The 222,211-nt window shown below is 36.9% G+C and overlaps 7 protein-coding genes across 8 annotated transcripts in view; 4 read left to right on the top strand and 3 right to left on the bottom strand.

Moving 5' to 3' along the window:
* Positions 1-4,889, bottom strand: part of LOC141430560 (circadian clock-controlled protein daywake-like) — a 26,251-nt gene extending 21,362 nt beyond the window's left edge. The window contains exon 1 of the mRNA XM_074091317.1: positions 1,874-4,889. Coding sequence (XP_073947418.1) covers positions 1,874-1,955 — 82 coding nt within the window. The 5' untranslated portion in view covers positions 1,956-4,889. The remainder of the gene's footprint in view (positions 1-1,873) is intronic.
* Positions 4,890-5,697: 808 nt separating this feature from the next.
* Positions 5,698-20,860, bottom strand: LOC141430562 (circadian clock-controlled protein daywake-like). The gene is made up of 6 exons (XM_074091331.1): positions 20,700-20,860; positions 17,749-17,891; positions 16,701-16,795; positions 7,782-7,915; positions 6,133-6,282; positions 5,698-5,963 (listed from the first exon to the last, which is right to left on the bottom strand). The coding sequence occupies exons 1-6, from the start codon at positions 20,767-20,769 to the stop codon at positions 5,812-5,814; spliced, it is 744 nt and encodes a 247-aa protein (XP_073947432.1). The 5' UTR covers positions 20,770-20,860; the 3' UTR covers positions 5,698-5,811.
* Positions 20,861-28,508: 7,648 nt separating this feature from the next.
* LOC141430537 (uncharacterized) lies at positions 28,509-33,790 on the top strand. Its single transcript, XM_074091285.1, has 3 exons — positions 28,509-28,599; positions 28,779-29,041; positions 32,219-33,790. Exons 1-3 carry the CDS (start codon positions 28,548-28,550, stop codon positions 33,272-33,274), a joined length of 1,371 nt encoding a protein of 456 aa, XP_073947386.1. The 5' UTR covers positions 28,509-28,547; the 3' UTR covers positions 33,275-33,790.
* Positions 33,791-35,379: 1,589 nt separating this feature from the next.
* On the top strand, positions 35,380-41,130 carry LOC141430530 (uncharacterized). Its single transcript, XM_074091278.1, has 3 exons — positions 35,380-35,558; positions 38,574-38,836; positions 39,982-41,130. Exons 1-3 carry the CDS (start codon positions 35,498-35,500, stop codon positions 41,038-41,040), a joined length of 1,383 nt encoding a protein of 460 aa, XP_073947379.1. The 5' UTR covers positions 35,380-35,497; the 3' UTR covers positions 41,041-41,130.
* A 3,217-nt stretch (positions 41,131-44,347) lies between these two features.
* Positions 44,348-65,282, top strand: Jhbp2 (Juvenile hormone binding protein 2). Its single transcript, XM_074091344.1, has 6 exons — positions 44,348-44,595; positions 58,360-58,478; positions 60,416-60,537; positions 60,631-60,764; positions 61,647-61,796; positions 63,376-65,282. Exons 1-6 carry the CDS (start codon positions 44,532-44,534, stop codon positions 63,525-63,527), a joined length of 741 nt encoding a protein of 246 aa, XP_073947445.1. The 5' UTR covers positions 44,348-44,531; the 3' UTR covers positions 63,528-65,282.
* A 5,949-nt stretch (positions 65,283-71,231) lies between these two features.
* On the top strand, positions 71,232-96,856 carry Jhbp16 (Juvenile hormone binding protein 16). Its single transcript, XM_074091622.1, has 6 exons — positions 71,232-71,479; positions 74,453-74,545; positions 79,400-79,547; positions 79,962-80,040; positions 87,769-87,955; positions 96,190-96,856. Exons 1-6 carry the CDS (start codon positions 71,386-71,388, stop codon positions 96,339-96,341), a joined length of 753 nt encoding a protein of 250 aa, XP_073947723.1. The 5' UTR covers positions 71,232-71,385; the 3' UTR covers positions 96,342-96,856.
* A 512-nt stretch (positions 96,857-97,368) lies between these two features.
* On the bottom strand, positions 97,369-184,943 carry LOC141430725 (uncharacterized). 2 transcript variants are annotated; one of them, XM_074091604.1, is made up of 11 exons: positions 184,501-184,943; positions 183,932-184,137; positions 170,394-170,513; positions 167,413-167,576; positions 167,122-167,318; positions 147,045-147,304; positions 141,065-141,170; positions 132,462-132,621; positions 126,294-126,487; positions 122,749-122,865; positions 97,369-114,418 (listed from the first exon to the last, which is right to left on the bottom strand). In XM_074091604.1, exons 2-11 carry the CDS (start codon positions 184,133-184,135, stop codon positions 114,291-114,293), a joined length of 1,650 nt encoding a protein of 549 aa, XP_073947705.1. In that variant the 5' UTR covers positions 184,136-184,137; positions 184,501-184,943; the 3' UTR covers positions 97,369-114,290. The 2 variants fall into 2 exon arrangements, with proteins under 2 accessions (XP_073947705.1, XP_073947708.1); XM_074091607.1 differs by lacking the exon at positions 170,394-170,513 and having other exon boundaries at positions 184,501-184,942.
* Between the last annotated feature and the right edge of the window lie 37,268 nt (positions 184,944-222,211).

Genomic DNA, 222,211 nt, shown 5'->3' with positions numbered 1-222,211 from the left:
ATGCTTCTACAGATTATACACATATTTCAAAGAAATAACGTCAGATTTTGACGAAGATATTTCAAAAGAAAAATAAATATTAAAATCAAGTGAAATTTGTTGAAAATGGTGATTAGACATCTAGCTAAAAGACACGAATTATAGATAAATGTGTTATTGATTCGATCCATTAAGTGTTTATACGAGAATTTTGATGAAATCGGTTTGTTTACATTTTTAATAAATTGGATAGGCATAATGTATACATTCCTTTTTATCACTTCTGTCTGTCATACTATAGAATTAGGGTAGGAAGAGACGGTGAATGTCTTTGACTATTTATTCACTAAGCACGAAGTATCACTGACGAAGTAACTTTATACATTTCTATTTACATTGGTATGCGTTCTATAGATTGTATTAATTAGGTGTCTTTAGATCACATAACATCCATTAATATCATTATAAAATGTACATACAAACAGATTTAAAATACTATACAACGCACATACGGGTATTAACCCTAAACTTGGCAAGTTGAGACAAGTTTACTGAATTCAAGCCTCGTTGGATTCTTGTATTAACTTAAATACAAAAAGATGATCTACGAGTAAAATTATGTATCTTATAAGATACACTGCCAAGTTTAGGGTAAATCGATCTACGCGGCCATAAGTCAATTCCACAAAATACACGACAGGTGTAAAAAAAAACGAGTACCTACTTCCGGTAAGGTTACTTACTACTAGTAGACAATAACTATACCCTCCCATTATTCTCACATGCAACCTGTGCCCTAGCAAGCAGTCGGAATTTCATATTCCCGCGTTGTGTTTTTCTGTTCTTGGCGTTCGTGTGTAATCACTAAATTTGATATTGAATATTTGTATGTTTTAGGTGATTAATCGATAAAATAGTTATGGAGCCTGATACAAAAGGTCATAAACTATTAATTGAAAACAAAGTTTAATCATATTTAATAATATTTATTATCTATTGATTAGGTTTATGGGTTTTAAAGTTTGTAGTATTATATTAGGTACACATATTTTTTGCGTTTTATTTCTTATATTTATGGAATTAGTTGTCCTATTGGGTCAAATTGGGTTTTGATTCCGGTTAGTTTTTAAACTTGAAACCTTTGTAAGATAACTGTAAAAATTTAGCCGCGGAAGTCGCAGACAAGCGTTTTTTAAGTCTCTGAATTTCGACATATCTGAATATGATTTACGTTTATTCATTTTGTATTCCTTATGGTTAATTATTAATTAGGTTGCTTCTCAGCTCGGACCCTCTTTTGAACAGAATAAGAACGTCATACCAAGAAGAATAATAATATTTTTTCTAATAAATATAATTTATACTTATTTATTTTTAACTCACTAACCGGTATTTTAATTACCTATTGATAGCATTTAGAAGTAGAATCTTTGGAAAGCCCTCAAAATATGTAGGTGAACCGATTTTGATGAAACTTAGCTAACTAGGTGTTCCAAATTAATGATACTAGCATCTTATAAATAAATCTGGTTCGTCATTTTACGAGATTACAAAATCACAGACAGACACGTAGTTACATACCTTGCCGTTAAACTTCGAACACCCCTTCTTTTCAAGTCGGGGATAGAAAATGACCTGTCAGCTGTTTAGTCACAAGTAACATGGACCGTAACACAAGGAAGGTACGTAAATAACATAATTTTTAAAGTTAATTAACAATTCGCATTGACAGTTGTGTTTGATTTTGATTATATTTTGTTGTTTTAAAGTAAACAACAATCAGCGAAGATTGGTTAGAGAATATGGCATCCATACAGTATTCGCTCAAAATATTATCTATACTTAAAACTATGACAATTATGAAATATTTAGGTGAATACAAATGAATACTCACGTATTTCAGCCGCTGCCAAATGCAGCGTGAGCAGCAAAATCGTGGTCGGCAGCATGATGGCGGCCACACTCGTACTCGTCATGAGTTAGATCGCGTATGTCAAAGTGCAGAAGCCGGTCGGAGCCTAGGATCAGCCAGCCGGGTCGCGGTTACGGCCGCCACTGCGCGCTCGCCCCGCTGCCGCCACCTCTCTACCACTCGACTTAAGGACACGCGTGATTGTACAACAGCCCTGCTATTCTGGACCCGAATCGATTCATCCGATGCCTTTAACACTACCCCGCTTATAATAATGCGAGTGAGTAAGACACTATTTAAACCCCACGTATCCAAATCGAAGGTTATGCCGTTGCGAATCGCAAACTCCGATCGGCGAGTTCCGGAAGTTGCGGCAGGGGAAACTCTTGCCCGCGCGCTATCCTGGATGTGCGCTGTAAGCTCTTCCGATCTGCGCTCGTGATTGCGATTGCGCAGCTTCCGCTCAACAAGTGTTTGTAAATTGGTTCTCATTACAAACGCCGGCATTAATTTTAGATTCGTAAGGATTAACTTTTTTTTTTCATGAAACTGACCGTGATTGGTCCCTATCCTATCTCACCTATAAAAATAAATACCTATTTGTATTTTTTAGTTATTCGGTATTATAGATAGTAAAATAGACACCGAATAAATCGTTCGAGGTTTAGCTCGCTGTTCATACATATTTATCCCGTATTATATTACCGAAGTATCATGAAACTCGTAAAACATAAAGTAATTCAAATAACGGATCCAATTAGCAATTCGTCCCCCTTGGCGGTGGAAACGGCGGGCTGCTGGGGAGCGGATGCAAAGCGGTTTGTGCAGGATTTGGGCCGTCGGCTCAGACAAAAAGGGGAGGACCCTCGGTCCGAGTCATTTCTGGAGCAAAGGCTGTCCTTAGCTATTCAACGTGGTAATGCCGCGAGCGTTTTGGGCACCTTTGCATCGGGAATGACTAGGGGCGAGCTATTTGACTAAATTATTTTTGCAATAATTGCTTACTGTGTTTTTGATTTACTTAAATAAATATGTAATCGTTATATAAGAAATACTTAAATAATTAGCAATTGTATGTTGATCTCCCTGTAAACTCTTCAAGTCACTTGATTAGGGCATGGTTTGACGTAAATACATACAGTCTCCTCAAGGTTTTACTTATTTATCGTATAAAAGTTATAACTCAGATACCAATGAGGATTGATTCGTGATTGACGACAGTGCGATTACTATAAAAACGGTAATAGAAACGTGCAATCGTATTTTAGGCGTAATATTACAAAATGGAAAGCGATTTGAGAAGCCTTGTCCTATTCACTAACACAAACTACGAAAGAGGCAATAGAGCTAACCTTTATAGAGCTAAACTTTATGGAGCTAAACTTTTAGATACTTCTAGGTGTAGTTACTGAAGTTAGACTCTTTCTCCATGCAGTAAGTACATATTAGCCCTCCTCATCGGTTTCGATGATGGTGACCCTAAGACTATTCTTTAAATTATGACGCCTATTATGGGTTCTGAACAGCCCGAATTTACTTTTCAATACTCTCCTACGCGCGTGACAGTACAGTTGCCGAGCTGAGTTGTATTGTATACGTGTAGGAGGACTTAGGTCTTTCATATGCAGTAAGTACGTAGTACTGTACAAAACGAATCTAGTCATTATTCTAATTTGAAACGTCAACTTGTCTGTAAGGGCACGTTACTACTACAAGCGAGAGGGGTTTTCTTTTCTAAGGTTTTTCACCTAAATATAGATACTTTACCTCGCTTATATATTATATCACAGGCTCTTTGCGTGTGATCGTAGTCAAAATGTTGAACAGTGCCGGTGCAGGACCTAAATTTGATGTGGGTAATGTTATAGTTGGCGAGGCCCCATTATAGTGCATAAGAGAGCGGATTATTGAAAGAGCAAAAAATTAAGGAACTTTTGAGGTGTAAGGTCCCTCAGGCTGCGAGGTCGTAAGCGGTAGCACACGTCGCCTCCGCCTTCTGCCGCCTCGGATGTCAAATTCGGAAACCCTTTAAAGTTTCTTATTTTTTAGTACACGTAAAGTGGGGATAATTTTTTAAATCATCTCTTACTAATTATATCATCTTAGATGAATGATTGGTCTCGCGCGCTCGCTCGACTAGATACCGCCGGCGTACTTGTCAAATGCGGCAACAAATAGTACGCCGAAATCGGCGTACCTGAGCACGAGGCGAGTCAGTCGCTTTGCAAACTGTGCGTAATGTGCATGTCCCGAATTTTTGTTAAATTTTGGTCATAAACCGAAGTAAAATGCCAGTTTTCGCAGTGAAACTGTATAAAAATAATACTACAAGAAATAAGAAGGACACTGGGATCACATACCATCAGTAAATATCGTATAATTTCGAAATTACAAAATAAAATAACATGAACCCTAAACGCCATTCTGTGTTGCCGCGTACACAAGAAGCAAATTCCCCGTAGTTGAAATTTTAATAAATTGAATTTTATTGTTATCATCATTAAATGATGATAAATTTTAATAACTTATTTTTTTAAGTATCTAACGTAATTAATATATAAATATAACCTAGTTCTATATTATTTAATGTTTATCTTTGTGATATTATACACTGAAGGTGTATAAATTGTTACCCGACGCTATTTAATTAAGGGGTGAATGTGTCTTAAAATTAAAAATGTTTTTCGTCTTACCAGTCAAAAGCCCGATCAGCTGATTTACTTAGGTATTACGGGAAACGAAAAATTTTTTTTTTCGTATTTCTACCCATTTTCCTGAAATGTTAACTTTTTACCCGACTGCCCGAAGGAGGGTTATGTTTTTCAAGCGTATGTATGTAAGTATGTATGTATGCATGTACCTATGTATGTATATTTTGTAAACAATTATGTTTATTTTAGTCTTAATTAACCTGTACATTATATTAGGTTTAACTATAGGTGCAACGTGTTAAGTACGCAAAACTTCTTAGTTGGTGACTCCGTCCATGAATTTTCAGTAATAATTTGTAAATATTGAATGTCCTTAAATATATATATTTTTTAATTAAAAGTGAGGCCTGATCATTGATATACCTTCATCATACCTACCATTTTCTTAAAGAAGAAACCTACGCCTAACCTATACACAAACATATTAATACATTCACTCTTAATTACTTCTTAATTTCTAAGTATTTCCCAAGATACATTTTGTAACCAGTAACTTAATAGACCACAGAATAATTTATTTTCCCAATAATTCGGGTAACAGTGGAGCAGCTGGCAACACAATTCGTCACGCACACTAGCATCCTTGCAAATTGTCTTACACCGTTCTTACGCACACTACAATATTGAGTTGCCGCATTCACGAACGTTTTGTTTTTAGTTAGCGCGGTATCTAGTCGAGCGAGCGCGCGAGGCCAATCATTCATCTAAGTATATCATCTTGTGGAGTTCCGCTGGATCTTGTGGTCTTTCAAAGACATTGCAGGTGTGAGATAACAATTACGATTGAGGGACCCATTTTTGAAACTTTGAGTTTTAAACTGCTAATCTTTATCAGCTAAAGGATTGTTCAAACTGTTTATAGCAATATAAAAAACTAGGGATTTTCCGGGATAAAAAGTAGGTACCCTGTTGTCACTCTCGGGCCCATAAACTATCTCTATGCCAAAAATGACGTCGATCCGTAGCTCCGTTTTAACGTGAAAGGCGGACAAACATACACACAAACACACACACTATCGCCTTTATATTATATGGATTCACGGCGGCAGTATCTATACGTATTTACAATGAGTACCTAGGTAATAAAAAATTACAGCGGGAAAAAATTTTTTTATTAAAAGAGTTACCTACTTAAAGCAAACGAAGAAAGAAAATGCGATAGTTAGACATTATCCATACATACATTTCTTTGTATAACAAGTAGAACAACTATTTGGGAATCAATTGGTCGAAAGGGAAGCTACTCGCAATTTTATTGGCAGTGTCGAGAAATAACTTAGAAACGGTTCTCTCTGCATACGGTTTCGTGGCTCTTAGAATTTCCTCTCGGCTCTGGTTGATGGCTTCATTGGCAGCGTCACCTTAACAAAATAATTAAATAAGAATAATGCACTTAAAAAATACTCGAGAATATGGAGAAAGTGAGTCAACGATATTGCAATCGGTATCATGAACATCTTCAAATTATCGCAGGTTCTTTCGTCCAATAGTTCACACTATCACGTCGTTCATCATTTAGTGTTTCCTTACCCAAAGCTTTGTTACCGTCGAAGAGCCCCTCAAGCCTGACGGAGTAGTCCTTCACGTTGAGATGGACGTCGAGCTTCGTGAACTGGATGTACTCCACACCCTCGCGCTGCTCTAGGGTGGAGTGCAGCACTATCTCCGTATCACATCGCACTGGCAACGAAAAACAATCTTTTTTTGAGTAATACTCGAGATGATGCCATTTCGTCATGACTGCACCTGCTTGTATTAACTGGTATTAACTTTATTTCCCAAATTGAAAGTACTCGTTACAATAATCAGTTGCTTTACATTTTTGCTATGTTCACTGCGTATTTCTATAAACATAGCAAGTACCTAGAACGCTCGTCACCCACTGCCTGAGTTCATAGTAAACGTACGGAGCGTAAAACTAAATCATGTGACTGTTTTGATGATCAATTTCCATACTTAGTAGATATTCATTTTTATTCGTTTTTAGTATTCTAATAAATATGCTCAAAACTAATATTTACAAGTATTTATTTCAAGTAATCCGGATTAATTTTATGACACAAGCCTCAATTTCCTTTTTTTTCACTTGCTCTGAAATTTTCGATTGCCGTGTTTAAAAATAGGACATGGCAAAAGCCTCATTTTTGCTCTTAAAAATAAGATAGGAACCGGCTAAGTGCGAGTCAGAGGCCCAACGACAACAACGATACCCTACTCGAGAAGAAGAAGACTAGACGTTACTCGCGACTCCGTCCGCATAGAATTCGTTAATCGTTATCCCGCAGGAACTATACAAGTTTCCGGGATAAAAACTATCCTATGTCCTTCTCCGGGACTCAAACTATCTGTTACGGTCTGGTGCCTTAAGGGCTAAAACTGGGCCTTAAGGGTCTGCGAGCCTACTAAATGCAAAACACGTGTTAACTGGTACGTATCTTTAATGAGACTGCCAAATAGAACATACAAAATTATTCAAAATTGGTAAGAAAAGTATAAAAACATAAATTCACATAAAAAAGGTTGCCACACACACTATCTGTATACTAGATTTCATCAAAATCAGTTCAGCGATTTAGACGTGATGAAGTAACAAACAAACAAAGTTTTTACAAGTTTTCATTCAGTTTTGCGATAGTTACCTACTTATGAGTACCAGTATCCCACTAATATTATAAATGCCAAAGTTTGTCAGTCGGTTTGTTTGTTTGTTACTTCATCACGTCTAAACCGCTGAACCGATTTAGAAGAAATTCGGTATACAGATAGTTTGAATCCCGGGAGAAGGACATAGGATAGCTTTTATCCCGGAAAAAAGCATCGTTCCCGCGGGATAGCGATAAATGTGTAGTTGTTTAATATTTGTGATAATTCGCCGCCTCGGTGCTGCCACGGTAGCCTCAACCAATCGGTAACATTACGGCCACAACAAAGGGGACAATCATCGCGGAGGCAGTCATTACAGCGTGTGGTACGCCGCGTGCTCGCGACAATCACGCTTCGCCGAGAAACCGCCCCCAAAACGCAAGACAGTGTGCATAGGCTGTTACTTCACTTGTTCCCACCTGTTCCCCGCAAAACGGTAACAATGTATGGTGTGTGTGCATGAATGTCTTAATCGTAGGGTTACACTTGACCCACAGGGATCTTTTGTGTATAGGTGTGGGTATGTGTAAGCGCACCGGCGTCGGCGACGATGGTGCCCGCGCCGTGCAGGGGCAGCACCAGCAGCCGCGCGTCCAGGGAGTAGCGGCCCACAAAGTGCAGCCGTGGGAAGCGTACGCGCGCGCTGATCCGCAGCGACTCCAGGTCCACCCTGCAGTCATACACACTTCTGATTCTGCTTATATAGGTAATTATATCTACGTCTAACTATAAACATATCCTACCAAATAGAGAATTTGAGTGATTAGAATTAATGTTCGTTACAGATAGTTCAACACAGTTGTGCGCGCGGCCCTATGTGTGGGTATAGCGATAAGAACACGTCTTGCTCAGACAACGACTGCCGCGTCACGTAAATGTTGTATATTTACAAGCGCACGCACACTTAGGGCCGCGCTCACAACTGAGTTGAACTATCTGTACCTACTCTATCATGCAAAGACGTCTAAACGAATCTGGATAAAATTTGTCACACAGATAGATAAAGTATGACTGGATTAACATTATATAGTATATTTTTTATCGAGGGACTAAAATAACTTGGCCTAAAAGTTCATTGCCACGACTAGTAGGTATCACAAAAACTATAAAGGTATAATTCCAATCATTGAATAGCGAGTACTGCCTTTTCGCAACGTAACGTTTGGCAACCTGTTTCATTTCGCAAACTCTAACAGCCTTATTCATAAAAAGTTAGAGCCTCCTTGAAGGCTCCTTGAAGGCCCGATGCTAAAAAACATGATTCATAAACGTCTGTTAGCGCTAATCAGTCGATCAAGGCTCTGCTAAAGTTAGAGGACCGTAGACCCTCCTTTATCTCTCTGCTAAGTCACAAAATGGCCGCCACAAGTTTGAACAGCTGAATTTGACTAGAGCAAAAAACCATAGGTACCGAAGATATTTATAGTGAAGGCAGGGCTACGCAGATTAAAAAAAAACAGGAAAATTTATTTTCAGGAATTTGTATTTAAAAATCCTCTAAATTAGCAACAATAAATTAACAATAAATATGAAAAAAAAAATAAGGATGATTAACATAATGAGGGCTATCGTTTCTTGTCTCACTAGATGGCGCACTGTTGCGTGAGGTTTTTAAGTGTGGCTTTCAGAGTCTGTTATTACGGGCGTTAAAACAAAGTTTAGAGTAAAATCATATTTAAAACACCTTAAAACTGTACCATAAAAATATTCAGCAACCACAGTGTTGCTAAGTCCCGTTTTGTTCGGAAAAAAAGGGAGGACAAAAGTTTCCGAAAGACAAAACTGTCTCAAAACACAGACATTCATTTCCCCGTAATTAATAATTGCCATAATTAATTTCAGGTTATGCAAAATATTCACAAAAAAATTCTTATTATAAATAAACCCGCGTAGCTCACCCAAACACTATGAAATTTGACATTTCGGAGACCTCACGCTACACTAGCGCCTCTAGCGGCGAATTCATTCGCGATAGCCCTCCATAAACATGCGGATCGGAAATGGCGGGAAAACAAACATCTCGCTTTTTATTTTTTTTCTGGTAATTTGCTGTCACTGCTGTCAATTTTTTTTTTAATTATCGATTAGGCCATTTTTTGTCTTTGATTTGTCAAGGTGGCCAACATAACGCGTCTAATCCATCTATCAGCAGCTCAACAACTAGCAGACTGCTAGCAAGCGTTTATGAATCATACTTCTTGACAACCGTCTAACAAGCTTAATCAGTCTGCTAAGTAACAGACCGATCAAACCTTAATTAAAGATTTTTTATGAATAAGGCTGTAAAACTGTAAATATTTCAGGATTTATATCAGGGCCATCGTGTGGAACATTTTAGGTTAGGTTAGGTTAGTTTTATTAAAATCCTGAAATATTTACAGTTTCAGAAATATTAAACAGTTGGGAAATGAAAAGTTGCGAAATGAAACAGGTTGCCAAACGTTATTCGCCGAATCATTAGTAAACCTTGAATAGGTACACCGTTAAGCGATTCGAACACAATCCGGGAGTAACGTAAAGACCTCGCATAAAAAATGTATCTCAAAAATGCGTCAAAACCGAGTATTAAGTAATGAACTTTTAGGCAGATTTATATTGCGCGTGGTATACCCGAGGTGGTTAGCCACCCGAGCTTTAGCGAGGGTGTCTATTTATGCAAGGGTATAATATATTGACTTTTAGCCTCGAGGTGAAAACTCTATTTTAAACTTCGATTGCGAGAAAAAATAGTTATTTCTGTGAAAGAATTAATGTGTTTCTTATTCCTCCTGTCCATAAAACTTTCATAGGTTTTTAAATACTTAAATCTTTCTAGATTTTGGCGGCAAAAGATTATCAATTATGTCTTTTGCTCTTTGCTCGACATCATAATTTTCACATTCACTTGTCGACTGTGTGAGAATAATCAATTTATTTTAATCGTTTATGGTTTACGCTCTAGAACAATTTAAAAGTTTTCGCGGTACTAAGTATTTTTTTCCAACCAGACACAGATACAACAAAATCGCATCGGCAAAATGGTCCATACACAAACTGGAATAAATAGAATGGCGCCACCTTCTATGCGGAATAAGAATAGAACTAAGACCACATAGACTAAGAACGTAACAGTTTCGTCATGAAAATGGTCCACACACAATCCTATTTTGATTGATTGATTGATTGGCAATTTTAAAGGTAAAGGATTTAAAGCACATCTTACGTACCTTGCTAATATTTTAAATGCCAATTTTTCATGTCTCTTTATTTGTTTGTTTACGTTCACGTCTAAACCGCTAAACCGATTTAGATGAAATTCGGTATACAGATAGATCTAAAAAAGGACATAGAGTGGGTTTTATCCCGAAAAATTGCATAGTTCCCGCGGGATAGCAATAAACGATTTCTACGCGGACGGAGTCGCGGTCAACATCTACAATACAATACAATACAAAGACTCTTTATTGTACACCAGACATAGTAAGCGATACAGAAAACAGATACACAGAGAAAAAAAATACAAGGTGAGCAATAGGCGGCCTTATCGCTTAAGAGCGATCTCTTCCAGGCAACCTTTTTTTGCAGAAAGAAGGAAGGACTAGTTTACAACAGGTGGTGCATCAAAAGTAGATCAGAAAATTTAAACGTAACAGCAATACATCTACGAATACATACATAATTATATCGTACAAATAATATGCGTACAAAATAAATATAGGTAGTGAGATAAACAGCAACAAATAAATAAATAAATTATAATAAGGCTAATAATTACAAGATGACAGATAGTGCTCCTTAAGCATAGATTTAAATAGTGACAAAGACTTTGCGCGTCGTAAGTCAATCGGTAAGGAGTTCCACAACCGAATAGCCTGGACAGTATAAGAATATACATAGAATTTGGAGTTAGATAGAGGCACGGAAAGGATAAAGTTCTGAGAGCATCGAATAGAAGTTACGTTGCTAAATCGCTCTTTGAGGTAGCGAGGAGTTCCAGGGTTAAAGAGAATGCCATAAAGAAGGTGGAGAATGTGAGAGTTACTGCGAAAGCGGATTGGGAGCCACTTGAACTGTGATCGAAAATTAGAGACATGATCGAACTTACGTAGACCAAATATAAACCGAATGCATAGATTTTGAATTCGCTCAAGTTTGTTAAGCTGCTCTTCTAAGAGATCGGGATAACAAATGTCAGCATAGTCGAATATAGGGTGCAGAATAGTTTGAGCAAGCGCAACCTTGGTAGCAAAAGGTAGGAAATTCTAAAGCCGTCTTAAAGATCCCACCGCAGCAAACACCTTTATGCTCACCTCGCACACATGAGGAGACCATGAGAGAGTGCGGTCGAAAATAACACCCAGGCTCTTGACCTGATGTGCAAACGGTATTAGTACTCAGTCAAAAAGCACCGGTGGCAGAGACGCAAAATCGACTCTTGGGACAAGTCTCGAGCTACCAATGACAATGACCTGGGTCTTTGTCGGATTGACAATCAGGCCAAATCGTTGGCTCCATTTTAAAATCTTTTTTAGATCCAAGTTTACAGACTCCATAACCAACGGAAGATCGCCAAGCACGCCCTGAGAATAGATATGTAGGTCATCAGCATAAAGGTGATACGAAGAGAAAAGATTATGAGAAATAGAATCTATAAAAATAGAGAATAATAATGGAGATAACACTCCACCTTGTGGTACACCAGCAAGAGTGTTGCACCAAGAAGATCTAGAATCTTCCACCTTTATTATGTATTATATTTTTTTCTTTAAATGTAAATATTTATTTCTTTACAACATAGTCTCATACTTTAAACAACGTTGAATACCTCGAATAAAGCCCATCTATCGGGTCACTTTGTTCTATAATCGCAGTTAGATCGCTACCGACTGCGGCGAGCGCAATGTAACGCGCATCGCTTGCGCAAGCCTAGTTGTGACAGCACGCTGACGTTAGGTACAATTAAACGTGGAGAATTATTTCGTAAAAATATGGCGCTAACTAAACGTACGAACATTGACACAAAATATCCGGTAGGTAGGGTCAAGTGTCCACCAATGAAACACCAATCCAAAACCTCATATATTTTTTTGTTTTGACAGATAGAAGTCTGAATTTATTACTGTACTTAGGTGGTTTTATTGGGTATCACGTGACATAGGTATTATACAGTATTCTAACTAATACAATCTGTTTCATAATTTTTGGGACGTATTTATGTAATAGGTTTATAAAAAAATGCACGAATATAATCAAACAGTTTTATTACTTTAACTTTAATCAGTCTCATTAGGTGTCACATGCGTAAATGTTTCATAGTTGATTACCTAAGGTATTTTATATCAACTTCGAATTTTAGCCTACTACATTGTGCCACTTTAACACTCCATCTAGTCCACGATAATCTACAAAATACGTTTAATATTAAAAAAGTATCAAATATATTGAATTTATAACCATAATTTAATGAAAAATCTACAAAAAATGCTTAAAATTCTTACTTTTGTGTCAATAATACTGAAAAGCTCTGTAGACACGTGTTCCTCCTCGTGACACCAATGCAAACTGGGATACAGTGGGGGGTTCTCAAGGGTGTTCTTATACGATATAGTGCACGATCTGGCAAGGTGGCGCTAGAAATATCGCAATGTTTCACTGTGTACCTAAGTTTCATTGTTGGACATATGACCCTACTTTATAACGTGCTTGTATTTTCATTCAATCAATCTATAAGTACATACAGGGTCACATGTTGAACGTGAATCATAATTAATGTTTCATGCTCAGTTAGTTTATGCTGGAAAATATAATACACTAGCTTTTGCCCGCGACTTCGTCCGCGTGGAATAATAACTTTAGGAAGTATTTAATTTATTTAGGATACCTATTCTGCCAATAATAGCACATAGAAAATAGCTGAACTGAACATCCATACATCCATGTTCTTTGGTAAAACATAAATATTTTGCGGGTAGCCACATTTTAGCAATACGACGTGTATTCTACCCTACCAACACAAAAGGACTAATTATTATTCCTCATAGTGAACTCTTGACACCTTACGTCCTTTATTGTAAGTTAGGAGGGTAGGATTATAATTAAAACGGCATTTTTACTAAGCATAGCTACACATATTTCCGATAAACATACTTATAGTAAATTTGTTTGTAATTACTTAAGAACTTTCATCCCCATATTTATAGGTCGAAATTTTAAAAGCGCCGGAATAAATGATTTTTGGGTTCCGTAGCTCAAAAGGAAAAAATGGAACCCTTATAGGATCACTTTGCTGTCCGTACGTCCGTCTGTCTGTCAAGATCCTCTATCTCGTAAACACGCGGAGAATCGGTATCGAATTGAGATTAAAACCCTAAACTCAGGTCAATAGTCCCGAAATCTGTGGAAAAATCAAACTTCTAAGTCAAGGCAATCAAAAGCTACAGTCATTAAAAAGGTGTGTCCATACAAATTACCTTAACAGAAAAAGTTATAGGGCACTTCCGGCTGTCCTAAAAACTTGTTTTTTTTTTGCATAAAGGTAGTCTTATATAGCACAATAAATAAGAAAAATCTGGAAATCATAATTTTTCATGTCTGACTGTCTATGTCAATAAGCCATTATAACCCCACATTGCGTACATTTTGCTATGAGCTTAAAGGGCACTGCTAACACTGCATCATTTCCTCTGCTAACATCCCCTCGCCGGTAAAAATTTCAAAAACGCTTGAAAAAATATCTATTTATTTCTTATAATGTCCAAATGCCAAGTTTCACAAAGAACCATCGATTTATCTTCAATAATGACGATCTTCCATATAAAGTTTCATCCGTTATTTCACCCTCTCACAGGAAGAATTTTAAAAAACGCGCGAACAAATATCTATTTATCTCTTATCACGTGCCCAAATGGCTAGTTTAATAAATATTCATCGATTTATCTTCGATAATGACGACCTTCCATATAAACTTTCATCCCCTCACAGGTCGAATTTTCAAAAAAGCTCAAACAAATATCGATTTATTTCTTATTAAGGGCCTAAATGCCAAGTTTCATGGTTTTATCTTCGACAGCGACGAACTTCCACCATATTAACTTTCATCCCCTATTTCAACCCCTTAAAACCTTTTTTTTCGCAATAAAAGATAGCCTATGTTCTTTCCCAAGGTCTATTCTATCTCTGCACCAAATTTCATCCAAATCGGTTCAGCCGTTTAGCCGTGAAAGCGTAACAGACAGACAGAGTTACATTCGCATTTACAATATTAATATATGGATTAAGGGCCTAAATGCCAAGTTTCATGGTTTTATCTTCGACAGCGACGAACTTCCACCATATTAACTTTCATCCCCTATTTCAACCCCTTAAAACATTTTTTTTCGCAATAAAAGATAGCCTATGTTCTTTCCCAAGGTCTATTCTATCACTGTACCAAATTTCATCCAAATCGGTTCAGCGGTTTAGCCGTGAAAGCGTAACAGACAGACAGACAGACAGACAGACAGACAGACAGACAGAGTTACTTTCGCATTTATAATATTAGTATGGATTAATCCATTTGTTGGAAATAGTCTGAAAATGTTTGCGGTTTCCATACATTGTTCAAATTAGGTAGGTAAATGACGAAGGCAATTAATGGTAACCGCAAAAATTTTCAAATTATTTTCAACAAATCGATTAATGCATTATACATGGTGTCTGACCATAAGGCTTTAAATTCAAGGTTCGATATTCTCACAAAACTAAGCAACTTTTGTTTTGCAACATTTATTGATCCTCAAAGTTTAATTGTTAAATCAGTGTATCGGACATATCGGTGTTATCGCTGTCTCTAGGTACAGTCAAGGGCAAAGATATCGATACGGCCAAAGTTGCAAAAATATGTATACACGACTTTATTTACTTAACATTAAGGCCGTGTATACATATTTTTGCAACTTTGGCCGTGTCGATATCTTTGCCCTTGACTGTACGAAGGCCCTGAAATATTTTTTGATATTTATTTGACATCTCCTAGATAAACATTTAATCAATGTGTCGTCAAATTAGTACCTATTGTATCGCATACATTGAATTTAATTTGTATGAAAAAAAAAAATTACAGTGGTCATATTTTTAAAGAGTAGCAGAACAAAAGTAGCTCAGTTATGCGACTAGAATCGAACCCATTTAAATCCATTTAAAGCCCCATGGTCAGAAGATTCCCAGTATTGTCCAGCATTGCCCTTAAATTTACAGTATTCGCCACAGTGAACATGATTCAAGACTAGGTATATCTTTTTGTATTTTTTTAATGTAGAATTTTTTGTACTATATGGTACGAGTACCTAACGACGAGGTTTGAATCATGATTGTTTTCAATTTTGTCAATTTAGTCATATTTTGAAAGGTACTTCGGTTTGCATGTATGAATGTATATTTTTAAAGAGCAACTGTAGAATTTAACTAGTAGTATTGTCCAGCATTGCCCTTAAATGTAACATGATTCAAGACTAGGTATATCTTTTTGTATTTTTTTAATGTGTACTATATGGTACGAGTACCTAACGACGAGGTTTGAATCATGATTGTTTTCAATTTTGTCAATTAAAGGGTACTTACCTAACTAAGCATGAAACAGTACTTTTGAAACTGTAAAAAAACTGTAAAAAAATCGCACTAGTGCGGTAAAATAAACTTGTGATTACGAACCATGTATACATCCTTTGAAAGAGATTTTTTCGAGCAAATGTATTGAAGAACGTCGTATGATACACGGTTGGCAAGGTTTTACAATCCTGTGACGATGAAAACCCTCGCCTTGCGGCTCGGGTTTATCACTCGTCAATTCATTTGTAGTACCTTACCTACAAACCTCGTATCACAAATAACTATTTCACTCAGACGTACCTGTGGAACCATAAGAACGAAAAACGTCTCATCATCAGTCAGTACGACTAGTTACAATAGATTATAATATTCACCTGGATAACTAGCACGGCAATTTCACAGTCTGACAAATAATGTAATACTATATTGATAGCAATGTATAGTTTCGGCAAATAACCAGCATCATTAACGTAATAACAATAGGCGCAGCAAGGTTGGCGGCGTTCATTTTAATTATTTACACACTTCATAAAACAGTAAATTTTTCAAACCATTTTCAATAAATCGATTCATCATGTTCTATTTTTAACCCCCGACGCAAAAAGAGGGGTGTTATAAGTTTGACCGCTATGTGTGTGTATGTGTGTGTGTGTCTGTGTTTTTTTTATTTGAAAGCAGGTTTTCTAGCGATGATTCTTAGCTTCGGTTTAGGCGTTTTTGAGATATTGAACTTTGAACTTGAACTTTATTGTTGGTTAGATTAGGTTATAAGAATATTATGTAATAATTCTTTCGCATTGTACGTTCTTACGCAAATTTTTTTTTTCATTATTTTTTGCAGTGCCTTCTATATTTTGTCTGTGCACTACACATGTTGGCATTAAACTCACGCAACGTTTTTGATGGTGAAGTTGCCCGCTCCGGAGACTTTGACGTCCTTGCCCACCGCTTGGAACTGGATCAAATTGCCGCTGTCCACGACCAGCTGCAATATTAATGAAATCTGAATTATCATTTGTAATAACTATTTATTATTTATAAGGCATAGCAATACATTTTATTTTAACTTAACTAAGAATGTCTTCAAAAGACAAGGACTAACTTCTTAAAATTTAACAGCAAAATATAAAAAACCGGCCAAGAGCGTGTCGGATACGCCCAAAATAGGGTTTCGTAGCCATTACGAAAAAAATAAGTAATATTTTTCTAAGGATTTCGTATTTTATACGGAATCTTCCAAGTTTAGGTATATTTTATACCTTAGGCTGCTATTTAAGACTAAAACTACTAATAATTCTCAAGAAAACTTAGCCGTTATAGTTTTCCTTGAAAGTTTGATATACTTAGGTACTACCATCCTGAATTTTTTTAAAATTTTCCATCCACCGGCTTAGATTTTAAAAGGGGGGAGACGCTCGATTTTAATGAAAATATGCACTTTAAAGTTGAATATTTCGCAAAAAAATAAATGAATCGAAAAATCGTCTTAACAAGACCCTAATGGTTTTAAAAGACCTATCCAACAATATGTAGATCCAGCGGTTCGATGAGAAAAAAAACACCCCACTTTACGTGTATGGGAGGTACCTACCCTAAAAAAATTTTTTTTTTAGTTTTTTATTGTACCATTTTGTCGGCATAGTTTACATATATATCCGTGCAAAATTACATCTTTCTAGTATTGATAGTCGTGAGCAAAGCCGCGGACGGACGGACAGACAGACAGACAGACAGACAGACATGGCGAAACAATAAGGGTTCTATTTTTGCCATTTAGGCTCCGGAACCCTAAAAAATACGGTCCAATTTATTTATTTTAATACTAACAAGTGACGCTCAAACTTAGTTCAATGTACCTAATAAGGTGAAATCTGAAAATTATAATTAAAATGCATAGGTACATTGGGCATTATTGGTAATCTTGATATAAAAACTGACCTCAGGAATATAAAAGGGCTCGGTTGGCGGTACTCCGAATTCTGGCATACCCTCGGCTAATTTAGGCTTCAGTGTCTCGATAGACTTGCGAACGCAAGCATTTATTGTGCTTTGATCTCGCTTGCATACTTGGATATAGTCGGCTGAAACAAAATATATATAAGTACCTACTATCTACTTATTACTAAACACAAGTAACTTTCGAAGTGTAAGTTGATGTATTTGATCGCATCAATGAACTTCATTATTAGGTTTAACCTTGAAATGTCGACAAACTTTTAATCGAATATCAGTTAAAAGTCAACGTTTCCTATTTATTAATTTCATCGAATATTCATTACCTCGAATTATTAAAATAAGTATTTTTAAATCACTAATTTTACATTTCTGGAAATATTATTTAATAGATAGTTTATTTGGCAGAACTTCATTTCATATTTTATGATTTCTTACTTTTTTCAATGAAATTTATTTATTTATTTTTGTAGCGATTTCTTTTTGTTGGGGTCGCAATTCCAACCTAACCTAACCTATTTTTCTGGTAGCGATTTATATTTCTTGGGGTCGCAGTTCTAACCTAACCTACTTTCCTGGTAGTGATTTAGTTTTGTTGGGGTCGCAGTTCTAACTTAACCTAACCTACTTTTCTGGCAGCGATTTATTTTTGTTGGGGTCGCGGTTTTACCCCTACCTAACCTATTCTTCTGGTACTGGTAACCTAACCTAGCGATTTTTTTTGAGGTTGTATGGTTTATTTTATAACAATGCTGCCTACGGATCGGCTCCAAATTATTTAGTGTCAAATGTCTGTGCTGTTTTAATTGTAGCTAAAAAATTAGCTTGGTACCGCTCCTGCCTTGAGTTGAATTGAGTACCTAGGTCATGAGGGCATGGAGCCAACATGCATGCAACCCCGGCCCGTAGGTGCCGGAAACGTGAGCCGCTTCGATGGATACGCGAGGAGTAAACCTCTATAAATAATCCGAAACCAGTATACCAACTTCAGTGACGTTGTGGTAGTCACTTTATGCGCCCGTAATGCCCACATTCATTGACAACCAGGAAATTCGAATGGTTTTTTGTGGGCACCCCCTCGGCGGTGAGCCCCAACTACCCTGATTGGTGTCCACACCATAAAAACGGCGGGTTGCGTGAGAGCGTGCGCGCGTTCGTGTGTGTGTGTGTTTGTTACTTCGTCGCGCCTGTACGGCTAGTGCTAGCTTGATTTGGATGAAATTGGATAGACAGTTTGTAATTATACATGTACGTGCGTGCGTCAATATCTTTGATACGGCCGGACAGATTTGGATGAAATTAGGTACCTATGTAGATGCTGGACGTCTGGAGTAATGTACACGCTACTTTTTATCCCGATATTCGATATCGAAATAAAATCAACAATTCTCACTGCTGGCTTAGACAAGTGTTTTTATGTAACTTTAATAAGAGGGTGTAATTTTTATGAATTCCCGTAGAATTATTCAAGAAATCCCGACAACTCAAATTCTAGATGTATCAAAGGTGTGAAGCCTTGTATAAAGGCCGTGTACAAGAGTACCTACACTTTATAAGAAAAGTCCAGCAAATATCCCACGAGCGTCACAGACGGCAGACCACAAGTACAACATGCGTAACAATTGTAGTTAATGACAGGCTTATAGCTGTGACGTTAGCATGACTTTGCCTTGCGGTTTGGCTTATAACAATGGAGCTACTTAATTAATCCTCGGTATGATCAGTAGACTTCACCTGATTAAATCTTTTCCGATCTCGGTCATATTTCATTTTATTTAATGGATAAGGATGTTTATATTTATTCAAGCATTGCGCTAAACTTCATGACACAAGAGAAACCTCCGAATGTTCAACACGCAAAAGCCCAAAACACTGCTGTCACTTCAATTGCTAAATGACATAAAATGAATGTGGCAAGTTTTGGGAGATTGACGAGCATTTGTAAAATTAGGTATACAAATTGTACTTTAAGAGTTTTTACTAGTGTCTGCTTCATATTTGCGCCGATGTCCTCAACACAATGTGCCCAGCCCAGTGACGAGATGACGATAAAGCTCCCGATGATAAGTAATAATCTTTCTTATGAAAACATGCGGCTTCGCTTTTCTTCGTAATTGTCAGGCAACGTGCCTAATGTTCGATTCACATTAGTTAAGGATGTAAATGTAAACACACCCTACATGTACTTAGAGTAAATGTTGAAGCTGTACAGTAGTAGTGTACACATAGGTTTTTTTTAAGATCTTCAACACAACATTTCTCGCAAGAGCTTGAGTTTATACTTAAATTTCACCATTAAAATGCTTGATATTTCTAGAACATTATAGAGATGATAAAGCATCCAATTATGAAGTGATGAGTTATAGTAAACTATTTAAATATTTAAATTATATATTAATATAGTTGGACCACATCAGTGGCTTAGGCTGCTGTTAATTAATGTCAAACTCACTGTTTTTTAATGCAATGATGTACTCAAATGCAAGCCTCAGGTAGTTACGTCTGTTGCTTCTCTAAGCCGACATTAATTTTAACATGTTTTCGAAATGTGCATATAAAAAGTTTTTGATCGGTTCAAACTGTAAAGGATACACGGAACTAATTAATACCCTCGTAGATAAGAGTCGCTGTGACGGCCGGTAGCCGTTTCCCCGGTGCCAGGTGTTCACGTGCTGCTGCTGGGGGACTAATACTTACATATCCGAAAATCTTTATATTTTTAACTAAGACTGTAAACCGATAGATAGTAAAAACAACATGGCAGAGTAACACTAATTAACGATGAATCTAGAAAAACAAGTACCTAGGTAGGTACAATGACGTAATAATTAGTTGAATGCAGTTGCAAACTTATAAAGAACGAATTATACCTAGGTACCTACTGGTAGCATATTGGCAAATGCACCACTTAGTCTAGTGTGGATTTCAATACTTACGTAATTCCTTTGGGAAAACACTGACAACGACTTGCACAGCTATAATCAGCAAAATCAGATATTTAGTCATATTGATGGTTTCGTGTTTACCACAAATCGCGAAGGTTAGACACGATACTCTGCAGCAATGCTCGCGCCGCCACTATGGGCTGCTGCCGATCTCGCTGTCTTATATAGGTACCTAACTAGATAGACTTAACAACAACCTTTTATTGATAAAAAACATTCAAGGCGAGGTTCTTCCTTTTGTAAGTAATTAAAGCTCATCTTAAAATAGGTATGTCATGAAACATAAAATTTGGAAAAATAACGAGTAAAATTCAAAACAATCGTTTAATATAGAACCATTGAAAACAGTTTAATCTACAGATTTGATTTAGGTTAGGTTTATTTCATCAACTCTGTAAAGTCAATAATTTCTGAAGACGCATTAAAAAGTATCACTATCGAGTGTCGTATTTATTGTATTGTTTTTTTTTTCATACTTTATGTAACCCTGTGTACATACAGCGTGTATTTTTGATACTACCTCAAACTGTAACCAGACGAAGATTTAAGTGGTGTGAACCGATATCAAAACAAATTGTTAATTTAAAATTAACTACCAGAGCTTGTAATGAGCTGAAATTTTGCATGCATGTATAAATCTGATGACAACGCAATATTATTATGACGTAGAGCTGATCTGATGATGAAGTTAGATGTTGGCCATAGGAACTCTGTAATAAAACGACACGACCGCATCGGTTTTAGGCTCATTTGGTTCGTCTTGACGACTACCTACTTTGGTAACCAGGGAGAAAAAGTACCGCCAACAAAAAAATATTACTGAACTATTTGTTTTTTAAGACATTGTACGGAGGTGCGGAACCCTTCATGCGCGAGTCGCTCGCACTCGCACTTGACCGATTTTAATTATTTTCCATCATCGGCAGGAAAACCTCCCTAGATTGCAACAAGATTTATATACTTAAAAGTCCAGGATAGTCTCGTTTAGACTTCACATCTTCTTGTGCTTGCTGCACTTTTTTCAATTAAATAAGTGTTCTTCATTGTAGGTATGAGGTCACCAACTAATATTACAAATCAGTTTACTTTTATCAAATATTAGTCACCTAAGCAACGCTCGCGATATTATAGATTTAATAGATTCGAGTGTCATCTCACTAGGCCATAACATCTTCAAGAGATCGAAGGTGGCGATATACGTATACTTAGTCCCCGCGTCACTTTGGCATTTCCTCAAAGTCCTCAAGCCAGCTATCGCTTCGACAGTAGCTAAAGTGGGTTCCACTTCTGTAAGTATTCCTCCTGACACAAGGCCGATAACAAAATAATTGCGCTACACAAAACATCGTCATCAATTTACTCATGTTATTATTGCGAGTGAATTATTAACAAAAAACTAACAAACAAGTAACGAAGTAAGTAAAAACTCTATTATGATCCTATGAGACATAGTCCCAATTTACTTGATTCGAACACAATGTGATATTAGCATACTAATTATTTATTTTTTGTCTTTACGTTCAAGACATGCGAGACTTAAAATTATAGTTATACGAGTATACAAGAGCACATAAGCGTTGTTTTGGAATCAAACAAAAATTAACAAATTTGCGAAGAAATTAATTAGCAGCAATTAAATAAAATAAATAAATAAATATCACGAGACAATTCACACCAATTGACCTAGTCCCAAAGTAAGCTTAGCAAAGCTTGTGTTATGGGTACTAAGCAACGGATAAATATAATTATATAGATATAGATACATACTTAAATACATATTAAACACCCAAGACCCGAGAACAAACATTCGTATTTTTCATACAAATATCTGCCCCGACACGGGAATCGAACCCGGGACCTCAAGCTTCGTAGTCAGGTTCTCTAACCACTAGGCCATCTGGTCGTCAAAATTCAAATGAATGTTCATTTTTTAACCGACTTCAAAAAAGGAGGAGGTTCTATGTTCCAATGTTTACCGCTTTAGTCTTCATGCATTTCTACTTCTAAAACAACTATGAATAACAACAATAATGACGTCTCTCATCGACGTATTTGCCTTATAAGTTGGGGTTGTTTGGTTTAATCTAAACTAGTTTAGTTAAAAATAATACTCATTTCCCATAAAACTCAGTTCCCCAAAAAATGCCACTTACGTGCAATATGTGGCAATTAATTTACTATTGTTTAATTTTGTTGTATTATTAAATCAACTATTAAATTCATTTTGTTGATATCCGTACTTACACCCTCCTCTAAACTTAAAGTTAATTTAGGAAAATCCTTCCTTAGTGGCTTATTCATATTGTCACAACGTCAGCGGCATCTGCTAGTTTAGCAGGGCACTCGATAGTCGTAGCACACTTGAAATAAAGTCTGCACCTCCTTCCTAAGAAGCGTCATAAGAATCAGGTGCAAACAGAACTCAATTGAGCGTAGTATACCCCCGATTTTGGGGTTGAACTTTTATAGCCTATAACTTTCTCGACAGTTCAAATAAACGACAAACAGACAAAAAATTTAAAATATAATTATATGTATAACAATAAGTTTTATTTAACACTAAACTTGGCAACTGAATTCAGCCTCGTTGGATTCTTGTGGAGTTAACAAATTTAACTTTAAAAAAATACAAAAATAAATTATGTATCTTATAGATAAACTGCCAAGTTTAAGGTTAAATTAATAAAAATATACCTAGTGCCATCCACGAAGACGCGTGATTTTGACAAAATTAGACATTAACGACATTGTAATAAGAACCACGGCACGCGTCATCGAGAATGACTCTACCAATACCTATCCTAAGCTTAAAATCTTCTTCTCTTCTTTTTATATATATATATATATATAAAAGAAGACACTAGCTGACTAACTGACTGACTTATAGATCAACGCACAGCCCAAACCGCTGGGTCTAGAAACTTGAAATTTGGAGTACGAGTACATAGGTGTATTGTAATGGCCGCTACATAGTTTTGGTGTTAAATAATGAAAAGCAATATTTCTAAAAACATTTAAGAAATAACAACGACAAAACTACTACTACTACTAATTACTAATAACTACTTTTAACCAAAATTAGTTTTCATATAATCGGATATATCGTTTTTGAGTTATTGCTATAAAACCCCTGAAGTGGCAAGCGTCCGGGTCAGTTCAGGTTAGTTTTCATATAATCGGATATATCGTTTTTGAGTTATTGCTAAAAAACCCCTGAAGTGGCAAGCGTCCGGGTCCCGGCACGCCCTTGTTTGGCACGCGACCGGCACCCGGCAGGCTGTCAAAAACCCTTGAGTGGCAAGCGACCGGCTCCCGGTCGTTGGCGGGTGTCGTATTTCACTAATAAATATAAACCGTTAGACCTATATCTGGCTTGCTTTTTCTTGCAGAATGTGTTCATAAATAGACAAGGATGCCATTTATTAACGGCCGCGACAACACTACGGAACAAATTTCGTTCCTATCGTTTACTCAAGTTTCACTGTGTGGCCGCTGCCGTGCGCTGGTATTTTTGGAAACCTCGTATTATACTATTATTTGCTATTGAAAGACTATAAAAGGGCTTTGTTCCGTAAATAAATTAATATTTTACGAACTAAATCAGTGTTTTCTACAGGTAATTGTTTTATTTTGTAATTATACTTATTTAATACGTGACTGAGAAAAATTTGGCTGATAACCAAATATTTGATAATGAGTAATGAAGTTCACAGAAATGGAAGTTCATTCATTGTTATTTAATTAGATATGCCATTTTATGCTAAACTATCACTGTAAGGCTTATCTATAACAATAAAGTGGTTTTTTTGGTGATATTTTTTATAAAATTCGCGAATTCGCAAAATTAATTCGTAGGTGTCATTGCCACTCAAGGGAGATTTTTAAAAATGGCCGCGCCACTTGACAAGGAATTCTAAACATTGTTTTTTGGGGATAATGACTGAAACTACAAAAAATCCATTCACCAGTAGAAAGCTTAATAAGCAAAGGTTACTTATTTATTTTAAAAAAATGTAAAAATTTTGCGTGATAAAAATAAGTGAATTCAAGTTCGAGGCAGATTTAAAACATTATTTCAATAATAGAAAGCTAAAATGCTTAGATTGACAATAAAGGATTTTAAAATAGAATTTCTCGAGATAAACGTAGCCTACGTCAATCAAAAATAGTGTAGATTTCTATTACTTAGTGAAAGTTTTTTTAAGTGGTCCTAATGTAGAAGTCACTTATTTCTAACTCCCGGGAATTTTGCATTTTCCCGAGGAAAAGTAGGTAGCCAATTTCAGTCAAAAACTGTAACTTTCTATTAGTAAAAGTGTTATTTTTAATCGATTTAAAGAATCGTATCTATCCTTCGGGAACTTTTCGATTTCCCGGGGTAGCCTGTTTCAATTCAATCAGGGACAGGGTAGCTTTCTATTGAATTCACTTATTCTTATCCCGCGGGAATTATCCTATTGATATCGTATACGAAGTCGCGGGCAAAAGAAACACATAGGTACTTTAACGTTTTCTGGAATTCTACCCCTGAATATGTAAAACAAGAGTTCAATGTTTGTATGAATAATGATTAAATAGGTCGATTTTTTAATTTCAATAATTTGCATCATCTGTCTAAAACAACAATTGTCTGTGTCTGCCACATAATGCTCCGAAAAATCAATCAAAACAGGAAAAATGGGATTGTAGAAAGTATATCTATGTTACCCCGAATTTATCACGAGCGCAGCCGCAGGCAAAAGCTAGTACTTACATAAAATAAAACCTAAAACTAAAACAGATTACTTCAAGACTTACTTGCCTTTGGTAAGGTCCCGAAGATGACGTTACCTCTTTGAATAGCCAAGCTAATTCTTTTTCCGAGGAAGCTGCCAGCTCTTCGGTCCCCTGTGACGTCTACAAACCTTTTCGAAATTTCTTTAAAAAGTTTTAAAGCGCTAGGACCCCACGGACCAAACCATTAGTTTTAGGTCTTAAAACTGTTGGAACGTGTTCTGTTATCGATTCTAAGTATCCCCAGCTAACTTTTTTTCTGATATCTTTCATGTACGTACCTACACACTTTCGATCTCTTCAGCTTTAGATTCAATTTGTTCATTGATCTTAATATGTTTACTTAAAAATTACTTTGATTCCCCTAATCTTGAGCTGCAGTCACGCTTATTTATTGAGGAATTTGGTGAACTGGACCTGATGAAGAAGCCCGCAGATGGCCCACGGAACTCATCAAAGCTAAGGTAAGTTACCTACAAATTAGCTACGGAGAAGTATTTGCGCCCCTTCTGGGATGTGCGAAAAGCTTTATTGTTGAATTTAAGAGTATAAAAAATTCGCATTCTGATAAATAACTTCAATACATACGTTTTTATTATATTTTATTATAATAGATGAATTTAAACATCCGTACACCGAACAATATACTATTTTTATCGTTGTGACATATAAGGTACGTAATAAATGAGCGTAAGTCGGTATGTAACTGCGGAGCACTCCCGACTGATAGTTGCCGAAGTATGCTGAAATATCAGATGGCTGGCTGTCATTACGAATATTAAGGAAACAAACAAATAATTTCAATGAAATATCGCAATTTACATGTTATTAAGGGGCTGTTTCACCATCCATTGATTAGTGTTAACTGACGGTTAAATGTGATGCCGTCTCTATTTGCTTTGTTCGAATAGACGGAGACGGCATCACATTTAACCGTCAGTTAACACTAATCAATAGATGTTGAAACAGCCCATAAGTATATTCGATCATGTAAATCTATAGTGTCGACAATAACGTTGACCTTTTTTATTTCCCGTGTAAAATGGCACCATCAATTAATTTCAGGACACGGGACTTTCTCATGACTGTCTTCACGAGAAGTAATAAAATAAACAAATTTAATCGAATAACGCATTTCATATATACTTATTGCAGACGATTATTTATGACTGTAGTAGGTCGTTACTCGTTAGTAATGCAGCCTTTTTGTGTAGGTATCTTCAGTTAAACATGGTCATATTAATTATAAAACTGGATTCCGAGAACACTAAGTATACGACATCGCTTTCCAATCACAAACAACAATAAAACGAAAACAATTAGTTTTGGCCTAATATGTCCAAGATGTAAAAGAAACTAGTGAAGATCATAAATTCGGTTTACTAATGTATCGGCGAAAATTATTTAGCAAATTATTAACTCCCAAACTATTTATCCCATATTTTTATTTAGGCGAAATGTTATTTCCCAACTCAGCGTTTCGCACTGATATCATTTCCCAACTAATGATTCGATAAATTATTATTATGCAAATTATTACCTGGATTTTTTTTAAGATGTCATTTATGTTTTCGTCAAATGTATTGATTGGCATACTTACCTTAATTTAGAAACTTATTGAATGGCATCCAACCTACTTTTCTCGTGTCATTTATCCTGGCTGCTATAAAAAAAACCTAACATCGAAGGCTAAGGCGGGAGCTACGCTCCGCTTCGCTCCCGCCTTAGCCTTCTGAACCTAAACTATCCAAGTCGCTTCTGTTCCGAACCGTCTTGCTCGCTCGCTTCGCTCGCTCGCACAAATCAAATTGAACTATAACTTTACAATGTAAACATGCCCAAATGTTATTTGACAATTTGTTATTTGCCTAAGCCAATCATTTGCTACATAATTATTTGCCACATAAATGTGTGATGAAGTAAAATTTTGCAATGTAAAAATGTTGCGAAATAAAAAAATTGCGAAGTAAAGTTATGCCAAATATTAGTTTGCCAAATTAAACTTTGGCGAAAGGTTGGTTGCTAAGTGAAATTTGGCGAAACATATTTCGCCGAAAAGGCAGTACACCCATAAATTCATACTGAGCCATTTAGTGAAATTCGTCAAACTTCAGTGACATCGACGCCATACAAAACACCTTTCTTGTGGAAATTTATAGAATTTGTGATCACTGTTTTTGCCATTGTTTACGCAGCAGGTTTCGTGACACCATATTTACTTATTTATTATATGCATAGATTTTTGCTTAATTAATGCACGAAAACGTAAATTTCACTAGCAAATAGTGACAGTTGGTCCGACGAAAAGTTTCTTGTTTGGCCACGGCGCGCGCTGCGATCGATTCGTGGTTCCCCCACCTCCTACTTTGCACCCAGCGAATAACTCGCGTTCCGGCCGTTTGTATGAAGACGGTGTACTGCTTCTTTTTTGTACTGTGACCTGTGATTAATATAGATAAACGACTAAGAAGAAGCTTTAAGTTAATGTTTTTTTCGAACTGATCTGATCTGATGCTGAAGCCGGAATGTAGACAACTATTAAAACTGTGTAGTTGCCTGCTGCCATTTTCCCAGGATTTTGTGTCTGAGTGCGGTCGGTGTTGTAGCCACTCAGTCCCCACTGAAGAATGCTCCTGCCCCTCCTCCTTCAAGTACGGTGGCCAACACACCGTACCCTTGGCACACGCCATGACTGCCCAGTTGCCCTTGCGGGCCCGTCTCTTGCAGGCCGGACACATCCCATGCGGCAAGGACTACAATCTGTCCTGCCAAATTTCCCATACCGTGCAATCTAAGTAAATTGACTGAATTAGTAGTTAGTCTTTTTAAGTAGGTTTTTAAATAGTTGCAAAAGGAATTAGGTATGAGACAAAACGAACCGACCAAACACTTTCCTACATCAATCGTTGGCGTAGCTTGTTTTGCCAATGAACTAGTAGGTACTACTGATAATGGTCCGATACATAAATTTGAATTTGCGTAAAATATATTTGTACGTTGTATGATAAAAGTTGACCCGTCAAGTGCGGCCCGAGCGGGTCAGTGTGTAGCCGCTCGGGACTCGGCATGCGACGCATCCGGGAGCTCGTGCTGGCTGCGGCCATAGCCATCGTCGTAGGTGCGTCACCAAATCCCTTTCAAATGTTTTAAACATTATACTTAAAGAATGTGAACTTATTAATATGATATAAAAAAAACTAGTTACATTCTGACTATTTGAGAACAACCTCTCGGAAAGCAAAGTTAAAGTTAATTCGTGTTCCATTTGGAAATTGTGACAAAATTTTTGTTCTACAGGGTCTCCTAATGAGGCATCTGAACAATCTCGACTTGAACACGGAGAAAAAAAGATGAGCGAATTGATCCTGGAGATGTTGGAGCATTTTAAGAAGCCGGACCCGGTAGGCGTGCCCGGCGCGGACATCCCGGACCCGTACCCGGTGCCCGACATGAGGCAGTCGGTGTCGTTCGGTACCAACATGGACTTCAAAAATACTCTCGTTCACGGAATAAGCAAATTTCGTATACTTCATATTGACGCCGAAATTGGAAAAATGGAGGTATGTTTTTATCTGGTCTACCTTTGTAGTACTACATAGAGTCATGAGAGTGTGGTAAACGTACGCAGTTGGTGGATGTACGCAATTTTGCTTGATTGCGTACGCTTACCTTCATCTCTGCGTATGTTAATCTCAAATGACTACTTAGGTACTTACTTAAATTGACATTTTAGTGACTATCGCAAAAGTCTATCAAGAGTTAGGCCCTTGAACAATGAGAAATAAATAAGTAAAATGAGAGTTATGAAATAAATAAGAGCGCTGTGGAATTGTGAGCGAAAGGGGAGGAGTAGGTACATACTCGTATCGTGTATAGGCGACTGGTAGATATACACTGACCGCAACGCCTTTTCGTTACGATAATAATACTTACCTAAATATTTGATTTGAATGACTTATTGTTTTCGGGGAATTCTAACGATTCCTTAATTACCTACCAGTAAAAAAAAGTCCCTCAAATCAGCGGCGAGAAGGCAAAGAAAAGCAGATAAGACCGAGTGAAACTTGTATAGAGAAATCCATAGTTCGTCACTTTTGTACCACTACCATGAGTTCACAGTGACCGTACTCGGTAGCGACGGCGTAAATTATTTGTATGGAGAATTGTACATGTACAGCGCCTCTACAAATAATAATTTACTCCGTCGCTATCGAGTACGGTCACTGTAATTTCATGGTAGTGGTACTGGTTACTAATTAAGTACTCAATTTACTAATAAAATTGCAATCGCGAAAGTGAGTTTATTTGATTATTCGGTTTCCTGTTTTAAATACTGAACCGATTATAGTAAAATTTGGCATAACATATCATACTAGCGACCCGTCCCGGTTTCGCACGGGCAAAATAAATAAAAAACGGCCAAGTGCGAGTCGGACTCCCGCACGAAAGGTTCTATACCTATACAACATTAGACATTAGCAAAAAACGGCAAAAAACCACGTTTACCCCTTAAATACTTATTTTTATTTTTATTTAATTATTTATTTTTAAAGTAAGTGAATATGAAAAAAAAATTCTGTGAATATTTCAACTACCTGTTGCCGTTATTAATATCGAGCGAGTAATAAAAAACCCGCCAAGAGCGTGTCGGACACGCCCAAAATAGGGTTCCGTAGCCATTACGAAAAAAATAAGAGAAGTCTCTTCGTTCCATTCTCCATACAAACGTAGTCCCGGTCTCTTTTGAAAACTAGGCAACAGAAATAGATGAAGTTTTGTAAGTATGGACTAGACGTAATTATCTATGCCTGTGGTTTTTCAGATTTTCATATAAATGTGTAATATCAGAATTACAGGAGCTCAAAAGTCGTCAAAAAAAAAGATGTCAACTTTGCACGAGAATTACAGACTAATAAAGCATTTTTACAAAAATCTAAAAACCACAGGCATAGAAAATATTATGAATACCTATCTTAGTTGTAAAATATCATTGATTTCCGTACTATACTTTTCGTATAATATGAGGACAACGAAACCCAAAATTCAACCGCCCAAATCTTGAAAAGCCTACAGCTATCTCGATATAAATTACGGACATCGTTGCGGAAGGCATGGGGGGACGGCGCTTATATCACGAGCGATAAAGACAGCAATATCGGAAACGAATACCTGACGCGGTCGCGCGACCGGCAAGGAAACTTCTCTCAAATATTTTTTTTCCAAGAATTTCGTATTTTGTACGGAATAATCCAAGTTTAGGCTGCTATTTACTCTTAAACTACTAATAATTCTCAAGAAAACTTAACCGTTATAGTATTCCTTGAAAGTGTGATATACTTACTACCATCCTGAATTTTTTCCAATTTTTCCACACACCGGTTTAGATTTTAGAGGAGGGGGGGGGGAGGGGCGCTCAATCTTAATGAAAATTTGCACTTTAAAGTTGAATATTTTGCAAACAAATCAATGAATCGAAAAATCGTTTTAGCAACCTCCTAATGGTTTTAAAAGACCTATCCAACGATACTACAAGATTGGATGAGAAAAAATAAAACACCCCCACTACGTCTACGCATGGGAGGCACTGAAAAAAATTTTTTTGTTTTTTTTTTATTGTACTATTTTGTTGGCATAGTTCACCAAAACAACGTTTCAAAACATCGTTTCAACATCAAAACATCGTTTTATTCATTCGTGCAAAATTACAGCTTTCTAGCATTGATAGTCCCTGAGCAAAGCCGCGGACGGACAGACAGACAGACATGGCGAAACTATAAGGGTTCCGTTTTTGACATTTTGGCTACGGAACCCTAAAAAGCGGGTTGTCTTACGCAAATCGACGGTAAAATAAACTAAACTTTTTCTATTATGTTCGAATAAACTGAGGTGTGAGTTCTTAGCTATAATATTGATTCTTGATTTTCTCTATGTGGATCTTCGAATTTACTAACAAAACTGACATTCTATAGACATTTTATACAAATAAAAAATTTCATAGATGTAAATGCCTATATACGTCTCAGTGCATGACACAGGCCTCCTCTCAGAATGAAAGGGCTTGAGTCGTAATACCGACGCGGGCTCATTGCGGATTGGGAACTTCACACACACCATAGAATTTCTCCGTAAGTGTGTACGGTTTCCTCACGATGTTTCCCTTCACCGTAAATTTCATGGAAGCATCACTCGCTATAGGTAAAAAAGTTATGCATACTTACCTACACAGTTTTATATTTAATCTGCTCTCCTGTAAAATCGTATAGGTACCTATTATCTTTTGGTTTGGTTTACTTAGAAGGTGTCGATATAATGTATTATGTAGTAAAATCATATATTTTGTATCTATAAAAATGCTAATTTTATAGAAATCAGCAAAATTTATTGTACTTATGCCTTTTTAATCAATCTGTCGAGGAACATTTAGCACTGGGTTATTATATGGGACGGCAAACAGGCCCAGGAAGGCCCAGGGCGCTGAATTTTAAATACGGTTCTGGCAAAATGCACCTGTTATGCGTGATAGCATAAATTCTTGCCTAGCCATATATGTATACGCAGGCGGCGTGTCCTATGCGTTTCGTTAATACAATTACGTTCGGCGGCGTAAAGTTGATGCCTATTTGTTTAGGCACTATTCGGAATTCAAAATTTTGGGACTTACATAAAATGAATGCCGTTATCCACCCATTAACATGGTAACAGAGTTTTGATGTTATGCATTTATATAACGTTTTCAGGTCAACGCTGCGTTGCTAATTGACAAGCTGCAAGCAAGAGGAAACTACACGATGTCCTCGTGGGTGAGCAGAGCCCGCGGGCCGTTCACGGTGGACGTCACCGGACTCAAAATCACCGCCAAAGCCAACTTAGGAGTGGAACGCGAAGGCAAACTGAGGGCTCAAGACATTGCCATCGACATATCCTTCAGTACAATGGCAGCTAATTTTGAAAATCTTGACTTTATTGGTAGCATGTTTCAAGGCCTCGTTAATTCCGCGGGAGCGTATCTTTTTGATTCTATTAAACCATACATACTCAAGGAAGCTTACACAAAGGCTAGAACTGAAATAAACAATAAACTTGATCAAGTAGCCGGTGACATGCAGTTCCCTAATTCGGTATCTCCGTTAGATATGGTAATCGCAGACGCAAGGAAAAAGGTGCGAGAAATGGACATGGACCCTTATAAAGTCAAGGATTATAATACCACCGTGAGTGTATTCACTGTAGTTTTATCCAATACCTGGATAACGGGAATATCGTCTTTTCATCGCGTTGGTAACATAACGTTAAGAATGCAGAATAACACTGTTATAGCTGATTTTGAAATAGGTACACAAAAGCTGTCAGGCAGCTTACAATGGGAGATGACAGCTATTAGAGGCCTTATGACAAAAGCTGGCACGGCTTCATTTACTGTTGAGTATGTGAGTGGGAGGATTGTTTTAGCTCAACCTCTGGACACTAGGAACTGTCCTGAATTCAGAGATTTAGACTTAGAAATAGGTAACATTCAAGTCCGTTGCGATGGAGCAGGTACCTTGGATTACGTGATAGAATTATTCGTGAACGTTTTACCAAACCTTTTACGATACCAAATTATGGACGCTTTAGAAGGCCCGATTAGAGATAAAGTCCAACAAGAATTAAACAAAATTAATGTAGAGGAAACAATTAAACAAGAATTACCTAGAATCGACGAAATGCAAGAAGAAGGGTTCAAGTTGTCGTCGTTAAAAGATTCCCCTACAAGTGTAACGTCCTACGACGAAGATGATTTCTTTAATTTTTAAGTTATTTCTTTCTTATGCGTTTGGCTCGAAGCACAGTGGCGCACCAGCGTCTGCTGTGCGTCGCACTCGCACCTGACACCGCGGCCCCCGGCCCGCGGGAGTGGCGTCTGCTTGTGAGCCACCGAGACCGAGGCGCGCAGCAGTCAGGACCAAAATATGTGTTGAACCATTTATGCGCTGACCACCATTGTCATTTGTACTATTTTATGAATTAAAAATTAAGTTCCTATTTTTGTAAAGTTGCAAGTTATTAATTATACTTAAACGCCTACACATTTAAATGGAATAACAATGGAGTTTAATTGAAAGGCTTAAACCTCAATCTACAGCATGTATGTTTAATATTACCCCAAATTGTAACCAGACCTAGGTGTTAGTGCTATGATCCATTATGGCAAGATTTTTTTTTCTACCATTCTGTTTTTCCTTATTAAATAGTTCATTCAGCACGCAATGTTATGGATAATAAGGATCCCTATATGCTATATGTGGTCTGAAATAAATATTTTTTATTTATTTTTATGTATCACTAGACCTTGTCTTACCGACGTGACGTCACAAGTGATATCTATTGTTTAAGATTATTTGCTGTCAATAAAAGCCGACATTTAATTTGGTATAAGTTTGAATTGATACTAAAATAAAATTAATCACTACGATTTATACGCCTGAGGTAGCGATTTGTCGTCCTTGAACTTCGAGGCAGGCGACACAACGGCGTAAAAGGGATTGACGTACCTACATAATCCATGTCTACTTGCTGAAGAGTTTGAACCACTTTTGTTATTACCATACCAATCTTAAATAAGACGAGGATTCTGGAATGGCTCCCTGGGAATCGCTCCCTGTATAAAGTTATGGCTTGCCGCCAACTTTGTCCGGCTTCACCATAAATTAGAATCATATCGGTTAGTTCCCGGGAACTAAAAAAATTTTGTACAGAAATTGACGTCAATACCAAGTATTTTATTTTAAATTGAATTTAGGCTATAACAGCATCCTATCTTACCAAATATTGAACACTAAAACATAGTCTACCTAAGTTTGCTGAAATGGGTTATCATTAGGTTGGTAGTTAGATTATGACTTAATATTAATTTCGTGTGTAGTAATACTCCCTGATCAAACTTTTTATTCAAGTAGCCAATAGTGACCGCTGTAGGATTCCTACAAAACCCTAGAATTGCAATGTATTTTAGCCGTTACCATACAACAAAGAACGCAGTGATGCAGGTCTCAGAAGGTCTATGGATCACCGCACTACGGTTAAATATATACTGAGGGGCTAAAATCTGGCCTTCAAATGTATGCCGAATTGGCCAAGGGTGGGCCAAATTTTGTGACGTTTTTAACGCTTTATTTATTTTGTGGTGAGTGAATCTCAAATTTTTTTTTTAAATATCTCGCACAAGTCTCTTCTGCTCTGATAGTAGTAGGCAGTAGACTGATAAACGGAGTTATTCTGTGGATCGGTGATTATCACACATTCCCTTTATTAAAATTTGCGCTGTAATGTGAGGTCTTTCTTCCAGCCTTTCATTATTTTACGTAGGTAACTTTAAATTACCCTAATAGGTTCTGATTCCCACAGCGGTTGCAAGGAATTATCTTATAGGTAAATCATATCTTATCTTATCTAAAAACGGTTTTTTTTTTCAGGAATGCAGATCTTTTATTAGTAGTTATTTAATAATCCGGTATTTGACAACAGTTGAATTTATCATATCCTGTATATTATTATAAAAATATAGATATACAGACAATGTTTAGCGAAGAGAAAAAATAATTCGGTTATAAATTGGATAACTGTTTACAATGTATGTTAATTAATTCCTGGTGAGTACTTTAAAAGCAGAATTCAGGTGTCAATGTCGAACAATGAGTAAACCACATTGATTCCAAGTTTTTAAAATAAAAACTCATTTGCCAATATAAACAAAGCGCACCCATTAAGTTATTTTATTAAATGCCTCTGTAATTATGGTTTGAGCAAACAATATAAGTATGTACTAAGCACCTCGTCCTCAATCAACCCTATTTTGGACTTGATGTGATCCATTAACTAATTAGACAAACAAAACAAATGTTGCAAGGGAGCTATAAGTATCGGGTTCGATAAGAAACTAAGGCACAGTGTGACGTTGCACTTTGCAGCCAGATAAACTGTGACCCGTCCCGGTCGAATTGAATTGAGTGTAGTGCAGTGTCGGACGGGAAGCCAACATGTGGGGCCGCAGCGCGTGGGTGCTCGCCGCCGTGTGCGCCGCCGCCGCGCTGGACCCAGGTGCGTGATCCTTTCCACTGACTCAGAATCACCGAATTTGTGTTTAACTTTAACTAACATTAAAGTCCTTAGGCTGTCCATGGTCACCGCTAAGCATACAAACGACACACGAATCAACAAAAATTGTGTTTGATCAAGCATTTACGTCTCATCTTTATTGGACAGATAGTCAGATTACAAAGTGGACTTCCGACCTTTCAGATATTGTTCTACCTTGGATAGCAGATTTAATATTGTGATATACTTATGTTTTTACTAGCCTAAGGAAACCCTACATGGTACTATACGTAACTGGTAGTGTACCTACTCGTAATATTATTATGCATAATACTACGCATAATGTTATATGTTTAAACCTACGATTCGGTCAGTCATTGGCATGTACTTATTTTATTAAGTGCCCTATTTTAAGTTAACATTGTTAAGCGAATGTTTACGTGTTTGCATTTATACACTCAACGAGCAATGAAATCATTATTCTTCAACGAATCTGGATAGTTTTCATTGCTCTTGACTTTTTCGCGACCGTACACACTAGATTCCACTATGATGTTTTTTTACAGTAACTATATAATTAATTATATTCAAGAAAGTTTCATCTCATCTTTCTACTTTTATTTCTGAAAAGTATAATTTTTGTGCCTAGCACCTCAAGAGAAAACTTCATGTTTCCTCCAACGCCAACGTATATTTTATAGATCGACTAGCTTTTTCCCGCGGCTTCACTCGCGTTAAATTTGAAGTTGCATACATTTACTTTCTGCGATCCTTTTTTTCGTATTTTGATTGATTTTTCGGAGGATTATATGGAAATAAAAATACAGGCAGACGTTTTTTAGATTCAGACAGATGGTGCAAATTGTGTAATTCCAAAATTAACCAACATAATTAATCATATTCGTACCAACTTTGGAATCATCATTATCATGTCAGCCGAAAGACGTTCACTGCTGAAAATAGGCGTCCCCAAGGCTAACTTTGAAATGGAATATGGAATTTTAGAAAACGTTAATAGTAGTTAGATACGCGGTTCTTTTGTCCGCGACTTCGTTCACGACATAGGATTATTTCCCTCTCAGAATAAAAATAAGTGCATTCTGTTCACAGCCACACAGCTGTCCCTGTAATGTGAAACAGGCCTCTTTTATCTAGGGAAATCGCCAAGTTCCCGCGGGATAGATGTAACTCTTTAGTTTGATTTACAAAAAAACTTTCATTGACTGAAAGCTACACTGTTTTTCTACTTTAATGCCGAGAAATTGTAAAGTTTCTGCGGGACATGAATTACTAAGTATTTTGTTCTATTTTAACATTCTTAATTGTCAATGAGAGGCATGTACCTATCTTTGAAAGAATTTTGAAAATCAGCCCCGGATTTGTATTCACTTATCGCGGAAATTTTGCATTTTTTCTTGGAAAAAGTAGTCTATGTCAGTCGGGCGTAATGTAGCTTTCTTTACAGCTTAAGTAATAGCTAGTTTCCGAAAACTTTTATTTTAGTTTATTTCACCTTTTTAGCTATATATTTTAGTCTCTCATCAAGTCATGGGTACCTACATCAAAACTGAACGTACATGTAAAATTTCGTATCTGTGCTATCAATCCTTGAGGAGTTCCATCATAAGCAGACGACCCTGGCTGCAGCATTAGGTGGTGTCTATTATAAAAACGCATTGTCATTGAAATTAAACAATTGAGTATAGTTTTTTTGTGTGTGCCATTGACTTTTGAGGAGTTCCCTTCTACGGTGACGATCTTGGCCAGGATGAGCAGGATGTCACTGCCAAATGATTGGATTATTATCATATTTATATCAGTTTGCAAATCTCCAGTCCCTAGTTTTATTAGTTTAGATTTCGAACTCTACGTCCCTATGAGGCCGTATCCTAAAAGTGTATTAATAATAATAATAATAAATAATAATAAATTTCTTTATTTAGGCATATATTTTTTTAAACCCATACAATTTAATACAATTAAAATTAAAATACAATTACAATACAATTACAATATAATTAAAATACAATACAATACAATTAAAATACAATTACAATTAAAATACAATTACAATTAAAATACAATTATGACCTCTCTAAAGCTTAGAAACCTTGCGGCAGAAACTATGCGGTACAGTACGATTACTTGGAGTTAACACTTGACAGATGGGCGTGCCTTCAGTCAATTTTCAACTTTGAGGTCATACAAATAAAATAGTTTCCACATAATCTGTAAACGTGGGTAGCGGTATATACTAAAAATGGCTTCATTTGCATGACGTTAAAGTTGAAAATTGACTGAAGACATGCCCATCTGTCAAGTCTTAACTCCAAGTAATCGTACTGTAAGTAGGTACTAATATAGTACGGTGACTTTCAAGACTTTTATTTGCATTATTACACCAAGCTTATATGTAACTTCAACCTTTTTTGAACAAAATCGGATTGAGTTTTCAAACATATTATGTCAAAATAAAATGTAATTTAAATCAAAAGCACTAAGGAGTATTGATATCAACTTCGAAGAAAATCAACCCCAAAATAACTTTCTTCCCCTTTTTAACAACTTTAGGGGCTGAATTTCAATAAAATACGAAACTCATTTTCCATCAATTCTGCTAAAGAATGTTTATGCATGATTTGAAGTAGGTAGATTGGACCAAGAAATCACGCTGATCCTTAAAACCTTCGCCCCCCTTTTTCACCTCCTTGGGAGTAGAATTTCGCAAAATCCTTTCTTATCGGATGCCTAAGTCATACAAAGAACACACCCTCCAAGTTTCAGGTCTCTACGATCAGCAGTTTAGGCTGTGCGTTGATCCGTCAGTCAGTCATTCATTCAGGACAAAGCATTTTATATGTATAGATACAATATACCTACCTACTGCTCTGCTTTGTAGGCCATTCACTTGACGAATATAAAGTTAACTAATCAAGAAGCAGGTTCAAGCCCCATCAACGGCTTTACCTCAAACTAAGAGTATTTGAATATATATTTGTTCCATCGGTAATTTTCCAGATATTTCTCTTCATACGACTTCTGAGGAACAAGTTATTGAGGGAGAACAACGACTCAGCGAAACAATTTTACAGATATTGGAACATTTCAAACAACCTGATCCAATAGGGATCCCCGGGGCAGACATACCGGAACCCTACCCTGTGCCCGACATGAAACAAACTATATCTTTTGGCACCACTTTGTACTTTAAAAACACGGCTGTCCATGGAATAAGCAAATTCCGAATACTATACATCAATGCCGAAATTGGAGCCATGGAGGTTAGTATTAAAGAAAGAAAGAAAGAAAGAAAGAAAATACATTTATTCACAACACAAGACACAACAATAGTATTAAGTACAAATAGACAACACGTAGGAAAGTATGTGTCATTGCGGTTGTGAATCGGACACTGGCTCAGCATAATGCTGAAGCGTTAATAATAAACACCCCAGCGCTGATTTTCAGCCAGCACCGTTGGTGACCCTCGGACCGCTACAAAGATATACTACACAGTTTTATTACTATACATAAGACTACATAAATAGAAAATTTGTAAACAATGAAACATATTAATTATTTTATGGCTTTGAAAGACATTAACATTAGTACATAAACATAATTATTATAACTATTATACACTCACACACACACACGCTACACACACACGTTTATCATTTCATTACACAGTTCATTTAATACTTGTGTAAGTAAAATATGTTTTACGTTAATAAATATTTTGCGCAGTATGTATAAGTAGTTTAGCTAATAATACATATAAAGTATGAATGATCACAAGTAAGAATTGAGAAAATATTTCAGAGAATATACAGAGTACTTCATTATTCAAGTACCTACATCATTTTACAACTCCTATCGCCTAAAGTGGCTTCTTCGCTTGCACAGAAGAGTACTTTGCACACTTTTCTTCTAACGAAATAATTGACCTGGAGATGGTGTATCAAGTATGGCGGTTCTTTTCAATTACGGAATGACAAAAAAGAAAATAATGGTCTTACCGGCGGCCCAATCGCGTGGGCGTTAATCGAACGTGTCGGTTAAATAAGAGGTGTCGAACGATTTGTTCCACAAAAATGCTTGTATTTTCCAATAGTCGTTAAAGAAAAAGAAGGTGGTGGTGGTGGTGGTGGTGGTAATGTCATATTTCTCCGGTGTGACTTACAGCCCGCTATACCGACGCGAAAACATTAATTAAAAAAAACAATTCAACCATTTGTTCCATTTTTGTAAAGCTAATCATCGTCGAGTAGCCATTCACGAAATACACCATGCCATACTTTTCTGGCGGTTCCAAATGGCCGCTATACCGCCGCAAATCTAAAATATTGATTTTCCAGCGAATAACTTATTTCTCACAAAATTAAAGAAATTTTGCGAGCTTACAAATCACATAACCGCATTTCAGGTCCATGCTGCCATGCTGATCGACAAACTGCAAGCAAGAGGGAACTACACGATGTCGACATGGGTCAACAAGGCCCAGGGTCCGTTCACGGTGGACGTCACCGGACTCAAAATCACCGCCAAAGCCAACTTAGGAGTGGAGCGCGACGGCAAACTGAGAGCACAAGATATTGCTATCGACATATCATTCAATACTATTTCGATGAATTTTGAGAACTTAGGTTTATTTGGAAGCATGTTCCAAGGAATCGTAAATTCCGTCGGAAATTTTTTATTTGATTCTATTAAACCTTACATTCTCAAGGAGGCTTATATCAAAGTAAGAGCTGAAATCAATAAGAAACTTGAAGAAGTAGCAGGTGACATGCAATTCCCGAATTCAATTTCACCTTTAGATATGCTGATAGCAGACGGTCGCGGGAAGGTGCGCGCTTTGCAAATGGATCCTTACAGAGTAAACGACTATAATGCTACTGTCAGTATATTTTCGGTTTCTTTATCGAACACCTGGGTTACTGGTGCATCTTCATTCCATCGAGTTGGAAACATAACATTGAAAATGGAAAATAACACAATTATAGCAGACTTTGAAATAGGTACTCAAAAACTTGAAGGCACTACTCAGTGGGACATATCCGCGGTGGGGGGCTTGCTCTCGAGGGCCGGCACTGCGGCTTTCTCGGTGGAATACATCAGCGGCAGGCTCGTGGTGGCGCAGCCGCTCGACACCCGCAACAGACCGGAGTTCAGGGGCGTGGATTTAGAAATCGGTAATATCCAAGTGCGATGCAACGGAGCTGGCACATTAGACTATCTTATAGAACTCGTAGTAAATATTTTGCCAAATCTTTTAAGATATCAAATAATGGACGCCTTGGAGGGCCCCATTAAAGAGAAAATACAAACGGAGTTAAATAAAATTAACGTAGAAGAAACCATCGTACAAGAATTAATACCGAAATTAGACGAAATGCAGAAAGAAGGGCTGCGGTTGTCAGCGATAAGAGGTGCCCCCGTCACCGTTCAATCATATGACGAAGACGACTTTTTTAATTTTTAAAAGAAACTGATTTACTGCTTAATTTATTTATTTTTATTTTTAGGACGAAAAACAGTGTATATTTAAAAAAAAATATAGTTTATAGCTTGGTTCTTGCGTTCTACTTCAGAAAATTCATTAAAGAAAAAAAAAACTGTTGGATACCTACCAGACATCATTAGCTGGAAGACGTCCACTGTCGAACGAATGCCTCCCCCTTAGCCCGTGTTCAAACCAAACCGACTGTAAGCTGCCGAATGTGAGTAGGCTCACTGTGATAATAGGTAAAGATTAACGTTATAACGTATTGTCGGTTAGATGTGAACGAAAAAGTGAATATGTACGGAAATACAATAAACTATGCGTAACACCGGCGACTGACAGTTAGTTTGGTTTGAACACGGCCTTAGAACGCCTCAGGAACGACAACTGGTCACTTGCATCCACCGATTACCTTGTTCTAATTAAGTAAAAATGCATTTAACACAGACTTTGGTCTGCAAATGTCCAATTTAACTATTTAAGAAAATTATCATGATAGGTATTCAAACAATCGTCAGTTACTATACCGGGTGTGGCCTATATATGAGCAAATAATTGAAACATAGATCATACTCGTCAAACCGAACAACATTAGTTAAAAATAGTTAGTTTTTTTATTTTTTATTACACTTTTAAGTTTATTCGAAGAATCAATGTAAAGCAAAATGCTTGATATTTGTAGCGTGATAAGGCGACGTCGGAGGTTCTAGGATGGCGTACATCGATAGCAGTGTTTAATTTGTATGAAAAAAGAAGATTCAAAGACTCCATTATTTTTAAAAGTCTCTCAACTAATGTTGTTCAGTTTGACGAGGAGGATCTATGTTTTAATTTTTTGCTCGTATTACAGGCTACACCCGGTATTAACCAAATTCACTAATCTTCAGATCTTTTATTTACCTACAATAATGCAACCTCCATAGGAGTGGTTCATCTGGGGGCAAGTACCCCCGCCAAGTCGAGCAAATGAAATGAAATGACATGAAATTAAACATTGTCAGATTTATTACCTATTTGATAGTTTACATTTTTTATCTAGGTAAGCAACACGAAACTTAGTTCAGAAGCAACATTGAGGGTTAGCAAATCTGGTTACTTGGTTAACAAAATAGGATCAAAATCGCATATATTGCAACCAGCAACCAATCCTTGCAGAAGAAGGAAGTTCATCACACCATTACCTGTCAGCGTGTCTCTCTTTAACCGACTTCAAAAAAAGGAGGTTATCAATTCGGGTGTATTTTTTTATGTTTGTTACCTCAGAACTCAGAACTACGTAATTTATGAACAGATTAAAGAAAAAAATCGTTTGTATAGGAATGCCTTCAATTAGGTCCTATAAGCACCAAATCAGGATCTTATGATTGGATCCTAAGGAAATCGAGGGAACTTTTTTTTTTATTCGACTGGATGGCAAACGAGCAAGTGGGTCTCCTGATGGTAAGAGATCACCACCGCCCATAGACACCAGCAGCAACAGGGGGATTGTAGATGCGTTGCCAACCTAGAGGCCTAAGATGGGATACCTCAAGTGCCAGTAACTTCACCGGCTGCCTTGATCTCCACGCCGAAACACAACAGTGCAAGCACTGCTGCTTCACGGCAGGATTAGCGAGCAAGATGGTGGTAGCAATCCAGGCGGACCTTGCACAAGGTCCTACCACCTGCAAACTTCAAATATTTTAGGTACACCGATGGTAATTTCGATATATTTAAGTAGTATTGTACCTAACTCGTGTATTTGCTCTTGAAAATCATCATTTGGTAAAGTGGAACTGATGATGAAGACCACATTTGACCAACGGAGATACTACTCAATAACAAGTACTTCACGGGTTGAATTTCAATTACCGTGAAATGGAACGGGTGGTGAAGCACCAGGCAGAACTCCTCAACAATAAACGTCTCTGCATCGGGAAAAGTAATCTTTCGTAAAAAGTGACGAGCAGTGGACATTAAACTATTGTACTTATTTTGAATTACTGTACACCAAAAGCGTGAAAAAAAAATTACAACAAAAAATTGAACTGACTACAAAAAACCATAAAAATAATTTTCTACCAGTCTGAAAGTCGGTGCCTCAGCATGAGCCAGCAGGAGTGATTGAAGCCCAATACACGAGTATAGTATATGTAGGTGAGACAACACCGACTTCAGACTGGTAGATAATTTTTTTGTAGTCGATTCAATTTTTTATTGAGTATAAAATTTTGTAGAGTTTGCTCTTCTCGGTTTTTATCTCGGCCCAAAACTTACCCGGCCTCTGCAAACATGGCCAGCTTACTTATATTTCAAATAAGATGCTTTTGAGTGAAGCCGACACGTTGAGTCAGGGAGCACGGGCCGATGTTCTGAACGCGATCCACTGGTTTAAAGGTTATAACTCATTAGAGCCACCCGGCACCCGACCAGCACCGCCTCGACTTTCGGCGTCCACTCGTTGTCGACAGGTAGTCCACACGCGGACGGCGCGTTGACAACGAGTGGACCTCGCACGGTCCACGAATTTCCGAGTTCCGAGTAGGGTGGGTGTCAGGGGGTGGAGAGCGCCGCAACCTCGCGATTGAGGGGAAACGGTGACGCTACGGAGTTGATGTAGTGAGCGCATGCCTTACAAATCCATATGAAAAATATTAACCACTCGAGGCGAGGCAGTGCTGCTCGGGTTCCGGGTGGCTGTAATGTGCTGTAACCTTTACAAATACATAGCATGCTGTAGAGGAAGTCTTGTTTAGATTCTTAATACTTAAAAAAAACCTGGCGATGTCTGCTTTAATAGTTCAAAATCCACGTATTTTTGCTCTACTTTTTACTTAGTATTAGAATAAAGTAAGTGTTAAATAGATTTGGATAGAAACGAATACCGTAACTGCAAAACTTGTGCGAGTGTAGCAAGCAATAAAGTTGTGTGGGTCATTTTTGGTGGGATTGATGCATGAAACCGGTCGAAGTGAACCAACGGTACCATGAGACGTGCACTGGCGGTCAAAGCTCTATGAATTTCTTCTGACCTCCTTCTACTAATTAAATAAAATCTAAGAGTTTGTACGCAGAACATATTAAATTTTGTACTTATTTCATAAGTCATTGTGTCATCGGCGCTGCCTTTTCAATATAATTTCAAATACGATAAATGTGTATCATACACATTACCATTAGATTACCTATGTTGTTCTACTTTTAATTATTACTGTATCACGTAGGCTGGTACAAGCAAAAGCAACCAGCAAGTATCTGTTTTGTTTAGGGACAACGAATTAAACAAAGAAGGATCGTCAGCCAGCGGAGAGCCGGTACCCGGAGCGGCGGGCGGCGGCGCCGGGGCAGCGCGACGCGCGCGCATTGCTCCTGCCGCTGCAGCTCGCGGCACACGCTTTTTCTAGCAATTATTGCGATTTCTGCCAATTCCCAACCAAAACGCAGACCAGAACGATTAAATAAGATAGTTGGTTCTAAATTCTTCGAAAATAATGGAGAGACTTCGTGTGGCCCTGGTCATTGCGGCAGTTGTTGCGGTTGGAGCATCAGACACAAGTGAGTATTAAAATCATGAGCATTATTAACTTTCTTTTTGCAATAGGGAAAATTGCACTGAATTTTTTGGACTAGGTATAATCTAACATAGGAACAATAACTATAACAAAAATAAAAAGTAGCCCCGAAATCACTTTTGACACTTCTGCAGTGTAGAATTTTAATTTTCCACTTTTTTTGTGGATTTAGCGGTTTTAAAAAAAAAAGTGTACTTCCCTTTCTTTTTTTAAAATTTTGGAAAAAAATAGGTTTTTCCTACTCAGAATCAAAAGCACGATCGATTCCGATCGTATAAAAAAATTGTCCCCATTTTTCATACAAAATTTTATGAGTCAGTTTTGTCAAGCCCATACTTAGTGTATGAAAAAAACGTCGCAAAACTGTATTTTTTTTAGGGTCATTTTTTTAAACTATCAGAATCGAATGTGCTCTTGATTCTGAATAGGAAAAACCATATTTTTTTTCCAAAATTTCAAAAAAAAAGGAAAGGGTATACTTTTTTTTAAAACGCCCACGCGTCTGAAAAAAATTAAATGTTTTAATGTTTATTTGGTAATGGTACCTCTTTAAAATATTCTTCCTTCTAACGAAAATAAATCTAACTTTGGTTTATAAGTCCTGATTGAAAACTCGTTTTTTGTTTTTAACCCCCGACGCAAAAAAGGGGTGTTATAAGTTTGCCCGCTATGTGTGTCTGTGTGTGTGTGTCCGTCTGTCTGTCTGTGGCACAGTAGCTCTTAAGCGGGTGGACCGATTTGAATGCGGTTTTTTTTATTTCAAAGCAGCTTTTCTAGCGATGGTTCGTAGACATGTTTCATCAAAATTTGTTAAGCCGTTTTTGAGATATTGAATTTTGAAGTGCAAAAGTCGGGGCGTTTTCCAACTTTTTGTTGGTGAGGTTATAAACTGGTGAGATTTTGAATCACCTGAATTTACAATGGATAATGACCTTTACTTTAATAGCATGGCCACTGTTTTTTTATTATTATTGCTTGCATAGACGTAAATTAAATAAATAAATACATAAGATACACACATTATATGCATGAAAACTTCATATCTATTTTCCTAAATAAACAAAATATTGTCTTTAGCGAATTTTACTACGAGTAGGTAGGTATGCTTCTTTTGAAAAAATATTTTATTCATACTTACGAGTATTCTGTCATCTTAAAAAATATTTTGTTGTTTTTGGAAAGTACCACATTTTTCTTTTTTTCTCTGATTATATCTGTATATTTACCGACAAATCTCAAAAGGTTTTTTCACTTCTCATGCTCGTAAAGTTGGTGTTTATGCTGGATCTAGGCGACATAAAATTACTTTTTATGCTCTAGTGCATAAAATACAATCTTCGTCTAAGACCAAGGCAATTAGGTGTGTTACAGCCTTAAACAAAGAAGTTTCTACATATTTTTGTAATAATTTTTAATTTGTATAAAACTAGAAATCAATCAAACCAATCAAAATAGGCCAATAAAACTAAAAATATATAATTATAATCGTAATGCGTGAACAATAAAAGTTACCTAGTAAGTGAAGAATTGTTTCCTCTGTTGCTATTTTATTTCCTCGCCATCGAAGTGAAAAGCAGAATGTTAAACCTAAGCAATTAAACCCATTTTCCCCTCGACGTGTCTATCCACCCTCGCCGTACAGGCTCGCCGGGTGGCTATATGAACGGCTCGGGTAAAATGGCTCGTTTTGAACTCGCGTTGTACAATCTACTATTTTTAAGCCAAGAACTAAAACCAAAAAAATGTAACTGCTTTAGCGAAAGACTTTATACCTAGTAGACTTAAGAAATTTGGGATGAAGGAACTAATTTCGACGGTAGTTCTCTTTGAAACCAACTAAATGACATACGAATATAAGTTAAATAAAAGTTTTGCTTATTTTTACCCCACTTCGAAAAAGGTGGGCTATGTTTTTGACCCGTATGTTTGTATGTATGTCTATTCCTATGTCCTCTTGTAACTACTCAACGACTGAATCGATTTTGATAAATGATACGTCATTGGATTTGTCTTGATGACGCAAGTGATACTGGGTACATAAAATTCTTAAAAAATCAAAATGGCGGATTGGACATGAATATTTTAACCGTCCGTCTTATCCGTTATAGTTAAATCTTAAGATTACAAAATAATAAAAGAAGTACCTACGGCCCCAAACACCTTTAATTTGCAAGTGTACGGGAAAGGCCGGAATAATACCTTTCACTTCGAATGCAAACTTAAATATGACCACTTTCTTTCATTTTGTCCTCGTTTTCGTATTCAAAACGTTTACTTACTATGAGATGATGTAGGCCACGGCCTTCAACGCGGATCAGTACCTACAGTTAGCTGCATTCGTGAGCCCTTACATCGGTAGGTACTCGATTAGTACCTAGCTGCAGTTAGCAGTTAGCTGCATCGTGATCGTGTGAGTAGAGCCCTTACTTCGGTGAGGTACTCGATTGAGTACCTACAGTTAGCTGCATTCTTACATCGTGATCGCTGTGAGCCCTTACATCGTGAGGTACTCTATTAGTACTCTACAGTTAGCTGCATTCGTGCGCCCTTACCGTTAGGTACTCGATTAGTACCTACAGTTAGCTGCATTTGTCGTGAGCCCTTACTTCGGTAGGTACTCGATTAGTACCTACAGTTAGCGTGATCGTGAGCCCGGAGGTACTCGATTAGTACCTACAGTGCATTCGTGATCGTGAGCCCTTACATCGTTAGGCACTCGATTAGTACCTACAGTTAGCTGCATTCGTGATCGTGAGCCCTTACATCGTTAGGTAGGTACTCGATTAGTACCTACAGTTAGCGTGCATTCGTGATCGTGAGCCCGTTAGGTACTCGATACTCGATTAGTACCTACAGTTAGCTGCATTCGTGATCGTGAGCCCTTACATCGTTAGGTACTCGATTAGTACCTACAGTTAGCTGCATTCGTGATCGTGAGCCCTTACATCGTTAGAGGTACTCTATTAGTACCTACAGTTAGCTGCATTCGTGATCGTGAGCCCTTACATCGTTAGGTACTCGATTAGTACCTACAGTTAGCTGCATTCGTGATCGTGAGCCCTTACATCGTTAGGTACTCGATTAGTACCTACAGTTAGCTGTATTCGTGATCGTGAGCCCTTACATCGTTAGGTACTCGATTAGTACCTATATTAGTTAGCTGCATTCGTGATCGTGAGCCCTTACATCGTTAGGTACTCGATTAGTACCTACAGTTAGCTGCATTCGTGATCGTGAGCCCTTACATCGTTAGGTACTCGATTAGTACCTACAGTTAGCTGCATTCGTGATCGTGAGCCCTTACATCGGTAGGTACTCGATTAGTACCTACAGTTAGCTGCATTCGTGATCGTGAGCCCTTACATCGTTAGGTACTCGATTAGTACCTACAGTTAGCTGTATTCGTGATCGTGAGCCCTTACATCGTTAGGTACTCGATTAGTACCTACAGTTAGCTGCATTCGTGATCGTGAGCCCTTACATCGTGAGGTACTCGATTAGTACCTACAGTTAGCTGCATTCGTGATCGTGAGCCCTTACATCGTTAGGTACTCGATTAGTACCTACAGTTAGCTGCATTTGTGATCGTGAGCCCTTACATCGTTAGGTACTCGATTAGTACCTACAGTTAGCTTATTTGAGTTATAGCTTGTTTTTGAAAACTTTATTTTCATATCTTTTGCTATATGTATATTTTAGTCTCTCAGGTGACATGTACATCAAAACTGAACGCACATAATTTATTGAATCAGGTGTTACTTTGCATAGGTCTATATTAATGAACAAAAACAATTAGTTTGCTTACCCGCGACCTTATGATAAATTTATGCAAGAACTGTGTCTTCATGCAGTTCCTCCACCTCCACACGTACTGTAGCATGCTGAACGGTTGTAATGCTCTGAAAATGAGTTCTGGTTGAGTTCGAAACGCGCAAGTGAAATGTGGTGGTGGTGATAGATGAATTAGTGTGTGTTCTTAGTGTGGAGGTGGTGGAACTGCATGAACACACATTTTTTGCATAAAAGTAGCTATCATATAGGTCGCGGGCGAGCAACGTAGCTGTGTCAGCTCGTTGAACGTGCATGTAAAATTTCTTATCTGTGCTATCAGCCCTTGAGGAGTTCCGTCATCAGCAGACGACCCTGGATCAGGTAATGCATATCATATAAACACATTGTCATTAAAATTTAACAATCATATAAAGTCTTTTGTGCGTGCCACCAGCTTTTGAGGAGTTCCCTTTTACGAAGACGATGCTGGCCAGAATGAGCACGATGTCACTGCCAAATTATTCATTATTAGATTTACATCAGTTTGCCAAATTTCCAGTCCCTAGTTTTATTAGTTTAGCTTGTGCGTTTTCTGATTCAGTTGGTATATAAAATCCTCTTTATTCGTTTTATCCCGTAGAATTTTCAGAAAATTTTTGAAACAGTTTCTTATATTATCTACCTGCATGCCAAATTTGAAGTCTCTAATATTTATAATTACGGAGTTAGGGCCACTTTGAAGCGAAAATATAAATCCCTTTTATTCCCTATCTCATGGGAATTCGGATAAATCCTCAAAACTGTTTTTAGCTGTTAGTATTACCTACGTGCAGTTTCTAATAATTTTAGTTACGGAAATAGGGCCACTTTGAGAAGAAAATATAAATCCCATTTATTGGCTACCCCATGGGAATTTCGAAAAATCCTTTCTCATTGCTCATTTACATCATGAAAGAAACCCCTGTTCCAAATTTTAAGTTTCTAGGCACCGGTTTGGGCTGTGCGTTGATATATGACCCAGTGAGTCAGTTTTGCCATTTAAAAATATAGAAGACTAGCTTTTGCCCGCGGCTTCGTTCGCGTTAAATTTGGGGTAACATAGATTTCATTTCTACTAATCTTTTTTTCGTGTTTTGATTGATTTTTCGGAAGATTACCTATATGGAAATACAAATACAGACAGACGTTTCAGACCACTTTCAGACAGATGGTGCAAATTTTCGTATTAAAAAATCAACCTACATAATCATAATTCATACCAACTTTGAACTCCAGCTGTTTCATATAGGTATTCAGGAGTAGAATTTCGAAAAACGTTAAAGTGCCGGTGTTTCTTTTGACCGCAACTTCGTACACAGTTATTAGATAATTCCCGCGAGATAAGAATTAGTAATACTATAGAAAGCTACACTGTTTTTTTTATCTTTATAACTATTTCAGTCTTTAATTAAGTCGTGTATTTATCATCAAAACTGAACGTACATGACTGTAAAAGTTATGTACTAAGTTCCCTCATGAGCAGACGACCTTGGCATCAAGTGGTGTCTATCTTATGAATTGTCATTGAAAGAAATTGAATAATCTTACAAAGTTTCTTGCGTGTGCCATTAACTTTTGAGGAGTGCGTTCCTGCGGAGACGATCCGGGCCGGACTACCTGGATGTCACTGCCAGATTATTGTATTGTCACCAGATTTACAGAAGTATACCAAATTAACAGTCCTTAGGTTAATTAGTTTAGCTTGTGCGTTTTATGATTCAGTTAGTTAATCCTCTTTAAACGTTTTATCCCGTGAAAATTTTGGGAAATCTTGAAACAGCTTTTACCTGTTAGTGTTATCTACCTGCATGCCACATTTGAGGTCTCATATTTATAATTACGGAGTTAAAACCCGCTTTGAAGCGAAAATATAAATCCTATTTATTCCCTATCCGGTGGGTCAAAAAATCCCTTTTTACCTACCTGGGCCAATCAACTTTTTTACCCACACTAATCTGTCCGCGACATTTTTCAAACAATTGCAGATTTTTGTAAGTAAACATGTTTTTCCTGTAATTTAATAGATGGTGTATATGAATACATGCCATCCCACGTAAGTTCAACCTATTAAACCGTAAAATATCTTGTTGGAAGTACGACTTTTTGGTAACGCCAGAGACAATTTTGGTAACGCAGGAGACGCCCAAAGTGTCGGTAAAATAGTTGATTGGCCCACCTACCTCTATAACTTTTCAGAAATATATGTTTCAAATATCAAGTCTCTAAATCAGCTAGTTGGCTAGTATAAAATAGTACGCCTTATTCTTTATTCCGTGGGAATTTCGGTAAATTCTGAAAATTGTTTTTAGCTGTTAGTAGTAGCTACTTGCATGCCTGAAGTCTCTTAATAATATTTACGGGAATAGGGTCATTTGGAAGTGCAAATATAAATCCCATTTATTCTCTTTCCCGTGGGAATTTCGAAAAATCCTGTAATCGGTTTTTAGCAGTTAGTAATACCTACTTGCATGCCAAATTTGAATTCTCTTATACTCGTAATTATAGTTACAGAAAAAGAGCAATTTTATAGTGAAAATGTAAATCCCATTTATTCCCTATCCCGTGGGAATTTCGATAAATCCCTTCTTAGTGTACCTCTATGTCATTTATGGTATATGTATGCGAAATCTCAAGCGTTTAGCTTCAGCGGTTTAGGCTGTGCGTTGATATATCAGTCAGTCAGTCAAGACTTTGAATTTATTTATTTTTATTATAGAAGATGTGTCTACTCCAATAATTATTCGTGATAGACTTTCATATTCTCTAAAAAGTAACAAATGTTTATTAACGGTTTTTAAAGAAAATAAAAGTCTATCACGCATAATTATTGGAGAAGTTAAATTTTATATTAAGAACAGTTCTGTCAGACCACATTTTTAATTTTCATTAATTTTTTTTGAACAATCGATAAAACCTAACAAAAATACAACGTTGCCAGCTCAGCAGGTATAAACGCTCTTAATCCTGGTGAAAAAAGCATTTTTAAAAAGCATCATTTCATACAAGTATCTTACCTCGCGTGCCGTCGACTTGTGTTAGCTGCTCACATAACAAAGTTTTTGTTTTAAATAGGAATCATTATTATTACATCTTACCGAAGTCCATTTCCGAGCATGATGGTGTGATAATTCTAAATTGTTTATTACATAAACTAAACACGGAAAAGCGAGAATTGTAGATAAATGTGCGAAGTAAAATGCTGACGCCGAGTTAAGTAACTTAAGTGTAACGACGAGGCATCTTGAGAAAAATTGTGCCCGTCTCTGGACAACGAAAACATGCCACGAATTCCACGACGATGAAATTGATAGGTGTTCGTTACAATGGGACAAATTAATAATAAAAAGTTTTAATTTAAACGATACAAACGGCTTTCTTATTCTATTTAATTGTTGTAGAATGGGTATGCGTCATTTATCAGTCAGTCAGTCAGCAGGTAAGTCAGCTAGTCAGAAAGTGAGTCAGTCAGTCATCCATTGCGGTAATCAGTCTGTCATGTTACTTTTATAGAGTTACGGTTACAAGGCTTTTTGTTTGCAACGACTAACGAGACACCTTTTTGCCTTCCATTATTCTTTATACAAAAATTAACCTTTATGATACACCTAGCTTTTACCCGCGGCTTCGCTCACGTGAATCATAAACATTTCAAAGAAGCAAGCAATCAAGCAAGCATGCGCAAGTGAGCATGTAGGTAAGCAATCATGCAAGCAAGCATGCGAGCAAGCATGCAAGCAATAATGCAAGCAAGCAGAGTTAGTACGCCAGTGGTGGTAGTGAAAATCAGTTCATCATCATCAACATCATCAGTTCGTTTATCGCTATCCCGCCGGTACCTTCTATGCTATTTTCCGGGATAAAAACTATCTGTATACCGAATTTCATCTAAATAGGATCAGTAGATCCAGAGATTACCCCCTACAACCTCACAAACTGTACCTCTTTATAATATTAGTATAGATTAGTATAGATTAATTGTTTTTCCGGAATTCGAACCCCGGCACCTCTAGCTTCATAGTAAGGGTAGCAAACAAATGAGCCGTATTGCGAATATGTATTATTGTACTTATGCGTTAGTTTATCTAAGTTTGTACGTATTTCTTTGACCTAAGGAGTACAGAGTACCCTACAATCCGAGACTAGCCGACCTTGTCAATCGCCCTAGTTACATTAATATTGAGATGCAGTTATAGGTACCACCACCAAGGGAAGGCGAAAATATAGTGACTCGTTAGGTGCAGTTGTTCGAGATATCGACCATTAAATAAATGACGTCCATTAATGCTATACAATAGGTCTATCAACATAAAGCACATCTTTTAATTTTCCTTTGAATCAATATTTACGTGAAGTCTTGAACAGCTCTATATCACACACACCTGTTTGTAATTAAGTATCATTAAATGGATATATCTATTTATAGGCTGAAGCTGTTCGACCGTATACTAGTTTTATAAATGTACATATATGTAGAATTAACTGTATAAAACGAACAGTTAAGTGTTTTTGCGGGTTCCGAAGAAGATTCGCTGGTGGCGCGGCGCATGCGCGAGCGCCGGTCATCGCTCTCGCGCGCTCTCCACGAGCCGGTTGCCTCGATAACTCATTTTTCTACTTCTACACAATCAATAGAAACACCTCAGTATTTAATTATAAAAAGAACAATGAATCGTTGTTGTCGTACCAACTGAGATGATAATTTTCGGCCATTCAGAGTGCGAAAAAAAGAAGAGTCGCAATCGCAAGGTGATACAAATATTCACGATTTTCTACCCGTTTTACATACATACGGCACGTTAGAACTATGTAGTCACTTCCACGTTTTACTCGTTGTCTTACTCAGGTCCGCATCAAAGTAAAAATTAACAACCAGTTCGTAAAAATATACATATACCTATAGTCCATTCAGGATAACATTGGACTCTAGAAGATCACAGAAGAGGTTCTAAACATTTTTTGTGAAATCGTAATAATGATGATGATGATGATGAATAAAAGAAGTAATAAGATGAAGTGATAATATTCTTTACTTTGAAAGTAGATTAATACGTCTTACAAAATAACATACTATATTAATAGGTACATAATTTAAAAATGGTGTTTCGTGGACTCATCGTTATCATTCCCTGTTTAAAAATATTCTACACGTAGTTTCTGCTAAGAAATTCAAGCTTTTTTCCATTCCAAATTTCATCAAATTTAGTGCAGTGCTTTAGTTGTGAAAAGTTAAATATTCGTATATGATTAAAGGTCATCACATTTTGATCCAAACTGGCGATTTAAAAACTATAATAATGTACAGAATAATTCTTGAGTTAACAATATTATAAACGTTCCGTTTCTTGCAGAATGTTCTTTACCTCTGCCTCTTTAGGTATTTTATAGGTAGACGTTTCTGTTTTTAACAAAATAGAAATAGTTATTTGTGCAACAAGAGAGCAAAGTTATTTTTTGTTGCGAGTGTTGATTTTAAATCCCGAGTAAGCGAAGGATAAATCCTGAGAACAGCAAGGGATTCAAATACACGAGATGCAAAAAAACTTTGGTCTCGTGTGACACATACAATTTTTCACCTCAGCAGCGAGAACATAATTTAAAGAATAAAGCCACATATACCTACCTGTTTACAAAACAAACACATTTTTTGTAAAATAAAATTCGATTATTAAGAAACAAATATAATAATCACATTTGGCGACGACCGGATGGCTAAGTGGTTAGAGAACCTGACTACGAAGTTTGAGGTCCTGGGTTCGAATCCCGGCCGGGGCAGATATTTGTGTGAATAACACGAATGTTTGTTCTCGGGTCTTGGATGTTTAAAATGTATTTAAGTATGTATTTATCTATATAAGTATGTTTATCCGTTGCCTAGTATCCATAGTACAAGCTTTGCTTAGTTTGGGACTAGGTCAATTGGTGTCAAATGTCCCATGATATATATGATATATATATATATATATATATATTTAAAATCATAAAAAAGTGTCCAGTAGATACAATACAAATCTCATACTTCTTGTTGCTAGGTATGTCAGACTTTTTTTTAATACTGCCAACAGCCTCATTTTGGAGTCATATATTAAATGACTTCCTAAAGCGTGCATTATAAAGAGCCTATTTTCTTTCTGTCCATTCCTATATTGAACAGACTGTACATGCACTAAAATTATGAGAAGGTATACCGGTCTGTATTTGTATTTGTGCTTTCTTGTTAGTCCAATGCCTTATCTTGTATTACCTGTCATCTAAATCTGAATGTGTTTACTCGACTCATATACAGGATGTCTCTGACCAGGGGGATTTATTTAAGGGTCGATTATACTCGCATAACTAAGCTACTTTTGTTTTGTAACATTTTCAGTTATTTTGAATTTAGATAAATTTAATCATTGAATCAGTGTAGGTATCGGACATGGCGGTGTTATCGCTATATCTTGGTTCGGGGATAGTTTAAGACAGTTTTTGATATTTGTTTGACATCTCCTAGATAAACATTTATCAATGTGCTGTCAATTTTACATTGTATCGCATACTTGCATTGAAAATTAAATTTTATCTGTATGAAAAAAATGAAATTAACAGTGATCTTATTTTTAAAAAGTTGCAGATCAAAAGTAGCTCAGTTATGCGAGTAGAAGCGAACCTTGGATTTAAAGCCCCATAGTCAGAGACTCCCTGTATTTACAGGCAGTGGGAAACTACAGTGCAAACATAACCGCATGCAGTAAAAGCACCGGTATGTAGAGGTACGAGTGTATGTAGAGATTTATTCGTGACTAGCTTTTGCCCGCGACTTCGTCTGCGTAGATTTCGCTATTTACACAATACTCCATAGTAGGTACCTAATGAGATTTTCTCGGGTCAGCCTTGAAAAGCTCACTTACTCGAAACGTACTTTCTCTAAATATGCACTTCTTTAGAAGGATCACTTTCTTGGAGCTTGTACTGTCTCTAAAAGTGCAAAAAAATAAATATCTCAGAAAGTGCACTTTTTCATAAAGTTCACTTTCTCAGTTAGAGCACATTCGCAGAAGATATATTTTCTGAGAAGGTGGACTTTCTCAAATTATGAACAATCCTTACTATTAATAAATCTCAAAATTTAATAAAACCGAGCACTTGCATGTCGAGCCATGCTCAGTGTAGGGTGCCGTAGTTGCTCAACCGTCACAATAGGTTCAGAAGTTAGAAGGGTAATCGTCCCATATGTTTGAACTCTCCGAGCGATTATTTACGTCACTGTTGATTTTGTCGAAAAATAGTGTTTGAAGACCACTACCATTTTTCTAAGAACTATTTAACCACACCCCACTTTGTGTGACAGGTAAACAAAAAAAAAATTCTAGTTTTTTACCATTTTGTCGGCGTGAATAATACACATACTGATACCAAATCCGCCCGCTTTGGAAAAGTGCACTTTTTGAAATAGTGCACCTTTCGAAAAAAAGTGTCCCATTACAAACGTTTACCTTTTGGGAAAGTGTGCATTTTAGAAAAGTGCACGCGTATGTAATGCGAGCCCCAAATTGTTTTTTAATCCTCAAACGAAAAAGAAAAAAAAAAGTTTTTTTTTTCAAAATATTATTTGAATATTAATGCTATAATAATTACGATTAGGAATACTTCATGACCAATTAATCGTAATTTAAAATTTTATTATTATTTGGTAGTATATTAAAATTAAATAATTATCTATGCAATTATTCCTACGCATTGATAAGTGTGTTTTTTTAGATGTGGCGTTGTCCATTGGAGGACAATTTTGCCAGTGTCCAGTAAGTTTTGCCCCGAGGTTTTACCGTTGTATGGCAAAAAAAATCTAGAAAACGAAATATGAGAGGTACGGTACCTAATGTAATGGTGGATGAGCGATGACAGCGCGAAGGAAGGAAGGCATTATTAGTCTACTTGATTACTTAATGTTTACTCAGTTCCCCGAATATGGCACTGTGCAATGTGTGGCAGTCTGCGCAGTTAATTTATTACCATTTAATTTTGTTGTATTATTAACTTTAACATTAAATTTGTAGATATCCGTACCCCCTCTACTAAACGTAGAGTTAATTAGGCAAAATCCTTTTTTTCAGTGACGTGTTCATGTCACAACGTATCTAGCAACGTATTAATATCAGCGCCATCAGTTAGTTTAGCAGGGTACAGGGGAGAAATCGTTGAAAAAAAGTATGCATCTCCATCCTAAGTAATTTTATAAGATTCAGGTGCAAACTAAACTCAATCTTTTAGGGGTTGAATTTTTATAGCCTATAACCTGGCGGGGGATTTTCTCGACAGATTATTAAAGTTAACATCAAAATCCGTTCAGCCGTTCTCACTTAATGTGCGGTCAAATAAACCGATAAACAAACGGAAAAAAATCTAAAAACTGTTGGAGCGTGTTCTGTTGTCGATTCTAAGTATCCTCAGCCAACATTTTTTTCGGATATCTTCCATCTTTCGACCCTCTTCAGCTTTATTATATGTTGGTATATACATAGATAGATACAAAGTATTCATCATCATCATCATCTCAACCGTAGGTCATCCACTGTTGGACATAGGCCTCCCCCATAGACCTCCAGTCGCTTCGGTTGGCAGCGGCATGCATCCACCGTGAACCCGCGGCTTTAACCAGGTCATCCGTCCATCTCATTGGTGGACGTCCTACGCTGCGCTTGCCAATCCGCAATCTCCACTCGAGAACTTTCCGGCCCGAACGGCTATCTGTTCTCCGTGCCATATGACCTGCCCATTGCCACTTCAACGAGCTAATTCGTTTGGCTATGTCGGTGACCTTTGTTCTTCTACGTATCTCCTCATTTCTGATTCGATCCTGTAGAGAAACCCCAACCATAGCTTTCTCCAATTCAATAAATACTAAGTATTACTAAGGTCTTATCGCTGGAAACAAAAGACATGTGTAATCAGTGAGTGTCATCAATCGAAGGTTGTAGATAGGTGAGGTGATTAATTCCCATTGTGTCCCGCGGGCGGTCAATGTCGCCGCGCGCACTACCGTTAGGTACCAGCTCGTGCCGAGCATACTAATGCTGTGCGGAACCCTCTGCGATGAAAGTACTAACAAGCCCAGCGCATCAGCACCATCAGCTGACTCAACAATCATTTAATTCATACAACTAGGACTAGGATTTGTACTTAAATTATGATATCCCTATTAATAACTTATTTTTTTAAATCGTAGATTGTACAACGCGAGCATAAAACGAGTCATTTTACCCGAGACATTCATATAGCCACCCGAGCCGGTGCGGCGAGAATGGATAGACACATCGAGGGGAAAATGGGTATAATTCTCGAGTTTTACATTCTACTTTTCACTTCGACTGCGAGGAGATGAAATAAAAATAGAGGAAACATTTTTCACTTGTTTACTAGCTTTACCTTTTATTTTTTAATATATTTATATATACTTAGTTTTATTCATTTATTTTGATTTATCTGATTGATTTTTAGTTTTATACAAATTAAAAATTATTAAAAAAATACATTGCAACTTTTTGTTTGTGAAAAGTAATTTTATGTCGCCTAGATCCAGCATAAACACGAACTTTACGAGCATGAGTGTGAGTGAAAAAGATTTTTTTTTACGAAAATATACCTTTTTTTAGCATTATTTTATGAACCCTATTTTCAGCCATATTTTAAGGTAGAAGAACAGCATAAGTAGGTAAAGCTCAACTTCTTATTAATACCTACATTTCTATCAGTTGTTTGAGCAACTACTCTAAAACTCTCCGTCTAAAACTATATACTTTGGACACATCTATATAGACTCTTGTACTATGAAGACTATTGGAGACCAAATGCTTGACAGGTATTAGATGTCAAACACAGCGTTATAATTCACTAGTTTTGACTTGACACCTATTGTTGATACTTCGATTGGGAATTTACCTTAGAATGTTTTTGTGTTTAGACATGTTCGGGGGCCGCTGCTCTCGCCAAGACCCCAACGTGGATGCGTGTCTGCTGCGCAGCTTCAACTCCCTGGCGGAGTACTTGAAGGGCGGCGCGCCGGAGCTCGGCATCGAGGAGGTAAAGCATACGCGCCAGCTCTAACAGGCCATTCTCCAGATTTGTGTTCTAATTCTAATTAACGTGTCGCTTTCTTTTCAATGAGTTTTATCTCAAATATAGTAACATATACGAATGTTAGTTCTCGGGTCTTGAATGTTTAATATGTATTAAAGTATGTATTTATCTATATAAGTATGTTTATCCGTTGCCTAGTATCCATAGTACAAGCTTTGCTTAGTTTGGGACTAGGTCAATTGGCGTCAAGTGTCCCATGATATTGTTATTATTTTTTCAATCATTGAAACTTAAATGTTTATAGGGCACTTCATGATTATTAAAGGTTAACTATAAGTATAGAAAAAAAAAATATAAAACGCGTGAATTAAAAAAACGACGCGTTTATTAGACCAATTCGCTTTTTTTCATAAAGCAAAACGATAATTATTCTATATTTACTTTTACTACAAATTTTAATTAAATCGTTCATTTTTGACGCTTGAATTAGATGCGTGAATTAGGGATTCTTAAAAAACACAATGTAACTTTTTATAGGTACATGTAATATCTATTAAATAATGCAGCCTTTAATGTATACTATAATTCTCAGAGCAATAGTTACTGGTTGATTTTTAAAATGTGACGTGTTAATTAGAAATTTCGTCAGCCAAAACCCGTGAATTAGATACTACATTCATAGTCCGCGGCCCGTACACAATACGGTATTTGACTATTTTGTACATGTTTTATAAATTAAAACTACACAATGCCTGTTATCGATAGAAAAACAATTTTTAAGCTACCTTTACAAATAACAAAGTTATAAAGGTTTGAAATTCAAGATTAGACAGAGAACGACATACTGGCATGTGACGTCACACGCCAGTACCGCCATACTTGATGCATAGAGAAAAGCGTTTGAGAAAGAGACAGGTATATAGTTTTTTCAAAAAATCACTATAAATCCAATTTTCAACCGATTTAAATTTTCTCTTCGCTAAACACTATCTGTTTATCTATATTTTCATAATAATATTAAGATATGGCAAAATCAGGAGTTGTCAAATACCGTATTGACACAACCATCCTGCACGGGGCTTGCTTTGGGCACGACTGTCGACTGACGGCTTGACCGAAATGCGTTAGCGAGATCCGTACCTACCTTCAGAGGACTTGTGTGATCATAAAACGAACGCGACGCGTCAATTAGGATACGTTTCGAGACAAAGTGACTATAATTGATATCTTAGTGATATAAGTATTACTGTATTCACTAGGTTTTTTTGCAATGAAAGCATATATTCTTTTGTTTAATAAACTTGCTTACATCGGTTTTTCGTCATGTATATTATCAAGAGAATGTATGTAAGTAATTTGGGTAGTGGTAAGCGACGTGTCAATTAGAAGAAGGGATAGTAAGTTTTGTTTTAGCCGAGGGGCTTTAAATATGTACTTGAAAATTCATGTACAGCTCATACGAATACGAATACCTTCTACGATAAAAATATATAAGATATGTGGTAAAGTCTGTAATTTTATATTTTTTAAAGAAGACAAGCAAAAATGTACGTTTGGAAAATGAGCGCAATACATCTCGAAAGGGGATTTATGGAGCGGGTCTATAGTCTATACGGACTAGCGCACATATTGATTGTTCTATATACGAACGGTCATTTCAAGTAATTGAATTTACACTGAAATCATGGATTCAGACGGAGAAAAGTTAAAGGTACAGTGATAGATCATACTGATCAAATACCTATTATATTTTAGGATTAACTGCCTAGATACGTATTTTATGCGAGAGTGAAAAATAACGGTTTCCTTTCCCTTTGTGGAGTAAAAAGTTACAGTTAACTGTTGAATAGGTATACGAGTAGGTACAGTGTTGTTCAAATCTGAATCGTGGATGTGAAATCAAATTCCAAAAATAACTTTCGGTTGCCGTTCGATTTCAGGCGGAGCCGATCGTAATTGACGAGCTGTCTATCGCGCTGGGTGGTGGCCCGGACGGCTACCGAGCTACCTTCAAAGACATCCACGCCACCGGGGTATCCAACATGACCATCACAAACGTCAGGTGAGCACATTGTTTATGTTTAATGTGATTTTATATAAATGATGAAAACCCAATAACCTGAACAACTTGTTATGACGAGCAACTCATACGCAGGTCGGACCTGGAGAGCCACCAGTTCCAGCTGACGCTTTTCGGGCCGCACATCAGTGCGCGTGCGCGGTACCGCTCCTCAGGCGTGTTGTTGCTTGTGCGCGCCTCCGGCGGCGGCGACTACTGGGGCGAATACGGTCAGTATACTTACGAGTATACACACCTCACAACGAAATCAACATCGCCTGACTCATGATATACTAGGCACTGGCCAGGTACAAGCTGAGGCCGAGTAAGTACCTGCGGCATGAATAGTACATTACTGAAGAGGCCGGGAAGTAGGGGGTGGCCGGATAGGGATGCGAGGCCGGCAACCCCGCGTTCCGGCCGAGGCTTGTATAGTGCTTTACTCAAACATGACATGAAACAAAATAAAAACAAACAAGAAATGAAGCTGGCGGGACGCTAGTCTGGTCGCCGTGTTGTGTGGCTGCTGGCGCGGCGGCTGCAGGCGGTGGTGCTGGCGGCGGGCGCGCGCCGTACCGCAGCTCGCGTTGAAACAAAAGACGGTCGCATGGCCAGCCGAGGGCGGGAAATTTGTATGAAATCTCTTTGCAGGCCGCTAGAGCGACCGCGCGCCGGCAGGCGAACCGCAGCGCCTGCAGCGCGATACTTCCCGGCCTATTACTTGTAGCACAACGTCAATATTTCATGTCATGTTTGAGAAAAATCTATAGTATACCAGAGTATACTTATAAATGAGTAACTTGACTTCTGACTGACAGACAAGACACAGCCTAGACTAGACCACTAGAGCTAAATAATAATTTAGCACACATGTTTTTAAAGATAGTAGAAGTGCACTAACAATAATAAGACTAGGAGATTAAGATTAAGATTAGGAGGATTTTCTATAAATTTCCACGAGACAGAGAGCTGAGCTGAGAGCTGTTAATTAATATTAATAAACGCACCATCCTCCATGTACAGACACCCACAAACAAACACATCGTTACTGCATGATTCTGTGGGAAATGGAACTACTTGTTTATGGCGAGTGAAAGTGTTGTGTGGTACAGACGGCGTGAAGGCGAAGGTGTACTTCCGTGGGGCGCCATATGAGCGCGACGGCCGCACCTACCTGCGGCTGCAGCAGCTCAAGCTCGACTTCTCCGTCAAGGACATACAAATGGGTGTCGAAAACTTACAGAACGGAAATGCAGTACTGCGTAAGTATAGTACATTACTGCAGAGGCCGGGAAAGAAAGGCTTGCAGGCCGAGTATGTATGTAGGTATAGACGGCCGAACGAAGCGAGGCCGGATAGGTAAACAAGCCTCGGCGTGTTCTTTAACGCCGAGGCTTTTATAGTGATTTTCTCAAACATGCACTAAAATAAATAAAAACTCCTAGAAATCAATGTTTTATTCATAAGACAACTAAAATTGTACCAGACTCAAATTATAAATACCATCTATATAAGTTGATAAAAACCATAAGAAAATCCTAATACAGAGGAAAACCAATGTTTACGATTCACCATTTATTTTAGAGTGACACAGAACGGTAAAAAAATACAAAGTTCAATTAGATGTCATCGCAGAGCACCGTAGAGGTTTCTAACAATAAGTGTTTATTTAATTCTAACGTTAATTTTTAAAACGTTGAAATAATCAAAAAAAAATATAACATGTAGATATAACGGACTGCAAAAATAAAAAATCACGTATCACAAAATCACGTATCACGTTTCTAAACGAAACTTTAGTAATGACAATGGCACTTACTTGCAAAATGGCTAAAGCCCAAGTCCAATAAAAAAAAGACATTGACACTTGTAAATTTTCCCGCCAAAACTTTTTTTATAGTATTAGCTGTTCGACTTTTAGGATCATATACACGAACTGCAGCCCATTTAATCAGCTATACTCTATTATGTAAATTTAATTGTAATTTGACGTAAAACGCGTTGGCAATATTTAAATATGTATTTACATATAGAATATTCATAGTCCTGTGAATTTATTTAGTAACTGATAAATTAACCATAGAAATACAAATTATTAATTTCAAGTCATGTACCTATCTATAATGGCCTTTATCGTGGATATTTGACGTTTTGCATTGAAACAAAATACTGTTGTCTTGCAGGCCTAGGCCTGCAACAGTATATTTTGAAGCCTGTTTTAAGGAACACAACATAAACTGTACGGTCTCACCACCGTACATTTTTATTATGCTTACTCGCCACCTACTTACGCGGCAACAAATAACTTAATATGAGGGTAATGAAAAAACACTCGAGTGAGTAACTAACTGTTGTATAACAAACATCAAGAGAAAGAAACAGCTAACTTTTATCATTATATCTTAAACTTAATAAACTATCTTACTTCAAATCAAGATATCTTTCTCCGCGCTCCTGAAACCTGCATCTCACTACAACTGCAAGTGTAGGTACAGGACTACTAAACTGTACATAAACATTGCATAGCATGTTTGAGAAAAATACTTTACTATACATACGCAAATAGGCATTCGTACTCGTGGACATATTTTATTAATATCTAGATAAAACAATTATTTATATTATTTATATATTTATAAAACAATAATTATTAGACCGCACTGTGCACAAACCAAAATGCACATTGAATGCAAAATTTAACTTTGAGGGAACGGTCCTTTCGGTAATAAAGGCTGTTATCAAAATGTTCCAAAACATTACTTCATTGGATTCCTTCCATCCATTGGATCTATTCCTTCTATGGATCATCGAGCATAGCTATAAAATAATTTTATTTGACAGAGGCTGCGTTGAACCTTTTCATCAACACGAACGCGCAGGAGTTGCTGAAGGAAATGAAGCCGGAGCTGAAACGCGACCTGGCCGACAAGATGTCCCGATTTCTGGCGCGCATCCTCGACCACATCCCCTACGACGACTGGATCGTCGATTAGCCGCCGCGCCGGCTGCTGGCCCTCGCCTGCGCCTCTCCTCTTGCAGCAGGAAGCAGTGTCGGCCGTTAACACATAATGCATACGTATACTACGTATAATTTCCATCTCGACTTTTGTGTGGTAGCTGACCTTGGGGTCTTGACATTTATAATATGTGCCTCCAAATTCGAACCTTAGTTTTGAGAGCATAATACACTCTATGCATAGGACCCAGTACAGATGGGCCCGGAGATCTCTATAAATCGCCTGATGGGCCCAGACAAGCAAATGCAAAGTATTATAAGTGATTCATTAGGTACAATTTCTCACAAAGCATAGAAAACGCAAACGATCGAAAAATATTGGTCAGGTAGGAGGCAACGGTGTGAAATACACTACACAGAATATTTTTTTTTAGAAATTACAAAACTTGTACCCATATAATATATACTGTCAAAATTAATGAAGAAATATACCTTCGAGTATATGAATGAAGAAAAGGTAAACTTTTAGGCTCATGTCATGTCTAATCAGCAAGGGTGTGCAGATAGACTTCGGCAAACTTTTATTAAAGGAAAAGAATCGAGAGTGGAAATACATATTTATTATGTACCTATCGTTCGTTATAATAATAAAATATTTATTAGGCACATTCTAACGGATAGGACTGATCTCCTACGGCGTCTCCTACTCATCAGATTGGCCTTTTGTTAGTCGGTTTCCAATCGTGCATTTAGACCTAACGAACAAACGAGTATCCTATACATGTATACATACACTTACATGATCCATTTATTTATCGGTGAATCGAACTTGTTCTTGTGTTTTCTTGCTCTTCCTACGCCCTCTTGGCGCGAATAAGAAAGAAGAATAAACGTTCGTGTTCCTGTGTTGGCTCCTAGGTACGAATAGTAATTGTTAGCTCCATGTTTTTGGTCTCGAAGCACTTTCACGGTCGCCAACAGATGACACCTACGGTACTTAACTTGTTTCATTTTGTCATGTTTTAAAAACCATTTCTATTGTATTTGTATTCGCTTTAGCTATTGTTACGTTTATGTTGGAGCTAGCTCTACATCTACTTACCAAATTACAAGCCAATCGGACACTGGAAGCGGGTAAAAATCGAGTTGCAACTATAGTTGCAAGATTTTTTTTACCTACATTATTTTTAGTTACAAGTGAAACTATTTTAGATACAGCGTTAAAGTTTGTATCAAATAATCTTTAACTTGATTCAATCACAGAATTACAGAATATAATTATTAATAACAACTACCTTGACAAGTTCGTAAGTGACACTCGGTAAAACCCTGTCGCAGGGAGACCTTGCTGCCCTTATTAAGTTTTTTCTGATAAGTGAGGCAAACGCTGACTGCGACAGGGTTCTGCCGAATGTCACCACAAACTTTTCATAGTGGTACCATATATTTTAATGAATATTTTTCTTGCATTTTAGCTTACCTACCTACTTCAGAAATGTTCATTACAATGAACTAATTCAGTCATGGTCAACGTTGATAGCAAATTGATAGATTCAGGCATTAACTTGCGAAAGTCTATATGAATGAAAATTTTACCTCGCTCCTCCTCTCCTGATGCGCAGGAGCAAGTTAAAAAGATTGTTATTCAACACAATAACAACTTAGAACTCAATTCATTTGAATTAACGTTTCAAGTATCAGTAATAAATGCCTCTGATTACGGCGGTAATTATTTAGTTATAAGTTGTAATCTATTGTAAGTATTACGAGAAATAAATATAAATATTATAAAAAATGTAGCACCCTTATTGGCTTCTGGCTTACGCCGGATAGTCCATATATGGTTATAGCCATACCATAACTACCTACCTAGGCACCGTTAGTCTAAAAGTTAAGTTTGTAGTTGTAAATCTGTATCAGGTAACAGTGGTGTGATGCCGTGCCTAATGAATAGTGCCTTAAGCTCCAGCCCGTCCCTAAGGATCTGCCAATCTACTGGATTCAAAAATGTGTTCACTCTTACAAAACTTTAACAAACTTTAACAATCGATAAAATAAAAAAAGACAATGAAAGTTCCAATCCAAAAATATTCCAAATTATTTTTTATTGATAAAAAAAAGTATAAAAGCACACCTTATCAATTTCAGTACGTATTTTGACTAGTTACTGAACTTTCTAGTTTTGAGGTGGTTTACTGCGACAAAGTACTAAAAGTGTTGAACTTCTTTCGAGCATGAGTATAATATTGACGGGGTAAAAAATACTAATCCGATTGGAATTTTTCAAAAGTTTGTTGTAAAAGATTGGACGACCTTCAAAGTTCCTTGACGAAGTCGTAGTTAGTCATAGCAGGCGGGAGGTCGGCGCTCGTGACTCGTGATGCGAGGCCGGGCGACTGGGCGACGTGCTCGGCCCCTGCTGTGCCTCTAGTGTGGCGTTTTCACAAAACATTCGTTTACTATTCGAAGACGTAAATCGAGCGTTCTATCGAGGACATCGAGGATACGTAGCCGCCACATATCCACGGTGCGGCGTCGTCACCCGTTTTCGTTACGATACGCGGACAAAATAGTTTACGTAGCAACTAGCAAACCTACACTCACAAAAGTTGTTGCACAAACTTTCCGCTAGAGGCACTGTCCGTGTTTCCATACAAATTGAGATTTTATTTAACGCGAACGCGATCGAGACGTATTTTGTGAACGGGAAAATACACTAAGCATACTGGACAGCTCGGTGGAGGGAACACGGTACGATAGAAAGCGATGGCACTGCTTAAGGTCGAACGTCATTAAAGCTGATTGCGATGTGTCGTTCGATTAATATTGCGCAATTATTAGTGTTACGCACAATTTATTGTTGGCAATGGAAGCGAACGTACCTATTTAGAGGTAGATACTTATACCAACTACCTATACTCGAGTCCAGAGTAAGGCGAACTAGATTGACAGCTGAAAATGTTACCAGACATAGCAAAAAATATATAGTCATAGGAATATGTCAATACAAATATGTCGATATAACCTCGTGTAGACGCGGAATGAAAATGTTTACCACTTTTGGGATTTATTTCCATAGCTTTAGGCCCAAAACGACATAAAGGATAACACAATTAAAAATAAATCAACGACATTAGAAAAAAATCACAATAACGGGAGACCGATGGCATGACCCAGCAAACCAATGTCAGTTCAATCGAATGAATGAAACGTCAACAAAACAAAATGGCGAACGACGACCTTACCGATGTTCAACAGGTTTTTAACAAATCTTTCAAATAAAAGATTTATTTTATTATTATTTCGTACTTATTAACTTTTTTTTATATCGATAGTAAGTTATATTTTAATATCGATATTACAGCACTGGTGAAACTGTGGCAACATTTGTCTGCAATGAGCAATGAACTGTCAAATTGGTTCGCCTAATTCTGGACTCGAGTATATTATTGTTTTAGGTAGGTGCGCAGAATAGTAATTGGTAGGGGCTATTATTGGTAGAGCCATAACTCATAATAAGTAAGCTAAGCAATTATTTCAAAAAGTTATATTTCTATTAGGACATGTAAAATGAATAAATATTTGCACTTTGCAGTTACTCTATCAAAAATAAAAACTTTATACAAGCAATTGAAATTCATCAGAGTTTCGTAAATTAATGTACCTATTTATAAATTTTACGAAATTAAAATAAACTGATATACCTACTTTAATACTTTATCAAAAGCATTTTTTTAGGGTTCCGTTGCTAAAATGGCAAAACGGAACCCTTATATGTATATACCTAAGTACCTACTTTCACCATGTCTGCCTGTCCGTCCATCCGCGGCTTGGCTCTATTAGCGCTACAAAGCTGTAATTTTGCTTGAATAGTAAGAAGGTATATGTAGAAAAGTATGCCGACAAAGTGGTAAAATAAAATGTAGTAATTAATTTTTCTCAAAAATGACCGTAAAAATCTACATTATTCCTTACATATCAGAAGGCTAAGTGCATAATTTATGGTCAGTGACAAATTAAAAAGTTGAAAAGATTGCATAGGCGCGCTAGCTCGACAGTAATTTATTATTGTCGAGTCTCAAACTTTTTAAAAAGTGAAAACGACCATGGAAATGTTGGCACAAGTCGTATACAGCCAACTCAAATGGCTGCTATCAGTTATTTTGTTGGAACTCCAGAATATTATTATTGGATCTGAAACAGCTTATGGTGTTTTCGGTGGAAAAATACATCTTTTTTTCAATTTTTTTTTTCAATTTATTTAAATAAAAAATGCAAATACATTGTACCTTAAATTAAATGTTCGCCAAACTGTGAGACAGTTTGTCTACGGGTTTTTTTATGAAAAAAGGCGGGAAAGCATAAAAATTTTTGTTGGAATCAAATTAAATGTATTAATATATTTTGTTGAGAAAAGGTTTATTCCAATTTAGTTCTTTTCCTTCATCATTTTTGAGAAAAGCTTTGTATTATTCTCGGCTGGAATAGAAATTACTGGCTTCGTATTAGTTAAACGGACTCGCAAGCTCATCCATTTAATTCTCAACTCAGCCAGCAATTGCCTACTTCCAGGCCACGACAATAATCTACTATTTTATTAGGGTAGGTACCTTCCATTGACGTTAGTTGGGGGAGATTTTTTTCTCGTCTAACCTTATAGTGTGGGGTATGGTTGTATTGTATAGGTCTTGAAGTCGATTTATCGATGTCGGCGGCCGATCGTAAAATCCGCCTGATCACGAATCCTCCTGACGAATCCTAGGCATATGTGAAATGGCGCCATTTCATGATATGCCTAAAAGTTGGCCAGGCATATCACGATGTGCCTGGAAATGATCTACATAAGCACGATTACGTCTGCACATGCGCCAATGTGTGCGTAAGCTACACAGGGCTGACTATCGCAAAACCCTAGTACTATAAGTACTACCAATGACATTTTAAGGTACTTCTATGTAGGTATGGCTTAGATATGTGCAAATAAATGTAATCGTTAATCTTATCTATTTATATTTAAACCTATTTAAAATGTGTCTGTCTGTGTATTTAAGCATTATTATTTTTTCATCACACTTGCTCGTAAACAGCGTCGAAACATGCAGGCTACCTTGGTGGCAACCCCCCAAATAAAACCCTCGACCTTTATGTGCTTGTCATGAAACCCGTGGTCGGTAAATGAGTCATTGCCCGTACTAATATTGTTGTCATGAAGCCCAAGGTCGGTAAATGAGTCAGAGCGCCCGTACTTATACTGCTGCGCTGCGCGCGCTGCTGCAGGAACACATGCACACGCGGCTCAGGCACATGCTGAGGGAGGGGGAGGGCGGCGCTGCCAAGAGCGCAGCCTAAGGTAACGCCAATATTTGGAAGAATTATACTTTTTCTTTTAGAAATATAAAATTTTACTCGCAAATGTGATGAAAAACATTGTATGTCGCAAGGGCGGTACTAGAATTACGAACATCGACTCATTAAAGCCCTCAGTCTTCGACTTCGGGCTTCTAATAGACTCTCGTTCGTAATTCCTTATTTACCGCCCTTAAGACACAATGTACTATTAATTACAATAGATATACGACTACAAACTTAAACTAATTATTCGGTAGATAGTTATTTCATGTATTAATCGCGATAATTTCAGAAAGCGTTATTTCTATTATTGCTCCCAAACTTAGTGCCGTGCGGCCGACATTACATCGCGTTGCGCACCCGACTGCTTTCCTGCGGTTTTCCTGCAATTTGCACTTGAGGGGGGGTTAACTCGAATCGGAGCGGGGCGGAGCGTGGCCATTCTGTACGTTAGTACTATTATATATATATTCTGTGCCACAACGCACGAGCCGAACGAGCGGAGCGAGCGTGCCGCGGCAGCGGCGGGCGAAGTGCCAGGACCGATATTGCAGCGTTTCATGATATTATGCCTAGGAATTTCATGATCTGCCTAAGCTGCCCAGCAAACCTTTTAAGTGTTTTTTCCTAGGCTGAAGAATATCTCACTAGTTTAAGTAAAAATTACATCATACGCACCAATTATTTTCACTTATTGTACATTTTTACTACCGAGTCAAAAAATAGAGATATTAATACGTAAATTTTACTTAATCCGTAAACCACAAAGTAGGAATCTTAATGGTTGGGAATAAGTCGAAATATTAGGTAAAATTACTACTTTTATTTATGTAACCTTTTTGTTTTTCCTTTTTGTACAATAAAGAGTATAAACAAACAAACAAACAAACAAATTACTTCGAAAGTCGACCAATAGTACACATCACACATTTTGAAAGAAACTGGCACAATTCAAAATGTTCTCATTTTAAAACTCAATCATATTTTGTTTTATAAGTACAAAATTTATTTTAGAAATGTGAATATTTCGAATTGTGTCGGTTTCATCCTAAAGGTGCGACATTATCTCATCTTTAACGTGCATAATTAGATGTATTTGCGACATAATTATTTCTTAAACTAGGACCTTTAAGTCGTCGATTTACGTCACTTTTGCTACTAACTTTTTGGGTAAGGATTACTTTCAATAGATACCAAATTTCGTCCATATAGTTAAAAATACTTATAATACATTAACGATGCCATAAGGTTGTGTTCTCATAACTTAATTAAGTCGAAGGTGGCGGGGCGACTTCAGGTCAAGTTTGTTTTAGTGACGAGTAAATTAGTGTCTGATCTACAATGGCCAAAGATAGAAAAAATACAGGCATTCAAGCAGTTACTATTAGGAAGTGAAAACTAAAGTGAACTTCGTTCTCCTCCTATGCCGACAGACAAAGGGTTATGCCCAGTCCTCTTCGAGACTGCAATGGGGAATGGATGAAAATTTTTAAACTTTTATTATTGATAGGAATAACCTTTCTATAGAACAGAAAAAAATATCAGATTTTTAAGTAGCATCAATTAATTTAAAAAATGAAAGAGCAAAATTACGACAGTCCGGTCGGTTAAGGGTGGTTCCATAGTCCAGAATAAAAAACATTAAAAAATTTATGTGTCTTTGACTCGATCGTTTTGACAGGTGACACCGGCTCGGATAATACCAACATGGAAATACCGACCCTGTTTTTCATCTGCATACCCATAGAAGCTCATGTCAGTTTCATTGATTAATAACGAATAAGCGATTTTTATTTACTTTCCTTAAAATTAAAAAATAGTTATATACTTACTGCTTACTTTTATAATTGAATAAACAGTCTTTGGAATTAAATCAAGTATTGTAAATAATAAAATAGACAAAAATACGTTGATCTATTCAATTAAAAAATAATCGATTTACTTACTGAACAGATCAATTATTTTGCAATAGGTTCTAGGTTTTCACATCACTAAATGTCTCTATGGTCGGGTTAATGACGTCTTTGTTTACGCTTTGTCACAAATTGGATTGGAATACAATATATAAATTCCTATTTTCCTAGACGAGAAAACTGATTTTCACGTTTAACAACAAAACATAATAAACACATATTCAGCCCACTCGGCTAAGTCTCTTAGCCTAATCTTAAGAAGACTTAGTATTAGACATTGTAAAGTAATTGTGATATTATATGTGAGATAAATTTTATGCGGTCGAAGTCGCGGGCAGAAGCTAGTAAATAATATAACTCTACACTGCACTCACCGCACGGTAGGTACTCAACAAGGAACTTATGTTGGGGCCTAGAGGTAGGAGGGATGACTATATATTTTGTAGACTTGTTGCTCTCGCCTAGTTGTCCAGCGCAAATCTACAACCTGTAGTCTAACGAAACATGTAGGGCCTTGCGAACGTTATGCAGTATATCGGTTTTAGAAAAGTTATTGATAGTGTTGTTCGAATAATAAGAGTATCTATAATCCAAATCGATAGTTTTCTGTGATCGGTCGGCATTTTTAGAGATATGATTTTAACAAAGTATGTTATTGTTCAAATTTGGATAACATGGTTGTCTTTTTTGCAAATGGCAAAGACTGACCAGGAAGTGCAGGCTGTCGGTAAGTACCATTTGCTCAATACGATGCTCGTAATGGAAAGCGCTCTACGCGTACTAGGTATATAGAGCTATACCGATCTATGTGGCTGTATCACATGAAATTTACGATTTATATTTTGTGTGAGGTCTGACATCTTTTGAATTTTCCTAATTTGTAGCCATATCAGAATCATTCCGGATCAAAGACATTAATGATCCAATAGACCCCTTGTAGCAGCCAACTGCCAAGCATACCTGATTATTACTATTATTACTTTTGCATAAACACAGCCTGAAACCAGATGGCTATTGGTAAATTTTGAAGGTAATTATTCCGGTCATGTAAAAAAATCATCGGTCGTTTAAGCAGCTATTCAAATAAAATGTTAAGTATTTAATTTAGTCGGGTGCTACTACGAGTATGTTGTCGAAAAACACTCACGCATCTGTCGGAGTTTTCATGATTTATTATGAATAAGTTTTTGGTAAGCTTTTTTACTGACTGTACTTGTATTGTCACCCAAACCACATTTGCATACCAAATTTCAAGTCTATGCCAATTACGAGGGCGACACTGAAAGTTTTTAGAACTGGCCACTTGTAAACAATATAATAAAAAAGTAAGTTTAAATTTTGAAAATGGAACTCTTTGCCAATATTATTGAGTATGTATTTCATTCATTTGTCATTTGTTTTACGATTTGGCGGCAAATTGAAAATTGTCTGTGTCACGTCAACATAAATTTAACGCGAGGAAATTTTCGTGCAATGATTTTTTTATGACTTTCGATGTCATTTAAGTCAACAAGAAAGTTATGATAGACTTCGATTGGCCTTTCATGATGAAGCCCCATCTCGTGCGACCATTTACAACTGGTTTAATGAGTTTAAACGTGGTCGCACTAATCTCACCGATGATCTGCGTGAGGGACGGCCTTCTACGGCGGCGACTGAAAATAAAATCAGTGTTGTGCGGCATATGATAGAGACTGACAAAAGAGTGACGTATCAGCAGATTTGGATAAGCTTAGGCATCGGTATGAGTCAAGTGCATAAAATCCTCCATGAACATTTAGCGGTCAGGAAGCTTTCAAAGTCAAAGTCAAAATATCTTTATTCAATTTAGGCTATAACAAGCTCTTTTGAATGTCAAAAAAAAATCTACCACCGGTTTGGAAAAACCTGTGCTGAGAAGAATCCGGCAAGAAACTCAACGAGGTATATATTTTTTTAAACAGATTTAGGTACAATATTATTAAATGATATGTATACATCACAAGTATTTAACACAACTTTATTTTTAACACAGTAGGTTCGCTATTTGAAGGGATCGCTAATGCGGATCGGAATTATTTCCAAATATCCCTGTCCATGATATAATCATTAACTTTATAATACGCCTTTGATATTAATGTCTGCCTGACAACAGATCCGAATTTTGTATCCGTTTCATTTATAATATTTTTTGGAATTTTTTGTGCGAGGTGGATACCTCATAATTTGACCGAGGCCCAAAAACTCCGTCGGGTTGATTGGTGCCGTCAAATGATTCAAAGATTTAACGGAGGTGACTCAAATGCTGTTTTCGACATACTTACGGGTGACGAAAGTTGGGTTTACTGTTATAATCCAGAAACCAAGAGACAGTCTGCTCAATGGTTGTTTCCTTTCGAGGAGTTACCAACTAAAGTGAAGAGCGGTCGAAGCGTGGTAAAAAAGATGGTGGCCTCGTTCTTCGGAAGGACAAGTCACTATGCGACAATTGTTTTACAGGATCAAAAAACAGTTACTGCAGAGTGGTACACTAACAATTGTTTGCCACTTGTATTGGAAAAAATTCGGGAGAAACGACCTCGAAGTAGGATCCTTCTTCACCACGACAACGCCTCGTCGCACACCGCCAAGCGAACGGTCGACTATTTAGTGACGTTAGACGTAGAATTACTGGGTCACCCGCCGTATAGCCCCGACCCCGCACCTTGCGATTGTTATTTATTCCCGAAAATAAAATAAAAACTTCGAGGAAAACTTTTTATGAACACCGAGGTAGCAGTGGGTGCGTTTCAAAAGGCCGTCGATGAGACCCCTAAGGCCGAGTGGGCTAAGTGCTTTTCCCAGTAGTTCCATCGGATGCAGCGGTGTATTGATGTGAATGGACACTATTTTGAAAAGATATAATAAAACTAATAACTTGCTAGTTTGCTCAGTTTTTGATTTTCTAAGAACTTTCAGTTTGACCCTCGTACCCGTTGATGAGTTCGATCCGAATTGTAGTGACGATCCTGGTCGGACTACCAGGATGTCACTATCGGATTATTGTACCTATTATCACGAAATCTATAACAGTAAACTAAATTTCAAGTCAATCCAACTACTGGAAGTTGGTCGAATTTAACTTGCAAGATTTGATTACAGACAGACAGACAGAACAGGACAGGTGAAACTAAATAAAAGCTCGTATAAATAAGGTACTGTAGCTTTATTTTCTGATAACTGAGTTGCAAATAGTCGTGCTTGTGTACTTCGTGGGTGCAAGTCGCGAATGGGTAAAAAGAAAATGGACTAAATATCCTAAGCTTTCACAGGTAGTAAGTGGTATTTTTTTGTGGAGTTTTGTTCATATTCGATCTTACGGCGTTCGTTCCTAATGATTTGCCAACTTAGGTAAGTTAGGTTACTAATATGTATAATATAATGTCATGGGGCAAGCGATTAATAAGGGCATTATTTAATTTACCCGTGAGGATGTCGTAAGAGGCGACTGAGGATATAGGTTAAGGTATACCGCAGGCGACAGGCTAGCAACGTGTCACTATTGTACCGTTTTTGTCAAACTTAAAACCTAAAATTGCTAAAAGTGGCTCCGAAGCGGTAACTGTGGCTCCAGTAGTTTTGGTTGGGCGGCAATGAACTACCTAGTCAGGATCAGGAACATGTTATTTTATAAGTACAGGCAAGGAGATAGTTGATACGACAGCTTATTAATCTGTTTCAGGAAAAATACTGTCTGCATGCAAGAAGAAGTCTCCACAATTTGATTCTTGCATGAAGCAAGCCTTCAACAACCTGCGGCCTTACTTCAAACGAGGTACTAAAACAATTTAAACCAGGTACGATGTATTTTGCGACCACGCGACAAAGCCACTACCCTGAACCACCCAATTTTACCTGCTTATAAAAAAAAAAACACCAAAAAAATAAAGTTTTTTTATGTGTCAATACCAGAGATCGGACAAGTGGATGTCATTCTTTCATTGTCATTGTGTAAAATGGATAAAATTCCCCCCTAAAAGAGTAAAATGGGGGGTAAAGTTTGTATGGAAATTTTCTAATTTCTGGACTTAGAACTATAAAATAGGTGTATAAGTTCTCGATTACAATTAAAAATTATCTGTGTAAGTGAAATGGATAAAATTCCCCCCTAAAAGAGTTAAATGGGGGGTAAAGTTTGTATGGAATTTTTCTCATTTCTGGACTAAGAAGTATGAAAATAGGTGTATAAGTTCTCGATTACAATTAAAAATTATCTGTGTAAGTGAAATGGATAAAATTCCCCCTAAAAGAGTAAAATGGGGGGTAAAGTTTGTATGGAATTTTTCTCATTTCTGGACTAAGAAGTATGAAAATAGGTGTATAAGTTTTCGATTACAATTAAAAATTAACTATGTAAGTAAAGTGGATAAAAATCCCCCCTAAAAGGGTAAAATGGGGGGTAAAGATTGTATGGAAATTTTCTCATTTCTGGACAGCATTATGAAAATTGGTATACTTACAGGGTCCTGATTAAAAATAAAAATGATCTGCGTAGGCAAAGATAAAGGAAGAAGAAGTAGCTTTCGTTTTATTAGGGGGAGTTTCTATGAGACTTCCTTATTTCTAGACTAAAAATATGGCTGGTCACAATTTAAAATGATCCGCATGGTGTTGGCGATTTCAATAGGGGAGGGGGTTTTTCATACAAAATGTACAACTAAAATGTGGAAATTAAATTGATATTTAAAATGATTTGTGAAATAAATTAGCAAATAATTATGCAGTACTTAGCTCTACCTAACTTAAAAATTACTCATCGGGTTGTGGATAATAAAATCAATAATATTATTATTATATTATATAATTTTTAAGTTAGGTACCTACTGCATAATTAATATAAGCATAATTTTTGTGAAATTATCCGTTCTTATTTATCTTTTAAAAAAATCTGGCCCTCAAATGAATGCAGTTATAGGTAATTATGTATGGCGAGTGGGTCAAATTTTGTGCCGCGCATTTATGTACAGCGCAATTTCGAATATATACTTCGGGTTCTAGACAAAGATTCGATTCTCGCCGGAAGCACACGTGAGATAATTAATTTGCTCTCATGCTTTGAATAAAACTTTTCATAAACTAGCTTCAAAACTGGTAAAAAAGTAAATTTTCTCAAACATGCTTGGAAATGTATGCGTTAAGGTCACGAAATGGAGACATGAAGTTTCTCATTTATGGCTCCCTACCACCTCCCTACATAATGCGATGCGATGCGAAGCGATGCGATGCGATGCGATGCGATGCGATGCGAAGCGATGCGATGCGATGCGAAGCGATGCGATGCGATGCGAAGCGATACGAAGCGATGCGATGCGATGCGAAGCGATGCGATGCGATGCGATGCGATGCGATGCGATGCGATGCGATGCGATGCGATGGATGGATGGATGGATGGATGGATGGATGGATGAAATATTTCCTCACATTGTTTGAGAAAAGAACTATACAAGCCTCGGCCAGAACAGGGATTGCTGGACTCGTTTCTACCCCGAACTCTTCCATCAATCCCTTACTTCATGGCCTCTGCAGTAATGTACTATTAATGAATGTCAGCATATTAATGTTAATGTCAAAAAATGATTGTATTTTTAAGAAGGAAATCAAAAGAGCCGGTACGGCGAGGGTGGATAGACCCGTCGAGGGGAAAATGGGTCGAGTGGTCGATGCTCGAGTTTTACACTGCTTTTCACTTCGATGGCGAGGAAATGAAATAGCAATAGTGGAAACAATTATTCACTTACTATGTACCTTTTTATTGTTCACGCATTACTATTATAATTCTTTTTTTTTTAGTTTTATTTATCTATTTTAATTGATTTTTAGTTTCATATAAATAAAAAAATATTTAAAAAAACATGTAGAAACTTCTGTGTTTGTGGCTGTTTACACCTGATTGCCTTGGTCTTAGACGAAGATTTTACTTTATGCACTAGAGCATAAAAAGTCGTTTTATGTCGCCTAGATCCAACATAAATACGAACTTTACAAGCATGAGAAGTTAAAATGCATTTTGTTTTACGACTTTTTAAAATGGTGCCGTAAAACAAGAGACATTTGTTTGAGTGGTGGGAGTTTGGGGTTGAGGGGATGCTAGTGATTTACAAATAACCCTGTATACCGTAGTACTATTAGTTATTCTGTGATATAGCTTGCGACAATTCCAGTCTAACCGCTATCACGCTCAAGATGCTGTCGGCACTGGCGCGCTCCCCGCGGGCCGTCGCACGATAATGGTCGTGTTTAGATATTTACGAGCACCTTGAAATCTCCGATTTTTTGATGGCGACTGTAGGTACCTACCTAAGTACACCAAGATGCCTCGCCATTAATCATGCACTGACCGATCGAATAAATAAATATTGAAATTAAGATTATATTTAACTAGCTTTTGCCCGCGACTTCGTCCGCGTGGAATAGTAGGTAACTTTGGGAAGTATTTAATTTATTTAGGATACCTATTTTGCCAATAATAGCACATAAAAACTTCTACGGTTCACTGAAAATAATCTATATTAAAACATTGCTATAAATATTTAAAAAAATCTTTTGTGTTCTTCCATCCATCCATCCATCCATGTTCTTTGGTAAAACATAAATATTTTGCGGGAAGCCACATTTTAGCAATACCCTGCCAACATAAAAGGACTACTTAATTCTTCACAGTGAACTCTTGACACCTTACGTCCTTTATTTGTAAGTTAGGAGGGTAGGATTGTAATTAAGACGGTATTTTTTCTAAGCATAGCTACACATATTTCCGATAAATATACTTATAGTAATTTGGTTGGAATTCCTTAAGAACTTTCATCGAAATTTGAAAGCGCCGGAACAAATGTTTTTTTGTGTTCCGTAGCTCAAAAGGAAAAAATTGAACCCTTTGCTGTCCGTCTGTGCGTCTGTCTGTCAAGACACTTTATCTCGTAAACGCGCGGAGTATCGGTATCGAGTTGAAATTGAAACCCTAAACTCAGGTCAATAGTCCCGGAAGCTGTAAAAAATCAAACTTCTAAGTCAAGGCAATCAAAAGCTACAGTCATTAAAAAGCTATTTCCATGTAAATCGCATAACAGAAAAAGTAATAGGGTACTTCTACAATAAATAAGAAAAATCTGAAAATTATAATTTTTAATGTCTATGTCAATAAGCCATCTAAAATGACCCCACATTGCGAACATTTTTCTTAAGCTTAGAAGGCTCTGCTAACACTGGATCATCCCCTCTGTTAACATCAACTCTCGCAGGTAAAATTTTCAAAAACGCTTGAACAAATATCTATTTATCTCTTATGACGTGCCCAAATGCCAAGTTTCATTAAAAAGAACAATTATTTTGCAATAGGTTCTAGGTTTTCACATCACTAAATGTCTATGGTCGGGTTAATGGCGTCTTTGTTTACGCTTTGTCACAAATTGGATTGGAATACAATATATAAATTCCTATTTTCCTAGACGAGAAAACTGATCTTTACGTTTAACAACAAAACGTAATAAACAAATATTCAGCCCACTCGGCTAAGTCTCTTAGCCTAATCTTAAGAAGACTTAGTATTAGACATTGTAATGTAATTGTGATATTATATGTGAGATAAATTTGTGAGACAATAACGATCTTCCATATAAACTTTCATCCCCTATTTCACCCCTTCATAGGAAGAATTTTAAAAACGCGCGAACAATTATCTATTCATCTCTTATCACGTGCCCAATTGCCAAGTTTCATAGTGAACCATCGATTTATCTTCAAGAATGACGATCTTCCATATAAACTTTCATCCCCTATTTCACCCCCTTACACGAAGAATTAAAAAAACGCGCGAACAAATATCTATTTACTTCTTATCACGTGCCGAAATGGCAAGTTTAATAAAGATTCATTGATTTATCTTCGAAAATGACGACCTTCCATATAAATTTTCATCCCCTATTTCACAAGTCGAATTTTTAAAAAAGCTTAAACAAATATAGATTTATTTCGTATTAAGTGCCTAAATGTCAAGTTTCATGGTTTTATCTTCGACGGCGACGAACTTCCACCTTATAAACTTTCGTCCCCTATTTCAACCCCTTAAAGCCTCTTTTTCGCGATAAAAGATAGCGTATGTTCTTTCCCAAGGTCTATTCTATCTCTGTACCAAATTTCATCAAAATCGGTTCAGCGATTTAAGCGTTAAAGCGTAACAGACAGACAGACAGACAGAGTTATTTTCGCATTTATAATATTATAGTACGGATGGATTGGGTGTTTGTTTGTACCTAAATACCTAATGGATAAACTACAAAAATACTTAACCGATATTAAAAAATACTTTCACCAAGAGAAAGTCATATAGTTGCGGCGAGTTGCATTTCATTTTATCCCGGATATCTTCGTAATCCCATGAAATTCAGACGATCTCGCGCGCGAGCAACAGTTGGTAGGTAAAGCGAAATAAAAAAAATCCAACTCATACAACACTTCAAGATTTTCATTTTGAATTGACTAATTTGATCTCTACCTCTAGTGTAGGTACCTATCTACCTACTCTATAATAAGTATAGCTAACTTATTTATCATAGCTTAAACTGAGTGCCGGTTAGTTACTTACATTTAATGCAACTGACAGGTATTAACTAACTTCGTATTTCTGCATTAGGTATACCAGAGATAGGTGTAGCACCCTTCGATCCTCACTTTGCAAGGGAGGTAAAGCAGAAACGAAGTTTTTTTGGACTACGATACACTCTTATTTTACGAAATGTTTACGAGAGAGGATGGACTCAATCGACTGTTACAAACTTCACGTAAGTTTTCAACAGACGCAGAAATTTTTCTATACCTACAACAATGTGTTTTTCGTGTTTGATAGCTTATGTTCTACAGAAGTGGAGTATACAGAAATCAATGTTTGACATTGACACCGTAGGCTCAGTCTAATCATTTAGCTGACTGATTCAACCAAAACTACTACTACTAATCCAAACTAATATACAAATGTGAAGGTAACCCTATCTGTTACCTTTTCCCGTCTAAACCGCTAAACCGATTAAGATGAAATTTTGTATGGAGATAGTATGAGACTCTAGGAAGAACATAGGATAGTCTTTATCCTGGGAATTTCTGTAGTTTTTGCGAAACAGCGATAAACGAATTCATCGCAAATGACATCGCGGGAAAAAGTTAGTATTGTGTTGTGATATACCTATTTTATATTTCAGAACTGATTGGGACAACGCGAATATCATATATTCGCAATATTTTCCAGAAAAATCTTTGGACGGACAGTACGAATTTAAGGTAAGATATTAAATAATTTAAGAGGTATGATACCTAGTAACTTAATAGGAAAACTTTGAAATCCCACCATAGTTAAAAAAACGGTTAGAAGATGGGTATTTTTAATAGAAAAAGAGTTAAATATCTCTAACGAAAATCCCTGGACTAATATTTAGTGAGTAAATCGTAGGTATAAAAAAAACATAAAAACCGTTTATAAGGGTAACTTCCTGATTAGAGTTACCTTTATGAACAGTTCCTCGTGAAAAACGTGTTACTAGATAACCCGGGAAAAATATAATAAATTATTAAACCGAAAAATATTGTCAGTCACCCTAGTGAGCTGCCTTGTTGTACAGTCACCTGCATTAATATCTCCCACAGCGGAGCGTGCAAAAATATCTGACATGCCCTACTGGCCCTAGAAATAGAGTCGTAATGCTGGTGACAACAAAGGGTTAGGTCAGGGAGGGAACACTGGCTCGAAGGGAACAGTGGCTCGAAGGTTCTGTTTTAAAAGGGAAAGAAATATAAAGCTGTCCTCTACATCAAACGGAAGCGTTTGATACTCGATCATGTATGAAATAGTTAGTCAGCTGCTCCGGCGCCACGCGGATGTGTTATGACGCGTTTTTGTTTTCATCCTGCTGAAATTACATTTTTAGGCAAGTTTAACTTAATTTTTTTCTTAACTCGTACTCGTTATGTTATTTCTTGTGTTTTTGTCGAAGACTATGTCTTATCTTCTTAGTACAGGCTGATAATTCGAAGCCCTTAGTTATGCTGTTCATTTCTAGTTTCATCTAAAATACAAAATGGCTCCAGGGTCAACAGTGGCTTGTTTCCGAAAAGTACACGGTGGCTCGCGAACCACTGTGTACCTCTAGGGCGTCCAGTCTCTGAAATCATTTTGAGTCTCGGGACTGAGACGAGACTTTATCGTCAGTCCCGGGTATCTCGAAATTTTGAGACTTATCCACAAACCCATGAACTGAAGTCATACATAATCTGGTCTGAATCTGAACTGAAGTCATGATCGTAGTTACAGCTAAAAAAGTATTGGGAGAACCCTTAAAATAAGGAGAAGACTTAAAATATCACGAATAATAAATCTATATATATATAAAACAAAGTCGGGTTTGATCGAACACTTATAACTCGAGAACGGCTGGACCGATTTTCATCTTTTCTAATTTGTTTGATTTGTCTCTGTCCCGAATAGCAGAATAAATATAAAAGGGAAACAATAAGTACAGCGACTCAAGTTTTATTTAGCATCCGCAACGGAACATCTGTTTTTGTATGTAAACAACGGGTTAAGAGAATAGCTTCTATTAAAATAATATGCCATCTTTACAACAAATAATATAACCCGGCTACCGATAACTATATTATCTTCAAAATTGATGATTGGGCGACTAATATTGTAAGTCAGCTACTTTATTTATTTTCCAGCTTCAATATCTGTCTACTAATTTAATCAAAATCAACCCTCAATAAAGAGCATCGTAAATAATGAATTGGCAACTAAATTTATAATTCGTCTTAAAGAAGACTAAAAAAGATAACTAATAAGATAATAAGGGTTTACCCTAGGTACGCTCAATACGAGTAGGTAATGATGGACATCTGTTCAAAATTCAAATGGCAAACTAATTTCCGCGGTTATTTCTTTTGTTTATATTTTTTTCACGACACTGCTCGAAAATGTGGCCATAGAGGATAGGCCGATTCTTTCGAGCGATTATGAATTTATCTATGGCCGATGCGGCCCGGCTCGGTTCGGTAGGTACCAAGGTCAAGGTACTGAACTGAAGTACCGATTCGTTTCATCCTTTTAATGTTGAAAAATTCTAAATTGTGTATTTTCTAAAGAACTATGAGCTACTTTAAGAACCTACTAGTTTTCTGTTTGATTCTTTGAAGCTTGAAAACAGTGTTATAATAAGCGTCGCCCGCTCCGGTCATATTATATTGTGTTTTAATTCTATCTCATTTCTTTCCAATATAACCGAGCGAGTAGTCCGTCCGAGTCTACGTACCGGCTCACTCAGCGCCCGACCAAACGTAATAAGATCCGATCCGATCCGATCCGAGCCGAGAGTGAAAGCGGAGCGAGTGTGACGGCGATCACGAGCCGCTCGATCCGGCCAGACTTGGTCGGAGTTAGTAACTCCGGAGTCGATAAGATTTGAAAGGAGTCATTAAGGGATTCGGATCCGCTTGAGGATCTGACTCTTTTGAATCTTCAGATCCGGATTTACCCATCTTTACGTTGGTAACGTCGGTACTCGGACGGACTACTCGCTCGGTTATATTGGAATAAAATACAATTAAAACACAATAAAATATGGCGACGCTTATTTTAATACTGTTTTCAAGCTTCAAAGAATCAAACAGAAAACTAGTAGGTTCTTAAAGTAGCTCAATACTCTTTAAAAAATACACAATTTAGAATTTTTCAACATTAAAAGGACGAAACGAATCGGTACTTCAATTCAGTACCTTGACCTTGGTACCTACCGAACCGAGCCAGGCCGCATCGGCCATAGATAAATTAATAATCGCTCGAAAGAACCGGAGTCAATAAAGGAGTCGGATTCAATAAGCGGATTCGGTACCGACACCGGAGCTGGATCTAGTGAGTCAGATCACTTCGCGGAGTTGAGATTACCCATGTCCAGTAGGTACTGGCTCACTCAGCGCCCGACCAAACGTAATAAGATCCGATCCGATCCGATCCGAGCCGAGAGTGAAAGCGGAGCGAGTGAGTGTGACGGCGATCACGAGCCGCTCGATCCGGCCGGACTTGGTCGGAGTTAGTAACTCCGGAGTCGATAAGATTTGAAAGGAGTCATTAAGGGATTCGGATCCGCTTGAGGATCTGACTCTTTTGAATCTTCAGATCCGGATTTACCCATCTCTACACTGGACCCAAAACTGCCTATATATTATGTACATTGAACAGCTGACTCATTTATGGCTCGCAAAACACGACAACAATGTAACACATTACGAAAACAGGTCGTATCAATATATGTATTTCATAATACGATACGACTTTTTAGAATATAATTGTTGATATTTAGGTTGAAATATATTGTAAATAAAAGTATCTAAACGTAAGAAAGAAAAATCGTGTATTGTTTCGAACCAAAGATATATTATTTTCGAACAGAACAACAGAAAAGCAAGACATGACATGTCATAACGATAACAGGCTAGCCGACGTAACATGTTGCCATAAAAAAATCTAATAAGGTTGCGTTCAAAACTCAACACTCCCTACAGAACCCAATCCTATTTTACTAATACAGTACAAATGCTTCACAAGTGTAGTACTTTTAGTTAAGTTATCGGCTACCATATTAGAACCATTTACAATAAAAACTTTACTTTGCCCTTCGCAATATTTTCTCTAAGAGAATGCAAACGTATATCTATATGTTTTGTTTTTGGTTTATAACAATATGTTGATGCCAGTTTTATCGCACTCTGGTTATCAGAATAGATAAGTAATGCACTGTCAACGCGTTGCTGAATCCACAGAGCCTCCTGTGTCGCTGACGCCATCGCCATGTACTCGGCCTCTGCCGTACTGAGCGCCACGGTTTGTTGTTTACATGTATTCTAGGATATGCTACCATTCTGAAACAAAAATGTGTACCCTGTGCACGACCTTCTGTCTAGTGGGTCACTAGCCCAGTCTGCATCGCAGTAACCAGTTATCTCTCGCGAGTCATCTTTGACATAACATAGTTTTAGGTTCTTGGTCCCCTGAAGGTATCTCATGAACCTTTTTACTCCAAGCCAGTGTTAATTTCCTGAAATATTGCAGAATTGACTCAGCTTGCTCACTGCAAAGGCAAAATCAGGTCGTGTAACATGTGCCAGATATAAATATAAGACATCCCACCGCTTCTCTGTACGGGGTTTTACTATCTTCTCCTTCAGTAGGTACATTTATCAAATTTTGCATTAACTTCTATGGGAGTGCATACAGGTTTGCATCATTCCTTAACGCTCCAGAACTGAGTTAATATGTTTCTCTAGGTCCATCATAATTAGCCCTGTCTCACGATTTCTATGAATATTCATTCCAATACAATGCCTCAATTCACCCAAGTTTTTCATACTGAATTCTTTCTTTAATTCTTTATGTGGTAAGTATTTTTATTACTTGTGAATATCAAGAAATCATCTACCCATACAGCAATGAATATCATTGTTGATTTACTTATTTGATAGTAAATAAGGGGATCAAGCTTCGATCTTTCCAATTCAATAAAAACTCGGTCTCACCTGATAGAGGCTCCCAGTTCTCGTCTGATTTCGTCGTACTTGGTTAATGGACTCTTTAGCCAAAAATAACTTCAATAATAGCTATGAGCTAATTACACAATTTTAACTCTTAAAAATTAAATTACAACCAAAATAATACGGCATTAAGCATTCGCCTTCTAATTTCCAATAGTAGATTATTGTCGTGACCTGGAAGTAGGCAATTGCTGGCTGAGTATGAGTAGGTACTCGCAAGCTCGTCCGTTTAACTAATACGAAGCCAGCAATTGCTATTCCAGCCGAGACTAATATAAAGCTTTTCTCAAAAATGGTGAATAATTCTGAAATAGAATAAACTTTTTCTCAAAATGTATTATAAAATTTTATTTTATTCTAAAAATTTTCTTATTCTTTCCCGCCTTTTTTCATTAAAAATAAACTGCAGGTGTATTTTTCCACCGAAAACACCACAAGCTATTTCAGACCCAATAGAAAAAGTTCGGAGTTCCAACAAAATATCTGATACCGGCCATTAGACTTGGCTGTATACGACTTGTGCCAACATTTCCATGGCATTTTTAACTTTAAAAAAAATGTGACTGATTGCAGGCGCGCTAATTTATTATTGTCGAGCTAGCGCGCCTGCAATCTTTTTAACTTTTTAATTTTTCGCTGACCATAAACTATGCACTTCACCTTCTGATATGTAAAGAATAATGTCAACATTTACGGACATTTTTGAGAAAAAAATATTAAAGTAGCAAGCCAGAAGGGCATGTGGAATTACACTTCCAAATTCAACATTTTATAGTTCAATTATCTGACGTTGGTGCATCTTGCGTTAAAATAAAGTGTTCACTGACCGTTTGTGGACGCAAAATAAAGTCAAAAAAAACAAATACAAAAATTCGAAGCGTCACGGGCGGGGTCCTCATGGCGGCCGACACCTCGTGCTTTTCAGTTTATAAATCTTCATCCAGCATGCCGAAATGCGATGCCGATGCGCAAAAATAGATCCCAAAAGAAGGAATGGATATTTGTATATATTTATAAAAGTTTAAAGGCGTTATCAGTATTTTTTGATTAAATTTCTGTAGATTTTATGGGTGACACTCTTTCCCGGCCCGGATAATACCGGGATGGAAATACCGACCCTGTTTTTCGTGTAGGTACACGCCGATAGAAGCGCCTGTAAAACAAGGCCAGTATTTCCATGTCGGTGTTACCCGGGCCGGGAAAGAGTGTCACCCGTTGTTATCTGATACACGAACGTCAAACTTCGACTGGAAGTTTCAATTTAAAGTTTCTCTATGGTAATAATACTCTTTGATTTAAAGGAAAAAGTCCAAATAAGTGATTTAACCTTACCTCTTTCAAAATAACAATAACAAGGCTTTATTTAACAAGGTGACAAATCTAAAATGCCAAAGTTTGGTCAAAGTGAACTGCAAATTTGTAGCATTCGAACATGGCGGATGTAGACGATATCTAATTTTGGTAGTGTTTTATGCGGCGATTAACCTTAACAGTGAACAGTGATCACAAAATTCTTTATTGCTCTCGTGTCTGTCATTTTTTTAATGCGCAAGTGGTGTCCGCGTGGTTTCTGGAATTTTGCTATCAAGTTGCAAAAACTACAATCACCGTACAACATGCATAAGAAGAATATATTTATCTTTAATTTAACTGACATTGGCCCAAGCCTTATGGCCGCCATTAAGAGGAATAAATAAATAACTGCAAATGTTATGCGAAATCCATGTATTCAATGAATAATAATGTAAACAGATACCGATTATTAGAGAAAGTGGTTAGTGTTTCGTACTGTAGGCAGTATAGTGTGGTAGTGCGGTGTTTGGAGCACTTAGAATAATTTAGTTTGCCCAAACTTGAGTTAAAAGGAGTTTATTTTGAAGAATATAGATTATTATCGAATTACTTCTGAATCGTCCATTGTCCGTCCTACGAGTGTGTGAGCCAAGATGGGGGCCGGACGTGCCCCACCTCGTCTCTATGCGCTGTCAAGTCCTTGGTGGTGTTGCCAGTGGCAACATGCTTCCCCCCATTGAAAGCTTGTCTTTTAAGGAGTTCCAGAGCGCAGATTCTTGACACGGATCTTCTAATAACTCCGCCTTTAGTGCGTACGTCGACGACTCTGCAGATACCATCCGAGCCAGGGTGTAGTGTAATGATCCGTCCCAAAGCCAATTCATGGGCGGAAGTTGATCGTCCATGATAAGTACCAAATCTCCAATTTTAACGTTGGGTTTGTCCACCATCCACTTGACACGCTGTTGTAGCGTCGAGAGATAGTCCTTTGTCCAACGGGACCAAAAGTGCTGTCGTAGGCGCTCGATTAGCTGGTAGCGGTTGATGCTGACTCGCTCGGTGACAGGTGAAGATAGTGAGGTCAGCGGTCGACCCACGAGGAAGTGCCAAGAGGTACTTAATAGGAGTAAGATCAGAAAGATCGGCTGACATTGCAGTTAGAGGTCGCGAGTTCATAACTGCTTCAATTTGTGAAAATAGGGTATACAACTATACAAAGGTCAAACTAGTGTTCCCAGCGATGCGTTTAAGGTGGGATTTAGCCGGTTTCACTTCCGATTCCCAAATCCCGCCGAAATGTGGTGCGTACGCAGGTGAGAACTTAAAAGTTATGCCTTCATTGCACGCGAAGCTGCCAACTGGCACTTTACTAGATTGAAGCAGCCTGTTCAGTTAATTATTTGCGCCTACGAAGTTTTTGCCGTTATCGCAGTAAATAATGTTAGGTTTGCCTCGCCTAGAGATGAATCTGCGAAGACATAAGATGAACGCGTTTGTGCTTAAGTCGCTAACAAGTAACAACCTCTACGTGCACGGCCTTTGTAGAAAACACTTTAACTTAGATACATGCTTTATGTCCTACCCGTCCATAATTGTGGTATTTTATAAAATAAATAAATAATAAATATCATGGGGCACTTGACACTAATTGACCTAGTCCCAAACTAAGCAAAGCTTCTAATACTATGGATACTAGGCAACGGATACACATACTTATATAGATAAATACATATTAAACATCCAAGAACCGAGAACAAACATTCGTGTTATTCATACAAATATCTGGCCCGGCCGGGAATCGAACCCGGGACCTCAAGCTTCGTAGTCAGGTTCGCTAACCACTTGGCCATCCGGTTGTCGAGAAATTTGCTGATTCGCTTAAACCAATTTGGCTTTTAACCCTCGTATGCTCTACTTATTCCTGGAGGATAGAGGTCAAGTTGTTATGTTGTAAATGTTCATATTTGCACATACTCTAGATAACCATCAAGAAAACTATCACAGTCTAGTAGGTTTTACAAATTAACGAGTAATAGTCGATCAAAACTTAATTTGCCGCATATTAGTACTGAACCCTACACCGCGCGTAGCACGACACGCACTGCCGGTTTCAATAATAATAATGTATTGAATGAACAGAGCGACATGTTGGGAGCCAGCGCTATGTTGGCGGGGCCCTGGAACATGACGTTGCGAGACTACTCGCAGACAACGCGCGTGCGCCGCAGCGGCGCCGGCGCCGGCCTGGAAGTCCGGGTCCAAATCGACCACATCGGCGACATGGACTTACACATTGGAAATCTACTACAAGGAAGAATTACTATTGGTATGTCTTAGATTAGAGTACCTACCTATCAGTAACCAGCATTAGCAACGAGGCTATAATTTAAGGGCCCTTTTTACCTGTGTGTTAGGTAAGTTTCTGATATCTTTGATGTCAGATATCTATGATACGTTACATACGTACCTACTGTGTTGCGATAGTTTGTAGGAATAAATAGAAACGGGAAAACAGAAGTGGCGATAACTTTGTGTTGGCGCCTTTGGCGCTCCCAAACCATTAAATTGATTAAGTATACATTATCTAATCTTTAATCCCTGGATTAACATATAGGCTACTTTTTTCTTTGCCCGCGACTTCACTCGCCCAGATTTTGTATGTAGTTTAACTTTGTGATCCTTTTGATCCCACAGGAACCATAGAATATTTTGAAATAAAAAGTAGCCTATATGTTAATCCAGGATACTTATAACCTGTAGATAAGGCAAATTTCATCTAAATCTTGCTCACTAATCCTGCCGTGAAGCAGCAGTGCTTGCACTGTTGTGTTTCGGTGTGGAGAGTAAGACAGCCGGTGAAATTACTGGCACTTGAGGTATCCCATCTTAGGCCTCTAGGTTGGCAACGCATCTGCAATCCCCCTGGTATTGCAGGTGTCTATGGGCGGTGGTGATCTCTTACCATCAGGAGACCCACTTGCTCGTTTGCCATCCAGTCAAATAAAAAAAACCGTTTAGTAAAAAAAAACAAAAAATTAAAAAGTTACTTTGTCTCAAAATGTGCGCAAAATGCGATTATGCTAACAAAACCTGTCTGTTTGCGATGCTGAGGTAAAAGAGTTATTTGTGCAACAAGAGAGCAAAGTTGTTTTTTGTTGCGATTGTTGAATTTGAATCCCGAGTAAAGTAAGCGAAGGATCCTATAACTGAATCACGAGCGTTAGAATCCTGAAAGCAGCAAGGGATTCAAACACACGTGATGCAAAAAAAATTTAGTCTCGTGTGACACATACAATTTTTCACCTCAGCAGCGAAAACATATTTTAAATATAACATAAGAATAAAACCACATATACCTACCTGTTTACAAAACAACCAATTTTTTTATATATAATCCGATTATTAAGAAACAAATATAATAATCACATTTAAAACCCTTAGGTACTCGAAAATGATACGTACAGTCGCGATTACATCTTTAAAAAACACCAGAAAGTTAAGAACAATACAAATTAGGTACTCATAACATGCATTGTAATTTGAACCTAGGACTTGTAAATATGTCATACTTATTTTTGAATACATAAAAAGCCTCATCTTTGAGTCATTTCATTATAAGGTTGAACAATAAACGTATAATTTATTATAAATGTTATTAAACCTTTAAATATGATTTTATTAAGATTTAGATTTCTATTACATAAACATAAATAGATTTGTAACAAATTCATTCAATTTGACAAATATTTATTCCAACTGTAGAGGCAGCATACGGAATTCTTTTATAAAAAAAAACAAGAGCATGTTTGAGAAATGTACTATTAATTAAATAAGTAAATAAAGTTTGACCTTGGTGCGCAAGCGCGTTTGTCGTTTCCACATATATCTCGCGGCACTGTATAATTCTGTGTCGAGTTGACAATAATGTCGTATCTATTATTGGTACTAGAACTGTTTTAATTTGTACTCCAAAAGTCGCCTGATAAACCATTTTTGTCGTCAAAACTTTTTTGCGGTCGCTAAGATTTTAGCAAAAGTCGTCACTTCTAGGGACTAACAGCCTTATTCATAAAAAAACCTTAATTGAGGTTTGATCGGCCTGTTACTTAGCAGACTGATTAAGCTTGTTAGACGGTTGTCAAGAAGTATGATTCAGAAACGCTTGCTAGCAGTCTGCTAGTTGTTGAGCTGCTGATAGACGGATTAGACGCGTTATGTTGGCCACCTTGACAAATCAAAGACAAAAAATGGCCTAATCGATAATTTAAAAAAAAAATGACAGCAGTGACAGCAAATTACCAGGAAAAAAAATAAAAAGCGAGATGTTTGTTTTCCCGCCATTTCCGATCCGCATGTTTATGTTGTGCAAAAAGCCATAATTATGTTAATCATCCTTATTTTTTTCATATTTATTGTTAATTTATTGTTGCTAATTTAGAGGATTTTTAATACAAATTCCTGAAAATAATTTTCCTGTTTTTTTATCTGCGTAGCCCTGCCTTCACTATAAATATCTTCGGTACCTATGGTTTTTTGCTCTAGTCAAAGTCAGCTGTTCAAACTTGTGGCGCCATTTTGTGACTTAGCAGAGAGATAAAGGAGGGTCTACGTCCTCTAACTTTAGCAGAGTGTAAGACATGTGGTGTCTTGTCTGTGGTGATGCGGGCAACACTGGACTGATTGGAAAATGGTGATTGTATCAATGTATGTAGAACGAATAGACAATTATTAAATACTGAAGTGGTTTTATTTAATGAGTGTAATCACCATGACATGGCGCTGCGGACGTAAATGAATGAAGAAAGTAAATATCAAACAAAAAAAAAACTAGTGGGACAAAACATTAACAAGAAGTATAAATATAACTAAAGGGACAAGTGACCGACGCCATTACCGACAAGAAAAAATGGACATGTTAAAGCCGCCGCCACCGCTTAATTTATCCGCAAGTAACATAAAACAGGCTTTTATAGATTGGAAACAAAAATTCCAGCTATACTTCATAGCAAGTGGAGCTGAGGGAAAATTAAAGGATGAGCAACAATGTGCCTTACTATTACATAGCGTGGGCGATGAAGGCCTAGCGGTATACAATACACTAGAAAATAAGGAAAGCCTCAAGTTTAAAGATATTTTGGAAAAATTAGAAGCACATTGTAGTCCACCAAGCAATGAAACTTACAACCGGCACGTTTTCTTCAGTAGAAAACAAAAAGTGGGAGAAACATTCGAGGATTTCGTTACCTCATTGAAAAAGCTAAGTATGGAATGTAATTTCGAAAAATTGAAGGATGGGCTGGTACGAGATCAAATAATTTTGGGACTTCTAGACGACGACTTAAAGGAAAATTTACTACGCATTCAAGATCTGAACCTGGAGAAGTGTATACACAGATGCAGAGCAGCAGAAACAACTAAAACACAAATGGACAATATTAAAAATAAAGAAAAATTAGAAATAGGTAAAATAGGTGCAGAAAATACAAGAAGAATGAAGAAAGAAGATCAACAATGGGAAAATAAAGAACGAGGAAGATCAATAAGTAGACAGCCATCGGGTGCTAGGCAACCATCAAGTGCCAGACAACCGTCGAGTACCAGACAACCAGCATCCAGGGAAGACAACCGCCATGGAGGAACAACAAAAAGGCGTGTGGGAAGTGTGGCAGACAACACCAATATAGAAATTGTCCTGCGTTCAATAAGAAATGCATTATATGTGGCAGATATAATCATTTTGCGGCCATGTGTTTGAATAAATGTGATGCAGTAAGTAGAGACTGGTATATGAAACTAAGTGTTAATAATCAGGAGGTTAATTTCAAAATAGATACAGGTTCACATGTAGATATCATAAACTATGAGACATCAGTAAAATTAAAATTAAAATTGTGTAAAAGTGAGGTCAAATTAAGTAATTTTGATGGGTCAGTAATTAATTATAAAGGGACTAGTGAAGCCAAAATAAAATATAAAAATGTAGAATGTTTGACAACATTATATGTAGTAAATTGTTCGAGAACTGGTGTGTTGAGCTATTCCACTGCAGTGAAATTAGGAATAGTAAAATCCGTTGAGACAGTTGACAGCAAGGTAGATCAATTACTTCAAAAACACAATAATCTGTTTTCAGGTTTAGGTGAATTACAGTATCAGTATCAAATCAAATTACAAGACAATTGCATACCAGTAGCTGAAAGACCCCGGAAAATTCCATTCAAGTTAGAAGATAAGGTTAAAAATGAATTGGACAGAATGGAGCGACTTGGTGTTATTAGGAAAGTAACTGAGCCAACAGAGTGGGTGAGTTCCATGGTGGTAACCCGTAAACAAGGTGACAATATTAGAATATGTCTAGATCCTCAAAATTTAAATAAAAATATTATTAGAGAAAGATATAAAATGAGCACTTTTGAGGAATTAGTAGCCAAAATGCCCGGAGCAAAATACTTTAGTGTCTTAGATGCTTCAAAAGGGTTTTACATGATTAAATTGAGTGAGGACAGTCAATTATATACAACTTTTAATGCAGGGAACTTCGGTAGATATTGTTATAAAAGATTACCATTTGGTTTAAATTCGTCACCAGAGGTATTTAGTAAATGTTTTGCAGATATATTTAAAGATATACAAGGGGTTGAGCAATATGTTGATGAGCTTATAATATGGGGGGAAACTTTGGAACAGCACAATTTAAGGTTAAAACAGGTATTAGAACAAGCAGAAAAATCAGGTGTGAGGTTCAATAAAGATAAATGTCAATTTGGGGTCACCGAAGTTAAGTATGTGGGTCATATATTGAGTAGCGAAGGGGTCAGACCTGATCCTGAAAAAATAAGAGCCATTATTGGTATGGAAGAGCCAAAGAGTAAAAAACAATTACAAACTGTATTAGGCATTGTCACTTATGTATCAAAATTTGTGCCAAATTTATCAGATATTACATATTCGCTCAGGGAATTGTTAAAAAAGATTCAGAATTTATATGGGGTGACAAACAGAAAAAAGATTTTCAAAAGTTAAAAGAAGTATTAACATCACAACCAGTTTTAAAATATTTTGATATTAATAGTCCAATAACATTATCTGTAGATAGTAGTAGCACTGGTTTAGGAGCAGTACTACTTCAAAATAATGCACCAATTGCATATGCATCTAAAGCGTTAACCGAAACTCAAAAACATTGGGCCCAAATTGAAAAAGAATTATTGGCTATAGTGTATGGTTGTCAGAAATTTCACCAATACATTTATGGTAGGCATGTAATTGTAGAGACGGACCATAAGCCCTTAGAGCATATTGCTAAAAAATCCATGAATGAGACTCCACTAAGATTACAAAGATTAAGACTTAAACTACAAGGATATGACCTAGAAATAAAATACAGACCAGGTAAAGAACTATTAGTGGCTGATGCATTATCTAGATCTTATGTAAATGACAGTATATGTAACAAAGAACTGGATGAACAGGTTGAAATGCATGTCTGTCTTGTAAAAGAAGGTATTAATTTAAAGAAAGAGACATGGGATAAATTAAAAAGCGAAACACAGAAAGACTCAGATTTATATTTATTGATTAATTATATACAAGGTGTATGGCCATCAGCTAAAGAAATCCCACTACAACTAAAATACTTTCAGTCTATTAAAGATGAGCTATATATTTCAGACGGGTTAATTTTTAAAAACACTGCTGTAGTAGTACCAAGAAGTATGAGAAAAGAATTGCTGAAAAAAATTCATTATAATCATTTGGGATTGGAAAAATGTAAAAATAGAATCCGAAGTTTGTTGTTCTGGCCATTTATGATAAAAGAATTAGAGGATTTAATTAAAAATTGTGATTTATGTTTAAAGTATCAAAAATCTCACTCTTATGAACCATTAATGTTGAGAGAATTGAGTAATCAACCATGGGATATAGTAGGGGCTGATATGTTTTTTCTCAACAACAAGATATATATGTTGGTCATAGACTACTTAACAAAATATGTTGAGCTAATTGAATTACAAGATCAGTCATCAGAGTGTCATATTAAAGCATTAAAGACAGTGTTTGCTAGATGGGGTAGTCCTAAAATATTGTATAGTGATGATGGTTCTCAATATAAAAGTCAACAATTTAAGGAATTTTGTAGAGAATGGGAAATCAAACATATAGCTTCATCACCTTACTATGCTAGGTCTAACGGGTTAATTGAAAGGCACATTCAGTCGATAAAAAAGATGTTTAAAAAGTGCATAGAAGAGAAAAAAGATATTTATTTGGCATTATTGGAATATAGAAATACACCTATAGATAAAGAGTTAAAATCAACTAATGAGTTGTTACTTGGAAGACAAGTATCATCTTTTTTACCGACTAAGAGCAGTTTTAAAAGAGTAAATTATAACATGGTAAAGCAAAAAGTAGAAGAAAGGAGGGAAAAATATAAATATTATCATGATAGGAAAAATAAAGGTCAGATAAAGAGATTTGAAAAGGGGCAAAATGTATACTTTCATGATAAAAATAGTAATAAAAAATTGAGAGGAAGAATAGTTACAGAACAAGATAAGTATAGAAATTATATGATTAATACAGGGGATTCAGTTATTAAGAGGAATAGATATCATGTGTTTAGGGGGTTGCCTTTAACAAATTATAATAAGCCTAGAAGAGTAACTTTTAAGTTGGATCAAGATGATTTGTCTAAAAATATAACAGAATCTAATCAAAATGTTAATAACTTAAATGGTAATGAAAATATTAATAATTGTAGTAGAAATGAGAACATTAATGATTTTAACAATAATGTTAAAGTATCCAGGTCTGGCAGGGTACTTAAGATGCCTAGTTATTTAAGTGATTATGAATGTTAAACTATGGGTTCTTTATTGTATAGTGGAAAAGGGAGATGTAAGACATGTGGTGTCTTGTCTGTGGTGATGCGGGCAACACTGGACTGATTGGAAAATGGTGATTGTATCAATATGTATGTAGAACGAATAGACAATTATTAAATACTGAAGTGGTTTTATTTAATGAGTGTAATCACCATGACACAGAGCCTTGATCGACTGATTAGCGCTAACAGACGTTTATGAATCATGTTTTTTAGCATCGGGCCTTCAAGGAGCCTTCAAGGAGGCTCTAACTTTTTATGAATAAGGCTGTAAGTCACTAAACTGGCAACATTGATAGCCGCTGCGGGCCCGCGCCCGCTCTCTGTGTGAAATGTGAATACAACGAACCGCGCGGCTCACGCGGCGGACACGACCCGACCCGCGCACGCTTTGTGTGTGCGTTGCCCTTTAATGATGGGACCTACCTAATGGATCTCGAGTTATATCACTACTTGAGCATTTTTTTAAAAGTTTGTACATTTGATTTGCGACTCCGATTTGGATAGAAATTTGCAGGTATGTAGAGTGAACGATACTGAGTCTAAATAACATAGTCTCCCAAAATGTCCCAATTGGTTTACAAACCAATCAACTATTTTACCGACACTGGGCGTCTCCTGCGTTACCAAAATTGTCTCTGGTGTTACCAAAAAATCGTACTTCCAACAAGATATTTCACGGTTTGATAGGTTGAACTTACGTAGGATGGCATGTATTCATGTTCATCATCCATCATCATCATCCCAGCCTATATACGTCCCACTGCTGGGCACAGGCCTCCTCTCAGAACAAGAGGGCTTGGGCCATAGTTCCCACGCGGGCCCAGTGCGGATTGGGAACTTCACACGCACCATTGAATTGCTTCGCAGGTTTGTGCAGGTTTCCTCACGATGTTTTCCTTCACCGCATAGCTCGTGGTAAATTTCAAATGTAATTCCGCACATGAATTTCGAAAAACTCAGAGGTGCGAGCCGGGGTTTGAACCCACGGCCCTCTGCTTGAGAGGCGGTAGGTCAAACCACTAGGCCACCACGGCGTTATTTATTATACGAAAGTCTACAATATGGCGTTCATGTTCACCATCTATTAAATCACAGAAAAAACATGTTTACTTACAAAAATCGGCAATTGTTTGAAAATTGTCGCGGACAGATTAGTGTTGGTAAGAAAGTTGATTGACCCTAAGTATGGAAATTTACTTTTTACTTACCAAAACTATGGATTTGCGGTAACAAAAAAGGAACTTTCCATACAAATTAATTGGGACATTTTGGACGACTATGTTATTTAGACTCAGTATCGTTCACTCTATATACCTGCAAATTTTTACCCAAATCGGAGTCGCAAATTAAAAGTACAAACTTTTTAGAAATGCTCACTTATTGATTGGTAAGTAACAATATTCTTGCAAACTTCGTTTAGCCTTATTTAAGTGGCAAATACTTAATATATATTCCGACCTAAAATTTCACAAATACTCTCATCAAAATTAGCGTAATAATTAATTACGTATGATTAAGGTTTTAAATTATTAGTTTTCTCGACTCAAGTGTCGACACTTTGACTCTTTAGTCTTGTGATATTGACAGCTGTCACCCGTACTATGCTACAATGAAAGTACTGTAATCTGCAGTGACAAAGTTAATGATGTTTCTGTCTTGTCTTGTTTCAGAACGATGGCTCAACACTCTCATCAATGCATCGTGGAAACCAGGTCTCATAGTAGTAAAGCCGGCTATCAACGACCTTGTGAGCACAGCCTTCACAGATATCTGGAGTCAATCTTTTAGAATGTTCCATATTCAAGATTTTATTAAAGACTAAACTAAACTTAATCCCTACTAATAATATAAAACTCTGTCTATTTGTCTGTCTGTCTGCTACGCTTTCACGTCGAAACCACTTAACCGATTTTGATGAAATTTGGTACCAGAGATAGTTTGAACGTCAAGGATCAACATAGGATACCTTTTATTTCAGTAGAGGACGCCACTGCGCGATAGCTAACCTAGATCCGCGCTGACTAAGCCACCTAAGTCCTCGTGTACTTTATAAGGACTAATTAACACTAAGAATAACGGCCGAATGTATATAAAGTACAAATTGTTTATTGAATAAAGAATTCTAAGAACTTTGAAACAATATCCAAAATAACAAAACAGGTCAACCACGTCTAGGTCTTAAACGCTAAGTTTTTAAAAAAATGTCAGGACTCAGGAGGATAATATAAATAAGTATAAACCTCTTGGCTTTACTAAATTACTTTTGACATTTAGTCGTGTCGAGGGACAAAGTGTACATATATTATTCTTACAGCTAGGCATTTGACATGCTTAACTCGCTCGTAGTACCTAGTAGGTACAGTGTTAATAGGACGATTAAGTCGACCTGTAAGTACTCATAGGAAAGTAGTTTTATTAAAGGCGTCGAAAGGTTCCTATGCAGGTTATAGGTACATATAAATATTCATTTCGGTATTTTTCTGAACAGTTGTGTGTTTTGTTTTATATTTCACCAAGGGGTTCTTATGTTATTACTTCTTATTAATTAACTTGTAATTTTAAAACCTTGCCCCCGCCCATACCCCCTGGAAGGGGGTAGGACGTCTAAATTTTGGTAGGACTCGGCAGATCCTTTTTTCTAGTGCTAAGATAAAGTTATAAACAACGTGTCATTGATGTAAATATTTTTCCGCCAAAATATACTATTTTTCCTGTACTATGAAGGAAATAAAAGCTCGCGCGAGCCCGAGTGAGTAGGTACTTAATAGAAAAGTACCTATACTGTTACGAAATTCAACGTTTAATGAATATGACAGTTGTGAGGAAGAAAAATAAAAACGCCGTTAAAATTACATATTTTCAATATTATTTTTATTTATTAAAAATATAACCTAACTATATATATGACTTTATAGTTAAATTCAATTACAACTCGAACAACAAATAACTCGCACGTTTGTCGAAACTGGAATAATCAACCTCAGTCTTCAAACACAAATTATGATTAAAAATCGAACAATTCTACACCAACAACTGGTGCAAATTATGAGCACAGACATCAGAGCTGTCGAGCCCGACCGACCCGCCCTCGTCCTCGCCCTTTGGCCTCCACATAAATACTTATGTACTTATGTATAACATTGCACCTTCATTTCTTATCAATAGATACATTTAAACAATTAAACCAATATCGTACTTAATAAAAATATGCTATCAAAAAGGTATAATTCAGATTAAGCGCTAATTAATTATGTTCTAATTCAGTATTCATCATCGGACACAATCCGGTGATTGACAAATACGAAGTTTCATGTCAAACTAATATTAGGTTTTAGTAAGTACAATTAAATAAACAAAAAGAAATTGCCGAACCACACAATTTGTGAGAAAGCTTGCAGCCGATTAAATAAATATGCTAAGTCATAACAAAAAAAAACAACAATTTACAATTTACTAAACCAAAATTAGAAGTGGAAACCCAGAAGAAGCCACGCGTAGTAGTGTAAAGTTGCCTCTCTCAAAACGTGTAAACCTACATGTCACTTGATCATCGAAAAAGCAACCAAAGCTGAACCTGAGAGTATATTCAAGGTTTAACTTGCTTTCTTCCTTAACGTAGCTTCTTGCACATTCCCCTGCTTACATTTGCTTACAGCACAGTGACATAATTTATTTAATAATATTTTTGTCTGTTATTTTGTAAGTTGTAGTCCAGTTATTCCGAATACAATCATACGATACGAACAACGGTCCTAGAAATAATAACATTCAAACAACAACAGTTTTACATGATGTATACCTACCGCATAATTTCAATCTTACTCTCACTTATTCTGCTCCTGATATGTATGAGACGCGGACTGGTTGTGCTAGTTTTGTCGTGCTCCACATAATTAGGCAACGAACGAAAAGTGAGCGTGTAAAAAGTTAATAAATAAAACAAGCAAGATGACCAATTTTATGTAGACAGCTCTATGGTTTTATTTTTTCGAATCTCTTCTTAGGCTACACAATTCTTGACAAAAACCAATAGCTGGTAGACATTTTAGAGTAGATAGATACATGGGTATTTTAGGCAGTGTAAAAATGTGTACCTACTTTCTTTAGTGGTATCTTAATACAAAAACACCAATCTGGCTGGAGAGTATTGGGGATTTATAGATTTTTGTATTTTCAAATACTTATGTGGCTGTGTGACATGTTTTACGCGAAATATGATCTAAGCAAGGTGAAATTTTAATACCTACCTTTAAATTATTATCTGTAGAATGAACAAGCGGATTTAGTCTAATCTACATATAATTTATAACTCGATCAGGTGTTTTAAAAAGTATTTATATTATATTAATAGGATATTTTGGTAACTGAATATAAAAATTGAAAAGCCAACATATGTATTTCGGTGGGGCATTTGCCACATGATTGAGAATGTAAAATTTCAAATAAATGGTTGGTTGGTTAACCTTGCATTTTAGTGCTTAGATATCAATAAAGGAAGCAGTGTATATCTACATACTACCTTTTACGCACTTATAATTTATTCGCCTAAAATCGAAATGGAATTTCAGAGTACCTAAGTAAAAAAAAACAGGTAGGTAGATTACGACCATTAAAGAACAGAAAACAAACTTAACAAGCATTTCAAATGTTCAGACAAAATTATAATTAAAGTTTTGATATTACAGCATTCCACATCAAGTAAGTAAAGTAAGTGGCACCATAATTTAATTTAATATATTAATATAAATTCGCTTATAATATTAGCGCTAACTACGGCAGAATACAGATGTCCCAAAAAAAACTTATTCGAAAGGATGTGTCAATTAAATATTTCTATGTATCCTATTAAAAGAGAAAAAAATATAACTATTGTTTTGATGAAGAACGTAATTTTTTATCAAATTGTCATTAAACATTATTTTATTCACTTATACATTATATAATATAATATTATATATTTATTTATATATTTGTCATTCGTTCATTACCTATACAAGGCTTATTCAAATTATTTCTGAATATTTCAGCGATGGTTGGGTTCGGTTAACTAAATAACCCTGTGAATGTTTTTCGAATTTTTGAATTGTACTTAGTTAACAAATTCAAAATGCACCACGTCAAATGCATGACTAAAATTATGAATAATTCCGATTTACAAGGGTATTCAGTCAAACTAACCCAAAAACCTGAAATATTCCGGAAGAATTTGAAGACATCTTGTATATCTACTACCTACTCAAACGAAATTAGGGGCCAAATCTCTTTACGAAGCATATTAACCCTTTTCCAGAAATAGTGCATATAGCGACCACATAAATGTACCATCAGCCCACAGCGTCAGCCAAATATGTGGTCTACCACCCTAAAGTTTATACGTGTCTGTCAACTTGAAAGTTCGACTTTATCGACATACCTATTCATTTGATAGGAACTTATTTAAAAATTGATAGACCACTTATTTGGCTGAAGGTACACAAATATTAGACTACTTGCTAAATTTACAATATGGTATAAAATCAATTGAAAGCGTCAAAAATATTATTCGTTTTTAAATGAATCCTTCATAGGTTAAAAATATAAAACTGTGATCTATATTGTGGTAGCGGGGCCTGGAAATGGGTTAAAGTAAGTACCGCGGTCAGTGTACTTACAGATTGACTGCAATACACTGTTCTTTAAAAGGCACTTTCACTCATTTTGCTTTTAAACATTGATCCCAGGCCCAGGCAGTATAGGTAAAAAAAGTTAAGAAGATGACCAGTTGTTATGTAGTCGTAACACGTCCATATAGATAAGTCGACGTTCCGTATTCGAAAAATGACATACAACAGGCCATGTTCTTAAGTTTTTACCTATATTTATTGCCTTTGACGGTGCCTCAAGTGGTGCTACTGTCAAAGTCTATATAATTCGTTCAAAAATTCATAAATGTGAAGGTACTTTAAGCTGACCTTAATAGGTACTTTTCAAATTTGAATTCAAAATGAAATAAAGAATAAAATACTTATTTTTAAGATATCACAGAAAATTGTACCTACCCTAGGTACAATATCCTGTAATATCCCTATATTATAGTAGGTAAACGAATAACATATATGGAATAAGTCCTTAGAACAAAAACACCGTCAATATTGTTCGCAGAAATCCGAGCATTCCACATCGGATAAGCTGTTGCTGTCATTGTTTTCTGTGGATTCTAGAGGCACGAAAATGAAGTAGGCTACAAGCCAGAGTGTATTAAAAATAAATCCTATTTTGCTCCAGCACAATATGTAAGGTATCATACTTAGACTAACAGTTTTTCGATGTCCATTCATTTTAGATTGCTCTTTACAAAACATAGCCTGAGAATAAAATGGTACCGAAGACATTTTACGAAAATCATCTCTATTCTAGCTCTTTTAAAACTCAGGTTACAACAAGCCTATTGCAAAGGACATATTTATATTCTCAAGCCACGACTTTGTTGATTTTATCACTGAGCCGGTAAGGGCGAGAAGGGGGTCAGTCTGTGTTGCAATATTATGATGGATGCGAAATTGACAAAGAAACCAGATGACTGAACATATAGGTTTTTGGTATTACGCGTCTACATCTATAATTACTAATAAAATTAATTATCTTTATGGTTCTTCCAATATAAATACAGTTTTCCTATCATAGGAAACAATAACATCAATGACGAACCCACTACCTTGTCCCCAGAAGTTCGACAAATCCACATCTTATACATTATGTGATCACTTCAGCAGGTTTATAAATTAATTTTAAATTAATTCTTATGTGATACATTACTCTGATATGCACTTACATTAGAAGTTTATAACAAGGACATTTGTGCTATACAAATCATAAACGACAAGACGGGCTAAGCGAGGAAACGTGTGCATTCATATTTGTGATGTCATTCATTCATTACTATCCTAACTTGCACTTCCAACCATACCTTTTTACAAATTTAAGCCAAAAAAAAAGTGCCATTCGGTGACTTGGCGTTTAGACAAATTTTATTAAAGTACCTATATACACAGACAACAAAATAAGGAGCTTTGAACATGAAACTACCGTGAAACTCACTCATATTAAATAATATTCTAACGGATAACTCACGTCTTAAACTGAGTTTAGCTCGATTTGCGTGTTGCGGCAGCCGCCGAGTCGCGTGCTCCTGAGAAGAAGGGCTACGAAAGAGCCCGAAACATGTCGAGCTAAACTCGGTTTAAGACGTGAGTTATACGTTACAATATCATTTAATATAAAACAAGGAGTTATCTTTACGTCATACTTACTTTACTTAAGTGGAAGTGGGATGGTGATATGAGGCACACAAACAAAATAAATCTATTTTCATAAAATAAGTGTACAAGGGGCTAAAATTATCAAAACAGGTGACTACGTTTATGGATGTCCCCTTTTCAATCTAAAAATTGCGATTAGGTACACTTTGGTAAAATTCTGATATTTATTTCACAAATGAACAATACTTGAATGTTAATTATATACGTCGCGATCCCATCCCAGCGCTTATTATTATTACAACACGAAGTTTACGTGAATTTCAAGAACGTTAAAAACAAAAACAGTTTCATCGTCTTATAAATGAACGCGCACTGTGATGTTATGCAATGAATGAAGTAGGTATTTATGCGTCACGTAACTAGACCGTGACAAGCAGCTAAACAACATTTTTTAGGTAAATACACGGTGATGATAAATAAACTAACCTTAATCAATAAGTAGGAAACATCTACCATTATTGGCTTCTAAAGTTCGCTTCTTGGTTATCACAATTGTTTAATTTTGTGTTCTGTGAAATATATTTTATTTCCAAATAATAAACCGAATTACTTATAATTTATGCATGTTTTTATGTATAACAATTTTTAGAAACCTATAAAATCAATATTTAGTAAAGAAGGATATCAAAGCTGCAATAATCTTGATTGCCATATAGGTAGTTACAATGATCATTTATTTGATCGGTGGCTATTCCCGCCGCCATCAAATAAATACCACTGGTAACTGGTTTTTTTTTGCACATCTGTTTTGTAAATAAAATAAATAACCTACCAGAAATATGTGTAATAGGCTACGCTAAATTATGGACGACAAACTTTATTCAGAGTCCTGACGGGCCACATGAAAATTAAGTTAAGAAGGTGATGAAATAGGATTGTATTCGAAAGCGTCCCGAACTTCAAAAAACAGATTTGAACACACTTGATGCCATCACAAAAGTTTGAAATTAATTAATAGTTTGAAATTACGATATCTTAGGCCCCCGCGGTACAAAATTATCTTTATCCTGTGTAAAACAAAAAATCGCTTCTTAGTAGGTATCTACAATACTCAGACCAGAGTTGGGTATTATTTTTAATAAACTAATTGTTCCAATGAATAACAGGCTAGATTCCTAAAAATATGTAATTAGTCCGTCAATTAGATTTTCAAAAATATCGGACTCGGTATTTTTTCATTTCTCAATGAAACAAAAGAATATGGACATCTAGCCGGTTAAAGTTCCCGGTGACGTCACACCTATGTACACTTTTTAATAAGGTTCTTATGTCTTATGGAGGAACGTCACGCCCCCCCCCCCTCCTCACTCCCGAACTTTGATGCGCTTCAATATTTGTCCTTTTTGTTTAATCGACAAAAGCAATAAACACGTGCCCAATATTTTTTGATAATCTACGTAACGGACTGATTAAGTAGAACATAATTATTTTTTCCCAGAAATCTACCCAATTGATGGTTGCGAAATTAATCGCGATTAAATTAATCAGCCAAATTTTCGAATGATGATTGGATTGAATCATCAATTTGATTTACATATATCGAATAAAAATTTCGAATAAATGTAGGAAAATTTATATTTGGCTGTAACAACATTTCAGTTTTCTCGCACAATCCCTGATGAAGCAGCTTGTACATTGTCTCCCACTCAGTCGGAACAGCTTTATAGGTGCGGATAAGTTCATAATAATGAATGATTATTAATCAGGGGTCGGACAAAAAGTGCCGATGACGTCAAAGTGCTGATTTCAAATAGTATTTTTGATTTTCATAAACAATTATAACTTATCATTTATCAACCTCTTTATTAAACGATATGAAATTTATTTTATTGACTGAATTTCATTGATTTATTTACGATTATTTTGTTACTTCATTAATGCTACTTTGTTACTACATGTCACACGGAAGTTTAAATAAAAACATCATCTTGTGTGCAGGATTACGTCATTTTTACGTCATCTGCACTTTTTGTCCGACCCCTGATGATTATCATATCACTCAGGGAAGTCATAGTCATCAGGGTTACCCACCAAAATATGGGAAAAGATTTTTGTTCTGCTTCGTTTTCATAATTATTTCTAAGTGGTAACTTTCAGAAAATTGTGTTCCTAGTCCTTGCTATCAAATTAGGGAAACTCTTTACCACTAGTAACAAAGTGACGGCAAATGACATAAGTTCAAATAACATTTTTTAAACAGTTCGAAGTATTTACTTTTATTTAATTAATAATTAAATGAAGCGTAAAACTTAAAGTGCGGCAAAACCTCAACCGCATTTTAACTCTTTACCAGGCCACGACGAACAAACGTGTCTTAAAAATAGCTTTATATAGATTTGTAACCGTACTGACCGTCGTGTACGAAATGGCATTACTTAAGTCAGAAATGTTCCCGTAAACGTGGGATACGACGATCCCATTAGCTCTCTGAATACCTAATGAAATGAACCGACATATTCAATGTAGAGTAATTAGATTGCAGATCACATGATTGTTGATCAGGCCGATGGAGATTTGTCTCCCACTTAGTATTTCATTTACCTGACAGGTTTTTCATAGTAAAACCATTGACCGCGCTAAGGGCAGAATAACTCGCACATAGTCTAACTCTAACAAGGCTATGGGGTACCTATGGGGTACCTAGTCAACCCACATCCTAATTCTAGACATGATTTTTTTATAAAGTTACGTTAAATTTAATAATCTTATAACACAACGAAGCTACGTTTGAACCTCGCACTTAACAAGAACAGTTCAAAAAATAAAAATTCAACAAATAGGAGACGGGTTCGGGTTTCGCCATATAACACTGTAATTGCTGGTCAAGTCATTTCAAATTACTACCAAAGATACATTATTGATCACAGAAACGTGTTTTGTTTGAATAAAGATCATGGAATCATATTTTCACAGATTCATATAATGTTTTTTTAGGATATCTAGAGCAAAACCTGAGTATAGTAAACGGAGTACAATGTGGGAGACGTATCTCCCTCCACCTGATTAAGGGTTAATGCGCTTCAGTGTAGCAGTTAAGTGAGTCCGTTTTATCTTTATTTTAATAGATTACCACATACAGCTGCAACTAGGCGACAGTTGGTATGTTTTATTAAAATGTTACATAAAAAATATATATTGTGGTGCGCATTTTTGTGTATTAGGATTCTATAAATTTGAAGTTAGCTCGTACTCGTGCTTGTGACCTAATGCTCAATCACTAAAAGTTAGTTAAGAACGATTTAGCTGGTGACGGCGCTGCGAGCGTTATGGAAGGCCCTATATGGTGACATAAATACATCATAATGGATCACTAGGGCTAGCTTTATATACAAAATCGAAGGCCGCTAAAATATCACTGTTTATTACTAAGTAACAATATATACAAGGATTTGCCCTGCCTGCAGGTCAGTAGCTTGAGCGATTTACTTTGTACAGAATGGGCGCAGACATCCTCAACCATCCATTATTAATTTCACCAGTACATGAAATACAGGTTTCAGCATCAATGTCATTTTTTTATTTAATAATAAGTAGGTAGATGAACATTCAAGTGTTTTAACAGAAAAGTTCCTTTTACGTTATGATCAAGATACGGATTTCAAGTAATTTATTTAGGAAATTTTAGCACTACAAGTGTGTGAAAATCTTATTGCAGGATTTTAGCTTGACCAACAAACAAACAAAGATACATTGAATATTAATAAAATGTTTGTAAAAAGAAACATTAAGTAAAAATATGTCATTAGGTATTATCCTAATATGCTGGAAATAAGAAAATTTTTGATAATTTTTGTTACTCAATTACGTCTTAACCGATTTCGATAAAATTTGGTATCAAGGGAGATTGTTGAAAGAATATATGATAACTTTTATCCTGGAAAACTTGCATAGATTTTAGGACTTGAAGGCTAATAATAACATACTATCGACTAAAAGGGTATAGCAGGATAGCCTATGAAAAATTGCCCCCAAAGCTTGGGATTTAAAACTAAGGCCAAAAGATTCCTTCTAAGGATATAACACAATCAACTAAGTTTTATTTTGAAACGATTTCGAGCTTGTGGGTGAGTTTCTTAAAGTAATTAGAATTAAAAAAAAAACATAAAAACTCCCCTGCAGCTAGAATAATAATAGTAATGTAATGACTTGTCTTTGATGAAGTTTGATTCGTTATTGAGGAAGATGCGGTTGTTTTGAACATTGACACGAAATAGCTATAGAAAAATTTACTTTCTTTGCTCTCATGCGTAACTAGTGATGTAACGTGAAAAAAAACGACTGTTAGTCTTGTTTTTTTTAACTGTTTTTTTTTTCAGAAATAAAATCAATAGGAAGTTAATTGTTTTATTGAGGTATGTTTTCAAATTTCTTACATTTTACTGAAATAACAAATCGAATTAAGTACTCATCAATAAATTAATCAAAAATTTAATCTTCCTCTGCGTCACCGTCAGTAACCAACTACGTTCAAACAAACATAGACCGAACGGAGATTTCCCGTGCGCAGTTTGAATGTTGCCAATATATTCATGTAAACTTGGTACTATTCAACCAAAACGGTATGGTAGATTTATAAATAAATAAAAAACTCTAATATTAACTGTTAAGTATTAATCTTTTACGGAAACTGCATTTTTAATTTTAAATTCTGTACTCTTGAAAAAAAAACATGCTCCAGAAAAAAATGTGTTTTTTTTTATGATTTTTTTTCACTTTTATAAACGATAGAAAATAACAGTTTTTTGACAACAATGCATGACTTTGTGTTAGACGAGTAAAACCACCGCTCTGTGAATTAAACCTACATTTTGTAGTGATTTGGAAACAATAAATAAATAAATATCACTGGACATTTGACACCATTTGACCCAGTCCCAAACTAAGCAAAGCTTGTACTATGGATACTAGGCAACTGATAACATGCTTATATACATAGATAAATACATACTCAAATATATATTAACCCTGTTCCAGGCATAGTGCATATAGCGACCACATAAATGTACACAAATATTCGACCTTGCTGAATTTACAATATGGTATAAAATCAATTGAAATCGTAAAAATATTATTCGTTTTTAAATGAATCCCTCATAAGGTTAACAATATAAAACTGTGATCCATTTTGTAGTAGCGTACCTAGTCGCGGGGCTGGAAAAGGGTTAAACATCCAAAACCTCATCCTAACCTAACCACTTGACCATCCGGTCGTCTTATTTGAAAACAAACTTTTCATTGTGTTAAGACCTATCGAGTTAATATGGAGTTTTTTATTCTTAGTACTTTAAAAAATTCAGCAACAAGTTTCAAATAGTTCCAAAAACAAACTTATAGCTAATTTCGTAAAGCTTTTATTTTACTTAAAAGGCATGTAAAGATCTTGTGATAGGTACTTCATTTGAAGGCTTGCACATCAGAACTATAATGAAATGGGTACATTGACGTTTGTATCTATAGCTAGTTGCTAGGCTAGGGTGTCAAAAAAACGCAAAAAAATTGGGTTGCACAGAAAAATTGCAAGTTTAGTTTTTGCCAGCTTGCTTAAAGAGTATCTGAATGACATTCGTAACCAGCCTACGCATCTGCATCAATCGTCAGGTCGCATGTACATTTATGATTTCAATTTACATCAAGCAATTTTATTGTATCTCAAGTAAACATAAACAACATTTCTCGAACTAACCGCGTGTACAACAATACTGCGTCTTCATTTTCATACGAATCTAGTTTAGACATAATCCAGGACGCATTACGCTAGTAACCAGTGGCAGTGTTTTTTACGCTTTGTGGCGAAAATTGCTTAAGAACAAAGAACCCGATTGTCATGTTCTTGTCACTGAAGGTGTAAACGAATGATTATGTAAATACGATACGGTTTAGTTTTTAAGCCACTATTGGTCTTTCAAATTGCTATACGTTAAATATTCGGATTTGGTATATTAAAAAAGGAAATGTAGGAATTCGCCGTTTTTAACAACGCCGTCTCATATCGCAAATACGAAAAACCTGCAGAGATAGGCACACTTTTGTACTTTTTTGCCAGGCTTGAAATGTATAAATAAGTAAAATTAAACGGTTGTGAACTCGTGCTGTAAAGAAAATTACTAAAATTTATCTTCAAAAGCAAAACAGATTAACTATCATCCAATAATTCGCTGTACAGAGGCCTTAAACAAGATGTCTGTTGTATATTTGTTAAAGAGAGCTATATAATTTCGTGCACTTAGTCAAGCGTTAACGCAGCGCTCGTAAACATTCATTTATGAGTAGGTACCTACTGGACAACAATGTTACCACAAAATTATTTTGATTGAATTTGGAGCTAGCCTGTGCTACTCGCTTTATACACAACTTTACATATTCATAATCAAAATAATATAATAAATAGAGAACTCGATTACTGTCGATTTAACTTCTATATATCTAAGAAGCTCAAATTAAGAAAACCACTGATGTATCCCGCATACCAAATTTTTCATAATTGACAAGCCCGTGTGTTTATAAAATTAAATATAAAACATCTAAAGCAAACGGGCAAGTACAAAAATGACTAGGACTAGCGTACTTCTACTACTTCTCATGACAGATGGTAGACAAAAACATTCAGTTTTAGGCGAATGTTAATTCAAATGGTCTTTAACGCAATGAGTTTTGAAGTAAAAATTGCGGAACATAGATGAAAGCCAAATCAATAGCACTTCAGGTTCTCCCGACATATCAATCGTCCTTTGCCGCCAGTGCTCCAGTGATGGCAAGCACTAGTGACATAGTGAAACTAATATCAATTTTCTAGCTTAAACTTTACATGATACGAAATGCGTTATCTTATAAAAATAATAAAAATTCTCATATTCAATTTAAATACCTAGTTATTCGCTTCTTTAAAAGTAAACCAACCCAACAAACTCGTACTTCACAGAACTTTTTAATTTCAAACTAATCAATTTGATGTTTATATGCTGAGTAAACATTAACGTCTGTTTTATCTTTACACTAAAGGTCTTGTCCCACGAAACCGTATCATACCATAACCATAATAGGAACGTGTCGGGCAAAAATATATTCTTTGTATTGAAAAGTATGAGACTATACCCACTAGCCCGTTTCTTAACCAACCATCGCAGCCTTGCACGGGCAGAGACCTTAAGAAAGTTTCCTGCTTTTAGATAAAACGATTTTATTTTCATCGAGGAACGGATATTTGAAGCTGAACAACGCTAAAACTGTGCCTCAGAATCTGGTAGGTACAATCCTGGCTAAAAGAATACTATTTAGTACGTCGGTTAGATTATCATAAAATATTGGATGCATATTTTTGCTTTTGTCAATCAAACAAAAAATTACAAAGATGAAAATGAAAAGTTAGGAAGTGAGGGCCCGTGACGTCACTAATAAAAATCGGTCAAGTGCGAGTGCGAGCGACTGGCGCATGAAGGGTTCCGCAACTCCGTACAATATTTTAAACACAAATAGTTCAGTAATAATTTTTTGTTAAAAATTCTAATACAAGCTTTTTTGCTGGCGGTACTTTTTGCCCCTGGTCACCAAAGTAGGTAGTCGTTAAGACGAATAAAAAAATTCAAATCTAAGTTGAAATGTTAATTCCACCCGAACAAACATAACTAGTTACATTACATTACAAGTTAATAAAAACATATCGCCAAAATGTAAGCACTAGATGCAAGTATTTTGAATAAAGAATAATTTTAAATTCTCATCCTCTTTGGCTGTCGCCCTGTCGGAAGCTGAATAGCGCTTTACTCTTGCCATGCGCTGCGGCAGAAAAAAAATAGCTGTCAGCTTGGTTCATTCGCGGGAAATTCAGCGGACTTCGTATGTTGTGTAATTAAATAATTAGAAGCTCGACTAGTGTGAATAAATTTTAAACTGTATTATAAAACTTGTAAATAGTGTTAAATACTTAGTATGTTTTTTTTTTTAGTGTAAAAAGCAATAGGTAAACATAGTGATTATACGGTGTGGATTTGGCGAGCGCTTTATCAAAGTTGGCTTCATTGAGGTTTGTGGTTTATAAATAGCTTTATTAATTTTGCACAAAAACGAATAAACCACACAATCAGACAGTCACTATATTATACTATCGAAGCTTTTATAAAACATCATTAAAATCGCAAACTTAAAAGGTAAATATTCAAACGAAATAGCTAGTTGTTGCTAGGCGACTCGGTCGCTTTGCCTTAGCAACGGTTATTAACGCCTAGCAACCAAAAAACGCTGAAAAAAACATTTCTTGTACGACGACCCCCTTTAATTTGTAACTTTACTTTATTTTTAGTATTTGTTGTTAAAGCGGCCTCAGTAATACATAATCTGTGAAAAATTCAAGTGTAACTTTTACGGCTTAAGAGATAGAGCCCTGTGACAGACGGACGTCTACAGACACGAACAGACAGACAGATAGTGGAGTCTCAGTAAAAGGATCCCGTTGGCACCCTTCGGGTACGGAACCCTAAAAAGTGTAGGTACTTAGGTGTTAGGTCAATACGGAAATTTATTTAAACTACTACATCTCCATATTTTTTTTGTTTATTTGGCAAAAGAAAAAAATTTTGTCCATATTTTTGACATATTTTTTGATAATCTAATTGACGGAGTAATTATGTTTTTTAGGAATCTAGCATTAAGAGCGTTTATACCTGCCGAGCTTGCTTCGTTGCATTTTTGTTAGTTTTTTTCGATTATTCTATAAATATTGAATTAAAATTTAAAATACAAACTGAAATATAGATGCACAGAAAAGCAGCAGTGGAGTAGCGGTATAGCACGTGGCACGGAATGCCGAGGACCTGTCTTCGATTCCCAGTGCTGGTCTTATTTTTCTGGTTTTTCTGTGCATCTATATTTCAGTTTGAATTTTCAATTTAGGTTTTACGGGACGACCGTAAAAGTAAAAATTTGGAATTAAAATTAAAAATACAAAAAGATTCCAAAAAACCAATCTGAATTAAAATTAAAAATGTGGTCTGATAGAACTGTTCTTAATATATAAATTAATGTGTTTACTTCAATAATTATGCGTAATAGACTTTTATTTTCTTTGAAAACCGTTATAATAAGCATTTGTTCGTGTTTAAAGAATATAAGTCTATCACGAATAATTATTGGAGTAGACACATTAACTTATATATTAAGAACAGTTCTATCAGACCACATTTTTAATTTTCATTCAATTTTTATGGAATAATCGAGAACACCTAAGAATAATGCAGCGTTGCCAGCTCAGCAGGTATAAACGCTCTTAGCAGTACTTACAATATTGCAAAGGTCGGGAATAAACAATAAAGGGCGAGAAGAGTTTGACGGACGAAGAACTTCACCTATTATTTTCACCACAATTAAACGAAAATTTCCGTGCATATCTATATTTATATATAAATATACTAGCTGTTGCCCGCGGCTCCATCCCCGTTGTAATTTTTCCAAGTTTTCTTCCATAAAAACCTTCTCCTGACAATAACGCACACAACAAAATAAGAATAAGCGAAATCGGTCCAGCCGTTCCCGAGTTTTGAGCTTAGCAACACATTTTAAGATTCATTTTTATTTATTTACGCGTCTACACGCCACATACACACACGTAGACGCGCACTAAGAAAGGATTTTTAGAAATTCCCACAGGATAGGGAATAAATAGGATTTATATTTTCGCTTCAAAGTGGCCCTAGCTCCGTAATTATAAATATTCGAGACTTCAATTTGGCATGCGGGTAGGTAATACTAACAGGTAAAAACTTTTTCGCAGGTGGTAGGACCTTGTGCAAGGTCCGCCCGGATTGCTACCACCATCTTGCTCGCTAATCCTGCCGTGAAGCAGCAGTGCTTGCACTGTTGTGTTTCGGCGTGGAGAGTAAGACAGCCGGTGAAATTACTGGCACTTGAGGTATCCCATCTTAGGCCTCTAGGTTGGCAACGCATCTGCAATTCCCCTGGTTTGCAGATGTTTATGGGCGGTGGTGATCTCTTACCATCAGGAGACCCACTTGCTCGTTTGCCATCCAGTCGAATAAAAAAAAAAAAAAAGATTTTTTTTGTGTCCTGCGCTGAGGTACGCATGCGCGTCATTTAAATTTGACTGACATTTGTTTTGCAAGTTACTGAGCTGATTTCAAATTTTCATATTTTTATATTTTTGATTGTAAACAGCTCTAAATTATCATACCAACGTGTGTTATGAAGTGGTGCAGGAGCACAAAATTAGAATGTCCAGGGATCACTTTCCACTCTTAAGTGTAGTCGCAAAATTATATTTAAATTTAAAAATGTTCAAATACATTATCAGTTGGAGATGGTCAGTATTGTGCAAAATCAAGTCTGTGGTCTATGGCTCACATAATGTAAATGACAGTTTCCTCACCCCTCTTCATACTTTCTTCTTTCCTGTATCGCCCAAACAATAGGTACAAACAGTCTTTATTTTTATGATAGCTAAACTCAAACAAACCAACATTATTGAAAGTTTTCATTGATTTATGTTACAATTTTTTTTCATGACTTTTAGTGTGAATAATATATGATGCAATAGTTAATGTCAACTGGTCGTCACCTTTTACAAAAGATTGCTTTTTCCGATGCAGAGACGTTCATTATTGAAGAGTCCTGGTGCTTCACCACCCGTTCCATTTCACCATATGCATTACGAGGAGCATAAATTGCTTAAAAACTGTGTTAAAATAATTGCAATTAAACCCGTGAAATACTTGGTGGTCAACTGTGGTCTTCATTTGTCTTTATCATTAGTTCCACTCCATCAAATGATGATTTTCAAGAGCAAATGCACGAATTACTACTAAATATATCCAAATTACCATAGGTGCCCCTACAATATTTGAAAAGTTCCCTCGATTTCGTTAGGATCCAATAATCAGATCCTGATTTCATGCCTATGGGAACTAATTGGAGTGTTCCTATACAAAGGTTTTTTTTTTTTCAAATCGATTCATAAGTAAATGACGGAGTTCTGAGTTAACAACCAAAAAATACAACCGAATTGATAACCTCCTTTTCCTTTAAATCGCTTAAAAAAAGCAATTATTATCAATATATGACACGTCATTGAAACGTTAGCTGTAAGAAGTGATCCGTTTGAACGTCAGGTTGTCATCTGACATTGCATCACGCGAGCCAACCAATCCCTGCACTCTTTCTGAATTTTAACCAATCAACGAGCACGTCTATTTGCAACCTCGAAATTGATTCGTATTTGAATCATAAGTCGTTTTGGTTTTAGGTATGGCCTCTTTTTGTGTGGAATTTGTTCTGAGTTACGCTTCCTGATATTATTTGTTCGTAGTATTAAACACAATACTTGTCTGGTTGTGCTCCTAATAACGAAACCTTCGCAACACAGCCTTACCATCACCCTCTACTTATTTACGAATTGCTTTTTCCCAACCTTTGCAATAATGTACTTTTAAATATATAATATTGAAATAATTATTACCATTTTAGTATTACTCCAACATATATGCATATAAAGAATACAATTTAGTGCTATTCTCTGGAATGTTGAAAACAAAATATTCGGATAAGAATTTGATAAAGGCCACATTTAAAATCTTGTAATAATCCCGAGGCAAATTATTACTGATCAATAGTGCTCGGAATAGTCAAGAGTAAATTTACAAAGTAGCTAGTTTTATTGTCTCTTGCTGGAAAACTTAAATCAAGATTTAGTTGTTAAACCTACAAGCTTAACGGTTCCATACATTTTTACACTACGAAACTGGGCTTAACATTAAGTAATTCGGAGGTTTAATAATTTTCCAGCAAGCGGCCATTAGCAAGACAAAGTAACATTGAGTTGATACGTAGCCAATTTCAGTCACGCTCTACTTATATGAAATTTACTCTATATCGTATTGAATCTGTATATTCCGAGTACTGCTTTTAAGTTGAGAGATCGCCTCAACTACCACAGCAGGGCCTGTCGGGTCACAAGGCCAATTCTCAAGTAACTTTATATAAATGTAGGAACTAAGTCGATCCAAGTGTACAAGTCTCACAAAAGCTTATGTAATAGCGATAAACCGAACGGTAAAAAAAAGACTTATGTTTTTAAATCATACATAATGTGCAATCCAACAATATACAAAGGTACTCTTGTTTACCAAATAAAAACGATTATTTTCTTCCGATTTTAAATTATTGATTTCGAAGTATGTATTTCTTTAATTTCTTTTTCTACGTATAATAAACAATTTGTAACACGTCCATTCTTTCTTAAGTCGAAGTTGATTTTATAAAAAAATATTAGTTTAATTTGAATGGTGCAAAAACTAAAGACTGTGCTCTTCTTACTGGTCGATAATACAAGTCTCATATCAGACATGTAATTTTGGACTACGCCCCAATGTACTATTTAGTAAACTTCGATATCAGTTACATATTGGACGACTCGTTGCCACCGAATGTGACAAAACTCTCAGGTAAAGCCTTAAGTTACAAATATCACGTTACTCCGGCAACTTCAGATCGAAATCAAACAGCTCCGACAAGCCTTCGTCGTGGTCCAGGCAGAAGCCGTAGTCGGTCGCGGACATCGGCGGTTCCAGGGCCAGGAAAGGCTCCAGCTCCAATGCTTCTGAAATTATACATCAGCGTATTATATTTCATTGATTTGTATACTTAGTTTCATTACAATAAAATAAGGTGATCAAGTAAAAGGGAACGTTTTTTTAAATTTATAACCACATATGTGATAATAAAGTAAATTTATAGAAGCCACCAAATAATATATGGTCTAATTAAAACTTATTAATTGTTATAGTTAAAACTAGGGTGAAGACACTCGCCAACGGTACCATGACGCTAAATAGGCATATTTAAAAAAAGGGAACTATATTTTTTGACACTTAAATTTAGATCTATCACTAAACTGTGATACCCTAATTATTATATCTATCCCTAAGTAAGAAATATATTGCTCATCAAATTAATCAAATCTGTCTCTAAGTATGAGTCATCAGATTAATGTAAACCTGTATCCTAAATTATAGTTTGATCATTAAAATTCGATCACCAAAATAATAGATCTGTCACCTAATAAAAAGATCAGTTCCTTAATTCGATGCTTCTACCTATTTTACTAAGGTAGGTCTGGTTAAGTACGACGACGAGGAGTGTTAGGTAGAACTGCGACCCTCAGTGCCAGAACCGTTTTTTTTTTTGGTAATACTTGTATGATGAATATAAATGTTTGTAGTAGGTACTTGAGTCTTGGATGTTTGTATGTATTTAAGTATACATATATGTATGTATGTCTACCCGTAATTTAGCACCCATAGAACAATTTTTGATTAGTTTGGGGCTCGGTCAATTGGTTTAATTTGTGAAAAGATTATTATTATTTCATTCATTGTATCATTATCGTCAAATTTCAGTTCAATTATTCGATGATCAATATTATTTTCTAGTGATTATAATTAATTTTTAGGAAGCCATTTCTATATTTTTTGGTGATTCAGTTTTAGTGACACATCTATTATTTTGGAACCCAATATAATTATTTGATGATCAATATTATTTCTGAGTAATTTTTAAATAATATTTAGGTGACCGTTTTAATATTATTTGGTGATACAATTTAGGCGACTATTTTAGGAACCAATTTATTAGCTCGCCGAAAACGTATTTATTAGGTGATCAATAAAATCATACCCTTTAAAAAATACGATATTTAATCGTCAGAACAATACTTAAAAATTATGAACATTGAGTAGTACCGTGGCAGAGTATACTCACTGGCGGTATCACACATCTCTAGTGAAAACAATGGCGTACAGTCAGCAGCAGAACCGGATGAGCGGTTATGTCGCTCAAAAATCTATACACGAGTCTTTATTTCCAATGTGATAAGAGTGTGAAGATCTTTCTAAGCACCACAATTACTCATTCATTTCTGATGTAATGTATATTGCGTAAAATTACTCAAAGCGTAAAATTTTTTCGTCGCACCGAAACAACTTAAACTTGTTAATTATGACTATTTTTGAATGAATAAAGCAGAATTCCCAGCTGTACCACACTCATGAGATAATTCTTTGTAGTGAAAACTGCAATTAGGTAGGTAACATACCTACAAATTCTTCATGTAGGAACTATGCTGTTTAAGATCATGGTGCCGCTGGGGACTACGACATAAGACAATTGCATTCATTGTATATTGCGCCGACATTACATCCAGGAGGAGCTGTGTGAACATTATTTTCTCAAACAACCGAACAGACTCATACAAACCACATTTAACGACATCTAACGAGTCCTGTAGTCAAGACAAAGCAATGGTAAGTGAAGCAAAATTTTTGGTGATATTTTAAAAACATCAAAACCGGGTAAATAGTACCGAACACATGATAGGCTTAGGGTGATTCGATGAATTTGCAGCCAGAAGCAACATGTGTATAAGACGTAAATCCCATGTGATTGTTAAGGTGTAGCGTAGTTAGAGATGAGAGCTGTAACCGAAGTATTAGTAGATGAGTCTGGTGTTAGTGGGACCGCCGTGAGCTGAATCCCATGGTGCTACATGAGAGACTGCAGCGGCACGAGATGCAGCGCGCGGCGCGTCCCGCGTCCCGAGCGTCCCGACCCACACACCTCGCCTGCACACCCCCGCCTCACATCACCGGTCACATAAACGATCGACGCTATTAGCATACTGGTCATCAAAGCTTTGATTTGATGGCTTGTGGTGGGTGACATTGGTTTTCGTTAAAGTAAATTGGTGCAACTCACAGTTAAGTACTCAGTAATGTACGTATAAATTCTGCTTCCACAAATTTATTTTACCAGAGATTAGACAGCTGGTTTGATATTTTATTATCGAAAAGGTATAGTAATCTGGTTGCAACTCACACTTGGTGAACATGAAAGTTTCACTATACCTCGTAAATATACCAATTTATAATTATTATTAAATAAACAAACTTTCAAATGAAACTTCATATCTTGCACATTCTATGATCGGATTAATTTGTCTAAGTGTTAAGAAAGGTCGTATAAATTTCTCATTTTCGATAAACACTGATTACAAAATAATTTCAAAAAGCTCAAGGGAACTTGTTGCGGTTAGCTAAATATATGATAGAAAAGAAAAATAGAAGATAAATGGTCAAGATCTCGAATTAAGTTACATAATCAAATCAATGGGTTCGAAAACTCCCTTGTCAAATTGTACAAAAGTCAAATAGTAGATTGATAAACAAGGGTTGTAAGTGATCAATTAAACCCAAGATATTTAGGCACACGAGCGAGCAAAGCGAGCGAGGGTGCTTATAGTTCGCGGGTGTAATTGATAATTTTACACTCGAGTTGAGCTCTACTTATCATCACGAATGCGAGGAAACAAAGACAAACCGTTATTTTATACGCAATTTGTAACAGAGCGGAAGAAAATTTATCGCGCCAAACCGTCTTTTGTTCTTTTTTTAATGGCCTCGCGCTCTTTGGCTTTGGCACATTCAGCCAGCACTGGCCAGCAGCATTATGCCAGCATGGAGGTTTTGGGGTAAGTATTACGCATTACAATCTCCTTGTTTATCAGTTCGTGAATACAAAGGAGCACCATTCGATTTTTAAATTTACTTACATCCCTAAAGATGTATATCGAATTTACAACACGGATTTCAAGTTAACTGGAAGTTACTTTCAGAGCTTTAGTGATGAAAAAGTATATTAATGTCAACATGTTTGTAAGGACGAACGAAAAACGGAAAACGAAAACCATGTGCCTAAAAAGTCCCTTTGACAAAATGTTCTAATGTCAAGCTGTGTTTATACTCATTATGTCATTAATTGGTGGCGGTCCTAAAACGATATCAAGAATAAGTTAAATGAATAAAATATAAAAAAGTGATATTTCTTTAAGAGCATTTATACTACATAATATCTTCAGTCAATTAATGAAATTTCAGCTGCTTGCTTCGAAAAATTTACTCAATGTTCCCTTTTAACATTAACTTATTTTGACCATAATTAATTCAATCGTGAAAACATTTCGATTGCATATTCAGTCAATCGCATTTTAAAATATTAAGACAAATTGACCTGGTGGCACAAACATTTTGTACTTTTTGACAGTGTTACATATCAACATTCTATGCATTTTGGCATTTGTACCAAAACGATCTGTTATAGTCGAGTTCGTAAACTTCTGACCAAAAATTTAATCAAAAATATCTGAACACCCTTCTACGCCGTTACCAAAAAAAAATATCAAAATTATCTGAACACCCTTCTACGCCGTTAACAATATCGTGTTCGATATATAGTTGTGTTCACATATTTCTGATCAAATTTTTGCTCAGAAGTTTAAGAACTCGACTGTACCAATGTAATGAATGGGCGTTTTAAAAAAAAGTGTACCCTTTTCTTTCAAAGTGAATTTAATTTTTTCATACAAAATTTTCTGAGTCAGTTTTGTGACACCCATACTGAGTGTTCGAGAAAAAAAACTGAATTGATTATGCTCTTGATTCTGTCTGAGTAGGAAAAACCATATTTTTCCAAAATTGAAATAAAAGGTACACTTTTTGTGAAAATGCTCAAATAATTATTTTATTTGAAATCTTATTCTTTATCATTAAAGAGATTTTAATCTTTACATAGCTACTGACACATGAATCTATTATAATAATAACAACAATTATGACATATACACGTGTGACATCCATGAGAACATAAATTTTAATTAACGATAGCTTTAACTACTGCGAACCGTTTTATCGAAAAAATATAACAATTACCTGTACTAATGGAGAGTTACTATTTTTTTTTTTAATTTTCTCGAGCAGCAATGAAATGCAAACATTTATTTGACGTTTCAGAGATGCAGCAATCGTGCTGAATTAATTTGTATGAAAATTTTTTTTTTTTTTTTTTTACTAAAATAACTAACTTACGTTCATTAGGGCTTATGCTTTCAGCCCTTTAAACAATTGGTCTTATGGCAGTTACACGTTGTTATATAAAGAAATGGCGTTTATTATAACAGCCAACACCGATAAATCACACTTGAATCACAAATGGATAAAAAAAAATACGGTTAGTGGATGTGCATGTGACTGTGATGAAACCGAGATAGACATTATGATCCGCGTGATGGACACAATCAGCCGGCGAGCACGCCGCCGCAGAGCGGCCGGTGGCGCGGCTGCACCCAGAGCTGCGGCCGCCGCGTCTCCGCGCCGCAGAGCTAGAACTCCGACTGTGATGTGAATAACGTACACAAGTCACAGTCTGAGTACTAGCCACACGACGCTAAAGATTCTTCCTTTGTAATATGCCTTTTCTGTATGGTGGTCGCAGAGATACAATGTTTTGCTGAAACTTAGTTTATGAAGAAGCCAGAAACAAGTAAAAAAAAAACCGCCCCAGAGCGTGTCCAAGATAGGGTTCCGTAGCCATTACGAAAAAATCAAGTAATATTTTTCGAAGATTTCGTATTTTTTTCGTTGTTTTGAAATTTTTTTTAATAACTAATTTTTAATTTTATTGCCTTGACATTTTAATTATTTTATTGTTTGTTTAATTGATTCCTACTTCACAAATTTGACATAAATTTATATTTTTATTTTTACCTTTAATTATTATTATTATTTTGTATTTATTTTCATTCTTAGATTGGGTTTTTATAATAGTTATAAAAAGTAACACAAAATAAAAAAATATTATAAAAACCTAACCTAGTTTGCCGCCGGTGACGGGGCAGGGCCCAAGCTACCTAGGCCGGTCAATATTAACAATAAATTAACAAAACATAATGTATCTCTGATTTTTAGTATGTTGTTTCAAAAAAAAACCATATAGGGTAGTAGCATTTTTCCAGAAATGTTCCATAACCTTTCCTATCTTTTGTTTTTTGTTTTGGTAATGAAAGAAGAAGCATGAAATTATGTAAAAAACGGTTAAATGTATTTTAATATAAACATAGTAATCAAAAGTCATTATCATCATCAAAAGCTAAAAGTATAGTAAACATCACAATCAATCTACGGTGCTGTTGAGAGCATAATTGTAACTTAAATTAATTCATTTGTCAGAATACTCAATCAGTAGCTTGTGATTTTCGGCCTCATGTTGTCTTACGTTGTGTTGTATAATGTAACTAAATTTGGGATTAGTTGGTTAAGGGGCTGTTTCACCATCAATTGATTAGTGTTAAGTGACGGTTAAATGTGATGCCGTCTCTATTTGTTTTGTTCGAATAGACGGAGACGGCATCGCATTTAACCGTCACTTAACACTAATCAATGGATGGTGAAACAGCCCCTTAATCTTTTCTTTTAAATTAAGCTCGACCGCCCAAGAGACAGGCTTTGCCTAGTTTGGGGGTCTCTGTTGATTCTTGTAACATCACGGTGTGCACGATTTCTGTATTGTAATTCTATTGTTACTTAATTCCTAAGTGTGTGCAATAAAGATTATTGTTATTATTATTATTTTATTAATCTTTCACATAGTCACACTCGTCACCTTGTATTTGATGGCCGTGGGCCGTCACTATCGTTGCTATCTCCAATCCTGCCTATTGATCCACTACTTGCATCATTACAACCATATGGTTCCACTATTGGTGGGAGATCGAATTCGTCCTCCATAAGTAGGTGCTCCATTATAGCTGGATCCTCAGTCATCGTCATCCACCTCAATTATGATAAGGGCAGCGTTCTAGCACGTTGCCCCAGAGCAGGTAACACACAGCACTGAATATCTGAGCCCTGCTTTCAGGCAAGTGCAGCCACCTCTGCACCCCTTCTTGCATTTGCAAGACAGGAGTTTGAAGAGCTCTGCGGGAGCAGGAGCTTGCCGACTGGTAATAGAGATGAGTCCGGCCCAAGTCGATTTCCAACCCCAGTCGTTGGGGTCTTTTTCCACCCCCAGCCACTTTTGCACCTGATGATATGTGCGGTAGTGGTGATATGACGCAACGTTTGTGGTTGGAGGCAAACCGGCCCGATTCGCTTTGGCGTTTGCTGCAGTCTTTACAAAAGTAAGAAAGCGTACATCGTTGAGGGTGTCTGTCGTTTCGTCTCATCCATACATATAGGGCAACGAGGCACTTGTCACCAGACGACGATCACCAACAATACTAGAGCATCTATCACGAATTCGATCTCCCACCAATAGTGGGAACCATAATGGTTGTAATGGTACGAGTAATGGGACCAATAGGTACCTAGGATTGGAGAGAGCAACGATAGTGACGGCCCAGGGCCACCTAAACAAGGCGACGAGTGTGACTATGTGAATGATTGATTGCGTTACTATACTTTTAACTTTTGATGGTGATGATGACTTTTGATTACTATGTTTATATTAAAATACGTTTTACTAAAATGATTTCATGCCTCTTTTTTTGTTACCAACCAAAAAACAAAAGATAAGAAAGGTTATGGAACATTTTTGGAAAATGCAATTTTACCCTATGTTTTTTTTGAGACTGTAAGAGAACTACGAGGACAAACCCCGGTTACCACTTAATTTAAAGCTAATTAAATTGCCTAAAAATCATATCTACGTATTTTACTAGTAGGATTAATTGTTTCGACGCGATTTTGGCCCAAATAAGGTCAACAACTAAAATTTTATTTTTTTGGTAAAACCGGCCTATTTTCAAAGTGCCGTAATTCGGTAACTAATTGGGATGCACCAAAAAAATAACCTTTAGTTTTTATTTTATTTTTGGAAATAATAGGATATTTTAAGATACCATTTTCATTGATTTTTAATTTGGATGAGTATTTAATTTTTTATATTTTTTTACGAAATACGCTGGATAACGTCACAGTGAGACAGCCACGTTTCGTTGCCTAGAAAAATTCAGGTCGTACATAACATAATCTGTGGCATTACAATTTGACAATAATTCAAGCACAGCTTAGGGTCCTAAACGGCTTAGGGTTACGTAATCAACTAAAGTAAAATTCTGGTGTTTTAAGAATAAGGGTATTCGAAAATCAAGCACAATCAGTATCTTGTGTGTTGGGAATAAAATAAACTGGCAATCTGGTATTTAGAGTCTCTGGTAGATTAACAAACTAGGTGTTTCAAGTACGACGTGTTTTGCGAGCCTGTTGTTTTCAAAATCGGGTATTATGGGAATTCGGTTTTAAATGGAACATAGTGTATTGAGAACACGTTGTTTTGGAAATCCGGTATAGAATAGAAACACAGTAACAAGAAAATCTGGTATTTTGGAAATTTAGTATTTCAGAAATCGGGTAAATTGGCAATCTCGTATTTTGCAATTCTGGTATTTCGGGAACGAGCGGTATTATTATCACCAGATTTGCCAAATTTCTGCTCTATCGGATACCACAAAGTGGACGAAAAATGGTTTGCAACTTCTGAAACCACGACTTACCAGTAGGTAAGTTTACAAACATACAAACCTTGCACGTTAAATAAAATTGCTTGTAAAAAAAAGATTAAAAAAATGGCAAGATACTGCTTTTGATTAGGTAAGTACGGTTTTTTGTTTTATTACACCCGCGCGAAGCCTGTCCAGGTCGCCCCAGTCGGATCTAAATCGCTTTTGAAAGCACCACACTATCCATACTATAATATTATAAATGCGAAAGTGTGTGTTTGTTTGTCCGTCTTTCAGTCGAAATGGAGCGACGGATCGACGTGATTTTTGGCATAGAGATAATTTATGGACCAGAGAGTGACTTTTTATCCCGGAAAAATGCACAGTTCCCGAGAAAACAGCGCGCGATAACCGAGTTCCACGTGGGCGTAGCCGCGGGCAAAAGCTAGTTTCAATATAATCATCGAAAAGAGAGAAAAAACAATTGGGAGCTGGAAAGATTTTAGTGCGTTCGACTAGAATTAATTCGGAACTAATGTTTTTTTATAAATTAATCGCCGCCTCTTATGCAAAACCACGAACCGTAAACACTGAATGCTTACCTGATTCTGGGTCCTGGTCTTCCGTCTGCATTTGGAAGCGGCCGCCTCCCATGATGGGGGCGAAGTCGTCGCTATCTGCTATTAAAGCGTTACGGAGACGGCCCCGCGCGCTACCACCTTTAATGAATAATTAAGTAGGTATTTATAAAAAGACCTACAGTCAATGGAACTGCGGAGTGGAACGTATAATTTTGTTTTGTCGAAGAAAAGTATTCACAGTTGTATCATAGCTATTCGAATACGAATGCCAGTTCATTTCAGATGGATATCTGAACGGATATTTGAAATATTACCTATGAACGGTTGCTAACTAAGTACCTACAGTACGATTACTTGGAGTTAACACTTGACAGGTGGGCGTGCCTTCAGTCAATTTTCGACTTTGACGTCATACAAATAAAATAGTTTTTACATAATCTGTAAACGTGGGTAGCGGTATACTAAAAATGGCTTTATTTGTATGACGTTAAAAAAGTCAAAGTTGAAAATTGACTGAAGGCACGCCCATCTGTCAAGTGTTAACTCCAAGTAATCGTACTGTAGGTACTGGGATCAGAAGGTACATGTACATAACAACCGTTCATCAATATCAATACAAAGATGCATCTCTTCTTATGGTACACTAAAATAGAGGATTTACAAAAAACAAACAAATTTTGAAGACATATTACGTATCCAGTTCGATGATTTATAACACTATTAATCGAATCCTAAATATTTATCCATTGGACAAAAGTTAAAAATAAAGTTTCAAATTGGCTACAAAAACTTAAATATGACGACACCGAATTAATCTTACCAGAAAAGCTTATGGTCAGTAGTGGACGTATATGGGCTGGGATGATGACTTATCTCTGTCTGTTGACTTATTTGTTTTTCTTTTTGCGTTGATAAGTGACACAAACTTTTCTTCTGAATAGTTTGAAAAAGCCAAAGAACCAGCTTTTTAATCAATTTTGACATTTGGAACTTATTCTATTTATCAATAAATAGACAAAGAAAAGTCCTGTCTAACTGATTCTTCAAAACCCAACAAAATATTGACAAGAGAACGTAAAATTAAAAATATCTTAGGTTTGAGATATTATAATATAAGCATGAATTAAATAATAATAAACATGTATCAATACCAATTATCCCACGACGGCGTTGCCATATACAAATTTTCAATAACTACTAATTATTCGTCAGTGCAGGGTTAACTTGGACGGGCACTATTACGATTACCAACTTAATCTATACTGATACTTAAGCATAAAGTAGTTTAATAAGTAGAATAAAATCAAACTTCTTTCTTTATCCACAACTAGCGGCCCACCCCGGCATCGCACGGGAGTACATACACCCTTCTTTTTACATATTTTTTTTACACCTTGGGTTACATTTACATTATTGGATTTTAGTAAGAATTCCTAATTTTTTTTTTATATAGTTTCACTATACTCAACCTTGGCCAAAAGTATTTAAGTAACCCGAGAGAGTATAATACGGGAAAAATGGCATATTTTGGCGGCAAAACATGTAACTACATCAATAAAATTTCCCTTATACAATGGCACGATTACGGCTTTGCACCAGTCTCCCGGTACTTGCCCATTTCGCCAACACAAATTGAAAAGGCGGTACAACTGGCTAGCCACTATGCCCTGTCCAGCCCCCAGCATCTCGACGGTAATCTTGTCATACCCTGCAGCCTTACCTAATCTCATACTTTTCAATGCTTTCACTATTTCATCCATGCTTATCTCACTTTCATCAACATTTATATTAGTTTCCATGGAAGGTGCCGGGTGTTGTACCTGCACTTCCTCTCTTTCAAACAAACTTTCAAAATACTCTTTCCATCTCTTTAACACACAATCTTCTCCTTTTATAATGTTCCCATCTTGACTCCTGATTGTACTCAGCTCTGAGGTAGAAGTTTTTCCTCTGGCTGTTTTGATGGATTTCCAGAAAAACTTTATGTTTGATTTGAAATCTTCAGTGAGCCTCCTATCAAAATCATCCTTTCGTTCTTCTCTTTCTAGACACAACCTCTTTCGTTGCTGATTTCAATCTTTTATACTTCGTTCTTGCTTCCTATATCTCGTCATCCGTTGCCTTTTGAACTATTTGGTTAGCTTTTGTTGCTAACCAATCCAACAACGCTTTCTTCTTTTCTTGCATGGCCCTTTGTACATCTTTATCCATCCACACATTATAGTTCTTTCTTCCTTTCCTTCTTTTAGCTACCCCGCATACCCCAATAGCAACATTCACGACCCCTTTCTTAAATGTCTCCCAAAAATCTTCAATCACACCTATCTCTTCTATGCCTTTAAAACTTCCTTTCAGTTTCTCTACATCCTCGTCTTTCTTTTCTTTTTCTTGTAGATTTTCCACTTTTACTCTGTCCAAAACACTCGTAGGCTCGGCACCTCGGTGTCGCCATCGTTTAAAGAGGCCACGCATTCGGGCTATGACCAGGAAGTGGTCTGTGTCGAGGCCTACACCGCGGTATGCCCGAGTATCTAGCACTTTCTTCCTCAGTCTTTCATCCACAATTACAAAATCAATCATACTTCTAGACTCACCCTCCTCTCTTGTATACAAATGGATCTTTTTGTGGTCAAACATTGTGTTGGTTACGCAAAGATTCCATTCCAAGCATACTTCAAGCAGGCTTCTCCCATTGTCGTTCACTCTCTCGTCCCCATACGTACCCAGAACTCCTTCATACCCATCACGCTTTACTCCAACCCACCCATTAAAGTCCCCTAACATCACGATTCGTTCATTTTCTCCGCATTTATTCAAGACCTCTCTCATGCTATCCCAAAATTCCACTCTCTCTTGTTGGGCTTTTAATAATATCTACACAACTGAAAAGTCATAAATATCTGTACAAATATTTTTCAAAATTATTTAACCTACTGAAAGTACATAAAAATATACGCAAGGGTTTTTTCAAATATTTATAAACACTCAGTGGTACAAAAATATCTGTACTACTGTTTTTTCATCGCAAAGAGCCAAACTTAAGAATGAGGCTGAAAAAAATTTACAATTGGCGTTTAAGTCATTGTCATTATTCAAATAAACAGGATTAAGAATAAAAAAATTAATTGCACCGTGAAAAGCCTTTCTTTTTAGGAATATTTAACAGTTATTAGATGTCATTAATTCTTACATTTGTAGCTGTGGCACTAAGAAAATGAAGCTGAGGGAGATTTTTTTTCGATTTTCACAAAAATGTCGATAACTTAAAAACTAAGCCATTTTTACTAAACCTAAAACCTCATATTCTGATTATTTATTAATTACTAAGCTGCCCTATCAGCTGTCGACGGTATATTGTCGACTTCCGGGACACTCTGTAGATGAAGTCAAAAGTGCCGTGTGTCTTTTCAAATAAGTCTGTTGGTATGGCCGTGCATGCTCGACATGGCAGACACACGACATAACAATTATATCGATTGGAGACCTTTGACCTCATCTGCACTTTACATCAGGTGAGATAGTGGTCAATCACGGTCAGTTCTACATGAAAATAAAAAAATACTCACTGTCGGGGGTAGAGATAGGAGTTTGTGATGCAGAAAGTGGAGAAGAAGAGGGATTGGTGGCAGCGGCGTCGGGGAGCGCGCCGGCGCCGGCGGCGCGCAGCGGCAGCGTGGGGTCCGTCACGCACGGCGAGCACACCACCAAGCTACGCGACGCGCCCGTGCCCTCCAACCCTGGCTCGCGCTTAATAGGGGTTCTATAATAATAATGTAGCAGTTGATAAGGCTGAATTACAAATACAAAATAGTATTTTTTCTACTTGCGTTTAGGGTTTCTGGTTTCTCGACCTTTTTTTTTCTCGAGTTTCGAGAATTCTCGAGGCTAATTTTTCGAGTTTTCTCAGGTTACTGAGTTTTTTATAAAATCCTCAATAAAAACCATGAAATATTTTTTTTTTTTTTAACTGTGACGTCTGTGACGTTTTTATTGCACCATAATCATAATTTTGTCGTATTTTTCCCCGACTTCCCGGAGGAAAGTTATTTTGTCGAGCGTAGTATGTATGGTATGTCCATTTCTTTGGTCCTCGCTGTAGCCTAAATGGCTGGACTGAATTTAGCATATGAGGTATCATAACATTCGTCATAACTGACGGAGTGACATAAGATATGTATTATTTGAAGCGTTCACAAGTAAAATTATGTCGGAGAAACTAAAAATAAATATTTTATATTGTAACAATATGGGTATGAAATAAAAGCTAATAATTTGCCGATTCTATTTAAAAAACCTAATTAAATTACATCCACGGGTACATAAAAAAAGAATGACTAAATCTAAGTACATATTAAAGTCTGTTCTAAATATATGTATAAGTGGGTTTACTTTTAATCGACCATTTTCACAGAAATATCAAAAAAGTATGAAATAAAAGTAAAAATTAAAACATCAAAAACCCAAATCAAATTCCTTTCGTGACCAGGTCAAAAAACTTTAGTAATTGCTCAACTTTAAGTTTAGCTACATAACAGAGTTCTAGAGCACTAGACTTATTTTATTTTCTTGTTTTTCGTTTTTTTTAAATCAGTCAGTTTTTGATTTTTTTGTACTTTTACTACCTCTTATAAAGGTAAGGCAAGGAACAAAAATAATCTTACGTAATAATCAAAACTTAAGATGAACAGAGAACAGATATATTAACATCTGCTGTACCTACACATTATACTACGCGAGTAGAAAAAACACATTAAAAAACTATTAATTTGTAAAACAGGTTCCATAATAATATGTTGATCTTCTAACGAAATTCGTCCTTTTAGAACTTCAGACTCACTTACATAAGTACCTACAGTCGAGTTCATAAACTTGTGAGCAAAAATTTGATCAAAAATATCTGAACACGCTTCTACGCCGTTAACAATAGTCGCGCTCACATATTTTTGATCAAAACATTTGCTCACAAGTTTATGTACTCGACTTTACTTGCATTTGGTGCAAATGTAAAATGGACAACTCGAAATTAGTACAAGTACAGAAGCTTCACTTCTTTCTTTCTGGACTTGTGCTATTACTTATTCCGTGGTATAATTTCGAGTTGTCCATTTTCCATTTGCACCAAATGACAGTAAATTTAAAACACGAGTGAGGTTTCATACAACAAGCGATAGCGAGTTGTATAAAGGTTGAACACGCCAAAAATTGGGCATATAACAATAAATAATAACATTATGCTCTCCATATTTAATGTCAAATATAATAAAATAACATTTCGTATTTTAGTTAGTGTCTGCACTGCACAGTAAACCATGTATTGAACTTCCCTAAGCACGCGGCACAAAGACTTTGCACGGTCTCATTAGGATGGATACCTTTTCGTCGCCCAGGTGCTATGGGCTTACAACTTCTAAATTGCATTTTACCTTTTTATCAATATGCCCAGATCTCAAAACTTCTTGGTCTCAAAATACATAAATTGCCGTATACCTAATTTTGTTTTCTTATAACACCGGAAATTTCAAAATACCTTAGTCTCATAATACCTAAACTTCAAAATCACTTTCATGGCAAAACAACATAGTGCCTAAAACAACCAAAAGTTAAAATATCTAAATTTGTACGTTGAATAGGAACTATACTAAATGTCAATAATCAACATCAAACACCACCCGTGAAAAAAAATTAGGCATTTTGCCTTATGGGTGTTTTTGGTTTGAGTTGTTTTAATATTTTGTCATTTCTGTCATTCGGTATTTGAAAGAATTGTGCATTTCAATCTTTAGGTATTTAGAGAATATGACATTTTAAGTCAGTCATAATGAATTTCGTTAATTTTAATACAAAAGACAATTTGAGATTTTAGGTATTATGATCCCATGATAATTTGAAAATTAGGGGTTAATAGGGGTGAATAAGGTATTATGAAATTTAGTGGTTTTAAGCCCAAAGCGCCCAGGTCCATATTTTTTGGAGCTCAGGGACTGATTTTAGTTCTCCGCCTTTTTTTAATAATCCTTTTCAAAATACTTCAGTCATACTAAGTATTTAATTTATCACTATTTACAAGGTTTATAATACAGTTTAAAATTTATTCACACTAGTCGCTTCTTATTATTTACACAACATACGAAGCCCGCCGAATCTCCCGCGAATGACAGCAATTTTTTTTATCCGCGCGCGGCGCTTTTAGGGCAATGGATTTAGAAGCAAACTGCCAGAACCAAAGAGGATGAGAATTCAAATTGTTTTTTATTCGGAATACTTGCACAAGTGCTTACGGCGATATTTTTAGAAGCTTTTCTTTAGCTTGCCCTGTTTGTTTATTTATTGTTTGTTTGGGTCAAATCTTGGAAGTTAAATTCGCCCCACTTCCAGAAAGAAAGAAAGAAAGAAAGAAAGAAACATTTATTCGTGACAAACATAAGAACAATGAATAAAAAAAAAATAAGAAAAAAATAGTGGCCAGTGGTCAGATCGACTTGAAATTTGGCATACTTATGTAAATTTGGTGACAATACAATAATCTGGTAGTGACATCTTGGTGGTCCTGCGAGGATCGTCTCTGCAGGAGGGAACTCCTCAATAGTTAATAGTACCGACTTGAATTTTAGTACAGATACGTAGTTTAGACGACAATGCAAGCACAGTCAACAAAAAGTACATTCGGCAAAAAAAGCTTGTATTAAAAATTATTTTTCATCACACTTGCTCGTAAACAGACTCGAAACATGCAGGCTACCTTGGTTGCAACCCCCCCAAATAAAACCCTCGACCTTAATGTGCTTGTCATGAAACCCGTGGTCGGTAAATGAGTCATTGCCCGTACTAATTTTCTTGTCATGAAGCCCAAGGTCGGTAAATGAGTCCGTGCCCGTACTGATGGTGCTGCGCGCGCTGCTGCAGGACCACATGCACACGCACGCTGCGGCGCATGCTGAGGGAGGTAGAGGGCGGCGCTACCAAGAGCGCAGCTTAAGGTATCGCCAATATTTGGAACAATTATATTTTTTCTTTTAGAAATATAAAATTTTACTCGCAAATGTGATGAAAAACATTGTATGTCGCACGGGCGGTACTAGAATTACGAACATCGACTCATTAAAGCCCTCAGTCTTCGACTTCGGGCTTCTAATAGACTCTCGTTCGTAATTCCTTATTTACCGCCCTTAAGACACAATGTACTATTTTTAACAAAAACTTATTATAAGCATTATAATTATTTGCAGTGTAGGTAATGTAACTATGTTTGCTCGGGTGGAATCTTTCAACTCAAATTTGGAGTGGATATCTTCAACCGATTCAGCTGAAATTATAAACGAATGTATAAATTCGATGACAATGCAATCCTACTATCCTACTAATATTATAAATGTGAAAGTTTGTGAGTGAGTGAGTGAGTGAGTGAGTATGTTTGTTACTTCTTCACGCTTAAACGGCTGGACGGATTTGGATGAAATTTGGCGGAAAGTTAGTTTATAACCTGGATTAAAACATAGAATACTTTTTATCCCGATATTCCCACGGGATAGGGATAAAATCTCGAAATAACAACCGCTGGACTTTGAGCCATAAAATTTAGTATGTAGGTAGCTGGGCCTCTGGAATAACACATAGGCTTCTTTTTATTCCGATATTCCCACGGAATAGGGATAAAATCTCGAAATAACATCCGCTGGGCTTAGAGTCATGAAATTTGGTATGTAGGTAACTGGACATCTGGAATAACACTTAAGTGACTTTTTGACCCGATATTCCCACGGGATAATTAGGGATAAAATCTCGAAATACCAACCACTGGGCTTAGAGCCATGAAATTTGGTATGTAGGTAGCTGGACCTCTGGAATAACACATAGGCTACTTTTTATTCCGATATCCCCACGGGATAGGGATAAAATCTCGAAATAACAACCGCTGGGCTTAGAGGCATGAAATTTGGTATGTAGGTAGCCGGACGTCTGGAATAACACATACGCTACTTATTATCCCGATATTTCCACGGGATAGTTTTGTAACTAAGGGACCCCATACATCCGTGTACTATTTTTATTATTATTTTGTAATTTTTTCTTTCATTGTATACTTACTGTAGTTTTTAAGTATTTTATTTTATATTGAAAAAATGACTTTCTGCCAAGCTTCGTGCGGCGCATTCTTCTTGGCAATGATGGTCTTTCCGAAAGCGCTGGTATTTAAAAAAAATACGTGTAAAAGTGCCCATTGCGGCTTATTTACTGAATAAATGATTTGAATTTGAATTTGGATAGGGAAAAATTTTGAAATTTTAGCACTGTGTGTAGAGTCTTGAATTTTGTACAGTTATTCACAACACAACCTCACCTCAATGAAGACCACGATATAAATTTTGGAAATTTCCAGGGGAATTTTGTAAAATCCCGAAAATTTCAATTGCAACTACCAGACCGAATAGTTTACGCGTGCGAAGCCGCGGGTAAAAGCTAGTATTATTATAACATGGAGTTGATCTGATGATAAAGCTAGCGGGTGACCATAGGAACACTGTGATAAACGACACGACAGCATCGAGTTTGGACTCGTTTGTCGTCTTGCTTGACGAGTACTTTGGTAACCAGGGCATAAAGTACAGTCAGCAAAAAAAACTTATATTAGAATAATTTTTAGAAAAGCTGTTACTGAACTGTTTACGGAACCCTTCATGTACGAGTCCGACTCGCACTTGACCATTTTTTGATATTCTTGACTCCTTGCAAGCCACCACTTCTTCTCTTCTTCTCCTCTTCTTCTTTCTTTCTGGCTTTCTATCTAAAATTGTCAAGCGTTCATAGAACGTTTTTAATTCGCGACAAACCATAGATTGTGGACATTTTAGTCTTTTCGCGATATCTCTGTAGCAATGCATTGGATTTTCTACATTTTCGATTCGTGCAAGATACGTTTGGGCTGTTGATGTTATATGCTCGACATTTTGGCCGAAAAAATAAAAGAAGAAAAAACTGTCGTCATATATTATGGACTAGTATTTTGTGAATAAAAAATAGTATACAAAATTTGTATAAGTATCTCCATTTTTTGCGTAAAAATAGCCATTTTTGTATGCCCAAGTTTTGGCGTGTTCAACCTTTAGTATAATAATATCTCACGAGCGTTTTAATGTCTTCAACTATCCTACCTAAATTTTCGAGTTAGTGGTTCTTGGTAGGCATAAAACCTCAGTTTCAATAAATGACTGACAGTGACAGTTATAGTTTTTTTAATTCATAAACAATCTAGAATCGAGTCGATTTTGATTCTTAATATCAAATCCATTGTAATATATTCACGATTCAAAAAATGTTCGGAACAATAATTTTAATTATTGAATGAAATTACAAATCGACTAATTCAACTATCGCAATTTTTTAAGATGTTAGAAATTTGAAAATAATTAAAGTGTCGCTTACCGGCACTTTAATGTCATTAAGATGCAACCACAGATAGAAGTTTCCTAATGTAAGCCATTTACTTTTCGTCTCTGGACATATTATAGAGAACTAATGATATGGATGTAGATAATAGTATATTTTTTATCGAGGGACTAAAATAAGCCAATATATACCCGAGGTGGCTGTTTGCGTTTATCTAAGTCAGTCGAAGTAAATTAAAAAATAATTACTTTTACTCCCTAGGGACTAAGGTACTCACTTTACTCCCGCCTGGTAAGGCTATATTAACCTACTTTTACAGTCTGAGAAGTGAAAAAGTAGATAGTGATTACGTGAAATCAGCGGAGAAGGGTTCGGGCGGTTGAGGGTGCGCCGCGGCGGCGGCGGCGGCGGCGGCGGCGGCAGCCTGCGCCAGCTGCAGCTGCGCCAGTAGCGGCGCCAGCAGCGCCTTGTTGTCCTCCAGCAGCGGGTCCGGCGGCAGCAGCCCGCTCGCTGCAACACGCTCCAACTGCATTACCCGCGCCTAATGCCAACACTCCACCGCAAGCTCTCCGGAAGAACTAAGTCCGTTTAACTTGCAATGCCGAACTGCATACATGTGCTTCCACTGAACAAGAGTTAGCGCTATGCAATCCCAAGAAAGAGATATGCCATGCGATGACAAGACCACACATGACTATCGTTATTGATAGCAATATCTGCTTTCCTTACTTCAGTGGCAAGCTAGATCTTGGATTTGCAAAATGGTTTTCACACAAAATTATATGACATTCCGCTCTAAATAATCGTTCTATGTCAAACAAAAAATTTGAAAAACTTATAGTCCATTCAGGATAACATTGGACTCTTGAAGGTCACAGAAGAAGGGGTTCTATTTTTTGAAGTCGTATTAATGATGATGATGAATAAAAGAAGAAATAAGATGAAGTCATAATTTTCTTTACTTTGTAAGTAGATTAATACGCAAAGTAGGTACTTACAAAATAACACAATATTAATTAGTAGATTGATAACCAAGGGTGGAAAGTGATCCATTTCTGGCGCTCGAACGAAGCGAGAGCGCCAATGGTTCGAGGGGAAATGGGTAATTTCACCCGAGTTAGACACTACTTTTCATTTCGACTGTGAGGAAAGTAAAATAGTAAAAAAAAATAAGAATAACATTCAATTAAATTTCAGTATTCAGTCAATTGAATTTACTTATATCCAACCTCCTACCTTTCGACCTTTTCGACCTGGCCACTTGTCACGGCCGAGTATAAAAAAAAATCGCGTTGGTCACGACCAAGGAGCTTATATACCTACAAAACTGGAGGTAGAACGCCGAATGAAGAAGTTTGACCTTTATTAGGTACTTATATTCCATCTCTTTCTTTCACATTTCACGAATGGCATCCATCTCTTTCTTAACCTAACTAAAGAAAGAGATGGAATATGTTCGTGCGTGACGTAATAAAGATCAAATTTCTTGTTTTAAACGGATGTTCGGCGTTCAACCTCCAGTGTTGTATATAAACTCCTTGGTCACGACGTGCATCTAGATGGCCATGCCGAAACGTGAAATAAAGTGTCATTGACGTAACTCAATTCTCTTCGACTCCGTGGCTAATCGAATAATTAAAAAAAAAATACTTTCCACCCTAGAGATGAAAACGCAATTTTCCACCCGGCTATCTACCCATGAAAATTAAACTTTCCGAACAGGAGAGATGAAAACGTAATTTGCTATATAATATTAATTCGATTTAGGGTGTTATTGCCCACTGCCCATGATTACCCAGTTTAAGCAAAGCATTGCCGGATGTTAGCTTTGTATCATTCTAGTTGGATCATAATTCACTAGATGGTGCTGTAATAAATATAACAATCGATTTAAAATTGACGATTGGCAACACAAAACAGTAATGGCGATTTTGTCTATGTGGCTGAACGTGTTACTTAAACAGGTAACAATTTTAACAATTTTCTTAAGAATTTATTTGCTTGAAGGTTATTTTTGGTATAAGTTATTTGATATTCTGCTCTTATTACGTGAATGTGATAAAATAAATAGTAAGTATTTTCGTATTCGTGTAAATTACATGTTAAATTTTGAATCCTAAGGGTCATTTTTGCTGTGGGCAATCACTGAACCATAATTTGAATATATTTAGTTGTTGCCCACCATTGTTCGAGTAATTGCCATATGTTACTATCTATAGTTATTGCCCGGCCAATAGCCGTCATGGCAGATTATTGGTCAAAGTGTTATAAACATCACGTGTTGTTGTGTTTAAAATGCTAGAATTCATTCGCAATCCTTATACATTCATATCTAAATTGTTATTGTTATATTTTCAGTATGCCAAAGATACCAAAAGTGCACTATAGCAATAAAAAAAATGCAGAAAGAGATCGTATCTGCCCAAGATGCTAATACCTAACAAACTGTCTACTTATAAGACAAATTGCTGAAAAATATGGTATTCGAAGGACCAGTTTCCGGTATTACATTAAAAATCCCGGACATCTAAACCAGAAACCAGCTTGGGGCCATCACCTGTATTAACAGTTTCTGAAGAAAGTGATCTAGAGAATTGGATTATAATCTCAGCAATAAAAGGGTTTCCTCGAAATAAAGAAGACATTTTAGATAGTGCGTAAAAGTTTTTAGGGGAACACCCTCGCCCTAATTCATTTTCAAATAATATCATCATCATCCTCAGCAAACGGGATCTCTTTTAATTCATTAAGGACTATAAGGTTTAAGTCTAATGTTAATTGATGTTTAAAGTCAATCCAGATTTTGATTTATGATTTTAAGTTACTGGGCAATTACTGTGCTGTGATGTTAGCAATTACTGTAGCTTCTGGGCAATTACTCTACTTTTTTTGGAGATTCAATTTTTGTTAACTTATTTAGGTTATAAGAAAATAACAATACACAATCTGTAACTATAATTTTTTTTTGGAAGTCAATGTTTTTGAAGTTCTTAAGTGGGCAATATAGCTATACGGTTTACCTTATATTTATACGTCTTTGGGATATGATAAAAACAGGGATTTGATCAAATTCCTCAGGGATATGATCAAGTCCCGGGAGATGATAAAATAACATCGCGTTGTATCATTTTCCCTTGCGGAATTCAGTGATTTGATCAATTCTCCGAGCCGTTTTAGGGGAATGATAGAATTATAGCAATGGCCGATGGATTTCTTCATTTCCCTTGGCAATTTGATCAAATCCCTGAGCTGTTTTAGGGAAAAATAAAATCAGTTATTTAAGTCAACTAGATTCGAACATTTTACTAAGCACGTATAGTGATTTGATGAAATCCCTAAACTATGTAGGGATTTGACCAAATACCTCAGGGATATGATCAATTCCCGGGAGATGATAAAAAAACATCGCGTTGTATCATTTCCCTTGCGGAATTCAGTGATTTGATCAAGTCTCCGAGCCGTTTTAGTAAAATGATAGAATTATGGCAATGGCCGATGGATTTCATCATTTCTCTTAGGGATTGGATCAAATCCCTGTGTTGTTCTAGGGAAAAGATAAAACGAATCATTTTAAGTAAATTCAATTTGAATCATTTAAGTAAATTCAATTCGATATGGTTTCACGGGATACCCGTAAAAGTAACAAAATTTGGAGTTGAAATAAAAAATACGAAAAGACTCCAATAAACCAATCATAAATTCAATTTGAACATTTTACTTAACACGCCTAGTTTTTATCAAATCCCTATACATCATCATCATCATTAGCCTATATAATATACGTCCCACTGCTGGGCACAGGTCCTTTCTTGGGTGAGAGGGAATGTGAATTAGCCCCACGCTGGCCCAGAGCGGGTTCGCATACACCCTTGAATTTCTTCGCAGATATATAAAGGTTTCCTAGCGATGTATTCCTTCACCGAAAAGCTAACATAACTATCAAATGATATTTTGTACATACTTAAGTTTCAAAAAACTCAGTACGAGCGGGGGACCAAGCCCGGGACCGCCGATTGACAGGCTATATACAGTTTTAGAAATACGTATTATTTAGTGACATGAAATAATAAGCATACAAAAATACAAAATATTTATTTGATAATCATTTTGGTAACATGTACATGTTATACACATACACAATAATGATCAAAATATGTCAATCGGCGGTCGCGGGCTTGATCCCTCGCTCGTACCAATGAGTTATTTGGAACTTTAGTATGTACAAAACATCATTTGATAGTTATTTTAGCTTTTCGGTGAAGGAATACATCGTGAGGAAACCTGTATATATATCTGCGAAGAGGGATTTGATCAAATTGCTAAGGGAAATGAATATGTGGCGTTATCTGGGAAAAGGTACCTTGTTGTCGGTATTGAGTTATTGATATCCCCATAATCTACATACATTTAGCTATCGAACCATGTAAGAAACATGCATGTAGGTTTAATAGATATTTTTAAAAAAAATGTTGAAGCTCAAAAGCCAGAAAAGGTGATTATGAGAAAATTGAATTCAAACTTATACACCCAATAAAAGTATGTTATTGTTGGAAGTTACATAGATGACATGCTATTTGAGGAGTAGATTGTACGGGCTTTCAGGTTTCAAGAACAATTTTGTAATTGGACAACGGTTTTCCTATAGTTTACCTTGCCAAAGTGCATAAAGTAAAAAAAAAAGGTTGATGGATTTTTTATTTTTTTTTCTATTTATAGTATATTTCCATTGGATTTTATCGAAGGAAAAAATATTATGCGTAAATGGACACTAAATAAAAACTACTCCGTTTTGAATTAACGTTGTTTAAAAAAATATCTTTGTTGTTTACAAATGTAATTAAACAGTCAAAATCAACAAACTTTTATATTTAGTACGCTAAAACATAGCCAAATGAGACCAAATTAACTCAAACAAATCTTAGAAAACTAGTTTTTCCAGTCTCAAAATTCAAGGTAAAGTTTAGTAAAAAGTTGGTACAATCACTATATATTTTCTAAAAGGTACCTTATCGTCGGTGGTAAAATATTTAGTGATTATGAAGTTATATCATTTGAAAACGACTAATAACTTACGATTAATTTTAATAGTCTTAATTTAAGAACACTGTAGTATTAAAACTCTTACCAAAAACCTATAATTTTGTCTCAACACACTCAATGATAACGTATTTGAAAAGGTACCTTATTGTCGGACGTAAAATGTTTAGTGACATAGTTAAGAATAAGATCTAAAAAAATGATTATGATTTGTAGTTGTAACTATTAATCGTTATTATTATTACTATAAATCAACTTCTAAAGACCAGCAGGTGGTAGGACCTTGTGCAAGGTCCGCCCGGATTGCTACCACCATCTTGCTCGCTAATACTGCCGTGAATAGCAGTGCTTGCATTGTTGTGTTTCGGCGTGGAGAGTAAGACAGCCGGTGAAATTACTGGCATTTGAGGTATCCCATCTTAGGCCTCTAGGTTGGCAACGCATCTGCAATCCCCCTGGTGTTGCAGGTGTCTAAGGGCGGTGGTAATCTCTTACCATCAGGTGACCCACTTGCTCGTTTGCCATCCAGTCGAATAAAAAAAAAGACAAATTGGCGTAAATCGTCAATAAGGGCCTTATCACACTAGCGATTCGCGGGAGAGTTGAAAGCGAGGCAAGCGTGCAGTGAATTCGCTGCGAGCGTATAACGATTTCGCCGCAAGCGCGCAACGATGTCGCTGCTGCGAGCGCATGGCGAGTTCGCTGCTTTAGTGCCAAAAACGCCATATTGTAGACTTTCGTATAATAAATAGGGCGTCTTCGGCGCTAAAGCAGCGAACTCGCAGCGACATCGTTGCGCGCTCGCGGCGATATCGTTTCATGCTCGCGGTGAAATCGTTACGCGCTCCATGCGAACTCGCTGCGCGCTCACCTCGCTTTCAACTCGCCCGCAAATCGCTAGTGTAATAAGGGCCTAACTGGCTACCGCCTAAGGGTGGCCAGTTATTGATGATTTACCTTACTCTAATTAAACGCATTTTATGATGATTCTTGACGTTTTTTACGCGCCGACAAGCACCGCAATGGGCCCGCGTGGGAACTAATGCCCAAGCTCTCTCATTCTGAGACGAGGCCTGTGCCCAGCAGTGGGACGTATAGGCTAGGATGATGATGATGATGATGACGCGCCGACAAAGTACCGACGTCCGACACGTCTTCCAAACCGATACCGAGCGCACAGAAAGCATTCAAGAGCGGCACCGACAATAAGGTACCTTTCTTACTAAACTTTAAGGGATGTTTTAACTCATAAAAAATCGATTTAAAAACTTGTGTTGTTATTATATTAAAATTTAGACCCTGCTTATTAATATAGAGTAAAAAAAGAAAAAATGATTTTTTTCGTCATTTTACTTCAAGCGCGATTATCTCGGAAACTAGAACCGAAAACAAGGTACCTTTTACCAGATAACGCCACATATATCCATCGGCCATTGCTATAGTTCTATCATTCCCCTAAAACGGCTCGGAAAATTGATCAAATCACTGAATTCCGCAAGGGAAATGATACAACGCGATGTTTTTTTTATTATCTCCCGGGACCTTGAGGTATTTGGTCAAAACCCTACATAGTTTAGGGATTTCATCAAATCACTAGACGTGTTTAGTAAAATGTTTGAATCTAGTTGACTTAAATAACTTGTTTTATCTTTTCCCTAAAACAGCTCAGGGATTTGATCAAATTGCTAAGGGAAATGAAGAAATCCATCAGCCATTGCTATAATTCTATCATTCCTCTAAAACGGCTCCGAGACTTGATCAAATCACTGAATTCCGCAAGGGAAATGATACAACGCGATATTTTTTTATGATCTCCCGGGACTCGATCATATCCCTGAGGAATTTGATCTAATCTCTGTTTTTATCATTTCCCTGCGACATATACATAATTTAATAACTGTGGTTCGTAGATTCATCCGCTGTCATTCCCTGCTTTAAAATATTCTATTCGTAGTTTCTGCTATGAAGTTCAAGCTTTTTTCCATATTCCAAATTTCATCAAATTTAGTGCAGTGCTTTAGTTGTGAAAAGTTAACTATTCGTATACTAGCTTATGCCTGCGGCTTCGCCCGCGTGGAATTCGGTTATCGTGCGCTATTCCCTCAGGAACTCTGCATTTTTCCGGGATAAAAAGTAGCCTATGTCACTCTCTGGCCCATAAACTATCTCTTTGCCAAAAATCACGTCGATCCGTCGCTCCGTTTCGACGTGAAAGACGGACAAACATACAAACACACACTTTCGCATTTATAATATGAGTATGGATGATTAAAGGTCATTTTGATTCAAACTGGCGATTAAAAACTATAAATAATGTAAATACAGAATATTTCTTGAGTTACCAATATTAGAAACGTTCCGTTTCTTGTAGAATGTTTTTTACCTCTGCCTCTAGGTATTTTATAGGAAGACGTTGCTGTTTTAACAAAATACAAAAAGTTTTTTTATTGTTTTTCAATTATGATATGAAAAATAGCAAAGTTAATATCAGTAATATTAATATAATTGCGAAAGTTTGTAATCTGTATATTTGTTTGTTACCTACCTCTTCAGGTCTTAACCGCTGAACCGATTTAGGTGAAATTCGGTATACAGATAGTACAAGTCCCGGGAAAGGGCAAAGAATAGTTTTTATCCCGGAAAATTGCATAGTTCCCGCGGGGTAGCCATAAACGAATTCTACGTGAATGGAGTCGCGGGCAACAGTTAGTTAATGAATAAATGAAACTAATATTGACGTCTTCGATATTTTAATTTGAATTTAGTTTAGACCGTATACAAAAAAAAATGCAATTTATTAAATGACTTCCTAAAGCGTGCATAATAAAGAGTCTATTTTCCTTCTGTCCAAAAATGAACAGACTGTAATGATATTGATAATTTTATGTTGAAATTAGAGCTCGAACATCTATGCATGCATACCAAAATAACACTACAAAAACTTTTTTACTTTTCCTTATTATTTTAATCCTTCGCAACGTTTGAGAAAAAGCACTACATAACATAAATCACTGAGCAACTATTGCCGATAACAGATCTAATGCGTACGTACTTGTGCTACGACTACGAGACAAACGATATAATATAAAATTCAAAGTCCTGACTGACTGATATATATCAACGCACAGCCAAAATCGTTATAACTAAAGACGTGAAATTAGGCACACATATACCTTAAGTGACATGATTCTCATTTCAGCAAATACATTTAAATACGTGATAGTTACAAAAATGATTGACTCCAGCTAGGAGAAGGGAATTTTAAAACATCCCACGGGATAGGAAATTTATGGGATTTATATTTTAAATTCAAAATAGCCCTATTACCGTAACCGTAATTATTAGACTTCAAATTTTGCATGCAAGTAGGTAATACTAACAGCTAAAACGCTTTTCAGTACTTTTCGAAATTCCCACGAGATAAGGAATAAATGGGATTTATATTTTTACTTATAAATTACCCTATTTCCGTAACTATAATTATTATGAACTTCAAATTTGGCACGCAAGTGGGTAATACTAACAGCTAGAAATGGTTTTCAGAATTTACCGAAATTCCCATGGGATAAGAAATAAACAGTACTTACTATTTTATACTAGCCGACTAGCTGATATAAAAACTTGATTTTTCGAATATTATATTTCTAGAGAGTCATAGAGGTTCACTAAAAAGGGATTTTTCAAAATTCCCACGGGATTAGGAATAAAAAACATATTTATAAAATTAACTGCCTAGCGAATATTGGTACTTGATATTTGGTATTTGTATTTCTTGGGGGTTAGAAAGGTATATAAAAAAGATAATTTCCGAAATTCTCGCGGGATAGGGCATATTATTTTATACTAAGTGTCTAGCTCATATAAAGACTGTGTTGATGTATGGCAGAACTATTAATTCCTGACGAAAAACACTTACTTGGAGGTGGGGATGATGGGCGCTCCTTGGGACATAAATATACTTCAATTTCACCTGATGATGATTTCAAATGTATCATATATCCCTTTTCATCAGGATGAGGAACCTGGAAAAAATATATGATGTGTATTTCTTGAACTGAATCCCGTATACGGTATTTGACTATTTTTTATCTATTTTATAAATTAAAACTTGACAATGCATGTAATCGAACAGAAAAACTTTTTTTTTTTAAAGATACGTATCTTTAAATATAACAGAGTTTTAAAGGTTTGAATTTCAAGATTAGACAGAGCAAGAGTTCACACGCAAGTAGCGCCATACTTGCTGTATAGAGAAAAGTGTTTAAGAAAGAGGCAGATATATAGATTTTTCAAAAATCGCTTTAGATCAAATTTTCAACCGAAGTTATTTTTCTCTTCGCTAAACATTGTCTGTGTATCTATATTTTTATAATAATATAATGGATATGGCCAATTCATCAGTTGTCAAATACCGTAGGTATTACAATCATAAGTGGTACGCTATTAAATGACCTATTAGTCACAAAGACCACATCAAAGAGTAGTATAATATACGGGGAAAAGAGAGCCCTCTCTCGTCTCATTCATGCAGACGGTTTTGAAGCGCCGTCTGCATTTCGTAACTAGTACCATTGATGTATATATCCATCCATACGTATAGCTATTCATAGTCACAGGTATTCTTTTACTTTACTGGATTTGCTTCCCAGCTCAAACCACATAAAAACTAAAAACAGGGCTGCAAAGAGAAGTGAGACCGCTTGGATTCAGTCTTCTTAAGTTTAAACCAGCCCCAATTTTCCGTTTGCAGCACTGTCTTTACTTTTTATGTGGTCTGTCGGTCGTGTAACGTAGCCATCTTGTTCCTTGTTGAGCGCGAATAGACGCCTGGCCTGACATAGAGGGTTGCTACACAATAAATATTTGTAACGACTGAGCGGATACAATTATGTGACTTTTTTATTAGAAATTACAATACGATTGTCAATTTCGAAAATAAAGTTCATTTTTGCGGTAATTATCAACGACTTAATATTTTTTAATAAATAAAATTTTGTGATCTCAAACTTTCAGTGACATCTATCTGAAACAAACGACAACAATCTGTTTTATTTTAGGTTAAATAAAGGAGATGGCGGCGCTATCGACATGAATTAGTACGGTATAGGCGACTGTCCCCCCCTGGACCACAATAGCTAAATTTACATCGTGGTTGGTTTACGTTGTATGGCGAACTACCGGTGCAAAATTCATGACGGTTAAGATTTTGGCATTTTACGTGAATCCCGTGGGAATATCGGGATATGTAAAAATAAGCCTATCTATTACTGCATTGCATGGAGCCAGCTATCTATGCACCAAGTTTTATCTTTATCCGTCTAGGCGTTTTAGCGTGAAAGAGTGTCAAACAAATAACTACACACGTACATACGCACGCCCACTCATACTCAGAAACTTTAGCAATTATAATAATAGTAGAATAACGGTCTGTATCACCACCCATTGATTAATTATAATTGACGGATTGATGCCGTCTCCGTCTATTCGAAAACTACTCGTATTTAGGGATTTTTTAATGTCGTCTTCATCGTATTCCTAAAATGACAGAACAACACCCTCCGGCCAGAATTCGGAGCGCAGGAACATCTGCTGGTGCTTGGCAGGCACTTGAAGTCTAAGGGGCTATTTTATTTCACCACCCATTGATTAATTTTATTTGACGGATAAATATGATGCCGTCTCCGTCTATTCAAACAAAACAAACAGACACGGCATCACATTTATCCGTCAAATAAATTTAATAAATGAAATTGTTAGCTCAATAAGACTCGAGCCAATCACGGTCATGCTCGAAGACCATATTTGCCGTCGTGTTGTCCAGCCGACACACACATACAACATACATTCGTCGCACCAACAACAATACTGAGACAGTTTGAAATGTGTCAATATAAAGACAATGCCCAGTGGCAAAATACTAAAGACTACTTTTGAACTAGACTATACATGATCCTGTATAAAATATAGTTATTTTTTATGTATATAATATAATTTGCAATTTATATAACCAATATTTTCTGTTTATGAAATAATGGAACACAAAAATAAATTAAAATTAGACTATTTTTAAAAAATATTAATTAATAACTAAACTATAACTAAAATAAAGGGTATAGCCGTGTTTGTATGGGGCATTAGCCCCAGAAGCCAAATCGATTGCCGTTTTGCTGATTTATAAGCCCAGATGTACGATGCTATTTCATAAAAAAAAACATCGAAAATGATGCAGGTTTTTGAGAAAATTAAAAAAAATATATTTTAATTTTTTTTTTTATCTAAACTACAGAACCGTTTTTTTGTAACTTACACACATTATGTAAGTTATAAAGATGCATTATTAAAAAAAATGGTTTTCCAAGTGTCCTTATTAGTAGTGAAATTTTCACTTTTAAGGTTTCAATATTTTTTTTTATTTCCGTGATAGGGACCCACCAATCTTCGTTATATTATGTAGAAACTATTATTCTATAACATATTTTTTTTCACAAACGTAGCACGGAAATAAAAAAAAAATTGAAAACTTTAAAGTGAAAATTTCACTACTTATACGGATATTTGGATATCAATTTTTTTTTTTATATATTGCATCTTAATAACTTACATTATGTGTGTAAGTTGTTACAAGAAAACGGTTCTGTAGTTTAGATTAAAAAAAAACAATTTCCTTTTTTTTAATTTTCTCAAAAACCTGAAGTATTTTCGATGTTTTTTTTATGAAATAGCATCTTACATCTGGGCTTATAAATCAGCAAAACGGCAATCGATTTGGCTTCTGGAGCCAATGTCCCATACAAACACGGCTATACCCTTTGAAAAAGTAACCCCCCGTGGCATGGACCCAAAGATGCTGGCAGCATTTCCTCGCTGTATAGCAATGCTGATACGATGTGCGAGGAAGCTGCCAGCTCTACGGTCCCCTGTGGTATCCTAGAGACGATTGGATAATTCTTTCAAGATATTTTTTGCGCTGTGCCCCACGGACCTAAGGTCTCAACCCCGAATGTTAAATTAAGAATTAAAATCGCACTAATTCTGATTGACCTGGTTCAAGTTCCAAATATGTCAATTCTTGAGAAAGTTTCTAAAAATATGTGCAATATCTGATTGGATTCGGAATGACTTCTAAAAATGTGTTTAAAAGTAAAAGATGGCGTAAATGTCTTTTGAAATAAATGTAACAAAATTAATAAGGCAATTCCGGGTTTCGAATTTGGAATATGATTTGTGATACGATAATGTGGTTAAATGAATCAGGGAAATTTTAACGGTCTATAATCTTTTAAAAAGAAAAATCCTGACTGATTCATCAACGCTTGCCTTAGATGGCTGGCTGAGGTTTTGCATGGAGGAATATTTTCTATTCAGTGACTTTTTATCTCCGTAACGGGCGATGGATAAAATTTTTAAAAGTGCTGATTATTTTTATCGGTAGGAATAAGCATACTCGTCAATGGAAAAAAGGCAGATTTTTCTATAATACCAATTCATTATAAAAATATAGTAGATTGTACAACAAGAGCATAAAACGAGCCTTTTTACCCAACGTTCATATAGCCACCCGAGCCGGTACGGTCGAGTTTTACACTCTGCTTTTCACTTAGATTGCGAGGAAATGAAATAGCAACTGTGGAAATAATAATTAACTTTCTATGTACCTTTTATTTTTTATACGTTATTATTTATACTATATCTATTTGGAAGCCTGTAGAGGTGTCCCACTGCTGAGCAAAGGCCTCCCCCCATGTCCTCCACTCTACCCGTTCTTGGGCGATCTCTGACCAGCTGCGAAGAAAGGCGTCCAGATCATCCTGCCATCGACGCCTGGGTCTGCCACGCCGCCGAAGTCCGTTTTGTGGTATCCAGTCTGTGGCTATTTTAGCCCACCTATTGGATTCCACACGGCTGACGTGGCCTGGCCAGTCCCATTTCAGCCTGGCAGTCTTGGCACCCACATCAGCAATGCGTGTTTTGGAGCGCAATAAAGTGTTCCGGATCCGGTCAACCCGTTTCACTCCCAACATACTGCGCTCCATTGCTCTCGGGCAAACCTTCAATTTGGTCTTCTGTAACTCAGTAAGTGACCATGTTTGAGCACCGTAAGTTAGGACAGGCAGTATACACATGTCAACGAGCCTCCGCTTTAAGGCTAGCGGAAGATCGCCCTTCATGTGTTCTTTCATGGACCAATAGCTCTTCCAGGCGTTTTGGATCCATCTTTCGACTTCCTTATCTTGTCTGTGGCTGAAAGAGACTAATTGGCCTAAATAGCGATACTCGTCGACATATTGTAACAACTGCCCGTCTACCTCTACCTTACGTTTGGTGCTGTTGGTCATTGCCTGAGTTTTTGACCGGTTCATTTTCAGACCAACTCGAAGGCTTCCAGAGCTTAGTTTTTGAAGCATTGTTTGTAATTCCGATGCGGATGAGGAGAACAGAACAATGTCGTCGGCGAATCTAAGATTAGTTAATCTTTTGTCGCCGATAACAATGATGCCCTTCGTCACCCACAAGGCTGCCAGGCTGCGGAACACTTGCTCTAGGGACCTTGTGAAGAGTTTTGGAGATAATGGGTCGCCCTGTTTGACACCTTTTTCAATTTTAAATGACTGTCCGGTGGATTGCAGTTTTATGTCTGCCGTGCTTTATAAAATATACGTTATTATAATAATTCTATTTTTTTTATTTTATTGATTTGATTGATTTTTAGTTTCATATAAAGTAAAAAATACGTGGAAACTTGCTTGTTTGTGGCTGTTGACACCTGATTACCTTGGTCTTAAATTGGTCTTAGACGAATATTTTATTTTATGCACTAGAAACACGAGCTTAACGAACATGAGAAGTGAAAATGTAGTTTTTATTCCCACCAAAATGAACTACTACGCCTGAATACGCTTTTTGTCTTGGTCTTCACGAACGAACGAAAAAAAAACCTAACAGCAATGTCAAAATTAAATTGTTTACATTCGACATAACCTCTTCCGCATATTCGAAGTTTTCATGTTTTTAGATATAATCTCGATCTTGCGAGTGCTTTCTTATTCACACCGGATCGGACCTTTGATATTGCCTACTTTTACGACGATACTAGCTTTTGACCCTGGATTCAATTTTGGAAGCTACTACGACGACCTACGTAACTGAAGCTGTACCTTGAAATCTGCCGATTAGACTGTGAGCTTATGGAGAGCACCTAAAACATATTTAATTCCAACAAGCACTAATACCAAAATGTTTAAAAACGTGGTCTGAAATTCGTTTCTATTAGAAAAGAACTGCAAAAAGGGTGGTGCCTACTGGTGGGTCGAAACTGTCCTAAACAGAAACTTCTTTGTTGTGATGATCATTTAAACGTAAGTTATTTTAAATTCTATGAAATATCAACACCACTTCGTTATAAGATCCATGTTATAAAAACAAGTAGGTAGATATTCGAACCTGCGGCAACATATTCACTAACGGATACCAATCTCGATGATGGGCGTATGATGTTACCGTTGGATGGATTATTGCTTCATGAAATGGAAGTGATAAAGAAGCTTTACACCAGATATTTGAATGCAGCGCGAAAGTCATGGGAAAAAGTTAGTAAATTGCATATGGTATTTAAAAATTCTTTATGCATGTACCATCAGCACAATAAGTGGTCTATCAATTTTTAAACAAGTTCCTGTCAAATGAATATGTCGCTAAAGTCGAACTTTCAAGTTGACAGACACACGTCTGTTGGCATTATTGTTTTATGACTTGCAAACGATTATCAACTTTAGGGTGGTAGACCACATATTTGGCTAATGGAACCGTTTACAAACCTATAAAATTTGAGTATTTAGGTTTAAAAATTTCAAAACATGTTATATTGAGTTTAAATAAATGATTTAAATTAAACTAACGCTTAGCCTGGTGTCTGGCGGCGCTTTGATAGGTATGACAGTTTGGTTGCGAAAGTCTTTGATGGAGCGCAGGTCAGCGTATGTGATGTAGGCGAGCGCGCCGTGGTCGGCGGACAGCCGGCTCAGCGTGAGCTCGGCCGCCGTCACGGCCCGCGACACGCGCGCCTCCCGCGCTGCCAGCGCGCGCACCTCGCGCCTCAGCCGCCGCGCGCGCGCCTGCTCGCCGCCCGGGCCCGCGCCCGCGCCGCACACCACCGACCCTGCCAACAATTCATCGACTCATGCAACATCAATCTTACAAAAACAAACACTATTCCATTAGGGTACCTACTACCCTTTGAAAATTATAATTTCATTACAGCAATGCTATATTACCGGTTACGTAGTATAACATCTAAAGTCAAATGTCATAAGCTTGATACACATACGTCTAGAATGTTGAAAGCCTAAATGAATAACGTTCGAAATACATACAACACGACTGATCGAATGAATATAATATCGAAGTACAAAATTAATAATATTATTTGTCATAAACTTGATACACATACAGTCGTGGCCCACTAATTAAGAACAGCCTTAGTATTATATATACTTGTTATAAAACTGCTAAGTTGTATTTTAATATTTAAACTTTTATTTATATTGTTTAACTATTACTTAATTTAAGTATATATGAAGTTGGTTAAAACAAGTTTTAACAGCAAAAAATTATAGATAATAATAAAAAAAGACATTTTTTCCCATCCATATTAAATAAACTGGCACACTTATTAAGAACGGAAACGAAAACACATGAATTACAAAGGACATTGTTGAAGTTATGTTAATATTTGCTAGGGAATCCCTTATTCTGTTATTGCTAGACATCCGCTAGACTCTACTACTCTGCATCTTTCTACAGGTACTCTCCATGCTTCAAGTGTCGCCTCATAAAGTCCGTTTAGAATTCTTATTTTATCGTCTAGAATTTCGTCGTTAAAGGTTCTCTATAGGGTTGAGTGAGATCTCTGCAGGAGGGCCAAGCCATTACAGAAACAGAATTACGATGGAATCAGTCCTTTACAGATTTCGAGTGTTTCCCAAGTTGTCTTGTGGAAATTCCCAAACAATTGGTAAGTGTTCTTCAGCGTCCAGTTGTGCTCTCCAAAATGTCTAATCACATTTATGATTCAAGATTTTAATTCCACCAATGGTCCCACGGAAAGAAAAACAACCTATTTTATTCCCTCCGTCAGCTTCACATCCCAATTTTCGGGATGCTTAAGCCAGTGGTTGTTAATTTCGAGATTTTATTCCTATTATCCGTAGAAATATCGGCCCAAAAATTCACTTAAGTGTTCTTCAAATTTCCAGTTTTCTACATACCAAATTTCTTGCGAGTAAGCCTAGCGGTTATTATTTCGTTCATTTTATCCCTATCTCGTGGACTATTGTTTCCAAAAAGTTGTAGTGTTATTCCATAGGTCAGGATTTTTTTTCATCCTAAAATTCATGGCTCAAAGCGGGGGTTGTTTTACGTGCTTTTGTTTCCGCTGGACCCGTGGCATGTTCGATTCTCAAAAGTATCTATGTTTTATTAAATACTTTCAACTACGACATTTTAGGTTTCGGCTCTAAGCTAGCGTTGTTATTTCGAATTTTACTATGGTGGGACTGATCGGGATAAAAAGTATCCTATGTTTTAATCCAGGTTATAATAATAACTTTCCGAAATTTCATCCAAATCCGTTGGATCTTTTAAGCGTTTTAGAAGTAAAAACATTCAAACTCACTCACTCACAACTTTCACATTAATAATATTAGTTAAAATAAAACTTTATACATCATACAGTCGTCCCACTAATTAAGAACAGTGTTAGCCTTTATATATACTTGTTATAAAAATGCTAATTGTATTTAATATTTAAATTTTATTTATATTGTTTAACTCACTGATGTATTAAACTGTGTTACACATTGCCAAACAAAACTCCCGTCAAGAATGTCGGAACTAAATAAATAATATTTATTAACAATTAATCATCAACCCGAAAATTATTAAGAATACGTGACGAAATTTTGAACCACATTACTAAGTTACAGTTGAATTTCGCTAGCGGCCATATTCCACAATTAATAAAAATTTTACGTGTGCGTAGAAACACTGATCCACACACAAACAAATAGAAAGAATACGTGACCAAAATATAAGGTCTTTACTCATTACAGTTGATTTCGCTAGCCCGAAACTCCACAACGCTTGACACTTGACGCTAACTCCACAATTTCACATACGCATGCTCGAATATGAATGTAACCTTATCAGAAAAGGCAGAGGGATTATTTCACTTGCTACATTGAAGCGACGTTGCAAGATTGCTTGGATGAGTTTGACGTTCTTAAGACGGACGAATTCAGGTTGTAGAAAAAGAATGCATTCAGACTTTCGGATAGGACTTTCGTAATAAAAGTTTTTGTCAATTAAATTAAAAAAAAATTAAAGTAACTTTTAAGCTAATTTTCTTTAGTCCAAATGTTTACCGTTTTCGAGATAATCTATATAAAGCCGGATTAAGACTATTTGATGCTTAAGCAATGCACGCCTATGCCCCCCCCCCCCTTATCGATATTTAAATAAGTATTATTACGACGAAATTTATATTTTGAAATACGATAGAGATTATGGGGAGGCACGAGCGAGCGGATTTTAAACAGCCTTTTATGTGCTAACAAAAAAAAAATTTTGTTGCTGTTTTATGGTGCCCCAAGACGTGATGCCCTAAGCAATCGCTTATTTGCTTATGGGCTAATCCGGCACTGTCTATATATATAAAATTAAAATAATAAACTGACTAACTGACTGTTGATACATCAACGCACAGCCCAAAACGCTGCACCTAGAGACCTACTTTATGCCTTGGTTACGAAGTACTCGTCAAGACGACAAACGAGTCCAAACTCGATGTGGTCGTGTCGTTTATCACAGAGTTCCTATGGTCACCCGTAGCTTTATCATCAGATCAACTCCATGTTATAATAATATTGCATTGTCATCGGATACTATACATGCGTTAAATTTCAGCTCAATCGGTTGAAGATATCCACTTCAAATTTGAGTTGAAAGATTCCACCTGAGCAAACATATTTATTACACTGCAAATAAATATAATGCTTGTAATAAGTTTTTGTAAAAATTTAATTTTTTAATACAATCTTTTTTGCCGAATGTACTTTTTGTAACTGTACTTGAATTGTCGTCTAAACTACATATCTGTACCAATTTCAAGTCGGTACTATTAACTATTGAGGAGTTCCTCCTGCAGAGACGATTCTGACAGAACCACCAAGTTGTCACTACCAGATTATTGTATTGTCACCAAATTTACATAAGTATGCCAAATTTCAAGTCGATCGGACCACTGGAAGTGGGTCAAATTTAGCTTACAAGATTTGACCAAACAAACAAATAATATAAATAAATAAATAAGCAAACAGGGCAAGCTACAGAAAAGCTTCTAAAATATCGCCGAAATGTAAGCACTTGTGCAAGTATTTCGAATAAAAAAATTTGAATTCTCATCCTCCTTGGTTCTGGCTGTTTGCTTCTAAAATTGCAGCGCACACCGCGCGCGCTCAAAAAAAAATTGCAGGCTGTCTGTCAGCACAGTTCATTCGCGGGAATTCGGCGGACTTCGTATGTTGTGTAATTAAATAATAAGAAGCTCGACTAGTGTAAATAAATTGTAAACTGTATTATAACCTTGTAAACAGTTTAAAATACTTAGTATGATTTTTTTAGTGTAAAAAACAATAGGTAAACATAGTGATTAATACGGTGTAGATTTGGCGAGCGCTTTATCAAAGTTGGCTTCATTGAGGTTTGTGGTTCATAAATTGCTTTATTAATTTGCACAAAAACGAATAAACCACACAGTCAGACAGTCAGTACATATATTATCGAAGCTTTATAAACATAATTAAAATCGCAAACTTCAAGGTAAATTTCAAACGACATAGCTACCGTTGCTAGGCGACTCGGTAATAAAATAGAGTGACGGCCAACTCCTACACTTTTGTTCCATGTTCTGTTGTTTATCTGTTTCGTTTTACTGATATGCTTTCCTGTGCGTGTGACAAAGACAAGGCATTTGTCAATGTTGTGGAATTCTGGCAACGTTTATCTTTTAATTAGCAATTTAGAAATGGCTTTAAAATTAATTTAAATCAATATTTCTCTCTGATTATTAGAATTTAATAGAAAAACAACAAATACTCGCTGAAAGTATGATATTTCATCAGATTTGTTCCGTTTTCGCGAGTGATATTTGCACTTTTAAAGACGCACGTGGGCATCGTTACGCTTGCACTGACAACAACGTACTGAGAAAAAAGAAGGCCACATTTACCAAAGTGGCGCTCATTTGGCTCGGACATATTCGGACGCGCGACTGTGGATCTACAGTTTAATACATCAGTGGTTTAACTATTACTTAATTTAAGTATTATGAAGTTGGTTTAACAAGTTTTAAAGCAAAAAATTATAGATAATAATAAAAAAAGACATTTGAAATTAACTTATCCCATGACATAGAAAAATAAACTGGCACACTTATTAAGAACGGAAACGAAAACACATGAATTACAAAGGACATTGTTGAAGTTATGTTAATATTTGCTAGGGAATCCCTTATTCTGTAGCACTGCTAGACATCTTTTCGTCATAGACTCTACTAGGGCTCTGCATCTTTCTACAGGTACAGATCTCCATGCTTCAAGTGTCGCCTCATAAAGTCCGTTTAGAATTCTAATATTTTTATCGTCTAGAATTTTTTTTGACGTCGTTTCAAAGGTTCTCTATAGGGTTGAGTGAGATCTGGACTGCAGGAGGGCCAAGCCATTACAGAAACAGAATTACGATGGAACCAGTCCTTTACAGATTTCGCAGTGTGTTTGGGGTCGTTGTCTTGTTGAAATTCCCAAACAATTGGTAAATTTTCTTCAGCGTATGGCAGCATGGTGCTCTCCAAAATGTCTCTGTACACATGCTGAGTCAAGATACCGTCAATTCGCACCAATGGTCCCACGCCATGCAAAGAAAAAAAACCCCATAATTTAATATTCCCTCCGCCATGTTTCACATCCGCGGATTGCGGGATGCGGATTAAATGCCGTATTTGGTGGTCGGTGTACGTAGATTTGACCGTCAGATCCTATTCTATTTATTTTAGTTTCATCAGACCATAACACATGCTTCCACTGAGTCAAATTCCAGTTTTTGTGTTCTTTTTCAAATTTAACCCTCTGTTTTTCTTGTTGACTAATGGTTTCTTGCGAGCTACCCTACCAAATAAATCGCTTCGTTCAATCGTTTCCCTACGAGCTCCCAGACCAGATTGTTTCCAAAAAGTTGTAGTTTTATCTCAATAGCAGTGTAGGATTTTTTTTCGCCGTCCTAACAATTATGGCGTCAGTTCGGGGGGTTGTTTTACGTGCTCGTTGTTTCCGCTGGACCTTCTGGCATGTTCGATTCTTCTTAAAGTATCTAATCGCATTAAATACTTTCGTTTTCGAACATTTTAGGTGTTCGGCAACCTAACGATATGTCCACTTCCTCTCTAAAACCAATGTTACTATGGTGTTACTGATGTAAGCATCAGAACTAGGGGTTTTACCCATTTTTAAAAACTTCTCAAGCACGTTATAATAATAGAATAGCTGAGAAACCGAAAGGCAAGTGACATGTTGGATCTTTTCAAACCCACTGTTCTTAATTACAGTGCCAGTAATAATATACTTAAAATCATAACAAGTTTATAAATCATCAGCCATCAATATATTCGCGAACTAATGTGTGTGAACAAAAGTATTTTGCTAGTACCTGGATTCATGATATATCTTTGAGTAACATTCATAATTTTTATTGTGCTGAATTTTGCAAATTATAGTTGTCTGTTCTGTATCGAGTTATGTAAAATGTGTTTGTCCTTAATTAGTGGGCCACGACTGTACGTCTAGAATGTCGGCCTAAATAAATAATATTTATTATATACTTAGGTATTTACTCGAAATTATTATTCTAACAAATCGTTACCCCTTAATGTCCACATTATTACACTTTTTTTTTTATTCGACTGGATGGCAAACGAGTAAGTGGGTCTCCTGATGGTAAGAGATCACCACCGCCCATAAACAGCTGCAACACCAGGGGTATTGCAGATGCGTTGCCAACCACATTAATATTTAGGTTAGGTTCGTTAGGTATCTTCAGATGCCCGAAGGGCAGTTCGCCCAGAAATAGGAGCCCCGCGCGGGACTCCGTCGACATCAAACGTGAGTTGCCTAATGCTGCTCAAAATATATGCAACATATAAAGAAATCTACTTGCTAAATAAGCTAAAAAAATAAACGCGAACATTATAAAACGCTTCATGAAAAATCGCTTCATGAAAAAAGACGAATAAATAATAATGTAATTCTACTTTATGTATTTTGCACGTTATGCAGATTACAATCGTTCTGAATTTAGACCGTAGAATTTTTAAATTTATGAAAAAAGAAATTATTATTATTGTACGTTATGCAATTTGACCGTATATATTTTGATCGTATGAAAAACAAACTTATGACATTTGATTTTAGATGTTATGCTACGTAACCATATTACCTGCAGTTACTTACTAGCAACACATCTGTCGAAACTAAGTCTCGATATGGGGTGATCAGATCAGCCGCGTAATTTAGGTTGGCACAGACTGAAGTTGGCTTATACTAGGCTAAACCGTAGGCCTAAAACGTGACACTATTTTCCCAAAAGTCTTGCTAGAAATTCACAAATTGTAAACTATGGTTTTGTATGAAATCTTATTTAATGTGTTTTGTAACAAAATAGTAGATTGTACAACAAGAGCATAAAACGATCCATTTACCCAAGACGTTCATATATCCACCCGATATGGCGAGGGTGGATAGACACGTCGAGGGGGAATTGGATTTAATACTAGAGTTTTACACTTTGCTTTTCACTTCGATGGCGAGGAAACGAAATAGCAACAGTGGAAACAATTGTCCACTTACTATGTAGGTACATTTTATTTTTCATGCATTACCATATAATTATAATTTTTAGTTTTATTGATTTATTTAATTGATTTTTAATTTTATATAAATTAAAAATGATGAATAAAAATATATATTAACTTCTTTGTTTGTGGCTGTATGTGCTGTTGACTTGTTGCTAATTCTCGGTAAGTTCATATTTATGCTGGATCCAGGAGACATTAAACGACTTTTTATGATCTAGTGCATAAAGTAAAATCTTCGTCTAAGAGCAAGGCAATCCGTTGTAAACTGCCACAAACAAAGAAGTTACTAGATATATTTTTAAAATCAATCAAATCAATCAAAATAGATCAATAAAACCAAAATAATACAATTATAATAGTAATGCGAGAACAATAAAAGGTACATAGTAAATCAATAATTGTTTCCACTGTTGCTATTTCATTTCCTCGCCATCGAAGTGAAAAGCAGTGTAAAAACTCGAGCATTAAACCCATTTTTCCCTCGACGTGTCTATCCACCCTCGCCGTACCGGCTCGGGTGGCTATATGAACGTCTTGAGTAAAATGGCTCGTTTTATGCTCTTGTTGAACAATCTACTATTCTTTCTTACTTTCAAATTATTATAACAGCATGACCTAATCACGCCAAACTTCAGTCGTGTAAGTTCGGCTAAGTGTGCTTAGTTACTAACAGCCTTATTCCTAAAAAGTTAGAGCCTCCTTGAAGGCCCGATGCTAAAAAACATGATTCGTAAACGTCTGTTAGCGCTAATCAGTCGATCAAGGCTCTGCTAAAGTTAGAGGACCGTAGAGCCTCCTTTATCTCCCTGCTTAGTCACAAAATGGCCGCCACAAGTTTGAACAGCTGACTTTGATACGAGCAAAAAACCATAAGTACCGAAGATATTTTTAGTGAAGGGATGGTTACGCAAAGATTTAAAAAAAAATAGGATAAATTATTTTCAGGAATTTTTATTTAAAAATCCTCTTAATTAGGTATTTATTACTGCTACTTTACTAACAATAAATATGAAAAAAAAAATTAGGATGATTAACAATATTACGGCTTTTTGCACTTAGGTACAACATAAACATGCGGATCGGAAATGGCGGGAAAACAAACATCTCGCTTTTTATTTTATTTTACCTGCTAATTTGCAGTCACTGCTGTCAATTTTTTTTTAATTATCAATGATGTTATTTTTTGTCTTTGATTTGTCAAGATGGCCAACATAACGCGTCTAATCCGTCTATCAGCAGCTCAACAACTAGCAAGCGTTTATGAATCATACTTCTTGACAACCGTCTAACAAGCTTAATCAAGTCTGCTAAGTAACAGACCGGTCAAACCTCAATTAAGGATTTTTTATGAATAAGGCTGTAAGTTTTTAAACCCATCGTTCGACCAACGACACTTTTAGGATTCCGTAGTCACCTAGGAACCCTTATGGTTTCGCCACGTCTGTCCGTGTGTCTGTCTGTCTGTCTGTCTGTCCGCGGCTAAGCTCAGAGACCGTTAGTAGGTACTCGAAAGCTGAAATTCGGCATGAATATACATATCAGTCCCGCCGACAGTGGTAAAATAAAAAAAAATAAAAAATAAACTTTTTCATCTCTCCTGTTCGGAAACTTTAATTCTCATGGGTAGATAGCCGGGTGGAAAATTGCGCTTTCATCTCAAGGGTGGAAAGTAATTATTTTTTAATTTTTCGATTAGCCACGGAGTCGAAGATAATTTAGTTACGTCAATGACACTTTTTTTTCACGTTTCGGCATGGCCATCTAGATGCACGTCGTGACCAAGGAGCTTATATACAACACTGGAGGTTAAACGCCGAACATCCGTTTTAAACAAGAAATTTGATCTTTATTACGTTACCAACATATTCCATCTCTTTTTTAGTTAGTTTAAGAAAGAGATTGAAGTCATTCGTGAAATGTGAAAGAAAGAGATGGAATATATAAATAAGTAATCAAGGTCAAACTTCTTCGTTCGGCGTTCAAGCTCCAGTTTTGTATATAATCTCTTTGGTCGTGACCAACTCCATTTTTTTTTATAGTCGGCCCTGGCGAGTCGGAAAGGTACCGTTGGAGGTTGGATATAAGTAAATTCAATCTATTATTATTCTCATTTTTTTGTACTATTTTAATTTCCTCACAGTCGAAATGAAAAGTAGTGTCTAACTCGGGTGAAATGGGTCACTTTCCACCCTTGGTTATCAATCTACTAATTACAATGCACATGCTCGGAAAGTGCCTCTTGACGTGGGTCAAGAACATTAGTAATTCCTGCACGCATTCATAAGTGTGCAGAAAAAAAGTATGTATTTTACATTCCGCACGCGTAACTTTCAAAATTGCCGAATCTCAAAAATATATGTCCAAACTATTGTTTAAAAATAAGACTAAAGAGTCGTTAAAGTTGGCTTTGGACAAATAAGAAAACGTTTGATGCAACCAAATGAATATTTACTGATAAGATAATACAGATTAATTTAATATAAAACACGCCATATAAATTCGAGAACATACAAAAAAAAATTCAAGTGTATAGCCGAGTTATAATTCCGTCTAGTTATGAAAAAAAAGTAAATGAATTCTGGAGTCCATTTCGGACCATGCGACGTCAAGCGCGCGCACTCGGAACTCAACCAACCAATGAGCTTCCAGTGCGCGCGCATGACGTAGCACGAACCAATCATGGTTACCCGTTCGCGCCTGTCATGAAAACCCGCCAAAGTAATGTTCATGTTCATGAGTTCAGTCCAGTGAATTAATTTTTGATAAGTAAATTAAAATGGTGAGTTCAAGTGATGAATTTACATCTGAGTTAACTCCGCCTGACGTCCTCAACGAAGTTCAAATTGTCAGTGACAGCCTTCCGCCGACAAATCAATGCTGAAATATACGAACACCTACAAGATTCTCCTTCAATGGAAAATAAATAAGAACGCAACATCTTTTTCTGAAAATGTTTTATCAGCGAGTGAGAACAACGTCCGAGGTTTTATTAAGGAAGCACCAGATAACAAATATTTGGCCACAAAGGTAACTTTCATGATATAGGTACCTAAGTTAATAAACATCTCTTTATAGAATAAGATTATTCTATATAATATATATAAGTACGTAACATCTACCGGTACGTCTGTTCTATTTACACTAATATTTGTTTGTTGGTTGTTTATTCATTTGCTTTTATTTTTGAAATATTAACATTTCCAAAGCTAAAAAATCACGTATTAACATAGACTTTTTGTTAATAGCTGCGTAGGTACATACATAATATAAAAACTATAATTGATGATAATTAACAATTACATGGATTTGTTCACAGATTGCACTGATATTAGGCATTATAGGAGCGTGCAGGAGACAAAAACTTGCCAACATAATTGTGGACAATGTCAAGCAACAAGGGCTAATATTAATTACCTATACTTGAGACGCAAGCTGTATATAAATAAAGGTATTGCAATCCGCTTGGAAATCTAATAAAATTAAGCAGCAATTCAAAATTAATCGAACAATGAAATCATTTCACTTATTTTATTAAATAAAGGATTTAAATTGTATAATAACAGTCTTAAGCCCTTTTAAAAAAAAAAACACGTAACCAAATTTAACAATTTACCTCGACAGGACCTCGATACCTGACACTGACAATTAAATTTAATTATAGCTTACTAGCAACCCGCCCCGGCTTCGCACGGGTAAAGTAAAAAAACGGCCCAGTGCGAGTCGGACTCTCGTTCGAGGGGTTCCGTACCTATACAACATTAGACATTAGCATAAAACGGCAAATAAAAACCACGTTTGCTGTATGGAAGCCCACCTTAAATATTTAATTAATTTTAAATTAATTCCTTATTTTTCAATTACATTTATACAAATAAATATTCTGTGAATATTTCAAGCAACAACCTGTTGCCGTTATTAATATTGAGCAAAAAAAATCACGTTTGTTGTATGGGAGTCCCCCTAAAACATTTATTTTGTTCTGTTTTTAGTACTTGTTGTTATAGCGGCAATAGAAATACATCATCTGTGAAAGTTTCAATTGTCTAGCTATCACGATTCATGAGATACTGCATAGTAGACAGGCAGACGGACAGTGGAGTCTTAGTAATAGGGCCCCGTTTTTATTACCCTTTGGACAAAGAACTCTAAAAAAGTCTAATCAAGGGCACTTCACACACATTTTTCAGCACAATTTCCCAAAAACTACACCCGACACGCACGAAGCCGGGGCGTGTCAACGTAGAGTAAATGCATTTTTTGGTTAGATTGATATTTTTAATTTCGTAATATCTTTTGAATGGAATGTCCGATTTAAATAATTCAAAAAGTTATCTACAAGTATTGAAACCGTCTTGAATATAAAATTATTTATTTGGATAAGGATTAATACAAAGGTATCGATAAGATGGTCTGATTTTAGTCGTCATTTCTGTCAACTTTTAAAATGTAAAAAAGTAGTTATTGTGACATAACTACAATAGTTGGACATATGGTATCGCGAAGTTTTTTGTAGATCTTAATGTATCCTTTAATATCTTAAAACAGTTTTTTGTTCTATAATCAATAGTTTCTACAGCGCATGCGATGAAAGATGTTTTATGGTAACTTTTTTTACACTTCGAGTTAAGTACATTATTATAGTTTTAGTACGGAACCCTAATTTTTTCTGTTAAAAAATATAGCCTATGGCAGTTTGGAATAATTCAGCATTCTAATAGTGACAATTTTTAAATCGATCCAGTAGTTTTTTGTGTTAATTCGTAACAAGCAGGTGCAGTTTGCAGGTGGTAGGACTTTGTGCAAGGTCCGCCCGGATTGCTACCACCATCATGCTCGCTAATCCTGCCGTGAAGCAGCAGTGCTTGCACTGTTGTGTTTCGGCGTGGAGAGTAAGACAGCCGGTGAAATTACTGGCACTTGAGGTATCCCATCTTAGGCCTCTAGGTTGGCAACGCATCTGCAATACCCCTGGTGTTGCAGATGTTTATGGGCGGTGGTGATCTCTTACCATCAGGAGACCCACTTGCTCGTTTGCCATCCAGTCGAATAAAAAATTAAAAAAAAACTTCCAAAAATACAAAGCTTTCCTCTTTATAATATTAGTATAGATATAGATTATTTCGCAAAATGGTTCCTTAACCGAAAGTATTAAATACGACTTATTAATATCACTCGTGTTAAATTTGTCCATGTTACTGGAATTAAGAACAGTTAAGGTAGGTAGGAGCTTTTGCAATTGTAAGGAAATTCCAACTATCCTAAGTAAAGAAGATGTTGAGAAATCGGACCCCGTATACAATAGTCCCTTAGTACCTTACATAAAAAAAAACAAATCAGTTATGGTTCATTTAGATGTACTAGAAAATAATAAATAAATAAATATAAAAACAAAATGACAAAGTAAAACTGCAAAGCTTTTGCTGCAAAGCAGGACACTGAAAAATAACACAATAATTAAAACAAACGAAGAAAACCAGATAAATAACATTTTAAGACGGTTTTATTTAAGGGGTCATTCAAGTATTACGTAACCAGAATTTTAATACATTTTAATAAAATAGGTTTGTAATAGCGCTAGTTATGGTCCCGCATAATATTAAATCAATGGATGACATGCGGAAAAAAAAAAGTCGACTATCCTGTAGACATTAAGAACGAATTGTTGTTAGCAAAAAGAAATTATTTCTTTCAAAGAAATATTTTTTTGTATTTTTTTTCCGCGTGTCATCCATATATATAGAAACAGAAGTACCGTTTGTGGCCACTGTACCGTTTATGGCCATTTATTGTTTAAAAATACGTTTGAAATTAATTTATAGTAATAAATTATTATAAACTTTATTCGTACCAGTATAAACTTTTGAAATTCACTAAACATATTATTTTAATACTATAACTTTTTATATATGACTGCAAATGTCAACTGGCCAAGGCACCGGCCAAGGCACTGGCACTGGGCTTAAGGTGGTCAAAACCGGTACTTCTGCCCTATATAAAGTGTGGAAAAATAAGTCGGGCCCTGGAGGGAAACTGCCTTAAATCCTTAAGTTGGCTCATTTTACTTAAAAGAGACATTCCTTTATTTTTAAAAAGAAACAAAACTGCATTCAAAGATTTTCTAAAACTCGCTTGCCTCGCCCGGGACTCGAACCAACTAAAATTTAAAAAACAAACACTCGCTATTTAAGCGACTTTAAAAAAGGAGGAGGTTCTATGTTCCAATGTTTGTATTTTATATTTTTTTTAATGTATGTTCACCGATTTCTCAGTCAATTGTGGACCGATTTTCAAAATTCGTTTTTTAGTCGAAAGAGTATTCTTCTGAGGTGGTCCCATTTAATTTTAGTTGGTTAGAGTCCCGGGCGAGGCAAGCGAGTTTAAGAAAATCTTTGAATGCAGTTTTGTTTCTTTTTAAAATAAAGGAATGTCTCCTTTAAGTAAAATGGGCCAACTTAAGGATTTAAGGTATATATATAAGTATGATTATAGCTTTGGCCATGTCCACAGGAAAAACGCCTACAAATTATATTTTTGACCCCAAAATAACCAACAATTTCTTAGTGTAGGGCGATAAAATAGTAGAGGATCCACATTAACATCGATCTCCACCAATTTGTTAATCGGATAGAAATTAAATTTTATCAAATAAAATAAGTTTCTTAATAAAACCCATATAGATTGGGTTCATGAATATAATGAAATAAAATTATATATTTTGTTTGCAAATTTCACTAACGTGCTTGTCAAACGAACTAAGTGCCAACGGAAGGCATATAATATAAGCAACATGCTACACCTAGGTTTCTTACCTTTTTCTGGTCCCTAGGGCGCCGAAAGGATTATTTTCAGAGCATTGCATCTCGCATCTGCCCACAGGAAAGTAAATTTATAGGTTTCATTACGTATCTTAAGTTTTTTGTTCGTATTTTCTTCTACGTCAGGGGGTTACATACAGTTTGTTACCGGCAGCCAACCTTTTTAAAAAAAGCTTAAAGTAATGTAGTTCTGTAACTTAACCATGAAATTAATTTAATTAATAAACTAAAATTCAGTTTTTTTTAACTTTCTAACAAAATTATAATTGCCAGCAATGTACAGCAAAGTAAACTGACAAGTAATAAATAATAAAGTATCAAGTGTCGGCTGTCATTTACACTTACTTGTCAATTTACTTTGCTGTACATTGCTGGCAATTACAATTTAGTTCGAGAGTTAATAAAGTCCGAATTTTAGTTGTTAATTAAATTAATGTCATTGTTGAGTTACAACAATATGTCCCTTTAACCTCCCTTAACCTTTTAACCGCCACGGTAACCACAAAAAAAAATCTGAAAATCTTTCCACATGCGCCACGAAATGCCGACATGGCCACTATGGCACTATTTTCAGCTGTCGTGTTTTACCGACCGTGGCGGTCAAAGGGTAAAAGCCTGGCTGCCGGTAACACACTGTATAATACTTTTCATTGGCGTTTGGTTACCTAATTAATTTGACAAGCACATTAGACAAATATGAAAAAATATTTATTTTTGTACCTAAGTAATTTTAATTAATAACATGCATTCACATTTTTTTGCAACTAAGTAAATGGGTGTTGTTCAGAAACTTATTTTATTTGATAACATATATTTTTATCTGGTTAGCAAATCGGAGAAGGTCGATCTTACTTCGAATCTTAGACCAAAAGTAGTAAGGACTGTTCGGCGTTAGTATTGCTTACTTCAATCAACGCATACGTACATCTTTTAACTTGCTAAAATAGTTAAATTAAACATTAATTCGCTTTGAAGCAGAAAAAACAGTGAATTCGCTTCGCGGCAAAATAGGACATAAAAGAATGGAAATAAAAAGTATACCCATCGGGAATATTTATTGCTAAGCTCTATTTTTAATATTATTTCTTAACTATTTTTCTGTTTTAAATTACTTTGCGCTTTATATTAAAATTTATATTAACTTTATAAATGGTTCACAAATAATCTTTTTTTTTTTATTGAATTAGCATTAACAGTTTAACTACACAATACATCTTTATGAATTACCTACGTTTTGATCATAACAGAAGTGGTTTGATAAATATTCTTTATATCCAATTTCTGATATTTTTAGTGACATAATAATAATAACACAGATCAAACGCGCGTGCGAATCCAGAAGCTTAACTCAGTCAACTTGGCCAATATTATTTACTAGCTGTTGCGCGCCCTGGGCAAGAACTATTTTTTCCATACAAAAGCTATTCTTATTCTATTACTAGCTTTTGCCCGCGACTTCGTCCGCGTGGAATAGTAACTTTGGATTGTATTTAATTTATTTAGGGTACCTATTCTGCCAATAATAGCACATAGAAACTTCTACGGTTTACTGAAAATAACCTATTTTAATACATTGCATAATGACGTGACGACCTTCCATATAAACTTTTATCCCCTATTTCATCCCCTCAGAGGTCAAATTTTCAAAAAAACTAAAACACATACCGACTTATTTCTTATTAAGTGCCTAAATGCCAAGTTTCATGGTTTTATTTCCGACAGCGACGAACTTCCACCATATAAACTTTCACCCCCTATTTCAACCCCTTAAAGCCTTTTTTTCGCGATAAAAGATAGCCTATGTTCTTTCCCATGGTCTATTCTATCTCTGTACCAAATTTCATCCAAATCGGTTCAGCGGTTTTTGCGTGAAAGCGTAACAGACAGACAGACAGACAGACAGTCACAGAGTTACTTTCGCATTTATAATATTAGTATGGAAGTATGGATAGTATGGATAGTATGGATAGTATGGATTTATTCTTGTCTTCTAATAATGATGTAGGTACCTAAACGAAATTTCAGTAAAATCGGTTAAGTAGTTAAGGCCTGAAAGCGGAACAAAAAACAAACTCAATTTCGCAAAATATCAAAAACGGAACCCTTGTAGTTTCGCCATGTCTGTCTGTCCGTCCATGGCTAGGCTCAGAGCCTATCATTGCTAGAAAGCTGTAATTTTACACGGATATTACCAACTATGCCGACAAAATAGTAAAGAAAAAACTTTAAAAATGATATTTTTAGGGTACCCTTAATAAATAAAGAATAGACGCCCATAGACGTAAAGTGAGGTGATTTTTTTATGGGTTCGTTGGATAGGAGTTCACTAACGTTTGGCAACCTGATTCATTTTGCAACTTTTCATTTCGCAACTGTTTAATATTTCTGAAACTGTACGTACATATTTCAGGATTTTCATAAAAGTAATCTAAGTAACTAACTTAGGGACTGTTTCACCATCTATTGATTAGTGTTAACTGGCGGTTAGGTGTGATGCCGTCTCTATTTGTTTAGTTCTAATAGACGGAGACGAATATTTGTTTAGTTTGCGAAATGAATCAGGTTGCCAAACGTCAGTTATGAAATGAACGGATACCCTAATAGACATCTGTTCAAATTTCAAACAGCAAAAAAATTTGCTCCGCGGTCTTTTCTTTTCTTTTAATTTTTTTTATTGTCGCTCTAAATGCTTATGCAAGCAACAGATTCAAAACAAAAAATATTTTTGTACATAAATGGAATATACATAATAAAATTAATTCATCCTTAATATAATTGAATAGATTCATATTCGTAATCATAATACAGTGTTTCACGAAATTAAATCGTGTTTTTTAAATATTTTTGCACACTAGTCATTTGAGGTTATTTCCACGACCTAAGAATGGTCTATACACAATCACTAAAAATGGCGATAATCTTCCGTATTTGGCTCATTTTATGGTCCCAATGGAAGACCAGCGCCGTTCGCAAGACCGGCAGATTGCTGATTTGGGACGATTTCGTGACATGCATTACTATTTTTTATCCGTGCTTACTAAGTCACGAATAAATGTTTTCTTTCTTTCTAAATGATAACATAACGAATAACTCACGTCTGTAATCGAGTAAAACTATGTTATTTTATCATTTAAAATGAGTAAGGCTCACGGTAGTTTCATGTTCAAAACCGTGTTTGGATGTTTAGGAGTTCCAAAAGTAAATTAAAAAAAATACTTTAGTAAGCACGAAAATTGGGCGTCCCCCCGGTCTCAAGTCTAAACTGTTGATTTGATTTTTTTAAATCTTCCTGGTACTTACGTATATCAAATTTACAAGGAAATCTACAACGGCAAAGTTTGCTTGAAAATTATTCGTAGTTTAAGAGTAAAGCCCGAGGTATAAATATATCTAAACTTGGAAGATTTCATACAAGATCCATGGTAAAATATTAAGTACTTACTTGATTTTTCATAACGGCTAAGGAACCCGCGTGTCCGACATGCTCTGGGCTGACTGGACGTAGATATAGTTTATCAAATTTTGCATTGTTCATCTCTTAAGATGAGTTAGGGATTAGGTACTGAGCTATGGGACCCCTCCCCCCTACATTCCTGTAAAATCTAGATATTATGATAACCAACGGAATCGGCTAGTGTCCTAAAAATTCTAATGAATGAGTCCGTCAGTTACATTATCAGAAAATAATGGGCACATATTTTTCGTTTTGTGAATAAAACAAAAGAGTTGACGCCATGCGCACGCGACACCTTTGAGCACGGGGCGTAATGTCACGGGCCCCCACTCCACAATTTTGTTGCGGCGTAATCGTCTTGGCGATGATAGTCTTTTCGAAATCGCTGGTAGTACCTATATAAACGAAGTTTTGGCATCGCCAAGGGCCGTTTGCAGCTTATTTAAACATTGATTTTAATTTTTATGTTCATAGTTATATTCGTCTTGCCAAACTCAAGCTGAATAAATAAAAAGTTAGATAGTTTTGACTCCCTAAAAATCATGGGACCTCTAGGTACGTAAAGTAATATTGACGTACCTCTGAGACGTAGAGCATGAGAAGAGAAATAGTTATTTGTGCAACAAGAGAGCAAAGTCGTTTTTTGGTGCGAGTGTTGTTTTTGAATCCCGAGTAAGCGAAGGACACTTAAGGAGGGAGCCTTGCTGATCTCAGGATTCTAACCTAGAATCACTCGCTGTCGCTCGTGATTCGATTGTAGAATCCTTCGCTTACTCGGGATTCAAAATCAACACTCGCACCAAAAAACGACTTTGCTGTCTTGTTGCACAAATAACTATTTAAACCTATTAAACTTTGAGTTAACTGTGCGAAATTCTGACATTTCCCGGTAGTACCAGTAAAAAAAATCCTTAAATCGGTGTAAAGTAAAGATGTAGATTATGGATATCGTAATTAAAATATATTTACAATCGTTTTAGCATATTATTAACCAAAAAACATGCATGGTTTCATTTGAAATCCCGCAATTTAGACGTACCTAATAAATAATAAATTATTCTTTTTCTTGGAAAAAAAACTTGTTTGTTGGTATCATCAATTCGAAATTTTATATGATATTTATCATACAAGTAATTATACGTTTAGATTACAAATCGTTAGACATTATAGTTTACACGAGAATAAAAAATACCACGCTTTATGTGTACACTTCGCATCAGTACTTTTGCACTTAGAGTATGTACATTTTGTTTTGAGCAAATGTTTGGTGTCCAATGTTCGCTCAAATTATAAAACAAACGGTTGCTTAGATTACAAAATCGTACCGCACAGTTCGTTGGCGTTGCGTTTTCTTTCACAATGAAGGTGATTTGGCCAGTGCTGCATTTATTGAAAAATTGGAACACAAAGAGGTAAAATTTTTGGAAACAGTAAAAAGTAAATATTCCAATTAATAACCTAGATAGAAGTAATTCTTATAAAAATGACGTGACAGTAAAATTGATTAAATGACAGGTTAGTCTCCTAATAATTAGTTCAGTTGAAAAAAATATTGAACGCTTAAAACTTCTAATTTATCAGTGGTCAGAATTCCGACGAAGTAAAAGCAAGGTATAGGATCATAGTAAAATAGAACAAGTATGCACACTCCGACCCTTTAGGAGACTTAACTGCCTACTCCGGCGCGGACGCTTAGGGTTGCCGATGTATATTTTAGATTAATTGATTACCTACCGGAAAATAATTTTATTATGAAAGTTGACTTAAAATTGTCTAATATTATCTGTGTCTAGAGAAACAAGATTCATTGCCTGTCTATTATTATTCCATCATCATCCCAGCCTATATACGTCCCACTGCTGGGCACAGGCCTCCTCTCAGAACAAGAGGGCTTGGGCCATAGTTCCCACGCGGGCCCAGTGCGGATTGGGAACTTCACACACACCATTGAATTGCTTCGCAGATCTGTGCAGGTGTCCTCACGATGTTTTCCTTCACCGCAAAGCTCGTGGTAAATTTCAAATGTAATTCCGCACATGAATTTCGAAAAACTCAGAGGTGCGAGCCGGGGTTTGAACCCACGACCCTCTGTTTGAGAGGCGATAGGTCAAACCACTAGGCCACCACGGCTATCATTATTATCATATCACCTTCATTATTATTATACTAAATTTAAAAATATTATTTATAAATTCGCCAAAGTGGTGATGGCGACTTTGTACATACTGCTCATGCTTCCTACACATAATACTATAGCTATATTGTGTATAGGTAGGCAGCTCGGCAGGTATCTATTATTTTTTTATGTGTCCTTGCACGAAACTATCACACTACACTTATATACTACTAATTTACAACTATACCTAATACAAAAAATACGTAAAGTACGAGTACGCGAACGTAAAAGGTGATCATCTCGCGAAGCGAGCGCAAGACGAGCGAGCTAAAATCGAATCGTACAGCACCGACGGCAGCGTAGCCTTGACTAAAGAAAACTTAATCCTCCTTAAATTATTAGTGTGTGCTTGCGGCGGGTGCGTGCGTACCAGCGCCAACCGGCGCGCATACATTTAAGCCGCGCGATGTACTTTTGTTCGTAGTGAACCTACTTGTTCTCTACTATGATAGGATGACGTTTATTTTTATAGTTTCATACGTTTATAATAGAATACAATTAAATACAAGTTACCCTTTATTACAAGAAAAACAATAAAGTAAGAATTATGAAAAGTGCAAACACTCACCACATTTCCATTGAATATTATTTTTGGATCTCTTCTCTAAAATTCCTATACCCTCTAAAACATTTGTGATGTCGTATATGCGGCGTTTTTGAACCGAGAGATGTTCTGCGGCAATATTCAAGTCGAGGACGCCATTTGGGGAAGACTTCAGCAAAGCAACAAATTTTTTTGTGAGTAATCCTAAAGATGTGTCGAACCTGAAAATACGTATTCCCCAGTGATCGATAGTTACATTATAAATACATACAACGTACACCAGAGTGAAATAATAATTGTTTGCTTCAAGGTTACCTGGATCGCTCGCTGTATTTTTTCATAGAACTGGACGGTCGGCTGTACGGCGTGAGGACTTTGACTCGTTTCTGCTTCGGTGTCTTGAAATCTGCCTTCATGGGTACTACATGGCCTTGGCTGCCCGAACTACTCTCACTTAAATTCAGTCTTCTTTTCACCGCCTGCACACATTGTAAAATACAATTTAAAAAAAACTGACAGTAAACAAAATAAACCCAATGATTAATTCTGTGTGTTGTCTGTCATTCCTCAAAGAATTCGTCTGGCATAAGTCCCTTCAACTCCTGTGAGTTAAATACTTATGTCTGGCAAACTTGGCTCACTAAATTTAGGTACAGTGTAGGGCGTAGTTAAATACATTTTGAAATCTGATTTCAGATCACGATAACATGTAGTTAACTATTAATCAGGTTACATAAAGTAAACGTTAATCTGATTACAGAAATGTTATATATAACTACTAACTACTTTAGTTTAAGCACATTTTGTTTTGTAACAGAATATAGAAAAAAAGTTTAAATATGGGATCCTTGGAACCTGTAATGTACCCCCACCATGTATGAGCCCTTAATAGGAGCGTGCATGGTAGCCGATCAGATTAGTAAAAAAAAACAACCCTTAAAAAAACTCGAACGCATCAGGTTAAGGACAAGGTTACATGGAGAAAAGTGTATTTACATTTCAATAATCTGAAGATTTGAGCGTGATTCAAGCGCGATTATTATTATTTTTATTTTTATTTTGAAGGAAATCCTTCTATTATTACGGAAAAAATATATTCTGAGGATTTTCTCAAGGCAATTAGTCCGGGAGCCGACTGCAAGAAACCCTACCTTATAACAAAATAGAAAATACCTACTCTGTAAGGTTAGCTGACTTTTAATAGCTTCAACTGGTCTTGGTCGCGGCCGACCAAGAAGGCTTAACTTGACAAACTTTACGCAAATGAAAAAAAGTGGTTCGAAAAAACATCAAAAAAAAAACCTCATCGAAAAATAGAATGAAACTTGTATTGATAGGATAGACCTTTTGAGGACAGTAAAAAAGTCGTCGGCCAAATCCTGTGTTGGCAGGTTCTTGTGTCCGACCGAATTTGTGGTACCACGTGACAGTTTCATTTTACCTCATCGAAAAATTGAATGAAAAAAAACCGTTTTATATGTTATAATAGCTAAATTAAACCTGTTGACGTACGTCTTGGTCGGCCTCACCTTAGTCTGGCAGTTTTTGCAGTCCGAACTTACGAATAAATACCTAATAAGTCAGGAATTGTAGCTGCGTCATAAAATTGGAAACTGTGTCCTGTGCTAAAATGCACATGCGCGTCATTTCATTTTGACTGACATTTATTTTGCATGTTTAGTGAGCTCACGTCAAGTTTTCGCATTTTTGATTGTGAACAGCTCTAAATTATCATGCCAACGTGTGTTAAAAAAGGGGTGCAGGGCAGGAACAATGCAAAATTAAAATGTCCAGGGATCACTTTCCACTAGTAAGTGGTCGTAAAATTAGATTTATATTCAAAAATGTTCAAATACATTATAAGTTGGAGATGGTCAGTATTATGCAAAATCAAGTCTGTGGTCTATGGCTCACATATGTAAATGACAGTTTCCTCACCCCCCTTCATACTTTCTTTTGCTTGTTATTAAATTTATTCTTATTCCTCTTCTTATTTCTATAAAATTGTGTTGGTGTCCGTGTCCGCGTCGTTGTGAGTCTGTGTCGGCAGTGTCCGTGAGTGTCCGTGTCGGTTCCGGACGGTGCACGTTGCCGCACCGTGCTGATAGCATGATATACGGCGTCGTGTACGTACAACGGCGCGGCAGAATACTAAACTTGATTAGTTTTCAACTTTGATGGTGATGATAATGAATGGCAATTCAATTTGATTAAATTAAATATAAAATAACGAAGATGCATGAAGCGTAGATAAGTTGGCTCAGGACGACTTCTTCCACAGTCCCATTTCGTCACCTTCTTAAATCGTCCTCATTCTCATACAGTCTACTGTTCTGGTTTGCCAACATTCCTACATCGTCACTTTCCTATCTAGTCCGCTTTCTTGCGTAGGCCACAGTACCAACTCGTCAACAATCTTATTTCGACTAAAGTGCTAACAAGTCAACATTCCAATTTAGACCAAAGTGCCAACTTGTCAACGTTATTGCATCGTTCCTTCATCGTCCATTATCCAGACTAACATAAATGTTCTATAAATGATTATTGAAAAGGGGCCTTTTTTTGCAAATTACTATCGGGATATTGCTATTTAAACGGTTAAATTGGCCAACTCTGTGAGACAACGTCTGGTAAACGTGAAAGAGTTGCCACTGTGGTCAAAATAGGAATGTTGACAAAATGGGATATGGACGATACCAGTGGACTAATTAGGGAGGTGACGATTCTGGAAAAGTAGGCTGACGACATGGCACTGTGGACCAAGTCATCGTGAGCCGATAAGGGCTTTTTGTGGTGTAAAATTGGGTTATAGTAATGTTTTCAAGATATAATAATAATAAGTAAAGAGTAAAATAATACAATACAATACAAAATTTAATAAGCGAAGAAATTACATTTGAAATTCATCACGAGCTTTACGGTGAAGGAAAACATCGGGAGGAAACCTGCACAAACCAGCGAAGCAATTCAATGGAGATGTGGGGAACGACAATGGGGAACGACGGCCCAAGTCCTCTAATTTTGAAAGGAGGCCTGTGCCCAGCAGTGAGCAGTATATAGGCTGGGTTGATAAATAAAACGTTGGCTGACTTGAACCTTCCTTTAGTCTGAAATGACGTACCTTACCTATTAATCATCATCATCATCAATGAAAACAAATTCCTATCAAAAGAATATGTCGCTAAAGTCGAACTTTCAGGTTGACGGACACGTCGATTGGCATTATTGTTTTATGACATGCAAACGATTATCAATATTAGGGTGGTAGACGCACGTAAATCAGCACAGTGACGCACCGTTTTACGTTCACGACGCCGCACCGTGGATATGTGGCCAGGCCGTGAGTGTCCGAGTCCGTGAGTGTCCGTGTCGGTGTCCGTGAGTGTTCGTGTCCGTGAGATTAAAACCCCATATACCTATTTACAAAACAAAGACAAAAAGATTAAAATATCCGATATATTAATCCGAGTATTAAGAAACAAATATAATAATCACATTTAAAACCTTTACTCAAAAATGATACGTACAGTCGGCATTACATCTTCAAAAAGTCACCAGAAAGATAAGAATGCCACACAATGATTTAAAGTCTCCGGTATATATGTACTCTGTGCCGGTAGTAAGTAGGGAAGTAGAGAGGTTTTGAATTAGGAACGAAAAAGTGTCCAGTAGGTAAATAAGATACAAATCTCATACTAATAACAGGCACAGTAATTTGAACTTAGAACTACTTGTTAAAATATAAATAAAAATGAATTCACAACCTTTTGTCCATCCAAATCACTGTATCACAGTAATTTCGTATTATAAATTATTACGTTATAGGTATGATTTTGGTCACAATTTCGCGATGAAATTTCAAAACGTCAGAGCATCAGAGCCAAAAAAGTTGCCAATAGTTTTTATTTTATTTTTAGAAAGAATAGGATATTTTAAGATCCCATTTTCATCGATTTTGAATGCCGGATGACGTCACAGTGAGACAGCCACGTTCCATTGCCTAGAAAAATTCAGGTCGTACATAACAATAATCTATGGCATTACAATGTGACAATAACACAAGCACGGCTTAGGGTCCTAAATGAACCATGACAAATAGTTTTATTTATTTATCTTCTTTTAGCTTCGATTATTCCTATGTTTGTTTAATGGTGTGATAGTAAACAGATATTTTTTATTAAAATCTGATATTTAAATTCTTTTATATTTACTTGTAACGTCGTAATTTTATAATTTAATTTGTAAAAATACATTGGAAATATCGTATTCATTTCCGACTTTACGATAAATGACAACTGTTTAAAGCTGGGTGCGCATCATGTGATTAAAGTTCCATCTTTGTCACTGTTTGCTATTATAAGCAGGACAGCAACATTTCAAACTGTCAATTTGCTTTAGTGTAGAACAGCTTTATAACTGCCTTTGTGACGGGACACTGCAGAGGTCAAATGATGGTCATTACTAAAATTTTGTTTATTTAATTTCATTGTATCCTATTTTTGGAATCTTGTTACTGAAAACGCTTCACAAAGTCTATTTCTCCAAACGGTTTTCGATTTATTATAGGTTGTCAAAAATTGGGACATCCCAATTAATAATATTCCGTTTTAAAATATTTTATTCGTTTTTATTTTGAGGCCAATAAAATTAGAATTTTTCGAAGAATTTATTCCAGCAGGCCGACGTCTTCTTAGTACCTTCATTACTTCCTAAACGCGTGTAATCACGATTTGCCTCTTTCCAGGAGGTGTGCATAACTTTTGGGAAATTTTTGCTCTGTTGTTCAGTTTTTTTGTTTCTAACACAAAAATGGTACTTGCGCCGAAAAGGTCTTCACTTCAATATTAAAGAATGTTAAATTATGCTTCGAATGAGTATAAAAGTTTAAATTCGGTTCAGTGGTACAGCCGAAAACAAAGGTTACAAACCGAGACTCTTCTCGGTTTGTGGTCCAGCGGGCTAAGCAAACAAAGTGGCCCCCGAGCGCTTTTTAAGGATCATATTTAATTGGCCTATTTATTTTGCTTTTATTTTAATAGTTATATTAAGTTAAATAAAAACCCGTTGACTTGTCCGGGTTCTGGGCTCCAAAACTCGGGGTTTTAACGCGTCTTGTCCTGGTTGCCAAATTTTAAAGATAGCAACCCTTGTAAAGAATGATGGATGTTTTAATTTTCATTACTCAACTGCGCAAAAATGATTGAACGGATTTTGATGAAGTAACAATAAATAATAAAAACATTAAAGTTAATTATTTTCTCCATACAAACGTTTTTTACTTCGGTAGCACAAAAACGTTTTGTGCGAGTCCGACTATTTACTTATTAAATTACGCTACGTACCACTTCTTTATTTTAGTCTGAAGAATGCTCTTGATTGAAGAGAAGTAACTTTTCCTTTTTAAGTCACTTTACATGGTAAGGTAAAACCTATGTAAAATGGCTATAAAAATCTGTCAAGATACTGACTGACTTCATTCAACTACCCACGTAGGAGACTAACATTAGAAATCTAAAGTTTTCACTAAGGGCACTGAGGGGCTGTTTCACCACCCATGGATTAATTTTGACTGACGAATAAATAAATGTGATGCGGTCTCCGTCTACTTATTCGAACAAAACAAACAGAGACGGCATCACATTTATCCGTCAGTTAAAACTAATCAATGAATGGTGAAACAGGGGGTAAATCTAAAGTTTTACACACATAAAAATCAATTTTAGGTACTTACAGTAATCGCAAATTATCCTACACAACAATTTACGCTTGCGGTATGTATTCAATCGCATTTTTTCACTACTGTTTCCCCCAGATACACAATACGTTATTTTTAATACGTTATATTGAATTAGGTAACAAACATGCAAGGCAATGAACTGACACAGCAACTTCAATTTCTTGGTGCAGTCTGCAAAGCCCCTCAAACGAAATGTGGGGAGCGTACCCGTTCCCAACAATGCGCGACATAAATTACAATCAACACAAAAGAAACCGTGCTCTCGGAAGGGACTTCGGCAAAAGAATAGCAATATTTCGCCTAAAATTCCTTATTATTATTACCAGAAAACTCAGTACCTACCCATTGTTAACTTGCAGACTGAACTATAGCGTAGAAGTGACAGCAGAATAGATGTGCTTCTAACAAGGAGGAGCTAGATAGCTAGGTCAGCGTTTTGCTAGCAATGGGTGTGACTCTCTCTCTGACTCTCTCTCTCTCTCTCTCTCTCTCTCTCTCTCTCTCTCTCTCTCTCTCTCTCTCTCTCTCTCTCTGGGGAGACGCTAACTTACTCGGAGGGCTATGTATACAATCATTACTCTCCTTTTTGAAGCGATCGGGTAAAACATTTTAATAATAGTAATTGAGGTTATTTGTAGGTTTCAAAACAATAAGAAAACGAAATAAGTTTTATAATAACAACGAGCGATTTAACATACTTAAAGAATTTTAATCAGAAAGATTTGGAAGTTACGTAGGCTTTGCGCATACCTATACCTAATGCAATTTTCGAAATCAATTTCAATCACTCAATCGAAAAATCATTCCCCCCATGGTTTTAAGACCTATCCAACGAAACCCTACACTATAGGGTGTCGAGAAAAAAATACCCCCACTTTACGTATATTTTTTTATTTATTTTACCTCTGTCGGCATGAGTGATATGTATATGCATGCCAAATTACAGCTTTCTAGTCGATCTACGAGTATGAGCTTAGCCGCGGACGGACAAACAGACAGACAGATAGGCTGACGAACAGACAGTAGTTGACTACGGAAGCCTAAATAGCTAAAACAAGGTGCAACTGTTTAAAGAAAGCAGCGAGAGGGAGAGGGTCATCCTACAAGAAAACAGAATAAAAAATCGGAGTCAAAGGTGTACGAGTATAAGCTTATTTTGATCAAAATTCGGCAATTTCTTCATAAGATGTGTGAAAAAAAGTTGGTACAAGAGTATTTTTCAAAAAGTTGTCCCGTCAGGAAATTGACAAGAAACAGTTTGTCAAGAAATTATTAACACTAAGGACGAGATCATAATCATAAAACATAAACTGCATTAAACATCCAAAATTTCTCAACGTCAGGAAAACGTCACGAAATATTGGGAGGAAAAAAATCATAATTTTGTAACTACTTAAATCGAAACTTTCTATTGGATTCAACAATAAAGAAAAGATTATCTGACTTTTAATCATCTTTACCACAAGATTTTGTATATATTTAAACATAATATTACAAGTACTCTGAAAATATGTATTTACGAAAATGAACCATATTTCAAGGTGAGAAAATATCTTTCTCTGTTGCGCCTTAAACAGAGGCTCATCTACGGCGAAAGGGATAGCAATATCGAAGGACTTGTGTCTCGTTCTTTGATCTTGCCAGCCTAAAAAAATGCATCTGATCAAAAATTTTGACTCGAAAAAACTCAGTGAATTGTATTTTAATGTTATTTCAACAGTTTCAAGTTATCGTATTATAATTTTCATCAATATCGTTGTAGATTTTTTTTTTATAGAAGATATACTTTTGTCTAGTCTACTTTTTTTTCTAATATGGTAACCCTTTAAAGCGTAATGTCATAGCGTTATTATTTGAATATGTCTTCCTCACTTTTGTTAATAACAATTGTAAGGAATACTAACAATAAAATGATAAAAAGTGTTGCATTTACACATGTCCAAGTGAATCATATACTTAGTGGTTGCAATATGTCGTTCCACATGTAAGCTAAAAATAAAATTATTTTAAATCAGACAACTATGTTGACCATGAATTTTTGCAGTGTCCTTACAGTTGTACTATTATTACAGTTTCCCGAAAAATGAGGAAGTGCGACAAAAATGGCTCAGCAATATACACAGCAAAAAATTACCAAAAATTCAGTCGTATGCAGTCAGCACTTTGAACCTTGCTGCTTTTATTTTAGTAATTCCCGTCGTTTGTTAAGAGCCAACTTGTCCATGGTGGGCGGTATGTTCAACGCGGCATTACTAGTTTATTAACTAGTTTATTAAATTTTGTTGAAGACAATTTATGTTTTTGTTTAGTTTATTTCTCAAAAGATGTCGCTATCTCATTTATGTACAACTAGCTTTTGCCCGCGACTTCGTACGCGACATAGTATAATTCCCGCGGGATATAAATAAATTAATTGTATAGAAAGTACGTTACATACACTGTCTCTGATTGAAATGAAACGGGCTTCTTTTATCTGGGGAAAACGCAAAGTTCCCGCGAGATAGACATAACCATAACTTTTTAGATCGATTTAAAAAAAAAAACCTTCACGAATGGAAATAGGCGCACGATTCTTCATAATTTGTTGATATTGTGAAGATGGCATATTAATTCAATAGAAGCAATTTTATTAACCCGTTGCTTACATACAAAAAATACTTTCCGTTGTAGATACCAAATGAAATTTTAGTCGCTGCACTTATTATTTCACATTAATAAATCGACACCTTGTACTATTTGTTTTATTTATTTTGTTATCCATAAGACACTTTCCATAGCTAATGAAAAACTTCAGTGTTTATGATAAACAATTAACAGGAAGATTGCAAGATTAAACTTGTCTCACATAATCCTATTGTCACCCTATTTATTAGAAAGGGACAAATGACATCGGTACTATCTCGTTCATCGTGCTTTTGAGCTGCAAATGCTCAGTCCCGTTTAAGTAGGTCCATGGTATTAATTAAGCAATCTAGTAAACAAATGTGGGGCTGACATTGACACTTGACTGACGACTGGCTGACTGACTGACTGCCGTTTGCTCTAGTGATGTGAATGCTCTTTATGATACTTCAATCAGCAGTAAATAATTATTTTGAATTAATTCATATTTCATTATTTAATATCTTCCCTAAGTTTCACAATCCTAACTTTACGTTTTTCTTGTACTAATTTCCACCAACCTTATGGCTAAACTTTTTAAAAATGGCGAATCACGTTTTCTCATAGTTCTGTTCAAGAGTCATTCACAATGTTTTCATGTCCCTTTTACCATAAAATGTTTAATAGCATTTTCACGAAGTTTTAGAATTATATCTTCAAATATACCTAATTTTTTTTCCATACAAACTTTCTCTCCTACCCCTTTAAGGGTAGAACTTTTTAAAATGGTGAAACATGTATCCACTTACATTTTTTGACGTATATTTTACCCAAGTTTATGATGGAGTACTTATTTTAGAATTGAAAGGGTTAGTTAAAATATTCATTTATTTCGAAGAGGCATTTTTAAATTTACATAATACAGGGAAATGAGAGTAGAAACAGTAGTGATTACAAATTATTTTTTGGTCCAAAAATAGTCTCCACGGTAAATATTGTGATATGAGTAAATAGAAAAAAATATATGAAACCTACTTAATATGTAGTGCAGCATTACCTACTTATACGTCCAAGAGCTTTTAAGGTGCCCGTGCCCGTGAACCCTAAATAAGCTGACATAAATAAAAAACGTGAAATTTAGCGGTAAATATAATTTATTGAAATTAAAAGCCGCACTTCCAAATTTCTCAGTCGAACCAACGAATCATTGAATTAAAATTTTAAATTTCAAATCAGAAACCAAATGTGTAATACAAAAGAGTTAACAGCCAGCACACAACCGGCCAGTAAAACGCTTGGAAAATGAACGAAAAGTTTGCAACACGGAACACCCATGCAGCGATGTAATGCTGCAGTAGGTACTATAATACCATTTTATCGTCCAATTAGAAACCAATATAAACCTTCATTAAATAGTGTCACTTAACATAAATAATTAATATCTAAGAATAAATAATAATATGAATTGTTTGAGTTAATTTAAAATTTCGGTTCTTTTATCTTTTCATTGTACTCGTGTAGTGTCGACTCTTGTGTCTGATATCCTGTCAATCGTTCAAAGGTTAACTGGAAGAGATTCCTTTAAGGAATAAGTTCGCCTTTGTCCATCTTATTATCCTGTGTTCTGTTATTTTCATGTGTTTTATGTCCAATAAAGAGTTTTACAATACAATACAATTACGCTCGATTTTAATGAAAATTTGCACTTTAAAGTTGAATAATTCGAAAACAGGTCACTGAATCGAAATATCGTCGTGACAAACCCACCCCAATTATTTTAAAAAACCTATCCTACGATATTCGAGGGTATTCTGGCAAAACAGAATAAGTGCAATTTTTTTTTAAATAGTTACGTACACAAGCATACTCAATTTTTTCTGCTTTATTTATCTATCAAAACCGTTAAATAAATAAATATTGTGCACTTATCTGGTTCTGCCAGAAAATAGTTACTGCTTTTATAATTGAATAAACAATCTTGGGAATGAAATCAAGTATTGTAAATAATAAAATAGACTCTAGAAAATAACTTAGATCTATTCAATTAATAAATTAATCGATTTACTGAACAGATTAATTATTTTGCAATAGGTTCTAGGTTTTCACATCATTGAAATGTCTGTGGTCGGATAAATGGCGTCTTTGTTTACACTTTTCATAAATTGGATCGAAATACAATATACCTCGCACTATAGACTTAGTAGAGAAAAAAAACACCCCCACTTTCCGTCTATGGTACACTTAGATAGTTTAAGACTTACCCAAGATGGGGATACCTAGCCAAAATATTTTTTAAATTTTTTTATTTTCCGACTGTCAGCGTCTCAGCGTGACTGATTATGTATATTCATGCCAAATTACAGTTTTCTAGTACTAACTGTCTGAGCTTAGCGGCGGACTGACAGACAGACGGACAGACACGGCGAAAAATGTCCTTAGTAAGTCTCATTGAGAAATTATGATTTTTCTGATTTTATGAAAATGTATACTCAATCAACTTTTTAGTGTAGTTAGCTGGCAGTATCTATAGGGCATTATGTAAACTAACTACAAATTAACAAAACAAATCACCAAAAGTAACCGTAAAAAGTAGTTAAAAATATAGATTCGGTACTAACTACAAATTGTAAATGCAGTCACGGTTACTTAATTACTTTATGTAACTACTTAGCTTAGTACAAAAAGCTTATATTAAATGAAAAGACCACAGATAACAGATTTACCTAGATAAGCCAAGTTCCTCCATTTGTATGAAAACCAACAGTGTCATTTTTATTTCAAGCTTTTATTTGCAACTAGCGTTTACCCGCGGCTTCGTACGCGTAAATCATTAGATACAGCAGTTGAACTGAAATTCCGGGATTTTTTTTAAATTCTCGTGGGAATTCCCTAAAATTACATCATGGTTTTCTTTCATTGAATAAATTACGTTAAATTATAACAACCATGCCAAATTTCATTACTCTAAACCCAGCGGTTGTAATTTCGAGATTTTAAGCTCTATCCCGTGGGAATACCGGGATAAAAAGTTAAAGGAGCCTGTGTTATATCAGACTTCCAGCAACATACATACCAAATTTCATGACCCTTAGCCCAGCGGTTGTTATTTCGAGATTTTATCCCTATCCCGTGCGAATATCGGGATAAACAAGTAGCCTATGTGTTATTCCAGTCCAAATATCCAGCTATCTACGTACCAAATTTCATGACTCTCAGCCCAGCTGTTGTTATTTCGTGATTTTATCCCTATCCCGTGGAAATATCGGGATAACAAGTAGCCTATGTGTTATTTCAGATGTCCAGCTATTTACATACCAAATTTCAAACTCTAAGCCCAGCGGTTGTTATTTCGAGATTTTATCCCTATCTCGTGGGAATATCGGGATAAAAAAAAGCTTATGTGTTATTCCAGATGTCCAGCTATCTACATACCAAATTTTATAACTCTAAGCCCAGCGGTTATTAGTTCGAGATTTTATCCCTATCCCATGGGAATATCGGGATAAAAAGTAGTTTCTGTTATTACAGACGTTCATCAACCTACATACGAAATTTCATGTCTCTAAACCCAGCGGTTGTTATTTCGAGATTTTATTCCTATCCCGTGGGAAAATCGGGATAAAAAGTATCCTATGTTTTAATCCAGGTTATAAACTAACTTTTCGCCAAATTTCATCCAAATCCGTCCAGCCGTTTCAGCGTGAAAAAGTAACAAACATACTCACTCACTCACAAACTTTCACATTTATAATATTACTAGCTTTTACCCGCGGCTTCGCACGCGTTAACTATTCGGTCTGGTAGTTGCAATTGAAATTTTCGGGATTTTAAAAAATTTATATCGTGGTCTTCATTGAGATTGTGTTGTGAATAACTGTACAAAATTCAAGACTCTAAACCCAGTGCTAAAATTTCAAAAATTTTCCCTATCCAAATTCAAATTCATATCATTTATTCAGTAAATAGGCCGCAATGGGCACTTTTACAAGTCATTTTTTTAAATACCAGCACTTTCGGAAAGACCATCATTGCCAAGAAGAATGCGCCGCAAGAAGCTTGGCAGGAAGTCATTTTTTCAAAATAAAATAAGTACAAATAAAATACTTAAAATCTACAGTAAGTATACAATTAAAGAAAAAATTACAAAATAATAATAACAATAATACACGGATGTCGTATGGAGTCCCTTAGTTACAAAACTATCCCGTGGAAATATCGGGATAAAAAGTAGCGTATGTGTTATTCCAGACGTCCGGCTACCTACATACCAAATTTCATGCCTCTAAGCCCAGCGGTTGTTATTTCGAGATTTTATCCCTATCCCTTGGGAATATCGGAGTAAAAAGTAGCCTATGTGTTATGCCAGAGGTCCAGCTACCTACATACCAAATTTCATGTCTCTAAACCCAGCGGTTGTTATTTCGAGATTTTATTCCTATCCCGTGGGAAAATCGGGATAAAAAGTATCCTATGTTTTAATCCAGGTTATAAACTAACTTTTCGCCAAATTTCATCCAAATCCGTCCAGCCGTTTCAGCGTGAAAAAGTAACAAACATACTCACTCACTCACAAACTTTCACATTTATAATATTAACTAGCTTTTACCCGCGGCTTCGCACGCGTTAACTATTCGGTCTGGTAGTTGCAATTGAAATTTTCGGGATTTTAAAAAATTTATATCGTGGTCTTCATTGAGATTGTGTTGTGAATAACTGTACAAAATTCAAGACTCTAAACCCAGTGCTAAAATTTCAAAAATTTTCCCTATCCAAATTCAAATTCATATCATTTATTCAGTAAATAGGCCGCAATGGGCACTTTTACAAGTCATTTTTTTAAATACCAGCACTTTCGGAAAGACCATCATTGCCAAGAAGAATGCGCCGCAAGAAGCTTGGCAGGAAGTCATTTTTTCAAAATAAAATAAGTACAAATAAAATACTTAAAATCTACAGTAAGTATACAATTAAAGAAAAAATTACAAAATAATAATAACAATAATACACGGATGTCGTATGGAGTCCCTTAGTTACAAAACTATCCCGTGGAAATATCGGGATAAAAAGTAGCGTATGTGTTATTCCAGACGTCCGGCTACCTACATACCAAATTTCATGCCTCTAAGCCCAGCGGTTGTTATTTCGAGATTTTATCCCTAGGTATCCCGTGGGAATATCGGGTCAAAAAGTCACCTATGTTTTATTCCAGACGTCCAACTACCTACATACCAAATTTCATGACTCTAAGCCTAGCGGTTGTTATTTCGAGATTTTATCCCTATCCCGTGGGAATATCGGGATAAAAAGTATCCTATGTTTTAATCCAGGTTATAAACTAACTTTCCGCCAAATTTCATCCAAATCCGTCCAGCCGTTTAAGCGTGAAAAAGTAACAAACATACTCACTCACTCACTCACTCACTCACAAACTTTCACATTTATAATATTAGTAGGACTAGCTTTTACCCGCGGCTTCGCACGCGTAAACTATTCGATCTGGTAGTTGCAATTGAAATTTTCGGGATTTTACAAAATTCCCCTGGAAATTTCCAAATTTATATCGTGGTCTTCATTGAGGTTGTGTTGTGAATAACTGTACAAAATTCAACCCAGTGCTAAAATTTCAAAAATTTTCTCTATCCAAATTCAAGCTCAAATCATTTATTCAGTAAGTAGGCCGCAATGGGCACTTTTACACGTCATTTTTTAAAATACCAGCGCTTTCGGAAAGACCATCATTGCCAAGAAGAATGCGCCGCAAGAAGCTTGGCAGAAAGTCATTTTTTCAAAATAAAATAATTACAAATAAAATACTTAAAAACTACAGTATACAATTAAAGAAAAAAATACAAAATAATAATAATAATAATAATACACGGATGTATGGGGTCCCTTAGTTACAAAACTATCCCGTTGAAATATCGGGATAAAAAGTAGCGTATGTGTTATTCCAGACGTCCGGCTACCTACATACCTAATTTCATGCCTCTAAGCCCAGCGGTTGTTATTTCGAGATTTTATCCCTATCCCTTGGGAATATCGGAGTAAAAAGTAGCCTATGTGTTATGCCAGAGGTCCAGCTACCTACATACCAAATTTCATGGCTCTAAGCCCAGTGGTTGTTATTTCGAGATTTTATCCCTGGTTATCCCGTGGGAATATCGGGTCAAAAAGTCACTTAAGTGTTATTACAGATGTCCAGTTACCTACATACCAAATTTCATGACTCTAAGCCCAGCGGTTATAATTTCGAGATTTTATCCCTATCCCGTGGGAATATCGGAATAAAAAGTAGCCTATGTGTTATTCCAGAGGTCCAGCTAACTACATACTAAATTTCATGGCTCAAAGCCCAACGGTTGTTATTTCAAGATTTTATCCCTAGTTATCCCGTGGGAATATCGGGTCAAAAAGTCGCCTATGTTTTATTTCAGACGTCCAACTACCTACATCCCAAACTTCATGGCTCTAAGCCTAGCCGTTGTTATTTCTAGATTTTATCCCCATCCCGTGGGAATATCGGGATAAAAAGTATCCTATGTTTTAATCCAGGTTATAAACTAACTTTCCGCCAAATTTCATCCAAATCCATCTAGCCGTTTAAGCGTGAAGAAGTAACAAACATACTCACTCACTCACTCACTCACAAACTTTCACATTTATAATATTATATAGTAGGAGTAGGATAAAGTAGGATGTTGTGTGTGTGTATGTACGGGGCAACCCTTGCAAGTTATATTTGACCCATTTTCAGTGGTCGCAATGACTTAAAATTTGGCATATTTATGTAATCTAGTAGTGACATCCTGATGATTGTCTCTGCAGGAGAGAACTCCTCAATAGTTTACAGCACAGACACAAAACTTTGTATGTTTATACAATTTTAATGGAAATGCGTTTCTATGATAGATAGACACAACTTGATGCTGCGGCTAGGGTTGTTTTCTTATCAGGGAACTCCTCAATGGTTGATAACACAGATACTAAAGTGACAAGAAAAACACAACTTATGTAGGTTGTGCGCGTGTGTATGTATGCAGACATGCACACACTCACGCGCACACGGTTTTTTGGTGTTTAGTTATTAGGTAGATCAACTTTTTCTTGAACCTGGTTATGCCCCCTGACAACTCATAAAAACCACGATTTTTTAATAAATATGTTTTTGGCGGTTCAAATTCATCAAGCATAAATTTTTGTCATAATAACAAGCCCATTATTTTATGGACTTTCATGGAATGACTCAAGCCAGAGACATCATGTCCTCCCAACCATACTACCGAAAGCCCTCCTACAGAATGCTAAGAAGATTTTAATAATAGGTATAATATATGTATTGCTGTTTTTATCAAACAAAACTATATAAATAAAGACATGTGCATCTCTGCAAAAATTTTATACCAATCAAACCTACATAATAATAAGTCTTAGTGCCTGTTTCATCTGTCTTTGATAAATTTTATGTGAAAAAAACAGTGCATCTCTGATATCAATAAGTGGTGAGACAAGCCATCAATGTCTAGAAAGTAGAATGTGAGCCACTGACCCCCTGTTTTACTTTTCATCACTTAATTTTTGTTATTTAGTCCTACCTAGGTCAGGGGTGCGCTATCAATGACTCCCTTTAATGGTTATATAATTGTTTTATGACACCCTTACAAAATAAAATAGAGGTGTATAGCTCAAGATATGCATGCCGTGACCTGAGCATACCTTTTCATAAATGCAAATTTTGGGAATCAATGTCCCCAGGTTTCTATTCTATTTTAACAGTACAATTTTTTTTATAAAGATGAGAGTTTTCACTTTGTATAGAAATTTCAGAGTAAGGTCCTTTAATAATGATCTGTGTGAATGCCAGTGATGTCCCACAATGTAGTCATCGGGAAGTTTAACCACATGACTAATGGCAGATATGGACTCAATGTTGTAATATTAATATCACTGTCCCAAACTTAATCATTCATTACACAACAACAATAATACTGTCAATAAACATATTCATGGAATATTACAAAACAATACAAAAAAATATATATTAGCAAAATAATAAGTAAATAACGGAGTATTTTGTTTTCAAAAAAAAGCTCAGCTAACTTTTCAATATAGTAATTTTCACTTTTTTTTGTTCAAGTTTAATATCCTTTAGTGGCACAGTTTAAGGAGTAATTAGCTTCATCCACATCATACCTATATATCTCTTGCGTGAGAAAGAAACGCTACTGACATGGACCATCCTCTTCGAAATATCCATGAAATTTGCTAACTGCAGAAAATATTAAATAGCTGCGAATGATCAAAAAGAAAAATTTCTCACAACAATACACATGCATTATGGTACAGTAACTAGTAAATTACATGATATTTTTTGTTTGGTGGTAGTCATTTTAGGAATGTAAATAAAATCTTTTTCTTTATTTCTTTCAACAATCATAACACATACTTCAATTGAAATTATGCTTTAAAATTATATAGCATTAAATTAAAGAGACTTACTTCAGACGTCTTTGGTGGTGCAGAGGGCGCCTCCCGTCTGATCTGATGTTGCGGCGTAGCACCATACCCATGATCCAGCAGATGGTAGCTTATAGGCTGGCTAGGGCTGTCATCCAAAAACGTAGTTTGTGACGGAGACGCCCCAACGCGTACCACCACCTCGGCCTCACCCTCCGCCGGCCCTCGCTTCACCCCCCTCGGCATCGCTATTTCGATAGAAATAAAAATAAAATAGATTATCATACCCATTCATAGCCTACTTTTATGATTGAATATAAGGGTGTTGTAATCATGACAATTCGATTAGAGAAGAGGTTAGAGGCGCCGTGCGCGCGGAAATAACTGACAAGACCCTCCACAGCGAAGTGGGTCGATATCAAATAAATTAGCTTTATGTAATATGAAAGTCCTGTGCCTACAAATATTCAATTTGCTTACGTCACAGACAAGTATATTTCCCTAAAATATAGACTTCCTTGACGTGATTATGCTTGACATACCGCTTTTATCACAAGTGGTTCAATTGTAAAGTATTACAACAAAAAATCATCTTATAGCACAGTACTTACGAAAGGAGTAAGCGAACGATTACTTAAGTAATAATCACTAAACGACATTAATGTTTTCGACGCAACGCTACATTATCGAGTACTCAAAATAAAATGTCCGCCGCTTTGTTAGACTCGAACGAACGAACTCGTGGACATGGAGATGCTAAAATTTTCTGTTGCACGCACAGTTTACACAGTACACATTTCATGAAACATTAACCGAACATTTAACTCGGAAACAAAATCATTAAACTAGTCCAAATACACATTTTAGTTGAGTACTTAAATTTTTAAGAGCGTTGAAATATCGACAGAAAGCTTTTCTGGACATCTGGCTAGTGAAGTGTCGTGTAGTATGGCTGGCTAACAAGCCAGCGACGTAGCTGAGTGGCGCGAAGTACGCGCGCAAGCGCGTAGCAGCTAAGCAACCCTTAGACGCGTTCTCTACTCACACACAAAATTCCACCCCTCAATCGACGCAGTTCGAAGCCACAAAAAACATACAATTTTTTTGACATAGGTAGGTAGGTATAGCCGGAATAGGCTCGAGTACAACGTAAAATAAAAGCACCGCTTTATCTAGCATAGGTGTGTATAATTCGTTGTTTCTTCGCTTGTATTAAAATCAATAAACAATTATTAAATTAATGAACAATTGTATGATATTGACCCATTTGCGAGTTCGCTTGTTACTCTCAAAAAATTAGTCAGGCAACATTTTGTATAGTGTTTTTATCAAAATTTATCTTTCACTGAACCTAGTTTTGTTGATTTTTAATTTATTTAAGTACCTACTCACATTAGTTTGAAATAACTTTTAGTACCTATGAATATTTATGAACCTCGAGGTCTTTATATTGTTTTTGGTTTACCTGTATACTCATTAATATACGACTAAGAACACATGTTCTTAAAATAATAAAATATAATATACTTATGTATGTATGTAACATATAAAATAGAAAATTACGGATGGATAAGGTAATTATTTTTATTCCCATTGGAAGTTACCTGCATAGGTATTGTGATGGATGATGATTGATTATGTTCCTGCCTCTCTCAAGGCGTTTTTCTTTGAAATTATGATTTTGTTTTGTTAATGTGACTTCCAGCCAGATTGTGAAAAATCAGCCTTTGATAAGAGCAGAGCAAGTCGCTTATATACCTATAACTTTATAAGAACGAAATTAAGAAAAAAAATCTTACTGTTCTTTAATACCTATGTTTAATGTTGTAATCTGAAACTTAGTAGGTATATAGTTGAATATATTTGAATTTACATTAATTATTATACTTTTCATCTTTTACCCTATACCTACTATAACATTAACAATTTTCGTCTAGTGACTTTATTAATTGCTTTTTCACTTCTCATGCTCGTAAAGTTGGTATTCATGCTGGATCTAGGCGACATTAAATGACTTTTTCACCTCAGCACCTCAAACAGGCAGGTTTTGCTATGAGAAATCAGTGAGCAAAATCGCATTTTGCTCACTCCGTGAGACAAAGTAACTTTTTAATTATTTTTTTAAAATGCTGGGTACAGTGTTGGGTCTACTCACTAAATTCCAAATATTTGAACTTTACTTTGATCTGTCATTTCACTTCAACACGAAAAAAGCGAGAGATAGGATCAAATGTGTTGATTACAATCTTAAATTAAATTTTTGGTATTATAAATATAAATTACATGACAACGAAATATTTCCAAAATGTAAATTTTCCCGATCTTTTAATAAAGTATGCAACCTCGTTGCACGAAAGCCGCTTCTCTTGTTTTTTTTTTATAAAAGAATTCCGTATACTGCCTCTACAGTTGGAATAAATATTTGTTAAATTGTTTGAATTTTTAACAAATCTATTTAATGTTTATGTAATACAAATCTTAGTAAAATTCATATTTAAAGGTTTAATAGCATTTATAATAAATTATACGTTTATTGTCCAACCTTTTTAATGACCCCAAGATGACGCTTTTTGCAGTATTAAAAAAAAAGTGTGACATTAGGACAAGATCAAATTGAAATGCATGTAATGAGTATGAGATTTGTATTGTATTCCTACTGGACACTTTGTTATGGTTTTAAATGTGATTATTATGTTTGTTTCTTAATAATCGGATTCTATTTAAAAAAAATGTGTTTGTTTTGTAAACAGGTAGGTATATGTAGTTTTATTCTTATGTTACATGTAAATTATGTTCTCGCTGCTGAGGTGAAAAATTGTATGTGTCACACGAGAGCAAAGTTTTTTTGCATCTCGTATATAATTATGAATCCCTTGCTGTTCTCAGGATTCTAACCTAGAATCACTCGCTGACGCTCGTGATTCAATTATAGAATCCTTCGCTTACTCGGGATTCAAAATCAACACTCGCAACAAAAACAACTTTGCTCTCTTGTTGCACAAATAACTATTTATGCACTAGTGCATAAAATAAAATCTTCGTCTAAGACCAAGGTAATTAGGTGTCAACAGCCACAAACAAAGAAGTTTCTTTATATTTTTTAATACATATATAAAACAAAAAAACAATCAAAATAAATCACTAAAACTAAAAAAAAATATAATTATATAGTAATGCATGAAAAATAAAATTTACGTAGTGAGTGAACAATTGTTTTCACTGTTGCTATTTCATTTCTTCGCCATCGAAGTGAAAAGCAGTGTTAACCTCGAGCATTAAATCCATTTTCCCCTCGACGTGTCTATCCACCCTCGACGTACCGGCTCGGGTGGCTATATGAACGTCTTGGGTAAAATGGCTCGTTTAATGCTCTTGTTGTACAATCTACTATTTCACTTCTCATGCTCGTAAAGTTCGTGTTTATGCTAGATCTAGGCGACATAAAATGACTTTTTATGCTCTCGTGCATAAAGTATAAATCTTCGTCTAAGACCAAGGAAATCAGGTATTAACAGCCAGAAACAAAAATGGTTTTATATAATATTATTATATTAATTTTTAATTTGTATAAAACTAAAAATAAATCAATAAAACTAAATATTTATAATTAATTTAACATTGTATTAGACATTGTATGTTACCTAGTAAGTGAACAATTGTTTCCACTTGTTATTTCATCTCCTCGCATTCGAAGTAAAAAGCAAATTCTAAACTAGAGCATTAAACCCATTTCCCCCTCGACGCGTCTATCCACCCTCGCCGTACCGCTTGGGTAGCTATATGAACGCCTCGGGTAAAATGGCTCGTTTTATGCTCTCGTTGTACAATCTACCAATTAATCAGCCTACACGTACAGTCAAGGAATTTAATTCATGGGCCACCATGGAACCTTTTCGAAGGAAAAGTCATTACGACTTTCCTTGTTAAATTAATGCGATGTCTGTCACTATGACGTTTACTGTGAATTGGTTCCATGGTCAATGAATTAAACTCCTTGACCCAAGCAGCATAAAAGTGTTATTATTATTCTGGTGTTGCAGATGTTTATGGGCGGTGGTGATCTCTTACCATCAGGAGACCCACTTGCTCGTTTGCCATCCAGTCGAATAAAAATTTTTTTTTTTTATTTACAAACGATTTGCCTTACGTAAAAGTCACAAATTGACTCCCATACATTTGGGAAAAGGGTCCTTACCTTTATGATTATGACCAATCACGGGCAAAAATTATTGATACTTAATTACACTAAGTATGTAACGATAGTAGGTACCTAACATTATTTATTTTATTTACTTACTAATCTGGTTTTAAAACAAAATACCGTAGAAAAAGTGTTATTAGAAGTTAAATTAAAATCTTGATTAATAAAGAGTAATTATGTGAAACGTTTATTTAAGATGAATAATTCACACAGTATAGGTACCTACCTATCTAGTCCCATACATTTAGGAAAAGGGTCTTTATGACTATGACTATGAGTCTATGACCAACCACAGGCAAAAATTATTGATAATTTACCTACAGTATGTTACTTATTTAATAAGTAATAATGACTTTAAATTTGTCATAGTAGTTACAGTCGAACAAATTGAATCATGAACCCACCCAAAGTGGAACCTTTGTGCCTAATGTCATGTTGACATCCACAGTTGACATCTCATACTTTTGTTAAGGAAAACATAGTGAAATTGATTATTAAAAGGTTCCGTCCTGGGTCATGATTCAATTTGTTCGACCGTACGTATGTAAATCTGTTGAAAATACAATACTAGCAGTGACGTGACATCCTGGTGGTCCAGCCGGATCGTCTCCGAAGGGCGGAACTTCTCAACGGTTAATGGAATCGACTTGAAATTTGGTATGGAAATGAAATTAAGTTGACAATGCAAGTACAGTCAACAAAGGTACAGTCATCAAAAAAAATATTTAAAATGTAGTTAATTGAAAGTTAAATAAAAGCTTAATTGCCAAAATGTCTTTCTTTTCACTCTCATTCACACAATCGACAAGAACAATGAATAAGTGTGCAGAATTTACAACATAGTTTACAGAGATTTTCACCAGGTTTGATGCCCGGTTATGTATAACGGTTAAATTTAAAAAATTGAAGGCCATTTTTACTTAATCTAAAATCGAAGCCATGGTTCCTAACAACAGATTTCGCTCTCTCTCATAGGTAGTTTCTGATTTCTCCATACTGACCACACGCTGTATATACCTATAAAACAGTATACCTAGTGTCATCCACGAAGCCGCGTGATTTCGTCAAAATTAGACATTAATGCCATTGTAATAAGAACCACGGCACGCGTCATCCTGAATGACTCTACCTATAAGAAATAGAGCTACTACGAAATTCGAAAATCGAAGTTTGTATCGTACCGTCCCTTTCACTCTCGTATCTCAGTGGCTACGGTACGATAATGATTTTCGAATTTCGTAGTATCCCTACAGTACCACTTTGTTACCACAGTTACCACTTTGTCGGCGTGACTGATATGTATATTCACGTCAAATAACAGATTTCTAGTACTAACGGTCTCTGAGCTAATAATACCCGCGGACAGACAGACGGACAGACATGGCAAAACTATAAGGGTTCCTATTTGACTGCGGAACCCTAAAAATACATAATTTACAAATATAAAAATTAAACTATATTTAATAATTTGTAGTACAAAATAACAATAGAAATAATAACTAAAACTAAACCTAAATAAAAAAAATCGGCCAAGTGCGGGGCGGACTCGCGCACCGATAATTATTTTTATTATATGATGTAACTAAAAATTTACGGTTTTCGCAATTTTTCTTTTATCTGTGCTATAAGACGTTTTCTGAGTTCACGGGACTGTAGCCTGTAGGTTTTGATTCCCTTGCGAGTTTCAAAAATTTGCGGAAATTTTCGGCATAGCGTATAATAGTTATTTGTGCAACAAGAGAGCAAAGTTGTTTTTTGATGCGAGTGTTGATTTTGAATCCCGAGTAAGCGAAGGATTCTATAATTGAATCACGAGCGTTAGCGAGAACCACATAAGTACCACAAAACAAACACATTTTATTTAAATAGAATCCGATTATTAAGAAACAAATACAATAATCACATTTAAAACCATAAAAAAGTGTCCAGTACAAATACAAATCTCATACTCATAACATGCATTGTATTTTAGAACTTCTTGGTACTAATGTCACACTTATTTTTTAATACTGCAAAAAGCCTCATCTTGGGGTCATTAAAAAGGTTGAACAGTAAACGTATATATATTAAATATGAATTTTATTAAGATTTACAAATTAAATTATATATTACATAAACATTAATAGATTTGTTAAAAAATCATTCAATTTAACAAATATTTATTCCAACTGTAGAGGCAGTACCTATACGGAATTCTTTTATTAAAATAAAGAGAAGCGGCTTTCGTGCAACGAGGTTGCATACTTTATTAAAACATGGGGAAAATTTACATTTTGGAAATATTTCGTTGTCATGTAATTTATCGGGTATCGATATATTTTTAATACCAAAAATTTAATTTAAAATTGTAATCAACACATTTGATCTTATCTCTCGCTTTTTTCGTGTTGAAGTGAAATGACAGATCAAAGTAAAGTTCGAATTCTCTTTGGTTCAAATATTTGGAATTCAGTGAGTAGACCCAACACTGAACTTATAAAAAAATAATTAAAAAGTTACTTTATCTCACGGAGTGAGCAAAATGCGATTTTGCTCACTGATTTCTCATAGCAAAACCTGCCTGTTTGAGGTGCTGAGGTGAAATAGTTATTTGTGCAACAAGAGAGCAAAGTTGTTTTTTGGTGCGAGTGTTGAATTTGAATTCCGAGCAAGCGAAGGATTCTATAATTGATTCTAGGTTAGAAACCTGAGAGCAGTGAGGGATTCAAATACACGTGATGCAAAAGAACTTTGGTCTCGTGTGTCACATACAACTTTTCACCTCAGCAGCGAGAACACAGGTTAGAATAGGTAAAATCACATATACTTACCCATTTACAAAACAAACAATATAAAAAATATATAAACAATACGATTATTAAGAAACAAATTCATATAATAATCACATTTAGAAACCTTTCCTCAAAAATGATACGTACAGTCGCCATTACATCTTTAAAAAGTCACTAAAAAGTTAAGAATGCCAGACAATGATCAAGTCTCCGGCAAGTAGAGAGGTTTTGAATTCGGAACGAAAAAGTGTCCAGTAGGTACGATACAAATCTCATACCTACTCTTAACATAACATGCATTGTAATTTTTTATATTTTTTTATATTGACCTTTTGACTTTATTTAACCACAAACATATATATGTATATTTTATTATTAGACAATGCCTGTATAATATAAATCAAAATAAAGGTAACTAAAACTACATACAAACTAAAATTATAAATAAAAAAGTTGGCCAAAATCACTGCCAGGTGGTAAGGTGACCAGAAGGCTGGCAGCATTACCACGCTGTATGGCAATGCTTAATCTTTGTGCTAAGAAAAAGCCAGCCCTCTGGTCACCCGAAGCCGTAATCAATTTGGACGACAATGATTTAAAAATATTAACAGCACTCAAACCCCAAGGACCCATGGTTTCTACCCCAAACGGCTCAAAAATGTAGGCACTACTGATGCCTACATATTTGCGCCGTTTGAGGCATTCCGCAGAGTCTGCAGCGGCACCGGCCCTGTTGGCTGTAGATGGAAGGTGGGACGGCGCGAGTGTGTCGACGCAAGTGGCGTCCCAAACCAACGGCCGTCCCATTTTCCATGGCATGAGCGTCATGCCGTCGGGCCTCTTGCCGTCGTCGCGGACCAAGGCCGAAGGTTCCAAAACGGCTGGTACTCCGGCACTGACCAAGGCCCGGCGGATGACGTCGTTAAGGGCTGCATGCCGCGGGATGCGTCCAGTACTGCTGCGGCAGGAGAGTCCATGGTGGCCGAGGCAGTTGACCTGCATACCGCAATAGCAGCGATGTGGGGCAACACCAGCCACTCCCAAACGGAGACACACAGCGAGCCGGAATGTGTTGTCGTCAAGAAAAGTGCCTGTATTTGTGGATGGTAAGGCGTGAAGCCAAGCACCAGATTCCCATTTCGCAACGGCAAGGAGGCGGGCGCGCTCTGTAGGGTTGGTAGACGTATGGTAAAGGTTATCCCGCACCATTCTACAGAGCGGCTCATCCCATTGCCGCTGCGAACTGGGAAAAATAGGTAAATCAGCAGACGGGCAAGCTGACTTCCATGCTGTTTTAGCTTCGTTCAAGTGAGGCACATCTAGGTTGTCTAGAGGAGTTTTGAGTATTGTATTTTTAACTTAAAACTACTTACCTACTTGTAAAATATGTCATATTTATTATACCTACTGCAAAAAGCCTGATTTTGGGTCATTAAAAAGTTTGAACAATAAACGTATCAATTATTATAAATGTTATTATACCTTTAAATATGGATTTATTAGGATTTATATTAAATAATCATAAATAGATTAAGTTGCAAATTCATTCATATAGCGGGTTGGATGGCGGACAAAAACGTTTTCACCACAGCGCCTCAAACAGCCAGGTTTTGCTATGAGAATCCAGTGAGAAAAATCGCATTTTACTCACTCCTTGAGACAAAGTAACTTTTTGTTTTTTTTTTTTAATTCTAGACAGTGCCGCCGGATGTACCTACTCACTGAATTTTTTTACAAACATTCGAACTTCACTTTGATCTGGCACTTTTACTTCAACCCGAAAAAAGCGAGAGATAGGATCAAATGTGTTGATTACATACAATGTTAAATGAAATTTATAGTAAGTATTAAAAATATATCTATAATAAATTATATGAAAAAGAAATATTTCCAAAATGTCAAAGTTTTCCCACACTTTTAATACAGTATGCAACCTCGTTGCACGAAAGCCGCTGCTATCGTTTTTTTATTTAAGTAAGTAGGTACAGTCACCAGCATTAATATCTGCCACAGCGGAGCGTGCAAAAATATCTGACACGTCCTTCCGGCCCTAGAAATAGAGTCGTATCAGATATTTATGCACACTTGTTGTGTCTGATGTTGGTGCTGGTGACTGTACCTATTACGAAACTCGAAACTCGAGGTTCGTATCGTGCGCGGTCCCTCTGAGTACAACGGCAAAAACTACTAGACACTGGCAAAATAATAATTGTCCACCAATGGACAGAGCCATATTTTTTTTAAAGAAACAACAATTTTATTTAGAAATGTATATTCTATGATGGTATCAAATAGATACACAATAAACTGGCGACGAGGATGGGATCGGATCAGCGGGTGCACGAGTGTGAAAACCCGGGGGTAGAATATCTTGTGCGAACGGAATTGGGAACTTCGGAATAATGTCGGTTGGCAAGATATAAGCGTTCGATCATCATAAGGACAATTGGTCGACTTATGTGGATAGACTGGAGCAGTATTTTGTGGTGAATGACGTCAAGGAAGACCGCAAAGTAGCACTGTTAATAACAGCGTTGGGAGCAGAAAGCTATGATTTGTTGGTAACATTGTGCACACTTACCAAACCATCCCAAAAAAATATGGCGAGCTGGTGGAACTAAGTAATGTCTGATCATCTGGAACCAGGTAGGAGTATTTATAAAACCCATTTATAAAAACCCAATCATTTCCAGATGCTTGGAAAGTTTCTGTGGTACGTCCTATTCCTAAAATTCCTAATCCAGTATACATAAAAGACCTACGACCGATTAGTATATTACCTTGCCTTTCTAAAGTACTTGAGAGAATAGTTTGTCAACAGTTAACTGACTACTTGGAGTTTACTGAGATTCTACCGGTGGTTCAATCGGGCTTTCGTAAACACCGAAGCACGGCAACTGCCTTACTCGACGTAACAGACAATATTTTAACTGCTCAGGACAGGGGCCGTGGTACGATACTCACACTGTTGGATTTTTCCAGGGCTTTCGATACCATCAATATGTCCTTACTGCTGTCAAAAATGACTTATTATGGATTTGAGCCTAACACCGTTAAATGGTTTGCTAGCTATCTCGGTAATCGAAGCCAGCTTGTGGAAATCCAGGGACCTAATGGTGGGAGTTGCAAGTCGGATATCCATCCCGTATCCTATTCTTTTTATTCTGTACAGTTGTGATATCACGCAAGTCATTAAACATTGTCAATATCATATTTATGCAGATGACTTGCAATTATATATTTCGTGTGATGTAAACAGCATAAAATCAGAGGTTGAAAAACTTAATGAGGATCTTGAAAACATTTCTAGGTGGTCATTTTCAAATTCTCTTGCATTAAATCCTACTAAATCTAAATAGTTATTACTAGGCAAAAAAAAACAAATAGATGAATTATCAAAAAGCAATTTCACAGTACACATAAATCATAATTGCCTTGAACGCGTAGAAAAAGCTCGAAACTTAGGAATTTTAATGGACGAGCAGTTACGGTTTGAAGATTATATACTTAGCACAGTTCGTAACTGCTTCTATAGGCTAAAAATACTTTACAGAATTCGTGATTTTATTGATATTGAGCTTAGAGTGCCGTTATGTGAGGCACTTGTGCTCTCTAAACTAAATTATTGTGACACTGTGTACGGGCCTCGCCTTCTGGCACGGACTCATTCATTGTTGGTTCAGAGGGTTCAAAACGCCTGCGCGCGTTTTTGCTTCCATATACCGCCACGTGCGCATGTATCACCATATTTAAATCAAAATAGGATTCTGAATATGTACTCCCGCCAAAAATTCCATTTAGCTTGCCTTATGTTTGGCATTATGAAGCAACAGTCGCCCTCGTACCTTTACAGTAAGCTAGCCTGGGCACGTAACGCAAGATCGCCCCAAGTTAGGTCCTGCAGGTTCCTGCAGCTAACTTATCCTCGACACAAATCAGCTGCATTTCGTGGTAGTTTTCGTTACGCCGCCACCAAATGTTGGAACAACATTCCTCCACCCATTCGTGAGCTAAAATCAACAACTGGTTTTAAATTTAAATGTAAAAACCATTTTTTAAACTTACAATTGAGAAAATGAATAAGTAGGCACCTCTCAATCTTACCTTGTATTTTTTTTATTTATTTTTTTTGCACTTTAGGCGCTCATAATGTTTGTTGTCCTTATAAATAAGCTAGAAACGTCGATTTCGCTTTACCAATTGGCGGTAGACTGAATGAGTTCGGTTTATTACGTTACGATCTCAAAAATGTATCCACTGTTGGTTGGCGTATTATTTAGTCAAGTAAGATACTTTTAATAGAAATACCTGTGTTTTTGTTTTAAGGAGTCAAGTATGTAGCATGTTGTTTTTAAATAACCATTTTAACAGTAATATGCATTATTCATATTTGCAAAGTATACTTTTGGCGGTGACTTAAAACATTTCGACTGCACACGATTGAACTGTTTAAGCCGGTGTTGACATACAATTTAATATTTGTTTTATTTTATTTTAAATTTTTATTTTAAGTTAGTTTTTAGATAAGGTCCTCACTGAAAATCAGCGCCACGGCTTGCCGTGGCATTATGCTGAGTGGGGACCTGTTTAGCGTCATGTATGTCTTTATTTGTTCTATGTTTGTTCCTATGCTTGTTTTTTATGGCGTTAAATAAATGTATTTTCTTTCTTTCTTTCTTTCTTTCTATTTTAGCAGAGCGCTATATAAGTTTCGTCAACGCAAGCAATCGGCGAACGAGTCTATTGCGGATTATATGGCGGACTTACAGAGGCTAAGTAAGTAGGTACTGTGATTTTGGAAATTGGTTGAATGACAGCTTGCGCGATCAACTCGTATGTGGATTGTATAATGAAAACATACGATTACGATTGTTTACAGAGAAATATTTAAAATTTTCGAAAGCCAAATTGTTAGCAGTGCAGATGGAGGCGGCGGAAAAGAACGCAGCGTTGATGCAAAGTGCAGGCCGATCATCGAGAACTGACGGGACAGCGCCATGTTTTGCGATCAACGGTGGCAAGAATCCTAATTGGAGGATGTCGGTACGGAACGATTATTCGAACCATTTCGAACTACCTCGAAGGAAGATCAGTTACGAAGAAGCACTACCGATGCCGAACGGGCAGCGAAAAAGCAACAGCAGCGCAAGGCCGGGGACTTCGGGAGCAGCGAGTGGCGGCCGAGCGCGAGTAGGGCCGGACCAAGCGCGGTGCTCTGCGTGCGGCGGCATGCACGTGGTCCACTCGTGCAAATTTCAGGTTTAAGTTTGTCGTATTTGTAATCAAGAAGGGCACCTCAAGAAAATGTGTACAAAGTTATTGAAAATAACCGGGCTAAACTACATAGAGGAGGAGCACTCAGTAGAAGAAAATTATGCCTTAGAAGTAAATCTTTCTTTTGTTAAAGAAAATGGGTTAAGCAAAAATTAGATTAAATGTTAATGATCAGGACATTGAAATGGAAATAGACACAGGCAGCACTATTTCTTGCATTAGTTCGGAAGTTTTTGATAAGTATTTTTAGAACTGTAAATTAGTTCCAAGCAATCTAATATTAAAATACTATACAGGGGAAACAGCCCGCACATTAGGAAAAATTAAGCCTTGTATTAAGTATAAAAACGAATCGTTGTCATTAGATCTGTACGTTATAGCCAACGGCAAAACAAATTTACTAGGCAGACCGTGGTTCGAGGAATTAGGAATAAATATATGTGACAGACAGTACAGTGACAGTATAGGTATGTGCCCTCTTGTTCTGAGAGGAGGCCTGTGCCCAGCAGTGGGACGTATATAGGCTGGGATGAGTTGATGATATGTGACAGATCTGAACTAGTGAATTTTGTTAAGGCGTCAAATGAATTTAAAGTCTCCAATCTTAGTTCCAGATTTAAGAGTGTTTTTGCTGATGGGTGCCTGGCACTATTTCCAAGGTAATGGGATCTCGAAATTTTGTAGGTACTTAGTTACAAAGGAAAATGGTACTACATGCAATAGGCACTTGAATCAGTTAAAAAAAAGAGTCGTTTATTGTGTGCCGAATTCAGACTCGACAGACGTTGAGCCGGAAGGGATCTCAGACAGGGCAACCGTATCGCCGGAACCGGGACCATCGCAGCTCGCTAGTACGACGGCGCCCGCACTGACACAAGCCCTACTCGTAGTTCCGGAGCCGAAACGTACCTATCAGAAGATCTCCTGTCCGTTATGGTTTCGAATTTGACTGAGATTGCTAAATTTTCGGTTTTAAGAGGCATACTTAGTTATTGTTTAGTTTAAAGTAGTTTTTTTGTTTAGTTGCTTACTTTTTATTGTGATACTAGCTTTTACCCGCGGCTTCGCTCGCGTTAACCATTAACATTTCAAAGAAGCAAGCAATCAAGCAAGCAAGCAAGCCAGCAAGCATGCAAGTGAGCATGTAAGCAAGCATGCAAGCAAGCATGCAAGCAAGCATGTAATTATGCAAGGAATAGTGCAAGCAATCATGCATTCGAGCATGCAAGCAAACATGCATTCAAAGCTGCATTCTAGCATGCAAGCAAGCATGCAAGTGAGCATGTAAGGAAGCATGTAATTATGCAAGGAATAGTGCAAGCAAGCATGCATTCGAGCATGCAAGCAAGCATGCATTCAAAGCTGCATTCTAGCATGCAAGCATGTAAGGAATAGTGCAAGCAAGCATGCATTCGAGCATGCAAGCAAACATGCATTCAAGCATGCAAGCAAGCATGCAAGCAAGCGTGCAAGTAAGCATGCAAGTCAGAATGCAAGCAAGCATGTAAGGAAGCATGTAATTATGCAAGGAATAGTGCAAGCAATCATGCATTCGAGCATGCAAGCAAACATGCATTAAAGCATGCAGCAAGCATGCAAGCAAGCGTGCAAGTAAGCATGCAAGTCAGCATGCAAGCAAGCATGTAAGGAAGCATGTAATTATGCAAGGAATAGTGCAAGCAAGCATGAATTCGAGCATGCAAGCAAGCATGCATTCAAAGCTGCATTCAAGCATGCAAGCAAGCATGTAATTTTGCAAGAAATAGTGCTAGTAGTAAGCATGCATTCGAGCATGCAAGCAAACATGCATTCAAGCATGCAAGCAAGCATGCAAGAAATCATGCAAGCAAGCATGCAAGCAAGCATGCAAGCAAACATGCAAGCAAGCATGCAAGCAAGCATGCAAGCAAGCATGCAAGCAGCATGAAAGTGAGCATGTAAGTAAGCATGTAATTATGCAAGGAATGTTGCAAGCTCTGCTGCAAGCAAGCATGTAAGCAAGCATGCAAGCAAGCATGCAAGCAAGCATGCAAGCAAGCAAACAAACATGCAAGCAGGCAAACAAATATGCAAGCAGGCATGCAAGTGAGCATGTAAGTGAGCATGTAAGCAAGCATGTAATTATGCAAGGAATAGTGCAAGCAAGCATGCATTCGAGCATGCATTCAAGCATGCAAGCAAGCATGAAATTTTGCAAGAAATAGTGCTAGTAGTAAGCATGCATTCAAGCCTGCATTCAAGCATGCAAGCAAGCATGCAAGCAAGCATGCAAGCAAGCATGCATTAAATCATGCAAACAAGCGTGGAAGCAATCGTGTAAGCAAGCATGTGATTATGCAAGAAATGGTGGAGCAAGCAAGCAAGCATGCTTTTTAACACATTATTAAGTCAGCTCAGTCAGCTCCGCGGTTAGAATACAAAAACAAACTTTTGGTCATCCCTTGGGAATGGCAATTTTTTTCGGGATAAAAAATATCCTATTATTTATTCTGGACCTCTAATATGACGTATGCAAAATTTCATAGGAATCGGTGCAGTAGTTACGGCGTGAAAGCGTAACAAACAAACAAACAAACAAACTCACTTTCCCCTTTATAATACCTAGTAAGGATTATTAAATTAGGAACAGTATAAGTTAAGATGGAGGGTGTTGTATATTAGTTGTCTATGAGAGTATTTCATAGCAACCGTTGTTGATGATTATACTTATTTCGTTTTACAAAGCATAGTATTTTATTTAGAAATGTATATTCTATGATGGTATCAAATGGATACACAATACTTAGTATTGGTTGTACTGTTGGCCATTAAATATTTTCATTCTTTCATTCTTTCTTTCAACGTGATAGCGTAGCCATAGCAAATCCTCTTCTTTCGGTGCCGTTTCGGAAAATCACTAATTGTGAGAACTTTGATTCATTTACATTATTTCACATACACAAGCGCTCATAGATCCTTGAGGCGACTAAATAAGCTTTTATCGTGTAAAATATTATTTTTAAGAAATCGATTGGTTTGATTATAAAATGCGTATTTTAAACTGCCGCTGTGATGGCCTCCGATTTCGATAGCCAGTAATAGGCGCCTGTGTAATAATAAAAATGCTTTACCTTAAGAAGCATGCTTTTTTTGTTCGCTGTTTAAGATAAATAGCGGTACGCCACGAAAATAAGTAGTAGTTTATTAAGTAACGTAACGGTGAGTTCCAAAAATTAAGGGTATCAAAACTCCTTAACAAACAAGAATATTATTTTAATATAAGAGCGTTTATTGAACTTTCAGTGTCGTAACTTTTTGGGCTACTTTTAGTTATTAGTATTTGATAAAATAATTCAACATCTCAGCCGCAGGACATCCACTGTTGGACATAGGCCTCCCCCATAGACCTCCAGTCGCTTCGGTTGGCAGCGGCTTGCATCCACCGTGAACCCGCGGCTTTAACCAGGTCGTCCGTCCATCTCGTTGGTGGACGTCCTACGCTGCGCTTGCCGATCCGCGGTCTCCATTCGAGAACTTTTCGGCCCCAACAGCCATATGGTATGCCCATTGCCACTTCAACGAGCTAATTCGCTTGGCTATGTCGGTGAACCTTGTTATTCTACGTATCTACTCATTTCTGATTCGATTCCGTAGAGAAACCCCAAGCATAGCTCTTTCCATAGCTCGCTGAGCAACTCTGAGCCTATTTATAAGGCCTATAGTGAAGCACCTCGTCTCGGATCCATATGTCATCACTGGCAACACACATTGGTTAAAGACTTTCGTCTTAGGCACTGAGGAATTTTGGCGAGAAGACATTGCGGAGTTTCCCAAACGCTGCCCACCCGAGTTGGATTCGACGATTGACCTCCTTCTCGAAGTTGGACTTACCTAATTGGACGGTTTGTCCTTGGTCCTAGTATATAACATACGCGTCAACAATTTCAAGAATCAAATTCTCAACCAAAACAGGGGTAGGCACCACATGGACATTCGGGGTGCGCCAAAGTTGGCATAATTTTTCAACCTCGATTATTGGAACCCCGAAAATGTTTGGTCTAATAAGTGGTCTAAAAAGCAACTGGTCCTAACCTGTTTCGGCGAAAACTTGAAAAGCATAGTAGGTTTGTTAATCTCAGTCAAATAAGCAGCTGGTCTATGTAGCAACTGGTCTAAGAAGCAGCTGATCTAAGTAGCAAGTGGTCTAAGAAGCAACTGGTCTAAGTAGCAAGTGGTCTAAAAAGCAACTGGTCCTAACCTGTTTCGGCGAAAACGAGGTAATATCTAGAAAACGAAATATGAGAGGTAATGGTGGATGAACGATGTACAGCGCGAATCCCACATAAAACACTTTGCGTAAAACGAAAATCATAGACAACTAATATACAACATAAAGAAAACAATACAACTCCAAAACAAAACAACAAAACTCAAAAAAATACTCAAAAAAAAATACCCGTCTCAAAATACAAAAGTGATCTCAAAAGTAAGTATATAGGTAGCCGGTGACCTCCACGAGCACGAGCCAGGAATGGAACAATAGTCGTCTACCATACCTACATACTATGGGTTTCAATCGATCCTGCTGGGTCGTGCTGAGTCACCGACTTCGAGAACTATATTTTACGTAGAAATATATTTTCAAGGGTTTTGTAGTCGGTTCCATTGTTTGTTATTTTTTTTTATGGAGTCGGTTTTACTTTTTTGTTAAAATTTTGCTTTATTTCTCACTTTTTAGTGATTCATAGCCAAAGTACATCTCACAACGATTCCATAAAGCCCAAACACGGCTTAGTTCCGTTGTTTTATAACAGAGTTCCGTTGCCTACCTTCCGGCTTCAGCATCAGATCAGTTCGAAAAAATAATTAACTTAAAGCTAGCTAGGTATATTCATCATGATCGTTTCGGTTTGTCTCATGACGAGCGAGCATTACTTAGCTTTGACGAGTTCCATTCGTCATCTACGGTCTTCTTCATCAGGCCCAGTTTACCAAATGATATTTTCTGAACGTAAATGCTTATCTTAATGCTAAAAATCGCCATAGGTGTGCCTATAAAATTTGAGGTTTGCCCTCGATTTCCCTAGGATCCCATCATCAGATCTTGATTTGGTGATAATGGGACCACTTCAGAAGAGTACCCTTTTGAATAAAAAAAGAATTTTGAAAATCGGTCTACAATTGACTGAGTAATCGGCGAACAAACAAAAAATACAAACATTGGAACATAGAACCTCCTCCTTTTTTGAAGTCGGTTAAAAATAGTTCAATACAGCACAGATCATATAAAAAGAGTATTAAAAAAAATAGGAATATAATTTTGCAAGTACTCTGTCCTGCGGCATTAGGAGCAAACTCAGCTAATGCTGCGCTTACGCGGAAGCTGCCACTGCCAGCGCTGGTTTTCAGTCTGCCCCTGTTGACACATGCTGGAATCTGGAATATTGTCTAATATTTTCCCAACTCAGCAGGGTTACTACGAAACTCGAAATTCGAAGTTCGTGTCGTGCGGTCCCTCTCGCTCTCGTATTAAATAGTATAAGTGTCAGTAGGTTAGGTTAGAGTTGCGTCAAGGCCCGTAGCGCCTCAGCCACGCGGAATCGGAGCTCCGCGCTCCGTCGAATTTGAGTCAAAGAATTTTAGACCACTTGATACTTAGACAAGTTACTACTTAGACCAGTTGCTTCTTAGAACACTTGCTACTTAGACCAATTGTTAATTTGCTACGTAGACCAGCTGCTTATTACTGCAGACATTATTTAACCTCAGTAAATGTAAGAAACAAAGCAAAAAAAATTCGTCAGCAAATCAATTTCAAATGAATTTTACCCTCAATCGTCTTATAAATGTTAGTAGATGTCAGAAATGTAGGTTAGGTTAACCATAGGTACTGCTACCAGAAAAGTAGGTTAGGTTAGGTTAGAACTGCAACCCCTACAGAACCAAACTACTGCAATTAATATAGGTTAGGTTAGGTTAGGTTAGAACTGCGATCTCCCCAAAACCACACGGCTGCCAGAAAATAAATTTGTACTACTACCAACTGAGTTCATTATAGACACTTATCAGAATATCGTAATTCAAAAGGTTGTCACTAAGATATGTGTGTACTCATAATGCTGGTTTTCATATTTATTTCTTTCATTATCGTCAATTTCAATAAGCTTGTTAATCATAACATTTAAACATCGATACAGTATAGTACAGAGAACGGGGACTATGCAACACTGTGGCATGCTCGATATTTTTATGGTACGGTTTTAAGGTGTATTAAATATGATTTTAATCTAAACTTTGTTTTCACGCCCATTTAAAAACCACACGCAACAGTGCGCCATCTAGTGAGACAAAAAACGATAGCCCTCATTAGCCGTGGAGGGGCGCGCCTTTGTGAGTGAACAGATCTAAGTTCGTGTCGTGCGGTCCCTCTGACACTTATACTAAGTAAGTATTTAATACTTCGATCATCAATACGTACATTTAATACGAAAGCAAGAGGGACCGCACGACTCGAACTTCGAGTTTCCAGTTTCGTAGTAGCCCTGCTTTACAATAGTGACAATAGAGACATTTCACCATATGGCAGGTCCACACTACAAAGTAAAGTACAGTCGACCCATGAAAGTTTCGTGCAAAGGATAAGCCAATACCTATAGGTCAAAGCTCATTAGATGCACTCGCACCCGATCAGCACCGCTTCGCCGCGAGCGGTTAGTATTCAATGGATTTGTATGGGCATGCGCTCATTATATTAGCTCTACGTCGCCTGCATCGTTGATTGGTTGTTATTGTTGTTCTCGTCTCTTATTCCGGCATTAATTCCTTTTTTAGGCTGTCTCCTTTTTAGGGTTCCGGAGCCAAAATGGCAAAAACGGAACCCGTATAGTTTCGCCATGTCTGTATGTCTGTCTGTCTGCCCGTCCGCGGCTTTGCTCAGGGACTATCAATGCTAGAAAGCTGTAAATTTGCACGAATATGTATGTAAACTATGCCGACAAACTGTTACAATAAAAATATTAAAAAAAAAATTTTTTAGTGTACAGTCACCATCAGATATTTCGGAGCAGCCAAGGTAGTCAAAAATATCGGAGCATGCACTTTATTCCCAACGCATTAGAGTTCATGCTCCGATATTTTAGATCACCTTGGCTGCTCAGAAATATCTGATGGCGACTGTACCTCTCATAGACGTAAAGTAGGGGTGTTTTTTTTTTCTTATCAACCTTGTATTGTGGGGTATCATTGGATAGGTCTTTTAAAACCGTTGGGGGGTTGCTAAAACTATTTTTCGATTCAGTGATTTTTTTGCAATATATTCAATTTCAAAGTGCACATTTTCATTAAAATCGAGCGTCCCCCCCCCTCTAAAATCTAAGCAGGTGGGTGGAAAAGTTTGAAAAAATTCAGTATGGTAGTAAGTACCTATATCAAACTTTCAAGGAAAACTATAACGGCTAAGTTTGCTTGAGAATTATTAGTAGTTAAAGAGTAATTATAGCAGCCTAAGGTATAAAATATACCTAAACTTGGAAGATTCCGTATAAAATACGAAATCCTTAGAAAAATATAACTTATTTTTTTCGTAATGGCTACGGAACCCTATTTTGGGCGTGCCCGACACGCTCTTGGCCGCTTCGCTCTTATTCTATCGTAGCCTTTGGTGTTTAAAGTGGTTGTCCGTCGCATTACTTACAACATGGCTTCTGGTGACGCTGAAGAACAGATCCACGGTACTTACTCCCCGTCCGAGTTCTTCCATAATTATGCCACGTCGAGTCTTAGCGCAGAAAGATCAGGAATGTTTTACGATTCGGTTTCTGGTGAGCAGCCGCCGCCCCGTGTTACGCTTCAGAGCCATTTTCCGCGCAAGGAGGAGTCTTACCAAATGGAATTTTTCATTTTCTGGAAAGGGTTATGTTCGCGAGTTTTTTTACCGTCTCGACGAGGAACGTGAGGCGCGCCAAGTCAGACCAGAATACATCGTTTGTCGTTTTTACGAATTGTTTGTTTGTTTATACTCTTTATTGTACAAAAAGGAAAAACAAAAAGGTTACATAAATAAAAGTTGTGTTAAGTACAAAGGCGGACTTATCCCTGCAGGGATCTCTGCCAGTCAACCTTTGAGTGGTAGAGGAGCAATCCAAAAAACAAGGATCGACAAATAGAGCAAAACATTTGAACAAATATAAATGCATATATAAACCTCAAATACCTAACTATATACAATAAATATATAACACATGTATAAAACATTAATATATTTATAACTAAATATAAAATAAAATACATAAATACACACATTTACATACAATACATAAATAATACAAGTATAAAGGATAATTACTTATTAAATAATCAAGGAACTATAGTGTGAGCCACATCTTCTTCAATGTCTCTCTGAACGAGTACCTATACGGAGGAAGATTGTCGGACGGTGATCGGCAACCGATTCCACAACCTAGCCGCATGCACAGAAAAGGATTTGGAGTAGATCTTGGATGAAGTAGAAGGAGATGCTAGAAGGAGATTGGCGCTTGACCGCAAACGATGTTGGCTGCCTTCAGCTAAGTAGCTGAATCGCCCAGAAAGATATAAAGGAGCCGAAGGATTAAAAAGAATGTTGAAGAGCAATGACAGAATGTGGACGTTTCTGCGGTCCCTGATAGATAGCCATTTAAGTTGCGTGCGAAACTGTGAAACGTGATCGTATTTACGGAGTCCAAAAATGTACCGAATACACACGTTCTGGAGGCGATCGAGCTTGTCAAGCAGCCCCTCACTCAGATCCAGGTACCCAACATCACCATAATCGAGTATTGGAAGTAAAAGAGATTGGGTCAAACTGATTTTGGTTTGGAGTGGCAGAAAATTCTGCAAGCGCCTGAGCGAGTGAAGTGAGGCAAAAAGTTTGCGACTGACCTCAGCAACCTGAGCTGACCAGGAAAATGTCTGGTCCATGGTGATTCCCAGATTTCTGACGGTAGGCGAAAAAGGAATAACAGTACCATCAAAATATAGGTTTGGAACTACCATGTCAGAAATCTGAGAAATAAAATATGGACTGCCAATCATGATTGCCTGTGTCTTTTTCGCGTTTACCTTGAGGCCAAAACTTGCAGCCCAATCTCGAATGGTCGTAAGGTCAGAATTAATGCGTTCAATCAACCCAGGAAGATCGCCAAGAGCAGCAGCAGAGTAAATTTGCAAATCGTCTGCATATAAGTGGTAGCAGGAATTCAAAGAGGAGGTAATACCGTTAATGAAGATAGAAAAAAGGAGAGGGGACAGTACACCCCCCTGAGGGACACCAGCGGTAAGATCACACCACGCTGAGGAAACGTCCTCAGTCCTGACTCGCTGTTGCCTCCCACAGAGGTAGGAACGGAACCACGATAAAGCGGTGGAAGATAAATTTAAAGTGCTCAGTATGCCTAAAAGGATGTCGAAGTCCACGGTACTAAACGCACTGCTAAAGTCCAATAGCACCAAAACTGTCAGCTTTCTGTTCTCAATATTATGACGTATGTCATCAGTGACCTTGACGAGAGCGGTGACAGTGCTATGCCCAGGACGAAAACCAGATTGAAAAGGGTTAAATAAGTCGTGTCTATTCAGGTGATAGGAGAGACGTCGACTTACAAAATGTTCGACTATTTTGGATAAAACCGGGAGAATTGAAATGGGACGATATTCAGAGAAGGAACTAGGATTCGGCTTTTTAGGAAGAGGGATTACATGAGCACGTTTCCACAACGAAGGAAAACAGCCCGAGGATAGTGAATAATTAATAATATGGGAAAGGATAGGTGCAATGATTTCCGCCCCTAGCATAAGCATGTCCACGCCCAAGCCATCCTCACCAACAGCTTTCGTCCGGATAGTTTTAAGAATATTGAGGACATCTTGTGGAGTTATGCTACCGAGATCAAAAATGGGGATGTCAGGGTGTTGAGTGTTGGCAAGAAGAGACAGCGTGTGCTGTTTTGCAATGAGATCCAACTGTACTGGCGATGTACTGAAGTGCTTATTGAGGCCGTTGAAGTCAGTCACGGTAGAAGAAGTTTGTTGAGATTTGCCCACCCCTAGAGACTTAAGGAACTGCCATAGTTTAGAAGGGGGACAGCCATCTATTGACTCATATATGTAACGCCGTTTAGCTTCCCTACATACTTTATTGCAGCGATTCCGCAAATATACATAACACTGACGATTCTCCTCCGAAGGAACACTACGCAGTTTAATGCGAGCCCTGTTCCTCTTTGCCATCATGGTCTTGATTTCTGGCGTGAGCCACGGTGCCGGGTTGTGCTTAACACGCGTAGGCCTCAGCGGAGCGTGCCTGTCGAAAACCCCAAGCAATGCACTATTAAAAGCCTCAAGCTTCAGGTCAACGTTGGGAAGAGCCTCAATGGCGTGCCAGTCAACACTGCTCAGGTCGCTATGAAGGGCTTGAAGGTCTACATCGAGGAGGTTTCTTCGCAGAACAACCTTATGCCTACGCTTAGGTGGACGGACCTTAAATGAAGCGTATATCAAATCGTGATTAGAGAAGGCGGCAGCGTTGAATTGGCCATGAGAAGTGACATAATCAGGTGAAGAAGTGATCATAAGATCTAAAAGTGAAGGGGGGCCGTTATGAGGAAAATGTGTGGGACTAAGAGGTAAAATAGTAAGATTAAAGGAATTTATAAGTGATTGCAGCTTATGTGAACGATGGTCATTTTTCAATAAGCATGTGTTAAAATCACCCATGATAACAACATGTTCAAACTGCGGACAGAGGTCAACCAAAGTTCTCTCGAAGGATTCAAAATAATTTACACCTGATGTTGGACTATAATACACTCCGAGGAGAAGTTTAGAGTGATGGAGAGAGACGTCAAGTGTAGGTGCGCCTCCTGAGGCTTCGATGAATTAATGAAAAGAGATTTAGAGGCACACGAACGTATAATAAAGATTATCAAAAAGGAAAGTATTTACAATGGAATATTAAACTAGGGAAAAGGAAGGATATGAGTTCAGCGCAATGGAAAGAGTTCTGTTCAGGACCGCGTCGCCGGAAGGAATGTCGCTCCGCTTCTTGACTGGCCTTCTGGGCAATTCAAATTAACTCGAATACGCCGCGCAGTTCCACGCGCCGGTGTGCAGATGTTTACAGTATTGCCAACACGTGGAACCGACTGCGGCTAGCGGGGTAATGTCTTATCTGGACGCTACACTACTCCCCCGCCGAGACCATTGCCTGCTATGGTCGATAGTGATCTGGAAATCTTACATATCGTCCACTTCGCGTCATTCTGACGTTGCTCGGTTCAGGCTCTGGTATTGTTGATGATTGATGGCTGCTGGATGTGTCCTCATCTATAGTGTCGCTGGTCATGAAGGCCGGCTTCAGTCGATCGATGGTCACGGTGTTCGGCTTTCCATTTAAAATGATTCGAAAGGTCTTGTCACGTCTCTCGAGGACCTTGTACGGGCCTGAGTACGGGGACTCTAGCGATCTCTTCGCGTGCCCTTGTCGAAGAAAAACGTACTCGGCCGTGCTCAACTCTTTCGGGATGTAAAAAGGTTTCTTCGAGTGATGACTGGCCGGGACTGGGTTGAGTTTTCCAATGTGGTCACGAAGTCTGGCTGCGAAGTCCGTGTAGTCGACCGTAGTGCCCTTCGTAGGCGTAAAGAATTCGCCAGGTAGGCGTAGAGGTTCCCCGTAGACGAGCTCTGCTGCTGAAGCTTGTAAGTCGTCCTTCCAAGCGCTGTGGATGCCCAGCAGCACCAAGGGTGAAGCTTCAGCCCAGTGCGTATTAGAGTGGCACATGATTGAGGACTTGAGCTGGCGGTGGAGTCTCTCAATGATCCCGTTGCAGGCCGGATGATAGGATGTGGTAGGCCGGTGCTCTGCCCCGAGGATGGATGACAAGGTGTGGAACAGCTCGGACTCAAACTGCCTGCCCCTGTCAGTGGTGATTTTGACAGGGCAGCCGAAGCGGGCGACCCAGCCCGCGATGAAGGCTCGCGCGCAGGTCTCCGCTGTGATGTCAGCCAAGGGGTAGGCCTCAGGCCAACGGGTGAAGCGATCAATGACCGTCAAGCAGTATCTGTAACCACAAGAAAATGGTAATGGCCCTACTATGTCCATGTGGACATGTGAAAAACGAAGTGATGGTGTATGAAATGATGATATGGGTGATGACGTATGACGTGAAATTTTGTTTCTCTGGCAATCTGTGCATTCTCTCGCCCAACGGCGACAATCTCTGCGTATGTCGGGCCAGACGAATCGTTGCGTCACCAATTTGACAGTTGCTTTTGCACCTGGATGGCTCAAACCGTGCAATGAGTTGAAAGCTGCACGACGAAAGGCTTGAGTAAGGTAAGGTCTTGAATTACCGGTCGAGATGTCGCAATAAATTTCGAAATGATTTTCAAAAGATTTGATTTTCTTGAGATTCAATGAAGACGATGATGATGATGATGATGAGTCAACTTGAAGAAGCGCTTGCAGTTCAGGATCTTTATCTTGAGCGCGTGCATGGCTTTCGTAGTTGATTGACCCATTTATTTCTTCTACTCTTGAGAGTGCGTCTGCAACAACGTTATCTTTTCCCGCTACGTACCGTATGTCCGTACTAAACTGTGAGATGAAGTCTAAGTATCGGAACTGTCTCGGTGAGCATTTGTCTCTAGCGGTGGTGAATGCAAACGTCAAAGGTTTATGATCCGTATAGATGATGAAGGGTCTGGCCTCGACCATGTGACGAAAATGTCTGATAGCGTCGTATATAGCCAGCAGTTCTCTGTCATACGGACTATACTTCTTTTGAGCAGGATTCAGTGGTCTTGAAAAGAATGCTAGTGGTTCCCAGGCTTCCGGTGCTGCGCGCTGCTGTAAGACTGCGCCGATGGAAACGTCTGAGGCGTCAGTGTGGATAGCGAGCTCGACGTCTGTCAGCGGATGAGCGAGAAGAGTGGCTTGAGAGAGAGCTTGCTTACATGACTCGAATGCATGCATCATGTCTTCTGTCATCTCGATCTCTTGCGTTGGCTTCTTCTTTGGACCGGACAGTACGACGTTCAAGGGCGCTTGCAAAGCTGATGCACCTGGTACGAACCTTCTGTAGAAGTTGAACATGCCCAGGAATCGTCTGAGTTCCTTGACATTCTTGGGTACAGGGTAGTCTTGGATTGCTTGTACCTTAGACTGTAGCGGACGGATCCCCTCTGCGGACACTTCATGGCCAAGAAAGGTGATGTTCGTTACACCAAACTCACATTTTGCAGTGTTGATGAGGATACCATACTCTGACAGTCGACGAAATAGTTGATGGAGATGTTGGTGATGCTCTTCTGCGTTTCGAGAGAAGATCAGAATATCGTCCAAGTATCCATAGCAGAAATCCAGACCTCGCAGCGCTTCGTCCATGAAACGTTGAAACGTTTGAGCTGCGTTCCGGAGACCAAACGTCATGTATGGAAACTGAAACAGGCCAAAAGGTGTGATAATGGCTGTCTTCTTGATGTCATCCGGATAAACTGGGATCTGGTTGTAGGCTTTGACAAGATCAACCTTGGAAAATATTGTACTCCCGGCGAGTTGCTGCGTAAAGTCTTGAATATGTCGGATCGGGTACTTGTCTGGAATCGTAAGCGCATTAAGGGCACGGTAATCGCCGCATGGTCGCCAGCCGTCATCTTTCTTGGGTACTAGATGAAGCGGAGAAGACCATGGACTCTCAGACTGACAAGCTGTACCGTTCTGCAGCATATCCTCGAACTCCTTTTGTGCGATCTTCAGGCGATCCGGAGGAAGGCGTCGGGGCTTACTTGCAATCGGCGGGCCAGGGAGTGTGCGTATATGATGCACCGTATTATGCTTGGGTACCTTTGGTGTACCTGAAGGTCGGGTGATGTCGGGATACTGACGTAGGATCTCGTGGTACTTAGATTCCCCTGACATCACCTTCACTGACGAGATGTCTTCGGATGTACCTTGGGTTGGTACTGCAGCGGAAAGAGTAGTGTGGCCATCTATAATGCGTTGTTTTCTGCAATCAATCATAATATTAAAGAAGGACAAAAAATCAACACCAATGATGGGTTTAGCAACGTCTGCCACAACGAATCTCCAATTAAATGCTCGCCGCAAACCCAAGTCAAGTTTCAGTTGCACCGAACCGTAGGTAGATATAACTGAGCCGTTCGCCGCTGTTAACTCGTAGCTGCTCTTAGGTCGGTTGCCACTGAGTGACGTGCGCGGGTATACACACAAATCCGACCCGGTGTCTACTAGGAAGAGAACTTTCGAGGAACGGTCCATTACGAAGAGGCGGCCCGGTTTGGTATGGCAGTCGTTAGCCGCTACTTCCGGCTGCCAATGAAGTTTTCCGACCCAGGGTAACTGCAAGGCCTGGTACAGCGAGTAGAGTTGTCTCCGAACCTGTAATGGTACCAGCAGATGGACGGGTCTCTTGGTTTCGACGCAGACCGTGACCGCGCTTGACGTCCGACTGGAGTTTTGTTGCGGGAATTAAAACGCGAGCGCGATCTTGAGTGCGGTTGTCTACTACTGAACTGCGCTTTGAGCGAAGCAATTTCCGATGTTAGTTCTGCCATTTGCTTTGCCATTGCCACGAAATCTGAATTTGAAAAATTTTTGCTGTCACTGTCATTTTTTACGGAAAATATTTGCGGTTCTTGTGGTACAAGATCGTGCACTTTGTCAGCTAAATCCGCGAGTTCATCTAGCGTTGAATTTGGCTGCGATGCGATTACGACCTGTAAATTTTTCGGTAACCGGCTTGACCATACGGTGCGCAAAAAATCATCCGTCACTGAAGTTCCAGCCAAAATGCGCAGCTGGCGTAAAAATTGGGATGGTTTCCTATCGCCCATTTGCTCACCTTGTAATAATTGCAGCGATTTCTTTTCCTGCGACAATGACAATCTTGAAATAAGCTCGGTTTTCAATTTGACGTATCGATTTTCGGCCGGCGGAGAATTTATAATGTCTTTGACTTCTACCGCGTATTGATGTTCCAACTGACTAATTACGTAATTGAATTTTGTAGAATCAGCCGTTATTCCCGACAAAGAAAATTGTGCTTCCATCTGCGAAAACCAAAGCGCAGGCTCTTGCGGCCAAAACGGCGGCGCTCGTACACCGACTTTGAAAACGGCGGCATCGCTGTCACTTGCGGCGTTTCCCATTGACATTTCAATATTATGTAGGTTTTATATTCTTACTTGAATTTTGCTTGAATTTTGCGTTTCTTGTCCAATGCGGGGTCACCAGTGTAGGTGCGCCTCCTGAGGCTTCGATGAATTAATGAAAAGAGATTTAGAGGCACACGAACGTATAATAAAGATTATCAAAAAGGAAAGTATTTACAATGGAATATTAAACTAGGGAAAAGGAAGGATATGAGTTCAGCGCAATGGAAAGAGTTCTGTTCAGGACCGCGTCGCCGGAAGGAATGTCGCTCCGCTTCTCGACTGGCCTTCTGGGCAATTCAAATTAACTCGAATACGCCGCGCAGTTCCACGCGCCGGTGTGCAGATGTTTACAGTATTGCCAACACGTGGAACCGACTGCGGCTAGCGGGGTAATGTCTTATCTGGACGCTACACAAGAAACAAATATTCTGGTGATTTGTAGTAAGCTGGCAATGAGGGTGACTGTGCGACCACCTGACAAGCAATATCACTCCGCAGATAAATAGCAACACCGCCACCACGCACAGTGTTGGTGCCGCCATCCTGCAATCCAGTTCTGTCATTGCGAATCAAACGATACCCAGGTAAAGGATAAAGAGAAGAATTAAGTGATGGTTTGAGCCATGTTTCAGACACTAGAAGAGCGTGGATGTTTTTGCCAGAAAAGGACGAAAGTAAATCAGAAAAATGTGCAGGGATACTCTGTGCATTTATATGTGCTACGTTAAATAATTTGGTGGAAGAAGAAAAAATGTCGTGCAACCGATCGCCGAGGTAAAAACTGCATCCGAGCCTCCTCCGTTGAATTTATTCAAAGTTTTGCGGCACCAATTCACACGAGTCGCTTTTTGCTCGTCAGATAATAAATGAGGGATCCAGCGGGAAATCAACTTTCGCACGTCCAGTTCCTCCCGTAAAATAATTTTCATCACACTTGCTCGTAAACAGTGTCGTAACCTGCAAGCTACCTTGGTTGCAACCCCCCAAATAAAACCCTCGACCTGCTTGTCATGAAACCCGTGGTCGGTAAATAAGTCATTGCTCGTACTAATTTTCTTGTCATGAAGCCCAAGGTCGGTAAATGAGCCAGTGCCCGTAGTGATGGATGATGCTGCAAGCGTTGGCCCACACGCACACACACGTCAGTGACGTCAGGCGCGTGTTGCGGGAGGGGGAGGAGAGGGCGGCGCTGCCAAGAGCGCAGAGCGCAGCATAAGGTATCGCCAATATTTGGAACGTTTAAATTTTTTCTTTTAGAAATATAAAATTTTACTCGCAAATGTGATGAAAAACATTGTATGTCGCACGGGCGGTACTAGAATTAAGAACATCGACTCATTAAAGCCCTCAGTCTTCGACTTCGGGCTTCTAATAGACTCGTTCGTAATTCCTTATTTATCGCCCTTAAGACACAATGTACTGTTGTATCTGACTCATTCCAATACCCAAGCACTCTTGGATTTCCCGGTATGTCACATGCCGATCTTATTTTATCATTTGACGCACAGCATCAATGTTTTCATGAGTGACTGCCGATTTTGGTCGACCTTCACGCACGTCGTCCGTGAGTGATACACGGTCGCGTTTAAAATCTGCATACCCGGTGTATTGTAGTCTTTGAAGGTACTTCATTACTAAAAGCAGCAATCATCCGGTCTCCACATTGTTTTTGTGTTAATCCACTTTTAAAGTCGTAATAAATCATAGCTCTTAAGTTTTCATTTCACGGGGCAATTCCATTTTCATCAGCGACTCGACGACTTCAAAAAACAATTAAAATCGAACCATCACTTTTTTTTCGATGTGGCCAGTGTGTTAGGATACTGAAACTTAAAAGATTATAAAAAGGTATAATATGTGCCAAAATTAAGTTTCTAAGTTTTGGATTCTCGAAACTTTTAGTGCAGCCCTCGTAAGCGTCGATATTTCAACTTTAGGTATTATGATTTTTCGGTATTATAATACATACCCCTGACTGACTGACTGACTGACTTATAGATCAATGCACAGCCCAAACCGCTGGGCCATTCTTTTTATGATAATTTTTTTTATGAAACACTAAGAAAGGATTTTTAGACATTCATCCCCTAAGGGGGTGAAATAGGGGGGTGAAGATTGTATGGAAATTTTCTCATTTCTAGACTTAGAAGTATGAAAATATGTATACAAGTTCTCGATTAGAATTAAAAATTATCTGTGTAGGTGAAATGGATAAAATTACCCTTAAAGGGGTAAAATGGAGGGTAACATTTATATCGAAATTTCTCATTTCTGGCCATAGAGGTATGAAAATAGGTATATAAGTTCTCGATTACTTACAATGAAAAAATATCTGTGTAGGTGAAATGGATAAAATTCCCCCTAAAGGGGTAAAATGGGGGGGTAAAGATTGTATGGAAATTTTCTCATTTATGGACTTAGAAGTATAAAAATAGGTATACAAGTTCTAGATTAGAAATAAAAAATATCTGTGTAGGTGAAATGGATAAAATTACCCTTAAAGGGGCAAAATGGGGGGTAAAGATTGTATGGTAATTTTCTCAATTCTGGACTAAGAAGTATGAAAATAGGTATACAAGTTGTCAATAGAATTAAAAATATCTGTGAAGGTGAAAGGGTGTAAGGGGGGGGGGTCCATACAACATCTTACGGGCCTCAAGTCAACCTTGCCTGCACGTGGTCACCCTGCCAAGCAACAGACGAGGCTCTGACGACCCACCAACACGCACTGGACCTGCGCGGTGGGCTTATATGGTCCTGTTAAGGTATTACGGATCGGATGAACTCTGCCTCCTATATTAAAGAAAAACTCTGTAAATCAAGTGAATTCTGTAAGACTATATTTTCATTATGTGACACTGTCTATAAACGAAAAACCGTTGCTACAACACAGAAACCATAGACTTTAACACTTTCCCCAGCTTAACTGAAACTGAAACAGGTGCATCGATCTACCTACACAACACACACACATTTGTTTCGAGACTTCTCATGCGTTAAAATGCTGGTCAGTTCTGTGCCCCAAGCCCCAACTACTTCTCGGTAGAGGTTGCTATTCTTAGTTAGGTACAACTTTCCCTTTCTCAACAGTACCTAGTTTTTAAGGATTAGTTTTGCAACTCTCCCTCTTTCAATAGTCTCTGTAACTATTATATGAAATTTGCTCTCCAGGGAAATAAAAATTCTCAGTTTATTGAATTTTTCACCATCTTCTTATGTGCAAACTAACTCTTCAATGAACTTTTCATTTGATACTTAGTCGTCGAATTCTGTTAAAGTTTTAAAAGAAATTTATTAGGTACGTTAGATGCATTATTCGCCTTGATCTACGCAATCATAAAATTCATCCTCATCTTCATCTTCCACTTCTCCCTCAAATTCGACCGATTCTGACGTCTTTCCCAATAACGGAACAAAAACATCGCATTCTACTATGTTATCTCCCTCTAGTCCAATAGGATTTTCATGATCTTTTGGGGACTCTACTTGTTCTGATAGATTAATGTAATTTTTGCTTGCAAGTTCTTCTTCTGTGTCTCTCAGCGTAGTCTTGCAATTCTGTGACTTTAACACGAATTCGTACTTCATCGTACCTTTTTCTACAGCATTATACATCAGAGGTGACTCCTCAAAAATTACATCTTGCGATCGAACCAGACGATTTTTCTTGCCGTCGGTAATCCATACACGATAGTCTTCCTCATCATATCCTATAAGAAACGCTTTAATGGCTTTCTTATGCATTTTTTACGCATCTGTTTAGGGACTTGCACGAAATATCTGCTCCTAATTACACGTAAATTTTCTTTGTTTGGTTCTTTTCCAAACCAAACCTCATACGGGCTTTTACCCTCTACTATCGATGTACCAGTCCGGTTCAGTACATAAGCGGAGGTATTCGTCAATTTTGCCCATAGTTCTACTGGAAGTGGCTCTTGCGCGTTCATAAGTCACTTAGCTGTTTTAGTTAGCTCGCCATACCCAATCTACTATTTGGTGTGAGGCATAACCAGCTTTTGTTTAATACCATGCTTATTCAGAATGTTCGCTATACTTATGTTATCAAAATCTCCCCGATTTTCAATTATCATGGTTTTCATTATATGACCTCGAGCTTTAGATGTTTCGATCATGACATCAAATTTGTTCTTCACTTCATCTCTACCTTTCATAAAATAAACCAAGCGATAGTTGGAGTAATCATCTTTGAAAACCACATAGTATTTGAACTTTGAATGGCTTTGCTTGAATGGTCCACATAATTCAGTGTGGATAACTGCACCAGGCCTTATTAGCTCTCGTTTCTGCACTGACGAGCTTCGATCTGTGAGCTTTTCCATTAACGAAGCCTTCATGCGTATCTTTATCTAAAGTTAGGTTATCTAACTCTGTCTTGACAACCGACCTCAAATGCTTCTTATGATGCGCAAGCCTTTCATTGTATACCTGCTTTGTAGCTTCTGCCATGTACACCTACTTTTACTGGTTTAGATGGTAGTACATTTTCAACATCTAACTTGTACAATCGATCACCGTTACTTATATGTCCTGTCAAACATACATTTTCGTTGATACTCATCTCACACGCGGCTTTCTTAGATTTAAATACTGTATTTGGATTGCCGTCATGCGCTGCTAATACTGAAAAGTCGTTTCTCTTGATCTCAGGAACATACCAAACATCTTTCAGGGTAATCAAATTTGTCTTCGACTGTACGATAATGTCTCCTTTACCTTTGGCACATATGGTCTTCCCATCAGCTATAGTGACAAGGTGAGACTCATGAAATCGTTCAAAAGATGTGAACAAATCATACCTATTTGTAATATGGCTTGTTGCTCCATTATCTGCAAACCAACTGTCCTTATCGCACTCAATCCCAAATACTTGTGTATTATGTATCTAGAGACAGCAAAATCATGCTTGTTCCTTCGGGAGATACAGATTTTGATGAATTACTCTTAGGCGGCTTACCATCTCGTATCCACTTCGGACAGTCTCTCACGCGATGTCCAACCTCAAAGCAGTAATTGCACTTCAAAAGTCTGTCTTGATTTCTTGCTCTTATTACTAGTGCTTGCATATAGTGCTTCTACGTTAAGTACTGTTTCCTTACTTGATAAAGCTCTCTCAAAAGCACATAGGTGGCTGGTCAGATTCTCTACAGTCCTCTCAGTTTTTGACATTATAAGCCAACTGCTTCTAAATTCAAAGTATTCCTCGCTGAGTGTATCTAAAATCTTGCAAACAAGTAGCAATTCTGGCAATGCTGCATTATCATCCGTAGTGATATCTTGGTTTAAATCATTCCAAATGTTTTTCAGCTTTAACATGTGAGTTGCTATATCGTCAGCTGAATCTCGTTTTGCTCCAAAGAATTTCATGCATAAATTGTAGGACTTAAGTATCTTCGCTGCTGCCGTCAAACAGCCTGTGGAACTCCAGCCACCGTACTAAACGTACGTACTACGTACGGTACGTACGGTACGTACTAGCCGTACTAAATCTCATTACCTTCTCACTTATAGTTGACGTAAGTAGGTATCAGCAGAGCCGAACTGTCTGCTCGTATATACTTTTCTAATTTCAATTTTTGTGCGGCAATTACAGCGTCACCTCCACCTTGTAGGATTGGCTTGGTCATTGTTCCCTCTATTACGTCCATAGCACCGGGTGTGCCTCGCAACATAAGTAATCGAAACTTTATACCGCCACGTTTTCCAGTTACTTTTTCCTTCTAGGAGGCCGATCTGCACTTTTGCAGCAAACGACTCGATCTTTTACACTAAAAGCCCATAACCTGTTGGGTATTACGGATCGGAAAAAAAATCTGTAAATCAAGTGCATTCTGTAAGACTAAGTTTATGTTCATTAAGTATGACACTGTCTATAAACGAAAAACCGTTGCTAAGACACAGAAACCATAGACTTTAACAGGTCCAAATGAGCAACTCCCCGTTTAGCCCCCAGGTGCCCGGCGGCTCCAGGGTCTTCGGTGATAGTGGTAGTCGGAGAGACCTGGAACCAGGGGTGCGAAGAATCCCCGGGCGAAAAGATTACCTCACCACAAAGCGACGAAAGCGAATAACAAAATGGACTCTGATTTTCTTAATGTAGTAATACACAAATAATGTCCTACAATGTCCGAACACTGGTGAAAGACGAAAGTCTTGTCGAACTTCAGAATGCACTCGAAGACATTAAGTGGGACATTGTAGGCCTTTCTGAAGTGAGAAGAAATCGCGAGGAAACTATAGAGAACGATACTAACATTTTCTATCACTTTGGAACCACTGGTGGACTGTATGGGGTCGGGTTTCTGGTGGTGAAAAAGTGGAAATACAACATTGTTGAATTTATTGGGTATTCTGAGAGGATCGTAGTTCTTAACGGTGCACAAACATGGTCCCTGACTGAAAATCAAAAGTCCAAACTTAAGGTTTGCCAAAGAGCGATAGAGCGTAGCATTATTAGGTGTGAAACGGATGTACAGAATCCGGAACACCACGCTGCACTCAAAAACACGCATAACCGACGTTGGGAAAAAGACTGCTAAGCTAAAATGGGACTGGGCTGGACACGTCTGTCGCATGCACCCACAAAGGTGGGCTCGCACAGTTACTTGGTGGGTGCCGGAGAACGGCCAGCGACATCGAGGCAGACCGAGAAGGAGATGGCGGGATGATCTGGACACGTACGCAAAGGACTGGCCTGGCATTGCGTCAGAACGAGAGTTGTAGAGGTCAAAAGGCCTTTTCCCAGCAGTGGGACACTATAGACTACTTAAAAAATAAAAAAATAAAGTGTTAATACGCGAGTGAAAGGAACGGTGCCATACGAACTTCGTTTTTCTAGTTTTGTAGTTACCCCTCTGTATTATATTTTTTTACGTTGGCACTAAGTGATGAACACTGTACTTTTCCTGTGCTTAGATTTTATCACTTTATCGTAAAAGTGCATTTATATTTTCAAAATGGAAAGTAGAATATTGAATGCTTTAATGTTATTTTTGATATCGTAAAATATACATTTTATCGATTATTTATAAAACCGAAATCTGGAGCAGCACTGCTCCTTTTACGCTGGCCACATTATTTTTACGTTTGACATTTCAGACTGTCATTTTAGTACCTATCTACATTTCAGAAATAGACCATAGGCCTGCAAGACAACAGCAGGGCTACTACGAAACTCCAAAATGGAAGTTCGTATCGTACCGTCCCTCTCGCTCTCGTATTAAATAGTATAAGTGTCAGAGGGACCGCACGACACGAACTTCGAGTCTCGGGTTTCGTAGTAGCCCTGGAGTCTTTTGTTTCAATGCAAAACGTCAAATATCCACGATAAAAGGCCATTATACACGACTTGAAATTTATAATCTGAATTTCTATGGTAAATTTATTAGTTATAAATTCACAGGACTATGAATATCCTATATGTAAGTAAATACATAAATATTACCGACGCGTTTTACGTCAAATTACAATTTAATTTACATAATAAAGTATTAATGTAGCTGATTAAGTGGACTTCAGTTCGTGTACAATGGTCCTAAAAGCCGAACAGCAAACACAATAAAAATAAAAGTTTTGGCGGGATATTTACAAGTGTCATTGTCCTTTTTTTATTGACTGGACTTGGGCTTTTTAGCCATTTTGCAAGTAAGTTCCATTGTCATTTCAAAAGTTTCGAATAGATGAACGTGCCTCCTATATTAAATGAAAACCTGTAAATCAGTGCATTCTTAAACAATTTGATTAATGACACTGTCTACAACGAAAAAACCGTTGAACACAGAAACTCACGTAGACTCAACACTTTCCCTGTTAACTAAAACTGAAACAGATGCATGGATCTACACACACACACACACACACTCGGTTTGGCTTGAGACTTCTAAGGCGTCAAAATGCTGGTAAAATCTGTGCCCCAACTACTTCTCGGTAAAGGTTGCTCATTCTTAGTTAGGTACAACTTTCCCTTTCTCAACAGTACCTGGTTTTTAAGGATTAGTTTTGCAACTTTCCCTCTTTCGATAGTCTCTGTAAATGCTCAGTTCATTGAATTTTTCACCAACAACTTCTTATGTGAAAACTAACTCTTCAATAAACTCTTTCATTTGATAGTCGTCGAATTCTGTTGAAATTTTGAAAGAAATTATGAGGTACATAGATGCATTATTCGCCTTGAATCTCATCTACGCAATCATAAAATCCATCCTCATCTTCATCTTCCACTTCTCCCTCAAATTCGACCGATTCTGACGTCTTTTCCACTAACGGAACAAAACATCGCATTCTACTATGTTATCCCCCTCTAGTCCAATAGGATTTTCATGATCTTTCGGGGACTCTACTTGTTCTGATAGTTCTTCTTCTGGGTCTCTCAGCGTAGTCTTGCAATCCTGTGACTTTAACACAAATTCGTTCTTCATCGTACCTTTTTCTATAGCATTAGACATCAGAAGTGACTCCTCAAAAATTACATCCCGCGATCGAACCAGACGACTTTTCTTGCCGTCGGTAACCCATATACGATAGTCTTCCTCATCATATCCTATAAGGAACTTTAATGGCTTTCTTATCCATTTTTTTACGTATCTGTTTAGGGACTTGCACGAAACATCTGCTCCCTATTACACGTAAATGTTCTTTGTTTGGTTCTTTTCCAAACCAAACCTCGTATGGGCTTTTACCTCGACTCTCGATGTACCTGTCCGGTTCAGTACATAAGCGGAGGTGTTCGTCAATTCTGCCCATAAATCTACTGGAAGTGGCTCTTGCACGGTCATAAGTAACTTAGCTGTTTTACTTAGCTCACCATACCCAATCTGTTCTTTGGTGTAAGGCATAACCAGCTTTTGTTTAATACCATGCTTATTCAGAATGTTTGTTACACATATGTTATCAAATCTCCCCCATTTTCAATTACCATGGTTTTTATTATATGACCTTGAGCTTTAGCTGTCTCGATCATGACATCAAGTTTATTCTTAACTTCGTCTCTACCTTTCATAAAATAAACCAAGCGATAGTTGGAGTAATCATCTTTGAAGACCACATAGTATTTGAACTTTGAATGGCTTTGCTTGAATGGTCCACATAATTCAGTGTGGATAACTGCACCAGGCTTATTAGCTCTCGTTTCTGCACTGACGAGCTTTGATCTGTGAGCTTTTCCACTAACGCAGCCTTCATGCGTATCTTTATCTAAAGCTAGGTTATCTAACTCCCTCTTGACAACCGACTTCAAATGCTTCTCCTTATGATGTGCAAGCCCTTCATTGTATACCTGCTTTGTAGCTACTGCCATGTATACTTTTACTGGTTTAGATGTAGTACATTTTCGACATCTAACTTGTACAATCCATCACCGTTACTTCTACGTCCTGTCAAACATACATTTTCGTTGATACTCATCTCACACACGGCTTTCTTAGATTTAAATACTGTATTGGATTGCTGTCATGCGCAGCTAATACTGAAAAGAGGTTTCTCTTGATCTCAGGAACATACCAAACATCTTTTAGGGTAATCAAATTTGTCTTCGACTGTACGATAATGTCTCCTTTACCTTTGGCACATATGGTCTTCCCATCAGCTATAGTGACAAGGTGAGACTCATGAAATCGTTTCAAAAGATTGAACAAATCATACCTATTTGTAATATGGCTTGTTGCTCCATTATCTGCAAACCAACTGTCCTTATCGCACTCAATCCGAATACTTGTGTATTATGTGTATCTAGAGACAACAAAATCATGCTTGTTCCTCGGGAGATACAGATTTTGATGAATTACTCTTAGGCGGCTTACCATCACGTATCCACTTCGGACAGTCTCTCACGCGATGTCCAATGTATTACGAATCAGATGAACTCTGCCTCCTACTTCTCGGTAAAGTTGCTCATTCTTAGTTAGGTACAACTTTCCCTTTCTCAACAGTACCTGGTTTTAAGGATTAGTTTTGCAACTTTCCCTCTTTCGATAGTCTCTGTAAATGCTCAGTTCATTGAATTTTCACCAACTAACTTCTTATGTGAAAAACTAACTCTTCAATAAACTCTTCATTTGATAGTCGTCGAATTCTGTTGAAATTTTGAAAGAAAATTTATGAGGTACATTAGATGCATTATTCGCCTGAATCTCATCTACGCAATCATAATATTTCCTCAATCTCATCTTCCACTTCTCCCTCAAATTCGACCCGATTCTGACGTCTTTTCCACTAACGGAACAAAAAACATCGCATTCTACTATGTTATCCCCCTCTAGTCAATAGGATTTTCATGATCTTTCGGGGACTCTACTTGTTCTGATAGTTTTTCTCTGGGTCTCTCAGCGTAGTCTTGCAATCCTGTGACTTTAACACAATTCGTTCTTCATCGTACCTTTTCTATAGCATTAGACATCAGAAGTGACTCCTCAAAAATTACATCTCGCGATCGAACCAGACGACTTTTCTTGCCGTCGGTAACCATATACGATAGTCTTCCTCATCATATCCTATAAGGAACGCTTTAATGGCTTTCTTATCCATTTTTTTACGTATCTGTTTAGGGACTTGCACGAAACATCTGCTCCCTATTACACGTAAATGTTCTTTGTTGGTTCTTTTTTCAAACCAAACCTCGTATGGGCTTTTACCTCGACTCTCGATGTACCTGTCCGGTTCAGTACATAAGCGGAGGTGGTGCAATTCTGCCCATAAATCTACTGAAGTGGCTCTTGCACGTCATAAGTAACTTAGCTGTTTTACTTAGCTCACCATACCCAATCTGTTCTTGGTGTAAGGCATAACCCAGCTTTTGTTTAATACCATGCTTATTCAGAATGTTTGTTACACATATGTTATCAAAATCTCCCCCATTTCAATTACCATGGTTTT

Source organism: Choristoneura fumiferana, chromosome Z, assembly GCF_025370935.1.
Source record: "Choristoneura fumiferana chromosome Z, NRCan_CFum_1, whole genome shotgun sequence".
NCBI lineage: Eukaryota > Metazoa > Arthropoda > Insecta > Lepidoptera > Tortricidae > Choristoneura > Choristoneura fumiferana.
The sequence above is the reverse complement of the archived record's forward strand: the minus strand, read 5'-3'. Positions and strand labels throughout refer to the sequence as shown.

Coding starts and splice junctions, on each gene's coding strand:
- Jhbp2 (XM_074091344.1), top strand. CDS start 44,532: ATGGAGAGACTTCGTGTGGCCCTGGTCATTGCGGCAGTTGTTGCGGTT. Junction 58,479..60,415: donor CGGAGCTCGGCATCGAGGAG/GTAAAGCATACG, acceptor GTTCGATTTCAG/GCGGAGCCGATCGTAATTGA. Junction 61,797..63,375: donor GAACGGAAATGCAGTACTGC/GTAAGTATAGTA, acceptor TTTATTTGACAG/AGGCTGCGTTGAACCTTTTC.
- Jhbp16 (XM_074091622.1), top strand. CDS start 71,386: ATGATTTTAACAAAGTATGTTATTGTTCAAATTTGGATAACATGGTTG. Junction 74,546..79,399: donor GCGGCCTTACTTCAAACGAG/GTACTAAAACAA, acceptor TTTCTGCATTAG/GTATACCAGAGATAGGTGTA. Junction 79,548..79,961: donor TCGACTGTTACAAACTTCAC/GTAAGTTTTCAA, acceptor TTTATATTTCAG/AACTGATTGGGACAACGCGA.
- LOC141430562 (XM_074091331.1), bottom strand. CDS start 20,769: ATGACTAAATATCTGATTTTGCTGATTATAGCTGTGCAAGTCGTTGTC. Junction 16,796..17,748: donor AGCCCTTTTATATTCCTGAG/GTCAGTTTTTAT, acceptor TTAATATTGCAG/CTGGTCGTGGACAGCGGCAA. Junction 7,916..16,700: donor TTCACCATCAAAAACGTTGC/GTGAGTTTAATG, acceptor GTATGACTGCAG/GGTGGACCTGGAGTCGCTGC.
- LOC141430725 (XM_074091604.1), bottom strand. CDS start 184,135: ATGCCGAGGGGGGTGAAGCGAGGGCCGGCGGAGGGTGAGGCCGAGGTG. Junction 167,319..167,412: donor AAATACAGCGAGCGATCCAG/GTAACCTTGAAG, acceptor ACGTATTTTCAG/GTTCGACACATCTTTAGGAT. Junction 114,419..122,748: donor AGACCAGGACCCAGAATCAG/GTAAGCATTCAG, acceptor GTATAATTTCAG/AAGCATTGGAGCTGGAGCCT.
- LOC141430530 (XM_074091278.1), top strand. CDS start 35,498: ATGTGGGGCCGCAGCGCGTGGGTGCTCGCCGCCGTGTGCGCCGCCGCC. Junction 35,559..38,573: donor CGCCGCCGCGCTGGACCCAG/GTGCGTGATCCT, acceptor GTAATTTTCCAG/ATATTTCTCTTCATACGACT. Junction 38,837..39,981: donor CCGAAATTGGAGCCATGGAG/GTTAGTATTAAA, acceptor ACCGCATTTCAG/GTCCATGCTGCCATGCTGAT.
- LOC141430537 (XM_074091285.1), top strand. CDS start 28,548: ATGCGACGCATCCGGGAGCTCGTGCTGGCTGCGGCCATAGCCATCGTC. Junction 28,600..28,778: donor GGCCATAGCCATCGTCGTAG/GTGCGTCACCAA, acceptor TTTGTTCTACAG/GGTCTCCTAATGAGGCATCT. Junction 29,042..32,218: donor CCGAAATTGGAAAAATGGAG/GTATGTTTTTAT, acceptor TAACGTTTTCAG/GTCAACGCTGCGTTGCTAAT.